The 243,793-nt window shown below is 37.0% G+C and overlaps 2 protein-coding genes across 12 annotated transcripts in view; one reads left to right on the top strand and one right to left on the bottom strand.

Moving 5' to 3' along the window:
- Window positions 1-613: 613 nt before the first annotated feature.
- Window positions 614-190,037, bottom strand: sipa1l3 (signal-induced proliferation-associated 1 like 3). Of its 7 annotated transcripts, none has more exons than XR_015515125.1 (24): window positions 189,840-190,037; window positions 150,289-150,391; window positions 106,791-106,890; window positions 86,742-88,312; window positions 75,717-75,847; window positions 72,069-72,257; window positions 68,316-68,490; window positions 62,957-63,060; window positions 53,854-54,011; window positions 53,118-53,703; window positions 50,817-51,091; window positions 27,675-27,911; window positions 27,386-27,559; window positions 19,313-19,434; window positions 15,488-15,600; window positions 14,964-15,409; window positions 11,302-11,523; window positions 9,239-9,401; window positions 7,206-7,398; window positions 6,979-7,128; window positions 4,384-4,510; window positions 4,026-4,107; window positions 988-3,101; window positions 614-700 (listed from the first exon to the last, which is right to left on the bottom strand). XR_015515125.1 is itself a non-coding variant. In XM_087293316.1 (23 exons), the coding sequence occupies exons 4-23, from the start codon at window positions 88,102-88,104 to the stop codon at window positions 2,955-2,957; spliced, it is 5,157 nt and encodes a 1,718-aa protein (XP_087149442.1). In that variant the 5' UTR covers window positions 88,105-88,312; window positions 106,791-106,890; window positions 150,289-150,391; window positions 189,840-190,037; the 3' UTR covers window positions 614-2,954. The 7 variants fall into 7 exon arrangements, 4 of the variants coding, with proteins under 4 accessions (XP_087149442.1, XP_087149444.1, XP_087149443.1 ...); XR_015515127.1 differs by having other exon boundaries at window positions 6,979-7,110; XR_015515126.1 differs by lacking the exon at window positions 150,289-150,391.
- Window positions 190,038-196,112: 6,075 nt separating this feature from the next.
- The window catches only part of map3k10 (mitogen-activated protein kinase kinase kinase 10), a 67,816-nt gene continuing 20,135 nt past the window's right edge, over window positions 196,113-243,793 (top strand). For all 5 annotated transcript variants that reach the window (XR_015515138.1, XR_015515137.1, XR_015515139.1 and 2 more), the window contains exons 1-4: window positions 196,113-198,832; window positions 241,876-242,056; window positions 242,471-242,619; window positions 242,704-242,879. Coding sequence is in view for 1 of the 5 variants with exons in the window: in XM_087293327.1 (XP_087149453.1) it covers window positions 197,950-198,832; window positions 241,876-242,056; window positions 242,471-242,619; window positions 242,704-242,879 (1,389 nt within the window). In the remaining 4 variants the exon portion in view is untranslated. The remainder of the gene's footprint in view (window positions 198,833-241,875; window positions 242,057-242,470; window positions 242,620-242,703; window positions 242,880-243,793) is intronic.

The following is a 243,793-nucleotide window of genomic DNA, read 5'->3' as shown; positions in this document are numbered from 1 at the left end:
TTAACGTGAATAAACAGGTCAGAGATGAAGAAGTCAGGTCATCGAGAGGGCAGCTTACGGGTCCTGAGAGAGGAGGAGAGATCTTTTTTGTTCCAGTCACGTCAGGTTAAAGGGATGGAGAGAGCTGATATGAGTCACATCACTGGTCCTTTGACCACTTTTAAGGCAGACATGTACAGAGTAACACAGGGTACATGATAAACCATAGGCGATCCAGCCTGACTGCTATTCCAGTTACTCTTGAAGATTTTCCAGAGTGGGTCATCAATTACAGTGTGGCTCGTCTTAGGGCATTTTCACACCTGTCTGTCGTTTGATTGAATACGTTACAGTTGAGGATTTCGCAATGGTTAATTAACGAAATGTGTGTATAGGGACTATTCTGATGACCATTATCCTGGCTGCGTACACACCACCAGTATTTGCTCTAAAGTAAATCCACACGAAATCTGCATGCAGAAATCCACCAATTTTTAGCCCATCATTGAGTCTATGTATTTTTATTCATGTATTTTTATTCTATGTATATTTATTCAGCTATAATACCAATTGTAAAGTAATATTTTCCATCTTTTAGTAGATATATTATATAAGAGACTTGCTTTGTTTACCAAATAAGTGGATCTAATTGGATTTACATTGTAAACATTAAATAAAATTTAAAAAGCTTAAAGTTAAAAAGTTTTTAGTTATGATACTTCTAAAATCATTTAGCATAAATCCACAAAATTCTTCGCAGAAATAGCAAAAAATGTCAGCAGATTCTGTCTGGCCCTACTCTTGAGCAACCACGTTGAAAGTGTGGAAAAAGCTCAAGTATAATTTTGACATCTATGTTTCGCGATGTTCGCTGTCTTTGCAACATAATTTTTATCACAAGTAGTGTGGTAATAGGCACACTTGCAATGTGCAGTAGTTGAAGAGAATACAGAAACGCAATACAAAACAAACAGCACAAAAATAATCAAAAAGCATATTGTTCTAAACCTCGCAATGAATTGTAGCTAATTCAATTTTTGTCTATTGTGCTTCAGAAGAATGGTAAAAGACATTGCTCCGTGCTCCATGCTTATATACTTGTATGCTACTTCCAACTTCCAACATTTCAAGGCAGATGGAAAAGTGCTTTGAAATTTCTGTCAGTTTATCTAATTCTGTTTTCGTGGAATGTGTAAATGTTTTGTTAAAAATTGTTTATTATTTCGTATGAAACACTTTCCGCTAATTAATATACACCGTTATGTGGGGTAGTTCCTATTGTGCTAGGTTAGACACTCCTGTGAAGTTAATGTAGTCCCCTTCAAAAGGGGTTCCTGCTGTGTCCAGATATGGCAAAAAAGCAGATGCTTCTGTCAATAGTTATAGGAAGTATTAAAAAGTGTCTATATGTAAAAGCCTATCAGACTTAGAACTGCTAATTGAAGTCGCCCTGTGAGTAAACCGTCCTCTCATTGGTCGTGTTTATTGCTATGTTCATGCCATGTTGTAATTACGGCAATTTTGAGAATCCTGGACCTAAATGAATCTGGTGGTGAGGTGGTAAAACAGCCACATGGTATAAGTTGTAGTTCACAAAAATTAGAACAGCTCCTCTGGCCAAGCTTCCAACTTGATGGAGGTTATCCCACAATTCACTTTGCGAGTCATCAACAATATAAACTCACTGTGATAGAGAGCAGTTTGTTGGTCTGTTGGGTTTCTCACCAACATCATTCAGGCCATCTTGGATCAGTTGTTTTTAACAGCTTGACTGCTGCGTTCACATATGCCTAAACAAAGCAGACTATGGGACAAAATGTGCCAGGTTCCAAAACAAAGGCTTCAAACGAGTCAGGTGTGAAAACGCCCTTGTTATGTAAACACGATGATCTGTCTAGAAGTTGAAAACAGCCATCTATTGCCAACAGTCGTGTCACCTGATAAACCTGAACTAAATACAAATAGAAAAATAGAGTCTGTATGGACCACAGCTGACTAGGGTTTCGTAGTGTCGGCTTTGCATATACATATACAGTGTCGGAAACTGACAGAACAGCCCAAGTTTACACACAGTGCTATGCCGAAACTATACATAAAAGAGCAAGTGGCATTTCCTGTCACAGGACACAATCCACGAGCAGAGGAAACGATGTAACATCACAGTTTGAGTAGCGGTTGCTGTCACCGGTCACGTCTTTCTGTTCGAAAGCGGTGGCGATTCTCCATCTCTTTAATAACCGTTATTGCAGAGGACGTTCAGTCATTGTCGAAGGTTTGTTTGGATGATGAATCAGTTCGGGTGATGATGACGATGAACATTCGCCACTATAAATATGAACACAACAGCGTTTAATGTACCAGCACATGAGAATAAGCGATTCGTAATTATAATTACAGTGACGTATTATCGGCGAGTCGTTCCCAGAGCGCTGTACCTCTTCTGTCAATTACAGTACCGTGATTTCCCTCGACATGTTGCACATGCTGGGAAGGGTAGGATCTCTCACGTGGCTCAAGTTTTTATTTTTTTTGGCTGTTGAGCTGACTCTGTGCAGTAAATAGGCCTCTCAGTTTTACTGGCTCAAGCTTAGTGTCGACTCGTTGAGTACAAAAATAAATCTACAATGAGAAAATAGTTCAGAAAGTAGTTCGTTTGGAGATGAGAAGCTCGCTCGTTCAAGCTAGGACTCGAGGTGAGTTTGTTTGAAAAATAGACATCTGTACTTCTGTACCGGCTTTAAGTTAAAGCTTTAAAGTCTCAAGTTGTCAGGCAGACCAACGTAAACTCTCTCTCTCTGGGTTTCCCTCCGTCGCACTTTCATTAATCTCACAGTTTGGGGTGTATGTGTGTGGGGGGGCGGAGGGCAAGCGACTGGGCGATAAGAGACTGAATTAAATTAGCGGTTGGCATCAAACGTGCCACATGAGGCAAAGTACAAGTACGTGAATGTGTCTTGACAAAGGAAAGGGAGCAGTCATTTCCTCTCAGGGATGGTAGAGGATAAGAGTTTGCTGAACTTGCGGAGCTGCTCACTGGCTGACTGTGATTCCTCCTGCAGGCGCTGGTTGTTGTGCCTCAGATTAGCCATCTCCGCTAACAATACAGCCTTGTCCTGTTTCTCCTAAAAGGGTGGACAGAACGAGAGAAACATGATCATGAGGATGTCATCTAAAAAGGCCAGGTAACATCTGAATTTCTTCCATTTCTTTGATTTCTAAAGAGAACTTTGCATTTTTGTAGGTCAGGGTGAGAAAAACAATCCAGTATCTGTTCTCGACCGATTAATCCACAGATTTATTCTAGGAGGTTTTAGTTTAAATGAATTATTCACTCAAATCTCACCATTCGTTGTGCTCAGACATCCAACAGTGCATTTATTTTGATACCATATATTGCCATGTGCGAAGCAGTGGCGCAGTAGGTAGTGCTGTCGCCTCACAGCAAGAAGGTCACTGGTTCGAACCTCAGCTCAGTTGGCGTTTCTGTGTGGAGTTTGCATGTTCTCCCTGCTTTCGCGTGGGTTTCCTCTGGGTGCTCCGGTTTCCCCCACAGCCCAAAGACATGCGGTACAGGTGAATTGGGTAGGCTAAATTGTCCGTAGTGTATGAGTGTGTGTGTGAATGTGTGTGTGGATGTTTCCCAGAGATGGGTTGCGGCTGGAAGGGCATCCGCTGTGTAAAAACTTGCTGGATAAGTAAGGCGGTTCATTCTGCTGTGGCGACCCCGGATTAATAAAGGGACTAAGCCAACAAGAAAATGAATGAATGTATTGCCATGTGCCCAGTGTGATGCTAACTCCTAGACTGGCCAACAACAATAAAATGAAAATCAACATTCACAGACCCCAATAGATAAGGATCTGCTGTAACAACGGAAAGAAACTTCTAAGTTATAAGAGAACTTTGCACACTTATCAGGTTTGTAAAAATAATATAAAACTTAAATTTCCATTTTAGTAATCAACAAGTGCTAAAATGTTTGACAATTCAATTACAAAACACTCAAAATTGTCCAGCGCTGGTCAGATTCCTCTAGAGTAACTCACTTTTTCCAGATCATTGTTCAGCTGTTTCAGCATGAACTCCAGATGATACAGACGGCCAGACAGATCGTTGGGAACCTCTTCACTGCAACACACAAATCAAAGACTCTTCTTCTCAACCTTTGAACACTTAATCCATGATCAGAGGAATTCATTCGTCAATATGAAGAAAAACTTGCAGGATTGCAAAATACATTGCTCATGCTAATACGGTTTCATTATTTAAATCTTATACACCATATATATATCCATACTGAAAATGATACATATCATCATCAGGATATGATAAGAATTTAATCATGATATAACAACGGTATATCATCATATGACATTTATTTATTTGAGTGTGTGTGTGTGTTACCTGCTGAAAGTAGGAGTTGTGCGAGGCGTCTGTGGCGTGTGGAAGTGCACTGGACTGATTGCTGGTCTCAACTCATTGCTGCCCGCATTCGATTCAGACAATGAGAATAAAGAAACAGCTCTCTGCACTATAAAAACAAAACAAAAAAACAAATCTAACACAGTTCATCGCTACAATTATCAGTATAAGCAATGGCTCTTTATTACCTTTCAGACTACATAGGACTGTTGTAAAAACATGTTGAAAAGCCATTTGCAAAATAAGTGTGGATTAAAGACACATGCAAACAAACTCAACAATGGCCTGTGGTAGTGTTGTTAGTAATTTCTTTGCTAATGTTTCCTCAGAAAATTGTGGATTTACTTCGCATTACAAGATGACAGTGGCAAATACTGGCCAGGTATAGAAAATACAGCATTTTTGGCCGTTTTACAGATATGTGCAAATGAGGATTATTTAAAAAAACTTGGTCCAACTTTATTTTGGTGGTCGCTTGTTGAATTTAAGTTACATTGCATCAGCCTGCCAACTAATTCTCAACAGATTATAAGTAGACTGTTAGGTTAGGGTTAGTAATTTGACATGTACTTGCAAAGTTTCTTATAGTGAGTTAAATGTCTGTTTAGCAGCAGTATCAACAGATAAAAAGCAGACTGTCTACTAATTCTCAAGTGGACCATTAAAATAAAGTGTTCCCAACCGGAGAATCCGGAGAAAACCCAGGCGAACACTGAAAGAACATGTAAACTCTGCACAGAAAGTGCCGACTGGCTAAGCTGGGACTTGAACCAGCGACCTTCTTGTTGTGAAGCAGCAGTTCTAGCCACAGAGCCACCATGTCACCTGACTTTAGAATTGAGGAGGAGAGATAAGGGATGGATGGGGAAGGGTCTTCCAAAACTAAATTAGGGAATAAAGTTAGGCTGGATGTCTATGTTAAATTTAGAATAATCCGATAGGCTAGCTAATGATTAGCGATAGGAACCAGCTGCGGTCAATCATATCACGTGTTCCTTTCGAAATTACTTTGTGAAACTTTACTTAACTGATTTGATCTCATGATTTGATCTTGTCTTGTAACTATGATTAACCATAGCACCTATTAACTGTAGCTTTTTCAGAATGAATCATTCCTACATCCTATTTTTTTTACTTTTATCTCATAACTTCAATTTATTAATCTCATAATTGTACCATATTAATCTCTTATTAATCACTGACCAAAACATGATTTTATTTTTCTTGAAAATTCATTACATTTCTGTCTGAAAATGGTCTTCCATACTACTCATACCTCATTTAGACTTAATTTCATAATCGTAACCCTGTCATTCATAATTCTGTTCATATTTGGAAACAGTTAAAGACTCATTTCAAATTCACCCAAATGTCGTTTTTGCTCTCCATCTCAGCTAACCCCGCTTTTTGTCCTTCGTTGTTAGATAATGCATTTGAGTTTTGGAGAAGTGTAGGATTACGAAAAGTAGGGGAATTATATGTAGACGGAAAATTTGCTTCATTTCAGCTGCTGTGTGAGAAATACAATATTCCTTCTAATCACTTCTTTAGATACCTTCAAATAAGAGATTTTGTAAAGTCTAACATTTCTAATTATGCCCCAGCGTCACTCATGTATCTGGACATATTTCTGGAAAATGTCTAAGAGATGGTAGTACCATTTCCTTGCTTTACAAGGGTTTAGAACAGATGAAAAGTCAATCTATGGAGAACATTAAATCTGCTTGGGAAGAAGAACTTGGAGTAGAAATTTCAAGTGAAATTTGGGAACAAAGTCTTGAACTGGTTCATAGATGTTCCATTAATGCAAGACATTGTCACGTTCAGTTTAAAGTGCTTCCTATGCTTCATTATTCAAAGTGTAAAATGAATAAAATATTTCCACAAGTGTCCCCAGTGTGTGTCAGTTTTTAGATTCCAACCTGTCTCATTCCTATGTTGTGTCCCATTTTACAGTTTCTGAAACAAAATATTTCAAGTTTTCTCAGTTACATTACACATTCCAATTGAACCAGATCCTATATTAATAATATTTGGAATCTTAGAAGAATTTTTGAGACTTACACGGGTACAACAACAGTTTGTTTGATATGGGTTGATCTCTGCCAAAAAACTCATCCTTTTGTTTTGTAAGAAAAAAGAAGTTCCAACTCTTAAATTACGGCTGACAGAGTTAACCTGTACATTACATCTGGAAAAAATCAGATATACCCTAATAGACAAAGTTTTGTTATTTGAAAAAAATTTGGTCCCCTTTTAATTCCTTTTTACATACTTGTGATTAATATGTTTGCCATGCCTTTAGTACCTACGTTTATTGTTTGATAGCACTGGTGGGTGGTAGGTTGGGGCAATGCACATTTATTTTTCTGTTTAATTATTATTTTTATGACTGTTTTTTATTATTATTATTTTTTTTTTCAAATGTCTCATTGTTTGAATGCAAGTTTTATGTTTATGTTTAAAAAAAAGTGTATTTTCAAGTAAATGTCTGCAAAAATTTCTAATAATAAAAATATTGAAACTAATTTAGACTTAAAAACAGTGGCTTAGAATTATCCAAACACTCACTCGTACCTTCATAAGCTTTGGCTGCATTGACGAGGCTGGACCACTCGAGACCACAGGCAGTGTCAGGAAGAGGCATGAGTCCAGGATCCAGCCTTCTTAGAGGCGGAACTTTATCCCTCACCTCAGTTAAAGATAACTCTGATGCAGATAACGGCACTGGAGCAATGAGAAATGCACCCTTTATTCAAACACACATCACAAAACACAGCAATGACCAATAAAACCCCACCAACCTTTCTTACTGGGCATAAGCGCCCCGTGGTTGGTGTTGTGCCCATGGCGTCGGGTAGGCAGTGTGCATGTGAAGAGAAGGTCACAGGGTGGAACTTGTCCTTCAAACAGAGCTGTGCTTGCATAACTGGAGTCTCTGCGGCCACTGCACAGACTCTCATCTGAGAAAGTGCGCTGCAGTGTCCGATGAGGAGACTGGAGACAAGCACACACACACACAACAACAAATCAGTACGATAGCAGAATTTGAATGAGCTTTAATGGCCAAAGTGTGTGCAAACACATCTGTGCATCCATAAAATAATTAGTTTACCTAAAAATTTTAATTAAATTGATTATAAATGAAATATTTGTTCTCCCTAAAGTGGTTATAAACCATGAAAACAAAAGAAGATGTTTTAAAGCTGAAAACCTGTAGCTATTGACTTCCATAGCAGCAAAAACAAATGCAAGGGGATAATAGCTAACGCTCTCAAACATTCTTCAAAATATCTTCTTTTGCTTTCAACAGAACTCAAACATGTTTGGAACAGGGGAGAGTGAACGATGACTGAATTTTCAGTTTTTTAGATAGCTATCCCTTTAAACCTGCGTCTGTCTACAACATGCTACATTTTAATCGAGCAAATAATGAATGGCTTGTATGTTACTTAAAGGGTCACGAAACACCAAAACACATTTTTTGAGCTGTTGACAGTCGTATATGTGTCCCACACTGCTAAAAAAACTATTAGGACACCTATATTTCACTAAAAAGTGTAAATTTGTTGTTTTTGTGTTATTTCAAGCAAATTCGTACTTTCGGTTTGAAACGAATTTTTGAAGCTGCGTCACGGTCATGACATAATAGCGTGTATTCCAGCGTGCAGACTGGACGTCTGTGCCAGAGTGAGTCTTATTACGTCTTACAGTGTGTTGCATTAATGCATGAGTAAAGCTTGGTTCAAACCAATCAGCGCTCTCTATTGTGCAACTTCATTAATATTCATTACTGTCAGAGTGTAGACGGCAAAGACGCCACGTTGTGTTGGCAAAACAAGCGTGAAGTGTTGCTTTTATAGTTTGCTGCAGTTAAGTTTCGTTTTCATTTTCTCTCTGTGAGAGCGCAGACTCGTGTGGATTAAGTGTACGCGACGCTCAACAACAATAACTTACGTGTCTAAGGAGGATTATTGTTTACCTGAGAGCTGTTCTCATCTGCTAACGCTGAGATCCGGTGTAGCAGTCGATTCTGTTCCCTTCTGGAATTCCAGTTCCCCCTCCACGAAGCGTATCCGCTAACAGCGTATGCGGACACAGTCGGATTTGCGGGCACCGGATGTGCTTGTAACGTTAGTCTCCTCTAAATAAAGACGCGGCTCTAGTTGCTGGGAATTGTCCTGTCTACAGATTTGGTGAGCGAGCGACCAGTGCTCTTTGTTTATTCAGTTCGTATTTTATTCGTATCAAACAAACTATTGCATCGAGTGTAAACAAGTTTGCACTAACAGTTACAACCAAACTATAACCTCGTGTTGGATTGTGTGACCGGAATAACACACGCGGCTTTCTGACGCTACCTGCCGGGAAATGCAGAGTTTTTTTTTCTCTCATTCGCCGTGCGGTATCAAACATTGCATGAAAAATACACGCTTACAGCAGTTCCTCGAATCAAATATCTTGTTTGTCGCGAGGGACATGAATGAATTCCCTGAATGAACGAGCCAAACTGCAGTTAAAGTCCACCATTTAATAATTTGGCAAATAATTCGACTACAGATGTTCATGTAAACACAGTCACTTTGTCCGCTGTGGGTGTGTGTTTTGACTCTGAAATTCAGCGCGCCCAAATGGACACTCCCACACCAAGCTTCGTTTCTTCCTCCGACACTCCCCCCTAAACAGAGCTGGACACGCCCACTTTTCTGACTTTTTCCAAAGTAGAGGTGTGAAAACACCCTGCTGAAACGAGGGGGTTTCATGGCCCTTTAAATACATTTCCAAAGCTTGTACATTTATACACGCAGAGTATTTTTAGCATAGAGCGAGTGCTCACCGCATCCCGTGACGGACTCTCAGTGGGGTTGTCCATGATGATGAGCTTCTTCAGATCATCCTCAATGGTGCTCTTGTGAGATCTGCGGGGCGAGCGCAGGTCCCTCAGAGAGGCTCGTAACCGAGGCTGTCCAAACACATTCTTACTATTCAAGTCCACCTGCCTGAAAGCACAATAATCAGGACCCTCAGTTATCCAAACTGCTTTCCGGAAAATCCATAAAAAATTCATTGTCCAAACTAATGCTGCTTTTGTCAACAAAATTATGACTAAATATCTTCGTCAACAAACCTTTATCACATGACTAAAACGCTGGTCATGTGACAATAACTAAAAATTCATAATGCAATATTGTTGAAGAATAAAACCGAGACTTAATGTGGTTTACAGAAAAAAACTACTAAAATGTCGACGTCACTGTTGCTTTCGTCAACGAAAACTATCACTAAATATCTTCGTCAACGAATCTTTATCACATGACGGTAAACGAGACAAGATACGAAGAAAATGCAGGTCATGTGACGATGACTAGAACTAAATTCAAAATGCAATATTGTTGACGGATACAACCGAGAGTAAATGGGAATTACAGATCAAAAACTGCTAAAATGTCGACGTCACTGTTGCTTTCAACGAGAACTATCACTAAATTTCTTCGTCAACGAATCTTTATTACATGACGGAAAACGAGACAAGATACAAAGAAAACGCTGGTCATGTGACGATGACTATAACTAAGTTCGAAATGCAATATTGTTGACGGATACAACCGAGACTAAATGGGGTTTACAGATCAAAAACTCATAAACTGACGACATTACTGTTGCTTTCGTCAATGAAAACTATCACTAAATATCTTTGTCAACGAATCTTTATCACATGACGGTAAACGAGACAAGATACGAAGAAAATGCTGGTCATTGGATGATGACTAGAACTAAATTCAAAATGCAATATTGTTGATGGATACAACCGAGAGTAAATGGGGTTTACATAACAAAACCTGCTAAAATGTCGACGTCACTGTTGCTTTTGTCAACGAAAACTATCACTAAATATCTTCGTCAACGAATCTTTATCACATGACGGTAAACGAGACAAGATACGAAGAAAATCCTGGTCATGTGACAATGACTATAACTAAATTTATAATGCAATATTGTTGTGTATAAACTGTGGGCTGCACGGTGGCACAATGGGTAGCACGTTCGCCTCAAAGCAAGAAGGTTGCTGGTTCGATCCTCGGCTGGGTCAGTTGGTGTTTCTGTGTTTGTTTCTTTTTGTTAAAATTGATTGGATTAATTTTTTATGGCAATGTTAAGTGATGCTATTTCATTGTTTTTCTTTTTATTATTTGTATTTATTTTATTCACTTATGTTTGTGTGTTCTTATATTATGTTTGGTCAGTCAAATAAATACTTTAAGCTTAAATTAGAGTGTCATCAGCCATGTCTGGAATCTCTGTGGTATTAAGTCAATAAGGTAGCAATAATATAATACAGGGTGATGCAAAAAGAACACCACAACTTTCAGGTTGATGTCACTCGAGTGCCTGGAGGGGGTCATATTGGACATCTATGAACTTGTTTTCTACTGAAAAAAAACATTAAGTACTCTTCACATTGATTAATTACCCAAGTTCCATCATGTTTCTGTAATTAAATACAAAATTTCAAAGTTGTGATATTCTTTTGGAATCACCCTGTGATATAACCGTGTTTGAAATGGGTTTGTCTAAAAGATTTTGGTTTTGTCTTTACTACTAGATATTATATTGACTAGGTTAAACAGAATTTCATTACTTAAAGAGCCTAAAATGCTATTTTTATTGACTAAAACTAAACATCATCAGTTTTCGTCAACTAAAACTAGACACAAATAGTCATGAATGATTCTGATTAAATAAAAAATGTATATGCTCAGACCTTTATTCGACTAAAACCTGACTAGACTAAAAGGAGTTTGAATGTGACTAAAACTAAAATGTCAGCTTCACACAAAGATTAGACTAAAACTCAAATGAAAACCATTCACCAAAAACGACACTAGTACAAACACATACTTGCTGTTGTTGCCATCAGTAGTGCTGTTGCTTGCTGTGCTGTTCTCCTCCTGTTGCCAGGCATTCTTGCTTTTACTGTATGACTTGGGGGCAGAGCTTGAGAGCTGTGTTGCGCTTGACAGCTGGGCGGAGCCTGATGTGGGCGTGACCGTCGATGATCTGAAAGGCCGAGGTTTATCGACCACAGCAGGGGTCTTATATCCTTGAGGAGTATAGCAGGCCCTAAATCCAAACACAGATACACACAATTCAGATGCCAGCTGGCCGGGATTACGCAGAATTACTAACAGTGAAAAATAAGCTTTATAAAACACTATAGCTGTGATTTTAATCTGTTATCGCTAGACATTGTAACACTTTCCGTAAAGCCTATTTGTATAATGTGTTATACAGGTATTTTTAATGTTAAATAAAAACACTGCATTATAAGTTGAAAAATGATAACAGTTCAACAAGTTTCTTATTACATTTTTAATTCACAAGAAAACCAACCAAAATAAGCAACCCTTGTTAATTTAATCAATCTTAAGTACTGAAAATACAGTAAGATATCAAGATCCGAAACCAGAATACAAGATACTAGCCTAATATATAACACACTAAAACTTATATCAGTGTAATTACTAATATTTAGGAATGCACTGATGTGGAATTCTTTTTACTAAAACTGATTATATAACTGGTTAAGCCGATATATTAGTCGTTAAATATAAATGTTTACCCTTTTTCTGCATGATTACAAAACAAAAGTCAAACACAAAGTGAACATCTGTTATTAAGGTAACACTTTACAATAAGGTTCATTAGTCAATGCATTTAATAAAATGAACTAATCATGAACAACACATGTACAGCATTTATTAATCATAATTGAACATTTACTAATGCATTATTAACATTAGTTAATGCATCATGAGTTAACATGACTTACAATGAACAGTTGTATTTTCATTAACTAACATTTACTCATAGATATATACACTAGATATCGCATAGGGACCCTGAGCATGCGTCTATAGCGCCACCACATTGGTACAGTGCTCCCAGGACAAGTGTCATTCAACCGCACTAGACAAGACAGTGTTATTACGTGAAGATGCGGGACTGTATCGCTGTCTATGAGTGTAGTAACGTGCAAACAAAGAAAACAAAGCACAAAGGCAGAACATTTCATAGGTAAGTTTAAGTTTTTTACGTTTTTGTATGTTCTGAAATTTGTGCCAAACAGGTAGCGTTATTGATGATAATACAGTCACACTGCATTCACCAAAAGTAGCTTCAACTCGCACTAAATACTCAGCTTATGCTAGTTTTGTTGAATAAAATCAGCAAACAATGCAAAAGAAATATGACAACGAGATGCTGCGGTGCCAGAAACTTGTATTACTGTCGGCTAGTGAACGAGTCGTTCATAACGGAGATTCATTCACAAACGAATCACTCCCTCTGTCAGTATGAGAAGTGACAGCAGGAGAGGAGGTGTGTTTCAGGACACGGATTAGATCAAATTTAACAGGGAGGGTGAGTAGTAAGGAATGCCCATGCGATCAGTGATCTATCAATGTAGAAAAGTGATGTAAAATTACAATTGTCATAAAAAAATAAATAAAACAAAACTCCCGATCATAGATATATGTGTATATGTGTATATCTCTGGCATTGGATGGCCACAGTCCTCCACTGCAGCTTGGTCCCGCATTCATTTCAAAGGAGCGCTACCCTGTTCCAAAATGGCGGCTCTATTGACGCATTCCTTCCAATAGACAACAACAGGGTAGGCGACATCTAATGTATATATCTTTGACATTTACTAACATGAATAAACACTGTAGTAAATGTATTGTTCATTGTTTGTTCATGTTAGTAAATGCATTAATTAACATTAACTAATGAACCTTATTGTAAAGTGTGATCGTTATTATTTTAAGCTTAACTTCATAAAAGTTTAAACTGATTTCTGAACTGTATTAATCAAATGACTCTTTGCTAAAGCTAATATATTTAGGCAAGGCAAGTTTATTTACATAGCACATAGCACATTTCATACGCAATGGTAACTCAAAGTGCTTTACAAAAACAAGAATAAAAAAGACAACTATAAGAAAATAAAAAAAAACAAATAATACAAATTTGTTAAAACAGGTTATAAAAGAATGAAAAAGAAAAGAAAGACATAATAGTGTGATCTGTGAGACGTAGCACAGCGCTCATCAGTAAAGGCACAGCTAAACAGATTAATGTATTTTCAGTCTTGATTTGAATGTGCCTAATGTTGGAGCACACCTGATCATTTCTGCAAGCTGATTCCAGCAGCAGGAGGCATAGTTGCTGAAGGCAGATTCACCCTACTTTGACTGAACCCTTGGAATTTCTAGTTTATTTGATCCTAAAGATCTGAGTGATCTAATAGATTTGTATTCAGTGAGCACATCTGTAATGTATTGAGGTCCTAGGCCATTTAGTGATTTATAGACAAGTACTAATACTTTAAAATCTATTCTGAATGTAACTGGGAGCCAATGTAAAGACCTTAAGGGTTATTTTATATACAGTTGAAGTCAGAACCATTAGCCCCCTTCGAATATTTCTTTTCTTCTTTTTAAAATATTTTCCAATTGATGTTTAACAGAGCAAGGAAATTTTCACAGTATGTCTGATGATAGCACATGACAGCACATCTGCGGCGCCATCACCAAGCAATATCACTGTCTGAGGGCAGGATAGCAGAGAAGGTAATAAAGTTCTCCAAAAAAAACAACAATCCCTTGCTGAATTCTTCCAGCAAACATACTAATAACAAAGGCAGTGGGGGTGTTCATTGCTAAAGATTTGCAGCCGTTTTAGTGAATGGAGATGCAGACTTTGGTCATCTTATAAAAGCACTCAATCTGCGTTAACTTACAGACTACTGTCTCGCACTTTTTTTTCAGCACCGAGATAATTAGTTGGTTTATTTATGTTTACTGAAGTACAAATATGTTTATTTGAAATAGTCAATTTATGTTAAATAACTTCACATGTTTACTTTCAAAATGTAGGAATGTATGTGTTCCCCAGTTTGTACATGCTGGCTACCAGCAGCTGTGAGATTTCAGTGTTTTTTTATACAACAGGAACTAGTGTACTTCTCATGGCTTTAACGTAAAATAAAGGAGTATTGCAATAAACCGTTTTTATTTTTTATCCTATTGCCTAAACATAGAATAACAAAAGAAAAACACATGTGTCAAGCCATCAGAACCGAACCGAACCGACTGTATTGTTTTCATCCCTAATATATGGTATATTATTAATATATGGTATGAAATATGCTGTTATTACTTCGAAATTTTATGCATATAATGTTTCACTTTTTTTTTTTTTTTTAGTAAAAGCTAAAATTAAAACAATTAAAATTTGCCTTTTTAATGTTTGAGTTTAATTAGTCTATTCTTTGAGATTTATAGTAATTTTAAGCAGTATTAATTGATTGACTTTAAGTAACTTATCCGACAATGTCTTTTTAAACACATTTTAATGCTTTAATTAGCAATTAATAACTTTTTGAAGTGACTTACTCAACTTTTACTCAACAAAATTATGAATACAGCCTTTATAGTAAGTTTTACCTGTTATAGATGTTTTATTACTATGTACATTTATTAAATGAATAAATACAATACCTGGGTTTAAAGTTATCAGCACTGGCTGATCCGGGAGGGGGGAATGTACGAGTTCGGTAGTTCTTGCTTTGATTTGCTGATGCGGCAATGATGGGTGATGATTCTCTTCGTCGACCGTCTCCGACCGTCCACGCTCCGGCTCCTGCCAGCTCCTGCAGGCCGCTGTATGTAGCAGAGGCGTGCAAGGGTTTGTGGGGTGTTCCTGCAAGACTGCGGCTGGGTTTGGCTCCTTTAGTGTTGGGACTCGGCGTGTAGAGGGAAGCATCGATTCCACTGTCACTGGATCCTCCTTTACCCATGGGGTCAGGATCTGGGTCTGAAGGGTCACTGAGGGCCCCAGAAACCCCACCTCCGACCCCGTCAAACCAGCGCTCGTCACTGTGACTGCTGGAAGCGTTGCTGGAGAGTGTGTTACTGCTGGAGTGACTGGAGTAGTGTGTTTCACCCTGAGATAAAGAGAAGGATTTATTAATCAAACATCAGTTTAATTAAGGGTTAATATAATGATGAGGGGGGCTTTTTACCTTTGAGTGACGGTTGGGAGAGTCCTTCCCTGCGCCGTCCTGTCGGGTCTGTCTTCTCTGAGCTGAGTTCGCAGATACACCCCTCGAGGATGCAGGTACATGCCACATGGGCTCTGTCCAACACACAAACATGCGCTTTACAATTCATCTTTTTAAAATATCACATAAATACCGTATAAACATCTTTATTTGGTCAGAAATCAGGGTGTAAATGCGGTCACTGGTAGAGCTGTGCCGAAAAACCTTTTGCAGAATTTTTCAAAACGCATCGCTATTTTACTTCAATTGATTCTGAGCTCAGTTTTACCAGGGTAATATTAGACTGATGCATTGTGAATCGAAAAATGATTCTGCATCGATTCTGAAATTTTCGCAATGCATTTCGATTCTCTCTTCAATCAATTCATGGTTCAATTTGACAATGAAAATAACGCTGAATATTTTTTATCTGCTATCTTTTTAAGACTAAGATGTGACGAGGACAGTGACGTGAATTAGTGATGTGATTTCTTGCCCCTCTTATACAGAAAAGTGAGACATCAAAATTGATCAACATTGAAGAAGACTAGACTAATGCAGATAAAAACAAAAGATTATTGATCTGTTTTATGCTTTTATTTATTATTATTTTGTATTTTTAAATATTTATTTTTTTATATAATAATTTTTTTAGGGGGTTTTCACCTTTATTTTGATAGGACAGTAGAGAATTCAGACAGGAAAGCATTGGGAGCAGAGAGAGGGAAGGGATCGGCAAAGGACCTGAGACGGGAATCGAACTCGGGTCGCCACGAGCACACTGGTGCTATTTGTCAGCGCACAGTACCACTAGGCTACCGGTGCTGACATAAATTTGTTTTCTTTTTCTTAAATGTTTTTATTTTATAAATAAATTGTTTGTATGTTGCATGTTTTATTGTCGATTGTTTTGTGAATGTTTGTTGGACCACATTTGTAAGTTATTGTGTTTGAATGTCTAAAAAATAATACAGAAAGTCATGAAACAGTCCCCCGCAACATATACTGAGGGCTTTTTGCGAGAAGGAACTGAATTTAATCATTGAAGAAAATATTGGGATCTTATTCCTGCAAGAATACACTCATCATCAATAAACGCTAGGCATACTCACATTCAATTTAAGGTCATTTACAGAATACACGGATCTAGAACTAAACTAAATAAAATTTCTCTGATCTTGACCAACTTGTCTTCACTGTACAACCGAACCAGCCACACTGTTACAAACTTTGTGGTCATGTTTGAAATTGTCTGATTTTTGGGGGAAAGTCTTCGGGTGTTTTTCTGTGTTTTTTTCATTGTCAATAGACCCAAACTAGGGATGCAACGATAAACCGGTTAGACTATTAACTGCGCTTTAGTTTGTCACGGTTAATTAATTGTGAAGGCTTAAAAGTTTTGCCAACTGAGTACTAGTTTGAAGTTCTGAACTTGTACACTATGCACACTGGATTAACTATGGCTGAGGCTATTAACTAAAGGCCAGTCACATATCACATCTTTTGCGTGCGCAAAAAGTTCGTTATTTCCAATAGAGGCGCATGGCTTGCATATATGGAGCGACATACTTGTACTTTCTAGCAAACCTACTGGTTGGCGAGCACCATACACGGAGTAAAAAAATACAAAATGAAAAATAAAACACAATTTTGTAATATAGTTGATCAAAAGGTTCAGCAGCCTTTGAGTATATTTCTTCACTGTAAAAGGGAAATACGTAGCTATTATGTAACTTAGATTTACATTAGACAAATACTACTTATTTATTTATTCATTTATTTATAAATGTTAAATTTTATTTATTTATTTTAATTTCATTTATTTATTACTTTAATTTATTAAAATAATATTTTTACATTTATTTATACATTTATTTTAAATTCATTTATTTAAAAATTTATTTATTAATTTATTTTTATTTTTAGTTTATTTTATTTTAATTTCATTTATTTATTTTCATTTATTTTTAATTTATTTACATTTAATTATTTATTAAAAATTATATTAATTTATTTTAATTGTAACTTATTCATTTAAGTTAATAAATTTTTGTTTATTTAAAATGTATTTATTTCAATTTTATTTATTCATTTAAAAGTTTTTTTTTATTTTTATTGACACTTATTTTTAGTGTAAAATTCTTACTTATGTTTAAATGCCAAAACTTTTTTTCGGTTATTTTTAAGTCCAAAGAGAATTGGACTTTTGTTTGTTTTTTTATTATTGTTTTGTGTCGTATTATTTAGGTTACTGAGCAGCAATAAACAACACTTTAAAATATAAGGAGTTTTCATGTGATTTTCTAAACTAGCTGTGTTTTGAAATTAACGAATGCATAATAATCGTGATAACAGTGATTATTCCTCAGACTTTAATCGCACAACCAAAATCTATAATCGTTGCATCCCTAACCCAAACCCCTTGACAGCACAGTTTGGAATCCTGTCAGAATATATTAAATTAAATTAATTACAGGCCGATAGTGTAGCCTTTGCAACCTTATGAGTTGGAAGTCCGCAGCTCCCCCTTCTTTTCGGCAATGGGTTTCTGATTTCCTACATCCTCTTCAAATGGAAAAGATTTGGTTTGCAATAAAACAAAAGCCAGAACAGTTCCAGAAAGTCTGGAGCCCTTTTCTCATTTTTTTAAGGAGACAGCTATATCTTAATTGACATTTTTTCTTTCTTTTATTTGTATTATATATTTATTTATTTATTCAATAAAATTTTTTATTTGATTATTTTATTTTTGTTATCTTATGTTTGTATATCTTTGTGTATAAATGTTGTATTTTACCTTTTATTTATACTGTATACTTATTTAGTGTATAATTATGTTTTCCTGATCATTTCTTGTTTGGTAAATTGTAGCAGTGCGTATTTCTATATGTATCAATATTATCTACATTTTAATGTCTGACCTAAGCTGAACCGGAAAAAAAAATGATAAAGAAAGTAAAAATAGAAGTAAAAATAAAAGTGAGACATCACTGAATTGAATGTTGTTACAAAATTAAAAACTGTTCAGATTGGTTTTGTTCACCAGAATTAATCACTAAAAGCTGATCTGACAACTGAAGTCAGCAGTTAGCTAAAGAGAAAGCCTCTCTTCTTTGTTTTTAATAATAAGATTGTTGTTGAGTCAGTCATTTTGTTAGTGTCATTTTAGTATTATTTTATGGGTCACACTTTACAATAAGGTTCATTAGTTAATGTTAATTAATGCATTTACTAACATGAACAAACAATGAAAAATACATTTACTACTGTGTTTGTTCATGTTAGTTAACATTAGTTAATGAAAATACAGTAGTTCATTGTTAGTTTGTTAACTCATGGTGCATTAACTAATGTTAACAAGCATGGACTTGGATGTTAATAATGCATTAGTAAATGTTCAATTATGATTAATAAATGCTGTACATGCGTTGTTAATGATTAGTTCATGTTCGTAAATGCATTAACTAATGAACCTTATTGTAAAGTGTTACCGCTTTATACTATTATTGTTTCTTCCCCCTTGTTTTCTGTATTGGCTTACATTTTTAGTTTAATATTCTTTTTTTTTTTTTTTTTTTTTACTATAAAACTATTAAGTTTTAGCTTTCTATAATTTAAAATCAGAAATCAACTGAAAGAAAGGTTTTCAATTTCTCAGTTGTTCCATCTAAAGGGATATTTTCCGAGTTCACCCAGCAGAGGGCAGAGTTCACAAAGTGATAGTGCCATATACAAAAAACAAACCAAACAGTTTTAAAGACTCCATGCCTTTGTAGTTTTGCAGTGTCTTTCTTTTTTTTTTTTTACCTGACTTGTTGCGCTCCATTGTGCTTTCTTGACTAGTGAAACCAGAAGATGATTCTCCGCTTGAGACATCAACAGTAATATGTGGGTCAAACGGCTGGAGAGGCCGCTGTACAGACCCAAACCTACACACACACAACAAACACAAACAAGTTAACATTGAATATATTCTGGCTTCCTAAAATCATCTAGCTAAACTTATAAGATATTATATACAGTAGTTAATTAACATCTTTCAAGCTAAATTTTGCAAAAGCAAAATGCCAACAGTAAAACAAACCCATTCCAGCACATTCTGTAGATTAAGAAACCCATCAGGATCCAGTTTTGAAACAGTGTGACTAGGTTTGCATCATACACACTCCATAATGAGTACTGAGTCTGTTAGAGCCTGAGTGTTCTGTCACTCGTCACCCTGTGGGTCTGAGTGATGTTCAGCTGAATCTGACAGGACTATTAATAGCACTCATTAGCACATCCCGCTGAATCACCACCAGAAACAGCCCGTGTCAAATACTGACGGACCAACAGTACCCTAACATCTCTCCACAACACTCCAATGCACTTGAAACTGCTTACAAGTCAGGAAAAGTAAAAAAAAAAAACATTAAAATAACGATGAAATATATTTATCAACTACCTTTTTGCTAAAACTAAGAAACACAAGAAAATTAACAAATATTGTTGACAGCTAAATGACTAAAATGTAGGAAAAAATGGCTCTTTATTTTTGTCAACACAGATTTAGTTATGATTCATTAGATGAGCAGATGAGAAAGTGCAGCACAGCAGCTGTGTCAACTTTTGGTTGTTTCAAGCCATAGGGCTATTCAATTTATTCAACCTGGGCTCTGAGGCACTTAGTTCTGGTTTTTAAGTAGCCCAATGTGAAAAGATATCACTGGAAAGAATTTAATTAAGTCAGACAATGAGCAGTACAGTTAAGAAGTAATGCGAGTCTGTTCCAGCCTCTCCTGAAAGACATGAACATAAATTGTTATGAGAAGGTGAATCTAAGTAAAACAATCTAATTATGAATTAACTGTAAGGTAAATCAATAATGATCCTATTGGTATCAAGGTTTTAATCTAGACTAGACAGAATCCAGACTAAAACACCAAGATGTTTAATTTGAAACTAGACAAAGACTAAAAGTAGACTAAAACACATACCTCCGGTTTCACAGACAAGGATTAAGCCTAGTCCTAGACTAAAATGTAAAGTGATTTTTAAATATATCAGTGCCTTTGTTTTGTCCCAAGATACACGCCAGTAATGATTTTTTTTCTAAGCATGTTTATAAAATTACTTGAATGTTCTAATTGAACTTTGGCCTAATCCTGGCTAGTGTAAGCCCTGTCTGTGAAACCGGGCCATAGTTTACTTTGACTAAAATTAGAGCGACTGAAACTAGACCAAGACTAGATTAAACTTGACTAAAATACTTGGTTTACTTTAACTTAAACTAGACTAAGACTTAAACTAGTCTAAAATACTTGAGGTTTACTTTGACTAAGACTAGACTTAAATGCAGAGACCTTTAGTTGCCCAAGATGTAATCTAGATTAAAATACTTGAGGTTTACTCTGACTAAAACTAGACTAAAATGCAGACTTTTAGTAGCTGAACACTGTAGTTTTAAGTCAAAGTAAACCAAGTATTTTAGTCTAGTTTTAGTCTTAGTCTAATTTTAGTCAAATTAAAAACTAGACTAAGACTAAAACTAGACTAAAATTCTTGAGGTTTACTTTGACTAAGACTAGACTAAAATGCAGAGACCTTTAGGTGCCCAAGACTAAAACTAGACTAAAATACCTGAAGTTTACTTTGACTAAAACCAGACTAAAATGCAGACTTTTGGTTGCTGAACATTCTAGTTTTAAGTCAAAGTTAACCAAGTATTTAGTCTAGTTTTAGTTTTAGTCTAATTTTTTTATAAACATTTTGTTAAATTAAAAACTAGATTAAGACTAAAACTAAACTAATATTTGTTTTACTTTGACTAAAACTAGACTAGACTTGTGGTTTACTTTGACTAACACTACAGTGTTCAGCCGTTAAAGAAATAAAGTTGACCAAATATGATAAAAACTAACAAGGACATTTACACAAACACAAGACTAAAGCCTATTTCACACCACAAGCGTGAGCAGAACATGAGCAGCGAGTGTTTTTTTGCCATCCATGTTAACAGATTTGAGCTATCAGACCGCACGCAGAAGCAGTGCGTCAGCGTGAGGCGTGATCGTCGCTGATGCAGCAGTGCCGCGATAGTTTCAGCGCTGGGTCTATTTTTGCCACGCTGCTCACACTTAGAAGTGACAGTGCTCACAATTAAAGTGACAGTGCATTGATAAGGACCAAAAACACATTGAATGACAGTAAAAAGTAGCAATTTTACCCAATACATGCATCGATTACACCCACTGATTTTTATATAGTCAATCAAATGAACATAAACGATTAAAAACGGCAACAAGCTCAGCAGCTAGCTCTCTGCAACTCTCACATGGTCACCCACTGAAGCTAAGCAGGGCAGCCCCCGGTCAGTATCTGGATGGGAGACTACATGGGAAAGCTAGGTTGCCGGCTGCTGGAAGTGGTGTTAGTGAGGCCAGCAGGGGGCGCCCAACCTGCGGTCTGTGTGGGTCCTAATGCCCCAATATAATGACGTGGACTCTATACTGCTCAGTGAGCGCCATCTTTCAGATAAGACATTTAACCAAGGTCCTGACTCTCTGTGGTCGTTAAAAATCCCAGTCGTTTGGCATCCTGGCCAAATTTGCCCATTGGCCTGTCCATCATGGCCTCCTAACCCTCCCCATATCATAACTGGCTTCATCACTCTGTCTCCTCTCCACCAATCAGTTGGTGTGTGGTGTGCGGTCGCGTCGTCTAGGTGGATTCTGCACACTGGTGGTGGATGAGGAGATTCCCCCTATGTGTAAAGCGCTTTGAGTGCCCAGAAAAGTGCTATATAAATGTAACAAATTATTATTATTATTAATAAATATTTAGTTGGGCCGAAATACAAAAGCAAATTTAAAACAATTTTAGTACTAGTTCTGCTACTAGTTGCACACTAGTTTGATCATGTATAAATATCATTATAACTATATTTTATAAATAATTTTATAACTATATTGTTTTATAACTATAGCCATCCTGACAATCAAAAACAAAATGACATGACATCACAGGCGATTGTCTCCTGACCGAGAGCACCTGAACAGAGACACAGTCGGTGTGAAGAGCAAATGCCTGCACGCTGCTTTTGCTCTCCATACACACTGCGCACACGCTGCTTACGCTTTGTTTGCGGTGTGAAACATGCGTAAGAGGCAAATAAAAAACTTTAAAGTCTGCTTAAAGTTGGAATTAACTACCTGAATGTAACATATATATATATATATATATATATATATATATATATATATATATATATATATATATATATATATATATATATATATATATATATATAGGCATTATGAACATCAAGAAATCACCAGAAACCTTTAAATTTTAAATCAAATATTATGACAGCAAACATCCATGGCCTTATTTCCACCTGGTATTAAAAGGTTCACCGAAAAATGAGCATTTGGTCATAATTTACTTACCCTTGAATAGTTCCAAACTCATTTTGAACAAAAAATGCAGGGGAATTGAGGAAAATGGGGGGTCAGCTGGGGTCATTATTGATCAGCTGAAGAGAACTGTGTATAGTGAATAGTGTTGAATGAATGCACCCATGTTACGCCATAGATGGCGACTACAATTTCATTTGTAATCTGTGTACTGAGATGCATTGTTCTTATGCTATTGCTCACAACATGTCCCATAAATACCACATTGCGTCAGCTGATGGAGAGTAAGTGGTCTTTAGTAAATGTTTGGATACATTTGACCACAAAAGTGTTTCCACTTCAAAAGCAATCCAATCAAATGTGTTTTCAACTACCACTGGAAAAGGACAAAAGTGGACAAGGTCAAAACATTTCAGACCTCTTTTAAAAAAATATTTAGTGTTGTCCACTTGTGACGAAAATGTATTTTAATAGCAGGTGTAAACGTGGCCAAAAACACAATAAGCTGAATTAGTCTTCCTTCAAATCTCTTTGCGAGCTCTCTAAATATGGGAGGTGTTTGTCATGGGGCTGGTGTTTGAAGAGGACAAGCCTTAATTAGATGCAGAACAACCACAATATGCTAATCAGTGACCCACTTTTTATAACTGCATTAAATATGAATGCATGCGACTTGAATAGGGGACTCAAGAAGGGAAAATAACAGATTTTTTTTGTTCCTGGTTTTATAGTGACCAATTCAGGGATTCAACATTGGGGGAAAAACATTCACAACAAGTTCTTCTGGTTAAACAGGGTGGCACACAACAGTGCACTATGAGTGCCTGTACATGCCATGACCTCTGCATTATATACATATACAATACACACACACAATAGGCCTGTGAATCAGCAGTGGAGGTCTAGCTGAAACATGCCTGAACCGCAGCCTCTTTTACCATCAGTCACACCCACTGAAGATGTTAAACACTGCCTGAAGATGTTCATTTCCACCCTGACATTTACAGCTTCTGTTATATTAGTTTTCAATGGAAAAACAAGCTGAAAAATTGGGAAGTGTGATTTATTAAGCCACATGAGTTCTTCTGAATTTCCCATTGTAATGCCAATACCATATGGGAATTTTTAAAAGCTTTGAAATCCTCTGCACTGCACTTTTCAATTGTATTTCTAAACAAAAATGCTAAATGGATGGATTTGACCATTGTGCTTGCATTTTCTGTGGTCTTGCAGATGACATGGTGTTGTGTACAAATGTAGTTTGTTTAATTTATTAGGATACATGAACATTGTAAAAAAAAAAAAAAAAGACAAAAAAATAAGTTTGTATTTTTGTATTGTAAACAAATTGCAAAAATACATAATAAATAAAAGTAAAAATATATTTGAACACTATTTACTGTATATATAATATGACAACATATATAATATGTATTGTACAGGGTTCTTGCACCTTTTACAACTTCAAATTCCAGCACTTTTCAAGCACTTTCAAGGTGCATTTTATGCTTTTCCAGCACCTAACAACCACAGTAAATTACATTTACATATAATGTATGAACGTATTCACATTTAAATCTATTGTGCTATTTTAATCAACACAATGTTACATTTTAACTTAAATTGTTGAAAACTTTGGAGCATGGATTTATTGGGATAGTTCGCCCAAAAATGGTATAAAAAAACTAAAATAAATAAAGTTTAGTTATTTAAAGTATATTTGAAGTTTTGGTCTCTTTCCTACAGTCAGATTTTGTTTGGGTGTAGTACCAAACTTTTATGACCAGTCGTTCATGATATTTCATGTGCATTGCTATTCAAAATTCATGTAACAAATGAAATCCTTATGGGTCCGAGCCGTTCACTGTAAAGCCTGAGGGATGGAGTTTGCAGGTATCAGCGTTTGCCACACATTTTCATCGTGAGACGTTCTATTTAAACGTCACAATGTTGTCAATCGTGCAACTGCAGCGCGTTCACCCTCACAAAAGGGCTTGCATCTACTAAGATTAAACTGACATTGCATCTCATAAAAAAAGACCGTTACTGCTTTTAAGATTACATACACAAATGAGTTATATGTCAACTGGCTTAAACTATTTCTAAGCACTGCGTTTGGCATTTTTATGTCTCCTAAATACGCAAAAACCTAATTTCTCCTAAATACCCACATGCGGTGAACATTTTGCAATGAAAACTGGTCGCATGGCAACAACTTTTTGCACCCGCACAAATGCTCCCTAATATATTTTGAGCTTGCATAGATAAGATTTTGGGCGCATATGCAACTAAAACACTCGCAATTTCAAGCCCTGCAATTTCAAATTCAAGCAGGTTCAAGCACTTTGTCCAAAATCGAAGCACTTTTCTAACCTTGAAAATATTATATTAAAAATCAAGCATTTTCCAGGATTTCTAGCCCTAATACAAACCCTGTTGATAATAAACACTTTGTTTTGCATTGCAGGTCTGTAGTTGGCGATATCATTTTGTAAAGGAATGTGCCTGCTCATATTTGCTTCATTAGTACAGCTTAGGTTGTCAACTTGAACGTCATGCATCTTCAGGCCTCAAACTGAGGTTGTTGTGTAAAGGAAGGGCCAAAATGTATATTGTTTTGGTTGAAAACTGTCATGTAAACATCTCCTAAATTGAATGATCATTTGTGGTCTTTTATTTCACTCATTAATGAATTTCAGTTCAAATTAAATGAACATTTTTCTATTCATATTACACTGTTCATCAGTATATATGTAAAAAAAAAAAAAAAAAAAAAAAAAGAATGATCACCTGTATAATGGTCATGAGGCAGAGGGTATAATGTGTGTGTGTGTGTGTGTGTGATCCTAAAGTGTCAAAATGCCATCCAATAAGTAAGTTTCCAATAACTGGATCAGTTAATCATTTTAGCGACAGGAACTGTCATAGAGACAGAGTTTATTTAAGCCATGCCCACCCCAGAGGCAAAAACAATCCAACCCTCTCCATTGACTTTCTATTGTGGGAGACTGCCTCCTTGTCATTTCTGATTAACAACATAAAAACAGAACAATGCCTGAAAGCTGTTGTTCGGCATGGTGTACAGTAAACAAGCTAAAAAAACACACACAACTATGTTTTTATCATCTATTGAGCCATGAAAGCCAGTCTATAAGAAGACAAAAGTGGATACACGCAATAACATTCGGCATGGGCAAAAAAAAAAAGAGTAAACTTTGGGATCCGGACACCCAGTATCCCTATGTGTACACTTAGTCACTGAGTAAGTCTAATATAGAAATGTCAGTTTTTTATAAATAATTTTTCCTTAAGCTAAAATGTAGCATTTTGACAGTATGCAATTTCTTAGGGTGTACTCATACTAGGCTATCAAAACCATGCCCAGATGCGTTTAGCCTGGTTTATACTTCTGTGTTGATCGGCATCACCCACAATGTAAGCCTTGCGCATTGCCGTGCATGTATACTTCTGCGAGCTGTTTGTGTTGCTCTGCAATAACTCTTCTGAAACACTAGTTGGCAGTGAGGTGTTTATGTGCCTTTGTGTCAAGTTTCTTCATTGGAGTTATGTTTTTTTTAAACGCTACCTAAATGTACAAGTAGCTCAAACTCGCTCATTTTGAGGTGGGAACCGGTGGATGAGTAACAACTTTAATCATGAAGTGGCCACAGCCATATCACCCTGCAGCCCAAGACCGGTTACTCACTGAAGCTAAGCAGGGCTGAGCCTGGTTAGTACCTGGATGGGAGACCACTAGGGAACACTAGGTTGCTGTTGGAAGTGGTGTTAGTGAGGCCAGCAGGGGGCGCTCAACCTGAGGTCTATGTGAGTCCTAATGCCCCAGTAAAAGTAAAGGGGACACTACACTGTCAGTGGGCGCCGTCTTTCAGATGAGACGTTAAACCGAGGTCCTGACTCTCTGTGGTCATTAAAAATCCCATGGCACTTCTTGTGAAAGAGCAGGGGTCTAACCCCAGTGCCCTGGCCAAAGTCCCTCTATCGGCCCTTACGATCATGGCCTCCCAATCATCCCCTTCCACCGAATTGGCTCTATCACTGTCCTCCACTCCACCAATAGCTGGTGTGTGGTGAGCGCACTGGCGCCGTTGTCCTGTGGCAGCCGTCGCATCATCCAAGTGGATGCTGCACACTGGTGGTGGTGTGGAGAGACCCCCTCTCATGATTGTGAAGCGCTTTGAGTGTATGGCCATACACAATAAATGCGCTATATAAATACACATTACATTACATTACATGAAGTAAACACAAAACAACAGCTCCTTTACCGCCGCACAAACCTGTTGGAGTGAGTGCTTACAAGTGTCGAGTCCTGTGAAGGAGCTTCAGATGGAAACTTTTGTTTAGTGTTTACCTTGTGTCTACCACTGGGCCACCGTGCCAGTCGAGTTGCTCTATTTCTATTCTAAGATACCAACAGACAATATTTTCCCCAAGTCTATCTTAACAACAATGAATTAGAACAGACCCGTCTCGAGAGGGTTTATAGCGGACGAAGGGTCCACTGAGTCCTGGCACCACCAACGCAGTGGAGCTGAAGCCAGAGCCTGAACTGGAGAAACTAGCCGAAGGGTTTCTGTACGGCCCTCTGTCCCCAGCAAGAGGAGACACGCTGTAATGGTTTTCTGGATAACTGACAGGCCTGTGGGAGGAGACAGAAATAGCTAGTGAGAAGAAAAACAAATCCCAAAAACTAAGAGTGGCCAATAGCTGATTTTTTAATTTTTTTATTTCGAGCATATGCTGAAATGTGTCACCGTTTAGCAGAGATGTGTTGCGGCTCTCTGTATGGAACGGGAACCAGAGCTTTGTGTGTGCGGCTGGGGACTGGTGGGGGTCCGCTGGGGGTCCAGCGCTGGGCAGAGCTGTGAGTAGCAGGAGGACTGTCCCAGCGCCATACTGGGGTTCGCTGCCCTGCTCGATAGCCTGCGGCCACTGGCTCCGCTTCTCCCTTCTGCTCCATCATCTTCATCTCGTACTCCTCTGTACAGCCCCTGCAACACACAATCATCACAAACTATTCAGATTTGCAGATGTAAACACCCTTGATGCTCTAAACCAGGGGTGCCCAAACTCTTTCATGTGAAGGGCCACAAACCAAATATCATTAAGTGCCGTAGGCCAAAGATAAACATACCAAACTATTTTACATTAAAGTTGCCATGAGTCATTTGATAATTTATTTAATAATATTTAAAAATAAATAGAAAACATCACTTTGAATCTTATTGCAATAAAAACAATCACATTTATAAGACACTGGAGTTCAATGCTGAATACACTAGTCAAGCAGAATCTGCCTTGATTTGCTCACCAAAGTGTCTGCATTGTCCTCTATTCGTTGGGTGAAAGTATGTACAATTTAAACTAAACTACAGCTTTTAAACTGAAACATTAACATATCATTTCAGTTGGCTTTTTTGTAGCTTTACAATAAAACAAACAAATATATATTTGAAATGGCAATCTCTATCAATCCCCCTTCTCTTTTTAGATGGGACGGCCAAATCAAAGCTTACCATGGGCCAACTTTGGCCTGCGGGCCCTAGTTTGGGCATCTCTACTCTAAACTGTTGTCAGTTCATGACATTTCATGACCACCTGAATATTCTTAGATGTACTGGATTTACTAATGTACTATTAGGTAATGTACGTGTTTGAGATAAAATATGAACATTTTACAGTTAAAAACACTTATTCCAAATTTTAAAAGTGTTATTTTTTTCAGAAAACGACAAAAATTTTTCAAAATATCAAATTATATCATTTGCTGTGATTGAAAATCACAGGGTTCTTCCACAAAATATTGATTTATTAACTCCTAAAAGGTCAAATGTATGGTATTCAGTTTAAAAATTAATATATTATATTGGGAAACATGACACCGTTTATTATTTTGATCAAATGTCATTTTATGCTTTAAGTGACAACATTTGTATTTTAAATTAAGAAGCACTGCCATTAGTAGTCTGCAGAACAAAACACCAAACTAAAAATTGCAAATTTCTAAATGATTTTTTATCCATTTCTATTTTTTTCTATAATTAATATTATGGCTGCACAATATATCGTTTCAGCATCGATATCGCAATGTGATCATTCACAATAGTCACATCGCAGGATACGCAATGCTGAGTTTGTATTATAATTAATTGTTTACATGTGTTTTTGAGGCCTTTAATTGTATAATGATTTTAAAAGCATTCAGATATAAGAAATGTACTATCTGTAACATTAATAATGAGTCATTTTATTGAATCGTTTATTTAATCGTACCCGAATATTATTAGACTTTGGAAAATTATAAAACTGTGTATTTAAATTGCATCTTCTTCTTTATTGTATTTATAAATTGCTTATTAGATTTTATGGAGATGCAGTTCCACAGCAGAATCATCCTAATCAATCTAACATTATATATTCTTTCCAGATAGAGATATAAGTTCATCTGGTGAAATTGTATTCATATCGGAATACATATTGCAGAATAAAAATAAATGGCAATGTTAAAATGTTCCAGTATCGTGCAGCTCTATTTAAAATGATTATCGCTTAAACATTTTTATGAAGCATAATTGCTTTTCCAGTATTTTTGAGTATAAAAATAAAAATAATTGCATTTATTTGCAATTGAAAATCTTGACTTAAATTCAACTGTAGTGGATAGAAATATATTATAGCTGATATATTCAATCACTACACCACTTTAAAGTCATAAATTCACAATCACTGAGACAGATGTACCAGATGTACAGATGTACCATCACTTTGAATATTTTCATGGTGGTCAACAATGTTAGAATCCTGTCTAAAAAAGGTTCTTAGCCAGAATAAACTAAAATGAGCACAAGACATGTTGTTGCGGGTCAAAAGTCAGGTAATGCGAGACCAGGGCGATCATGACCATCTGAAAGCCCACGCTCCAGACGAAACCTCTTCATCCCATGTTAACGGTTTGAGATTTTGGGGAATGATTTGAGTAAACAGTTGTGCAGTAATCTGAGCGCGTACTTGAGCAGAGCGAGTCTGGTTCACTGGCAGATTAGTCCCAAATCCCTGTTGACCAGTACACTAACCCCAACCAAATGCCAAACAGCATGAGGACGAAACGCCCTGATCAGCGCCATAGTCCCATGGGTTTCTCTGCTTTCTGATGATGATGAGAAACCCAAAGCCGCTCTGTATCGGACGCCCCCCTTCGCTGTCAGCACTTTCACACAAAGACTCAAGTGAAGGTAACTGTCCTTTGATTCGGGTTTCTCCTAGACAACAGTTTCTTCAAGCCTTATTTAGTTTGTCAGCAGTCATTCATTATCATTCCAGACAAGATCGTTATAAACACAGTAATGTAGTGATAGGGGTGGGAATCTTTAAAGACTTCTGGGTCATAATTCGAGTCCAAAACGGTTTTAGACATTTGTTTCCTATTGCATCGGCTGAGCAAATACTTCTTTTCAACTTTACGTTTTAACCAGAATTGGAGTTTGGTGTTTGATTATAACTGGAATCTATAAATGACAGTGCTGCAAACTTCAAAATTATTATTTCATTAACTAGTTAAACTCTGCTGTTATTTTGGGATTTCCACCTGGATTTTGCCTAACCAAATTTAAAAGCTTCCCAAATCCACATCCAGAGGTGTAAATGCAAAAAATTTATGTCATTTAAAAAGAAACCCCCTTAGAATTTTCATAAAACACTACTGAAAGGGTTTAAAATATCAGTATATGTTGTCTGTGTTATAATAAACACCAAAAAAAGAGGAGCTTTTTGTATATATATTTTTTTATAAAGGCAAGGCAAGTTTATTTATATAGCACATTTCATACACAGTGGCAATTCAAAGTGCTTTACATAAACAAGAATAAAAGAGACAAGTATAAGAAAATGAAAACAAATAATAAAAATAAAAACAAATAATAAGAATTATAAAAATAAGAATAAAAAATAGATATAACACATAAAAATGTGTTAAAATATGTTATAAGATAATGAAAAAGAAAAAAAAAAACATAATAGTGCGATTTGTCGGACGTAGCACAGTAAAGGCACAGCTAAACAGATGTGTTTTCAGTCTGGATTTGAATGTGCCTAATGTTAAACTCAAATTTGAAAGTGTATCTTTCAGGTTCTGTGTGGTCTAGCTTGCTGTAATTAATTTTGATGGTTCCTGCACTTTTCTGTAATCATAGGAAAAAAGTAAAATGTCTCTATCATAATCTATGCAAAAGTTATTCAACTGATGAGAGGTGCTGTACAAGCCACAGGGATCGATCATTGTTTTCATATTTCACATTCTTTTGTTTCATCAAACATAATTCACTGTTTGAACCACATCAGACATATAAAAGGATTACTTCTGCACATCACCTCAAAAACAGAGGAGAATGGCCCTGAAGCACACAGCATAAGGTAAGAGATAACAGCTGTCTGTGCTATCTGGGGCTGCTTATTGATCATAAATGTATTGTTTTCACTTCTGCGCCATGGAAATTCATTGGACAACTGTTTGATATGAGAAAATAATTCAGTAAAAAGAATGCTAGAACCGTATGAGCACCGCCTAGAGCTTTCATTTGAGCTATAACTTGTACATGTGTCATATGAAAAATATGAAAATGAACCAATGTAAAATACCTAGCTCGGGTATGCAAAATACTGTGTATTTAAGTGTAAATAACCTTTGTACAGTAGAGTAAAAATCAAAGTAATGCATATGCGCATAAAATATAGAATCTACACTTGGTCTGGTGTAATGCTAGCTCTTTAAATCTTGAAGCGAAAGTCGGGTACCGGTACCTGGTCCGCGGAGTTTAACTGATTAACAAAGTCATATTGAGCAGGAACAAGCTCTAGATGCAATATTAAGACACGGGATTACAAAGATAAAGAAGAATAAAATAATTCCTGTTCCAAAAAGTAAGTATTGCGTTTGTTTACTATCTTTTAATAAAGAAATGGCTTTAAAACAAAAATCTTTGTCAAAAGGATATTCGAAAATAGATTTAAAACATATGGTTCATGGCTTTTCATTTGTTCGCAAGAGTGTGCACTAGTTTACTTTCATTCTCATTTGCAAAACTCAAGACACGAGTGACATACAATTCTATTGTAATTGGTGCCCATGCTTCACATGAATGCCATCCTATTCTTAAGTGATTCTAAATCTGCTCACACACCAGAGAAGAAGCATTGCGTCATATCTGTCAACTTGAGTATTCGTTTTTTTTTTGGTGCAACAAGTTTTTGTGACGTGGCAGGAATTCGAAGAGTGGACACCGGATGAGAAGTGCAGCTCCATGCCATGTCTTTGAAATTCTTAAGTTTGTCCATCATAGTCCAAATGAAGCAAATTCGGCAGTGTACGCATGATTATTATTTTTCTGTTTCTGCCTCCCATCCACGCAGGACGACACAATCACAACCTAATTATAATACAGTATCAACTCATCAGCATTGTAACAAAGATCAGAATAATCAATGCCATCGTTTTCCCAATCTTCATGTATGCATGTGAGAGCTGGATACTCGAGAAGAAAGACAGAAGGAAGATCGGTGCTTTCGAATTGTGGTGCTGGAGGCGAATGATGCGCATATCATGGACGGCGAGGATCAGAAACAAAACGATCCTGGAGCGGGTCAAACAAAATGTATCGCTAAAGGGCAAAATCACCAAGCAGCGGCTCATGTTCTTTGGTCATATCATGCGAGCCGACTCCATGGAAACAGCTTTAATGCTCGGTGCAGTCAGTGGATCGAGAAGAAGAGGGCGTCAGAGATAACGATGGCTGGATACAATCAAGACTGACACAAACTTGAACATGGAACAACTGAAAGAAGCAGTCAGAAATAGGAAAGCGTGGCAAATCACGATCCATAAAGGGGCCGACTGATTGGCTAATCATCATCATCAAATCTTTACGGAATTGATTTAGAATTGTTAGAGAAAAATTTTGATCCATCAATGAATCTTTTTTTTCTTCCACGCCTTTGTAGGGCTGGGTGATAAAATGATAATGATAAATATTATACATGTTGTAATTTTACCTCAATAAAACAATGAATAAGAAATAGTTGGTGTGGGGGTGGGAGTTCCTGTGTGGGGCTGGGGTTGATTTTTGCGAGATATATTGTTTTTGCTTAAATATTAACAGTAGCTGTTTTATCAATAAATGTACACAGGGTTCTCTCAAGAGCCTCAAAATAATTCAACTTTAGTGAGAAAATAAAGATAAAGATTGATTGATTGATTATTTTAATAATTACTCATGTTTGATCAATGTCTAATATAATGTTTATGCTTCAAAGTCGAATTAAACTTAACTGTTTGATTGCACCACATGCTTAGGTTGGTTTACATCTCTAAAATTTTGATGGTTCCATATTGCACTGACTCTAATTGCAAGACATCCCCCTGACCTGTCACAAGAGACGAAGGCAAACAAAGTACGTTTTTGTTTTTGTGGTGCACAAAAGTGTTCTTGGAGCATCGTATAACTAAAGTTTAAACCAATGAAGTCACGTGGAATATTTCGACAGAATTTTTGGTATTTTTAAGGACATTAAATTCCTCTGGACCATTGCCGTCTACAATCTTACATACCTTAATTTGTGGGTGTCGGGAGAAGTTGGTTTTTGTGAGATGCATTGTTTTTGCTTAAATATTATTAGTAGCTGTTTTCTCACAAAATGTGTTCTGGTCTCTCAATAGCCCCAAAATAATTTATCTTTAGTGAGAAAATAAAGTTTGGTTGGTTAATTTAATGATTTCTCATGTTTAATCAATGTCCAATATGATGTTTATGCTTCAAAGTCGAATTAGACTGAACTGTTTGAATTAAACTGAACAGAACATCTCTAAATATTTGATGGATCCATAATCCGATTCTAATTGCAATACAAACAATGCAAACAAAGTGCTTTCTACTTTTTTGTTTTTGGTGCACAAAAGTGTTCTTGAAGCTTCATATAACTAAAGTTGAACCAATGAAGTCACATGGAATATTTTGACAATATTTTTGGTACTTTTTTAGCACTTCAAATTTCTTCTGGACCATTGCTGTCTATGATCTTACATACCTTAATTTGCGATCCAAAGACTGATAATGGTCTCAGAGGATTAGACCAATATGAGGGTAATATTTAGAATACTCAATAAAAGAAATATCACTTTTGGGGGTGGTGAACTAATCCTTTAACTCTCTGGTTTCTATAGTACAACGTTCACTCAAAAGCAGCATATGCCTTGAAAACAAATTATAAAGGATTTCACATTTATAGTGATAATTATTGACATCTACTGATATGAATTTGTAAATCGTTTGTTAACCTATATTTTAAAGGACAGTAGAGTGGAGACAGGAATGCATGGGGAGTAGAGAAAAAGGGGAAGGATCGGCAAAGGACCTCGAGCCAGGAATCAAACTCGGGTCGCTGTGAGTCTCAGTGCTATACAGTATGTCAATGCACAAACCACAAGGCTTTCGGAGCCGAAATAAATTGAAAAATTTGATCATGATTTTAGGTATATCACCCATGAATGACTACATAAATGTTCAAATGTTTTAAGCCAGATATTTTTTGATACGAAAGGAATGTCAGCAAAGACTTTTACAATGAAACAAACAGGCAAAACAAATCTGATAAATACTACTCTTTTAAACTGTCTATTCATTAACATTAAACACTGATAAATGTAGCAACAGCACATTAGACTGATTCTGAATGATCATGTGACAATGAAAATTGGAGTAATGAGCCTGCAAATTCTGGATCCCAGAGATAAATGACATTAAAATACACTGCAAACAAAACCAAACAGTATTTTTAGTTCAACTGCAATAATATTTCACATTTGTACTGCTTTAAAAATACGTCTGATCAAAATAAATGCAGCTTACCAACAGTTACAAGGACTACCACGTGAGACTGTTATCCTGTGAATCCCACCTGTCCAGCTGCTACCAAAACACAAGCAAAGCCCTAAAATTCAGCTCATATTCCAGCCTCTATTCTAGCATCATCACCTCGTGGCCCCCGACATCTACATTTTACACATCATCATCATTAAAGTAAGCTGCAACCCATTATTATCCTTCATCCACAGGGAGAGAGAAGAAGACAGACAAACCAATAGTCAGAAAGCCAAAACGAGACAAAAGGAAGCAGAGGAAGGCGAGAGGAGGAGGGGGAGAGAGAGAAAACACAGCAGGACCCTCAGCGCTTGTGTCTAATACACCAAAAACTCTTTTCTGAAGAACACAAGGGCAAATCAACTAGTCCTGACTGACACACTGGAGACTGGGGATGGAAACTGAATACTAACCATCAGCTTGTGTTTATATAAACCAAACCCACCACATACATAGGGGTCCAAAACCTAGACTATTATAGCGGAAGACAAAAGTATTAGCCCTCCTATTGAATTGATATATTTTTCAAGTATTTCCTAAGCGCTGTTTAACAGATTTTCACAGTATTTTCTTTATAATTATTTCTTCTGGAGAAAGTCCAATTTCTTTTAGTTTGGCTGGAGTAAAAGCAGTTTTAAAAAATGTAAAGAGAATGTTTAAAGTTAATAATATTACACTACATTATAACAAGCCATCGTTATAAATATTTAATTTCCAAAAAATAGATTCATATTTTAATGACACAAAAACGCATATCATTACATAACACTAAACAGTTTAAGTAAATAAAACAAACGGATTGAAAGAGTTTGGAGGATATTGAAGAGTTCTGATCTAATGACAGCAGCTGTTTGTGTAAAAGCTGAAGATCACATTCTCCAGCGAGAGCATCTGACCATCTGTACTAAGAGTCACATGGTCAATGTTACAAATGTACTTATTTGATCAGTGACCCAGTGGAGAGCCCTGCACATGATATACAGTGAACAAAGGAGTTCTTACTACGGTTAAACCATGGCAAAATCACCTATTTCAATTTGTTGAACTGTTATTGGTAACACTAGTAACATGACATGTACTTACTACAGTAAATTATGCACAATTATATATAAATAGCCCTAAACCAAAAAGGAAAATCCTAAACCTTTGGAGTAAGTATATGTTGTTAATCAATGATATGAATTAATGCTTCTATATTTTAATACACAGAAGTCAGAGTAGGTTAGGCATGGGATGATCACCGTTTTCATGGTAAACCATGGTTTGGAAAAGTCAAAGTTTTAAAATCGCCAAATTTTTCTGCTATATTTTTACTAGAACTTCTTTGTTAAGCGGCTTTGACACAATCTACATTGTAAAACATTGCGCTATATAAATAAACTTAAATGGAATACCGTTCCTTAGGACAGCAGTATCTCCAGTGAAAAAGATATCCAAATATGGTGTCTTACTGTTCCAAAATATTTAAAATGTTTCTTAAAATAAAATATGGTGTTCTCAAAGCGGAAAAAAGTTGTAGTTTTTTACTCAGACATTTAAAAAGATATATTTTAGAGCAGAAATCACAATACGGTCAAATAATGATATTTTTATGCAAGGTTATCATACCGTCAGAATCATATACCGGCCCTTGCCTAGAGTAGGTACTATATATAACTTTTATATACATATATAAACATACTTGTTATGCTACATTACACACATTATTTAACTCATTTTGACCCTTTTGGTTATTTAAAACATTAAAATAAACATGTTAGGTGCATTTAATATGCTTTCAATGTATGTAAAATCTTTTTTATGCATTCAACTTGTAGTGAACAGCAATGGGGAAACTTCTCTTTCAGTCCAAATCATTTCTACACTTTAAAACAAAAATTAAATGTTATATTATGGTAAAATATGCTGTAATGGTAATTTATGTCGTTACGCAATGTGTATACAATATTTTATAAGCAAAAATGAATAAATAAATAAACTTAAAACTTACTAAATAAATAAATAAATATACAGTTGAAGTCAGAATTATTAATATAATAATATAATAATAATTATTACTGAATAATTTCCCCCCAATTTCTGTTTAACAGATTTAGCAAACTTTTTCATCACATTTCTAAACATGATAGTTTTAATATTTCATTTCTAATAACTGATTTATTTTATCTTTGCCATGATGACAGTAAATAATATTTGACTAGATATTTTTCAAGACACTTCTATACAGCTTAAAGTGACATTTAAAGGCTTAACTAGGTTAATTAGGTTAACTAGGCAGGTTAGGGTAACTAGGCAAGTTATTGTATAACGATGATTTGTTCTGTAGACAAAAAAATTAGCTTAAATGAGCTAATAATTTTGACCTTAAAATGGTTTTTAAAAAAAAACTGCTTTTATTCTAGCCGAAATAAAACAAATAAGACTTTCTCCTGAAGAAAAAATATTATCAGACATACTGTGAAAATGTCCTTGCTCTGTTAAACATCATTTGGACAATATTTAAAAAAATATTAATAATTGTAAGGGGGACTAATAATTCTCTATTTCCCATATATATATATATAACCCTAACACTTTATTTTAAAAACAAAAAACAACAACTGTTTAATATTAACTTATGTTAAACAGGAATAAACACTATAATAAAAATAAATTATAATATTAGTTAATGCATCCACGTGTATGATTGGATCTTACTGTTAAATATTTCTTATTTGTCTACATAACATTTCAGCTCACTTTTTTTTCAGCTTTAAATTGAACAAAATGTACAATTTATTAACAAAAAAATATCAGTCTCAGACTTTTTGGACCCTACCATAAATAATTCAGAACTCAGAAGAAAAAAAGAAGCCATTTTTATACAACTATCAGCCCATGCGTTAATTCTAATCTCTTTAAGATCCACAACGAGACAAGATAATTCTTCAGCACACATGAAACGCTTGCTTTATCAAAGAGACTGAAGCCACGAGTGGACAAAGGCTGAAAAAAGCCACGAGCACAGCCAGCCTCGTGTTGCTGCGCTGGAGATCTTCCTCCTCAACACTGAAAGAGTGCTGTCAGCTCCACCACTCCTCTTTCACTGCCGTCCACCATCCATCCATCACAACCTCCTCCTCCGTCTCCAAGTATGTTCATTCCAGCCTCATTCATTGTTGTTGTAACACAATTGAGCTCCAGCATTTCCCATCATCCACCCTCTCTCTTTGTTTCCCATCATCACTAACCTCCGCGTGTAGAGCAGACTGTTGTATCGGATGTCCACAGCAGCGCCATGAGGCTCTGACTGACAGCTGAAGTACAAACCAGCCCTGACACATACACACACACACACATATACACTCCAATCCTCTCTTTCACTACGATAACAAGAGGAACGAGAGAGCGAGCAGTAGAGACAGAGAGAGAGAGAGAGAGGGAGAGAGAAAGAGGAGGAGGGCTGTTTCTTTCCTCTGGATTTGACACCCTCCCACTTTATTCCCAGTGAGGAGGCGCTCAGACATGCCTCAGCATCCGCGCTCTTTATATCCTTTCCCTGCATGCTAAACAAGCCGTCCGAATGGATTTCTTCATTAAAGCCCCTTTATTTATTTCATTTCAGCCTCGAGTTTCCTGCAATCTGCTCCCCTGGTAGTTTCCGGCGCGCAGAGATTGGAGCATGGAGAGGGAAAGCCGTACAAACAGAGGAGGGAAAGAGAAAGAGATTGAATGACAGAAAGACAAGCATGTCGAAGCATGTAATTAACACGCTCTTTCGTTCCACAGCACAGTGAGGGTGGGGGTGAGTTGGGGGGTGCATGTGTGTGAGCCAGAGAACATTTGAAAAGGAGTTTACTTGCGTAATTTAACCACAACAGCGAACACATGTCCTGCTTTGCACGCAATCAAACACACTGCTGAGTAATTAGTCCCTGACAGCAGACGCTCAGCAGAAATTCCAACGCCATCTCACGGCAATTCGCAACTTGTTTATTTAGTGGCTAATTCGCATTACTTTGTATGATCTCATTCATAGATGTTAGTATGATTTGCTAATCCCCCAATTAGACATATATCAATATTGAGTAATTCAACATACACTCATCGGCCACTTTGTTAGGTACACCTCTCTAATTGCTCGTTAACGCACATTTAAAATCAGCCAATCATACAGCAGCAACTCAATGCATTTAGGCATGTAGACATGGTCAAGACGATCTGCTGCAGCTCCAAGCGAGCATCAGAATTGGGAAGAAAGGTGATTTAAGTGACTTTAAACATGGCATGGTTGTTGGTGCCGGATGGGCTGGTCCGAGTGTTTCAGAAATTGCTGATGTACTGGGATTTTCACACAAAACCATCTCTAGGGTTTACAGAGAATGGGCTAAAAAAGTGAAAATATACAGTGAGTGGCATATATTGTTGATGCCAGAGACTGGTTAGAGCTGATTAAAAGGCAGCAATAACTCAAATAACCACTCCTTGCAACTGAAATATGCAGAAGAGCATCTCTTAACGCACAACACGTCGAACTTTGAGGCGGATGGGCTACAGCAGCAGAAGACCACACTGGGTGCCAATCTTGTTAGCTAAGAACAGCAAAGTCTACAATTTGCACAGGCTCACCAACACTGGACAATAGAAGATTGGTCTGATGAGTCTCGATTTCTGTTGCGACAGTCAATGGAAGGGTCGGAATTTGGCATCAACAACATGAAAGCATGGATCCATCCTGCCTTGTATCAATGTTTCAGGCTGGTGGTGGTGGTGGTGTAATGGTGTGGGGGATATTTTCATGGCACACTTTGGGTCTATTGGTACCAATTGAGCATTGTATCAACGCCACAGCCTACCTGATCCCTTTACCCATCTTCTGATGGCTACTTCCAACAGGATAACACGTCATGTCATAAAGCGCAAATCACCTCAGACTGTTTTTTTAAACATGTCAATGAGTTCACTGTACTCAAATGTCTTCCACAGTCACCAGATCTCAATCCAATAGAGCACCTTTGGGAAGTGGCGGAATGGATATTTGCATCATAAATGTGCAGCCGACAAATCTGCAGCAACTGTGTGACGCCATCATGTCAATATGGAACAAACACTCTGAAAAATATTTCCAGTACCTTGTTGAATCTATGCCACGAAAGATTAATGAAGTTCTGAAGGTAAAAGGGGGTCCAACCTGGTACTAGTAAGGTGTACCTAATAAAATGGCAAGTGAGTGTACAGTATATCGTGATAAGGGCACTTCAAAATACAGTGAATACTTATTTATTACTTATAGTTTTGGAGTGCTTTTTAGGAATTTTCACATTGTGTTTGTTCATAACAGTGCCACCATCATATCCTATATTTTGATTTAATGCCATGTCAGCAACAACGACTTCTTTCATGGCGCAAAAAAAAAAAAAAAAAAAAAAAAAAAAAATTTCATTAAAAAAAATATAATTAAAAATCACAAACAAATGAACAAACAAATTATATAAGATTTTTTGTAGAATTTTTATCATATGTTTACGCAGATGCTTTGCTAAATATATCTTTGAGTGAGTTAATTCAATAATAATATATAGAATATAAAACACTGCAGTCATTTAAAGTGGGACGGTCCGATAAAATGTGTTTTTCAGTAACGGGAATTTTGCAGAACAAACATTGAGTGGGGTCTTTACCTTGTTTTTCCAACATGAATTCTGGTAAAAATCACTAGATCAAATCAAGTCTTAAATTGTATTTAAAATGCCTTTGATATATACATTTTGGTCAAGCATATATGATTGCTATTCTAAAGCTTATAGTAAATCTGTACCACCTGATGCAGAACTTGCTATTTTCGGTAACACATTTCTCATCTCCCAGATGGACTCCAGCAGTCTTTGTCTTCAGGTATGATTTTGGCTAAACGGCTTGTGGTCCGGCATTGAAACTCATCTTCACCTTCTACATATCAAATGTGGATTGCAGACATAACTTAGGTCAGGGGTTCTCAACTGGTTTGGCCATGGGACCCACATTTTTACACGGTAAAATTTTTTTTTGGAACTATGATACAATTTTAGGAATTAACTTATTAACAATTTTATAATTAATTTATATTTATTTGTTAATATACACAAGTAGTGACTGATAAATCATAAGAAAATCACCAAGAATTACAAATAAACTATATTTTATTGCTGTCATTTAACAAAATGTATCAAATTCTAGAAATATTACCAAGTAAAAACAAAAAATACTGTAAACAGTGGTTAGGGAAAAGAAAAGTTCAGTTACCATTAACTAAAACTGAACTGTGAATAAAACATGTTGTCTGGTTTCTAAATGTTGTATTAATTCAGAAGGTTCATGCTCACTTGTGAGAGCACCTCACTACCTATGACACACTGAGGCTTTAAGTCTTTTTTCTTGTCAAATATGTAAATCCATACTTTATATATTCAGGGTCGTACTTGTGTTCCGACATGTTTGTTGCTATATTAAATGGAATTTCGCATGTTAAACGGTAAGGTTGTTGTGCACGCATTTCAAAATAAAAGTCAAAATAGGTTTAAAACTAAACTTTTGTTTTTTTGACCACTCACTCCGCGACCCACTGAAAATGTTCCCACTAGTTGAGAAACAATGACTGGGGTAATACAAATTAAAAGACTTAAATTTCTGAGGACTCATTCTATTGAAAATTTAAAAAATTTTCAGTGCTAGGGGTTTATTTCTTAACTATCTGGATGAGCAAACCAGCCACTCAACTTCTGTGGATTCTTCAGAGACTTAACTTACTTATTTAACATATTTATTTATTTTTACTTCTTCATTCTATTTTCTGTTGTCACTTGCTATATTTATAAAAAAAATTAATAATTGATAACGGTGCCAGATATTTGTTTAATTAGCTTAATAGTTTGCAGATTAAGATTTAATGTTAATCTAGATGCTGAAATATTGATCAAACATTGTGTCTGTTTTAGGGATGCCTCGATTATAGATTTTGGTTGTACGATTATAGCCTGAGAAATAATCTCGGTTATCACGACTATTATGCAATAATTAATTTCAAAACACTGCTAGTTTAGTAAATCACATGAAAACTTCTTATATAAAAGTGTTGTTTATTGCTGCTCAGTGACTAAACAATACATGACAAAATATTGTTTAAAAACAAACAACAGTCCATTTCTCTTTGGGCTTAATTAACAAAAAAAACTTTGTTTCTTTTTTGCATTTAAACATAAGTAATAATTTTACGCTGAAAATAAAAGATAGGACAACAAATAAATAAACAAATATAAGAATTAAATAATTTATTATATTGTATTCTTTTCTCTTTAGAGTAGAAATGTGTATATTTTATAAAAAGGATGAAGCTGATGAGTCCAGTTCTTGTCACGTGACTCGTGGTGCGTTCGCGGCATTCTTTCAACTAGGATTCAACAACTCTGTGTACAAGCTCGAAACTTCAAACTTGTGCACAGTTGGCATAACTTTTAGTTGCAGTAGTTTTGTTCCGTGCAGAAATGCGTTGTTGAGAAGCCTTTACGATTAATTAACCATGATGAATAAAACCTCGAGTAATAGTGAAATCGGTTAATCGTTGCATCCCTAGTCTGTTTAAAGGGTTGTTGTACAATAACACTGTTCAATACACCTCCAAAAGTTAATAGTTATTTTAACTAAACTCGCAATAAAAACGACAAAAGCTTTTATTATTCTTCGGACATGTTAATTTCTTAATTCATGTCTAATAACGTGTTAAATTTGAAGTCGTAATCTGATTAAGTCATAATTGTTTTATTCAATAGAGTTAATACCCCATACAACGCATTTTATTTTTAAACTATTATTAACATGGCAACTAAAAAAATACAACTTTTTCCTCACAATTTCAAATTAATCTGCTTGAAACATTTGTTTAATCTGAACATGTACAGAAAAAAATAAAGCAGTAAACAAAGTATTTTGTGTTATTAAACCTGTTAACGTAATATCTTTTGCAGCTTAAGTCAATATCTGTATATGTAACAGTGATATACCGTATACCTTGATAAAAGATTCAGCAATTTATCGCAACAAGAAAATTTGATACCATCATAAGTCTCACCCTAAATAAGGGGTAGGATTAGAGGTGGGGTTTAGGAGGAGGCCTCCTTTAAAAATCGTGCATTTCCATACAAATTAAATCATATAAATTCGTCCAAATCAGCCACTTTTCTGACAAAGCGTAAAATAGTTACGTTTCCTCGTGAGATTGAATTGGAAAATTCAAAGTTAATTATACAAAGTAATGTGAAATTACATTTAAAAAGATGCAAATAAGCAAGTTTAAAAGCCTTAAACGCAGCTGCATACATACCTTTTCGATGCTTTGAAACTGAGGCTTCACATAATGAGTGTTTTCATTTGTAAACTGTTCCATCCCTCTCTCTTCTCCTCTTCTAACACACTCTCTCTCTCTCACACACTCCCACTCACTGTTCCCCGGAGAACTGAGGCGTCTGCCAACGTTCTCAAAATCTGGTGAGTGCCTGCCTGCCTGTGTGTGTGTATTTATGTGCGCCTGTGTGTTTGCGCAGCAGACAAAGAGGAGGTACGAGCAGGAAAACAAAAGCTTCTTCCCTTTCGTTTGAAGATACATGTAATGACTTTTTTTCCCGGTATCGTCTATAAAAACAGTGAAACTGAATCTTTGAATTTTGTCAGCGGGGTAGCAGCCGGCGGGCATCTGCAACAAGCAACATTAATTCTGCCATGAGGCTCATCATTAATCTTTCCAAAACGAGAATTCGTCTTCAGAGGGGTGCGAAGTGCAAAAAAACCCCAATAACAGCAGTCCTGTCTGATCTGAAATGTGCTGCTGCCCAGATTTTACGCTTAAAGTCGCTGTTTCTGTAGAGAATAACTGCTGCTGAGTTGAGGTTCTGTCAGAGAGCGTCTATTCTGTGAAAGAGTAAACACTGACAGCGCTTATATTTTGTGTTTGTCTTATTCAGAGAAAAGGAATGCAGGATTGAGGAGGATTTCAGCTGTGCTGCGCTGTAATTGTGGATCTGGCATCAGATTCTAAAATTAACACTTGCCAAGCGCCAAATGAGAGTGAAAGGACTTACTAATTGGCAGGTAACTACTTTAAAATAAACAATGCTTGAGATTGCGATGAGTTTTTGCATGATTATTAAACTGCATTGAAATAAGAAATGTGCAACGTAATATGCAGCACTTTTCACATCAGTAGCTCATATTTATATCAGCATTTTAGTAGAGCATTTCCTTCTGATTGTCCATCAAAACAAAGGCACTTCTAAAGCAAAGAATTTATCAACCATAAAATACTGCTGTTACTAAAAAATTTAATTCACTTCTTACTTACAGGATGACAAAACCTTCTAGAACACTTTTGTTCCGTTGAACACAAAAGATCCTAATTTGCATTTGATCCATTCAAAGTAGTATTTGAGTCGGTGCCAGTACACTAGTGGCTGACATATAACACCGATGTGCTCACGGCGACCAGAGTTTGATTTCCAACTCGAGGTCCTTTGCAGATCCCTCCCCTCTCTCTGCTCCCAATGCTTTCCTGTCTAAAATCTCTACTGTCCAATCATAATAAAGGTGAAAAAACCCTAAAAATAATTATTTAAAAAAAAAGTAGTATTTGAAAATAGAATTAGCAAAACTTAAATGCTAGTATGCAGTCATAATTATTCCAAATTTACCCGGATTGTGTATTTTTTTTCCGTTAGAAAGTTCCGTGTGTACTCTAACCTCTAATACCATACCGGTCAACCCTCCTGTTTTTCCTGGGATTCTCCTATATTTTACAATTCTATCCTGCTATCATCCCGTAAAGGTATTTTCCCATATATCTCCCGGATTTTTGATCCTTCTATGAAGGGTGGCAATAAACATTAAAGATCCTTCCTATACGCAACCCATACTGCCAAACCACCCGAGGACACCCCTTGTTCTTAAATGTGAATCTTTTCTGTGCTTTCATTTTATTTAGGCATGAAAACTCTTTGAAATATATATAAAAACTGCGGAATTCCCTTCCTTTTCATTACAGATGCCATTTCCCCTCCTATGCAATCCTCAAAATAGTCAGTTCATGTAGCGAATAGCGGTGCGTCAATAGCTATGTTTAAATCCAAAAATGTGAATTAATTTTATGCGCAAAACTAGATTATCGCATAAAAGACGTGCAAATAAAGCAGCATTTCCATCCAACGAGTCAAAGCGAACAAAATCGTCACTTCCTGACTAACTGACACCAAATATCAACAGTAAAAACTGAATTTGCTGTAGTAGGAGACGCTGCGTGAGTGTTTTCTTTATCTAATAAATGACTTGTTCCCCAGAAGGCAATCCTGACACACAGTCAATGCGCAGTGGCATTTGAAGGTGTCAGACGCGGAGAACAGGCGCTCTTGATCCTGGAGGTCATTAGTAATTTAATAACACTAATACTTAAACGGTAAAGCGTTTTTGCATGACCAAAACAACAATTCTGATGTTCACAGTGTACTCAGCCTGCTGGTTTGTCCATTCACACACATTTTTATCATCACATGATCTGTTATTACAAAATCACATGACCTTTTTTTAATATGCATTCTGGAATTTTTGCGGTAAAAGTGTTTCCATCGTAGTTTATGCGCATCTTTTCTTATCAAATAAAAAGTTTATCCTACTCAGTTACAGTATATGCATATGTGTTTTTTTGTGCATTTTCAAAATTGATGCGCATCTTGGCTCTTCCATCAGCCATTTTTTATGCGCATATTCTAAATGCACATAAAAATGGGTGGATGGAAACAGAGCTACTGTTATACGCGCTCCATAGTGATAAATAAATGCTGTGTCCCAAATGGGTTCTGTACATGTGATTTGAAGAGCAGCGAAAGTGGGAACTCTGGGTTTTGGGTGTGTGTTTGAACAAATATAGATAATGATAATAATATTAATAATAATAATAAATGACAACATCTAAACATGTCGATCTTGGTGGGTTTTCTTATAAACACTATAAATTTAGTCTTAAATGAGGATAAAAAGTTAGGAAAGCAATCGAATTTTTTAACTATAGCAACACCTCTCTTATTTAATGTAATCAAACGAAAAATCATCTAATGAGATTTAATACCTTGATTAAATTTCTTTATAATAGCTATTAAATTTATTAGGCTAAACTGTTTGCTAATTTGTGATTAATATTGTTCACAATAACTTTGGACGAGAAGTCGACCAGAACTACAAACATGGGAAAAAGTACTAAACTACAAATAAGGCAGACGTGCAAGACCAACCGTTAAGTGGATATGCTTTGATAATGATGTTTGAATGACTGTTAATTAATATCTAACCTACTGTAAAATATTTAAACCCCACTTCCTGCATTATATTTAAACTGCAACATTGTCAAGATGTACAAAGAGGCGTTTGGTCTAATTTCTGAACGCATTATTATGCAAACACCTGGGGGGATTTCTCTGCATGAAAGACTCATGAATGGCTGATAAACCTGCTGCTGTATTTCCAATATGGGGAGAAATTAAATATGACAGAAATGTGGAAGATGTGTCAAGATGATTGACAAGGCCTATAACTAAGCAACATCTAGTCTATATATGGGTAAGTATTATGTCCCAGTGCTTGTACTTTGCTGTACTCATGTACTTTTTCTTCACAGTACATACTTTTAGTATACAGTGGAAGTCAGAATTATTAGCCCCCTTTAGAATTTTAATTTTTCTATATTTTCCAAATGTTGTTTAACAGAGCAAGGAAATTTTCACAGTATGTCTGATAATATTTTTTTCTTTTAAAGAAAGTCTTAATTGTCTTATTGTGGCTAGAATAAAAGCAGCTTTTAATTTTTATGTAACATTTTAAGGTTAAAATTTTAGCCACTTAGCTTTATTTTTTCGATAGTCTACAGAACAAACCATCGTTATACAATAACTTGCCTAATTACTCTATCCTGCCTAATTAACCTAGTTAAGCCTTTAAATGTCACTTTAAGCTGTATAAAAGGGTCTTGAAAATTATCTTGTAAAATATTATTTACTGTCATCATGGCAAAGAGAAAATAAATCAGTTATTAGAAATGAGTTATTAAAACTAATATGTTTAGAAATGTGTTGACTAAATCTCTCCATTAAACAGAAATTGGGGAAAAAAATAAACAGGGGGGCTAATAATTCGGACTTCAACTGTAAGTAGGCAAATTGGGATGCAGCAGTAGAATTTATTTCTAGAATGAAGGTCTCGGTAACCATCCTTTAAAATATCTTCTTTTGTGTTCAACAGGAAAAAGAAACTTAAAGGTTTAAACTTCATGAGGGAGAGTAAATAATGAGTTAATTAATTTTTTGTGTGAACTATCTCTTTAAATACTTTACACCAATTGCTTTAGAATAATACATTTGATAAATAACTGATAAAATGTTTGGCATTCTGTCTGGCATTCATTCAAACATTTACGCAAACAGATGTAGCAGAGTTGATGTTCTCTCTGGGTTTCTGGAACATCATAGGCATCATCACACTAAATGAAGTGAGCAGCCGGCGCTTTTGTCTCTAGACTTTGAGACAGGCTGGAGACTTGACGGTCTTTTATGGTGTTCTTGTTAATGATTTATCAAAGTGGAATGAATTTAATGGAGTCACAAATGCGATCTTACATTCTGATACAACTGTTGGGCTAATAGCTCGTCCTCTGCAGAGCGATTCAATTAAAAGTACCAAGAGGTCCAGTCTCTACATTTCCTTCCCAGCAAATGTCCTAAAAGACAAAGGACCCTATCATACACCCGGCACTATGCGGCGCAAGGTGCGACACAATTGTTGTTTGCTAGTTTCAGCTTGGCGCAAGAGTCATTTTGACTATTTGCACCACGCTGTTTAAATAGCAAACGCATTTGTGCTCACTTGTGCGCCGATAGGCGTTCTGGTCTAAAAAAGGAGGCGTGTTGAGGCGCATTGCTGGCATGTTGCTATTTTAAGGAACTTAAATAGATTAAGTTCTTTACAAATGAAAAATAATTAAAATATTAGGTATATATATATATATATATATATATATATATATATATATATATATATATATATATATATATATATATATATATATATATATATATAATAAGGATATATATATATAGAATATAAATCTAAAAAATATTACAAAAATATTATTTTCTAACCTACATAAATATAAAAACCATACTTTCATGCCTTCTTCATTTCTTGGGGGCCTTTGCAGTTTATTCATGACAATTTGCTTTTGAATAAAGTAATTATTATTAGCAGTATTATTTATTATATGCATGTTTATATTTGTTTTATTAAAAACAAGCTTAGATTTGTCCACCTGTCAGGTTTTAGACCATATTGGAACAGCATGTGTATTTGGAAATAACTCAGTTTTTTGACCACTCTTCGTTATTATTGTCCATTTATTCATTTGCTGGAAATTTGAACTGAATTTATTATAAACGAAAATAATTATGTATAGGCTAATAGATGTTTGTGCGTAAAACACGTTTCCCTATCCACGAGAGCGAAAGTAAATAATGAGGAGGCTCATCTCTCATTCTCACGCTGTAGATGCTCTCTTTAACTGTTTACTTTATAGTGAAGTCCGACATGTAAATAGCAAATGCGCCATGGCACGCCGCAACTGACTCTTAAAGGGAATGGGAGATGAGATGATTGGTTTATTCTCAAAACACACCTATATCTTATTAAGAGAATAAGCTCAACCCTGTTAGACCATGCGCCGTGGCGCAAAGCGGATTTTTCCATCCATACAATAACAAAAGTGGATTCTGTCACTCCCTTAATGTGTTTGCGCCCTGCGCCTTGCACTTTGCGCATGGATCGTCAAAATAGAGCCCATAGTCTTAAGTTGAATGAATATAATTGTAGGCATACAGTAACTAACAATTCATTGTATGAGTGAAAATTACCAAATTTTATTTTAAGCAAAAATCATTAGAATAATAGGTTAAGTTCATGTTCTATGAAGATATTTTGTAAATGTCCTACCCTCAATGTTTCAAAACCTAAACTTTGAACAGCCATAAAAATTGTTAAGAATTTATTTTGGACAACTTTGCAAATATTTCTTTTTAAATACGATTCATTAACATTAGAGCTGCACGTTACTGGAAAAATGCGTGATATGCAATATTGTTGTTCAGTATTGTGATGTTTCTTATGATAAAACATTTCCCAAGAAAAATGCTGTTTCTAAATCATTTATTTATTTAATGACATCAAAATAAACGGGTAAAAGATGATTTTCAGATTTAATTAATTTAATGCAAATTGAAAACTGTCTCAAGGTTCAAATCACTTTTGAAAGGTCTTTTAAACACTATGAAGGAGTGAATACCTCAGCAAATATTCTAACTCTTATTGGCTGTTGTCTTCATAAGTATTTATATTCAGCTCTGGGTCCACTGCAAGGCCCCATCTGATTGGTTAAATTTAGATAAGCAACCAAAGCATAAATGTAATTATGTACTATTGTACTATTATTAGTCTGTGATACTTATATTGCATATACTATTATTGCGATATCAATCATTTTGCATTATATTGTGCAGCCCTAATTAAAACTTAGGTTCCAGATTAGTTGTATTTCGGTCAAAAAAAAAAAACCAACAACAAAAAAAAAACCTTATGACTTGACTTGTGGTTATCAAGTCTATTTGGTACTATTTGGTATATTAAATAGTCCAAATTACTTCAAGAGAACTTAATAGTATGATTTGCACAGGTGACTTTTAAAGTACCTTATTATCTTTTGGTTATTTAAAATAGAAAAGGATTAACCTTTGAGAAATGATGTGTGATCTGTAACTGATCCCTGGTGACCTCAAAATATATCGCAAAATATTTCATCAATGCATTTGTTCCCTATTTGTATCAATACTATAACTTGGATCACTACTTTCCTTCTAATTATGTTCACATCCGTACTGATTTAAGTGGTGGACACCGATTAAGTAATCAAACTTTAAGGGCATATTTGTCAAGCAATCTAATTTAAACCAGAGAAACTTTTATATGCTCTATGTGACAGCACTGTCTGATTCCTGAATGAGTTTATTAATTATTTTCATTTAACCTGTTCTGCATCAGTTCGATTTAAATGATTCAGTCAGACTCTTTATTTAAAAGGTTCCTGAATTTACACTGAATTGAACATGACTAATGATAGGAAAAGTAAGTTTCAAATGCAGAATTCTATGGTTTGATATTGTATATGGTTGTCCTTAATAGGGGATGACTGTCAGATATGAACTAAATTTGTTGAAAAAGTGAGAGTTTCTCAATACTTGCTTTATGACATTCTTGAATGTGGGCCTGTCAACATTTGTGCATCACAAACAGAAGGGTAAGTTTCATTTGAGTGAAATTAAAAAGGGCTATCTAGGACTTTTTCAACAGTAATGGTACAGTGAGGTATTTGTACTTTTACTTTTAAGTGCTTGATTTTATGTACTTCATCCACCACAGACAATGACTTACATTACAATTTTCACAGACACATTATGTTATGGCTGCTAATTCCAGAACAATTAGATTTACTGTAAATACAAATGCTGTTATGTTTACGTAAATTAAAATTAAACACTGAGAGCTAAAAATCAATTGTTTTGAATCAAAGTCAAGTTACTGACATGTGGATATAATAAAACAGCAAAAGAACTGGCGAAGCTTGCTGATTATTTCAGAAGTTTCTCTATAAACTGACTTTGGTCATGTGATTTGAGCATAAACCCTATTGTAATTCCTCTGCACCACAACAAAAACTCTGTATATACCACATGTGCTGCTTCAGATGTGGCTTCTGTGATGTAATAAATAACTCTACACATCTTGTGAGGTTTACGGCTTCAGGAGGTCACTGATTTCTCAAGCAGCAGTCGTTTACACCAACACTTTCACTAAAACAGGTCAAACCACAAAAATATATGCAAATTTACAGATACTAACCTGCGAGCTCCTCCTTCTTCGAAAGGTGGGATGATGACCACTTTTACAGTTACCGATGTCCTCAGTAGGTCGATCATCTGCTCATGGGAGAGCGTCACTGCAGCAACCTTGCAGATTTCTACCAATCGGCTTCCCTGTCGAAGTCCTGCCTGCCAAGCGAAACCATATTCCTCCACTTCGGACACCGTTCCGTCCAAACGCACATGGAAACCAAGCTGACCTAATCCATTACGTCGCAACGTCATGTCAACTGTCTCACAACCTACAGTCAACGCCTGCAAGGAAAAAAAACAGATACAAAGCTTAGTCCGTGTAAACAGCACAACGCAAACCAATTCTTTATCCCTATTCTAATGGTAATTGTTACACAGAAGGGCATAAAGGATTTACACCATTTACAGGGGGCAGTTTGTGTTTTTATTGCTATCCCAATATAAAATGTCTGTATTTTCCTCTTACTACCCTTGTGAAAAAACCCAGCTGAATTACCTACTTTTTTTTGACAAACACCAAGTAAGTGTGGTGATTTATTTACTAAAAAGTATTTTTAGTTTCTAAAAGGAATTCAATAAAAAGTTTAGTAAATCCTTTTAGACCACAGTATAGTTGCAATTTGCTGTAATTTCTATCAGGAAAGTTATATCTTTTGCATTCAAAATGGACACTTATATTACCAAAGAGCAAAAAGTTTTTACTAAAATAATTTTGCAACGTTTCAGTACAGATAGACAGATAGAAAAGATAGAAACGTAAAATGGCACACTGGCATTTGGTTTAGTTAGTTTAGATTTAGCGCAAACGAATATAAAAAGTATAATAATAACTCACTCTCACTTTTCATTCATCTTCGAAACACAAAGCAAGATATTTTAGGTGAAATCTAAAAGCTCATGAACTGGTTGGAGAAAGGTTTTAGATTTGTTCCGGAAAGTGCAGAAACGTACCAAAAAACATCATCAAAGCAGATTTTATGCCTTTAGTTGTTCAATCAAAAGCTTTAAGAATGTTTGTGCGTACATAAAACAAAGATAATGCCATTTTCTCTCTCCTCAGTGTCAGTATAGGGCGCACCTCTGATGTACTGCATTGGTTAATACTTGGCTAGATATCACTGCACAGTGCTTATAAACGTGCAATATAGTGACACTGAATAGAAGAAATTGCTGAGTAAAGTTTTGTTTATGTTCGGACAAAAGTATGATCATAGCTGGATAATGTTCAAATTGAACCACTGAAGGCATACGGTCTGTTTTATGGATGTTTTTTTGTGTGTGTATTTTTATAGTTTTGTATATGCACACAACAACATGAGTATTTATAGTAAATAAACAAATGTAAACATCCTGCTTGTTTTTTGAGTGTTGTTGGGCGAGTTCTTACATCCCTATGATTGGTCACGCGCTCAACAGAAAGAGCTGCGATTAGCTTTAACGCTTTGGCGCTCTTCACAGATGAGTGACACAGATAAATAGCAGCAGCCATCACAGCTGATGATAGATGTGGTGGAAAAAACTCTCTCTGCAGACACGCACTCATGTCTGTATTCAGAAGTAACGCTATAACAGCCCAGAGGAGAGGAAAAGTTACCTCACGCCAGCAGGTCAAAGGGCCACAGTGAGAGAGAGAGAGAGAAATGGAGTTTATTGTCATTCTCTCACTCTCTGTGTAATAGGGACTTCTGCTGTACTTTAGTGTCCGTGAAAGACTGTCCAGCAAACAGACACAGTGAATTGTGCAGAGTTTATGTTTTTTTTTAAGTAGTGGGAACATTTAATTTACTTTGTATTACTTTGAATTACTATTGGCTCGCTCGCCATAGTAAGCTACCACAAAATAGTGTGTATACGCAATAACCGGTTAGAATCTAATACTGAACTGGTATCCAATTGTCCGCGTTGCATCGAAGAAACAATACATTTTGACACGCCTATGAATTAATAATATAATTTTTCATTTTGGATAAAATAACCCTTTAATTTATGGAGTATACTATACATAATAAAAACTTTCATCTTGACAATTACATAAAAAACAATTATTTTTTGATGTAAGGGGTTACATTAATTAATTTCTTTTGATTTCTGCAGTTTTAAAAAGGCAAGGAAAACCTCTTTAAACCTATTATAGTTGTATTAATTTAAAAAAAGTATTTATAATTTATAAATCCTCACATTTTATCTTCATATGAAAGCTTTTGCTTGAATCACAGATGAGCTATGGAGATTACATTTCTTAGAGAGGTCCCCATGAGAAACAATAGCCATTTGAATAGAACTTTAAGGATGTTGTATGATTCAGTACCTTAAGTCTCTGCAGCACCTCTCTGATATCTTGCGCACTGCCCTCAGGTACCCGTAAGGCCACATGGTCTCCTCTGCCGTAGAAAATCTTCAGTGCAAGTCTTTCTGCCGTCCAGCCAATCACGTCAGAGCAGAAACAGTTAAACACCACCTCTTTGGTGGAGCAGTCCGCCAGCACAACATACTCGTTGGAGATGGCTAGAGCACAGGGAAGCTCGGCACCTCCCCCGCTAAAGTCCTGCGCAAGTACGCGCCAAACAAGGGCTCCGGTGGCACCCATTTCTGCTCCTTCTCGAGCTCGAACCCGTTCCTTGCGTTTGGAGGCCAGAGAGATGAGATTGTTCAGTTTGCCTGCAGTGTCCAACGGCGTAGTGGAAACACAGTTTTCCGCCAGGTCCCGCAGGTATCCCTGGCGTGTTCGGGTTGCCATAGTGTGGAACTTCTCCGATTTGTGAGCCGCATTTTCAGCATTAATGATCTTGGCCAGAAGAAAAGAGCGGAAGGCAGCAGGGTCACGAAACATCATGCCATTTGAAGGTAGTGGCGGACCAAACGGAGGGACGTCCTTCATGCGGGTCACTGCCACACTATAGGAAATAAGAAAGAGATGATTAATTACTCCAACCAATCAAAACAGAGCTTTTACTCGCTGAGCTGTGCTTTCATCACATATCTCAGTTATCATCGGCTACGGGCCAAACATGTAAGAAAAGGGTTGCTATGGAAACAAGGCCAACCTGTAGCAGGTGTTGTCAGAGCAAGGGTTGTGCACACGGACAATGACAAACACGTGCTGGAAGTGAGAGCGGATATTCTGTGGGGTGAATGGAAGGGCTCCCGGCTCCTGGAATATTATTGTGACTATATCATTTCCTATGTGCCTCTTCCTCAGGAGCTGTGAGAGAAATGGAAGGGAGAACAAGTGAGACATTCCATGAAGTGAAAACATTTTATTGTTGTTGAGAAAATGCTGCCACAATGCTAATGTGTTGCTTATGTTTGCCAGTATGTTGCTAAGGTGTTCTGAGTGGTTGTAAGTGCATTACTAAGCAGTTTACTAGAGCTTTTTAGGTTAGTGCTAGGTGATTTCTTGTCTCAGGCATTGACGCATTTATGTGCACATTTATGTTTAACAACCATGCTATAGTAAAAATAAAACTCCTAACTGCATAACATTAAGTTCCCTCATGCGTACAGTTAAAAATACAGAAAAGATTGGGATATTTCATGTGATTTACAACAATAAAACACCATAAAATACAGTCAATTTAGTATGTGTGTTAGGGCTGCACAATACATCGTTTCAGCATCAACATCGCAATCTGATCAGTCGCAATAATCACATCACAGAATAAGCACTGATTTAAAACTGATCATTTCACAAGGGTTTTTTGGAGGCCTGTGACTGATTTTAAATCAGTTGAAATGGTGCAATTTATAACTTAAATCGATAACGATTAATTTGATTGAATCATTTATACAACGAAAACTATGCAGTATATTTAATAATTATTTTTTAGGTTTTTTTACCTTTAATTTTGAAAGAATAGAGGAGGTCACAGACAGGAAAGTATTGGGAGCCGAGAACAGGGAATGGTCAGGAAAAGACCATGAGCCTGGAATAGAACTCGGGTCGCAGTGAGCACCATGGTGCTATATGTCAGCACACTTAACCACTAGGCCAGGGGTGGCCAACCGTGTTGCTGGAGAGCCACCTTCCTGCAGATTTCAGTTTGAAACCATATCAAACACACCTGCCTGTAATGACCACGTGGTGTTCAGGTCCTAATTAATAGGTTCAGGTGTGTTTGATATGGGTAGCAACTGAAATCTGCAGGAAGGTGGCTCTCCAGGAACAGGGTTGGCCACCCCTGCACTACGCTATTGATGTCGATGACTATGCAGTATTATTTTACATTTGATTATTTAATTAGACTCTGCAGAAAACAATAACACGTTGTTTATTGTTATTTAATTTGTCTGTTTTATTTATTGAATTCATCTATGGTTGCATATTGTTTGTTACATTTCATGGCGATGCAGGCCTATACCGAATCATTTCCAAATAATTATTCAAGTCATCTAGTGAAATTGTATTCATATGGAAATATATCAATATGTAGATTTTTTTTCTAATATCGTGCAGCCCTAATGTGTGTGTATGACATGATGGCCACATTTTAAGGTTTTACTTAGCAAAGTAACATATGATAAACTTATCTATATCATTCATTCATTTTCTTGTCGGCTTAGTCCCTTTATTAATCCGGGGTTGCCACAGCGGAATGAACCGCCAACTTATCCAGCAAGTTTTTACGCAGCGGATGCCCTTCCAGCTGCAACGCACCTCTGGGAAACATCCACACACATTTACACACACACTCATACACTAGGGACAATTTAGCCTACCCAATTCACCTGTGAGGGGTGAATGTGTGGAACCCAGCGACCTTCTTGCTGTGAGGCGACAGCACTACCTACTGCGCCACTGCCTCGCCTTATCTATATCATACAATTATAAAATATATTAAGACTTTCATTAACATTTTACAAGGGCTAATGGACCTTCTAATGGATCTTCACAAGACTGTCATGATGCGTTAAAGGTCATCATAATTTGAAATTCTTTAAAGTTTTGAATATTTTGATTTTTGAAAAACGTATGAACATTTATATGCATTTATGAATGCATTATTTCCCCTTTGCGTCAAATTACAAAAAAAGCAATGACCGATAATGCAAGGTGATTCTAACGTAGTGTCTACGGGGCTGAGAATAAATCTGACATTATCTTCTCCTCTGGCTGCCGTCATCTGTCTAACGCAATTTTTTTTCTTCTAAAAGTCTTTATAACACCATCATGGAGTTTTTCTTTTATTTCAGCAAATAGGATTGCAAAAAATTACTATCTGATTCACTGCGCTCTAAGTTTACCAAACTATGACTCCTTCCGTTATTGAAAAACCCGAAAATGAGGGTTAATAGCAAAAGCCACCTTAATTGATCAAAAATGTGAGACAATTTCAAGATAAGGGTGCAAAAAAAAGTCCTTGCACAATTAAACTATACTTTACATTTTTCTTATTTTAAATGAACGTGGATCAACAGTGTCTATTAACAGCATTACATCTGGATTTGCAGCATGTTGTAAAAGATATTAATTTATGTAATGTAATGTAATGCAATGTTTATTTTATATTTAATGTATAGTGTCAAAGCCCACATTCTCAACATGTTCAAACTACCAAAGTTACAGTCTAGCATTTTTAATTATCAGTTTTTGTTATTTTTAATTTCGCTGTTCATTCTATTTCAGTTTGGTTTGTTACATTAAGGGTTTTGTTAGTTATAGTTTGGTTTTTCTATTGTGAAAAAAATTCTATTTAGCTTTTTATATATTTAGTTTCAGTTTTAGTAATTATTGTTAAGCAGAGTAAACAGATTTCTGCGGAATTATTTTGGGGGTATCACAACTAAAACCTTAATATATGAAATAAAAAATCATATCTTTTTAACTTTTACTTAATGTTTAAGTGCAAATCCAATTAAATTCACTTTATTTGGTAAATAAAGCAAATTTGTCATATAATATATCTAGTAAAAGACAGAAAATATTACTGTACAAACTGCATTATACATAAATCAGATGAAAGATTTTCACAATAGTCAATAATATTACTGTAGTTAATTAAAAAACTGAATAAATATGGATTTACACACATTTACTCAAGTAAAAAAAAACAGAATTAATGATGGGCTAAAAATCTGTGGAAACCTGCGTAAAATCTGCAGAAAATCTGCGGAATTCTGCACGCATTCTGCACGCAGATTCCGGATGGGCCTACTTATTACGTGACTACTGTTAATTAAGATATTAACTGTTCATTAGTCGTTATAAAGTATGATCTTAATCTACATCCCTAATCCTACTCAAAACCTAAACCCAACTTCTACCTTACTAACTATTATTAATACACAGCTAATAAGTAGATTATTAAGCTAGTTTTAGTTAACAGTTTGTTAATTTTATGACATGACCTTAAAACAGTGTTACCTGTTTTTTTTTCCGTATTAATCAGAGATTTTGTTCTAACCATCTGCAACACCATCTACTTCTGCAACATCACGACTCATCAACACCACAAAATAAAGCCAATGATCACCTTAGAAGCTTATCATGTTCATTATTCAATGTTAAATCAGCTTTAACACCACTTTACATGGCATTAGTACCCATTCTGAAAGCAGCAGTAGATAGTTTACCTCAGATCTGGAAAATAACTAGCAAACATACAGTACAGTTTAAACAAAAATGTTAGAACTGCAAACTAACAACATCGGTCACTCATGTAGTGAATTAGTCCATTTAATTTAACTTGTTATTATAATTATTAATGTTCATAACTAAACGAGCTAATTCACTACACTCAACATGCATTTTTAATACTATTAATGAGGTTTAATATCAGGGTATATGCAGGAATCCTAAAGATAATTTCGATACCTTTGTAAGACTTTTTAAAGACCTTCTCAGATTATTTTAAGACCTCATCGCCACTTCAAGCTCTTATAATTATCAAACTTTAACTTAATAAACAGTTGCAGTTAAATAATTAAATGGAGCAAAACTATGCAACAGAACTCAGATAAGCTCGAAAGAAACAAAGCTTGAAAGAATAAATTACCCGATTATTTTCAGCGACAGGCTTCAGCCACTGTTTAAACTCGTCTTTCAGTGAACGATTCTCTCCTTCTAAAGGACTGTGGAATATAAATATTTTGTTGTGTTGCTCCTGATGCGAGTATCTAAACTGCTTGTTGCAGGAACATGTAACATTGGATGTTGCTAAGACATGATCTCTATGCCATTGGGGTGTTAAATACAGCTCAGGTATGTCCTTTAGCACAAGTAGTATTTTGTTTATTGCACATAACGTACCAAAAAAAAAAAAAAAACCCGAAAGAGACTCCGAGAGAGGATGAGTAGGAAGAGAGCAAGAGAGGAAGGATGGAGCATTCAGTTGAAGGATACAAAAAAAGCAGGAACTGGCAGAAAAATCTTCATAGATGCACAATGACTCCTCTGGTGAGAGACGCAGAGGTGTGAAGAAGCCTGTTAGCGGCACTGATCTGTGAGACAGCCGCTAAAACACAAGCATAGAAATGTACTTATGTTGTAAAAAGCTCAAATCGTACTAAGATTACATATCCTGAAGGAAATTCTGCAGTGAGTAAAGCAGCAATGTAATCTCGGGATTTAGGTTTAGTTCTTTGTAAATGAAATGCCTGAGCTACTTTGTCATGGTCAGAACGATTCATTAGACTGAGCTCTCTGAAGGCACTTGTATTCGCTACAGAAAAGTTCTTTTGCATTCTTTATTTAGTCTTAAAACATATTTTAAATACTTCAGCAGTGGTGTACGGTTATTGATAAACACAATGCTTCCAGCATTGCAGTGTTTAGATGAATATGCAAATATGTGCTGCCAGCTTTCCACTCAATAACAAAAACATGCAAGTAAAATGAAAGCAGTAAGAAAACAGCAGTTAAAGGTGCAGTAGGTGATCTTCCACAATGCTAACAGCTTAGCATAAATCTCTGACTCACAGTCTCTCCTCTGCCGTCTAGAGCCACGCCTCCTAAAACACGAGCACCGCAAAAGAACCCTCTCTCATGTGTTAAAAGCGACTAGTGCTTGTCCTGCGGCGTGCAAGCCAAACTGACATGCTATTTCAGAGTGAATATTTAGAGCTGCATGGTAAACAATATAGGGAGAGACTAGGCGGAATAGCGGTTATTACTTGTGTTTTGTTGTTAAACTAATTAAAATCTACATCATCGATGCTGTAAAAGGTCCCTTATGAAACTGAAAATACTCTTATCAATCTTTCATTGAAAGATTTCAGTGGCTGAACAACACTTCTGTGAAGATATAACCCATTTGTAACAACAACATCTAACGTTACACTGCAAAAAATGCTTTTCTTGCTTAGATTTTCTGTCTTGTTCCTAGTCTAAATATCTAAAATTTCTTTTATCAAGAAGCATTTTCTAGACAAGCAAAACATATCGTCTTGTTTTGAGAAATAATATGCCAATATTAAGTGAGTTTTTCCTTAAATCAAGCTAAATAATCTGCCAATGGGGTAAGCAAAATTATCTTGCGTCAAAAGAAAAAACAAGATTCTTTTGCTTACCCCATTGGCAGATTATTTTGCTTGTTTTAAGGAAAAATTCACTTAATACTGGCATTTTATTTCTCAAAACAAGACAATATGTTTTGCTTGTCTAGAATATTCTTCTTGATTTAGGAATTTTTAAATATTTGGAATTGAAACAAGACAACAAATCTAAGTAAGAAAAGCATTTTTTGCAGTGTACATCAGCTTTGCGTGAAGCTAAAACAGCTTTAAAACAGAACATTACTTGTCTAAGAGAAATCCTTCAGACATTGACATCCTTTCTCCAACGTGCAAAAAGTAACTGCAATATTGATTCAGGTTTTTGAAAAGTTTTGATTCAGCAGGTTTTTACCGATCGCACACGCGTGCTCTCTCTCGTGAACGTGCGGTGGTCAGCGGAGATGCTTACAAATGGCCAAATTACCCATATCAAACACAGCTGAACCAATTAATTAGGACCTAAACACCATGTGATAATTACAGGCAGGTGTGTTTGATATGGGTGGCAACTGAAATCTGCAGGAAGGTGGCTCTCCGGGAACAGGGTTGGCGACCCCTGCTCTATACCTACTCACAGTTCTGTCCAAACTGCTTACAAAAGATGATTTTCATCATAGGTGCCCTTTTAAAGTCATTCAATTTCACCAAAATACTGCTTAGTGTTAACAGATTAGTATGAATTAGACTGAATGCTTGAGGAATATCAATACAGTACTGACTTGCAAACAATACAAAAAAGGCATCTGAAGTCAGTCAAGAGCATCGTTCGTTCTCTGCTGTAATGTTGGGATGGATTTGATTTTGTCTGTTGCAAACTCTGAGCAGATATGTGTGTTCTGTTCAGTGCATGGACTCGTTTGAACCCAAGTAGGAGTGCTGACAGCAGAGATGGCGAGAACCCATGTTTAAAACTGCTGTTAATCTACATTTATAAATAGACTGTGAAATTAAGAGTTTCTCTGTGTGTTGGAGAGACTGGCCTCCAATCTGAGTCAGAGCAAACAGACACTGCCCACCCGCTCACAAGTATGAGGGCATCAATTATATAAGATATCGTACATTTCAACAACACACAAAAGAAAAACCATGGAAACACTGGTCTTTCGTGAACGCTGACACAGACTTCCCATCCCCTGTAATAAGTCCTGAGGGAGGTGGGCAATCCTGTACCCTGAGGTTTTCCTGACATCCTTTTCTACCTCTCCTTAATCACTACAACACACTCCCATGTGAGTCGCTGTTTGTTTAAATGTGTATGTGTGTGTGCTTAAATAAAAGATTTAACAGATAAACACTGCCCTCTGCAGTACACTTTAGAGAGAGCAGTCCAGATTAATGTAATAAAAAATAATGCTGAAAAAAAAACTTCATTTTATTGCGATGAAATACATCGAATATTTTAATAATGTTAATAAATTTAATTTGTAATATCTGTTTTATTAAATCAAGATAAAAAAATAATTATATATGCTAGGTGTTTAATTTCATTATACTGGAAGAGCCCCCAGCCACCCTCTTGTGTACGGTGGCTGAAAGATGTTTTGTATTTTGTCAAACTAGAAAGGATTAGATACTCCCACCAAAGACATAACAGAACGCTTGTTAAAACATGGAAGCCCTTTTTTTCTTATGTAGAAACTCTCCAGCTGGATCTAGATTGATCACCCTTGCCAGCTCTTGACAATAATTATATATCAGTTTGTAATTTTTAATTACTTAAATTGTAACATTGAGATTGTTGCATAAATGTAGACATTTGCCTCTTATTTAGTTGTATAATAGGGTTTTATCTTATTTTATTATTTTCTTTTTTTTTCTTTTTTTTTCAAATTACTTTACAAGGGTTGTTTTATAAGTTTATAATGTGTAAAATGTAAATATGTGAAATAAAATGTAAAAAATTAAATAAATAAAAACAATTACTATTTTTCTTCAACTATTTTCAACTAATCAAGTAAACAAAAAAAAAGCCTAAACATTTCCTTTTTTCCTTAGCGATTTAATAGTGTTGATTTTGACATGGAATTGATCCTGATTTTGGCAAAAAACATAAAAAACAAAACAAACATAAAAATAAAACAAACAAAAAAAAATCTGAAAAAATTGTAATAACAATAAAATAACACAAGGATAATGCACTGAACTACTGAAACGTATTTAATACTCTATATTAAAGGATTTTTGTTGATAGCAGCTTAAAGATGCCTCTCATATGGATAATGAAGTTACATGCATTGCTTAAGTGGGAGTTTTTCACAGACTTCTATCAAATCTGATCTTTATTTTGTATTATATATTATTGTATTATATATATATTTTGTATTATATATTAGATTCATGTCAGGTGATTGGGTGGGCCATTCCATTCTATCTGGGATTTTCTTTCTCTGAAAGCATTTGAGAGTTTGAGCTGTGTTTTGAATCATTGCCTTGCTGAAATGTCCACTCTGGATTCATCTTCATCATCCTGCTAATGTAGATGGTTGACTGAAACAGCTAATATTCATTTACAATGACAAAGGGCAGAGGGTTGCTGAGTATCTACTGAGAGATTTCAGCTGCTGTCTGGGCTTTCCTCACCTCCCTTTCTTCATGTGTTCAATACGTTTTTCCTGCATCATTTTATTTTATTACACATAAATTCATTTGTAAACTAATTAGATTTGTTTTCTTTGCATATATGGATTTCTTTGGTTGTTATTTCTTTGGTAAATGTTCGCCAGTTCTGGTGTGTGTGTGTGTGTGTGTTTGTGAGTTTTTGAGCATGTTTAGACCCCTCAAAAATGCAATTCATTCCGGAATTAAATACTAATAATACTACTACTAATAATAATAATAAACTGAACAATTCTGAGGCCTAGGAAGGTGCTCAGTCCCTAAAAATAAACAAAAAACAATATTTGTTGTTATTATGTAGTGTTAGAACTATTTTAACATTTTAAATAACATAAATACGTTTTATTTTGATATTTTCTAGCTCCTCGTCTCACACATTAGATAAAATGAATAACCCTGGTCTCTCCCAACAACATTTTCCTCAGAAAGATCCCCCTACGCAAGTAAAACACAAACAAATACCAGCTCATTTATTAGTCTGTTTTCAAAGAAGATTTCCCACCTAAAGCTGTTGACGCATATCTATGTGCATGCCGCTTCCCGAGGGCAAAAGATGCCATATTATTGGACTGCAATCAGCATGGAAATCACCAGACAACCACACCCAGTGCAAATAAAAAACAGCAGGAGAACTTGACAATAACCAACTGAAAGAGAAAGAGCTAGAATAATTCCTTCATAACCACACATAACGAAAAATACAGGCTCCCAGTGTGGCTGTCCAGACGTTGCGGTCACTTGTGTTGAATGAAAAAAAAAAAGAGCTTTAGAGCATCCACTGGATTTACTGCTGCCTCTCCATAAAGTTCACTACCATTCCAGATGTTTCTTTGGAAACTGGGTCTGCCACATGCAGAACTCGCCACATAACACACTGGCAAATATGAGCAAAGAATATGAATAGCATCTGAACAATGCGTTAGGTATTCTGGGAGACTGTCCAGGTGGGGGAGAAGGGGTGGGATGTTTTAGGATAAGTTGGGTCATGTCTGCGCTATACAGACTGTTGAATGTGTTCATGCGCATTTAAGCTTTTCTTACCTGTTGAGGATTATTGGGCATGTATGGAAGCATGGTGGACACGTGAAACATGATCTCGTAGTCCTGATAGGTGGTGTACAGGGAGTGTGTTCCAGTTGAGTCCGCTATAAAACACACATAGGCATATTATAAGTTGCTGGAGGTATTTTTCTACGTTTACCTAACAACGATGTAGCCAGAAATAAAAAAGCTTTTCCCTCACATTTAAAAATAGCTTCACGACATTTAATAGTTTAAACGACATTTTCAAAATGATCAATGTTCACTGGGAAAAATGTTGTTTTCTTTTCTTAGAGTTTTTGTCTGGTTTCTAGTCCAAATATCTAGTAAATTATTTAATTTAAAGTCATTCCTACACGAGCAAAAATATTGTCCCATTTTTAGAAACACTAAAGTCTAAATTAAGTGATTTTATTTTCCTTAAAACAAGGAAAAGAATCTGCCAATAGGCTTAGTAAAACAATCTTGATTCAATTCAAAGACAATATTATTAATTGCCATTGGTTAATTATTTAGCTTGTTTTTTTTTAAAAAACTAATTTAATTTTGTCTTATTATTTCTAAAAATGAGGAAATATTGTTAATTCTGTCTAGAAAATGCTTCTTGATTTAAGGAATTTTGAGATATTTGAAATAGAAACAAGAAAAACACTCTAAGAAAAGCTTGAGTGCTATAACCTTAAACAGTACTTACAGGAACAGTAAGTGACTACGAGTATTCAGTGGCTCAGCCCCGGTGTGTGTGTGTGTAGAATTTGCAGTGTGTGTAATATGCGCCACTATTTTACTTTTAATGTGAAGTAAATCAACACACTGCTGATGAAGTGTTAGTAAACTGTACCATGTTTTTGGATGTTTACAAGGACAAAATGACATTTTCAAAAACTTCCACTTTAAAACCATTTTTCAGATATTTTTAGTTACAAAAACAGTCATTTTTTAAATGAACATGCAAAACAAATAAAAAGTTTTCAGTTTTTGGCTCCACATCAGCAGTGTAAACAGCCCCTCACAGTGACATGCAAAACCACATAAAAATATTCTTTAAAAGTTCCAATTATTTGCCTAAATTGACAAACTTAAAGCATATAACTACTTTTTAATAAAATCTACACACAGTTACCCACCAATTTATTCAGTACAACTGCTTATTTAAATAAAAATGTCTAATCAGCAAATCACATGGCAGCTCAATGCACTTAGGGGATAGTTCACCCAAACCTCTAACCAAGATAACCACTGACTTCTAAAGTAGGAAAAACAAATACTATGAAGGTCATAGGTTATGGGTTTCCAATATTCTTCAAAACATCTTATTTTGTTTTCCAAAGAACAAAAACAAACTGTTTGGAACAATTAAAGAGTGTATAAATGATGACAGAGTTTTCATTTTGTTTGATTACTGATTTTCTACTGGCTGTTTTGAATAAATAAGCTTTGCATTTGGCTGCATTTCTACACCTAAAATTGATCATGATAATAATGCAAGGTAAGCAAACAGCCTATTTTTACCTTGTTTTAGCAGAGATAATTGAGGGATTTGACAGCAGTCCTAAAATATATAACATATTTCAAACGTAAGCTATTGTATACACAGTATTCTTTTTTACTATTTTTATTTGTTGGGTTTTAAGCTTTTAATTTAGTCCATTTAAAAACTTTATTTTAACGATTAACAAATTAGTCATGGCCCACATCCTTAACAATTAGACAATTGTACCTCAATCCTCAAATATCCAATGGATACCAACGAGGTCAGCAGGAAAACATCTCTGAATGAACCAAATCTCAAACCTTGAAGTAGATGAGCTACAGCAGCAGAACATGAGCAGAGCAGTTGTCCTGTCAGCTGAGAACAGCAAACTGAGGCTACAATTCACACAGGCTTGGAGTTGGACAATAAATGATTAGAAAAAGCGACGAGAGGATCCCAAAGTTTCCCTGTCCTGGACCAGGCCGTATCCTAAGCAGCTGCTGTGGTGGTCATGGAGGAGCGGAGAGCATGAGACTGATTACTGTGACGCTCCAGGGACAGTCGAGTCTTCGCTGAGGTCCAGCTTCCAGCCTCCGGCACCTAGACTGCAGCTCTGCACAAGACGTTTGGCCAGAGGAAAAATGTCCGTGCCCAATTGAGCCTGGTTTCTCTCGAGGTTTTTTGTTTTTTTTTAATCCTTAACTTTCGCCAATTGGTGACGTTTTTTCTTTCGTCGCAGTCGTCACTGGCTTGCATGGTTTGCATCGATGGATTTGCTCTTCAGTGTTTGGACTCTCAGTAGGGATTATTAAAGCACACTGAACTGAGCTAAACTGAACTGAACTTAAACTCTGAAAACTGAACTACACTGTTTCAATTTTCTATGATCTTCTATGTGAAGCTGCTTTGACACAATCTACATTGTAAAAGCGCTATACAAATAAAGGTGAATTGAATTGAATTAAAAAGCTGAATCTCCCTAAGCCTCGACTTCTGCTGCAATATTCAGATGGTAAGGTGAGCATTTGGCAAAACAACATGAAAGTGTGGATCCATCCTGTCCTGTTGCAACACTTTAGGCTGCTTGTGGTATATTGGAGAGGGCGAGGTTTTCTTGGCACACTTAAATGGCATTGCCCGCCTGAGGATTGTTGCTGACCATGCTCATCCCTTTATAACCACAGTGTGCTCATCTTGAGATGAATATTTCCAGCATGATAATACACTATATCACAAATCTCAAATCATATCAAACCTGACAATGACTTCTCATTCAGCTGATCACAAACCAATTGGGCACATTTTGGGTTTGGTAAATAGGAGATTCACATCATAGTATTTCAGCCAATAAACATGCTGCGTGACACAATCATGTCAGTATGGACCAAAATCTCTTATGAATGTCTCCAGCACCTTGTTGAATCAATGCTACACCGCATTTACGCCTATCAGCAATGACCTCGAAAGAAAGTATTAAATTTATTGTATTACTTTCATTCAAGTTTGGCTCGAATGTTCACGAATACTATTTGAAGAATTAAACCAGAAAGATACAAAGAACATGCTTCTTTACTAGTTGCCAGATGGACACCAATATTAATTTTGTCAGAATAGAAAGACAAACCGTTACCTATTCTGGTTTCAAACCACACTCCCAAAAATAGTAGTGAGTGACTATTGGCATAATTTAACCCTAACATATTACACTTATTAGAAGTGTCTGTACCTTCTTCATGTTTTAGATACTCCTGCTGACCCACTAGAGTTTTTGTATGAGACCGTTATTTAAAAGCATCGCTATAAACGTCCATGCATGGTGACTCATTTAATGTAACATCTGATATTCTGATTTTCAAATATGCATAATAACATTTACACAGCCTAATATTGGACATATTATTGTATCTATGGCAGATGATGGGTGCTGCAATGTTACCCTGCACTGCATTGGATTACAGCAGTTGATTTTCTGCCAAAACACATACTGTCTATTTAACTCGTGGAAGAATAGAGTTAACGTTATGTATGTAACGATTCACCTGACTCACGATTCAATTTAGATACTAATCTCACGATTTTTAGGTAAAACAAAAGGTAAAACAAGTTTAAGGTAAAAAGCCCCTTAATTTTTTTTAAATGCTCCACATTTTTTGCAAAATAATATATTTTCTGCCATAAACAAATTGCAAAAAAAAAAAAAGAATAATACAAACCAAACAAGACTCTTTCATATATACAAACTAAACTGTGACTCTTACATTTTAAAAAAGAAATATCAGCATATATCTGTTGTCTGGCATACGCTGATGTCTTAGCACATTTACAATGTTCCCTGCTAAAAAAAAATCTTTCAACGAGGACCGAGATTGCTGGTGTGGAGAGGTCAGTCTTTCCTAAACCAGAGAGCAGAGATGTGGTCAATAGGCTCTCTGCTCCAGGGGACTGACTACTGGCATAAAAAGGGAGTTGAAGACAGGAGTTGAAGATGATTATGAAGGTGTACTTGTATAATTAATTAGTATAAGTATCAGAAGACATTTTTAAATATTCAACAATAAGCAAATTATTAAAATACGCATTAACTAATTTGAAAAGGAGAGGTTAAAATAATCGAATAGTCTTTTTGCAGTATCTGCACAGTTTGTGTTTTGGTTTGTTTGTTGTCATTTTACTAAAAGGTAAAGCAAGTTTGCGCCCTCTCTGTTTAAAGCATGTATCGCGGTTTGTTCAACATTAATTTTTATCGGTTAATAAAAGTCACATATTTTAAGCGATTCACAGTGAGAATCGTAACATCCCTAGTAAACGTTCTAGTACCCGAAATGCCTTTTGTTTGAAAACATTGACAAGTTGTGATTTTTACCAAGCGCCATACACTACTTTCTCTGGTTCAGTGTGAGCCATAGTGGAAAAGCAGATTTGAATTTAGCAGCTGATGATGTGATGCACTGAATGTTATAACCACACCGGAGTGATCGTATGCTCCAGAAGCCAGCCAAAACTGATCACATTGTTTACTGTATATCAGTCAAAGGATTCAACCACATTTTTGGGACATATTTATATCGATTTGCAAGACAAATCATCCCTTTGGGGATGACTTCATCTATAAAAAGGTTTTTTACAACTGCAAAAAGCATTATGTCAGGGTTGTGTTAAATATAACAAGCTATATTAAAACAATTCACCTTATTCTTCGCCGAAGAACAGGCGCAGCCATTTGAATCGTTTTGGCTCATTCACTTCCATTCATTTTTAGACATTAAAAACTGCTCGTTTTGATGTTGCAAACTGACTTTTTTTTTCTTATTATATTATTCTACTTGGTCTATATAGTCATGCAAATATTTGTTTGTAGAGCAAGTAGTTTGACCATTTTTTATTTATTCCTTATTTATTCTGTTTATTATTCCTAGTTATTTCTCCCATAGGCGACTGAATCAGAAGTTCTAAAACAATCGCGAAAACAGGCACACTTCCGCATTTTAGAATAAGGTCAATAAAGCTCTACGGAACGTCTGCATTTAGACATCTAAGCAAATGTGTGGAAGGGTGTGTGATGAGCATTCAAAATGATTACATACAGTAAATGTAAACTTAAAAAGAGTATTGTGTAACTGCTTCGCCAGAAAAAGGATTGTTTAAGAGGTCCTGAGGAAAATTCTCCACTGATGAAATTACATTGTAAATCCATAGAGCTACTCAGTGTGGTGTCAAATATAACCAGGAGACTGCCAAAATGTATTTCACACTACGCTTTTGACGGTCGCAGTGAGTTAGAACAAGAACTCAGATTAGCATGGAAGAGATTGATTTATCGCTTGACACTTTATCTTGTTAAGCCTTTTAAGCACAAGTGTAACAGAGACAGAAACTCATGCTCACTTTTGGTGTCTAGCTGGGCAGCATATTTGTTGAAACCCCTCAGACACACAGTTTCTCCCAGCAGCTCGAGAAAGGCGGTGAAGGCCGGCGTCGCCTCTTCATTGTTGTACATCTCCTCCTCCGTGCTCTGCCCCGCTCGACACAACAGGATCCCAACTTTGTGTTTCTGACTGAGCTGCAGGACACAATACAACAAAGTCACATTCAAAAATTATTCAGACACCTTCAAGTCCTCACAAATTGTTTGCTATATTCCTATTATTATATTGTTGCCCTAATAAGAACTGATATGAACTCAATTCAAATCTATTGTGATAACGTCAGATAACTTTGACAGAACTGTACAGTATGCATTACATTATAATCAACCAAAAATTATTCAGACAACTGCTACTTTGATTATATACACACAACTCTAAACTCTCTGTTGGGCTTTATTGAAAGCCTGTAGTCCCTTTACGCTGTCAACCAGGTTTATTTAAACTTGAGCCTCAATATGTTCCCAGATTTCCTGCGGCAGCTTCTTCGGTTCCTGTTGTTTTTTATTATTAAGTGTATGATGAAGTATTATGTATAATATTTACTTTACTATTTTCTTCACTTTGCCATTCTCATAAATGTGCATGAATTAACTGTATAGTGTCCTACACAGACTAGTAAAAAAATATTAAATGTCGGAATAATTTAGAGTTTGACTATATGTGCAACTGTGTAAAATGGCTGTGATAATAATGGCAAAAACTTTATGATGTTCATATGGCTCTTTTTAGTTTTTGTCTCATCAGTTATGTACATTAGAAAAATAATGTTTATTGATTATTTACTTATACCTTTACATAAATTAACTACATGCACAACCTGACAAAAGGCTTGTAGCCTATCCAAGTTTTAGGAACAACAAATTATAACTTGACTTCTGGTTGATCATTTGGCATCAGAAGTGGCTTATTAAAAGGCAAAGGGCTCTAGATTACTCTTACTTTACCAAAATAAAATTTGATCATGCCTTGATGATCTTGATCATGTCCTGACTTTGCTTAGACAAAAGTCTTGTCACTTAACAGAAATAAGGCCCAGTATAGATATAAACTCATGGTAAAGTGGAAAAATAATTAATAAAGTGCATGACTCCCATGAGCTTGGCCGACTGCACCCATGCATCTCTGCAATGACTCAAATAACATATTAATAAAGTCATCTGGAATGGCAGAGTTTATCAAGATTTTTTGGATTCAGCTTCAATTCCTGCTCCTTCATCTTACCCCAGACATGCTCAATAATGTTCATGTCTGGTGACTGGGCAGGTCAATTCTGCAGCACATGACCTTTTTTGCTTTCAGGAACTTTGATGTGGAAGTGGAAGTATGATAAGGAGCGCATCCTGCTGAAGAATGTGCCCTCTTCAGTGCTGTGTAATGTAATGGGCAGCAAAAATGTCTTTATACCTCAGGCTGTTGATGTTGCCATCTACTCTGCAGATCTCTTGCATATCCCTATACTGAATATAACCCCAAACCATGATTTTTCCATCACTAAACTTGACTGATTTCTGTGAGAATCTTGGGTCCACGTATGTTCCAATAAGTCTTCTGCAGTATTTGTAATGATTGGGAGTTCAACAACAATCAAGTTGTTGAATAACCAAACAATGACTTTCAAATATTATTTGTAAATTAGTAGACATTAATATGGCTCTTTCGCATCAGTTATGTACATTAAGAGTTTTATGTTGCATCTAATTTTGTTAAAATAATGTTTATTGAATTACTTTAGATTCATGTGTGCTACCATGATAGTGTTTAGTAGACACTGAGCACCTTCTATCTATTAGTATGTAGGCCTGTCACAATATAATTTTTTTGTTTTACGATATATCGCATCAAAATATATTGAGATAAACGATATTATTGTCATTTTAAGACCATTTTATGCCACTCATTATATAACGTCTGAATGTCAAAAACACATCACAATGCAAGAACACTCTTTCAAAGAACACAAAATATTTTATTATTAAGAACAATTAGTTTAATTATAGTCATTTTAACAATTTAATAATTAGAATGTGAAAGCATATATCCAAAACAAATAAATAATAATAAATATTAACAACAAAGTGCAAGATAAAATGTAATCGAGGCTGTGATATCTGCTACCAGATCTATTTTCAGCTGTCAGACAGCCACATGAAAATATACAATAGTAATTTATAGTAAATACTAAAGTATTTTTTTAACCATTATGTAATGACACCTCCTATAGAGATTGAGATGTTGCACAATCAGCTAAAGTGTTGCTAGATTTGTTTTTTATGTATGGCCGATATCTATTGCATCACCAAAAATGATTGAGGTGACGTCCATGTGTTGTGCGATCAGTTGATATAATGATTATTGTGACAGGCCCAAGCGGCACCCTCCCACTCTACCTCATGAAGACACGGAACTGAAACTGCAATTTATGGAAATTCCGACAATCCCGGCTCCATAATAGAGCAAATTTTTATTGACCCCACTGTTAAAATGGCCAACTTTACACCAGAAGAAAAAGTGTTTACAGCCTGGTACAAAGATTGATTTTGGTTTATATAGCTAATATTATCCTTCATGAAAACTGTGAGGGGGTAAATTTTTTTATAACTCATCCGTTTCATTTATATTAAGTTATATTAGGTCTGCATAATTAAAGGTGTGGCCACTAGAGTGACAGCAAGGTCTCGCTGGTCGCCGCCATGTCCCCTTAGCTGATTCTGGCTGATTAGCCGCTGAACTCGGCATATAGCACATATTTTTGTTTTGTTTTAAGCGGCTTTACATAGTCAGTTGCCTTCTGGAATTATTCCTTACAATTATCAGAGGAGTGTGATAAGTAAATTTATGAACTTATATACCATATCTATAAATCTATTTGTTTTATTTAAGATCATTTATGATTTATATTTTTCTTTAGACCTGTAATGCACTCCAGAATCTAACAGATTGATTAGCTGTAGGCTCTAGAATAGTCATCTAAAACATCATACAATGTTATACCTGGATTAAATAGCCTTGCATTTACTAACACTAACTATATCTTAAGTATTTGGAAGTAATTTGCGCTTTCCTGTAGAAAAGCACCATAAGAACAATGCTTAGTGGCTCAATGTATTACAACAGTGTTTTTAAAAGTCTAAACACTTTATTTTCCCAAAGAAAAGCCTGCCTAAGTAAAATGCTAACAGGCGTATGTAGCTCTGCCTCTTTGGAATCCCCTGGTCGGTACGATGACGCGTGAACAAAATGGCGACGCTTGGCCACCCTTACTTGTAGCTTCTTTTGCGTTCTTCAGAAACCTATGGGTGACATCACGGATACTACGTCCATATCTTTTACAGTCTATGGACAGGCCTATTAGTATGCTTTGAGATGAGTGCCTGTTCATCACATGACTTCCTCATCACCACATGCTTTTGATTGTTTTTGTCTGTGTAACAAAACTACACTGTGTAGATGTTAGTACTTCAAAACATTAACACTATAAATTACAGATATATGGTAGTTATTTATAAAATTTTGAAATTTCTTATAATCTTTACTATAAAACTGTAAAACAAAGCAACCGCAGCTGCTATTTTTGCCCTCAATTTTACATATAATTATTATTATTTTATAGTCTATCATTAAAATTTTGTAAACAATAATAATGGCAGAACTTTTGATAGTTTACTCAATCAATCAGGAAGTGCAATCCTTCCAACTGTCCACTTTAACTCACCCCCTGCTCATCCAGCTTAAGCAGTTGCTCCGTGACCTTTGGTGTGCTGAGAGCCAATCGGAGGCAGGATATGCTCAGCTCTGGCAGCACGTACTCCAGAACCTCCTTTAAAGGCAGACCTCGAACCGTTCCGTGCTTGGCCGTGGACAGAACCGCGTCCTCCAGGATCGCTCCCCGCATCGTGACCATCTGCAGCAGCCACGAGAGACCATGTGGGAAGCAAACACAACACCATCAAACGCCGTCATATGACTGACCACATATCCTCCGAGAGCATGTGACTGAGCATGAGAATGATTATAAATGGCTGCCCAGAAGTGCCCACTGTGTGGCATCCTTTCCCCACTGCTGCATGCAGCGCCACATCCTCTGCTAAACTCACACATGCTGATGCTAAAGCCATTTACTACTGTGAAGCGTGTATAAATAGACGGAAATGCTAAGATATTTAATTGAGTTTGCATTTGAGGCATATTTTTAAGCTTCTGTTTTCTTGTGGCATTAGTCACGCATCTGATGATGACATATGACTGGTCACATGGACAGCCACCAGTTCAATCATTTAATGTCTGATCAGAATAATGGTCATGAACTAGCGTGCACATGTTCGGGGCTGTTTGTTTTGAAAGGAGCTGTGAGAATCTTCCCTGAGAGTGAGGGCGCATGAGGGTGAATGAATTGAAGACGCTGCATTGTTCAGTGTGGGTGAGTTTGATGTGTCCAGGCAGCCATGTAATCTGACTAAACCCAGCAGAGCAGCAGTCATACCAGTACAGCTCAGCACTTTTCAAACACGCCATTATTAGGCAAAAAAGACTGCATGGCCTTTATCTCCAATTTTGCAGGCATGGCACCACATGCACACACACACACACAGATTTTCAATTCGCTGTGTAGAACAGTATTTAGGATAGTTGATGGATAGATTCGTAAACATTATATGAATGCTTTTAGAAAAAAATGGCATGGATGCACTCATGGTAAAATCAAAAGCTACAATAGAAATTTTAAGAGAAATAAAAAAAAAAAACGTAAAAAAAAAAACTAGTGAACACAAAGTTTTTTTATTTGGTTTAATAATTAATATAGAATCTAACAGTACATTTAATTTAAATGTGACCATAAACCAGGATGCAAATTATAGGGGGGTTTAGGGAGGATAGGGTTGGGTGATGTCAACCAATTTGGCATTGTACAATGTCTAACTGTAATGTGAAACATCACATTGAACAATGACATTGTCGAAGTAGGCGACTGAATTAATTATTTATTAATGATTCGTAATTTCATAACGAATTCGTTATTTGTAACCAACTACTTGACCCGCATGGTCTTTGCTTTACTCATAACCAAATCATAAATAAATAAACATAAGTTACACACAAATGACCGCCTGTCAATCACTTTTTCCACAGGACTGAATCAGCAGAGTGATCTGTGTTGTTATGAAGGTGTTGACAAACTTGGTTGGTAAAAAAGGTGCCCAACCAACAGAAGCCAACCAACAGTATTCTGAGGTTTTCACTAAAATTACTAAGTACAAGTGTGAAAGCGAAAGATTGAAGCAGTGTACTGATGCTGTGACACGTTATCTGATGGACTCAAAAGACAGAAGAGTCCTTAGATAGAGACAAGATTAATTAAATATTACTAACAACAGCCCTTTAATACTGGTAAATTATTTTCTCTTCTTTGTATTTTAAATAATAATGTTAATAATTAAAATTAATATAAAAAATATCATATTAATAATATAAATTTACCCTTTTTCAAGAGCTCACACTCAGATATTGCTTGATGATAATAATAGCAAGATTGTCATGCTGTCCCAGGAGAGAACCCTGAGAACGGAGATAATTAAGCCCAGGTCAATGAGCATGTAAGAGGGGTACGAGATCAGGTAGTTCTCAAGAGCTCCACCTGGTAAAGGAGGAAAGGAGAAGATGGGGTGGATGAGGGGATTCTTCAAAGAATGAAGATGAGGGAGTAATGTTGAGCCTGGTTTATACTTCTGCGTCAAGTGACCGGCGTAACCCACGGCGCATGCAACGCGTGTAGCTGTGCATTTATACTTCTGCGCGCTGTCTTTGTTGGTCTGCATTAACACTTCTGAAACGCTAGTTGGCAGTGAGGTGTAAATGTTCCTTTGTGTCGAGTTTCTTCGCTGGTATTTTGCTTTTCCTGAACACTTCCTGAATGTACAAGTGGTTAAAACTCGCTCATTTTGAGGCAGGAACCGGCGGACGTGCAACAACTTTAACTATGAGGTAAACACAAAACAAAACTTTCCATCCGGAGCTCCTTCACGGGACTCCACACTTGTAAAAAATCGCTGCATCGGGCTCGCGCCATTCACTCGGCTCTCGGTCCCGCCCAGACTCGTCAGCGCTACCAAGCCGACCAATCACAGAGCTTGCGCTACGCGTCGTTGCGACGTGTAGTTACATTTTTAAGAGGTGCACGTCAGCAACGTCAACGCCGTAGCATACGCGTGCGTTTGACGCAGAAGTATAAATCAGCCTTTAGTCAGGCTATTTATAACAAGTTTGGAATGATATACAATATCTCCATATAATGTGTTTGCCATAATGGTGTTTGGTATATGTTTATTCTAACCCAAGGTATTTCCAAAGGAACGAGGACTAGTTGAGCATGAAATCACCATGTGCAAGAAAATGTACTGTTGCCATGTCGAAAAATGTGCCATTTCACAGATCTAACATACGGATACACGTTATTTCTTCCATAAAGGAATAGTTTGCTCAAAAACAAGAATAAAATCTTTAATTCATTCAACTTTGTCTTTTCGAAACTAGTTTGATTTTCATTTATCTGTCAAAGACCAATGAAGATTTTTTGAATAAAGCTAGAAACTTGTAACCATTAACACCCAAAGTTTTAGTTTTTCCTTCGATCGAAGCCGATGGTTACAAGTGTTCAGCTTTCTACAAAATATCTTCTTTAGTGTTCAACAGAACAAAGAAACTCACAAAGGTTTGAAACCAGTTGAGGGGGAATAAACAGTAAGTAAATAAAAAGTTTTGTGTGGACTATTTCTTTAAATACAACAAACACAACCAACATTGTGTGTCGTGTGCTTTTGACAATCCTGTGTACCAACAACTGTCATAAAAGCACAACATTGCCTTTTAAAATCAGTTTGTCTACATAATTTTAATTTATAAATTAAATCCTAACATGTAGCTATTCTGACACACACAGTCGCCTTTTGTAGCATAAATTTCACATACAGTGAACAGAAGCCTAAAGAACTCAGAATAACTTAGCATCGCATTATGAAATCTACATCTTAAAAACAAAAAGCAAACTTAAAATCCCCTACACAGTTCCCCAATGTGCCTATAAACACAGCTCTGATGGAAAACTCCAAGGGATCGTTCCATAAAACGGCCTAAACCCCTATCAAGTTTTATTGTCAGGTCTAGCACAAACAGTTTTATCAGATCGCAGTGAGAACAGCCAACAATAAGCTTCGGTTTCAGGCTCAAAGAGACGGATTAAAATAGCCAGGGAAGCCCGCAGAGACCACGGGTATTTGTGGCTGAGTGAATTGCCATGTCATTGATTTATCTGAGACTGCTAGAGGTTTAATTCAATAATTCACACATATTTCCCTGGCATACACACCTCGCTAGTGCGAAAGATGATACGGTACTGGTACTGGTCCTTTAAATCTTTGGTATCGTCCAGTTTCTCTCTGCGGATGCTCAGAGCCACGGGCCCCAGCTTCTCGTCAGTACCAAAGTAGTTCCAGTGCTCTGTGGAGAAAGAGATGGATTCATGAAAACCATTAAAGACTTAAAACTGACAGATTAAGACCATTAATATAGAAAAGAAGTGAATCTTGCAGAAAATAATTAATGAGGTGAAGACAATGCAGAGGAGAAAAGTGGAAGTTGATATGAAGGATGAGAGATCATGGAAGGACACGGAGGACAAAGGGGGGATTTATAATATTTAAAAAATCTCCAAATCTAGGTCACAATGGCTCTAAAATATCCTGTAGGTGCTGTTAACATTTAAGGTTAAAAGAAAACCATGGAGAAACCCAATAATACAATCCAGCACATGCTTTTGAGAAAGAAGGAAGCCAATTTTTTCAATGTTTCCTAGAGTATTTTTGCAGCACAGGATACAAGACTCTCGCACAAATGCTCCCTAATATATTTCGAGCTTGCATACATAAAATTTTGGCCGCATATGCAACTAAAACAGTTGCAATTTCAAGCCCTGCAATTTCAAATTCAAGCAGGTTCAAGCACTTTGTCCAAAATCCAAGCACTTTTCTAACCTTGAATACATTATATTCAAATTCAAGCATTTTTCAGGATTTCCAGCACCCGTACGAACCCTGTTAATTCCTAATATTGAAAATATTCATTATTGTCAGCCATTTTTAAAAAAGTTAAATTAAAAATGGTAGGCTACTATGCTAAAAGTAAAAAGAAAACTGCTGTACTTAAATGTAAAGTATTTACAAATAGTAACCTATTCATCAAAACTGGAAATGTTGCTTGTATATGGGCTAAATATAGGCTATATGTCATCATACTCGTATTTAAACCATTTTTGATACATTTTGAAATATGTTGCATGTACACATACTGCTTTACAAAACAAAAAACTTTATATATAGAAAGCACTAGGGATGTAACGGTATCAGAATTTCACGCTACGATAATACCTCGGTATGAATGGCACGGTACGGTATTTATTGAATAATTTACAGGAAAAACAAAACTAATAAAAAGACTCGAAAAAAGTGCCAAAACTGTTTATTTACCTTAGCACTGAACATATTAATGACATACAATTTAGCCATCTATCTGTAATTTTCGAAACAGGAACTTCAATTTTAATAACAAAAAACTATTAAACCATGTAAAAAAAAATAAAGTTTCAATTTAGTATTGTTGAAAACTCATCACATTCAACATTTAATCACTCACTCACTTAGATAGAGATGGGTTTTTTAAGAAAAATTATCATATAACTATAATCTGGTAAAAGCTGGGATCTCTGGGCATGTCCCCTGCAACAGAAAAAAACCCTCTCATTTGGGACTGAGGTTTCTGGGACAGAGAGATATGATTTAGCCAAGGTTGACAGCAGTGGGTAACGTTGTGCATAGTCTTTCCACCACTTGAGAGGACAAGCCATGAGTGAGATAGAGGTCTCTTTGCGGTACAAGTCAATGTCTGCATCAATCTAACAAGTGTGCTGTGTTCTGCAGTCCCAATGACTGTTTTTAGTCGTATTCCCCGACTTATATTTCACCACAGTCTGGCAGTGCCTGCATATAGTTTTTTTCTTTGTCTGTCACCTTTTCTCCTTTTTCGTATCTTTTTAGAAAGAAACCGAAATGCTTCCACACATCCGATTTAAAACCTGCTTTAGGTTCGATCATTTCCAGCTCTTTTTCTTCCCCGCTAATAGCAACACACTCCATTTCCGCATTACTGGATCTGTAGTGACAACAGACCGCAAAGGATGATGGCCACGCCTAGGCTGATGGGAATTGTTGTTCCCGCTACCTCCCGTTCGCTTCATTCGCCTAAGCAAACTTTTCTCAGAAATACAGTTTTATTGAGTCATGCGCCTACGGTAATATTGAAAAAAATTACTATTGCGGTATGACAGTATTTACAATATTGTTACATCCATAGAAAGCACACATTATTTTACACAACCACAAACACATATTTAACACATTTGTGATAATTATTTTAAAAAAGATTCAGCATGGGGAGATTCCTGAGTTTGCAGTAGCTGAAATGCCAACACAACAGCACTGGTCTGCAAAAGCGCTTCTCTAGTATCTGCTCTACAAATGACGCACACCTAATTCTCTGGCTTTGTGCCAAAGCAGGTTGATTTTTAGCATGTGATGATGCTATGAAATAAAGTAAGCCCACACCGCTGTGATCGTATGCTTTAAGGAACAGCCAATGCTGATAACATCAGTGTAATCAATTGCATTAAAGGGTTAAAAGTGTGTTATTATAATTATTTTCTTTCATTATCCAGTATTTCTCAGGGTACCACTAGAAGAAAGCCTGCGTACCACTAGTGGTACGTGTACCACAGTTTGAGAACCACTGATATAAAGTTTAATACACTGCAGGACACTCTATATATTTGAGCATTTACAACATTTTGCTAATAAATACAACATCATATTAAAGGTGCAGTAGGTGATTGTCTTCAGAAACATTTTTTGTTGTGCTGGTTAAAAGTCTCTTCACATTATGATAGTACTGATTAAAGTAAATGATCTAAATGTATTTATATGTGTTTTTAAATTCTGGATAAGGCATAAGAATAAAAAACGTCCATCCAATTAAATAATGTTGAGTTGATAATACCCATAATTCTGATAGGTAGCCCAAACTGTCTGTCAGCAAATGTAGATTTGAACAACTGCGCATTCGTTCACATAGATCCACTTATGTGCGTTAATGCAGCACGGGGTCATGTGGACACAAGTGACAGTGCTAAAAACAAATGCTGAATCAAAACTTTTTATATCCTGAATCATTATTGGAGTTTCTTTTGCACGCTGGATGAAGGATGACACCATGGCTGAAGTATATCTTTTAGACAGGTAATGTTCCGTTTTAAGCCTATTTTAGTCACGCAAAGCTGATTTACATTTTATTTCCACGAATGGGTTAAATGCACAGAAGTGTTGTTCAGCCACTGAAATCTTTTGGCGAAAGATTGATGTGACTATTTTCAGTTTCATAAGGTCCTTTTACAGCATTGATAATGTAGATTTTTATTTAGTTTAACAACAACACATCATTAAATATCTCTATACTGCCTAGCCTGCTTTACTGAGGTGAAGTTGGTTTTACATTCACATCCCATTGGTTCATTTTCTGACAATGACAACCTTTGACATGGTCCCTATATTGTTTACCAAGCTACTTTAAATATTCGGTCTAAAATATTCGATCTATGGCTTAGTAATAAGAGTAATTCCTGCACGCCATCAGCCAACCACTAAGCATACAGTAGTTGCTTTAGGACAAAGCGTTGAGACTCATGACTGAGACTGATGAGAGAGATGACAAGTTTTGCTTGCTAACTACATAACTAAAAACATGCTAGATATAATACTGTTTTTGTTGGGAATTGTAGCATTATAAAGAACTGTAAAGTTTTCTAGCTGGTGAATGACATGATCTAGTGGGTCTCTGTCATCTTTAATATGCACATTTCAGGAGGCATGGCTTTGAACGACAGGGAAGGGATTGTATTTGAAAGATATTATGCTAACTGGTTAGCATTTAGGCAGGTCACCTACTGCACCTTTAAATTAAGATTCAAGATAAGAAACGTTCTGTAATTTGCCCTCTGTATGACAACACATTATATACTGTCATTAAAAACAGGTTTACATTTTAATAACCATACTGTTAAGATTTTATTATGGCTTTAAAAACACAAGACACAAGACAACAATTCCCTGCTTTTTCAAGTTGCACATAACATGGGTTGTCTGTGAAAGAGTAAGTGGTGATTCAGCGATGAAAGTGATCATGATTCATACCAATGTTATTTGCTCAGGAATGGGACAGCATGTTAGATGGCATGTTTGTTTTGCATAAAACCCACAAATCACCTAAAAAGTCATTTGCCATTACACAGCTACCAACATTATCAGCTGGCATTGTTAAAAAATACTACTGTGCACACATACTGTAGAACTTTAATGTTAATAACATCAAATCCTAATATCTTCTTGAAATTTGGACTACTGTTTTCTTAATCTGTCATCCAGTGTTCTCAGCACAGGATATGAGCTTAGCTGTTTTGTGTCATTGAAAGCTCAGGAAACTTGAGTTGAGACAATTATTAATCTCAGGAGCATGCAGATACATTTTTTAATAACGTAGCAAAGATTTTGATACTACGCAGAGTGCTGCCCTTCCTGACAGAGGAATGCCAGGTCAGTGCTGTTGAATGGCTGGCACTCCAACACACATCCACGCGCACTGCTTTAGTGACTTCCTGACAAAGCAGAGGTATTTTTATATCTTAAACAAGGTGTTGTTAAAATGGAACATGAAGTAAACGGATAACAAGAAGTAATTGGCACCACAAGGAAAAATACCTTGGTGGCTCGGAATCCGTCCTCATTAAGTTAAACATTTAACACTTCTTTGAGAAAACGCAGACCACACTGAAAAGATGGCTTAAAGGTGAAGAATCTAATTCTAAAGTTAAAATGCTTTTTCAGTTTACAATGCCGAGACAACCATAAGCTAATCATCACAGCTATGTAAGCTTAACAAAAACTGCCTGGAGTTTTTCTGAAACTATTTTTGAGTGTAACCAATCGGTGGAGGAAAGGTTCATAAAATGTATGGAATTATTTTGAGTTAGTACTTGACGGCCCTAGTTGTGAAGAATTTCCTCACTCCATCTACAATTTCTTTTGCACAAGACATTTTTTTATGTATCCATATCCACGTCATTTTGCAGTGCTTGAATCATCTCTACCATGTTATTTTAAAAGGTCCCCGTTTTCTTTTGGAAGTTTTCTACAATAGGTTTTACATACATTTTTGTTAGGACATCACATACAGTTAAAACCAGAAGTTTACATGCACTCTAAAAAAAGGAACATAACCATTTAAAAAAAATGCCTGATGCTAAATCATACTAAATGTTTACTATTTTAGGTCTGTTAGGAATACCTAAATGATTTGCATTTCATAAATGCCAGAATAATTTTTTTTTTTAGAGAATTTTTTTTATTAATTTCTAAACAGTCAAAAGTTTACATACATTTACTTGGTATTTTTTTAGCTTTGCTTTTAAACTGTATAACTTTGGTCAAATGTTTTGGATATCATTCCACAAGCTTCTCACAATAGTTTGAGGGAATTTTGGCCCATTCCTCCTGACAGAATTGGTGTAGCTGTGTCTGATTTATTGGCTGTCTTGCTCACACAAGCTTTTTCAACTCTGCCCTCAAATTTTCTATGGGATTGAGATCAGGGCTTTGTGATGGCCAATCCAAAACATTCACTCTGTTGTCCTTAAAGCATATTTAACTAATGCTTATGCTCATGGTCTGTTTGGAAGATCCATTTGTGGCCAAGTTTTAGGGTGCTTTCACACCTGTAAATCGATTCAGTTGTTCCAAAACAGAGATTACAATTGTTACATTGTTGCTCTTTGCTCTTGGACCGGTTCGCTTTCACACTGCAAAGTTTCTTATCAGACCAAAAGAGCTAAAACAAGTCACGTGTGAGTAAACTCTCCTTACATTGGTCAGTGTCAGGGTTTATTTTACCGGCTCCTGCTCAGCTGTCAGGAGAGGTGGTGGTTTGGTGGTGATTGACAAGGCGCACGCGACGTGTCTGAGGAGAGATGCGGTGGGGAGGGGTGAGAAGGGTGCGCAACGATGCCTATTTGAGGACCGGGAAGGAGACCCGAGATTAGCGGGAGATCATCACTCATTTGCGGGCATCAGGAGACTTTCGAAACTTCACCGCCCTACTCAATATTCTCTTTATATAGCCGTAAGCCTATTACATATCCATAAAACACTGTGATATAACTGCGCTCGGATCGGGTCGCTTCCTCACTGCAATCGAACCGCTCCAGGGTTCGTTTCAATCAAGCCGAGACCACCTCACTCAGGCGGTTTTGGAGTTATTACTTTGGCGCGGAACAGAGCGCGATTGCCCTGTTCACATATGCCAAACAAACTGCGCTAACTGCAATCGAGACAGGTTCCGAAACAAAAGTGTAGGTGTGAAAGCACCCTTAATTTCCTGGCTGATGTCTTGAGATGTTGCTTCAGTATTTCTACATAAAGTTCTTTCTTCATGATGCCATCTATGCTGTAAAGTGGACCAGTCCCTACGGCAGCAAATCAACCCCACAACCTGATGCTGCTGCCCCCATACTTCACAGCTGGGATATCGTTCCTAGGCCTGTAAGCTTTCCCTGTTGTCCTCCAAATATAACACTGGTTATTATGGCCAAAGAGTTCAATCTTAGTTCTATTAGACCACAGGACAAACCATTTTAATCTGGCTTTTTTGTTGATTCTGGCTTGTTGATTTTCCCATGTTGTCACACAAGAAAGCAGTGTGTTTTAGGTATTTCTTAAATACTATTCAACAGTTGTGCCTCCAATTAACTCAAATGTTGTCAATTAGCTAATCAGAAACTTCCAAACCTTGACATCATCATCTGAGCTTTTCAGAGGCAGAATAATCTTATTGTATGTAAACTTGACTTTCAAGAAAAGTTATAACAATTTTTCAAAAAACATCTTCCTAATTATTCTGAATTTAGCATAACAAAAACAAATGTGATAATCCTAACCTACCTAAAAGCGAAACAGTTTAGTCACATTAACATTTGTACGATTAACATTTGAAAAATGGTTATGTGCCTTTTAATGCAGTGTATGTAAACTTCTGGTTTCAACTGTGGATACCATTTCAGATCATCTAATTTGTCAGAGTTCCATGCAATTGCATAGATTACTTCTATTCTATCTAAAGGTCTGTGGACATCGGAAACATTTTGCTCATGCTTTTCAACAATGTTTAATGCCTTAACTAAACAACTCAAAATGGTTTAGGCAAGCACAGATTCCTAATGAAGAAGAATATGCACTGAGCTAAGATGAATGTGGAGCTGTTTATTTCGTTGGTGTCTCAACAGAAAGTGCTGTTTGATAAACAATTAAAAAATGTCGGCAGAAGCGAGGTATTATGGAGACTTGGAGAGGAATTGCAGATCAAATAGTTTGCGATGGTGAGTCCGTAACTTGTACACTACCTGACAAAAGTAGTGTTGCCTATCCAAGTTTTAGGAACAACAAATAATAACTTGACTTCTAGTTGATCATTTGGTTTCAGAAGTTGCTTATATGAAAGGCAAAGGCCTCTAGATTATGATCATGCCTTGTTTTTTTAATTATTTATTTAGGACAGTAAGGACGAACTTTGCTGAGACAAAAGTCTTGTCACTTAACAGAAATATTGCACAGTATTGAATATAAAGTCATGATGCAGTGGAAAAAATTGTGTATGACTCCATCATGAGGTTGCAGGACTGCATCCATACATCTCTGCAATGACTCAAATAACTGATTAATAGTCATCTGGAATGGCAAAGAAAGCATTCTTGCAGGACTCCCGGAGTTTATCAAGATTATTTGGATTTATCTTTAATGTCTTCACCTTTATCTTACCCCAGACATGTACAATAATTATCATTTCTGTGAGAATCTTGGGTCAATGCAGGTTCCAATAGGTCTTCTGCAGTATTTGTAATGTTGGAGATGCAGTTTAACAGATGATTCACCAGAAAAATCTTCCTTCTGCCACTTTTCCAATTGATAAACTAAAAGTCAAGTTATTATTCGTAGCTCTTATAACTGGGATCGACGACAACACTTTTGTTAGGTAGTGTAAGTGTCATCAAACATCAGGCAGTGATTTTACGCGTTCACATCACCAGTGAAAATCGCTTGGGTATGAATGGTAAAACACGTCTTGGTAAACGCTAATAATAAGTAATTATAATTACTTATAATTACTAAAACTTATAAAACCTATATAAAAACTTATACTTATAATTACTTAATCCCCTCGTTTTTATAAGCCTACTCTGCTCTGATTGGTCAAACTGTGCTATTTGTTGTGATTGCAGACTAGTTTGCTGACTTAAATTAAATGTACAAAAATCTGGATGACGGCGATTACTTCTAGAATGGTAACCTTTATATCACCAGCTCTATACTTAATAAACACAGACAACTAATTAGAGCATTTAGATAACCTCACGTCTGCAAGGATTTATCTAATGTGGTTATGAGGTGATAAGCTTGCTATTTTAAGACACTTAGTCTGTGTTTTTTTATAACACTGGCATTTTAGAAAAGAAGACCTTTAGCGAGATTAACATTTGGAGGGCAGATGTGTGGCATGAGTGCAGATTCCAGTTTGTGGCTCTACTGCCTAGTGAGAAGCATTGATAATTGTGGCATGCTTTGATAATCTTTTCCAAAGGCAAAACTGTGGGTGAAACTTGGGTTTGCAGAATGTATAAATACTAGTGCTGGGCAAAAGTTAACTGCAATTAATCACATCCAAAATCAAAGTTTGTTTTAACATAATATATGTGTGTGTATTATACATATTTATTATGTACATGTGAGGCGTCACGGTGGCACAGAGGGTAGCACAATTGCCTCACAGAAAGAAGGTCGCTGGTTCGAGCCCCGGCTGGGTCAGTTAACTTTTTTTTGTGTGGAGTTTGCATGTTTTCTTGAAAATTTTAAATTGGCCATAGTGTATGTGTGTGCATGTGAGAGTGTATGAGTGTTTTCCAGTGTTGGGTTGTGGCTGGAAGGGCATTCGCTGTGTAAAACATATGCTGGATAAGTAGGAGGTTCATTCCGCTGTGGCGATCCCTCGTTAATAAATTAACTAAGCCGAAAAGAAAATGAATGAATGATGTACATGTGATCAAGGTTAGAATAGTTTTGGATTTTTCATTAGTTTTAGTTTCTATTTCGTTTTGACTTTTTGTTTTCAAATTCAGTTCGTTTTTATTAGTTTTAGAGGCAGATTTCCTTGTTTTTATTAGTTTCTATATTTTAAAATGTCTTAGTTTTAGTTTAGTTTTTATTAGTTTCAGTATTAGTTTCAGTTTTTTTCTGAATGAGGATATTTGTTAGGTGCAAGATTCAATATCAACAGGATAAATATTGTATAATAAAAATTCAGTCATACATTTTTTGAAAGATGTATTCTGAGAACACATGAACACTATCATCTACCACAACCATCTACCTATCCTCAAACTCAAATACAACAGGGGGCCCGTCCGTACCCAGGGGCCCGTCCGCACTTAGATTTTGCCTACTCTTCATCACGAGGAAGACAAGTGGGAATCATTAATAAGTGTGTGTATTATGAAGGACTCAGATTCCTAGAACTGGACTGGAGAGATGTTATCCAAATCATGTGCATTATAAGTTTGAAGAAGTTATACATTAAAAATACCCTTAAATATAAATTTTAGTACTGCTTCAGTGAACTTGAACAAGTATATTAAAATCCACTAATTTTGTATTAGTGTTGTTTTTTTTTTTCAAAGTGTGCTTTAAATGCTTTAAAACTAAGTTAAATCTTTGTAGACTAGAAGTACTGTAAATCATTTATTTAAAGAATGTGGGCAATACATCATAATCAATTTTATTTATCAAATATTATATTAATCTTATTTTTTAATTCAACTATGGGGTGTGGCTATAGGGGAGCTACAAGACATTGTGCCCAGGGGCCTCTGAATTATTAATCCGGGCCTGGTGATGGGAAATTCAGATTTTTAACGCGGATGTTAGGACTTAACATTATGTAGTCAGCAATAGCAATTTTAGTCAGTTAAAACATCACCATGGTCTGAAAAATGTCTTACAGTAAAGTTTTGCAACTCAACTGAATCATGATTCACTTATTTCAATTCCATTACGATTGTTTGTTATGAAATAAACTTACGTTTTTCACCAGATTCTCTCATTTAAGCCCTTGGTTCACCTGCGCTGCAGTTCTTTAAGTTTAGTTCAGTCACAGCAGGCTTCACTGTTTGTGTTTGGTTCACTCACGCATGCGCAGTATTATCAGTTCACCGCTTCTCAATGTAACGTTGCTGTTCTAATAACTGAATGAGAGTATATATTGGATTATTTAGAGTCAGAGGGGGGTATTAGGTTCGTTATAAAGTAAGTAGGTTGTGGATAAGAGCTTACTGGAGACGCAAATCGTTTTAAATGATTCATTTCGATTTGGTGAACTTGTTCAACCGGTTCACTTAGAAGATCCAGTTAAAAAGATTTGATACAGAAATAAAACCCATTATTGGGCACAAATGTGTTTAAGTAATGGTTTAAAGTGTCTGTATTTAATGCTGTCACCGTGCTGCTGTCATATCCACTCGTTGTTTTTGTCGCGGGACCAACAGTAAGGATGACTGCAGGAGAACTGGCTGGATCTGGCTAATGGCAGCAGGACAACAGACTCTGAGGTGCGAAAGGGTCAAACACAAACACCTGCAGCGCGGATTAAATTTACTTCTAAAAGGCTTACAGTAAGATTATGTATTAAATACATTTACAAATACGAAAACGAAGGAGGCTTTTGCTATAATTTTAGTTAGTTTCAGTTAGTTTTGTATGTACACAATACAGTTTCAGTTAGTTCTAGTTTTTTAAAAAACTCTCGTTTTTATTTTTATTTCAGTTAACAACAATTATTTTACATTTTAGTTTTCGTTTTTTTCCTTCGTTTTCATCAACTATAATAACCTGCATGTGATACACACACATAAATAGTAACAAAATATACAAAACTTTTGCTTAGTACTAGTAAATACTCAATACAAAATTCTGTAATAAAAGTAAATAAAGCAGGAGAATAACTGAGGATAGAGCTGTGCAAAGATTTTAGAGCCACCTCTATAATCCCACAAACACTGTAGGTTTCAAATGCAGTGATATTCTGATGCACAGTGACATAACATTGTGATATGTGATTCTAGTTGACCAAACCCAAAACTGATTACATCTCTTAGTGTAATGTATTATCTAGATGAAAACAATAGATTTCTTACCTTTCCCATAGAAGTGCTCATGGTAGTTTCTGGCCCCCAGGTCAACGTGCTCGATGCAGTGCTGCTGCAGTCTCTCTAACCTGCTGTTTTGATCTTCCGGAGACACATCCAGTATGGATACACTGGCATTACTGCAGCGTGGACGCAGCCGAGCTTCCACTGCACAAGCCTCTCCTCTTTCTGCCCATGAGCTCAAAAAGCTGACGTTACGTTCTCCGTAGCTTCCGGTCTCATTTAGGAAGTGTGGGCAGCTCAGCAAAAGCTGGTGCTGAGAGTTGGGGTTGAGGCTAGCTGAACTACCTTGCTCTAAAAGTTCTAGCCCTGGGGTTGATCCTTCTAAAAGGTCCTTGACACTGAGGTCATCAGTGCTGGAAAAGCTAGGCTCTACACCTCCCAGAGCAATAGCTCTGGAAACTGCCAATGAAACACCAGCTGAAGAAGCGGCTGAAGCTCCAGTGGCTGTGTTCCGCCGCTGGGCAGCATAGCTGCGACGAGCTGCAGCCTCGTGCAAGTCAAAAAGAATGCTCTGAGCATCATAGTGGGCAAAACTCCGCACACACAGCCATGGTTTGGAAGACAGTGTCTCAGGGGGTCTTGCATCATCCATGTCACCTCGTGGAGTCTCTGTTTCACCCCGGCTGGAGCTACGGAGTTTACGGAATAAGGACGAGGTGCCAAGAGATGATTCAGTTCCCCCACTCTTTTTACGTACGCGACTCTCAGGTCGATCGTCAAGACGTGGAGTTGACAAAAAGTTGTGTGAATGGTTTCCTTCTATAGATGCTCCAAGCAGCTCTTCAAGCTTGTCAGGAGCTGTGCTACGCTGATCTGGTCGCTCTTGTTGAAACTGGCTGAGCATGTCAAAGAAGCTTTGCTCAGACACTGCTTGTACATTGATGGAGGAGGTACTTCCATATTCACGAAACAAACGACTATCCACCTCTGTTTCATCTTGCTCACTCAATGTAATTTCACTGCTGGATCGCTGTCGAAGAGGAGCAAAACTAGAAGTCCGAAACCTTGGTGGTGTGTCTGGAGTTCTCTGTAAACCTGATTCAACGAAATCAGCATCTCTGGTAACTTGGGGTGGTAGCCTGGTCACACCTCCATGCGTAAGCCCGTCATCACTATTGAGGTCATCCGGATGGCTATCCTGGCCATTTTCAAGCAGCGATTCACGTGACAGTGCCCTGCGAGGAGGCCACTCAGCAATCCGAGCTCGAACCCCCATTTTGGGCACAGAGATGCGGGGTGGGGCTGGATCCCCCATAGAGGAGTGCCCATTATGCAGGGGTAGACGAAGGTGGGGTGGAGGAATGGGTTGAGAGATAGGGGTGGCACACACCCCTGTGTCTCTGTACATGTTTAGGAATGCCACTTTAGTCTCAGGGCCGACAATGAGGGCAGGGGTTGTAAGGGAGAACACATCCTGGTTCAAGACTGCTCGTGTTGAGTATTAGTGAGGAGAGATCGACAAGTTCCACACTGCTTCCGCCTCCCACATTCATATCTTCAGTAGAAAAGGCCTCTCGCAATGTTTCAAAAGCTCAACAGTCTCTCAAATTATAGACCTGCAAAAAAGTAAAACAGAGAAATTGGCATGATTTATTGAATCTGTCTTATACACACACACACACACACATCATATGAAAATAAATTCAATCAGTTGTAATATTTGGTTTTGGGAACGTTTTCTTCTCCTTGAGCTGCATGACACTTACTCTAAGGACTTTGGAGACCCTACTTCTCCCAAACCCATTTTCCAAATATTTTCTTTTTCTCAAAGAGGAGATGAGTTCAGAGAAAAATGCAGAGAAAAGCTGACTGAAACTAAAATAAAAGCGAGTAAGGATGTAAAATAGAGACTAGAAGAGGAATATGCTTTGAGAGAGGAAGTGAGGCGAGGGTATTTCAGATGTGTATTTCTTATACTCGTTTGAGGCTAATCTCTAGTCCTTTTTCTGGCAGATTTTATTTATTAAAACCACAAACATCATTTTGATAAGCAGCAGGCATTCACCTTTCATCTTTTGGTATCCATACTACTGGCCAGGTATATAATCAAGGAAAGTATTTACCCAAATACTATTAACTAAAACGTCTTCAGCCTAAAGATTGCTGGGTTGTTTTAATCTAGATTTTGGGAAAATATGGACCTGTTTGGCACTGTTTGGATTAAAAATTTTAGGTCACACTTTTTTAAGGTCCAATTCTCACTATTGGCAAACCAGTAACTATGACTTTTAGCTAGTTGAACTCCTAATCTAATGTTTATGGCCAGTTATTAAGGTAGCAGTTGGGTTTAGGTATTGGGAAGGATTTGGAATACAGAATATCATACAGAATATGTGCATGAGTAAGTACTAAAAATTGGCCAATATATTAACATAAGGCAGGTCTTTTTAATGTAGTGTAGTTGCACACAATAATCTAGTAGTTGGCTCTTCAATATGGTCAACTATTGTGACAGCAAACAGAAGACAAGGTCCAGAACTGTTAAGCAAATAGAGGCATCTACTCACTAAGGAAGTGTTAAATCAACAGTTATGCCAAGTGACAAGTGTGAGGCTTATGCCACACCTACTACAACTACATGACCATGCTCCCCGCAACTCAGACAGGTGCGGACAGATTAGCATCCATGAAAATCATCACCCTGGTCACATGGCAGGTATGACAGATGGAGTTCTTAGGCCAGCAGGGTGAAGCATCCAATTACCTGAGACAGCTGACTTAGAAAGTAAGATTAGGATTCTGCCCACATTCAGCTGCATACAAAATAGGTTACATAACAAGGACTCTGTGTTGGATTACTGATGGGAGCTGTTGACTGTATAATGAGGTATTCTGTTTTACAGGCTTATCCGAGAATGATGTAGCATAGGATTGCGATACGCTGCAGATTTGAAACGAGATGCTCAAACTTTGTGACGGAGAGGAAAGCCCCTCAAGTCTCTAGGTCTATCCACATGCTTCATTCCTCGCTGTGAACAAAAGACAGAAATGAAACTGACAGAAAGTCAAAGGACAAGACAAACACAAAAAGACAGGATACTAGGGAGAGGCAGAAGCAGAGCAAGCAGAGGAGCTGGAAGAGAGGAAATCTGACAGGCTTTGTGGTGAAGGAATTCTGGGAGGAGAGCGGGAGGGAATCGGAATCCCAGTGACTCGCTTTAATATGAAAGTCAGATTGAATCAGGCTTCACTGCTGCTCAGAGACTATGAAAAGCCACTCAGCACCGCCTGATCCTCAATGTAACTTCACGTTCTCACTCTTTTCATTGTCTCTCATCTCTTATCTCTTCTGCGCCACTCTATCCATTAAAATATTAGAGTACGCATCCAATGTGTGCCTCTCTGTGATAAGCAAGTTACTGTAATGGAAACGTATGAGATATCTATCAGCATACATTTATATGGTATTGTGATTTAAGGCCATGTCCACAAATACGCAGCTTATTTTTTTTTAGTTCTTTCACAAAGGAACAAAAATGGACTGTAATGCACTGTCAAGGGACACTGATACTAGAGGAGGTATTAAAAGCCCTACACTACCTGACACAAATCTTGTCATTGATCCCAGTTGTAAGAGCAACAAATTATAACTTGACTTCTAGTTGATCATTTGGAGTAGCAGTAGGTAGATTTTTCGATGAATCATCTGTTGAACCGCATCCCAATCAACACAAATACAGAATGCAGAAGGCCTATTAGAAACCACATGGACCCAAGATTCTCGCAGAAATAACTCAAGTTTGGAGAAGAAAGAAATCATGGTTTGGGGTTACAATCGGGGGTGAGCGATGGATCTATAAAAAAGTGGATGGCAACATCAGCAGTCTGAGGTATCAAGACATTAGTGCTGCCCATTACATTACAAACCACAGGAGAAGGTAATTCTTCAGCAGGATAGCGCTCCTTCTCATTCAGCCTCACATCAAAGTTCCTCAAAGCAAAGAAGGTAAAGGTACTCCAGGATTGGCCAGCTTGAGCTTGAGCATGTCTGGGGTAAGATGAAGGAGGATGCTCTCTTAAGTTATTTGAGTCATTGCAGAGATTTATGGATGCTCTCCTCCAAGCTCAAGCGAGTCACAATATTCATACTATTTCCACTGCAGCATGACTTTATATTGTATAGTGGACATTATTTCTGTTAAGTGACTTTTGTCTAAGCAAAGTCCGACCTTACTGTCCTAATTAAATAATTAAAAATCAAGCCATGCCCATATTTTATTTAGATAAAGCAACTTCTGACACCAAACGATCAACTAGAAGTCAAGTTGTTGTTCTTAATTAAGCCTTGAAGGTAATTTATATCGGGATCACACCAAACAAGAAATTAAGCATTTGCCCAAGTTACAAAGTGAATGCAAATTGATGAACAGAGGCAAATCATGGTATCCGCTACATTCATTCTTCCATGATGGGGCAACTCACCAAAATTCATTCCGCCATGGGGATGAATTCAAATCATTCAGTCGTTGTTTGTTTTATAGCTGGTTATAATCGCACCAAAACTTATTAAAAGGTAAGTGAATTATAACAGCGCAAACTTTCTTTAGTAGTGCTGCGCATTATTTGTCTAACCCTTTAGGGTGACATGTTGGCTGACTGACAGGTGCGTGATGCATCAGGCTAGCAAACATACTGTAGCTTTCAGTTGAGATGAACAGAGTTTATATAAGTATACTTTATTTATAAATAAAGGTCTATGGCAGGGGTGTCCAAACTCGTCCTGGAGGGCCCGCGTCCTGCAGATTTTAGCTCCAACTTGCTTCAACACACCTGCAAGGATGTTTCTAGAATGCCTAGTAAGAGCTTGATCAACTAGCCCAGGTGTGTCTGATTGTGGTTGGAACTAAACTTTGCAGGACACCGGCCCTCCAGGACCGAGTCTGGACATCTCTGGTCTATGGTTTTGCTTGCAATAACTTTATCTTGCTTGAGTTTATGGCTGTTTCACTTTACTTCAGGACGCATTAATGAAGCTCTGTAGGTCTATTGGAGACATTCAGAAATATTCCTAGCAAATCTAATAAATGTCGGAGACATACCCGTTACATAAATCTAAATCGTACTCCAGCAGCGTTTATTTGAGAGCGCACAAGAAGATCTGCACTTGAGAAGAGTAAATTAGAGGGGGGCGTGCAAGAGGTTTTGTGCACAAGCAGAGATCCGCATGCTCGTATAACATAAATGCGATCTCGACTTGTAATACTGCGCTCACATGGAAATCATTGGATTTCTAACCCTAAATCCTAGAGGAAACACTGCAAATTATAAATCACGCTTGGCATTTTGCATCATTGGTGTTGTATGATGCTAACTTGCCTCTTCATGAATTTGCATTTAGTTTGTTTGCCTTGTCCTGTGTCAGCCAATCAGAAAGGAGAAAATAGTGTGCACGATGATGTTATGAGGCAAAAGTCTCGGTTTAACGTTTTTGTGTGGACCAACAGTAACATTTCATAGAAAAAAAACCCAGTGGTTTTAAAAATACCCGTGTTTGTGTGGACATGGACTCAAGTACTGGCCAAAGAACATCATGCAGCAACCACTGCCCTTCAAGATTAATGCCATCTACAAAACTTTTTCTCAAACATCCCTTCTCCAGGGTGAGATTTATATACAATCCCTCACCAAAATCAACCCCTTCAGGCAGATTCTCCAATACTCTTCATTTTAAGGTCAGCCTCAGCTTAAGACATGAATGTCTTCTGCCAGCACAGGGAGCTGCCCCCTAAGGCATTATCTTAACTGTTACAGAATCAATTTGGAGCGGTCTACATCAACAACAACATGCAAACCACAAATAAATAGAATACCCTGTCAAACGTGCAGATGACTTGATGTCTCCTTGTTAGTTGTATGATTATTTTTGATTGACATTTGTGATCCTGGACTAGAAAACCTTCAAGTCTATATATATATATATATATATATATATATATATATATACACACAATAATATCTTGTATTTGTCAAAATGATAGATTTTAATTTCGTGTCAATAGCCTTAAAACAATATTGCTCCATGAAGATATTTTATATTTCCAACCATAAACAGAAAGCAAATTTTTTTTGATAAAAGCTTAATTTGGATAACCTTAAAATCAATTTTCTCAGTATTTTTATTTTTTTGAACCCTCATATTACATATTTTTGTCGCCAAACAAAGTATCAACCAATGAAAAGCTTATTTATTTAGCTTTCAGATGTCAAAGAAATCTCAATTTCCAAAGATTGACACTAGTTTTGTGGTCCAGGGTGCCAATTTATTATCAACATTTTATATTCATTAAAGTATGTGGCCAAATACTTTATTTAAATGAGCTTTTGACATAAGACATAAGGATATTTGAGCAATACAAAAATGGCTATATTTCCATGCTTTACAAGATAGACATTTTTAACAATACAACCAACCCATTTTCAGAATTATAACACAAACTAAAACAGTTTTTACAAACTGTTAAACCATCTTACACTCTCAGAAATAAAGTTATACAGCTTGCCTACCTTTATTTCTGAGTGTACAGCTCAGAAAAAGAGGCTAAATTTCATAAATTCCCTTTATCTAATATATATGTTTTTAAGTTTAACGATTAGTTATAACATTTAAAGTATTATGTAGGGCTGGAAAAATTCTAACAAATTCTGAAAAATTCTAACATTGCGCTATCTTTTTATTTTGCCAATATATATTGCAATATAAATACAATTTCCCCATATGACTTCATATTTCGATTTGGAAAGATTTTATAATGTTAGATCAACTGGGATGATTCTGCAGTGGTAGTGCCCCTCCAGAAAATCTTATAAACTATGTGTTAAATTGGCGGGGTCCCCAGACACATTTTCGTTGTGATTTGTGCCACTTGCAGCGCGTTTCTGTATTTGGCATGTGTTGTGAGTATATTCATGCACATGTTTAGTCAGAAATGTATGAATTAATGCTTACTATTTGCATCTCCATAAAATCTAATAAACAATCTATAATTCTATAATCTATATTTTGAAGTGCCCAACACATTTTTGTTGTTGTTTGTGCTACTTGCAGTGCATTTCTGTATTTGCATGTGTTGTGAGTATTTTCATGCGCAACAATCAAAAAGATACAATTAAAATAATGGTGTTTTATCATTTCCCGAGTTTAACAGTATACAGTGCACTAACTGAATGATAAAAATATAACTAATTCATTAAAATAATCATAGATTAGTTCAGATAGTTTTTTTTAAAGCACAATAAAACAACAGTTGTTGACCAATTGCGCTAAACAAACAAAAAAACAAATTAGCAAAAATAGACAGCCACAAATAAAACAACATAGAATACATCCAACACGCCACACAGCATCAACGATAAATTATAAGACACCAGATAGGTACAATAGGATCAATTGTCTCCCAATTTAAAAGCTCTTTCAAGGAGGTGTAGTTTAAGTTTCCCTCTGAACAGAAATTCATTGGAAATTGTTCTAATAGACATTGGTAACCTGTTCCACATTTTAGGACCTACTACTAAAGCTCAATCTCCTTTTTTTCAGTTTGTATCTGGGAACAACTAGCATTATCTGGTTCGATGACCTTAAACATCTGCCAGATATTTTACAGTGATAAGATTAGACAGATAAGTCAGAGCTAGGCCATTTAAAACCTTAAAAACAAACATTAAAATTTGAAACTCAATTCTAAAACATATCAGCAACCATTTAAGGGAGCACAGGATAGGGGTAAAGTGGCTAAACCTTCGAGCGCCAGTAAGCAGCCTAGCGTTTATCCATTTAGAATTGGCCAATACCCACATAAATTGAGTTACAGTAGTGGAAGTGTGATGATATGACCTGGAATAATCTCTTAAATTCTGCTGAGTTAAAAAGCCTTTTACTTTAGCAAGTCAAGGTCACCAATGTACAATTTCTTATACCAGAATGTTTTTAAAATAATATACAATCAAAGACATCAAAACACATGCAAATAATAAATTATAACACAAACTTAACATTGCATGTTCTACGATGCGACTTGCGAATGATCCAGCCTGATCTCACAAGGAAGCGTAAGAATTTTACGTTTTGTCAGTTTAGTGGCTAATTAGTACAAATTCATAATTGTACGATTTTAAAAACGAGGCGTGGAACCCAACCCCAACCCTAATCCCAACCGTCACTGGGAGATAAGCAAATCATACTAAATTGTACGAATTCATATGAATTAGCCACTAAATCAAAAAGTTGCGAATTGGCGTGAGATTGAGTTGGAATGATCACGTTGCGATAACGATGCTGAAGCGATATATTTTGCAGCCTTAGTATAATGCTTCCTCCGTGCACTAACTCTAAAATATTAACTATTTTTAATGTACAGTAATGTCAAGTTTATCTGCTGGCAATCAATTCACAGTGATGATTTTTCACAAAACATTTTCAAAGTCACAACTTCAATACAATCCAGTCTGAGCTACAAACGCATTCTTTCATTACAAGTGATTCATGTAGTTATTCACTGTTTGCTCTCAGCTATGCCATTGGCAACAGTCACTGAGTTCGAATGCACTGTGAGGAACGGCCACAGAGCTGCACTGATGGTGGCTTTTTGTTTCAGGGAATCTACAAGCAGTTCAAGGCGAGTCTGAGTAAACGCTTCAACCCTAGTTTTTGGCTAATGCCAATTTATCCCAACATACGAAAAATGTGTTCAAAATAACAGCTACAGAAATACAAGAAAAATAAGCCGTTTCTCTTAAATTTAATGTATCGTTTTTTTTCTGTTCGGGAGAACTGGGAAAAGCAAGTTTGAACTGTGTGAATGAGTGTGAGTGTGCAGACACTTTAACACACTCCTGGGAAACAAGCCGATGCCGAGTGCCAGAACTAAAAGACTTCAAACTGTTTTTAATTGCTCACATAGTAATTAGCTCAGATTCTGCTAGTTCAAACAGAGACCACACAAACACACACACAGACACAGACACACACACAATGTCAGTTTTGGTGGTTTATGAGGACTTTACATGGGTGTAATGTACTTTTTACTGTAAGGTACACTTATTTTATGGCCTTACCCCACCCCTACCCAAAAACCCAACCCTTACCCCTCATTCACACGGGGCGTCAGCGTCAACACTTCCCGTTCACTTTGAATGGGTGACAAACTGCATTGTGGATTCGTCGGTGCCGCTTCAGAGGCTTTGCTCGCTGCAGAAGTTGGGACTTGCTTAACTTTTTAAGCGTCGACAGAAGAGTCAGCCTATCAGATCGCTGTATGCAAATGCACCAGCTCAGACACTGACAGTGGCCTTTTGCTGACTAATTCGCTGGTATGACGATTGCATCAGCCCCAACTTTAGACACGCTCTCTGTCAAGCGTTGACGCTGAAGCCCCGTGTGAATAAGGCATTAAAGGAAACCTGGTAAATTTTGAATGTCAAAAGACATGATTGAGTATTGAATTATGAGGACACGTCCTCATAAACCTTGTAAAATAACAAAACCAGTCACTCACATATACACGCGAATGAATGATATGAATCTGTTGTGATATGAATGGTTTATAGTGAATATGAGTAATTTAGATTGATGGGGACAATTTTGTATGGAGATCGCATCTGTATTAAATATAATAAACAAATCACAAGCATAATTAATACAATAGAACAAAGATACAAATGAAATAAACAGACAGATAAACAGAAATAAACGGTTTAATGTGGAGTATTCAGACTAGAGCTGCACATTATATGGTTTCAGCATTTATATCACAATGTACGCATACGCAATAGTCACATCACAGGATCTGCAAAGTCGAACTAATATTATAATTGACCAGTAGCCACATTTGAAAACACTCATAATGAGTTATTGCAACGTTTAACCATAAAGTTACCAAAGAATTTATCATTTATATGTGTATTTATACAACAATTCTGTGTTGCCTGTCTGGTTCTTGAATCTGATTGGCTGATAGCCGTGCGATATTCTGCAATAACAGCTCTCGTACCGCCTCTTCACCCTTCACCCTTGTGTAATACTTCGCCTACATACAGTGACAAGCACAAGACACTACAGTTTGACAAATATTGCAGCTGTTGGACAACATAATGTTTTTAGTAAACCATAAACTGATTGCATCAATTAGCGGTATGATAGATGAATGTGCTCCATGCAGGTTTTTGCATCTGGTTTATATACACTATGAACAGCAGCTACGCTAATTATTCTCTTTTTTCTCTATTACCACCTGGGGATACTCATCCCGAGGCCTTCAGACTATGCAGCGCCACAGATTCAATCCAAAGCCAGCGATGTGATGATCCTAAGGTTTCCATGATTTGTTTTCTCCAGGCCGTATCCTGAGTAGCTGCTGTGGTGGTCATTGAGGAGCGGAGAACATGAGACTGAATTATGCAATTATATATAAGGATAGTGCCTTTTTAAAATTTTTATCATTTCAGAGAATTAGATTGAGTGCATCGATCATTATTAGCCTGTCTGAGCAAACCAAAGAAAGTGATGGTTGACGTTCCGCCACAAAATGGCGACAGAGACTGCATAATAAGTCCTTAGGGGAGAAAAACAGAATTTTTTCAGCGCAAATTTCAAACTAGCTGAACAAATCATTATTAATTAGTAATTTTGTAGTGCTGTATTTATACCACAGAAACTGGTAGTGTTTGCTCTGACATTTTACTGGTTAATTATAGTGAAATCCTGATTGCAACAGAGAAATACTGGGAAATCTGTGTAGACTGATGACATTTCATGTCGTTTAGCCTTATAATGCTAAAATGGGAGCAAAAATTACCTGTTTTGTTGTTAATTACAGTACAATACAGTACAGTACAGTACAATAACAGTGCGCTAGAGAATAATTTAAATACACACTCGTACCAGTGTGATATGCCTGTATATCATCACTGATGGGACACTAAGGCACTCGGCTTGCAGCCTTGAGCCAACGCACCCCTCCCACCAGTGCCGATATACAGCCATATTGCACTGCTACTTGTGTGATATTGCTCATTTATCATTTATCAGTCTGTTTAAAATATTAAGGTATAAGAAAAAACTTATCTAACTTTAAGAAAGACAGTGTTTTTGTATACATATGATGAAGACTATAGAGTGTTATTTTACATCTGATAATTAAATTTGTGTCTTAAATATTGCTTGACTTCCAGAAAATCAGAAATCACTGTATATTTTTTCTGTACTGTATTTTTGTTTTACTGTATTTCTGAATGTTTGTGATTGGTCTATTATATTTTATGTAGATGCACTCACTCACAAAATTATCCCAATGTACAGAAAATTATGAATTATTTCCAAATAGATATATTCATTTCAACAGGTGAAATTATATATTCATTATCTCAATATATATTGTACAAAAATCAAATATTGCAATGTCAGTTTTTTCCAAATCGTGCAGCCCTAATTCAAACAGAAATTTAATAATCAAATATTAAACAACCCTCTATAGTTTTCACTGAATAAATGATTTAATACCATTATTCCTTGTTAACTCTACAAAATGTAGTTTTTGTTCTGCCCAAATGATTTAATTTCACTTGAAATCAATTAAAACACTTCACATTAGGGTTCAAACTTTTCAATGTTTTGAAATGTGGTCTCTTTATTATAATCCCAACTCGACATAGCAAATTGCAGACATTGCAGAGTGACGTGACTATTGCAGATTCGCACATTGTGAAAATAATATATTGTGCTCCTATACCAGTACATAACATCTGGGCTAACATGGGTCTCATGATTGCTTCATCAGAGACGGAAGCCAGGGCCTGGAGTTGGTTTGTGTACCCTGGGGATTTAAATCACACTTGCTCTTCTCGAAAATGCAAGCGCAGCCTGTAGCCAGTGACTCAGTATATACCTGCCACCGACTGCCAGGACAGGATCTGTCAATCACAACACAGCTTGCCTTCGCCGTCGATTTCCTGTCACTTTGTTTTTGGGCTGTCAGACATGGACCCCCTGGCGGTAGCAGCTGGCCAGTGTGTGTTTAAAAAGGAAAGACGTGCAATGGAGGGTAGGGGCCATGTGTTTGATCTGCCCTATAGGGTTTACTGGACTGTGTGTGGAGGACAGGGAAACACTTGTGACGGAGGAAATGAAAGGTGAGGGTCAGGGTGTTGAGAGGAAGGTTGTTACTGTTTCATGAGACTGTGTTTAGGCCTGTCGTTTGCTTGGTGTGTGCAGGCAGGGGCTGGCTATAATCCTTTAATTCACTAAGATAAGTGCTGAAGGTCAAAGGTGGATAAAATCCATTCTAGGAGTGAAAGCTAATCAATAACGCTAAGAAAACGCATGCAAATCTGAATTTTAGATTAGAGCTTGTTTGTGCACGTGCCTTGAGGTAGGAGTTAGCAGAACACGCACACACATGCACGCTCTGCATTTTCACAAAATTGACTGGTCAGTTTGCTGACTAAATTACTAGTCAGCCTAAAAGTACAGTGGTTTTGGAGATGGGGCAATTTATTTTATTCGGTTAAAAGCTACAAAAAGCATTTTGGGAACAAATAAAAATGCTGATGAATCTTGAACAATGATTAATAATAGCTCATTTTCACTGAACAGTACAATTCAGTACAATAGAGTATGGTTCGAAATGGGGGTCACCCTAAGACTGAGCAATATGGCAATATATATTAAGTTGAACAAAATAAAAATACTAACGTTTCATATAACGCTCTATTGTTTATACACTTTAAAAAACAACCTATAGAATCTACCCAATAAAGTTGAATCAACAATGTGCACTCACTTCTCTAGGGTACATTCTATCACAATTATTTGGGTAAATAGTATCTAAATGTAACAGTGGTAACATACCTAAAGAAATCAGGTAAGATCTAACTAATAATTCTCATTACTAATTACTTATAAAATTGAGTAACATTTACTCTACTTTTAGCAACAACAGTTCTTCTACTACCTTAATACTAATATTAATTAGCCGATACAAATTATTACCTAATACTTATTTGGTGAAGGGTAAGTTTAGTAAAAAAATATCAAGACACAGGAAATTCTATTAATTGGATTTTTATAGAACAAATAATATAATTTTTTTTAAACTATTAATAAAGAGATGCATTTCAAGCAAAATACAGTGTTAGAGTGTTATAATACATGACAGTTTTACATATTTCTTACATAATCACTGAAAAATAAAGCAAAGTCTAATAATGACAAAACATCATGGTGTCGCAAAATACATTGTTTATGGTAATACTTTTTCCTAACTTGTATGAGTGCAATATTATAATTACAATTATGGGTAAAGGCTGGTTTATACTTCAAGTCAAGTGATTGCCGTGACCCGGCGTGCATGCCTTGTAAGCTGATGTGCATTATTTAGGCTAGATTATTATTTTATTTAACAAACCAACACAATATCATGGCAACTTGTGTTTTGGTGGTGAATTGCGGTCTTGTTGAAGTCTTGTTTTGACTTCACCACAAAGGTTATTTGTTATTCTTTATTCCTTTAAATAATGTAGCTTAGCAGTCTTTTTAATGATTATTGAAGGAATTATAATACTTTGTTTCATTGTTTATCTTTATTTACAAGTAGCAGAGTATTTACAGCTAATGTATAGACAATTTCTGTCCAGTCGTATACTATGGTGTCTGAATGCAGGTGCTGGAGATTAACATCGGTTCAAAGAGCCAGTTTTACTGCAAAAATGCATATGAAAATAGATTAATCGTGCGGCCCTAAACTCTCGTAACCAAACTACTTCCATACTACTGAATTACAGCAGATTCAGTTTTAGGTACTAGACTGTCATTGGAGACTGACATGCTGCTTTTGCCCTCAGACAGGTGTTGTGGCAATAATGCATTTTATTTATCATGTAAAAATGTACATTGGCATTATAGTGGACAGTGTGATGGCATACCCCTTGTCCAGAGCCATCTGTAAGTCATATTCATGCCACCAAATAATATCAGGAGCCTAGTGGGTTACTAGGAAAGACCCAATTGTGCCATCTGGCTGGCATGCGGTCAAATAGTGCACAGGTGTTCTGTTGGTTTGTGAATGTGACAGCAAGAGCAATATTACAAGTGTAATTTGAGTATTTAAGCACATGGATGAAAACCAACAGAATTAGTCGACTTTTTTTTTTTTTTACTAAATAAGGGCAACATATATTCAAAATGTGCCTGATGTCATGAAACCGAATGCTGATCCATTTTTATTCAACACTTGATCACATCTGTTTAGACAACATGGAAGAATTCACACCGGATTTGGCTTGTGAACCAATCACGAGTTGAAATAATCCAGAAAACAAAAAGCAAAACTAGAGGAGGAGGAAGTGAACTCTGCCCGGGGGCAACAAAACTCGAAACACCAGTTTGTCCTCGGGGCTCCTAAACCCAGCAATGCAAACACACGCATAGACACGCTTTGTTCAGGTCACTGAGAGATGAGCCATTATCACACCACACAAACGCACAACACGGCAGAGGAAAAACAAGTCAGCCCACACACCAGACAAACAAATCAACTATTGAAACAAACAGATGAGGCTGCAGGCCGAAAATCTCCCAGGTTGGGCGTCAGGGAGTGTTATTCTGTCTGTTTCTCTCCTCGACGGTGCTCTTAGACTAACAACAAACAATCCTTATTGTGCAGTTGAAGGAAAAGCTTGTAACGTTTTTACACGAGCTGATCACAGGCCTGTTCAAACATTCAAGATGAACATTCAAATTTAATGCTTATTATGAAACTTTAATGCCTAAAACACTTTGCAGCTTGTTAGATTTAGAGAATAAAATATGCATCCAAGTAGTGAGCTCACTAGTGACCCATTTCCAATGACTGGTACGGTTCGGTACGGGTCCCCTTTTATCAGACTTGCGTTTCCACTGCCAATGATACTCTTTTGGTAGCCGTGGTGTATGACAAAGTTTCAGTCGACATGATTCTTGCTTTAGGAAACGTCAAAGTAAAGCTGTACGGGACGTTCACAAATCATATGAGAAGCACTTCTCACAAAACGGATGCTTTATACCAGGGGTCTCAAACTCAATTTACCTGTGGGCGGCAGGAGGCAAAGTCTGGGTGAGGCTGGGCCGCATAAGGGATTTCACAAAAAAAAAAGTCCTCAAATGTCATTATTAACAGTTTTAATTATTTCTTCTGAACATGAAGTGTCCTGAACATTAATAGAACATTGAGTGAAGATTATGAACAGTTCTTCTGAACATGGCATCTTTTGCCTACTCCTTGCTGCCAGAGACTTGACAGCGCTTTATTTCACAAATCTGAACCACATTTGGCTTTAGAGCGGAAGCAGTTGAGACCCTCAGTATGGCTTGGGGGAACTCACTCAAAACTTCCATTCCCTCACCCAGGCCCGTGCAGAGACCGTCCAAAGCGCATGTGCAGGATAAATTTTTGGAAGAGGGGTGGGGGGGTGGGTTGGGGGGTGGGCGTACTGAAGAGCGGTGTTATCGCGGGCGTACTGATCAGCTGTGTTGTCGCGCGAGCTGTGTTGTTGCGCGCCTACTGAAGGGCGGGACCGAAGGTGTGCCGCGTCGCGGGGGCACTTTTGATCATTTTGGAAGGGCACTTTCTATCCAAGACTAAAAAGGGCATGTGCACTGCACAGGTTGAGCCCTATGTGTGCACGTGCCTGCCCTCACCTAAAAAAAAAAAGCGTATATATGTATAAATAAAACACCCCCACCCCACTCCAGTCACATCAGTCTGTACCAGTCTGTATCTACCTATAATATATACAAGATGCAGGCTGTAGCTAGGTAGGTGGCAGGCTGCAGATAGGTAGCTAAGTGGCAGGCAGGGGCGGGAACAGCTTACCTTGGTTCTGGCCGGCGGGAGTTCCCTCCTAACACTTTCCGCCCGTCACAACGTCTAACAAAGGGGCGGGGTGCGTGGTGACGTCACCGGCATCCCCGCCCCTTTGTTTACACGGCGGGCGGAGAATGCCAGTGACCGCTCAGTACGGATAGAATCAGCGGAGCGGGGAGCGCTCTCTCTCCCCGCTCCGTTGATTCTGTCAGTGTACAGCGGTCGGTGCGGGCCACAAAATATTGCACTGAGGGCCGCGAGTTTGAGACCCCTGCTTTATACACATAAGTACTTGAGTAGAAATGTTCATTACTAATAGAGGTGTGAACCTATACTGGTCTCACGGTTCGGTTCCAATTATCATGCCTTCGATTCGGTTTAATTCGATATCTCGGTGTATCACGGTGCATTGACAATGCTTTCCATATACAGTGTTATATTTTAGGGGGGAGGCTATAACAAGCTGTCTGTATAAACACACAGCACCACACTGTCTCTCATTCAAACACATACACAAACATAGACAGCAGCACCAAACAAACAAACAAACACACACACACACACACACTTAAGCCCTCGCAACAGGGAGAGCTCGCACCGAGCGGAGCAGAAAAACGAAAAAAAAAAAGGAAAAAAAGAAGCACTTTTCCGACGGTCCCTTACTGAGAGCTCCTCTTAGCGCGAGCTCTCCCGGTTAAACAAATATTGCGAGGGCTTAAACGGAGCAGTGCTCGTAATGTCGAGCGAAAAAAAAGAAAGACAGCTGTGAAACATAACCAGCTATGTCTTTTTGTAGGAAACACACTTCAGATCTTTTTAGGGTGAGAGGTTTTTGAGTTATTGCCGTCTATAACTGAATGTGTGTCAGGAATATTAAAAACAAAACCAACTGAACCACGCTCATTTCTGGCGCCCCCCTGGATATACAGCGCCCTTAGCATTTGCCTATGCTGCCTATGCCACGGGCCGGCCCTGAGTGGGCTGAGTGTTGTAAATACTCGCGCTCACCTCCCTCACGACAGAGCGCATGGGAGATAAATGAAGTCAGTACATAATTACCGGTTATGATTATTACTGAACCCATACCGAATTGTCCGCGTCTGCATCGCGGTGCACCGAAGAAACAATTAATTTTGACACCCCTAATTACTAACCTTTCTATGAACATGATTTGATTATAACTGCAGATCAATGTCAGTGCGAAATAGCCTACTGTAACGTCTGTAATTATATAATATAAATAAATGCAGCATATATGAACACATACAGCCTCTTACAATCTCCGATATGTAAGATATTTCAAATAAATACGCGCATGCCAGCTCTCTCGAGAAAGTAAAACCACTTGCGCTTTAGACAGCCTTGTAAAAACAAAGAGACAAAGGGTGGATTCTGCTCTTCTTCTTGGCTATGTGGCTGTTCATCAAGATGACGAAATGGTTTGTTTTAGCGTTCGTGTCATGCTCTGCCTTTTGCTAGCCTTTTGTTTTGCTAAGTACTATTTCGAAAGGGTACCCAAAAAGTGGTACAGTACGGATTCCTTTTTGGTACCTTTTGACAGTGGAAACTGCCATAAAAGCGTACCAAACCGTACCGTATCGTACCATTCACTGAAGACTGGTCAAAGGTTTTAAAGCATGATGCATCTCAATCCAATCATTCCAAAAAGAGAAACATTTCAAACAGAACATTCCTTTACATTTGTGACAAATCAGTCACGGTAAATCAGATTTGTCCAACTAAGCATTCCGACATGCCAAAGATGCTGACAAATGATGTCTAGGGTAAGCCCAAAACTAAGCAAGTGATCTTAAATGTTCCAACATGTCTATGTTGTTTAAAAATGCTGCCTAGATAGGATGTCAGCTAACTACATTGAGTGTTGGATCATACATGTCAAATCAAACGTTTCAACATGTATGTGATGCTCAGACTAGCCAAAAAGGAACATCTTCGACGTAGCACAAGTCATCTATGGAGGTCTCATAAGTTTCCAAGCATTTGAGGCCAAAACATTTTAATTTTGTCATAATTTACATTGCAAATCACAATGATTTATTCAAAATTATGTTCTTTCTAACCTCTTCTCCTTTCCAAGAGTACATGCTGCTCTTATTGGTCAGATGGCTTATTCTCTTTTGATTGGTCTACCGTATATAGCGTGTGTCAGAAAAACGTCTGTTATGGGCCTATGTATGTGTCTGTTCTCTTTATCGATCAGTCAAATTTCTTACGACCGCCCACTCGAGTTTTCCACTATTCCCTGGAAATGTCAATCTTCAATACTCTCTGTGATGTCATCACCTTCGCTGACAATCATGAAGGAAGCCCAAAGTTTAAAAGGACACGAGCAGGGAAACTTGTTCTCTTGCTTTTGTCTTGCCTACCTTTTGCTCTGTTTGTGTGTTTTGGTTTGTGAGTGATATTATGATGATGTGACTTTGATTTTGTTCTTGTTTCAGTTTTGATATGCTGGTACCATTTTGTATGTAATTATTTCATGGTCCCTGATCATTGGTTTCTGAATTCCCCAGGGAATCGAGGAGTTTAGACGTCACGTGACATACACCTCACAACACGCAGAAAACTCCACTCTCTAAACACAACAGTTTAGAAGTGAGCACCACTCGCTGGAAATTTTCTACGTATATTTTGGTTAGAGGTGTAGTTTAGACATGGCGTGCTGCAAACGCTCAAGATGTTTTTTTGTTTATTTTCTATAAAGCAGTTTAGAGCACAATTTTTCTGCTAGTTTGGGGTTTTTTGTCATAATGCTTTCTTTTATTTTGCACCACTTGAAATCCTTTTTCCTTTAATAACATACTTTATTGATTTAATCTTTCTTTTGTGAGATTAAAACTTGTACATAATACAAACATCAGAAACACTTTTTACCAAACTTGCATATTACATTAAAACTGTACAACTACTTTTAAGGAACAATCATTACACAATTGTTTATCAACGGTTTAAATAAAATAAAACGTAACTTTAGAAAGAATAAAAGCAAAAGAAAATTGATCCCACTAGAGATGCACCAAAATTAAAATTATGGGATGAAGCCAAACAATGTTGTAATAAATATGTATAATCTTGTTGTGTTTTATTTATTACTTTTAAAATTTTGAAAAAAAGTTGAATCACACCGATTAAAAAAAAAACACAAGCCAATAAATTAGCCACATTTTACTGACAGTAAAAAGGACAGTGGAGGACAGTGAAGGAGTAAAGAGTCATAGAAATGTCCTGTTGGTGGAATATTTGAGAGGAATTTGCTTTTCTTTCATGCATGTTCTGTTAATACTCCACAGAGATGAACATTTTTCAACAAGTAAGCTAATCTTGCACTTAGATCGGCGCTCAAACAAACCTTCATTATGTGGCACAAGCTATTGAAATGAATGGGTTTCATAGAACAGCGCTTTCTGTATCAGATATGAAAGGCACTTGAAGTGACTACAACTGGAGTAAGAGTGAAATATGTACACTGAACACTGCCAAGCAGCACAGTATAACCCTTTATTGGCTTATATTTTTGACAGTTTTTCTCTTTCAGCTCATCCATGTGCATCCATAGATCCACCAGTGTTAGTCTCTTAATAAACTGAGAACAAAAAATAGCAGACAAAAAAAATTTGGAAATATAAATAGGAATTAATGTGGCAAGCAGGGAAGAAAGGGACCTAGCATCAAATATATTTTTATCATTAAAACAGAGAACCAAAAATAACAGGAATAAAAATTAATTAGGAAGTATCAATAGGAATTAAAGCTGCAAGCAGCAATGAAAGGGACCTCACACTAAATGCATTTCTATCATCAAGACAGAGAACAAAAAAATAACAGAATAAAAAAATTTAATTCAGATATATCAATAGGAATAAAATAAAAAACAGGGCTCTACAGTACAAACATTTCAATTTCAACATCACAAGTCTATGAGAATGTTCAAAAATGATGCTTGGCTAATGCCTACACTCACTATGCTGGGGGGTTAAATCAGACAATGTACGTTTTGATTTAATATGTTTAAGACACTCAGAAAAGCAATCAAGATCTAAAGCAATCAAAATCAAAATCTGAACCCAAACACTCAACACATCAGATGTCTCAACATTTAGTGAGCTCACTAGGCTAAACAGAAATGTAACGCAACAATGTGAATTCCCACTTCTAAGTGATGAGTAAATAAACATTTTACCTGAGAAATTATGTAAAGTCCCAGTTCACAGGAAGCCATGAGCTCCAGGTCATCCAGTTCCTTTTGTGGGCATCACCAAGATGTCAGAAATCAGTGTGATCTGTCAAAAAGAACAGAGTGAGATGTCAGCATTATTACTAATACCTGCTACTACAGAAACACCAAAAAAGCAAGCTATTGTTACATGCTATACTTGTGTAAAGCTGCACACTATAGTTTCAGCATTGATATCGCAATGTGCACATCTGCAAGTCACATCGCAAGTTATGCAAAGATATGTTGAATTACACAATAGTTCAGGGGTGGCCAACCCTGTCCCTGGAGAGACATCTTCCTGCAGATTTCAGTTGCAACCCATATCAAACACACCTGAACCAATTAATTAGGACCTGAACACCACGTGATAATTACAGGCAGGTGTGTTTGATACAGGGTTGGCCACCCCTGCAGTAGTTGATCAGGAGCTACAGAACATACTGTATGTGATTTGCAGAGTCACTGCTATATTACTGTCACTGCTAACCATGATAGAGTGAAGCTTTACCATTTGCATGTTTTTAAAGCATGTGATTGAGCATTTGAAGAGAGCTTAGACCATTTAAGCACAAAAAAAGATTATGTTTGGAGGTTTATTCTATGATTCAGGCAGAATTGTTATGATTTGTGCAACAAAAAAAGCTTTTTCTTTCTTAAAATTTATGCCTACATTTCAAAGTGAAAACATGACTATTTTACTTGTTTTAAGAAGTGCTTGTTTCAAGAAGAAACTTAATTTTTACTTATTTCTTCTAAAGGCAAACACAAAACAATATTTGTACTTTATCTAAGACTTTTTAGATGTTTAGACTAAAAACAAGACAAAAGGATTTTTTTTTTGCTTTGTGATTATTCATTTTTTTTTCCCTAAATACTGTTAGCCTTCCCCAAAAAAACTCCTTATTCAAACCAAATTGTGAAACTATATTCATATTGCAATATTTATCACAAATAAATATCGCAATGTCAGATATTTCCAATACTGTGCAGCCTTACTTGCATGTTTGTCAGAAAGCAATTTTGTATATCAGAAAGAGAAACACTACAGTAAAAGATCATGACATGGCATACAGGTAAAGTCAAAACTATTAGCTCTCCTCTGAAATCTGTGTTCTTAAACTGATCAAAGAAATTTTCACAATATTTTCTATAATATTTTTTCTTCTAAGTCTTATTTCATTTAGTTTGGCTGTAATTAAAGCATCTTTAGGTCAATTTTAAGGTCAATATTATTAGTACCCTTAAGAATTAAGATTGGCACCCTTGTCTACAGAACAGACTGTTGTCCAATAACTTGTCTATTTATATATACATTAGGGTTTTTTTCGCCTTTATTATAGGACAGCAGAGATGGGACAGGAATACATGAGGAGCAGAGAGGGGGGGCAAGGATCAGCAAAGGACCTTGAGCCAGGAATCGAACTTGGGTCGCCATAAGCACCTCAGTGCTATATGTCTGTGCACTTTACCACTAGGCTATTAACAACGACTAACTTGCCTAGTTAACCTAAAAACAGACTTAAGTCTTTAAACTGCACTTTAAGCTTAAGAATTAAGAAGGTCACTGGTTTGAGTCCCAGCTAGGTCAGTTGGCATTGTGTGGAGTTTGCATGTGTTTCCCGTGTTCGCATGGGTTTCCTTCGTGTACTCTAGCTTCCACCACCATCCAAAGACAAGCACTATAAGTGAATTAAATAAAAATAAAATGGGTTGTAGTGTATGAGTGTGTGTGTGTTTGTAAATGCGAGAGTGTGTGGGTGTTTCCCAATACTGGGTTGCAGATGGGAGGGCATCCGCTGTGTAAAACGTACGCTGGAATATAGTTGACGATGATTGCTGGTTCATCTGTTGTGGCAAGCTCTGAAATAGAGATTAAAGGCTGATTTTTACTTTTGCGTTGAGTGATCAGCGTGACCCAAGGCGCCTTCCTTGCGCGTAGTTGTGTATCTATACTTCTGTGTGCTGTTTGTGTTGCTCTGCAATAAAACTCCGAAACGCTAGCAGGCAGTAGGTTTTTATGTTCCTCTGGGTCGAGTTTCCTCACAGGTGTTTGGCTTAATCTAAACACTACAAGTAGCTAAAACACAATCAGAGGCGGAAATCGGCAGACGTATAACAACTTTAATCAAAAGGTAAACACAAAACAAAAGTTTCCATCTGGAGCTCCTTCATTGGACTCAACACTCGCTCCATCAGGCTTGCAGCTCTCAGCACACTCATCACAGCTACCAAATCGACCAATCACAGAGCTTGTGCTACACGTCGTTGCGAGGTGTAGTTACATTTTTTGAGAGGTGCATGTCAGCGTGGCTTATGTGACCGCGTGAAGGCTGCTCTGGACCATACTCCGAAGCATAAATCTCCCTTAAGCCGAAGGAAAATGAATGAATGAATGTAACTATGGCTAAGACAAATGAAATTAGTTATTAGAAATTGGTCCTTAAAAGTATTATGTTTAAATACGTGTTACAAAAGTATCTCAGTTGAACAGCACTTGTGAAATTTCACAGGAGGGCTAATAATTTGGACTTCAACAGAATATCAAAATAATGAACCTGATCATTATGAATTACAGCACACGAGGTGCAACACAACATTCATGTGTGAAGTAACAGTGGTTGTGGCGTGTGTGTGGCAGTGCCAGCCTACAGGCATCAACCCACTGTCTGCTCAGACAATAGAGTCAAAGCCAAACTGATGGGTACGAGCTGACAGCTGCTGCTCTTGCCTTCGTACTGCTAATACGACTCGCTCTTCACACACACACACACACACACACACATTTATACAGAAGCTTTGGAATGTCTCCTCGTAGTATGGGACATCAAAGGAAGCCTAAGCCTGATTCATAGCTTATGAATTTTGGGTTATCTATCGCACACAGACGCCGCCTGCATAGACGCACACTGTTAGAGGGAAAGAAAGAAAGTGTGTGTGTGGGTCCCGTTATTCGCACACACATACACACTATCATACTGTAAGGACATGCTCCGGCACACAAACATTCCCTGAGGCGACAAACATTATGGCCTGACAGACTCCCGCACATCAATACTGATCAATTCAGCTCTAGTTCCTCTGCTGTCTGTTTGGGTGGAGGTGAAGTGTGTGTGTGTGTGTGTGTGTGTGTGTGTGTGTGTGTGTGTGTGTGTGTGTGTGTGTGTGTGTGTGTGTGTGGGTATGTCTGTGATACTGGAGATGAGCTGGCATCGTTGCGCTTGATTGAGAGCTACATGATATGCACACCTACGTTTGGTTCACACACTGGGCGTTTGATTCCATCGGTGAGAATTTACAGCCCTGACCGCCACTACAGCAAATCACATCACAGCCCGCCGCTGCCTCACCATGACAACACATTACAGCATGCTCCACTTCATCCAATTAGGCCTGCCAAGACTCAAAATACAGCACACCAAGGCGGTGGGCAGAGAAAGGGTAGTGTGAGGTTACACACACACATACACAGACAGTCTAAATGTGAACAGGCCTAAAGGAGCAACATGGATGCTCGTCTATAGCAAGTGTGGATGGGTAAAAGCGCCTGTTCGATCCAAGTTCACGTTACACTGATAAGATCTTCGGTATGAATGGCTTCATATGAAATTTTTTTAGTGTTGGAGTGTGATAGAATGGAAGAGAATTCAGTAGGCTAAAAAAATCTTATAATTAAGAAAAACTTAAAGCTAGGTTGCTGGCAGAAGTAGTGTTAGTGAGACCAGCAGGGGGTGCTCAACCTGTGGTCTGTGTGGGTCCTAACGCCCCAGTATATTGATGGGGACTCTATACTGCTCAGTGAGCAGCGTCTTTTGGATGAGACATTAAACCAAGGTCTTGACTCTCTGTGGTCGTTAAAATTCCCAGGATGTCCATCGAAGAAAAAAAAGAGTAGGGGTGTAACCTCGGCATCCTGGCTTAATTTGCCAGCGAGCCTTTGTCCATCATGGCCCTTAACCATCCAAATGTCATAACTGACTTCATCTCTCTGTCTCCTTTCCACCAATGAGCTGGTGTGTAGTGTGCAGTCTGGCGCAATATGATTGCAGTCTCGTCATTCAGGTGAATGTTGCACACTGGTGGTAGGTGATTCCCTCTAAAAATGTACAAAGTGCTTTGAGTTCCAAGAAAAGCGCTATATAAATGCAAAGAATCATTATTATTACTAGTTCAATTCTCAGATTACGTCTGTCTGGGGTGTTGGGCTAATGGCTAACAAACTTAACCATGGCCCTCCAACTGTCAGTTTTGTCAGCGCTATGCTAACAAACAGAAATGGTGAGGAGGAAGTCTGTTAGGTTGTAATAACTCTCCTGAAATAGTGACAAATTTGCAGTTTAGAAGGTAACAACTTGATTCAAGCATCCAAAGCTTGCAGTTTTTCACTTTCATCCAAATACATCAAAACTCGGCTACACTATGTCCCACTCCATCTTTGCATTTCAGTTAAGATTATGTCAAACATTAAATAAAATTGCATATTTCAAAGAACTTCTCTGGACCATTAAAATGTGAATCACCTAAATGCAAATCAAAACAAAAACTATGCATCTATCAGGATTCAAATGCAAGTCTTTAAAAAGTAATTAATAACTTGAAGGGAAAATAATGTCAATATTTTCCCATTGTTTTATGTATATCCCCATATCAGCATCTATTTTCACAGTGCTAATGTAATGGAGGTGAGCTACTGAAGCGCTCTTTAGCCTCCTGATAAGAGCAACCGACAACAGGCAAAGAATCAGCCTTTCAATCGCAGCTCAGAGCAAGCAGGTTGTGTAGGACTGGCAGTTTGCATTGGTGTCGTGACCCAGATGGGGTTTAAGGGGGAGAGTGTAACGGAGACCAACTAGTGATGTGCAAGTAAACCTCACTCTTCTGACCTCAAAAGGTGGTCTAGCCACAGAGGCAAGAGGCCACAGTCTTTAGCTTACCTGTTAAAGCAACCATCTCCCATGCAAAGAATCGCTGGTTCATCCCAGCTCAAAGCAAGTGGGTTCTGTAGGACTGGCGGGTTGCATTGGTGCCATGATCTGGATGGGATTCAGATACAGGGCTGATTGTAATGGGGGCCAACTAGTGATATGCAAGTAAACCTTACTCCTTAGACCTCAATAAATGGTCTAGCTTCAGAGTTAGAGGCCACAGTCTTTAGCTTTCTTGTTAGAGCAACCAACTCCCATGCAAAGAATTGGCACATTTAGCCCAACTTGGAGCAAATGGGTTGTTAAAAACTGCCGGTTTGCATTGGTGCCGTGACCCGGGTGTGAGTGAGGTTTAGAGAAGCGAGTGTAACGGGAGCCAACTAGTGATGTGCAAGTAAACCTCACTCCTCTGACCTCAAATGGTGGTCTAGCCACAGATGCTAGAGGCCAGTCTTTAGCTTCCTTGTTAGAGCAACTTCCTCCCATGCAAAGTGTGGCTTCGGTTTAATTCCAGCTCGAAGCAAGTGGGTGGTGTAGGACCAGCAGATTACACAGGCCATTGAAAAACATCACAATCAACAATTAGAAAAAATCCCTGTATAAGTAATAGTAATGGTAACATTTACCTCGGCAAGCAGCAATTCAAAAAACAGTAAAATAACTATTCAGGTTTACATGTATAATTAGTAGGAAAGCAGTTTGGAAGGCACTGCAGGTGCTGATACTGCATGAAACTTCAGAGTTTAAAATGGAGCTGCACCGTGACATTCCCTGTTCAGCCACATTTGCAATTGAAAGCAGCGCATTAGATGGATTATTCAATCTGAGCCACATGAATATTGCACAAAGTTGCTATTAGCGGGACTATTTTAGTCTCTCTGACTTCAGAAGGTTTCTGTAAATGAGGGAGACTGTAAATACACACAGCTCAGAGTTGCGCCTGTCTCCGAGCAGAATCTGCGTGATGTAATGCCTTTGTTTTTCTGCTAGTTTGACAATACAAGAATCTCAACTGTTCTCCTACAAAGTTTGCTCTGCTGTTAAATTCCTTCTGGGCTTCTGCCCCCAATACATGAAGAGCTCTCTGCAAAGTCTTAAAGAGGAATTCCCACTATTATTTCAAATTGAGCATCTTGTAACCATTCCACCAGGGGAGAAAATAGTGGAAATGCAACATCCTGACATCGAGAAGAAACTATGCCAGAGAAGAGGACTAGATAACAACCTTTACTGTTGATGAATGTAACTCAGGGTGCAATGTATATATTGACGAAATGGGGGGTGTTAGTTAATGTAATATGTAACAAAAGTTTTTCAGATGTTACTGTAGGTCAAACTATGCATCTAATTTTACTTGACTTTTAGGATATGTAGATTCAAAGATCTATTTTGCATGGTAAGCGTCTTGTGAAAACTTACAGTGTCTATCTGTGCTCTAAATACGCCGGTTTCAGACTGTTTAATGGATATTTTCCTGCATAGAGTGATTGGTGAGATCAAGCATTCAAAATGGTATGAACCAGTTACTATTTCTATTTCTAAACTATTTCTCACTATTTAATCTTGCCTGGACCAAGCGCTAATTAGGGTAGGTCAATCCCCCCAATTCCCCTTTGCACCCTGGTGTAACGGATAGGGATACACACTGAATTTGGATAACCAGTCTAAAATGGCTGTGGGCTTGCAATAAAGCAATGTCAATCTGGTGCTAAATAAGAACCAGAAAGGCTCTGTGGGAAGCTTCCAGAGCTGAGGGGTTTTACTTTCCTCCACACAACCTTTAAGATGCTGAAAGGAAGCCAGTGCTTGTGTGTAAACATATGCTGACATTCAAAGGAAGCAGCACAAAGGATGCTGGAAGGAGCAAGGCATTTCCAACATGAGGAGTGGGGCAAAGAAATCTGATTATTGATGTACCGTAATGAATCTTAAAATAATAAAACCTACATTTCTCCTTTTCATTAAAGAGCCATGACACCCCCCACTTTCGGTTAAAGTCTACTTCAGAATTTTTTCAAAAGATGCATGATTAATGGGCGTGGAGCTCCACGAACATAGGGCAGGAGTGGGCGTGGCCAGCAGGGGAGAAGGGGAGCGAACAACTGTTGATGTCAGTTAGCTCACAAATTGAGACGCAGGGAAAAACATGCAACAAACCCCGTGGATCATGGAAACAAACACATGCGAGTCTTCATGAACGGCTACTGCGTGCCAGTGGGCCCGTGTCTCACAGCTTGAGCTTGGCACTGGTCTGGCAGGTCTGAGTCTGCCTTGCCTTCGGAAAGCGTGTGCTGTCTTGCTCTCATAAATAATTAAGCGGCCGGCTCTTCTAATAGGATAAGGAAACTACGCTTTGAATAATAATGAGAAACCGACGCGTCATCATTGCACTTGCAGTACTTCGCTACGTCGTCGATTTTGATCCCTCCCCAAAAATCATTTTAAACCCGGAAGCTGAAATTAGCTGACAAAAGCTCAAAATTATCCACTTTTCCCCACAATTAAAGCTGACAGGTGCTAACATTGTCTTAACTGATGCTCAACACACACAAATCTGTTAATGTATAAAAAAAAAGTTCTCCAGGGTGTCCTGAACCTTTAAGCCAAAAAGTAAAACTCAAAATAAAGCTAGGTTTAATCAATTTGTTTAATAAAGAAACTGAGCTCAATATGCAGTTAAGGGTGTTTTTTTCTCAGGTGACAAATGAAAATGCAAAATTACAAATTACTACTTTACATGGTTAAATTGTTTACATGTTGTAGATTTGTACACTGCGTGCACAAAACAAATTATATTCAATCCACACCTGTGTGTTGACAAATCAGTTTACATGCAAGTCAATAACCCAACAACATAAGTAAAACGCATTATAAAAAGACCATTTCAAAAATCTGATTGTTTATAACTGACTGAAATTCTCAGACTTTGCTTAAAGAATACCTAGGAAAGTATATATTTCTGTGTACTAGCTTGCTCAAATCAATTGTTTGAAGAAATATGAGGCAACTTATCAAAATATGCCAACTTTGATTTCATAAAGAGTTTACATACAGCATTGACAACCCCTCAGTACTCAAAAATGCCATGGGAAAACTTATATAGACTCCTCTTTAATCTTTGATGGTTTTACAACTGTACCACTGGTCCTACTGTATGTCTGTGCAGGATATGTTTGTGGCCAAGAAAGTGGGAGTTTCCAATATATGTTTCCATCTACTCAAAGGAAGTACTTCCTCTGGCAGAATGTTCCTATATCTGCTGTAAGGATGCTTTCCTGTCTCATACTTCTTTGCAAATTACAATAAGCTGGCAGAAAGCAAGTACTGGTGTTTACATGTCAGGCCAAATTGGAGCAACGGGCAAATCAGTTTCTGTTTAAGTTGTTTATGACCTGATAAATGAAACCAGTTCAACATGTTTAAATTTCTTCCATTCCTACTGTGTCAAGGTCACACATTCGCAACCTGCAACGTTGCTTTACTTTCTTTACTAAACAATGTTTCTTCCACAATTAATACAGTTAAGCTGCTTGCCGAAGAACAGGGGTTAATAAACTTGTTCATGTAGGGCCGGTGTCCTGCAGAGTTTAGCTTTCACCCTAATCAAAGCCACTTGAACAAGCTAATCAAGCTCTTACCAGGTTTACTTTAAACCTGCCCAGAGATTGGTGACCCCTGCTGTAGACTAATATATGTTTTTCAAGGTCATTCCTGATGTTCTCAATTCAACATTTCCGTTGCCGTTCTCTAGATCTTCTTGCCATGTAGCAGTTTATAATCAGTTGTTTAGAAATTGTAGTTTTCATAAGTCTGTGTGCCAGGTGGTGACTGGTCCTCTCCTGGATGAATAGGGAAACGGGTGGATCATTCTTGATCTCATACACCCATCGACGTCCCTCCCACACTTTGCCAGCCCACCTCATGTAATGCCCTAGGTGGTATTTCAGTCTATGGCTTTCTCCACTGATGGCATAGCTCTAGCAGTCAAACCCCTACTCACTGTTAACTATTCCACTATGATCAGGTATAGCTAGGGCTTTTGGAAAGGATATATCTATATATATATATATATATATAGAAAGTATCTATAGCGCTTCACTTTTTCCACATTTTTTTTATGTTACAGCCTTGTTCCAAAATGGACTAAATTCATTTATTTCCTCAAATTCTACACACAAATACCTCATAATGACAATGTGAAAAAAGAAATTGTACTTGTTGCAAATTTATAAAAAACAAAAAATTTGAAAAATCACACGCACATAAGCATTCACAGCATTTGCCGTGAAGCTTTAAATTAAGCTCAGGTACATTCTGTTTCAACTGATCATTCTTGCAAGGCGTTATATTTGGAGAAAATCGGGCATCGCTCATCACCAGGCTAATACCCTGCCTACAGTGAAGCATGGTGGTGGCAGCATCATGCTGTGGGGATGTTTTTTCAGCAGCGGGAACTGGAAAACTAGTCAGGATAGAGGGAAAAAAGAATGCAGTAATGTACAGAGACATCCTGAATGAAAACCTGCTTCAGTGCTCTTGACCTCAGACTAGGGCAAAGGTTCATCTTCCAGCAGGACAATGACCCAAAGCACACCGGCAAAATATCAATGGAGTGGCTTCACAACAACTTGGTGAATCTCTCAAGTTAGAGCCCAGACCTAAATCCTATTGAAAATCTCTGGGGAGAAAATGGCTATACACCATTGCTTCCCATCCAACCTAATAGAGCTTGAGAGGCACCGCAAAGAGGAATGGCCAAATATTGCCCAAAGACAGGTGTGCCAAGCTTGTGGCATCATACTCAAAAAGGCTCGTGGCTGTAATTGCTGCCAAAGGTGCATCAACAAAGTATTGAGCAAAGGCTGGGAATACTTGTACATGTGATTTCTCAGCTTTTTTTTTATTTTTAAAAAATTTGCAACAGTTTCCAAAAATCTTTTCTCACATTGTCATTATGGGATATTGTGTGTACAATTTTAATTATAGGAACCGTATTGCACAGTATTAACATACAATAAGCCTATAAATAGTTACAGAATATTCAGAATTTTCCATATTTCCACATGCAGTAGGCATACCAACATAAAAAAAATGTTAACGTTTGAATTATTTAGTTAACCAATTATGTATCCAAGCATTTGATGTGGTTATGAACAATAATGCAGATAAAATATGAAAATTCTTAAATAACACACTAAATGTTTAAATAATTAATAATTGTTTACAGTATTTTGAAGTGGCCACTATTTTCATATTGTCCGTGTTCATTATCATGATGTGTTGAATTATTGAATATCAGCACACATCTAAACTCATGTATATCAAATTTAAGCAAAGTTCACTGCAAGCATTGCAGCTTTAATCTTCTCATTCATGTTTGAACTCTTTTTCCAAAATTTGGCAATATAGTCTGTTATCGAAATTTTGATGCATCAATAGACAAAATGTTTTTTAAAACGTGACTGTTGACAGAGAGGAAAGGCATAGTAATGCAGCATCGGCTCAGAGTTTGACCTCTTCTATGAAACAGAAAGACTGCAGCCTCTGGCACAGTCCAAGTATGGCAAAAACTGCAACAACATAACGCACATCAACAGCCTCTGCATGCCGCCAAGTCAAGATTTAATTTTATATATACGACTTGAGAATAAGTGCGCACAAAAAAACTCACTTCAATCTCACAAAAAGAACAAAGAGCTATTCATGGCTTCCTGAGAATCAATCTCTTAGTATTATCTCATCTCTTAAACCCCAAGCAGCCTCCGCTCCTCTCTCTAAGTCCAAGTCGAAGTTCTCAGAAGCGTGATAAAGCCCACACCGCTGCTCGATTCATACCCTACATACACACACGAATGCACACTATTGTGTCTCTATCACACCGATCACGCAAGTCCGCATCTGATGTTGGGATGCACATTCATTCCCGCCGTAGTGATATCAAAGTGAAAGCCATACTGTACATATCAGCTTAGTGATTCACACGTAGCAGCCAAAAAGCCCCCGAGGAACCTGCGATTACATAAAGCTAAAGTCTTGAAGCACAGAACAGACATTACAACACACCTCGGACTGCTTTAAAAAGATCTCTCAATGACAATCAGTAGGAGAGCAGCCAAAGAGGCAATTTCCATCTATTACGCCTGATGACTAATTACACTCCTTCGGTTCCAAGAAATGCTCGAAATTATGCAAGAGGAGATGTCAACCCTGCCAAAGTGAAGAGATATTATTAATAATCCCCTCGCAGTTTGGCCGTTCCTCTAGACTTGCTCTTTACATGGGTCAAAGACCAATTGAAGGATTAGGTAAGCGTTAAAATGACTATGTAGATTATAAAAGGTTTAATTCTCGAGTTGTTAACATGACAAACAGCGATTTTAGAAAATAATGTGACCTGATAATGGAGATATTGGCTTACAAGATTAAGTTTTTAATGGGTCAGTTCATTTTAAATCTGCACAAGTAGTGATATACGACCAATGTCCACAATGTGTTCTCAAAAGTGGAACAATACTATATACTAATAACTATAAACATGATCCATTAATGTTTGACATAACAAAAATGTGTCCAATTACCCTTACATCTGCAAATATGCACAAAATGGTTGTTTTGTTACATTTTGTTTACCAATACTGACAACATCTTTCAAAAAAAGCAGTCAATACCTTTGAAATCTCTTACGCTCACGGATTCGTTTATGATAAAAAAGTTATGAAATCACAATTTTATTTTAATATAATTTTTAATCATGTAAATATGTAATACATTTATATTTAGATAATCATAATTTTTTGTAAAAACCACAATTTTTCTGTATTTAAACAAAGGCTAAACAATTTATTGGGATTGTATATATATTTATAAATATTCGATCTCATAACTCGACCTACAGTTAAAGGGATACAATGTTAGTATTAGCTCTAATGTAAGAGATCTGGGTGTTATGTTAAACAGCACTATAGCTTTTGAAAACCAAATGTCCGGTCACAAAAACTGCCTTCTTTCATCTAAAAACATATCGCTAAGTTACGAACTATGCTCTCTATCTCAGATGCAGAAACGCTAGTTCATGTTTTTATGACATCTAGGCTGGATTACTGTAAAGCTCTGTTCGCCGGTTGCCCAGCATCCACTATTACTACACTTCAGTTCGTGCAAAATGCAGATGCAAGGTTCTTACCAGGTCAAGAAAATATGACCAAATCACTTCAATAGTATCTTCCTCACATTGTCTGTTAAGTTACATATTGATTATAAAACATTGCTTCTTACCTATTAAGCTTTAATTAATCTAGCTCCTGTTTACCTAACCAACCTTCTGTCTTGCTACAATACAACACGCACTTTAAGATCTCAAAACTCAGGGCTTCTGGTCATACCCAGAATAGCAAAGTCTACTAAAGGAGGTTGAGCCATCTCATTTAGGGCTTCTGAACTCTGGAATAGCCTCCCTGATAATGTCAGAGGCTCAGACACACTCTCTCAGTTCAAAACTAGATTAAAGATCTATCTTTTAGTAACGTTAAGTAACATTTTAATAAACACAATGCATCACATAACAGTAGGATTCGTCCGTGCAGGTGAGTGGGCTTGTCAAAGCACCTGTAGTACACACTTCTCCTGTTTTAAAGCACCAGGCATTTTGTTAGAAATACTTCTATATTTTTTATGTTTGTTAAAATAACTCAAGGACAACACATGCACAAATACACTTCATTAAACATGTACACATATATATATATATATATATGTGTGTACATGTATATGCTGTAAAACTGCAGGATATATATATATATATATATATATATATATATATATATATATATATATATATATATATATATATATATATATATATATATATATATATATATATATAACTTATATTTGACTGTAACTGTAACTTTATTTCATTGTAATGCAATAATATGGACCATTTGTAAAGCTGCTTTGATAAGATAATCATTGTAATAAGCGCTATACAAATAAACTTGAATTAAATTAAGAATTGTCTTTACTTGTATGTTTAATAAAAAATAATGCAGTCTGACTTAATAGATTTACTGACCCCAAATACACTACTTTTAAACGGAAGTATGTCAGCAATACCGCATTATATGTTTTAAGGATATATAGTATGGCCACTATACTACTCAAATAAGAATATCCAGGATTTTGAATCATGTACAGTAACATTTTAAACATCCACCATCAAGACAAGAGTGTTTTTAAAAAGCAATGTATTACATGTTTTCAGAAACACAGTTCTTTTGTTTAAAGAGATCCTCCAGGAACTGGGGGTCTGGCAGGGTCTATCAGACTCGTGTTTGACCCAGAGCAGGAATGCAGAGATTCAGGCCATTTCCTCCAGCTGTCTGCCTCTAACTTTCAGCTAGAAAACAACAACACTTATCTCCTTTTTAATGCTGCATGCCCTCCACTCATTTCCTTACACGCTTTCTCTCGTTCTTTTTATTTGCTTCATCTGTTATTTTACTTTTTTAAAAACATATTCCCTCTAGACTAAATTGTCTTGCCTCTGATTCTCTCAGTAGCAAACTTCTGAGTCTATACCGACAACCACAGGGGTCCTGATAATGATGACAGCCCACAGGACTGAATTACATCCCCACAGCTGCTAGAGCTACATCTCTCTCCCAAGAGAGCCAATGGACACGTTTGCAAGAGCACACATACATACGTGCGCACACACACAAGACAGCCTGCACTCTAGTTGGCACACATGGCTACTGGGTAAAAAGGGTCACAGGAAGAGCTGGATATGTACACTTGTTTCCAATTATTGAGCCGTCAACACTAGGCAGTTATTTCTCGAATACTACTTTCAAATGCTGTTCACTCCATGCAGGAACTAATTTCTGAAGTAGTACTTATTTAACCCAATACGATTTAAATTCTAAAGAATTCAGTATGCTAATTTAGGATCACATGAAAATACCTTCAGCTCCGTCATTTCATTAAATCTTTGTCCGATAAGGGTAAACTGCGACTTTAACTTGAAGCCATAGAGCAAATTGTAACAAGTTTTTTAAAGAGAGTAATATACAAAATATACAAAGCTCTGTCCAACTCATACTTCTTCCTTTTTGTTATATGGTGGAGTAGAGAATGTGTTGTACTTCAACACCAAGCATTTGTTTTTACTCTTGGTCTATCTGGCAAATAAATGTATACTTTTATTGTGGTCATCTCCTCAGGCACCCTCTTTACAGTATGTATGCTATTTCCACTTGAGAAACTCACGTATGACATGCATGAGAAGTCAGATGACTTTTGGCAGCTATGGACACCTTTTTGGCATTACATTATTACAGGGTTTCTGCAGGTTTCATCAAGTCAAATTTAAGACTTTTTAAGACCTTTATAAATGAAATTTCTGCTCGAAATAAAGTCACATAGGGGTTTAATGGTAAGAAATCTTTGGAAAAAAAAAACAACACATAAAAAAAATAATTGTTATTCTAAGGAAGATAATAAAACCATATTGGTAAATAGAGTTAATAAGTAAACTTTTTAAAAAGTTTTATTGAGATGTATTGCTGGTGATTGGATGGGTCTTTGAACTATTGGGTAACTTCACATGGACATAGGAAAATTAAATCAATTAATTCTTTAAGGCCTACAACACAATAGTTTAGCAAATTTAAGACTTTTTAAGACCCTGCGGAGACCCTGTAATAATTTCCCCTGATTTCCTATTCTGTGGTGTATATTTAAGCTCCTAGCCTGACTGTATTATCCTGTTCACTTGTTATATTTCCCCTGTTTTTCCTACTGTATTGACCTTATTATTCAATGTTAAAGTGCACGTGTTTTTGTGATTGTTTTAGAACTTCCGATTTAGTTGCCTATGAGAGAAATGACTAGGAATGATAAACAACAGAAAAACGGTCAAACTACTTGCTCTACTAACAAATGTGTTCATGACTATACAGATAAAGTAGAATAACATAAAAAGAAAATATCAGTTTGCAACATCAAGCGGCATAACAAGCTGTTTTAAATGTCTAAAAATGAATGGAAGTGAATGAGACCGGAAGCCTTGAGCCAAAATGATTCATACGCGGAGAATAAGGTGAATAGCTGAGACTGTAATTGTATGTGCTGATGTACTAAAATAACCAATGCTTAATAAATAAAAAAAGAGAAAGAAAAGAAAGAAAGAAAGAAAGAAAGAAAGAAAGAAAGAAAGAAAGAAAGAAAGAAAGAAAAGAAAGAAAGAAAGAAAGAAAGAAAGAAAGAAAGAAAGAAAGAAAGAAAAGAAAGAAAGAAAGAAAGAAAGAAAGAAAGAAAGAAAGAAAGAAAGAAAGAAAGAAAGAAAGAAAGAAAGAAAGAAAGAAAGAAAGAAAGAAAGAATGTGGGAACAATAGAAATTGGAGTGGTCTCTTCATTTGAAAGAATGAAGAGTATAATCTGAAAGACTGCAGCATTTTAATACAATGAAGATGTTTACACATTTATAGGATTACGTTAATGATAACCAGCAGCAAAGAATATGATTTACCTGACGTATGAGGGACTTACATTTTTGTGTTTGCCGCACATAAGAACAATGGACTCACCATGATGTCAGGGAAACTCAGAAGTGCTCAGTTTGTCCACACAATGTAATACATTTTAAAGAGGAAGTATTAACAGGATTAAAAAAACTTAAATAACAACATGGGGAAATTACATTTTTAATAGGTTATTTTATCATAGGGTTTTTGTCTCACTCCTCTGACCTCTAAAGGTGTTCTAGCTACAGACGCTGGAGGCCATGGTCTTTAGCCTCCTTGATAGAGCACCTGACTCCCATGCGGAAAGTCGCCAGTTCGATACCAGCTCAGAGCGGGTTGGGTGGTGTAGGACTAGCGGGGTTACATTGGTGCCGTGACCCGGATGGGAGTGAGGCTTAGGGGGATGAGTGTAACGGAGGCCAGCTAGTAAGTGCTGTGCAGGTAAAACCTCACTCCTCTGACCTCTAAAGGTGATCTAGTGACAGACAATAGAGACCATGGTCTTTAGCCTCCACTGTAGAGCAACCGACTCACCGGTTCGATACCAGCTTGGAGTGGGTTAGGTGGCATAGGACCAGCTGGGTTACATTGGTGCCGTGACCCGGATAGGGGTGAGGTTTAGGGGGGTGAGTGTAGCAGAGGCCAGCTAGTAAGTGCTGTGCAGGTAAAACCTCACTCCTCTGACCTCTAAAGGTGTTCTAGCCACAGACGCTAGAGGCCATGGTCTTTAGGCTCCTTGGTAGAGCACCTGACTCCCATGCGTAAGGTCGCCACTTCGATACCAGCTCGGAGCAGGTTGGGTGGTGTAGGACCGGCGGGGTTACACACGTACAACAAGCCAATGGAATGACAAAGCAGGAAGCACTATTTTTAACATACACAACCAAAGCATGACACTAGTAATATAAAAAACACATGCCAAGAATCATGAATAAGATCTTCTGTATGTCCTCTAATGTTGTTTATACAGTTATGGGTAGGCCCACAAGGAATCTGCACGTGCAGAAATCCGCAGATTTTTAGCCCATCACTGAATCTATGGATTTACTCGCATAAATGTGTGTAAAATTACATTTATTCAGTTTTTTTTATTAATTTCAGTATTAAAATTGGGATATAATAATAGTAATATTAAATTGTTCACATGGTTTATTTACAATTAAATTTGTAAAGTAATATTTTCTATCCTTTAGTAGATTTATTATATGAGAGACAGCAAAAAAGTGGATCTAATTGGATTTGCACTGTAGAAGTGTCATAACTTTAAACTTAATATATGAAATAAAAAAGAATACATTTTTTACTTTTATTTAATGTAAAAAAATTTATTATTTTTTATTTCTTAAATTAAGTTTGAAGTTATGATACTTCTAAAATTATTCCAGATAAATCCGCCGTTTTTTTTTTTTTACAAGATTCTCCGCAGAAAAATCTAAAATGGCCCTAGTTATGGGCCATTCACATGTTGCATCTACAAATGTGTTGAAAGCACAAGGCATGGGGTTTTCTCACAATATTTGTGTGTACTTCTTACAGGACTAGATCTGAAATTATGAATAAGCTTGTACAAGATTTGATTTGATATCAGCCCCATGGCTTTCTTTTTCTTGTGATAATGATGTTCATTGCAACTTTAGGCCCAACAAGTAAGGGTACTGTTGACGGTGAAAACCTAAGGCAAAATAAAAACCCTATACTAAATAATACTGTAATGTACTGTAATGAACCGCTCAGTGGATATAAGCCACAAGACACCAGAAAGTGCTTTGGTGTCCATAGAAAATTATTCGGTCAAGATCTAGCAAGACGCAGAACTTACTCTACATGATTTATTTAGAGAACTGGAACTAAGAGTTACCTGTTCCTGCAATTGTTGTGCAGTCTGTTTGTTGTATGACCTTTAACCAATGTTTGTTATTACATGATGCAAGAACTTATGGCTATTTATGTCACCAATTCAGATAACATGCTCAAAATGGAGGCATTATGTGTTTGTTTTCCAGTTGTGCAGTAGATGAAGTGAGTGCAGGAGCATGATGTATGACTAAATCAGTGTTGACACTTTAAAAGATGGAGAACTAAATTAACATGCAAGCATCTTCATGTATTATCCGGACCATGTCCAGGCATGTACCCTAGTTTAACCCAGCAGAATTAATGTTATGACAGACTGATGCATACATAGATACTTAGCTGATCCCTAAGGAGAAATGCTGTGACTAACATTTAGCTAGAGGAGACACAGCATAGAAGACGTGGAGGGCCATCTGGGGGGAACTCATGCTGGCCTGTGATTAAGTGTGTCATCACTTAATGAATGTGTATGATGAGAGCTGTGCCACGAGGGGCCGAAGACACAACTCGTAACAGTAGCACACTGCAGACCGCTAACAAGATCTGATGGACCTAGCAATGAAGACAAACAGCATCCGGTGTAGAATAGATGAGGCTTGACCGGACACAGCGAGTCTTCATTGGGGAAAGCTTCAGTGTTACTTCTAAGTTTTCCTTAGGAAAAAAGTACAAATCTTCCCCAGGACAAACACTCACTTTGGATTACAACTGGGTCAATCATAGATTAAAAAGTCTTGATTAAAACTTTATTCAAAGCTGCTTTGAAAATAGCAAGTACAGCAACACTGAAACACAATATTAGAAGTGTCAACACATGGCATTGCATTGTTATATTTACTATTACCATTAAGGCTAATAATTTTTTAGAATAATCGAATCATCATTCAAATGTTGCATTTACCCATTTATAAATAATGCTGATGAATGACATGAAATGTCTGGTTAATAATAATAGGAGGACATTTTGGTTTGTTTGATATTAAGGCTGCTACATGATTAATATGCACTTATTGATTTTGTGTAATACACGGTGCCAATAAAGCATCGTTAATTAATTAGATTCAAGCAGATCAAAGTGCGCACATTCATAGAATCAAAACTTTTAATATTGTTCAAGACTTCAATAGTTTCCGATTTTTCCTTAGTTTTAGTTTTTATTTCGCTTGACATTTTGTTTTCAAATTCAGTGAATAGTTTTTATATTTTGAAATTGCTTAGTTTTAGTTACATTTTTATTAGTTTCAGTGTTAGTTTTAGTTTTTTATAAATCAGGATATTTGTTAGGTGCAAGATTCAAAATCATCAGAATTAATGTTGTATGATAAAAACTCAACCAAAGATAATTTTTTAAAACATGTATTCAGAGGACACATGACCACTTCCATATACTCATCCTTATATTCAAATACAAGATAGCAGGCCTAAATGCAATACGTGTGCTTCTGGGGCTAGATACACAGTAGTGATGGGAAATTTGGATCTTTATCGCAAACCAGATCTTTTGTGACAGCTCTCCCATGTTCGGACTCATCATACCAAAAATATGTAGTCAGCAATCATAATTTCAAGTTAAAACATCAGCATGAGCTAAAGTTTCTTACAATTAAGCTTTGCAAACCAACTGAAGCATGATTCACTGATTCAAATTGCATTCGGCTTTCTGTTATGAAATATACATACATTTCACCAGATAAGAGTCACTGGAATCGTGACTCATTCAAATGAATTAGATTTATTTGGTTAGTTCAACTGGTTTACTTAGAAGATCTGGTTAAAAAGAATAATTAATTCACTATCGCAATCACTAATACAGAAATAAAACCCATTATTGGGCACATTTTTAAGCATCTGCTCGGGTCGTATTTAATGTTGTGACCATGCTGCTGGCATGTCCAGCTATTGTTTTTTTGTCACAGGAGCAACAGGGAGAATGACTGGAGGAGGACCCGCTTTATCTGGCATAGCATCAGGATTACAGACTCTGATGTGCTGTACGGGTCAAACACCTGCAGTGTGAAGTAAATACAGTAGATTTACTTCTAAAAGGCTTACAGTATATTAAATACATTTACAAAAATGAATATGAAGGATGTTTTTGCTTTAATTCAAGTTAGTTTCAGTTAGTTTTGTATGTACACAATACAGTTCTAGTTTTCATTTTTATTTCAGTTAACATGATTTTTTTAATTCTAGTTTTCTTCTTGTTTGTCTTCATTAACTACAGTAACCTTGGTATTATTACCTAATTTTATACTTTTTAAAAAGCCACAACATGATGGTGAATGACTCACTCAAGAAGACCTTTTTATTGATTCTAAATGTTCAAGTGAACAATATATTACATGTTTAAAGTAAACATGAATATATAAGTAAATACTAAACAACAACCTGAGTCACCTAACCATATGTAATAATTACCAGCTTCAGATTTCAGCAATTATTTTGCAGGAATATTACCATATTTGCCTTCTCTGGCAAAATATGACACCTGCCATGGTAAATGGGGTCACTGCTGTAGTAGTAGTAGTAGCTGGAGAGCCAAAAGTATAAACCTAATCAATGTGCATTTTGTTAATAACATTACATTAGCCTACTACTATTCTGTGGAAATGCTGGTGTTGTAAGCGTAACTGGTAAACTGCTTTTCACTAGTGTTGATATGAAAGGAGTTGAAGTCATTCTTACGATGATGCCCACACTCCAGGAGTTGTCAAAGAATTTCATGTTTATTCCATGTGCCTTTAAATGTTGGACATGTTTCCCCCTTACATCAATCTGTTGTAAAACACTTGCTGCAGTGTTGGTTTTATCAACAAAAATAAGAGTTAAAATGTTCATTGTCCATAGCTTGACACAACCATACACTTGACTTGACAGGTCATCTGTGCTAGTAATGTGACTGATAATTGCTGAATCTGAAGCTGGTAACTATTGCATATGGTTAGGTGACTCAGGATGTTGTTGTGTATTTACTTATATAGTTGCGCTTATTAAGTCATCCACCATGACATTGTAGTTTTTTAAAAACTATCAGATGAGGCAACAAAACCATTTAAAAAGTTTTAATTTGGCACTAGCATCGAAATAAACCCAAACGATACCCAACCCTATTCATATGCTTCCCGCTCTTTTAAACATACACAGATGTACACTATCCCCGAGGGGAATTCATGTTTTCAGATAAGCTGAGATTAATAACTCAGCATGAGTTAGGCTGCTATGATCTGAAAGAATGCAATACAGAGTTAATTGAACAGTAACTCATTTACATGAGCATAAAAGTTTTCTTGTTTCCCTGTTTGCTATCTTCAGAGTCTACAAGCGGCCTCAAAAAAGTATTTAGACTTTGTCTCAACTTCTTTATATGAAACTTTATTATAAAAAGTATACATGTTATCCACTTTAAATCAATTCTGAGACACCGATGCATAATGTGTGATACTTTTCCAAGCCAGACAAAGCTAGCATGTGAACTCATCGAACAGAAATGAACCCTCTTTAACCCCAACCGACTAACCAATACGACCAAACGCACAATAGCATGGGTCATGAGGCATTAAACGGGGGAGGAGGGTTACTGTAGTCAAACAAAAGAGTCTCTGACACAGTTTCTCTTCAGTCTGCTCCTCTCCTTCTTTCCTAAACAAAGAAGCGCCGCACGCATGAATTTCGAAAATGCGAGAAAATGCAAACGCATCTGCATGTACGGAAATGCCTGGCTGTGCATGTATTACTGCATGCGTGCAGATTTCTCAATGAGTCTGCAAAGCTCTTGTGCTTTCACTAGCAGATCAGCCTTCAATGATGGCCCAGATCGCTTTCCCTCCGTTGTAAAGATCTGAGTGGCTCTTTGTGGGAACAGGCTTTTCAGAGCTGTCATGAGAAGCAGATAAAGCAGAAGCCAGTGCTGAGGATGATGGAGTCCAGTGATACAGATAATGCTGCTTCTCTCGTCCTAATGAAACGACGCCTTTCTCTGAGTTACACCCACTAACAATGTCAAGAGAGGGTGGAGAGAGAGAGAGAGAGAGAGTTTTTGAGAGAGTTTTTTTTTGGTTTTCAAAAACACATTTAATTTCAAATAACACAGAGAGAGACAAAATGAAATAGTTTAAATATTAAAAATGTGAAAAAAAATCATTTTAAGAAAAGAAAAAAAAAAAGTACAACTTTTTTTCCCAACAACTTCACAAAAGACCCACTTGGTCACAATGCTTCAAAGGACATATGACCATGCGTTAAAGGATCGCGAAACACCAAAGTGAATTTTTTGAGATGTTGACAGTCATATACAGTATGTCCCACATTGCTAAAACAATATTATGACATATAGATTTAGCTAACAAGTAGGGCTGCACAATTCTGGCAAAAATGTGAATCCCGTTTTTATATTTTTTGCTTAAAATGAAGACTGCAATTTTTTCAAACATATGGTAGAGCTGCACAATTAATCGTTAAAAGATCGCGATTTCGATTCGACCCCCTAGACGATCTTTATCCAGCATTTCTACGATTCTGTCAATCATATTTTCAAGTTCAAGAGAGAAGAAAAGGCGGCTGCACGAGTCTTTTTATTGTTTCACACACGTTGCTCAGTGACATTGACACCTCCAAATTTTATTGAATAAGTCACTTGCTGTATTTATAAGGTATAATTCACCTAAAAATGGCATTTTTGTCTTTAAATAATGATGCTTTCGCGGCCGGGAAATCACACGTGACGTGAGCTGCTGATCGTGAGCTGTTATCACAGAGAGGGCGCGCGCACGCTCTACTTAATGATAGACGTGCGCGCGTCTACTTTAGTGAACAGAACCTGCATATGTTGCGAGTAACAGGTGATACAGTTGTAAATAATATTCAGTTTGGGGCACAGAGTGAACGTTAGAGAGCCGCGCGCTAAGTATGAACAAGCACTTAGCAGTCAAAATGAAACCGAAAGTGTGCACTTCATTTAAATAATCATATCGCAATTTAGAGTTATGATTACGGCATGCTTTTGATATGTTTTTTCTTTCATAGCGAACACACAGTTGTGCATGAAAATAAATGTTTACAATGTCAGTATAACTACTCTAGCCTATATATTGTTGAATATAATCTGATAATAGCAAATGTCGGATTTTACTAGTGAATAAATTTGTCTAATATGACAGATTGCAAGCATATATCTCAAACATAATAATTCAACATCATTATTATTATAAGTAGAATAGAATTATTTATAAAAACCAGTAGACCTACACACAATATTATTATTGATGTTGTGCCATATGTTTGTTTTTACCATACCTTTGTTTTACATATACAGAATCGTGAGAAAATCGTGATCTTTATTTTAAGCAAAAAAAAAAAAAAAAAAAAAAAAAAAATCGCCATTCTCATTTTAGCCAGAATCGTACAGCTCTAACATATGGTAAAACAACAATAACAATATCAGGCCTATGTGTAGGTCTACTGTTGTTTAAAATGCTAAATTTTGTATAGCCATTAAAGTGGACTTGAACAGACTTTCAAAATGTCCAATCTTTGTTAATTCATAGTAAAATGATGACAACATAATAAAACTATTTATTATTATAAAGTTGATTTTTTTATGATTCAGAGATGTTCTTGTTATCTGTCATTGACAACATTATTAGACCATTTATTTTCACTGTTAAAATTACTATTTTGTCATTAGCAGATTCCTTCTTGCATTATATTCAACATTATATATAAGCTAGGGTTGTTATACTGACAGTAAACGTTTATTTTCATGCACAACACTTTGTGTTCGCTATGAAAGAAAAAAACATATCAAATGCTTGTCGTAATCATACCTGTAAAATGCCATATGCTCATTTAAATGATGTGTTCACAGGATTCACTTTTACTTTCTAGTGCGGCTCATGGCTGCTGTCACTTTGAGAAAAAAACACACACACGCAAATCAAACCTCTCGCACGGCCCTCAAACGATCGCTCTGTGCAACAACCTGAACGTTATTTACAACTTCATTGCCTGTCTTTCATAGCCTATGCAGGTTCTGTTCACTAAAATAGGCGTCATTAGCGTGCACGCACGCGTTCTCGAAAAGTAAACAAACAGCTCGCGGTCAGCTCACATGTGACTTTGTGGCCGTGAGTACATCATTACATAAAAACAGAAATGACATTTTTGGGTAAATTATACCTTATAAATACAGTATGTGACACTTTTAACGCCATTTGAAGGTGTCAATGTTGCTGTGAAGTCTTGTGTGACTGCCTTGCTTCTCTGCTGACCTTGAAAATATAATTGGCTGAATCGTAGAAAAGCTAAATTAAGGTCGTGTTTAGGGTCGAATCGAGATCTCGGTCTTTTTTCGATTAATCGTGCAGCCCTACTAACAAGTGAAAATGGGTTTTTGTGTTGTTTAGAGCAAATTCGTTCTTCCAGTTTAAAAAGAAATCTTTGAAGGTACGTCACGGTGAGAGATCATTGTGTAAATTCGAGTGAAGATTGGCTGTCTGTACTGGCTGGTAGGGTTGGCCGATGTCGACCAATTTGACATCATAAGATGTTTAATGTGTAAACATCGCGATGGATGATGTCATCGTCATAATGTGAAAAGCGGGGGGGTCTGTTTGACAGAGTGTGCGCGACAAGGAATTAATTCATTTTGACATCCCTAATGCATGATATAACTTCGAAGACTCATTTTACCTGTTACAGTGTTCAGAGAGACGCCATGATGTGTTGCCAACCTTAATTAAAATAAGTAGTAGAAGAGTTGTATGGAGACATAAGTTGTCAGTGCTGGGTTTAGAAATGTAAACCCTTCACTTCCACAGCTCTCAGATCCGTTGTAAATGCTGTTCTCCGAATCACTGTCTATCTCCTAAGGTTGTCAAAATAAATTGTTTCTTCAGTGCAGTGAGATGCAGACGCGGACAGTTCGGTGCCGGTTCAGTAATAATCAAAACTGGTTATTATGTACTGATGTCATTTATAAATTATGCATTATGTCGTGGTAGCTTACTATGGTAAGGAAGGCAAGCGCGAATAATTAACACAGTAAGTACTTAAAAACACAGAAACTGCACAATTCACTGTGTGTGTGTTTGCTGGACAGTCTTTCACTGACATACAGCAGAGGCTGTTTCACTGCGATTGAGAAATTGAAAGTAAAATCCATTTCTCTCTCTCTCTCTCGCTGGGGCCCGTTTGACTCGCTGGCGTGACTTTTCCTCTCCTCTTGGCTGTTATATCGAAACTTGTGGATCCAGGCACAAGCGTGTGTCTACAGAGTGAGTTTTCTCCTCTGCATCTCCTATGAATCAGCTGTGATCGCCGCGTCCGTTTATCAGTGTCACTCATTGTTGAACAGTGCCATTAGAGCCAATCGCAGCCCTTTCTGTTGAGTGCGTGACCAATCATGAGGGTGTAAGAACTCGCTCGACAGGGCTCATAAAGCGAGCGGGAAATTGACATTTGTTTATTGTCTATAAATGCTCATGTTGTTCTGTGCATTTACTTGAGCATTTAAAGGTCCAGTTCTGACTGTTTGAATTAAAGGACAAAATTGTATTACAAATCATTTTAAATATAAATATATTTTAAAATTTTACATGTGCTGTGAAGTAAAATATAATTGTGTATTTAAAGCATCGTCAATGCCTCGTGATGCACTGAGACATCGAATTGAACCGAATAGATGGCATGAGAATCGTAACCGAACCGTGAGAACAGTGTAGGTTCACACCTCTACTATCTCCACTGCATCTGTGTTTGTGTTGCCACTGTAAAAAATCAGCATGTGCACGTAATTAAACTCCCCTTTTCATGCAAACCCTTCCAGAGTATTTACTAGAATCAGAGAGTGAAATTTAATACATTTTAAGACCTTTTGATAAAAACTCTTACCATACTTTTTAAAACCTTATAACCACTTTAGGTTTCAATTGGAAACACTGGAGAGATTTTAACTTACTGTATATTTACTAAATGTTAATGTAAGAAACTAATCCAAAACTAAAACATTATTCATATACTGAATAAAAAATCAAATAAATCCAGCTAATTCAGCAGGTTGGTGCCTATAAAACTGCAGAAATAATGGTGTCACCTTGTTTACTGCAGTAAACAAAGCAGCATGATGTCAAATCTATTAGGATTTTGTTGATGTCATAAACTGCACAGCATAATAATATTCACAGATTTAATTCAGGCAAACCTTACCCTACAACAAAGCATTGTGTAATCAAAAATGATATAAAATTTAATATCTTGCAAAAAAGCATTTAAGATTTTTAATACTTTCTAAAGGCCTTAAATTTCTCTACATTGATTTATTAACTTTTAATAAGACCCCGCGAACACCCTGCCTTCCCTCTTTTGCTGCTGCACACTCCCACGTAAACAAAGCTGGACTCACCCACTTTCCTTACTTTTTCAAACGAGAGCTGTGAAACCACAATGCTGAGACAGGAGGGGTTTCATGGCCCTTTAGGGCCTACTCACACTATGCTATCCGAACCGTGCCCAGGCCCATTTCCCAGATCGTTTAAGAAATGTGAGTGTCCTAAATCGGGCGCAGGCACGGTTCACTAGGCTGGTTCACCCTGATCCGGTTGGAATAGGTGTGTCTGAGCGCGGTTCACTTGGGCTTTGTCGCGGTACGCTTGTGTGTGAATGCAAAACGCGCCAAAGTAACAGTAACAGTAAGAATGATTAATAAGCAAAAATAAAACAGTCCCTTAAAAGTCAAGTCTCGCTTTCAGTTTCGGGTTTTGGTGCGTTTTGCACTCACACACAAGCGTACCACGCCAAAGCCCGAAACTGAAAGCGAGACTCAACTTTAAAGGGACTGTTTCTTTTGTGTTTATTAATCATTCTTACTGTTTAGTGAACGCAAACTGTCGTAGTTTATTAAAGACACAAACCCCTAACTGCACGACAGCTGCGCACCTTCAGCAAACCTCCCAATTATAGCACGAGTACTTTGATTGTTTATGAGCGTAAAAAGTGGCTGATCTGTTCGGCGAAATATTTGACTGCGTGTCACTGCATCCCAAACGATATAACTGAAGAAATCCCCACTGTGCTGAGCGAGAGCGCTTCTCTACTAAACAGCGCATCATCGATGAGGTAAGCGTGCCCAGGCCCGAATGTAGTGCGAGTGCAGGCCGTCAGGTGAGACGGGAGGGGGAAGAGTGTGCTTTGGCCTGGTTCAAGGCAACTGTACATAGGGTGAGTACGCCCTTAAATGTTTATCATCAGTTTCACACAAACAACTTGTACAATATTTTGCTCAACGCGTTTCTTTCCATGTCATATAAATTGTCCTTTTAGCTTGACCTACTAACAAATTAAGAGCTGATGCTGTTGTGCTTTTTTTGCATTTTAGAAACAAAGAGAGAGAAGGAAAAAGAGAAAGAGAAAGAGAGAGAGGGCTTTGTGATTCATGTTAACTAGAAGAGGGAATTTTACTCCATTCCCATTCAGTCCCTGGAGAGCCTGTGTTTCGTTTGAGATTGTTTCCTAGCAAACGTTCAGCTCTAAAACTGTTTTCCTTTAACATTCATAACCAAAAAGTTCAAAAAGAAAGCAATTGCATCAGTTTGCCAGAGAAATTTGCAAGAATACAGGAGAATAGACAATGTGACTGGAATAAGTAGCATCTACAGACAAAGGTCAGTCATTCCTTAGTAAATAAGGAATCAAGATAACCTTCTGCGGATAAGAGCATGAGAACTACGAAGATGCAAATATATACTACACACACAGCTGAAGAGAGATAAAACCTAAAAGAAACTCGAATTGAGTAATAAGATGCTCTCCTCTTAGATAAACAAAAAATAATTGTAAAAAAATAATAATGACCTGAGTCAGATGAGGATGAGTTATCTTAGGTGTGTTTAAGCTTTCAGTTCAGTTCTCCTGATTTGTTACGGTGTGGGTCAAAAGAGAAACAATACATTTAGTCCTGGTTCACTTAGTATTCACACGGTCCTCTGTAAGATCAATCCTAAATACACACACGCACAAGCTTTTGTGAATCATGTTTTGCAATCTTACCAGACATCCAAACAATATCTACAGTATGTTTATGTCTGATAATATTTTGTATTTGGTAAAACTCATTAAGAGCTTATAATTTTCATACAGGAGTCAAAATAGCACCAGAAATTCCTGTTATAAACAAACAAAAATTCTGCTGCTACTTATTTCTAATGCCTAATTAAAACTGTAATTAGCATCATTGTGAATGTTAAAAAATGCCATTTTTATGGTGGGATAAGGTTTGCGAAAGTATCGATTTCGGTACCAGTTAATACTAAAATGTTAAAACATCCATTTCCCTCTAGTAATTAATCTTGATGGTCAATTCCGATTTTTTGACTGTATCAGATTTTTTTAATGACCTGCTTACATCATCTTTTTGTTACTCGTATCTGATCGTCTGCATTTACACAGCACACGGGAAAGACGCAATGACCAGGAAAAAAAAAGAGTGGGCGCTGACTTAACAGCTAATAATTAAAAAGTGCTCTTTTCTCTATTTTTGTATGTAATCTGTTCACAGCTTTTGACAAGCTGTTTTACTGTAGTTTATGACAGAAAGGTTCTCATTTGTCCATCTTCTTTTGATATATAGGCTTTTTAAAAACCTTTAGGCATCTATTTTGGCATCAATTTGCTCTTCAGTGTTTGGACTCTCAGTAATGACTTTAAGGCCCCGTTTACACTAGTGCGTTTTAGTTTTAAAACGGCGTTGTAGAATGAAAACGATCCGCGTCCACACTCGCGTTTTACCCAGCGTTTCTGAACAACTCTCCGTCCACACCAAAACGCTGAAAACGCACATCACGTGACCACACACACACTCTCGGGCAAGCGCTCCAGCATTTCTACCCAGATGAGAGCTCTGCTTGTCGGACTGCTCATCACGCATCTCCCGCTGGATCTAATCTCACTATATTTGCTAAATGTGATATTTCATTCATGTTGTTGTCTTTATCTAACGACATAGGCCAATTCCCTGACTTTGGTCATTGGAATCTATTAAGTTACTTGTTCACGGGTAACATGTTTTGGTTACGCGCAAAGATAAGTTAATGATTAATCCAGGTACATTGACTGATCGCTTGCCTTTATTTCCTACAATGTATAAACTTATTGTATGTTATACTTTTATAATTATAGATTATTAAAACTGATATTCAGCAAAAGAGAGGGTGCGTTTCGTATTTTCACTGAAATTGAAAGGAGGCAGTTGTTATAGGCTCCGTTTTGTTATAAATATGCACACAGTGAAGATGACGCTCATGCAGCACGACGCCTCAACATTTCTGCTGTATGTTAAGTTGCTAATATTAAAAAGAAAATAGGCAGTTCCTTAAATCATGTTTACGTTTTATTGTTGAGAAATAAGGGAAACAACGTAGCCAAGGTGATGTGAATGAAGTTATAAAGTACACTGTTCCCTTTGAAGATTTACCCGTGTCCTCGGTATGTTTTCCATATCAAACTGAGAAGGGGGAGACTGCAGCCTTGATCAAACTTGCAAAGTCTTAACTTACAAGAAGAGGATGCGAGACTGAACTGTGTGTGGGCTACTTAATATTGAGGAAAAGCCCCAATCAGATAGGCGAACGTTTGCAGCCCCGCCTCCGTTTTCAGATGTCTCCGTCTTTCCCCATCCACACTGAGACGGAGCAGCAGCGTTTTAGAATGAAAACGGCCTCTCCAGCGTTTCCAAAAAGCTCCGTTTTCGGCGCTCGAGAACTCCGACGTAGTGTGGACGGATGGCGTAACCGTAGCAAAACTTATGCGTTTTCAAACTAAAACGCACTAGTGTAAACGGGGCCTAAAGCACACTGAACTAAGCTAAACTGAACTGAACTTAAACACTAAAAACTGAACTACCCTGATCCAGTTATTATGACCATTTATGTGGAGCTGCTTTGACACAATCTACAGTGTAAAAGCGCTATACAAATAAAGTTTAATTGAATCTTAATGTATTGTCCATGGTGCGATTTATTCATGTGATGTATTCATTTTATATTTGTTTATTTTGGTTATGTGGCAGACATTGCGCTCTCTTGCTCTTGTTAACATGCTTAAATACCTGTGCTATATGACAGTATAAAAGCTGTTTAAGTCCTTGTGGATGAGATTTAAGGTTTGGGACTCTGCTGAAGTCTGTTCTGAAATGAAAGTGTCAGACATGACGTCATTCGCTATGGTTTTTAATGACACGCGTGCATTTTAATGAAAACGTCCATTTCCTGCTAACATTTAAGCCCCGTTCAGCATGTTCTCAAACATAGCTGACTTGCTATTGTGTTCATGCACACAACAAAAATGACTGATTGGCCCCTGAAGGTCATCAGTTTACCGCCTTTCACCACTGTTCAGAGAGTGCAAACACAGATACACGAACCCTGGAGCTTTTTTAGGCCGTGAAGATCAATCGATTTAACTCAACTTATTGCTCGTAAGTCAGCTCATAGACAGATCAGCCGATCTTCAAGACTTTAAAACAATACAATTGCGTGTATCTGAGTTTGTACTTGGTAAATAGCAGTAAACAGATGATCTTCAAAGCCAATCACAGTCATTTATTTTGAGCATGTAAATACAAATCATCTGTTTACGAATGAGCTCAACGGTGCTTAAATGTTAGGAGGAAATGGACGTTTTTAAAAATTTTGCACCAATCAGTACAGAAATTCCAGTATCAACACTATTGAGTGACAACACTATTGAGCATATGAACAAAATAACCAATCAGCTGTGTTTAAGGAGTACTCAACGACGCTCAAATATGAATGTTTTTAAAATCTCAGTAATGACTGGTACCAAAGTCGATACTTTTGACAACCACAAGAGTTTCTTTGGAAATGGACACACAGGGATGTGTACTTTTTATCACAATACAACGTGATACGAAGCCAATTGTCTAAGCCAGAGATAAGATATTTTCTAACCTCAAAAAAAAATGAAGTGAAGAGAAAAAAAAAAAATCAATCCAAACCTGCCAAGCGTAAACACACCCTTCTTTCACGGTCAGTTCTGTGGCTTTTGGGCATCAGCTTGTTTTCTGACACTGCCTAAAAGCCACCCCGAGTCAGGAGAAAAACAATTCCCAAGGGAGAGGGAAAATAAGCAAGGTTGTGTGTGTGTGTGTGTGTGTGTGTGTGTGTGTGTGTGTGTGTGTGTGTGTGTGTGTGTGTGTGTGTGTGTGTGTGTGTGTGTTTGTGTGTTTGTGTGTGTGAGAGAGAGAGAGAGAGAGAGAGAGTATTTTTTGTAACTCACTCAAAAATGTGCAAGTTCAGGGTTTAGTTTCTTCATTTTTCCCAAATTCTGTTTGAGGAGAATGTTTGCGCATAGCTAAGAAAAGGCCAACATTTGAAGCACAGAATAAGAGACTTCAGTATGCTGCTCTGTTCAGAATGTCATCCTCACGCTATTACTGCAGCATTGTATAAACACATGCACAGCATGCAAAGTTTCATCCCAGGATCCCACATGGCCTATATTTTCCAGAATGTGCAGTATGAAAGAGCATGGAATACAGAATCCCACAATGCAACTGACATTTTCAGAGTGACAAATGAACCAAAAGCAAAATTTCATAGCCATCTTTGACTTGTTATTGTATTAGACTGGCAGGAATTAAGCAACTATTAAATACAACTGGATTTTGTTTATTTTCCAAGACTAAAAATAAGACAATATAATGGTCATGTGACAAGAGTGAGAGCATTAACATGCTACCATATGGTTTAAAATATGTATTGTAGCACTGCAACGTTTATTGTATTTACTGCATATAGTTTGGAGTCAATAATAGTTTTTTATTACATTTATTCAATAAGAAAGTGTTTAGTGAAGTGTTTACAAATGCATAAAATGTTTTATTTCAGTGAAATTTTCTATTGAATGATACAAACTTAAAAACAATTGTCTCATGGTTTCCATACATTTTAAACTTAAATTTAAATAAAATAAAAATCTTTAAAAATCCACTGCGGTAGCCACTAACGGGTGTGAAGCGGCTTTCAAACAGGTCATGGAAAGCGCTGTGCTATGAAAACCATGTCATCCGTCATTTGAGGCCTCAACTATGGTTGGGTGATGTGGACTATTTTGCCATCCTAGGATGTCTAATATAAAACGTCATTGGCAGCGGTGAATTTATTATATTTAATTTATTAATTTATAACAAATGAATAATTTGCAGCCTACCGTTTTAACTACCTGACCCGCAGAGTCTTTGTTTTACCCATAACCAAACCATAAATGAATAAAGATAAGTTACAAACATAATTACCACCTGTCAATCACTTTTTCCGCGGGACTCATGAATAGGCATGAATAGGAAGACTGATCTGTGTCGTTACAATTGCAACCAACAGGAACCAGCCAACAGTATCTGAGGTGTTTGCTAAAATTACAAGTACATGTGTGAAATCGAAAGATTGAACCAGTCTACTGACCCACTGACTGCCTGGACCCGATGTCTTAAGGCTGATTTATACTTCTGCGTCAAACGCCAGCGTATGCTACGGCGCTGATGCATAGCCCTTCGCCGTGGCCGTCGGCGACGTGCACCTCTCAAAAAATGTAACTACACGTCGCAACGAAGCGTAGCGCAAGCTCTGTGATTGGTCGGCTTGGTATCGCTGACGAGTCTGGGCGGGACCGAGAGCCGCGTGAATGGCGCGAGCCTGATGGAGCGATAGTTTACAAGTGTTGAGTCCCGTGAAGAAGCTCCGGATGGAAAGTATTGTTTTGTGTTTACCTCATAGTTAAAGTTGTTGCACGTCCGCCGCTTCCTACCTCAAAATGAGCAAGTTTGAGCCACTTGTACATCCCGTAAGTGATCAGGAAAAGCAAAAAAGCAGCGAAGAAACTCGACACAGAGGAACATTTACACCTCACTGCCAACTAGCGTTTCAAAAGTGTTAATGCAGACCAACAGAGAGCTCAATTGTTCGCTCATATACCAGTATACTTATTTACCGCTCACTGGAGAAGCAAAGTCTGCTCAAATAATGTACAGGCAGGACATTTCTATGTAGTGCTGTCATGGCATAACGGGTAAAATGACACCGCGTCTCACAAAATTACTTTATATCATTTTATTAAATTATATACTATTATAACAAGGTCTTTTTGTTTTTAGTTTTATAATTTTTGGTTTCAGTCCATTATTTTTCTTTTGGTGCGTCTTTAAATATTAAAATGTAAACAAGATTTCAAGGTGAAATAACACTTCACAATATTACGTGCAATCTTGTTGAGTCTTGCAAGACCTTTTTAGAAGATCAAAAATCTTACCAGTTCCAGAAATACACTTTTACCACGGCAGCTTTCAGTAACAGGAGAAGAAATATTTCACTTTAAACAGTCTGCCATTTTTTAGACTGAATATGATCAAGAACATTAAAAAACAATATTAAAATCTATTCGAGGAACACTTAATACTACCAAAGCACTAAAACCGTTCCAACTACTTACTTTGCTGGTTTCAAATCTCCCAATTTTAATGAACCCTTAATCTTTCCTTCATTCCATTGACTCTACTAAACGCACACAAGCACGAAACCAACCCAATATATGGTAACTGCTTATTTAGCCATTTTGTCGGCGTACAAAGACTCTCCCTAAAACCTCTGTAAAGTCAACAGGCTTACAGGAAGAAAAATCGACACTCGACCCCCAAGTCTTTCTTCCTTTCAGAATGCATAACAAGCGTATAGTGTTCTGGTATTCATATGGTGTAGTAAGCTAAGCGTGGTGCAGTATTCATGCAGGGTTGACCGCACAGGCGTGGAGCTGCATGGCGATCAGTAACACAGCTGAACGGCAGAAACAGCAGTGGGCCGCTATAATCGCCAACAGTGGCTGAATTATTCATGCGCAGGACTCCTCCCGGCCTGTGTGTGTTTGTCTTGTAATCCAAAGACTGCCAATCCTCCTCCCACGACTCCTGAGTGTATCCCCACTGTCCCGTACGGCACATTCCTCACGCCTGCTTCTAGATGCGTCACGTTTGGCCTCACAACTAAATACCAGCATGAACTTTTTTTTTTTTTTTTTTAACAACAGCCAAAACACACATTCTTTTGTCAGAGACATTTGTCTGGTAAAGTGAATAATGTGGTGTGAGGTGATGTTAAGGGATTGAGTTCACCCCTTTAACAAACCTTAAGCAAGTCCTGACATGTCTGTGTACAGGAAACCAAAGACTAAGTCATTTTAAAAGGTAAACTGTGTTTCCTGAAATACGCCTCTGTACATTTATTTACCTAATTTAAATCCTTCTTTTTTAAATTTATCTAAACATTTTTTTTAATATTGCTTACTTTATTTTTACTTTGGTTTAAGTTTGAATAATTTTAGCACTTTATTTATGTCAATTTGTTGCTATAGAAATGCTGGGTCCCACATAATTGATTTGTGTTGCAGCTAGGCTTATCACGATTAGGAATTTTTGCAGTGCGATATATTGTGACAGAAACTGTTGCGATAAACAAAATATTGTCATTTTGCGATCATTTTATGTCATTGATTATATAATGACTATAAAACAGCAAAATAATGTAAAAACATTTTAAAATACTCAGCATTCTAAAGGCTATTAAGATTCTATAATTTGATGTTAAAAAGGTAAATGTCCTGTTATATATACTATTAAATGTCCTATTAGGTAAATGCCCAATTAAAAATTTTGACACCTGTGAGGTGAATGTAAATGTCATTGTAAAAAGGCTTGGGTGTTATTTGTGAAATTGTAAATATACATTAACCGGCCTCTTTATTAGGTACACCTGTCCAACTACTTGCTAACGCAAATTTCTAAACAGCCAATCACATGGCAGCAACTTAATGCATTTAGGCATGTAGACATGGTCAAGACAATCTGCTGTAGTTGACACCGAGCATCAAAATAAGGAAGAAAGCTGATTTAAGTGACTTTGAAAGTGGCGTCGTTGTTGGTGCCAGATGAGCTAGTCTGAGTATTTCAGAAACTACTGGGATTTTCACGCACAACCATCTTAAGGGTTTACAGAGAATGGCCCGAAAAACGATGCAATTTTATATGGTACTTGTGTTGTGTACAGTTTATTGTGAAAAAGCAACATGGTAGTGATCCATATTTAATCAATTCTGTGTTCATAATCACAGAGGACCAATATTTTAGTCATTCCTCAGGCTTAAGTGCACATCCACCGGGATAAAATGTGTGTTTATCACCGAGCGGTCCCACTCGGTCAGTAGTTAACTTCAACAGCGCACGTTTACAGGGCTCCGCATCCCTTTGAGAGATGTTGTAATCCAACTCCCCCTCAGTCTCTACTCCTTCCCTGAGCCAGATGGACTGGGTAGGAAAAAGGGGAGCTGTAGGCCCACTGGGTGGCCTTGGCTAAAGCTGCTAGCAGTTTGCTGTTAGCACTGTAATGAACTGCAGCTCCTGCAAACAATTAAAACCAAGGGGAGAGGTACTGGAAACCAAAACCAACTGTCTGCTGCCCTGCTCAGCAAGCAAGCCAATGCTACTGAGCTTACAAAAAAAAGCCCACTAATTTCAAGCCTGTCTGTTTGATACTACTCTAAGCAGGTTTTCCTTCGGAAAGAGCATACAGCTATTGACTTTTGTTAGAGCAGCAGATGCTGTGTGTGTTATACTGTTGTGCACCTGGGTTATTATCATGCAGCTGAGCCGACAAAGAAAAAGCTATTGAACGAACAACGCCAAAGTACACAATCATTCTGCTGTTTCTCACCATCTTGTTTTTACTTCGGTCAAATCACAAAGTGACATCTAACTTGATAAAGTGCAGCTCAACCAATTTTTAAACAATCTGCTGAAAAGCATGGAAGATTACGCCGAAAGCAGAATGCTATGTGTTTGATGACGTATATTTCAAGGCTTCAATATGTGGCCTGGAAGACTACATTAGCTGCATTTGAATGGAAGCTATTTTCTTCATTTACTTTTTGGTCTCTTTACTTTAAGATACAATGCTTCCTATTAATTAACCATTAAATAGAATAAACTCATAATTTGCTGCTTATTAATAGTTATTAAGGTAGTAGTTATGTTTATCAGGGTATATGCAGGAACCCTAAACATAATTTCGATACCTTTTTAAGACCTTTAAAAGACCTTCTCAGAATATTTTAAGACCTCGTCGCCACTTTAAGTACTAACCAGTATCAAACCTTTAACTTAATAAACAGTTAGTAATAAACAGTTGCAGTTATATGAATCAAATGGAGCACAACCATGCAACAGAACTTGGATAAGCTTGGAAGAAACGAAGCTTGAAAGAATATATTAAATTTCTTAAAATATCTGACACATTTACCTTTACTGTCCCAAAAACAAACATGTACATCGAGCTGCTTCCTTTTTGTTGACTGATTGAGAGACTCGTCGAACATTAACACAAACGTGCCAGCTTTGTTGATGGTGTCTATGTAGAAAAGTGTTTTTAAAACAGTCTGTTTTTAATAGAGACCGCATATTCGCTATTTAATACATAACTGCACAAATCATCACAGCTGCATAATGTCAGTATAACTGTAAGCAAGGACACTTTAATCACACAAGCAAAAACCCAGTTTGTGGTTGTTAAATTGTCTTTATAATGTACATTAGTTTTGTACATTAGTCCCTGTCACATATGCCATGAGCAGATGTAAAGAAACTTGTTAAACGTACCTGTGTGTGATATTTATTTATAGCACACGGTGAACACTGTGTGTGTGGCTCATACATAGTTCAAATTCTTACTATATCAGTCTTAACTTTTGGTATTTGTGGGTCTCTGCTGCATCACTATGTGCTGGGTTTATTAAATGCGGAGTCTCCCTCTGAAAACTAAGCTCAGATATGGCTAAATTGCTCTAAACTCGGTCATAATTTATATGATCCTTCTGACTTGGGAAACTCCATTATCCCGCCAGCACGCTCTCCTCTTTGTTTTTAACGATAGGTGTTACACACCATTGGTTGGAGCACTGTTGATTGGGGAGAATGAATGTGTGCACACACAATTAAATATTAAGAATGTCACACAAGAGCACAGTCAGACACTTGCTTATGAATACATGTGTTTTAAATTAATACATTTGTATTGCAGTTTAATTAATCGCTGAGCCCTACAATGATTTGTGGTACTTATTGAGGTTTGGAAGACAGTGGTTCATAAGGTCTGCCATGCAGCAGTGAGCACAGATGACAACCAATCTGCCCAGTGCTGGCCTTACCGACCTGCCCAGCACTATGCCAGCTGCTCTATATGCACCTACAGAAACAGGCATAAGAGGAGCTACAGGGTGTGATCCTTGGCCCAAATACAATTGTGTGGAACACATCACTAGGATATTAGTATATATATAGAGTATTCAGGTACAGAAATTGAATCATCAAATGTCATATAACTCTGTATAGTGTTCATCATTATATTAATAATTCAGTAAAATGATTGTTTATTCAAGTTATAGATGTACTTTTTTGTGCCTGAATGTTTTAAGATCTCTTGAAATGCCTTTAAAACACATGCAAACTGTTATGTTTGTACTATGCAATCACAAATCTTTATCTATAATCCCAAGTTCCCAACTCAACATTACATATCAAGCGATGTGACCGTGCAGACACACACGTTGCAATATCGATGCTGAAACAAAATCTTGTGCAGCCCTATTAGTGTGGTATTTTCAGAAAATAAAATGGCCCACCAAAATGTTTACAAATATTATAAACCGGTATTTTTATTTCCCCCTACTCCACACCAATTTTAAGAGTATTTAAAGACAAATCACTCTACTAAAGTTACTAAATATAAGTGATATCACTATTGTGTTCATGAGAGACTTGTCAGTTCTGCCACAGTTAATAGAAAGGCCGTGTCAAACAACAAAAGCTAACATTACAGGCATTTATAAACAGTCCTGTCAAATGCGCTTTAGAACAGTCAAGATATGACTGTTGTGTTTTCCAGCGCCAGTGTTATTTAAATGCTATTACAGTGTTTATTAACATTTTGAATTGAGCTTTGTTTGAATATTTTCAGTGTCTGCACTTGTCGTTGTGATTTGTTTGACTGCATCTTTAGTAAAAACTAGTTTTAATTTGATTAGTTGCAAAGTAGAGTTGCACGATACTTAAACTCGGTACCAATCGATACTGAAGTTTTAAAAACGTCCATTTACCGCTAACATTTGAGCGCTACAGAGCACGTTATTAAACAGGAGGGCTGTGCAATTAATCGAAAATTCGGTTTCAATTTTGACTTCTAACGATTACGAAAATCATTAATCAAAATAAACGATTATTCCATCATATACTGCCCCCGTTCCAGTTATACACATTTGTTGCTCTGCAAAGCTCAGTTTCACGTGAAAATGACTAAAAGCATGTACTGTATGTAACGTTTGCAGCACGGGATGCGAATCGTTCATTGATGTACCTTCCAATCATGTTTTATAAAAGCGCGAATGAGACCGCATGCCACAGCTGTGTGTGTGTGCAGCAAATTTAAGAATGTGCTCAATAGCGCTTAAATGATAGCGGGAATTGGATGTTTTTAAAATTTCAGCATCAATTGGCACCAAATTAAAGTATCATGCAACCCTAAAAGTGCTAAAAATACATGACAAAATGCTAAATAAAAAGACAAACTGAACATATTCAAATAAAACCCAATTTAAAATTTTAATAAATACTATAATAGTATCTAAATAACAGGCTCTGGAAAACACTACAGTCATATCTTAATCAAATCTAAAGCGCATTTGACAGGGCTGTTTATAAATGCTAGTAATGTTAGCTATGGTTATTATAGGCATCTGACACTCAATCATCGCATTTGTTGTTTGACACGGTCTTTCTATTAACTGTTGTAGAACTGACAAGTCTCTCATGAACACAATAGTGATATCACATGCAGCCACAACATTCAAAGCATCAGCCATAACACAAATGTAAGCTACCACCAGTGGAAAATCCAACACAATTATAATGCTTGTACAGGAATCCACATTTACATCAGTTTCAAACCGTTTTGAATGATTTTCTTTAATGAATCACAAAAGGAGAAATGTTGAATAATCTTTTCAATACATTTATAAAACTCCAAATTGAAAATGTGATAGGCTTTAAAAATCGCATGAAGATTCGTGTCAGAAAGACACCAACATTTATATTAACAATCCCTGAAAACCTTCATCTTTCCTCTCTACATTTATAAACCCTCAAAATATTGATGTTTTTATCCCAACAAAGATCAATTACCATTTTAATCTCTCAGCGACAATTCTTCTAATATCTGCAACTCCTTGTGATTCTAAAACGTATTTAAAATGGAGAGTAACCCCCTTTTTAATCTAAACAAAGCCATTCTTCCTGCAGATTTCTGTGCTAAATTCATCTGTGGTTAATTATAAATCTCAGCAGATTATTCACAGACATTTTGCCCTGGTGGAGGAGAAAGAAGAAGAGCGGGGAGGGTGAAGGAGAGCGAGTGGTTTGACCCGGTTTCTATAACGCTGAGCTGTAAGGCAAAGTGACAGAGCTTCGGCTCAGACAGAATGCATCCAGCCTTCAGCAAGCAAAGCAAGACTCCAGCATATGCACACACCATCACGCCAAACCACTTCAAATGCAGCACTGCCATTAAAGTTCAGATGGAACGAGATAAAAAAACACAACACTCCATTAGCTTTCTTAATCACAGTTAAAAGTACAGTCTAGCGCATAGAGTACTATGAAGAAAGGTGGGAATGGTGGGCGTCAAAAGCATAACATTGAGTTTCTTGCAGGATGATTTAATGCTGGGAAATGTCAGCAAAGTAGGCTACATTACTGTGAGGAAATGGAGGTGGGTTCTAAAGGCCTCAACACACTCATGTCAAAGTTATTTCTTACTACCTTACAGGACATAACTGTCAATTGTAGTTTGAAGAAGTGTTGTCAAAATATTGAGTTCGGTACTAATCGATAATGAACCTTTAAAAACATCAATTTCCAGCTAACATTTGAACAACGCTGAGCAGCCAATCAGCTGTGTTTCTTTAAAGAAATTACTGTGATTGGCTGCAAAGTAGGGCTGCTCGATTTTGGAAAAAAATCATAATCACGATTATTTTGGTCATAATTTTAATCACGATTATTCAAAACAATTATCAGTTGAAGTCAAAATTATTAGCCCTCCTGAGAATTTTGTTTTTTAAATAACTATTTCCCAAATTATGTTAAACAGAGCAAGGAATTTTAACAGTATTTCCTCTAATATTTTTTTTTCTTCTAGAGAAAGTATTATTTGTTTTATTTTAGCTAGAATAAAAGCAGGTTTAAATATTTTGAAACCCATTTTAAGGTCAATATTATTAGCCCCCTTAAGCAGTATATTTTTTGATTGTCTGCAGAAGAACACTGTTATACAATGACTTGCCTAATTACTTTAATTAAGCCTTTGAATTGCACTTTAATCTGAATGCTTGTATTTTGAAAAACATCTAGTAAAATGTTATGTGCTGTCATCATAGCAAAGATAAAACAAATCAGTAATTAGACATGATATATCAAAACTATTATGTTCAGAAATAAGTTTTAAAAAACTTCTATCCATTAAACCAGTGGTTCTCAAACTGTGGTACGCGTACCACTAGTGGTACGCGGGCTTCCTCCTAGTGGTACGCGGAGGAATCGCTGAATAATGAAAGAAACAATTAACACTTTTAATCCTTTAATGCGTAATATAACATTGATGTGATCAGCATTGGCTGTTTTGTGAAGCGTACGATCACAACGCTGTGCTTAGAGTGTTTATTTTAGTGCATTGTTTCATAAGCTGCTGAAAATCAGTTTCCGAAGTTTAAGAATTGATTCTGAAGCGTGATTTGACTGACATCAAAAGTGGCCAATCACAGTCGACCTTGTCTAGTTGCGTGAAACGTAAGGGCGGGACAAAGGCTTTCTGTGTTGCAGAGACAGAAAAAAACAACTTAAAAACAAATGTTTTGTTGGCATAATGCTTCTCGGATGTTTTCACTACAGAGATGTCTAGCAGAGTAATTAAACCGCGGACATATTTCCTGCCTATTTGATGATCTTCATACACGTTTCGCTCTCCGACAGCCAGTCGACTCGCCTCTGACCTGTCACTCCTCTAAACACAGTCTGAATGGCGGCGCGGGAATGGAGGTATTGCGCAATTACTCATTTCTGCAAATGCGGCGAGTGCTTTATTTTAACACGAGAGCGCATTCATGTACACAAATCGCTAAAACAGATATGCGAGCTCTTAAATAGGCTTTTTTCAAATGAACTGCAAGTGCTCTCATGATCGCGTGTGTGCTCAGATAGAATACAATTGCGATCCCTCCACTATTAAAGTAGACATTATTTATCTTTGCTCAGATAGAATACAATCGCGATCCCTCCACTATTAAAGTAGACATTATTTATCTTTGCTCAGATAGAATACAATCGCGATCTTTCCACTATTAAAGTAGACATTATTTATCTTTGCTCCTTGACTAAATTTAGTCAAAAGTATTCAAAGTTATCAAATATTTGCAAATAGATTGATACATGATCGATGACAATGCTAATGGTCTTCTTATTTGGCTGTGTTGTGAAGTGAAACTTACTTTTAGCAAAGGTGGAACATTTTTTATTTCTTTACGACAAAATAATTATGCTGGAAATGTTTCTGGATGAGGTATTTGTGTGATTTATACATTTAGCTGTATTCTGATCTGTCCTAAAGCATTACAGGTCAAAGCAATCCATTGTTAGCCTACTTATTGTTTATTTATCACAATTTACAATAAGGCTCTTAAAGCACTGCTTTGATAAATGCAGTGTCGTCATATTTCAAATACCTCAAGTAAAATTAAGTCATTTGTTTTATTTTTTTACCGACAGTGTACTTGTATTTTTTACATTTCTATTTTAGATTAAGATCAAGTGTAAAATAAAATCTACATGTGATGTACAGCTATTTAAGAAACAAATTTGCCATATTGTAAAGAAAATAGTGTAAAATATGTAAATAAAAGGCTAAATTTAAATCTTTTTACCATATACTTCAATTAAACCTTTCAAAGCTTAAAAATATATATTTTTAAAAATGGGCAAAAAGTGTCTCTATGGCCTTAAAGATTATTTGATTTTCATTAGGCTGTGCCTGTGTGAACCCTGTCATATGTACATTTAACATTTATTTCAAGATTTGTCTGAAAAGTGTATGAATATGACATATAGCCTATATTTATAAGGTCCAAGCAGCATTTCCAGCTTTTGATGAATAGGCTACTATGAATACTTTAGATTTAAGTACAGCAGTTTTCTTGTTACTTTTTAAGAACAGTGCCATTTTTTATGAACTTTTAAAAGCACATTTTAACTAAAACTTTTTTTTTTATCTGCAAGCACAGTTAATGTTCAGACTATTTCAAATGTTTAAAGTGACTGACAATAATACATATTCTTACTAATAGGAAATAATCTGCATCGTTTTAAAACTGTGCACACCTGTAGCTGCTTAATTAGGCTTACGACGCTATTTTTTAAAACTGGTTAAAAAATAGCGTCGTAAGGTGGTACTTGGAGAGACGATTTTTTTCTAAGGTGGTACTTGGTGAAAAAAGTTTGAGAACCACTGCATTAAACAGAAATTGGAGGAAAAGGGTTGCTAATATTTAGGAGGGCTAATAATTCTGACAACAACTGTATATATACAGTTATTTTCCACCCTGCAAAGGAAAGAGAAATAAATACAATGGAATAAAAATATGAAACAAACTGTGATTTAAGCATCTTCACCCTAAGAAAAACACTTTAGCTACAAAAATCCTTCAGTCAAGAGCAGCCAGGAATTTTCTCGTCGTTTGCATTTTGTCTCTTTAATGGTTTCTCTTTCACGTGTCTTTTGATTCGCAACTCGCTTGTTTATTACGCAAATGAGGGTTAATAGGAATAATCACTAATCACCGCATTTTGACACCTATTTGACCATTAAAGCGCTCATGTTAAAATTACTTTAAATGTCTGCGCTCCTCTGTTTGTCTCAGTGTGCTAATGAGACAGAATGCTGACCGCGTTCTTGTGTGTGCGCGCGTGTCTTTCGCGCTTTAGGTATATGATGCCATTATCGTTTATCTCGATTAATGGTTTTTCATCGTTAGAAGCCATAATCGAAATCGGATTTTCGATTAATTGCACAGCCCTACTGCAAAGGTCATCAGTTTGCAACTTTTCAGCAAGTGCAAACATACATGAACATGGATTGTTTCAAAGCCACATAAATTATTAGATCAGCGGATTACTTGTATGTCAGCTCAAAATTACAAATTTTTCTGTTCAAGTTTTGGAACAGCAGTTTTATCAGCCTCTAACTGGCAGTTGAATTGTGCCAAAACAGCATTACTAAACATGTAGGCTTCAGTATTTGGATATTTGTTTCTACATTTTCATTTTTCATTTCTACTGTATATTCAGACGACTAACTTATTAGAAATACTGGGGTTTTAATCCACCAAGCGTTCCTCAAAATCTTTACAGCAGTTGTTACAAGTAAATCGGCAGCTGTTTTAAATGTTACCTAGCCCTCGCAGGGTTATTTTATAAATGTGGCTAAGAACAACATGGAAGTCCCCTCCAAAGCTCCAAAACTTCAACCATGAGGTAAAAAATAAAATACAAGGACATTACAGAACGAGAGCTGAGTCAGCTTCTGTCCTGTTAAACTTACAGGTCTGTTTCAAATCCCATCAGGGAACCCGTCAACATGTTTTACAGCCAGGAAACAATCAATGGAGGTGAACACCGCTCCCAATTCCCTCTCATCCCTTTCACAGAAGCTCACCAAAACACAAGTACACAAAAACACACACATACAAAGACACAAGTAGAGACACTTGTTGGTAAGAAAAAGGGCAGGCGGAAAGGGATTAGTTGACTAAGCTAGTAAATCTGGCAAGCGCCCAGTACTAAATGGGTTAAAGTACACCCTCTACCTCCTAATCTCACACACACACACACACACCTAAAGCTCTGCCATGCTAAAGTAGGCCTGCCTCGGAATCAAAGAGCCCTTTTATAAGGCGGTGGGTCAGAAACATCACGGCGTATGGGACCCACACACAAACCCACACATGCTCACTCACTTCCTTGATCACAGGTGTTGTGGTTTTTACTAGGCGGCTGGAGCGGTTCCTCTTCCCCCTCTTCTTCTTTTTTTGTGTTTGATTTCTGTCTCTGGCCAAGAATCTATAATAAAAAACAACAAGAACTCGTTTAGTATTAAGGCTAAGTCTACACTAATGAAGATAAAATTGAAAACAGTTCATGTCCACACTATCGTTTTTAATTCTTTGCGACATCCTAGGGCTGAGTGATGTGACCTAAAAATCACAATCCCAATTAACTGAACATATTAACTCGATTACAATTATTGAACAATTATTTTACTTATTTTTTAATCCTCATAATTCACTGACAAGTTATATATGCCGTCTAAAGGCATCTCTGGCGCAGCTTCCAATCATCGTCAATGTAGTGCAAAGTACTCAAGAGTCCTGCTTGACCAGATCAGATGTGGCTGCAGTGGCCGCAGAAGTAGAAATCAGCCACAGCCTTTAACAGTGCAGGCTTAAGCCTGATTTATACTTCTGCGTCAAACACCGGCGTATGCTACGGCGCTGACGCATAGCCCTTCGCCGTGGCCATCGCCGTCACTGACGTGCACCTCTCAAAAAATGTAACTACACGTCGCAACGACGCGTAGCATAAGCTCTGTGATTGGTCGGCTTGGTAGCGCTGACGAGTCTGGGCGGGACCGAGAGGCGCGCGAATGGCGCGACGCCGCGCGAGCGATTGTTTACAAGTGTGGAGTCCCGTGAAGGAGCTCCGGATGGAAAGTTTTGTTTTGTGTTTACCTCATAGTTAAAGTTGTTGCACGTCCGCCAGTTCCTGCCTCAAAATGAGCGAGTTTGAGCCACTTGTACATCCCGGAAGTGTTCAGGAAATGCAAAAAAGTAGCGAAGAAACTTGACACAGAGGAACATTTACACCTCACTGGCAACTAGCGTTTCGGAAGTGTTAATGCAGACCGGCAGAGACAGCGCGCAGAAGTATAAATGCACAGCCACGCGCGTTGCCTGCGCCGTGGGTTACGCCGGTCACTTGACGCAGAAGTATAAATCAGGCTTTACGTGACAAGTAGGGAAGGTAATTGAAAAAATCGTCCAGGAAAAAATTTAATTAAGGATTATAGGTTCTGAATATTGATTTCAATTACTTCTCGATTAATCGCTCAGCCCTACGTCACCCACACTAAATTGTCCTAAAATGCTTTTATTTACGTACTGCTTCATATCAGTCTGCCGTTTATTTACTTTCTGTCTCTTTGAAACATTGCAGCAAAATGTCACAACTGTCGTCTGATTCTGCCGCCAAACAATCGCTCACAGTAAACATTGTGTCCTTTGAAGAGAGGCAATATGGAGCATGTACAAACTGATATTAATCTTAAATATGGCTGTCGAAACCAAAAACGGCATCTAAAACATCTTTGCAATGTCATCCTCAATGTTAGCTAAATTGGTCAAATGACTAAAATCATTTTCGAAAGCCTCTGTTTTCACAGTCCACACTGCAACACGAAGACGCCGTTTTCAAATTTATTCACTTTGAACAGTGTTTTCAAATATATACTTTTTCATTTTCGAAAAACGCTGTCTCTGTTGACATAAGGCCAAAACGTAAAGACAAAAAAATCATTTTCCCTCGTATTTTAAACAAAAACTTACTAATGTGGACATGGCACAAAAAGTCTAATTTTAAGGTTAAGCTTAAAGGTAGGGCTTAACAATTCAGTATTCATTCAGAAACTATAATCCAGGTTAATTTTTTCAATTACTTTCCCTACCGTGTGTGGAGTCACGTGACTCTGCTCTGTTAAGACTACAATATACTTCTACATTGAACGCAACTCTAAAAAATGTAACTACCCGTCGCACTTTGGCACCACATTGACGATGATTGGAAGCTGCGCGAGAGACGGCATATTTACCATTACGATAAAATAACTATTTACGTTTCAATCTTTGTTTAAAAAAGAGTTCTTTTATTTAGAAGAGATGCTGCTTATTTTCTATTTTTAATTTGAAAATCATGGAAAATAATACATTTTGTTTCTAAAAGTGAAGATTATTTATAAGAAAAACACGACTGTTGGTTTTAGGCAATGTGTGTTTTAGTTTTATATATTCAACGCTCAATGTTAAATAAATACTCATAGATAGTGGATTGTGCATGTTACCAAGTAATGCACACTTCATTCAAAATTCTCTCACTTGTAATATGTGAGCATATTTACTGTACAGCCCCTACCACAACCTGTCAGTGAACTATGAGGGCAAAAAATTAAACAAAAAAAAAAATTCTTTCAATAATCATAATAGAGTTAAAATCTTCAATTAATCGAGATTTAGATTTTAGCTCAAATTGGCCAGCCCTACTTAAAGGTGCACTAAGACAGTGGGTTTTGCAAAATTATGTTTACACTTGAAAATAGGGCTGCACAATATATAGTTTCAGCATCGATATCACAATGTACGAATGCGTAATAGTCACATTGCAAGATATGCAATGTTGAGTCTGAATTATAGTTGACCAGGAGCTTAATACTTGTATTTAATACAGTAATTACAGAATTTTATATACAAAAAAAAAAAAATTCTACTTCAAATACATTAAGTACATTTCAAAAGCAAAAACAAGATTATTTTGCTCATACCACAGACAGATCATTGAGCTTGTTTTAAGGAAAAACTCTTAATTTTGCTCTATTTCTTCTGAAGTTGAAAACAAAACAATATTTTTAGCTTTTTATCTTAGAATTTTTAGATATTTGGACAAGAAACAAGACAACAAACAATTTTTTTGCATTTTAATTATTCAATTTCTGCACCTGAATATCTAAGAAATTCAAACTATCTTTTGAAATGGTACAATATTGCAATATTTAATCACAGAAAAATAAAACATCACAATATTTCCAATTTCGTGCAGCCCTACTTGAAAGCACCAAAACAAACACACTTTTGATAACTCTGTTATAGTTAATAGACACAAACATTACTGCTGATGGGCTTCAAGTGAGCTTTAAGACTTGTGCTCAAAGATGTCTTTTAAATATAGCTTAGTGCAGTTCTTTCCAACTGGTTTAGCCACGGCACACATTTTATCTCATCGTCTTTAGCAGTGACCCGTTTCTTTCCTCTTTACATATATTTATATTTACACATTTAAAGACTTTTCGTCAAAATAAGAAATGTTGTGTTACTTTAATTTGTTGTTTTAAAGGAACATAACCAGCTTGACTTTCATGTCAGACATTATATTTACCTGACATGCTGCCTCACAGCTTACACTCACGCATAAAATTTTGATGGCATACAAAACGTATCTCCTTATGTTTACAGTGCTTCTGTATGGGCTCAGTAAAATGTTCTTTAATCGTTTCCTTGTACTCTTCAGAAATTGTTTAGCCAATGCGCCTGCTGTATCTTCCCAGTCCTTTCTCTTGTAATCACTTCTCTTCTTACATCACTTCTTATTTTAGTCTTGTAAAAATTACAAGCAAAAGCCTCACAATGTGACATCATAAGTATTTTGTAATGCCATTGCCAACTAAAACTAACTTTACAAAAACGGACTTGTTTTATACTGTTTTTCAAGTGATCAGACAATATATACAAGTAAATTAGGCCATCATAACATTTGCTTAGATGAGAGCAGCTATTACAGCACAAAAAAAATGAGGGAAAACTGGAAATTTTGGGTTCGTGCGATGTGACATGCTCATGACGACATCATACTGAACTCATGATCACATCAGCAGCTGTGGCATTATTGTATTTCTTCACTTATATTTCTGCACATGCGGGGCAAGCATTTTTTATTCTTTTTTGCTGTGGAACTGAGGATAAACAATCAAAGCAACTATTTTGCTGCATTAGAACAAAGCCTCAGGCACTTACTGTGTTTTCACAGTTCAGCAACCCTGCATCTGTGTCTACAGAAAAAGCTTCATATAAACATCAACCTCCTTTTTATTACAAGTACATCACAGCTAGTCAAAATGATCAGGGAATGGCATTGCAAAGAATTTCACTACAGTAATATGGTGAACACTATGGTTTAAAAGAAAGATGAACTAAATACCTTAATTGGCAAAAGATATTAAACCAACAATGTTTCAAACGTTCTTCAAATTTTAAAATACTATTCATCAAATAATAAATAGAATGATAATACAAATTTAAGCCAGCACATTAGATTAGATCAGATGATAATTGAAGGGATTGTGAAAATTCAGCTTTGAAAAAGTGTGATATTTCATATTAAAAACAGATAGAAATGCTAAAATATGTAATATTACTGATCTGACAAAAAAAAATGCCTTAGTGAGGATAAGAATCTGTTTTCAGTAGCATTCAAAATATGTTGTTAAAATGTTACATTTCACACACACACTGATACAAATAGATTTACAGTTCAAAGTTTGTGCAGTTGAAAGTCAGGGTTTCTGCAGGTTTAATCAAGTCAAATTTAAGGCTTTTTAAGACCATTATGAATTAGATTTTAGACTTAAACAGGACTAAACACTAATGATTATTTCTATGGCTGGTCGGTGTCCAAAAATAAATAAATAAATAAATAAATAAATAAATAAATAAATAAATAAATAAATAAATAAATAAATAAATAATTTTTTTCTAAAAATAAAATTTAATTATTTCTTAGCTATATATTTTAGTGTGTCAAAACAAGTAAAACTCTAAATGTAAAACCTTTTTTCAACATGTTTTTGTATATAATATATAGGGGACAGGATTTTTGGAGCTGATCCAGAGTACTGATTCCGCATCATGGCCGATCTCGAATACAGATTCTTATGCTTCAAGGTTTATATAACTTCAACATTGCATAAAGCACATTTTCCCTCTAAGTACGATACTTAAGTGGAGCTTTCTCCTTTTTTAAAAGAAAAAATGAAGGATGCTGCATATAATCTCTTAAATGTGTCTCTTATAACCATTTAGTCCGCATTTACACTGCACTGTTCAAGTGATTCAATTCCGTTTTTTTTTTTTTTCATGTGGCACAGATCGTATTTGGCCCATGTACATGTAAGCAGGAACAAATCACACGGATTCTGATTCTGGCCTTGTTTATATGTGGAAATTTATCCGATATGAATCGGATGTTCTCGTGTCTGCAGTGTAAGCAGGTAGATCGGATTTTCACCTGTCAATGCAAGTCGCGCGTTATTAAAAACCACGAATGATGTCTATTCTGACTCTTTCTTTTCAGAACAGACTTCAGCAGAGTCCCAAACCTTCAATCTCATACACAAGGACTTAAACAGCTTTTATACTGTCATATAGCACAGATATTCAAGCATGTTAACGAAAGCGAGAGAGCGCAATGTCCGCCACGTAATCGATATAAACTAATATAAATATAGTGAGTAATAGCTACATCACGTACATAAATCACACCATGGACGTTACATTAAGATGCCTAGAAGTAAAAAAAAAGCCTATATATATCAAAAGAAGATGGACAAATGAGAAACTTTCTGTCATAAACTACAGTAAAACAGCTTGTCAAAAGCTGTGAACAGATTACATACAGAAATAGAGAAAAGAGCACTCTTTATTTATCAGCAGTTAGTCAGCACCCGCTCTTTTTTTTCCTGGTCATTGCACCTTTGCCGTGTGGTGTGTAAATGCAGACGATCGGATACGAGTCACTTTTAAAAGATGATGTAAGCAGGTCATCAAATAAATCAGATACAGTCACAAAAATCGCGATCGGTTCATGTGATTGGCCAGATAAGCAAGTATCAATCGAGTCATAAAATGTTTTCACCGGCCGATACCAATCTTTGGCCGATAGAGCTAAGCATCCCTAGTAATATAAATATTTTTCAATGACAAGTTTAACATTGTTAAAAGTATATTTATTATGGACACAGTGGCATAAATAATAAACAATTGGGTTTGGTCCATAATGATTGAGTTTAATGTAGAGTAGCATGTAAAGTAATATGTTGCTCTGTTATTACCATGAGGAGTTTTGTTATTGTTTTTAGTTTTCTTTCCCTGATTAGGAAATTTAATTATAAAAAATTTCTGTCCAAAATGTGAAAAAGCTATTGTTAATTGTATTGTGTGTCGCCACTGGTTTGCTTGGTTTGGGACTTTTGGAGCTGCGCATTAATGGATTTGCTCTTGAGTGTTTGGAGTTTCAATTTACAAGAACTTTATGTTTAGCTACTTTGATACAAACTACATTGTAAAAGCACCATACACTGTAAAACCCATAAAGTTAAGGTAACTAATCCTAATGAGTACTGTGAACTTTATCCATTTGAGTAAACAAAGCAATTTGAGCACAGTAAAACCCAATAAATGAGAACTCCAACAGAGTTCTGTAAAACCCAATAAGTTAAGGCAACTCAAACCGTTTGAGGGAACCGATTGCTACAAACCATTTCTGTTAAAAACTAATCCATAAGAGTACTGTGAACTTACTCCATTTAAGTTGAAGTAATGAGGTATTTAATTAACTCATTCCTTTCAACACTAAGTTCAAAACTCTTTTCCAATGAGTAGAATTAACTTTCAGTCAATTTTGAGTTAACTACACTCATTTCATTTGATAAAGTTGACTGTTGGGTTTTGCAGAGTACAAATAAGCATGAAACAAACTGAATCTTTACAATAAAAAAAAAAGTATAAATATTTTTTAAAAGGTATTATTTATGAAGATTGTAAGTGATTGGGTGGATGTTGGCCCAATAAGGCAGCTTCACTTGGACAGTGAAAAATTAAAGAGTTTTTAATGATTAATGATAAATTGATTAATTAATGATAAATGAGTTTTCAATTATTTAAGACCTACAAATTAATAGTTAAGAAAATTTAAGACTTTTCCGACCTAAAATTATGTTTTTGAAATGTAAGACATTTTAAGACCCCGCAGGGACCCTGAAAGTACATTTTCACGATGTTGAAATGAACCCTATGCTATTATACTGTATAGACATACATACATGTTTCTCTCTGCATTTTCCATTTTAACAATGGAGCCAGTACGGATAGACATGAGTGTCAAAAAGTAGGCTATCCCAGAAAAAGTGCCAGAACTAAACGTTTATTGACCAAGACATGAAGGCTGAAGGTCAAGTTCACCCTGGAGCGCATCCTGATCTATTCCAACGGGACCGATTTGAACAAAAACTCAGATTAACATAGAGATGATGTGATACTTGACACTTTGTCATGTCGCACCTAGTTAGTTCACAGTGTGAGTCCAGCTCTGGACAAGTGTACTGAGGCGCAAACGCCAATCCAGAAAGTGAGCTCAACTTCCTGTGTTTCAGCCTTACTCATAACACTCTTGACTTCCCAAATCTTCTCAAGAGTATTTGAGTGTCTGAGTGGACTCAATAAACACAGCACATTAGTCGTAAAATAAATAAGACGGATAAAATGAACACTTCTGCTAATGCTGCATAAACAGTTTAACTGCTTCTGGCTGAGGTCTACAGTGCACTACTGATAACATCCCCTTCTCACGCCGCACAGCAGTAACATGAGGATACAGTGTTATACTGTTAGCAGCCAAGGCCACACATTCAAAAACAGTCTGGGAGGGACAGGCTGCGGGACGGCGAGGAAAACTAATTACGTGAGCTGGATCTGAAATGGCATACTTGAGTTGGTACTACTAGACATGGCCCGTTGCAAGATTCTGACGGGATGCCCTGCATAAAAACATCAGTTTCACGATATAACTTTAAAATAACGAAAAAACTTTATTTTAAATGGAATTGTTCACTGACGGTTTTCTAACAAACCATGTCGAGATGTGTACGCAAGTGATTAAAAACAGTCCAACAATTCTAAAGCCAACATCTGGGCACATTTCACAGCCACTAAAACAACCACTCAATGTTCAATGAAACTGGACCTGCACTAGATTAAAAGAAAAGACTGCGTTGAGTGGCTTTTTTTCTTCTAGACCCAGCATGACATAACAGGTGTTTTGTAGAAGATCTGAATGGACTCTGGTAAGTTCCGCCTTCCAAACAAAGGCAGCACTGATTGATAGATATAAAGGAACAAGGTGTGGCTGCGAATCTGTGTAAGAGAGGGAGAAAAAAAGGGAGGAAAGCACACAAAAGCAGCTACAGTTTGTTTTGAAGGAGGAGAAAAAAGAAAGAGCTAAAGAAAAAAGTATCATGGTTTTGCTTTGGCATTTTTTGTGGTTCCATAATTAAAATATTTATGTACAAGAATAATGTTGTTCAAAAGTTGTTGTTTTTTTAAGGATGCATTAAATGTATTTTTTATACATTTTTGAAAACCTTTTAAGTAATTTTTATAACATTTGAAATAAGTAGCACAGTGAGGCTGCTAGGTTTAAATTCTCAGACAGAAAGATGTACCTGGAAAAGCATATTTTATGGCCACTAAAGAGCCATGATAGTGAGCATCTGAAGACTAAACGTGGCCATCAGTGTGTTTATTGGAAACATATGGAGGAAGCTCAGTTGGAGAGGCAGTTTGTGTCACTTAAGGGCTGTTCGTTTTGAGTTACTGTCTGCCTATTTACATTCTAGAATAGAGCTTTGTGACTTTAGGAGCCACATGGGATGAATACACACATACACACCTTCAATGACTTCCTTTCCTTCTACACTGTCTCCTTAAGTTCCTCTTTTTTTCAATGTTCAGTTTAAAGTAAAACATATGATAGTTTCATTAGTGATGCATCAAAACTAAAATTTATCAGACGATTTTGAAAATAAAAATAAAATATAAATAAAATTTTTTTAGTTAAAACTAAAATAACATTTTAGGAACGGTATAGCAGGAAATGTTGGCGGTTTTAAATTTTGGCGGTTATTGTTCAATGTTTACTAGTGGTCAATTTAATTTGTCTGTGACAAATACACATATTCAAAATAAATCAGTAACTTAAAATGCAAAACTTTCAGCAAAATAGCAATTATTCAATAGACTTTTGTTTTATATCTTTAATGACCCCAACATACTTCTAGAATATAATCTAGAACAAATTTAGTACTAAATCTTGCAAAAACGAAGTTCATAAATAGGTTCAGAAAAGTTTGTTTTGGCTGGCAAAACCCTTCAATTTACTACTGGCAAGTATATTGGGTGCCTAATACAACTGCATTCGTAATGGCATGCAAATATTGTTAACTAAAATGAAAATAAGAGAGTCTTTTTTGTAACTTTTTCAACCTCTTGTATATTCAACCTGATCATGTTTTAAAAATAGTAATAGTTTATCCCTTGGTAGGGAGTTCTCCACATATAGGCCATGGTTTCCGCTATATTCATTCTTCCATGGCCGGGCGCCACACCAAAATTCATCCCGCCATGGCTACATTACACCTTATCATTCAAAACATTCAGTCATAGTTGTTGTTTTTTTAATAGCGGGTTATAATCGCACCAAAACGCATTAAAAGATAAATGAATTATAACTGCGCGAACCTTTCTGTAACCGTACGTTTCTTTCGTGCTGACTGACTGACTGACAGGTGCGTGATGCATGAGCCCAGCAAACGCGACGTTGCTTTCCGTTAAGATGAACACAGTTTCCATAATTATATGCTACTTTCTTTATAGATAAAAGTCTGTGGTTCTGCATACTATGACTTTATCTTTCTGGAGTTTATTGCCGTTTCAATTTACTTCAGGACGCATTAATGCCGCTCTGTAGGTCTATTGGAAAAAATCATAAATATTCCAAGCAAGTCTTATAAATGTTGGAGACATACCCGTTACATAAACGCACTAAATCGCACTTTAGCAGCGTTTATTTGAGAGCGCACAAGAAGATCTGCGCTTGAGCTGCGAATATTTGAGGACGTGCAAGAAGTTTTGTGCACGAACAGAGATAATCGGCGCACAAGCAAAGAGATTTGCATGCTCGTTGCGCTCACGACATTTCTCCATTTGTCATTGAAATAACGCTATAGGTAGTAAGTAAATTTGTGTAAAAGACCTGCCGCCACAGCTGGAAAAAAATTCAAGAGGAAACTTTTACATTCATTCCATTTGCCACTTATAAATGTCAATACAGGTAACATTCAAGCATGTTCAGCTGCATTCTTAGCAGCTTTATCCAATTGTTATTTAAAATGTCAACTTTGCCCTGATGATTGTAGGGTGTTCAGTTTTTAAAGATTTAACTGTGTTTGAAGACATGCTTTTAAATGACCTTGTTCATTTTCTACAGTATTTGCTGTAGTAATGCACAAGTACAGTTCTGAACTTTGTCCAGTTTAACATTTTGTTTTCAACCAATTCTTTAAGTTGCATATATATCTGACTATGAGCCATTGGTGAAGAAATAAAGCTAAATAATATTTTTAAAACGATTATAAAAAGGACAAATGCACAAAACAAAATTGCCAGAACAAATCAAAACAAAAATTAAAAATATACAAGCTAAATATGTATATTAATAAACGTTTTAACTGTGTAAATACTGTAAATACTAAAATAACATTTGATTGCCTAGTCATAAATCTACTGTAAGATGCAGAAAAACGTTGTTCTCATGCCAAAGTCATGTGCAAAATGGTTTATCGTAGTGGCTGAAGTCCGGTCAGCAGTCTGAAACTGATAACAGTCTCGCTGCCTGACAAGGAACAAGGGTGTTTTGACAATGACTGCCATAGGACAGATACTGTTACACGGCTAGCAGTGTCTCTTGAATCAAAGACGATGAGATCATAAAGTTTCTTGCCAGGAGTTTCGGTGATAAAACCAGCTTGGATCACCATTTATACGTACTGCTGCTCTAATGTGTGTTTTCAAAGTGTGTCTGTTCAAAGATCACATCTGAGCAAATGCTGCGTCACTTTGACACACATCCTCACTGGGTGACAATAAAGCAGTGCTTTGATTTCATATCTTATATGCTAAAGAAGACACACCAGATGGCCTGAATGGATTCAGGAGAAATAAAAGGGAGCAGGTTTAAATCCCCCCATAGGGCTAGTAACATTCCAGCAAGATTGAGACATGGGAACGGCTTAAAAGGCGCACCCCTACATGAGCGTGACCGTGTGTATGTTTATACTGCTGATCTGTGCAGGAATTCATAAGGCTCCACGCATAGTTCAACCCACTTTGCATTCCCGTCATCGTTCAAAGTGTGCGGACAGGGGAGGCGTAGTGACGATGGCTCATCCTCGTTGACTGTGGGAGAATAAAACACGGCCGACGTCTGTGGCCAAAGGCCCGCTCTCTCGCGCAGGCTAATTTATAACCCCGACCTCCTTCATGAGAAAGAGGCTGCTCTGTTTTAGAAAACCCCTATCAATCTCTCAGCTCACAAAGTCCTTTGAATCGCTACGAGACAATCTAGCCTCTCGGGGGGATTTCTTTATACTAGCGTGACCAAAACGTGTAACTATGTCAGACTGATAGAAATCAACACAGGAAGAGAAAGAGATACACTAACAGAGAAACAGACTAGGGCTGAGGTAATGGTCGTTTGACAGTTGAGGACAGTTTGACTTCAAACAAAGTTCTTTTCAGCAAAAACGAAAGGCAAAAAGAAGTTCTTCTTGTTTTTGAACACTCCAACTACCCCACATTGTAGTAGGCAGGGTTGTAAATGTGTCACGCCACTCACATGTACCCATAAACACAACAATGGTGGCTGAGAGAGAAGAAGAGATTCATAAGCTTCTGGCTAGCTGCCTTCTTTTTGTCACATCTTTACATTGTTTTCTATTTGCCATGAACAGACATCGAATGGCATCAGTCTCATAGGAGAGATGTGGTGTAGAATATGTGGCTTATCGTCTGGCAAGTCTTTCAAATCTCTTTAAAAGTGATCATACAGGTGCGGATACATCTGCACCAGCTCTGTTACTCAACTCTCTAGTGTATTCATATGGCTAGTTGATGTTTTTGGATGTTAATCTCCTGTCTGACCCCAGTGAAATAAGAAATCAATTGGGTGGAAGAAACTGCTTGTCAAAGGCGGCGGAGTTCCAAAACACACCCACCAATAATCTCCTTAGCTCAAAGGTGTTTAGGAGCCAAAACAAACACTCCCCAAAAGTTCTCTTAGGGGGTGTACGCATATGTCTAAAAGCGCACTCATGCTTCTTTGCTGTTTGTCTTTGCTAAGTGACCAACAACCGTTTTCTCAAAGGATGACATATGAACAAAACATTGCTGCAGCTCTGATACAAGTTTTATTTATGGAGAAAATAAAAAGCACTGCAGTGTTTGGGTGCTCTCTGTTTGTCTGAAGTTATAAGTCTTCCAAAATGTGTATATTCCGTACAACAGGGGTTCTCAATCTCTACATTAAAAGATCCAAATCGGAATTTTAATTAAGGTCAAAGGTACTGAATAAGGGTGTCACGATCCTCCAAATCCTCGATTCGATTACATTTTCGATTTTAAAGGCACGATTCGATTCGATTTTCGATTATGAATAATTAATTAATTAATGACCAATTAATTATTTGTAGCCTACCGTTTAAACTACCTGACCTGCATGGTCTTTGTTTTACCCATAAACAAATCATACAGTAAATGAATAAAGGCAAGATACACACATAATTACCACCTGTCAATCACTTTTTCTGCGGGACTCGTGAATAAGCAGTGATTGGTGTCATTATAATGGCATCGGTAAAAAAGAGGCACAACCAACAGGAACCAGCCAACAGTATCTGAGGTGTTCGCTAAAATGACTAAGTACAAGTGAGTGAAAGATTGAATAAGTCCTCTGACTGCCTGGACCTGCTGTCACGAGCGCATGGCTGTGTGTGCGTCTGTGTCTGTGTCGTCATGTGATGTGCATTTTCAGAGGTAGAGAGGAAGGAGGGCTGCTCAGAAATGCTACACGCCACTGTGGATGTCAAATCGGTGTCGTTCTAAAATGCCATTTAAAAACAAAGACAGTGTAAACAGGGCCTGAGTGTGTACTTTTCAGAAGCGGATTTGCAACGGGGTCGGGCGGAGGATCGCGATGCCAGTGTTGTCTATCGGACGAACCGTACGTAATACGTACATAGCAGAGCTTGCAAAACTGTGTTTTTTTTTTTGTCGACAACACGAACGTTGTGAACATAACTCCCTGGAAATCCAAAATGTTTCCACACCGGCGACTTCATTGAAAGAGGAGAGGGTTTAAGTTCTGTCGACGGGTCTCCTGCTTCTGCAGTTTAACAAGCACTTCAACAAGCCTGTTTTTTTCCTGCTTGGCAAGCCAAGCTGACGTGACATGGGGGCGTGGCAGCATCGACGATTCTATTTTTTGATTCGATAATCGAAATTGAGCATAAATTTCGATCGATTTCGATTAAAAATCAAAATCGTGACACCCTTAGTACTGAACAATTAATACTGCATCATTTGTTTTTAATAAACATCCATAACATGCATCACAAGTCAATGCTGTTTTTTTTTTTTAAATAAAGTGCCATTTGCATACAAAACATGCAAATGTGGCAAAACCAATATTATATAGGTGCATTTTTGTACAAAACACAACAGAAGGTAGGCCAATAGTATTTGAATGCAGCCATGATGATGCAAGCTGAGACTGCATATCTCAGAGATGCAATGTCAGACACAATGCACTCAATGGAGCGAGGGACATCACTGTAAGGGCTAGGGTTAGGGGTGGGCATTAAAAAGCATTGCATGCAGGCCAACTGCACCAGGTCTGCATCCAGACCTCTCTCCAAAAAAGGTGAAAAATACACAAGGTGTGTATCGAAAACTTTAGAAGATTTCTGGTTCTTTTATCTGTATTTTGTGGCTACTGTCGTTCAAAACGTTGTTCATATTAGCGTTTCACATTTCCACTCTTTACAACTTTGATTGTCTCATTATAAATCAAGCAAATTGGCTTTGTGCTGGCTTGTGGCAAAATAAATGCATACTTATCTGCCCATTCTTTGAAGTGTTCTTTTCTGTGAGACCGACACCTTCATCCAATGCGCTAAAGCAGGTCTGATTGCATGCGCCATTCGGCTGATTGATCATGTGAAGTCTCATATTATTACTGGATTTCATGACAACACTAATGCGGGAAAACGAAGGCCTGTATTTATTTATTTTTTTACAGAAATACAAACAGCCAAATAGTAGATTTAAAAGGTTTTAGCTTTTATGAATACAATGAAATTAATAAATAAATCCACAATCTGAATCCTTTACGCATGCTCTCGCAATACGAAATGGAGTCAGGTCCAAACTAAATACCCTTGCAGTGTGGATCCAGTCTGGAGTGCGAACTTTGAGAAGCCCTGCAATACAAAGTATGAAGCTAATCGGTGAGTTCTTGTAAAATGATTTGCAGTGCACTTGTGGCATTCTAAAAAAAAATTTAGTTTTTCAACTAAGTGCACCTGGAAAACGCAAACGTGTCAATTCCCACATGCAAGCCACGTGCCTCCACGTGAAATAACAAACATGCAGGAGCAAAAGAAGCAATTTGTGCAAAAACTTGAAATTTCAGTTCGCTCTTCAATATCATTTGAAGTATACAAGGGCCTTTATAACATCACTGTGTGAACCAGTATAGGTATAAGACTCTGACGGCATGATAACCTTGGAAAAAAATTTAACGTTTTAACGATATTGTGATTACGGCTGTAAAATAAGTAATAATAATAATAATAATAATAATAATAATATAATTCCTTACATTTATATAGCGCTTTTCTGGGCACTCAAAGCGCTTTACACACAATGGGGGGGATCTCCTCATCCACCACCAGTGTGCAGCACCCACCTGGATGACGCGACGGCAGCCATTTTGCGCCAGACCGCACACCACACACCAGCTGATTGGTGGAGAGGAGACAGCGATGAAGCCAATTGGAATATGAGGATGGTTAGGAGACCATGATAGACAAAGGCCAGTGGGCAGATTTGGCCAGGATGCCGGGGTTAAACCCCTACTCTTTTCGAAGGACATCCTGGGATTTTTAACGACCACAGAGAGTCGGGACCTCGGTTTAACGTCTCATCCGAAAGACGGATAAATAATTATAAAAATAATAAATAATTATTTCTGGGTAAAAAAAACAAAAGTCTTTATCCACCAATGCTCTCTGCATTAGTTAGTAACACAGATTTCTTTACAATTTAAAATGGCATATTTGGGTGTCTTTTCTGCTGGAGATACTGTTGTCCTAAAAAAATGCAAATAAAGAATTTTACATATAACTTAAAAACAGTATAGCAGAAAATTTTGGTGGTTTTAATACCTCAACTTTTCCAAATTGTTGTACACCTTGAAAACGGTTATCGTCCAATGCTAGTATCAGGACACGCAAAAGCCAAACAGAGGAGCACCTAAGCCTCTCATTCACATGCTTTACCTCCCTTTTTCCACTTTTTCTCACTCTCTGTGAGTCCGACCATCTCTCATCCCTAATCGGTGCATCTCTCCCTCTCCCACGATGATAAGAGGAGCTGCACTGTCCTTCAGAGAAAACAGGCCATTTCCCCCTCTCTCTCTCTATCTATCAGTCTCCCTGTGTCTCTCTAGCAGTGAGTAGTGCAGCTCTCTTGAGATCCAGGAAAACAACAGTCAACACCCCACTGTCATTACTCTTCATTTTCACTATATGTAGTGAGCATCTGTGTGTGTGTGTGTGTGTGTGGTAGCTTTCAACTCCCTATAGACACTGTGCTGTACAGCATGACACACAAACTCATGGTGGGATAAACAAATAAGTGGGTTAAAAAAAACACACAAACACCACCAGCATTTAAAATCTGCTCACACCAACTTAAATATTTGGAGACAAATGCAAGTCGAATAATTTTTTTATGTGCTCAGTGTAATAGTAAGTAGCGCTGAGCAACAGGACATTGGTTTTTAATCCTGCAGAGCCACAGTGGAATTAAATCTCAGAGGACTAAAATCCAACACCACATACAATCTAAAGCTACCTTTTATTTTGGAAAGTCATTCGCTTCCAAGGTGGAGTGGAAGCTGCTGAATTATAATCATTTGCGATGCAGATTTTTTGTAATGACATATTTGAAATTTTGTGGGAACTGTTTGAGACCACTTTGCCAAATGTGAAGAAGAAATAATTAGCAATATCATACACCAAAACATTAATAACAATTTCTGTAAAACTTGAGTATAATTTACATAGCGTTAAACATTTTAGAATATTTAAGATACCTTGGTCACACTTTACAATAAGGTTCATTAGTTAATGTTAATTAATGCATTTACTAACATGAACAAACAATGAACAATACATTTACTACTGTATTTGTTCATGCTAGTTAATGAAAATACAGTTGTTCATTGTTAGTTCATGTTAACTCATGGTGCATTAACTAATGTTAACAAGCATGGACTTGGATGTTAATAATGCATTAGTAAATGTTCAATTATGATTAATAAATGCTGTACATGTGTTGTTAATGATTAGTTCATGTTAGTAAATGCATTAACTAATGAACCTTATTGTAAAGTGTTACCGATACCTTTAAATACAATGACCACAAACACAGGTGAAATGCGTTTAATGTGTTTACATTTTAGAGATAATAAAAAACTGCCTTAAAGAGCCCCTATTATGGGTTTTTGAAAATTACCTTCCTTGCAATGTGTAACACAGCACTAAGTAAATGAAAACATTCAGCTGAGGTTTAAATTTGAAAGTGCACCGTGTTTAATACTGTTGACTCTTTAACAAAATCGTCGACTCAGAGTCGAATAAATGAATCGTGTTGGGTCCGGATCTTTTGCGGAAACGAGTTTACATTGATAGAGTACATCACCAAATATGTAGTGTCGCATTCTGTAAAATGTGAACACGCCTTTTCCTAGCAAAGTGCGGTGGATGACGGGACTGATCATGATGTAAAGATGTCGATCACTGATGGAAATTCGGCTGCGGGGAATAAAGTGTTAAAGTTCATTTTCACAACAATACTACATTTTTCTGATGACTTAAACAATAACCTACACTGCAATGTGGGATTTGCTTGCCATTTGTTATTAAAGGAAGGAGCAGCGGAGACTACTACGTATGGGACTTTGTCAGACTTTGACAGGGACTTTGTCAGTAACTGTTACAGTTCATATGGACCAGTCTCTTCTTCCTCCAGATCATAGCATGTTGATGCAATTAAATTTGTTGCCTCGATTTTTGTAGTTTGCAAAATATGTGTTTAACTGTGAGATGTAATCACTCTGTGTGGCTTGTAATCACTTATCTATTATAGATTAGTTCTTATACTGAATCTCTCAGGTTAAATCTGAATGGAGACAATGACATATTGAAGAGCTGCATATTAATCGTTAAAAGATTGCGATCTCGATTTGACCCTCTAGATGATCTTAATCCAGCATTTCTACGATTCTGCCAATCATATTTTCAAGTTCAGGAGAGAAGAAATGGCGGCTGCGCAAGTCTTTTCATTGTTTCACACACGTTGCTCAGTGACACTGACACCTCCAAATGATGTTGAATGAGTCACATAATGTATCTATTAGGTATAATTCACCTAAAAATGTCATTTTTGTCTTCATAAAAGGATGTTTTCGTGGCCGGGAAATCACACGAGACGTGAGCTGCTGACCATAAGCTGTTATCACAGAGAGGGCGCGCTCGCTCTACTTAATGATAGACGTGCACGAGTCTACTTTAGTGAACAGAACCTGCATATGTTGCGAGTAACAGGTGATACAGTTGTAAATAATATTCAGTTTGTGGCACAGAGTGATTGTTTGGGAGCCGCGCGCGAAGTATGAGCAAGCACTTAGCAGTCAAAATGAAACCGAAAGTGTGCACTTCATTTAAATCAGGGGTGTCAAATTCAATTCCTGGAGGGCCAAAGCCCTGCACAGTTTAGTTCCAACCCTGCTCCTACACACTTACCTGTAGGTTTCAAACAAGCCTGAAGGACTCAATTAGTTTGATCAGGTGTGTTTGATTAGGGTTGGAACTAAACTGTGCAGAGCTGCGGCCCTTTTGGAACTGAGTTTGACACCTGTGATTTAAATGATCATATCGCATTTTAGAGTTATGATTACAGCAAGCATTTGATATTTTTTTCTTTCATAGCGAACACACAGTTGTGCATGAAAATAAATGTTTACAATGTCAGTATAACTACTCTAGCCTATATATTGTTGAATATAATCTGATAATGGCAAATGTCTGATTTTACCAGTGAATAAATTTGTCTAATATGACAGATTGCAAGCATATATCTCAAACATAATAATTCAACATCATAATTATTATAAGTAGAATAGAATTATTTATAAAAAACAGTAGACCTACACACAATATTATTATCGATGTTGTGCCATATGTTTGTTTATACCATACCTTTATTTTACATATACAGAATCATGAGAAAATCGTGATCTTTACTTTAAGCAAAAAAATCCCGATTCTCATTTTAGTCAGAATCGTGCAGCTCTATTGGATACGTTTGTTGTTTTGATGTCAGTTATGGCAAATGCACGCTCGAGTAGTCGATTGCTTTTGAGAGCACCGACTAGTGGTTGAAGTAGTCGATCGCTCGACTAGTCGACTAGTCTATGCAAGCTCTAATGTATCACACTTAATGTTCAAGCAAAGACAATAATTATTCATAACGGACAACAATTTCAACTCTGCTTTGTTTTTGCAAAGAATAAAAATAAAAATTGCACTACAGGGCTCTTTTAATAGTTGCCTAAAAGGTAAATGAATACCAGGGCAGGTGCAGCTGATTTCATGCAAACAGGGATTTGGTTATTCTCCTCACTTCCCTTCCTGGTATCCTTGTGCAGATAATCTAAAACAAAAGTACAACTATTTTGAATGTAGTTAAACAACACACACTTCATCTGTGTGGAAATCTGCAAACATTCTTTGTGCGCTGATTTATAGATGATCTACATCCAATTGACCTCTGCAACAGTACTAAAGCACAAAACTTCTTGCCCTTTCACCAAATCTGATTTTGTAATAGATAAAGGCATGAGACGAAGACTTGCTAAATGGCATTCTGGGGATGACTGCATGCTGAACTCAATTAGAAAATAAACAACAGACTCTACAGTTGTTAAACTTCAGCTATGGAGAGTTAAAGCATGCACAAGGGCACACTTGAACACTCATACATGACTTCCTCTTGAGAAATTCCAGACTGTAACAGTGGCAAGTATAAGAGGCCTTTGGTGCTTTTGGCAAAAGCGTCAGAATTTACCCCAAGCCTGGCACTCCTGCACTTTCTACAGACAATCTGCAGCTTTGTCTGAGCCACAACCAGCGTGCTGACAGAAGGAGGGCAGCTCTGCACTGCAGAAACCCCTTGCTAGTGAGCAACCGTTTAGAAGGGTCATACAAGGCAAGGTACCCTTCAGTACTCCAATGTTATAGCTTTGAAGTGGTTTGGAAGCAGCTCTGTTCGGTGCTCGGTATCAGTTATCCATGTCACATTTGAGAAACGTTCACCCACAGGCCATAATGAAGTTTCTATGGTCAGTGTGGGCAGGAATGCTTTGAGCTAGAGTTGAATTTAAAGAACATATGAACAAGTAAATCTCTCGAACAAAGCTTGCATCAGAAAAACCTGCAATTGTTCAGTTATAGATGAAGTGCATGTTTCTGCATTGAAAAAGTATCCATCTAAGCATACATTAACCCTACAGAACTTGCGATTGAACATTACGACTATTGAATAAACCAATGTTAAGGACAACTGCAGTCCAATTTTTAAGAATATTCTTGACAAAGCCAAAGTCATACTTCAGTTTCTCAGCCAATCTTCTGGCCAATCAAATGCTCTCTAGTATATGACATGACCTGCCCCTTTCAAGAAGCTTTTCAATTGCCTTTCATTTGATAATTAGACCTCAACCACTCTCACTGACAAAAGCTGTGACAAAATGAAATGCAATTTTTTAAAGGGAGGAGCAACTACTATGTCCTGCCCTGTCTTCAAGTTTCAGTTTACGACAAACATTGAATAAAAAAAAAAAAAAAAATTAACACAACCTTTAAAGCCTGATTTATACTTTTGTGTAGCTCCAAATTACAAAACTGTGAATTCTGCAAACATAATGGATGTAAACTAATATGGTTGTAGGTCTATCTGGACTAGGGCTGGACAGTATGGACAAAACGTATAAATTTATCATTATTATCCTTAACGACAGCTGTTTGCATAGATTCTCAATGGACTATGGTTGTGTGGTAAATGCTGCTGCACATGAAAGCATGTGAAAAATACCACATATATTGACATGTTTTTACTCCAAACTCCCTTCATAACTTAAGTTTTTTTCTTCATGGCATATTTGGACTTTCCACATGAGAGTGCCCTCTGGCCATCAGAGGATATTTACTACGAATCATAGAGCAGTTTCCCTGATAAGATGTCCACATTAATCAAAGCTTTTGAATAATCATGTTTGAGATTTTAATTTGATTAATCACCAAGTCCTGTAGGGCTGCACAATAGAATGTTTCAACATCAATATGTGCACATTTGCAATAGTCACATTGCAGGACATGCAATGTTGAGTGTATTTAATTGCTGTATTTACACAGAATTTATACAATTTATGAAAGAAAAAAAAAGTTTTCCTTATTTGCAAATCTACATTTCAAAGCAAAAACAAGATTATTTTACTCGCCTAACTGACAGACAGTTGATTGTTTTAAGTAAGTGAAAAACTTAAAAGGAAAAGTTGAAAGAAAAGTTAAAAAACAATTTTTTTAACTGATCTAAGAATTTTTAGATATCTGAACTAGAAATGAGACAAAGAAAAGCATTGTTTGCACTTTGATTATTCAATTTATGTACCTGAATACTGTTAGACTCCACAGAAAACTATCAAATAGAGCTTTTCAAATGATCGCAATATTTATCGCAGAAAATAAAAAAATATCAGATTTTACCTATATTTACAATAACCCTAGGTACATGACAAAAAAAGTTGCAGTTTTTATTACTGCTCAATTGACATGCAGGATAATGTGTGTAATTTTAAATGATAAAGTAAAATTTAAGCTGCAAGCAGCTATGAAAGGGACCTCACACCACGACTCACTGCCACCTAATGACCTTAAGATGACAGAGAACAGTGGACAATAATAACTTAAACTGATAAATCTAAAAAAAATATCTGAGAAAATCACTTCCCTCTGTCAGCAGGTGGCGCTATGACTGTAACTCAATATTGGCATGTTAATGTCTTCAGGAAAGGAATTTCGAACGCATCAAAAAAATGTCTATAGTGAAACACTGAAAATTGTGAGTCTGCCATGGACACGTCCGTCAAAATAACTGTACTTTTTTGCAGAGGAGGTAAAAAAATATCCGACTTTCTGATGAATTTCAGATTTTGCTCCAAGAGACTTGCATGTTTTATGTTTGTGCCAAATTTTATGTGCGTGTGTGTGTGTCAAACGTAGCTGGGGGCACTCCGTCAAAAGGGCGTAGGTAGTGCTGTTGAGCCATTTTGCCCACCCACTTCTAAAACCGATAACAAACGTAAATTTTCGCCACTTCTGGTGCGTGTACAAAGTTTTGTGAGTTTTCGAGAATGTTTAGACCCTTAAAAATGTGATTTATTCTAGAGAAGACGAAGGCAAAAAAGGCGAAGGCGAAGAAGGCGAAGGAGAAAACGAAGAAGAAAACGAAGAAGGCAATGAAGAAGGCGAAGAGGAAGAAGGCGAAGAAGAAGGCGAAGAGGAAGAAGGCGAAGAAGAAGAATGCGAAGAAGAAGAAGGCGAAGAACAAAAAGGAGAAGAACAAGAACAAGGCGAAGAAGAACAAGGCGAAGAAGAAGGTGAAGTAGAAGAAGGCGAAGAAGAAAAAGAAGGAGAAGAACAAGAACAAGGCGAAGAAGAACAAGGCGAAGAGGAAGGTGAAGTAGAAGAAGGCGAAGAAGAAGAAGGCGGCGGTAAAGGCAAAGAGGGAGAAGGAGAAGAAACAGAAGAAGGAGAAGAAAAAGAAGGAAGGTGAAAAAGGCGAAGACGAAGAGGAAGAAGCAGACAAAGGCGAAGAAAAAGAAGAAGGCAAAGAAGATGAAGGCGAAGGCGAAAAAGAAGCCGAAGAAGATGAAGAAGAAGAAGAAGAAGAAGAAGAAGAAGAAGAAGAATAAGCTGAGCAAATCCAATGGGGATTTCCACTAGTGCTCGGTCTCTAACTAATCAACTTCATATATAAAGATATGTATTACTACTTATTACTGTATAAATACTGCAGTACTAATGTTTACTGTATTTGTGTTAAGTAAATGAAGTCTTTGCAATATTAAGACATACGCTACTGATAAGAGGCATTATAATGAAAATGTAATATTTAATGAACAGTTCTGACACTATAAATGCTATAGATAGGCAGTCATGAATCATACATGTAATCAAGCCAGTGGAAATTCTGCCAACAGAAAACAAATCCTTCAACACTGAACCTTGTACGGGTCATCATCAGCTCTGGATGTGAGCCCAAACACTAAATCAGAGGATAATGATACAGGACAAACAAATCAAGAGATCATTAAAATTTCAGACCATGATTTAAAGACATTAGTGAACAGTAATCCAATAAAACATCACTGATACAGCAACTATATAACTGATCATTATTTTTTCTTACTGAAAAAAAGAAAGGTATTGCAGACCGAAGATGGATTGAATGCAGGAATGTGTAGGCTACTTAAACGAGTGTAGGCATATGCGTGTGGGCGTGTGCAGACTACACAGAGCGGAAAAAGTGCGGCCCTCGAGCTCTGACCACATCAGGGCTCTCGAAGGAGGCAACCAAGAGCTTTCTGAGGTGGAAGTATTCAGAACACAAGCATTTAAAGAAGCTCAAAAACATCTCACTCTGTTTTGAAATGAAATCCTGGACACTTATAAGGTAAAGTACACACAACAAACCACAAGACATAAAGGCCTTTTATTTGATGCATGTCAATTTGGAAATAAAACAAAGACTTGCTGTTTCTTTGCAATTATTTGTAAAAACTAATTTACACATTTGATTACTGCAGGTTTTATTCTACATGGAATGAATATTTTTACGTAGAGTGCCATGGTGAAAATGGGTATCAGAAAAAATAATAATAAAAAAATAAATAAAAATTAAAAAATAAATAAATTAATAAATAAATAAATTAAAAAAATAAAAATCGCTGTTTATCGTATTTTTGCCCCTTAGTAGAATTACCAATGGAGTAAATATTTAAAAATTCTGCCTTTAACTTTGAGGGTAGCCATTGTTTGTTTATTTCTTGAAGTCCAACGTTAAATTTGTCTTTTCAATGACATCACGCATGTCATGAAACACAGCAAGCCAGGTCTCCAGACTAATATTTTAGAGCAGTGGCACCGGTGACAGGGTAGTTTGATAGAGGTGGTTTGGAGCGCAGTTTGGTAGGGCTTTGATGTGGTACACTTGTAGTGTGAGTGCAAAGAACACCTGAGTGCAAAACTGAAGATGCAATGTCACTTTAATAGGACTATTTTAAAAGATTTATTAATCCTTCCGACTTTACAATCAATGCAAACTGTCATAGTTTTTTAAAAATGCAAACCCCCCTGCTGCACCACCTTTTTCAAACTTTCTAATATGTGCAGGATGATGATTTTATGAAAGTTTGATTGTCAAAAGCGGTGGATCTGCTCAGCAAAAGATTTGACTGCATGTCACCTCATCACAAACAACTTAAAATAATACAAAACAATATAACTAAAGCAATCTCCACTGTATTGAGCGAGAGCACTTCTCTTCCTACTGTACAGTTGTATCATTAATGACGTACGCATACTCGGAAGGTAAAACGCAATGTGAATGCAGACAGTCGGGGCAGGGGGGACAATTGCACCCTGGCATAGTTCAATGCAACTGTACCTAGTGTGAGTACACCCTAAAGGCTGATTTATACTTCTGCGTCAAGTGCACTTATATGCACCGGTGCAGCCTTTGCGCAGTTGCATAACCCTCGCCATGGCTATAGCCGACGCGCACCTTTCAAAAAACAACACTTCGCAGCGACGCATATCGCAAGCTCTATGATTGATCAGCTTGGTATGGCTGACGAGTGTGGGTGGGAAAACTTGATAGAGCAAGTGTTTACAAGTGTCAAGTCCCAAGAAGGAGCTTAAGGTGAACAGTTCCGTTTTGTTTACCTTATGACTAAAGTGGTTGCACATCTGCCAGTTCCCATCTCTGAACAAGCGAGTTTCAGCTACATGTACATTAAGGTAGTGCTCAGAAAAAACAAAACACCAGCAAAGAAACTCAACACAGAGAAGCATAAAAACCTACTGTCAGCTAGCATTTCGAAAGTGTTACTGCAGAGCATCACAAACAGCACGCAGAAGTAAATGAACGGCAATGCACAAGGCATGCACAGACAGTCACGCCGATCACTCGAGGCAGAAGTATAAACCAGCCTTAAGTAAACCAAATTTTGTAGTGTTAAGTATGTATAGTTAAGAGTTGAGAGTAGCAGAAGCATTAGTGGAGATACCAAAGATATAATTAATTTATTTTCAGCAACAAAACCATTACCACCTGCAAAAAATGGTTCAAAACCACATGGTTTCCTCTACATTCATTCTTCCATGTCGGGCCGCCACGCCAAAATTCATCCCGCCACGGCTACATTACAGCTTCTCATTCAAAACATTTTATTTTTTTAATAGCGGGTAATAATCGCACCAAAACATATTAAAGGGTACGTGAATCATAGCGCAAACTTTTCTGTAACCGTAGCAGCGCTGTGCATCATTTGTTTAACCCTTTAAGGTGACGTGCTGACTGACTGACTGACAGGCTGACAGGTGCGTGATGCGTAAGGCCAGCAAAGACAACGTATAGCCGTCTCACTTTATGTAATGTAATGTAATGTGTATTTATATAGCACATTTAATGTGTATGGCCATACACCCAAAGCGCTTCACAATCATGAGGGTAGTCTCTCCACACCACCACCAGTGTGCAGCATCCACTTGGATGATGCGACGGCAGCCACAGGACAACGGTGCCAGTGCGCTCACCACACACCAGCTATTGGTGGAGTGGAGGACAGTGATAGAGCCAATTCGGTTGAAGGGGATGATTGGGAGGCCATGATCGTAAGGGCCGATAGAGGGACTTTGGCCAGGGCACCGGGGTTACACCCTTGCTCTTTCTCGAGAAGTGCCATGGGATTTTTAATGACCACAGAAAGTTAGGACCTCGGTTTAACATCTCATCTGAAAGACGGCGCCCACTGACAGTTTAGTGTCCTCTTCACTTTTACTGGGGCATTAGGACTCACGCAGACCACAGGTTGAGCGCCCCCTGCTGGCCTCACTAACACCACTTCCAACAGCAACCTAGTGTTCCCTAGTGGTCTCCCATCCAGGTACTAACCAGGCTCAGCCCTGCTTAGCTTCAGTGAGTAACCGGTCTTGGGCTGCAGGGTGACATGGCTGTGGCTTTACATTAGGACGCATCAATGCTACTCTGTAGGTCTATTGGAAACATTTATAAATATTCCTAGCAAATCTAATAAATGCTGGAGAAATACTCGTTACATAAACGCACCAAATCGGACCCAGCAGCTATTGTTTGAAAGCGCACAAGAAGATCTGCAAGTTTTGTGCATGAGCAGACGAAATCGGCGCACAAGCACAGAGATTCGCATGCTTGTAGGCTGTTACATACATGCGATCCCGACTTCTAATACTGCGCTCACAACATTTGTCATTGAAATAATAACGCCACAGGTAGTTGGTAAATCTGTGTAAAAAAAAAAAGGCCTGCCGCCACAGCTGGAAAAAATCTTAGAGGAAACACTGAACCAACTAACATAGTAAAAGAGTAGTCCAGCATTATGGTTTCTATGACATTTGTTATGAAAAACAAAAGCATTTAGCACGAACACAAACTTTTTAAAATAAATAATACCACCTTGGGTAAGATTCCAAGTAAGTCATACTATTAAAAAACATGACATATCCACACTGCTGATCACTGATTAATCAAAGTGAAACATCCCTACCAGCGTCACTGGATTTGCAACACAAGACACCAAATGCTCTATATTTAAATAAGTCAGCAGCCACTGTTAAATTGTTGTTTCATACAACCAAAGCATCTTTACACCACGGACAGAAACACAAACAGCAGAAATGGCAGCATCGTGGTCAGTTCCTCTTACTGGTAGCCAAGAAGCGGATCCAACGTTAACTGAATTAAATGACCTAGAATGAGAATGACTTTCAGTAAGTCAAGGCAGAAGAGCAGTGACAATGCAAATCTTGAATATATTTAATACATTTTGGTGTGTTTTGAGGTGCACCTCTGCCTGCAGATACATAAGGACCTGCTGTTATTGTTCATAGGCTGGTTATAGTTAAGTAAACAACACATGGCAGCTGTAGGTCATTGTTCCGCATCCATTTCCCAAATCTGTGGGAAAAATGCGGCCGGATCTTTTAGCTGAGAAAAGGCTATGAACAGTTGGTGGTGTTCGCTAGAGCAATTGATTCCAAAAATCTCAGTTAACTGATAATAGAATTAGTCGTGGCACACATCTCTAGTTTCATTTCCTAAAATGCACTGAATTCTTAAAGCGGACAGAATTCTTGACATACATGTATGAGTCAGAAGACAAGGGGAGTTAGCTTAGGCAACACGAGGTATTTTAACACACTGTGTGTTTGATGTGACCCATCTCCTCAAAGTGGGGGTGATTCATGGGCCTGTCATCTCCCTGCACTCATTTCCTGTCTCTTTCCCTCCTCTCCAACGCTACGCCAGAAAGAACCAGCGTGACGCACGACGCTACCACACTTCCCTCAATAAGAGACAGATGGAGAAAGATGCAACGAAGCTGCCCACTTGATGGGGGTCAATAAAGTCTGTATCTCACTTCTCTTTGTAAGTGGCGTTTCTGCACTACAGATTGTGTCTAGTTTAAGAGTGGAAATCGACGGAAGTCTTGGAACGGCACCGGAGACATTGGAGACAGTCAGCGCCCATTCATCCACACTTCCTCCCGCGTATCCGCTGACATGCTCTCGAGGATCCCCTGCTCGCTCCGACAGTTTCCTCTGAATGTCTCTCTTCCTCCCCGTCTCTCCAGACGGAGAGGAATAAACTGCTCGGCCAGATCAATAGGAAATTCCTTAAGAACAGAAAGTTGTGAACAAGGAGATCTCCTGGGACAATGAATGGCCTACTTCCACAACTGTGTGGGTCTGGAACATCTGGTGTCATTAATTTAACGAAGATCCTCTATAAAACAAAGAGCCTTTTCCCTTTTGAGACACTTATATTGGTAGAGTCAATTTCCCTCTCAGATCTCCCAAATACTCCCACAGACACAAATGGTTCCAGGCTAGATGTTTAAGACATCAGAAGACATTTAAAAGAGTTTCTTTAATGTTACGAGCATTAATGTAAACAAGCATTTTATTAGTTGTGCAGGATTTATGCAAATATTATTGTAAAGCAAGTCAAGTTTGATTTTTCTTTTCTAATGTATTTGGTATTACAGTAGGGCTGCACAATGTATCGATTCAACATCGATATCCCAATATGACCATTCAGAATAGTCAAATTGGAGCATATGCCATGTTCAGGCTGCATTATAATTTATTATTTGCATGTGTTTTTGAGGTCTTTAACTGCATAATGATTTTTAAAATCACAACTTAGTTGAATTAACTCAAAATAGCTCTGCAGCAAGTAGATTGTTTATTAGATTTTATGCAGATGCACTCCCACTCCAAATCTCATCTCAATCAATCAAAAATGATCAATTCTTTCCAAAAACAGTTTTTCAAGTCTGTTAAAACTGTAATCACATCGCAATATATATATTGCTGAATAACAAAATATTTTTTTTAATGTCATGCAGTTCTTGATTAAAGCAATGCTGAAATGATGACTGAATAGAATGATAGCTGATCAATTAAAACACTACTGTCGTTAATTATAGCCAGTTGATGATCTTTAAAAAGCATTTACTAAATATCATTATCAACAATGTCTCGTTAGTAAAGGTTAATTAATGCATTAAAATCAACAGTGTCAAAATTGTCTAAAAATAATAAAGATTAATTGATTTTGACGATGTCATTACATTGTTTTTGTTAAATTAATTGATGCTGACAAATGGAACCCTGTAGAGTTAACAGGCAAAAGGCTATAAATAATCATAGAATTTTCAATGTCATAGGAAAGATTTGAGTTTGAAAATAAAATACATATGAAGTCTTCATTATTCAAAGCTGTGATGAACAACTAATAACAAGACAATGATCTGAATAATGAACTAAAAGATTAAATAATTCAGAATTATTCAAAGTATTTTTAATTGTACAAAATTTCAATATTCCGCATGTTGTTCATTATTACACTATAACATTATGAAATGTTCGCATTTCTATAGCTATGTTTCCATCCCTAAATGCAAATAAAATTCATGCGCAAAACTGGATTATAGCATTAAAGACGTGCAAATAAAGCAGCGTTTCCATCCAATGAGTCAAAGAGAACAAAATCTCACTTCCTGATGAACTGGCACCAAATATCAAAAGTAAAAATGGATTTTGCTGCTGTAGGAGAAGCTATGTGAATCTTTTCTTTATTTAATAAATGACTTGCACCACAGAATATGGTACCCACACGAAATGAACGATTGGTGGTGTTTGAAGCCATGAGACGCAGAGCACAGATGCTCTTGACAGTTCTGGAGGTCATTAATATTATAATAACACTTATACCGAAATGGTTAAGGCATTTTAGAATGACCAAAACAACATTTCAGATGCTTTACAATGTGCTCTGTCAGCTGGTTTATCCATTCAAACTCCTTTTTATCATCACATGATCTCGTATAACAAAATCAGATGACTTTTTTTAATGAGTGTACTGGAATTTGTTTGATGTTTTTATTGTCAGAACAATAGCCAAGTGGTTAGCGTGTCGACACATGGTGCAGTAGTACATCCGGGCGTTCCGAGTTCGAATCCCGACTCGAGGACATTTCCCAACCCTACCCTCCTCTCTCTCTTTCTCCCACTTTGCTTCCTGTCCTATCTAATAATGTCCTATCTAATAAAGGCAAAAAGGCCAAAACATAAATCGTAAAAAAATAAATAGAAAAGTGTTTTCATCGTAATTCTATGCGTATCTTTCTTATTAGACAAAAAGTTTATCCTACTCCGTTATGCACGTATGTTTTTCATGTGCATTTTTTTAAATTAATGCGCATCTTGGCGTCTCCATCAAACTATTTTTATGCTTGTATACAAAATGCGTATAAAAATAGGTGGATGAAAACATAGCTTATGAGAATTAGGGTCTACTCAACTCAACCGATGCTGAAAATGAATATTTACCATTACAGAAACAGACTACATTCATACTGCCAAAATGAAAACATCAATTCTACATATTACATTACAATAGTTATGTTCAAAAAGCATATACTGCAATACTTCAAATACTATTCAAATTTTTTTTTTTTCAAAATTATTTTAAAATATTAAATAAAAAGTAGCATAGATGATCATTTTAACAGCCACAATGACGATGTATTAAATCCTAAAAATATTGTCATAAAAAAATATATGTTACATTCCTTCAACTTAATAAATGCTCCTTCAATTCGTATCTGCATATTTTTTCCCCTTATTTTTCGTTTATTAACTTTACCCTAAATTTCACTTGATGGCACTTTTAGGTTTCAGCTGTCTGTTATTCTGTTATGAATGGGACTTGTTTCTTTCTAAACAGTGAGGAGGGGGGGAAGCCATATCAAAGACTTGTTTTGTTCTGGGCTCAAAGTCCCTCAACTCTGTGGGATCGCTCTCGTCAATCAGGTCTCTCTGGTTCTGGAGTGGAGCAGGTGGAAAGGCTGAAGTAAAACAGGTGTAAAAACAGCACGGAGTCCTGCCTACCTCAGCTGACACTTTATGGAAGTCATTCTCTTGACTGATGCTTTCTCAAGACAAACATGCCAATAATCACCAAGCTGACAACCATTTGTTGCCTTTTAGTAGTAGCTGTGTAATCATATAAATAAAATCCAGTCCTGTAGCATATCGCATTACACTGCTGTCCCTTTCAGCTCAGAATAGTGAGCAAAACCAGTGGAAAGACCAGTTTTCTGCTAACAACGCAAATAGCTTCTTAGTTAATGTGCGATTACTAATGCAATATTTAACTAGGTGGCTTGTATTACAGCAATTACACACTTTAAAGTAACTGGGACTTGGCAGATGCCAGCCAGACTGGTCAATAATGAGACAATCAGACCTAATGGCTGCATTAAGCACTTTCTTAAAAGTTATTTTTCTGTCCTTTTCGAAATCTATAAGAGAAACGGTTGGGGTGAGTATGCAGTGGCAAACAGTCTGATTCGACATCTGTGTTTATCCTCCAGCAAAAAACCAAACAGGCTATATTTACTCTGGCCAAATAGGCAGAAGGAGAGAGCAGAGTGAACGAGAGAGAGAGACACAGAGTGAGAGAGAGAGGGAGGGAGAGAGAAAGAGAATAAGAAACTTCAGCAGCTTTAGGGATATTTCTGGCCCAGTTAATAGATGTCAAGAAAGCAAGTAGTGATGTCACACTAATAACCTACCTGAGAACGTAAGCCAGGGAGAATGCTCACGTCTGTGATGACATCATGTGCAGATAAAAAGTGTCAAAATATTCTTCAATTTTTTTTCTCATTTTGTTAAGAACGATATTGGTTTACGGAGAAACGTCACTAGTGTGTGCACAAGTCAGGAGAATGAAAACAAAGGAAGCGCCATTTTTAAATACACAGCCGAGACATTACATTGTAATAATGTTTTATTTATTATAAATCGCAGTCGTTACAGTAGGCTATTTTGCATTATCATTGATCTACAACTGTAATCAAATCCTGTGCATAGAAGAGTTAGTAATAAATAGGCCCACACGAAATCCCGCAGATTTTTAGCCCATCATTGATTCTGTTTCATTACTTGTGTAAGTGTGTAAATGTTATATATTTATTCAGTTTTTAAAATTAATTTTAGCAACAGTCTTGACTAATATAAAAATGTTAATATAATTTATTCACAATACAGTTTACAAAGTCATATGTTCCCTTTTTTAGTAGAAATATTATATAGAAGACTTGCTTAAACATTAAATACAAGTTAAAAAGGTATTACTTTTTAGTTCATAAATTAAGGTTTTAGTTATGATACTTCTTAAATAATTCTGCATGAATCTACAGATTTTTTACAAAATCCTGCGTAGAAACGGCAAAAAATGTCAGCAGATTCCATCTGGCTCTAGTTATAAACATTTATTTAAACATAAGTATTTATGTATAAAACATTTGGTTAGTAAAGTGCTTCTTATACGATATGTGAACTTGAACTGTCGAGTGCAACTTTCTGTTGAACACCACGCCCACCAAAAGGGTACCATTGGTACCCTTTGGCAGTGAAAACACAAGCCTGAATAAGGTGACTCGTACCGTACTGTACCACTCAGTGGAAACGAGGCATAAGGTAAAGTAAAATTGATATCTTCCCCTTTATTCGCAGATGTTACAATGATGTAGACATCACCAATCCTGTTTCTGGAAAGCAACCTTCCTCCAAATTTCAGTTGCACCAGCCTATTGGAAATCCTTAAAGCGTTTGTAGGATAAACAGAAGATTAAACTGCTCTCATTTGATTCCATGGGATTAATACAGTTCTTCTTTTAATAATTTTCCTGATAATAAAGTATTTAATGATGCAACGTCACTGTTTGTCACTGCGGATTAGAATGCTATGTGTGTGCATTGTTCTGTGTTAGAAGGTGCATCATTAACTAAATTCAAACACTCGACTGAAGCCAAGAGTAGTGTTTGGAGTCAAAATATCATTATGTGGTATTTACACTTACTTTCAGGTTTAACATTAGCAACATTTAGAACAAAGGGCCATAGTTCAACAAGATCTACACAAGCAGCTGTCAATATTTTCTGCGATTCTAGGATTGACACGTTAGGGGGCTAATTTACAGATGGGGTGGGGGTGAGGGGATTGGGGAACGACGTGAGTTTTAAAACTGGGGGTTATAGATAAATGGCGGGAGTGCAGGGGATTTATTCAAGAGTTACAGATGAAGACTAAACCCCCCCTTAAGCAACGTCAATAGCCGCGTTTCCACTATCGCGCCTAAAGCGAGCGAGCCAGGGCGAGCCAAGGCCAGTGGGGTTTCCACTGTCACTTCTGGGGCCTAATCGGGCCAAAGCGGGGCTTTCTTGGGGCCAGCGGCCGGCCTTTTTCGGCCCGCCGAATACCTTGGGCCAAGGAGGGCCAGCTGGGGCTTCGGGGAGGAGTGAAAGGAGAGGCGGGCAGTTTTCTGATCGCACATGAGTGAGTACATGCGCCAAACAAATAAAGAAATAGGGGAAAGAAAACATCTAGCCTTATAGGCTGGGGTCTTTTTGCGTATGATCACCCTTATTTTTCCCTTTTAAATGTAAGGCTGCTGCATAAAATAATAAAGTAGTTTTAATTTATAGTGACGTTTTTTGCTGCGTCCTCCTTTATGGTTCAATAACGCATAATAAGCTTTACACCATAAAAACACAGCAGACAGTAAAGGTTTTCGAGAGTTTTTGTCTATTTTAAAATGTTTGTTTGTGCGCGTTTAATGCCTGTATGTGTGTGAGACCGGGCTAAAGCGCTCCTTCACAGCTCTGTTATGTCGCGAGCGGCTTTTTTCTTTATTTATTAAAGAAGGACATAAAACTTAACAAAATACGTGCCCACTTTCGTAGACTTTAAACAATATAGTGTCATATCTTGATAAAATAGCCTAAGCTATAATGAAATATAATTTAAAGAATAACAAATATCGGATAAATATAAAATCACATTAAATAAATAAACCAATATAAAATAAACAAAAGCTCGCTATATGTAGGTTGCCTATATACAATACATAAATCGAACCGTTTTAAAGCCACATATATAGCCTATAACTTTCATTTTACAAAGACCTGTCTGAAAAAAAAAAGATTTTGGATATTTTATAAAAACAATTAACACCGGAGAAGGTTTGAAATATTATTTATAAAGTATTTGGATACGATGATATTAATCAAATCGCGCAAACAGAGCATTATTTAAGTGAGTGAAAGCAGAATCTAGCCTATACCTTTTTTTCCTGTCACCCAGTCCTGCTCGCTGCTTTAAACGCATATGGGGGAAAGTCCAAACACAAAATATGTTCTATATACTCAAACAACTGTTTATGTTTTTATATGACGTGGTTAAATTTATAAATGAAACTTTAAATGAAGAGCTTTAGTGAATAGCTGCCGAGCGCAAAAAATATGGCTATATTTTATAAGGCTACTCGCTCTTATGCTGAAACACTTAACACGACTTCTGTCAAAACGAGGATGTTATAAAATACATGCAATATCGAGTTATAAAGGAGAATTTCTGTGGCTTTATATTATGGATGTGTGCGCTCTCTGTGATGGGTCCCTGCGTTCGGCGAGAGCAGTCAATGCACAATGCCAGTTGGTCGGCGAGTAAACAAATGTAATGAATGGAAATACACAGGTCTGTGCGTATAGACATTTCATGTACTGCTGTACAGTAACGTGTCATTTGTTTGTTTCGGTTGTCTTCATTTTAATGGTTTCGTTTCGTGATAATTCTATGGTGTGCTTTATCTGAAGTGGGCGGGTTGTGTGACGTTTGATTCGGGGGATGTTCTGTGGGCGGTGTTTGCGTGACGCGCTGTGAGCTATTAGCCCATCAGTGGAAACGCGACATGATTTCGGCCTCATTTCTCAACCTCCCGGGCTATTGGCCCGCCCCGGCCCGATTAAAGCCCTGGCTCGCACTGGCCCGATAGTGGAAATGCGGCTAATGGCTCTGTGTAGTAAACACTGCTCCAGCAGAGCCGGCTTTATAGGCAAAAGTGTGTTCACCATCTTAATAAGTGATTGATTTTTTTTTTTTTATGCAGTACGCTAGGGCTGAACAATATATCGTTTGAACATCGATATCACAATGTGTGTATCTGCAATACTCGCGTTGCATGATTAGATTATTTGGTAAAGATTAAAAAAATGAATCTATTGTTGTTTTCTTATTATTGATACAATGATATCTGCATTATTTTACATTTGATTCTTACATTTCTGTACTTGAATAGGGTTACCCAAAGAAAGTTATTTTTGCTTGTAATTTATTATAATGTATGCAGATGCACTGCATACAAAAAAATCTTGATCATCCTAGCCAATCTAAATCAATTAAATCTTCCCACATAGGGTTAATTATATTCATATTGCAATATATATCGCAGCAAAACATAATATGGCAATGTCAGATTTTTCCAATATCGTGCAGCCCTACACTAGACCAATTTATGCACATTTTGTCAGTAAAGCCGGTTCTAGTAAACCATCAGCATGTGCCATCAAATGGAATACAATTTACTACACAGCCGTAGTACCTTGACAAGCTACACAAAATCCCAGTGAAAATCCAAATCTATTTAAATAGACGATAATAAGAGGATCAAGATAATCATTCTGTGATAACAGCTCTTTACTTCACTTCTCAGTGCACTGTGGCTTTGTGTAGTAAAATCGACACATAAAATGGCCAACTTACCACATACAATAACAAAGTTTTAACTCCAAAGACTCACATCATCTTCAGTCGAGTGTTTGAAATAAATTCTTAAAAAGTCAGATGGTTTTGTAGTCATGTGTATAATCTCTTATAAATATAAAAACAAAGACTTTTTTGCTTTAATAACACGAATTATGGGGTCATTTTAAAAGCAGAGCTTTTATGTGGTTAACTCAATATTGATTTTTTAAAGCTGTAAATCAATCTTGTTTTTTCACACCCTGTATTGCATATTCTGACAGCTCATTCAATAGATTTGTGACACAAGAGTACCTTAAATGAGAAAAAATGTTTAGGACATAGGTTTGTGGATCTTAATTTATAAGCATTAATTCACCATTTGTAAACTAGCATTTGTCCTTGAACCAAATTAAACTGAGAATAAAATCAAGTGTTAAATCAAATCTAAAGGAAATAGGATCTGGACATCTGAATAGGCATGGGACGATAACCGTTTCAAGGTACCATGGTTTCAAAACAAGTTTTAAGACTGCCAAAATTTTCTTCTATACGGTTACTACGGTGTGTAAGGTTTTTTTTATGTTTTGTTTAAAGTTTTTTAGGACAACAGTATCTTTAGCAGAAAATATCTAAAACAAATCTTTTCAATTTGAAATAAATCTGTGCTTTTGAAACTAATGAAGACAGCAGAAGTCAATAATTCAAACTGCTCCAGAATAATAAAAATGTTTCTCAAAGTAAAATATATTGTGCTCAAAGAGGAAAAAAAAGTTTTATTTTTTTTACCCAGACATTTAAAAAGAAAACATATAAAAAATAAAATAAAATTTTAGAGGTGTAATCACAATACCGTAAAACTTACTGTCAGAATCTTAAACCGACCCATGCCTACATGAAAACCGCTATTTGGAATAGATTTATTAAATTAGATTGATTGGGATGATTCTGTAAGGAAGTTGATTATGCATGAAATGCAATAAACAAATAACAAGCATAGATAAATACAAAAAAGCAAAGTGTAATAGTAGTGATTTATGGTTTTCAGGGCAGCCAAATAGTATTTAAGTACAGAATTTGAATAATCAATGTAAAATTACACTCTAAAAGTCTTTACTGTATAAATAATTCAATTAAAGAATTCTTTATTAAAGAATACTATATGTCCATGAATACTTTGAACTCTGTCAGGCCTTAAAAACGTGTGGAAAAAAAAAAAAACTTTCACTCTATTATTATTATGCAATTATTATGCAGATGTCTCTGACTGTCCGTCACTTTTGACCCCTACTGTACTTGGCCCAAATATGTCAGAATTTACTATCCGTAGAGCTTAAAAAGACAAATTACTTCACCCAAGCATGTATTGTTCTCTTCTCTCACTTCAATGTATGTATTAACAAATGAAACCTTAACAACCAATCAGGCATGTTTGCACAAGACAATGCCACTGCCACCACCTTAAAAGTCGAAGGACTCAAATGACAAATGCAAATCCTTCAGACAATGACTAGGAGTTTGTCTATTCAAAATCCTCATATCAATAACTTTAACCAGCCGACTGCAAAAGAGAGTATATGCGAGTATAAGAGGCTTTTCTGGTTAGCTGATGGAAAAAATAAAGGATTTAAAAATTCCCAAGATCTCCAAGCGGAATACAGAGACACTGCTACTTTACAGGGTATACGCTACTGAAAACTGGAGTTCGGCCTAACACCTGGAGACACTTACTTGAGATTTACAACAGCATTCAGCTCCTCACAAAAACGCATTTTGTCTTAAGTTATTACCTGTAAGAAGGATCAGCTCCAAGTTTGGGTCTATTTTTGTGTCAACCGGAAGGGTGACTGATTTCCACATTTGTCCAAAAAGAAACCCCTCACTGTTCTCTGCTACACGTAGCATGAGAACTGAATTTGGCCAATATGACTGCCATCAGATACATTCATGTGATTCAATTAGTCTGAGAGAGGAAGTTTCTAAAATAAAACCCCCAAAATTCCAGGCACGGCAGTCTGGTTCTTTAATTTTATATTGTTTAATGTGGTGCTGCGGTGTGTGTGCGTGCTGGTAATGCCATCTGACTTCCTCAGAAACATATGCTGATTGTTAATTATACAGCAGCTACAGATCAGTTTATAACCTGCAGTGGAGTTAAATAATGTTCATAACGAAGCACTTAAAAAAAAGACTAAAAAAAAAAAAAGTTATTTTACCCTTAGCATGACATTAAGCAGTATGTTAAGGACGGAATACATTTTTAATCAACATACTAAATTAACCCAAAAAGCCTAATTCTTTCATATGTGTCAAATGTAAATCAATAGCTTAAAAGTATGCTAATCTAAAATCCGCTTTAAACTAATTTTTGTACAGTCTACAATATGCCATCTGTCATCTGGTACTAGGCATGGGCTTACGGGTATGATAACCTTGGATAAAAACACCACGGTTTCACAGTATCACGGTAATGTGATTACTGCTCTAAAATTACATCTTTTTAAATGTCTGAGTAAAAAAAAAATGTCAGGGTAAATAATTAAAATAATTCATTGACTTCTGCTGTCTTTTATTTCAAAAACATTTGTTTATTTATTTACAACACATAAAAAAAAAAAAATTTTAAACTTACATATACCTTAGGAACGGTATAATAAAAAATTTTAGCGGTTTTAAAACCTTGACTTTTCCAAGCCACGGTAAACCTTGAAACCAGTTATCGTTCAATGCCTAAATGGTGCTACAAGTAATACTTAATTATTTGCAATAATTGTAAATAAAAAAAGTCTTCTTGGTTAGTATTATTTGCTTGATATTTAGGTAAAGATGGTTTTCTATTCACACATTCAGACATTCTCCTTAATAACATAATAAATAATGAAATCATATTAGCAGCCAACGACTATCAAAGTATAACATAGTTCAAAATCAGTTAAATAGGGCTCATGTTTGTTTTGAAGTCATACTTGGATGTAATGGGTTATATGCACACAGACTTTATATTTTCAGAGAGGCAGCCCAAGGGCTTCCAGTGAACTGTCTTTCTATTACAAAATTGTCACGTTTAAGTGCTAATCGTCACTGCCTGTTAGATATACGATATGAAGAGGGTCTCAGATTGGACAAGAAGCACTGCATCAAATTCCATTTCCCCACGTTATGTCTTTAAAATATGACAGTTTATTTTACCTCAGTATTTCCAATGGAATTTCTGCGCTAGCTTGTTGCTACTGACGGTGCTAGTGGTTACAACTTCCTTTCTATCTTGTTTTATGCTTAAACAACTAAATAAATGTTTAAGTCTATTTAACTGGATGTATTTTAAATACATCACAACATCAATGCGGTAAAAACAACCTTGCAAAATTGAAAATAGTCACGGAAGTTGGCTTCAAAACTCTGGCTATGCATAGAGCTCATTTCAGTCCGAATATTCAAAGTCCCATGGTAAACAATATAAGGAGCTGTACTGAATGAATGTGCGAAGATAAAACGAACTTTACCTCAATTTGCTTGATTACTCATTCATATGTTGGGTAGGCTAAATTGTCCGTAGTGTATGAGTGTGTGTGTGAATGAGTGTGTGTGGATGTTTCCCAGAGATGGGTTTCGGCTGGAAGGGCATCCGCTGCGTAAAAATGTGCTGGATAAGTTGGCGGGTCATTTCGCTGTGGCGACCCCCGGATTAATAAAGGGACCAAGCCAAAAAGAAAATGAATGAATGACTCATTCATGTTTATAGAAAGTGGTGAGGATGATACAATAACATCTGACACAACAGGCTTTTAAATGGTGCCTGTTTTTTTTTTTTGTAAATAGTATTATTGTATTGAGTTTACATCATATATTATGCCACCAACAAAGGGATAGCATAGGGAGAATGTATATTTACATGCAGTCTGCTAAACTGTTGTGAAGAACTTACAGATTTACATTTCCTGTCATCTAACATTCATCGTTTTAAAATTTAAATCATGAAAATAAAAATGCAAAGCAAAGAGAAAATTGTAGTTTAGTTTGAATAGCTAAATAAAAGATGAGTCTTATATCCTCATTTATCACAAAAGCTATAATAATAAACCTTGATGTATCAAGTAAGTTTCAAAACATTGGAAAAAATATATTTTGTCTAAATGTTCGATATGCTGTTCTGTAAACGTTCTGATAATGTCAGGCTTTTTAGGGCTGAAGCAAATGACAGCTATTCGACAACTTTTGTATTCTGAGAAATGAAATTCAATATACTATTTCAGAGTGAGTAAATAATGACAGAATATTCCTTTAATTCTGTAACAACACATAAGCCACCTGTTGTTATTAAGATTATGAAGGTAAATTCCAAATGGCCTTCTGCCACAACCAAAAACACATCGTTTAACAATCAAAACAGTGCATGAATCTATTAAATGTGTTAAACGTGAAACACAAAACTCACACCAAACAGCAAATGCATGCCTAAACAAACTGCCAGAGAACAATCATCCAGCAAGATCTACTGGCCAAGAAGCTTTTCCATTGGGTTCTCCAAGGGTTTTGCATGTGCTGAAACTTTACGAGAAAACACTCACCAGCAACCAACATTCATTTTAAGATGCTAAAAGGGACATTAACTTCTGTAAAACAAGCACACCATTGTGTGAAACTTGTAGTCTCACTATTATAGCACGGCCTTTAGTCCAGGTGAGTAAAAACTACATCGTGCTGACGCATGCGCGCTAACTAATCAGGAAGAACTAAAACGTTTATATTCGCTAACGTTTTGTTCAGTTAATGAAAATACAGCACAGAGATCCCAAGCCCAGCACAATAACCACTGTTTGCTGCAGAAAACCCACCGTTGGCCTCTAAATGCTGGTGTACATACTAAACAAACATGACAAATCTGAAAGCTCTCCAAAGGCTACTGAGTTTTACTCGCCACTTCGCATTGTTGATTTAAACCTGATCGTAGAAACTAATTATCCCCGGTAAACGTCTCTTACCTTATCCGACCCGGGAACGCGTGAGAGGGGAAACTTCCCTAAATTCCCCTAAGGAGACATGTGTAGTCCGTAAAACGTTTGAGAAATCCTGTGGATATTGTCGCTTTTCGCCCCAGCGCCGATCGCCAACGAGGAATTCTTCTTGGCTCCCACATTCGTTATTCCTCTTCCTCCCAGCCAACCGAAACCACGACGCCCGGCTGCTACTCGCGCACACACTTGCAGCACACTGCGCATGCGCGGGGCTGCATTCACAAGTGTCTGTCTGTAGTATTGTATGAAAGAGAGCGAATTCCGCAATGTAACGTGGAGTGCGGTGGGTTATGGTTTACAGTTTAATTCACAATATTACGATCAGCACACAGTGCACGTGCACTGCATGCATACAAACAAAATCACTTTAATTTAACATGTCCTCCATTGAACTGCACAGTCTTTCTAGCTTTTTGTTTTGACCGAGCCAAAGTTTGCTTCTAAATTCCTCATATATTCATTGTAAATATGATTTTCCTTACTGACGGGAGACAAATCAACACTGTGCATGTCGTTTCCAGTGCTATGATCCATTTGGTAAACAAGAGGAAGAAGCTAAACGTTTACGTTACTATTTTGTACCTCGACTGAATGGGAAAAGCAACATTATCGATATTAACTGGGGTGTGTAAATTCCATTTTGATTGTGCTGTGCAGGACAATGAGGATTTCCACATGGAAATGAATGTGCTTTGATGCCACTGCATGACGTCAGACTGCAGTGTCATGTCTTTTCGCGTATTTCAGCGCATTTTGCCAGCAGCACGTGCTAAATGTGCAACAGAGGCGATTTACGGTTGTAAAGAAAATCCTGTTTTGGTGAGCTCATGTCGTAGTATGACACATATTTAGATGCCATGGCTATCTATAGTGCGTTATACTTAGCAGGCAGATCATGTACATTTTTAATGTAGTGTATAGCACACTCTTGCGGTTCATTTTGTTATTACAACTGACATTATTTACAATATTTTACTTTATGTTCATCATAAGAAAGTGCATGCATGAAGTCAGTACTTCTTCTTAGAGCACATTTCTCATAATTAATTGTGCTTAAATTAATGTGAATAATCATCTTCAATATTATCAATATTCAAACCTAATTATTAACTATATAAGCAAACACAAACCAATTGTGAAAAACTATTTAACAATCGACAATGAGAAAAAGGATTTTTGCAAACAATTTATATCCAACTCAGACTCAACTTTATTATCCCTTTTAGGAAAGCAAATTGCAGCAAGGTGCTATAATACAGGTAAGGTTCCATGTACACATTACCAAAATATTACCACACAAAACATACAATACATCATTTTTTAGATGCATGTCCCTCCCCGCTGGGCTCATTTAATTACCTAATGGCCAACATTATAAAAGAATGTCTAATTCTATTTGTTCTGCAGATAGGAACTGTAAAATGACGTCCTGATGGCAGCGGCTGAAACAGAGTATAGGCTACAATTGGTGATCCAGGGTGGATAAGATACCCTGAGCATAATTACGGTAAATCACCATTAGACAAGATTGGATAAAACCAATGATCTTGCCTGCCACCTTCACAAGGCTACTCCACCTGTTCTTATTTGATAGACTCAGATTATACCAACCTACAATGCAGAAAGATAAAACAGATTCAATCAATTGTTTATAAAACAGTGTCATTATAGAGGTGCAAACCCGAAACAATCCAAAGTTTCCTTAGAAAAAAAGAGTCGTTCTTGAACTTTTTTATAGGCAGCCTGGGTGTTAGGCTGGAATGTCAGCATGATGTTGAAAACAACCCCAAGATATTTATGTGTGTCAACTATTTCAATGTCCAAACCTTTAATAGTTGTTATGATGGGGGTAGGAGAATCCTTCCTGTAATCTATCAGCATGTCTTTTGCTTTATTTACATTCAACTGGAGAAAATCTATCACACCAGAAAGTAAACTCTTCCACAACAGGACCATGCCCCAAATCCTGATGGTGGAAGAGACTCACAATCACTGAATCATCAGCATATTTTAGGATATGACAGTTCCCGTACATATTCTGACAATCATTAGTGTACATGATTAACAGAAGAGGTGAGAGGCAACAACCCTGACATCCTAAAAATATAGAATCCATCTTCAAATATTAAGATCCAAGATAAAAAGAGAAATTAGTTTCTCAACCAACAAATGTGGCTTCATAATAAAAAAAGAGAAATCAATAAACAATCTGGCACGGGTATTAGACTTTTCCAGGTAATTAAACAAGTAATTCAACAGTTTGAGATTAGCATCTTGAACTCCCCTGCTCTGTCTAAATTCAAAAACCAATGGATCAAATATATCCTTTAACTGCATTAAATTGTTCACAACCAATTAAAAAAAAATTGTGAATCCAAGGAATCGACTTTAAATAAATGTTTTCAGTGTACCCACATGAAAAAAAAAATGTATAGTAATTTAGCAAATATAATATTCTTTTTGAACCATACTATAGTAAAGTACTCGATTTAATCAGTTGAGGTAATTCTATTGCTATTACAATTCATTAACTTTATATTAACTAATTACCCAACAATGTAACCTGTTTTTAAAATCAATATATGTATGTATTTTAATATATATATTGATTTTAAAAACATTTTACAGTGTTGGGTAATTAGTTAATACCACAGTTAGGTAATAGTTAATAGTTGAAACCACAGTTTACTTTAGTAAAATGTATTCTACCCATTTTCATACTACACTTGCCTGTAGCATTCACTAACAAAGTTTTGTAAAATATATACACTATAATACACTAGTATGGTTAAAAAACACCATGAAATTTTGCATAAATTACTATTTTAAATTCTTTGGACAAAAAAATCTTAAATGGAGACTTAATTTTAAATGCACAAGCCTTAAAATTAATCAATAGTGATATTTTAATTTTTATAAACAAAATCTTTTAAAGTGACTAAGTAAATTTGCATGTATATGAAAACACAGCAGGATCTAATGTATAACGTCATTCATTATTCACCAACACACAATCGTTTTTTTATACGTCTTTAGATAAATGCATTACAAAAATAAATTAACAAATGGCTCAGCATATTGTTACAGTACTAGAAAACATTGATTATTATTTGTTATTTGCTCTGAAACATTTGCTTTAAAATCATCAGCTGCGTGCAGGCAGTTAGTATTTTCCTTGAATTTCAGACATTGAAGGAACTCTATTCAATTTGTTTTTACAATTTAATTTATAAACATAATAAGATTGAAGACAGTATAGTGCTCAGCATATATAAGTACTACCTCACAAATCTATCTTTTTAATTGATATTTTTAACAGAAAGCTATGCAATATTATATTTGTGTATATACATTAGATTGGTCAGTACTGAAGCCAAATCTAGAGCTTAACTAACAAAATAACAGTCCAAAAACTAGTACACCCAAATGTGAATGTTATAGAATACACTGAAAAAAAATGTTGTCTGCAGAACTGTTGCAAACAATTTATTTGTGTTGAATTTAAACAAACAAATTTAATTTAATAATGTTCAACTTAATTTGTTTGTTTAAATTCAGCCCATATAAATTGTTTACAAACACAACATAAAAATCCAAGGAATCATCTTTGAATATTTTTTTCAGTGTATGATTAAATATTAAATACGAATTTAAAAAACAGAGGAAAAATAAAGAGAAGCAAAAAATTTAACATTTTAGTTGAAATTTTGCAGGTTATAATTATTTTTTTGCAATATTTTACTTGAGTTTAATTGTATCTTTCAATTTCTAAATATGTTTGGTGAATAAAATATTATTTTAATAAATATATCTGTTTAATAAATCTGTTTTGTTTAAATGTACAAAAAAATACAATGCCTAAATTCACTGAGAAATAGAAACAATATTCATTTTCAAAATGGGGTGTCCTCAGTATGTCCTAACATTGTCCTCAGTATATGTGTGTGAATGAGTGTATGTGTGTTCCCCAGAGATGGGTTGCAGCTGGAAGGGCATCCGCTGCGTAAAACTTATGCTGGATAAGTTGGTGGTTCATTCCGCTGTGGCGACCCCGGATTAATAAAGGGACTAAACTGAAAAGGGAATGAATGAATGAGTTAAAGTCAAACTTTTAATTAAAACATCCTAAATTGTTTCACCTGTGCAAATGTGTCCTGCCCTCACCCCAATCAAGTGGTCCCGCAGTAAAATCAGGCCAAGGTTTACAGTAGTTAAAAAATGTATCATTTTTAATTATGGATTGATTTTATGAAAGAAAATAATAAAAAATTTAGAGATTGCATTAAGATACAAATGTAGAAAACAAGTTTGAATGATATAAGAAACAGACAGCAAAATATATATAAATAAAAATAAATTAATAAATAAATAAAAAATAAAATAAAATATTAGGACTTTTGCGCACCATAGCTGGAATTGCTTAGGGCTAAATCCCCTACAGGTAACCCTTCAGGTTACAGGTTTCCAACATTTTTCAAAACGTCTTCTTTTGTGTCAACCAAACAAATGATCTCAAACTGGTTTGGAACAAGTAAAGGGTGAGTAAATGATGACAATTTTCATTTTGTGTGAACAAACCATGTAATATATATTGTTCAGAGGCAAGATAAATAAAAAATACCAGATACATTTTTGTAAAGACAGTCAGTTTCCCTAAGAGAGTCATTTATATAAACTCACTCTCCTCACTCTCATCTGAAATGAATCCCAACACCTCTATGCTCCAGAGAATCAAATACTGTCACTTTCTTCATAGAGTGATAGAGAAACAGCAGGTGAGACTGAACACACCAAATTTCCAATCTTCTGTCCTCTATTCAGATAGCTCAACAATATCAGCACGACAGACACTATTATAAACACTATTTTATACACGAGACAAGAGAGCAAAACCTTATGGCAGGACTACAAGAAGCCAGAAAGAAAAACTGCCACCAATGTGATCCAGAATCTCACCAGGGGGCAGCATGACATAATGGAGAAAAGCTGTTCTCTTTCTAGTACATGCTGTGCTGGTCAGATATTTAACTGAAAGTCTGCCTCTACATCCAAATTAAGAAAAGATTTAAATACTGTAGTCGAATAGAATGAATAAATAAACAATAAATACCATACTTCCACAGTATTTGAATTAAATTAGGAATTGCAAAATTTAAAATGTTTTATGAGGTTTTCTAAATGAAGCCCCATTTAGAAAACATCCGCTGCGTAAAAACTTGCTGGATAAGTTGGCGATTCATTCCGCTGTGGCGACCCTGCTTTAATGAAGGGACTAAGCCGACAAGAAAATGAATGAATGAATATTATTACAGAGAGGATTTTGGGAATCTCTGCAAACACTGGGAAATTGTAATCACACAAGTTATGTATGTACATCTTTCTGTAAAATCCTTCAAAATATAGATTTGAATAAATCTGTGAAGTGTGTCTGTAAGTGCTGCTGAAGGCGAGATTTGTGGCAGAAAAAAAAAAACATTTTAAAAAAATGGTCACAGTTTCAAAGCTGAGTTTTCTGTATCATTATTCCAGTCCTGAGTGTCACACAATCCTTCAGAAATTCAAGAATTGTTGATTTATTATGATCAGTTAGCTTGTTACTCAATCATAAATAATGGTTCTTATCATTAGTGTTTTGTTTCTGCTTCATATTTTTTGTGTAAATTATAATACAACTTGTGATACAATTTTACTCTTTCATGAACAAAACAGTTCAAAATATAAGCATTTAATATAAATCTAATTTAAATGTAATTAATTTATTTGTATGTTTAATTTTTAAAATGTAGTCATTGTCATAATTTAATTTGTCTATCATGAATAAAACAATTTTTAATAATCAGAAATGTTTTGTGAACCTCCAGTGAGCATATCTGAATGCATATTCATTTTAAAATATGTTGACTAATAAAAATAATTAATACTACTAATAACATGAAAATAAATAATATTTTTATTGTATTTTGATCAGCTGAATTTAGCATTGGAGAGAATATTAAACCTATTTTAAAAGAGTAAACGAAGTTAACTTTTGAAGGAAATAAATGATATATGTTGATATATATTTCAGGTAGGTATACAGCTATAATTGGTTGCACAACGATTGTTTTTTATAATATGCAATTTTTTTTCATAACAATCTAATTTGTGTTTCTTAGAATATCATTGCTCCTAATAGGTCACATGCACTTTGCATACATAAACTCCATTTCCCAGTATGCCCTACTGTCCTCCTCCACCCCCAGTCCAGCCGGTGTATTTGGATACAAAGTCAGCCTTAGGAGCTGACAGCCCGGTCCATGAAATAGATCGTCTTTCTCACAGGAAAAGCAACGGGGGTAGAAACGATTCGACTGAGATGGACGACAAGCAGACCAACTGACCAAGATGAGAGAAAGATTGCCGGCGCATCCTTCCCTCAAATTCGATGATGTGTTCAATACATGGGGATATTTCAGCGTTATGATACGCCCATGCGACGAGCCGTGTGGATGTTGTGATGTACAGTGAACGATCCAGGCAACCAAAAACATAAAGCTGAATTCAGGAAACCGCTTGTTATTTTTTGGCTAAAAGGACACAGGGATACTTTGCCACTGATCTCTGGATTACAATATTGTTGCAGCATCTAGAAAGGAACTAGGTGGCTATTATTATTATTGTTATTATTATTATTATTATTATTGTAAAGATGGTGGACACATCCAGTGGTGGTGTTTATTTGGGCATCATTAACATATTATGGAGAATTTCCTCTCATAATCGCTACGACCTGGATAAAAGTCATCTTTATGCAAGCCAACCGCATCACTCTCATTCCTTATAGAAAGATATGAATTTCGCTGTATTATAATTCAATACATGTCGAAATTTCGCGAATAAGCTTATCATACATCACTATTTAAATACGTCACGGATGCAAGCTTTGAGAATCAACTGCTGGGTGACAATAAAATGTCTGTTAAAATAACCATGAAAATTAAGGGCGAAATGATCGAAGTGGGCACTTGCACATACGCTCCACAGAAATAACGCGAACCGACAGTGGCGTTTGACGCGGATTAAATGACAGCAGACGTGTAGAGCCTAGAAACGTTTATCGACAAACATTAAAACGCTGAATATATGCCTTTCCTTGTATGCGAAACAATAAATGCTTAGCATTTTGCACGTTTGTCGACTAATGCTAATGAAAACCACAACTCTGCCATCTCTCTGTTGTGATTCTCATCTTAAAATGGACGCGTGCTTTCCTTAACGACTATTTAGAGACTTTAGCGATGTGCACGAGACAAGAGACGCGTAAAGTGATTTGCACGAATGTGCGAATAATTGTGCATGCTTTGAGACCGCAAGCTGGTGCATCTCCCTGAGCCTATCAGAGTTGAATGTCTGAAGATGCCTTAAGCCTGCGCATGCATGTGTTTAAGGCTATAAATATTCATTAACATCCGTTGCAAATAACATCCATGGACCTTTAAAATTATCCGAGTTTTACGTGGATTAGATTTACATGGATTAGGTCAAGACAAAATTCCATTGCAGGCTAGTTAGCTGGAAGTTAACCCCTAATGGATCTTATGTGTTGTAACATTAAAATATCAAGAAGACTTGTCTAGTTTGTGCTAAAAACAAAAACAGGCAACTACCAATCCTTTTATTTAAACTTAATTACAATAATTTTGTATGAAACAAGCAAAAAATAAATCATTCTCACACTGGACAGGCTAATCTCATGTAATCTTAAGGAATTTGGATCGCATTTCACTAGAAAAAAACTTTCATTGCAATGAGAAACACTTATTCAGTATCTGTGTCAGATTAGACATGTAAGGACACACTGACTGACTAAAATGGCACTATAAATGTTTAGACACATGCAAAGTGTGCTGTGGACAATCCAAGCAGCAAATGGTGAGGACAGTGCAGGGGCAGCCCAGCAGAAGCTTTACTTATTGATTTCTTCACTCATCAAGAAGTCCTGCATTCAGTAGATGGGCTCTGCATGGATATTGTGTGCAAGTTGACAGAGGGTCTCCTCCAGCTTTTGAGACCTCATCGCTGACCTGTGCACTTAGTCATGGATCCACATACGAGGCTGAGTGAAGTAGGAGCTGGAGGTGGTGGCAGTGCTGCCCCACTACCTTGCACCAGCAGTGGGGGGTCCTGTGGACACCTGGTTCCCCCTGATACTCAAGCAAATACAAATTCAACACCTTTCCTGATAAGCATCAGCAGCAGCCGGAACTCCTCTACTATTCCCTCCTCAGTGGGCTCCCCAGATTCCCACCTACCCCATCATCATGAAAGCAGCAACACATACTGGACCGCTGTCTTCGATTATGAGGCTACAGCAGACGAGGAGCTGACCTTGCGGCGTGGCGACCTACTGGAGGTGCTGTCCAAAGACTCCAAAGTGTCTGGAGATGAGGGATGGTGGACTGGAAAGATCCAAGACAAGGTGGGCATATTCCCTTGTAATTATGTAACCCAACGGGATTCCAGCTATCCAGCGTTACCACCGGAAGCTCTGGTTGGTGGAGATTCACCACTGGAAATTGATTTCTTAGAGCTGCGATTGGAGGAAGTGATTGGTGCTGGCGGCTTTGGAAAGGTGTATAAGGGTGTATGGCGAGCTGAGGAAGTGGCTGTCAAAGCAGCTCGTCAGGACCCAGATGAGGACATCAGTGCCACGGCAGAGAATGTGAGGCAGGAGGCCAGACTCTTCTGGATGCTCCGTCACCGCAACATCATCGCTCTACGAGGTGTTTGTCTGCGGGAGCCAAATCTTTGCCTTGTTATGGAATATGCCCGTGGTGGGGCGCTTAACCGGGCACTTGCTGGCAAGAAGGTGCCTCCTCGGGTACTGGTGAATTGGGCTGTGCAGATTGCAACTGGAATGGACTACTTGCACAACCAGACCTTTGTGCCAATCATCCATCGAGACCTCAAATCCAGCAACAGTGAGTAACAATTCCTTATCTTTTTGTGTAAAAGGTGATGTGATTGTGTAAAAATGAAATCTTTTGGGGGTACAGTCGGTACTTTTAAATGGACAACTTTGTACGTTATTATTGTAAGTGTTCATAGTAGTGCCATGTACCCTTAAGGCCCTACACTCTCAGAAATAAAATTACAGAAGCTGTCACTGGTGCAGAACCTTTTTAAAAAATACATATTTTTTCCCTAAGAGTCCACAGTGGTACCTCAAAGGTGCATATTAGTGCCCAGATGTACCTAAAAAGTATCTTTGAGGTACCATTATGGATCCTTCAGGTACAAATATGTACCTTTTGAAAAGGTACTATCCCAGAGACAACTTCTGTACCTTTATTTCTGAGAGTGTCTAATAAACCTCTTAAGGTTCAAGGTTGTCTTCCAAATGTAGTGCCCTAGTGATAAACTGTTGTACCCCTAATGGTCAATTTTGGTGTAAAAATCAGCCAAAGGCAACACATGTTTACATGCAATAACATTAAATGCCTGATGGCTAAATGTATATAGAAATATTTGGGTATCTCAGTTACCTTTACCACAGTAGACTACATCATTTTTTTTCTGAAATTTGCAATCACACTAGTAATAGCATAGTAATAACGGGTTTGTTAAATGTAGACTATAGTGATAGGACAAAAGGAATAGATGCTCTGCATTGAAACATTGTTTTTGTTCAAAGCCTCTTGTCATTGAACTGCTTCCTCTTCTTAAGGAGAGCTGCTCTGCTCTGGAAAAAGCTGGGCTATTTTTGGTCCTTTGTGCTATTTGCTGCTAAGCACAGTTGGAGTTGTTGTGGGCAGAAAGAAGAGGGTAGTTAAATGGACGAGTATGGATGCATTTGGGAAGTGTAACACTGCACAGTGTTAGGTTCAGCATTTGCCTTTTTTTGCAGCAGGGCTTGACAGACACTCAAGAGAAGATTTAGCAAAGTCTGCTAATCCCTGTCCTTGTCAAATCTATGAAAACAGTCATCCCAGTGCTGCACCCTCTCCCAAAGATGGGATGCATGTTTATCGTGCCACTGTAGACACAGGACGGGTGAAAGCATTAGCTGTCAGAGTTTAGGGTTTCACTGCTTCTCATTATCCAGGGGCTCTGAGCTCAGGTATCCTCTTCAAACTGTAGGTGTACTTGGAGATTGGCACAGCTGCCGTGGCAACAGAGGCGGATTCCAAGCCCTCCAGCTTCTTCCCAGCTCCCGTCTATTCCACCCTAGACCCCCCCTCCCCCACAATACGGTCCCCTCTCAGTGACACAGTATTGTGTGTACGGTATATTATCCCACTTAGAGCACCAATAATTGTCATCCTGACAAAGTAAAGGTATTTATCACAAAATATATCTTTGATCTCTACATTTCAGCTGTCACAATTAAGTAGCCACTTATAGCTGGTGTGTAAATCAATGGAGCTTTGTAAATATATCATGTTAGAACAATGATTCGAGGAGTCAGGAACAAAGACGTGTACATTAGCATACAAAATTACTGTAATAGCTGCTTCTCCCTCATGTTGCCTGGGGGGCTAATTTGAACATACTTGGTTCGGTGGTTGTCAGTGCATCTGAATAACTAGGATAATCTGATTACTGTGACCTCTTTTGAAGTGATGTCATTCTGTGTCTGAGAGTTGATAGGCTGGAGTCGCTGGTCAGTCTATGTTGTTAACTGATCTCACGCTGGACTTAAGTTACTGATATAGAATGGCCCACACATTGGCCAAAACAAAAGAGAAATGGGGATCAATTGGAAGGGTGACTCAGCTGAGAGTAATGCTAAACCCCTGATCACCTTCCCCTCACACACTCCTCAGGCAGGTCTTTACTGGAACACAGGAATGGCTTATGGCTAATTGCTAACGCACACTGTCTGGTGCTTTCAAAATCGTGGCACACGTTCAGAACTTCTTTCAAATTGTTAATATATCTAAACACAACTTCACTATTAGGGTATTAACATACAATTATGCCTACGAAAGATCAGACAGGTCAGACAGATTAATTTGATAAGTTTTTGAGCTCATCAACATTGCTCAATAAAACTGGCAGACAACAATGTCAGTTTATTTTTTCATTTTGCTTTTTTGGTTACTTTAAATTATATAGTTAATAAAAAACTGTTGATTTAAAATAATCTAAGATTAGAAGTAGGCAACCCAAGCTCATTCTGGAAACGTAGCCCCGCGGACGCTTCTGGAGACCGCGATTTACGTGGCCGGAGGTACGTAAAGGCCGTGTTTAGTTTTTTTCGAGCGAACGCTACGGGGCGGTGTGGCGCCTCTCCGCCCCTCCTCTTCACGCTCGCCGGCCGACGGCTCGCCTCCGAGTGGAGGGCTTTCCCGATGCAACCAGTTTGTCCGCTTAGCTCACAGCGTTGCGTTGGCGGAGCGGAGGCCCCGGAGGAGGAGCCGGCCGCAGGGACGACGACCGGGATCGAGTCCGGGGAACAGCGGTTCCGGAAATTGCTAACGCACACTGTCTGGTGCTTTCAAAATCGTGGCACACGTTCAGAACTTCTTTCAAATTGTTAATATATCTAAACACAACTTCACTATTAGGGTATTAACATACAATTATGCCTACGAAAGGTTATGATTAGACAGGTCAGACAGATTAATTTGATAAGTTTCTGAGCTCATCAACATTGCTCAATAAAACTGGCAGACAACAATGTCAGTTTATTTTTTCATTTTGCTTTTTTGGTTACTTTAAATTATATAGTTAATAAAAAACTGTTGATTTAAAATAATCTAAGATTAGAAGTAGGCAACCCAAGCTCATTCTGGAAACGTAGCCCCGCGGACGCTTCTGGAGACCGCGATTTACGTGGCCGGAGGTACGTAAAGGCCGCTTTTAGTTTTTTTCGAGCGAACGCTACGGGGCGGTGTGGCGCCTCTCCGCCCCTCCTCTTCACGCTCGCCGGCCGACGGCTCGCCTCCGAGTGGAGGGCTTTCCTGATGCAACCAGTTTGTCCGCTTAGCTCACAGCGTTGCGTTGGCGGAGCGGAGGCCCCGGAGGAGGAGCCGGCCGCAGGGACGATGACCGGGATCGAGTCCGGGGAACAGCAGTTCCGGAAATCAGGTAAGACGAAAAAATTTAATCCGAAAAATAAGGGCGAGAACGCGGCGGGATCCGAAAACGCAGTCGAAATCGAAGACGAGGGCTTTTGCTTTTTTTTTTTCTGGACGGCTTTTGCGAACCGTCGCTCAGGTTTAGGGAAGGAGGAGGAGGAAGAGGAGGGCGGCCGAGTTGGCCGATCCGGCGGCTTTTCGCGCGAGAACGGCGCGGGCGCGAACGGCGCGCGCTCCAGAGAGGCGCCCAAGACGCGAAAAAGCGTGCACAGCGGCCTCTCGCGGATCCGCGAAAACAAAAACCGCTCGAATACGTACCTCCCGGGACGTAAATCGCGGTCCGCAGAAACGTCCACGGGGCTACGTTTACACAATGAACCCGGGTTGGAAGTAGGGCAACATGGTGGTTAGCACTTTCACTGGTTGTCCCGGCTGGCTCAATTGGCATTTCTGTGTAGATTTTGCATGTTCTTAACGTGTTGATGTGGGTTTGCTCCTGGTGCTCCAGTTTGCCCCACAGTCCAAAGACATGCGGTTTAAGTGAATTGAATAAACTAAATTAGCCGTAGTGTGTGTGTGTGTGTGTGTGTGTGTGTGTGTGTGAATGAGTGTGTATGGATGTTTCCCAGTACTGGGTTGCAGCTGGAAGGGCATCCGCTATGTAAAACATATGCTGGATAAGTTAGCGGTTCCTTCCACTGTGGCAACCCCTGATTATTAAAGAGACTATGCTAAAGTAAAATGAACGAATATATTTTATTATGTATTATCTGAAATAAATAATTTAATTTAACAAACAAGTATTCATTGTGAGAGAAAAAACTTTAACATTGTTACAAAAAAATATTTTAAACAAATGCCACAAATACATGTCTTTCCACCATATATTTCACCATATATTTCTTTCATAATGTATACTGTTTGAAAAAAAAAAACTGTAATGTCTTCAAAAACAGAAGCACTGATAATAAAAAAAAACACAAATAATAACAAATTATAGGAACAGATTAATGCAGACTGGAGTAATGGTTGCTGAATTTTTAACTTTGCCACCCCAGGAATAAATTACACTTAAAACTTTATGAAACCTTTGCTGTTTTTTCTTACTTTATTTTTGGAGAGTATCTTCCTACTCTCTACTGTAAAAATCATTAGTAGGCATTTAAAAAAACACACATAAAGTACATTTTATTAGTTACAAGTGGTTGCTATAGGGTATATGCACAGCTAGTGTTTCTTGTCATGCTTATAATCTTCTGGTGAACAGTTAATGTGACTTTTTTCAATTTTATACAGTTCCTTTCACAGCATCAATGTTGTAATGTAATTAAAACACAATCAGTTAAATAGACTTTAGTGTTCATTTAGTTGTTTAAGTGTGAAACGAGATAAGAAGTCATTAACACGCACGTGCCCATCAGAATCAGCAGGCTACCGCAGAAACTCCATTGAAAATTCTAGGGGTAAAATAAATTTCATATTTAAACACACTGTGCAGAAAATTTTAATTTAATACAGTACTTCTTGTACATTCTGAGACCCACTTTACAGTATATTTCAGTCAGGCAATGTGGATAATTATTTTTAAAGAAAACAGACCTTAAACGCGCCGATTTACCAGAAGTGTTTGACCCAGGTTACTGAAAATTAAAAGTCCTTCTGCATACTTCTGCATATACCCTATTAACTAATTTAACTTAAAGGCTGATTTATACTTCACGTGTATGGTCCAGCGCAGTCTTTGCACCATTCCATAGCCCTTGCCATGGCTGACGCTGATATGCACCTCTCAAAAAATGTAACTACACTTTGCAACGACGCCTAGTGCAAGCTCTGTGATTGGTCGGCTTGGAAGCTATGACGAGTGTGGGTGGTGCTGAGAGTCGCGAGCCCAATGGAGCGAGTGTTTACAAGTGTCAACTCTCTTGCAGGAGCTCCAGATTGAAACTTTAGTTTTGTGTTTATTAGAGCTGCACAATTAATCGTAAAAAGATTGCGATCTCGATTCGACCCCTCTAGACCATCTTAATCCAGCACTTCTACGATTCTGTCAATCATATTTTCAAGTTCAGGAGAGAAGCAATGGTGGCCGCACAAGTCTTCACATTGTTTTACATACGTTGTTCAGCAACGTGGATACCTCCAAATGGTATTGAAAGAGTCACATGCTGTATTTATAAGATATATTTCATCCCAAAAATGTAATTTCTGTCTTCATGTAGTGTTTTTGCGACAGCAAAATCACACGTGAAGTGAGCTGATTGTCAGCTGTTATCACAGGGACTGTGGGCGCCTGCGTCTCTGAATGAAATCTACTTTAGTGAACAGAATATAGGCTGTAAATAACAGCTAATAAAGTTGTAAATAACATTCAGTTTGTGGCACAGAGTGATTGTTTGGGAGCCGCGCGGGAAGTGAACCGCTCTCAGCAGTGAAAATGAAATCGAAAGATGTAGCTGACTGATTCCAGTCCAAAAATGATCCAAACCCCACCGAAATGCAAAAATACCCATCCAGTCTTCTGTATTCATGAAAATCACGTCAGTGACAGATTTTAAGCAGGAAATTACAGATTGTAAGCATATGTCTCAAACACAGTAATTCAACATCAGAATTAGCATTAGCATTAATGACCAGGACAAATCTAAACTATGTTCAAGTGCACCATTCCAAGTCTATACAAAATTTAGCATTTTAACCAACAGTACAGCTACACAAAGCCTATTGCTGTTTTACCACATGTTTAACAATTGTAACAATAGCCCATTCATATTAACCTTCATTTTATATCTACAGAATCGTGAAAAAATCATGATCTTTATTTTAGGCAAAAAATTGCTATTTTTATTTTAGCCAGAATCGTGCAGCTCTTGTGGTTACCTTATAATTAAAGTTGTTGCACATCCGCCGTTTTCCACCTCTGAATGAGCAAGTTTGAGCGACTTGTAACGTTCAGAAAAAACAAAACACCCGTGAAGTAACTCGACGCAGAGGAACATAAAAACCTACCTCTTGCTAGCGTTTCTGAAGTGCTACTGCAGAGCAACACAAACAGCACGTAGAAGTATAAATGCATCACAATGAGCAAGGTATGCGCCATGGGTCACGCCGATCGACGTAGAAGTATAAACCTGCCTTAAGTAGTATAATTATGCTTATTGTGGCAACCGAACTTCAATGTCAGGACACATTTACATACTCAATAATGAATAAAAGAGTGCAGTCCTTTGTTTCTATGGCCTAAACACATCTTTTAGGAAGAGTTAAATGTTTTGTTTGTATAAGTAAAATGTATTTACAGGATTCTTTCATGCCTTGTTTGGAATTCTGTTTACCTAAATCTTTGTAATATTCACTTTAGTGAGGCTGGGTTAAGTTTACATGATGACTACAGTTTATCAAAGTGTTGTTCCTTCCATATTTGATCATGAATTCCTTGTGTAAAGGTAGATTTTACCAGCAGGTGTAGGGAATATGAACCATGGAGAGACTGTTAGGGCAAGTCGAGAACTAGGAACACAGCAGAGTAGCAACAATGACCTCTTTATCGCTCACCGAAGACAGAGATGGCTCGACAATGACAGGAGTCACTCGCCTGACTGGGGGAGGGGAGGTGGATTTGAGAAAATGTACGTCTGGACCTTGCACGAGAGGTCAGATGAATACAGGGACCAGGGGAAAAGACTAAGGGATGTGTTTGGCTTTATGTGTGCTTGTGTGTGTGTATGTCAAGAAAGGCCCAGAGGTATGCATTTAAATGGGGGAGCAAGGGTCAGTGGTGGGTTATAAGCACCAGGGTCAGTGGGGAACAGGCTAGAGAGACTCATTTGTCACAAATGACAGATGAACTGATGTAGTTATATGTCTTCTTCATTATTATGTAGCTCAGTTTGTAAAGCACAGCAAGAACAATAGCAAGGTCATGGGTTCAGATTGTAAAGAACACACGCCACCCCTCTTATTCTTTTCACCCTGGTCTGAGCAAGATTTAAACCAGTGTCCCCAGCATGGGAGGTGGGTCAGCTAACAACAAGGACGCTTAAGACTGTAGCCTCAAGCATCAGACAGTTGTGTGCCTTTTGAGGCTATGGGAGGTTTACCTGCACAGATACTACTAACTGGCCTCTATCACACTCAAGCGGCAACCTCCCGCTCTCTCTCAGGAAGCCAATACGGGAGTAACTAAAACTGCAATTCATCCGAAATTCCGCTAGTCCTGACCGCTCCTGGCTCCAAAACAGAGCAAATTTTTATTGAGCCCACTGTTAGAATGGCCAACTTTACAGCAGAAAAAAAAGGTGTTTACAGCCTGGTACAAAAAAAGATTTTGGTTAATACAGCTAATATTACCCTTCATGACAATTGTGAGGGGGGTGAATTTTTTTAGAACTCATCCGTTTCCTTTATATTAAGTTATATTAAGTTTGCATAATTAAGGGCGTGGCCACTTGAGTGACAGCTGGGTCTCGTTGGTCGCCGTCACATCACCTCAACTGAATCCTGCATTTTAGCCACTGAACTCGGCGTATTTATCGTATTTCTGTGTTGTTTTATGTGGCTTTACACAGTCAACTGCCTTTTGGACTTGTTTCCTACACTTATTTGATGGAATGTCATGCTGAGTGCACGTTATTGTGCTCACAAACCATTCACGTGGCCTCCGTTTCACATGTGAGTAAAGTTATATACTTATATACCATCTCTATACATGTATTCGTTTTATTTAAGATCATTTATCGTTTTTATTTATATTTAGAGCTGTAATGCACTCCAGAATCTGACGGATTGATTAGCTGTAGGTTCTAGAACAGTCATCTGAAGTGTTGTCATACAGTGTTATGCTGGATTTCATCAATAGTCTTACATTAACTAACACAGACTATATCTGAAGTGTTTGGAAGTAATTCGCGTTTTCCTCCTGTTGAAAAACGTCATAAGAACAATGTTTAGTGGCTCAATGTATTACAGCAGTGTTTTAAAAGACTAAACACTTTATTGATATAGTGTACAGCCAAGCACAAGTGGTCAGAATACAAACGAGTCACAAGTGATAAAGTATTAAGCGTTCTCCCAAAGTACCGTGTGTCTGAACCAGGTCCAAGCAAACTGTCAGCAGGTGTCTGTTGCTCCGCTCACTCTCCGCCTCTTTGCCCTTGTTTGGTATCCCGCCGTGGGTGTGATGACGCGCGAACAAAATGGCGACGGTTGGCCGCGCCTACTTGTGGCTTCTTTTGCGCTCTTTAGAAACCTATGGGTAACGTCACGGATACTACGTCCATATATTTTACAGTCTATGATCACACTACATTGTATTTGGCCACCAATATAATCAGCGATGTAGATAACTTGTAAAGAGCTAAGGGCAAGAAGAAAAAAAAGATCATGAAAGAGGAAATGTTTGGGGAGATGCGTTGAACAAAGATTGTGCAAAGAGAGAAGAAAACAATTGGGAGTCAATAAATAATTTAGCAAAATACTTCTGCTGCAAATGATCAAGCAAATGTTTCTTTGTTTCTGTTTAATGTAAAGCTTATTTATTTTTGATATTGTGGTCTATAACTCCTCCCAAAACTCTCCACTGTGCCGTATCCTGCTTTCTAATTGGCTGTTTGTCATCACTGATAACCACCAAGCTTTTATTTGTCATAATGGTGAGCTGGTTTTACATTTTGATGGTATTTGTACCTGGATTTGAACCTGCTTTGATCGATGTTTTCCTTTCCTGTAGCGCACTGTGAATTCTTGTCTGTGAAAGGTGCTACATGAAAAACTTTTTTCTTAGTTCGTCAGTTACATCTTTTATTTATTTTACATAGCATGATTTTAAATCGCCGATATGTCTAGTTATTTAGCATGCCAAATATTTCACGGGCGTCTGCGACATATTGGCAATTCTTTCTGAATGCATTTTTGATAATTCACACTGTGTAAATCAGGCCCGGATTAAGAATACAGAGGCACCTGGGCACAATGTCTTGAAGGCCCCCTACGTGGTCGCACCCCTATTGTTAAATTAACAAATAAAAATAACATAATATTTAAAAAAAATTATATACAGTACATAGCTAGTCTACAATTTCTAGTCTACAAAAATTTAACTCATTTTTTTAAGCATTTTAATAGCATACTTTGAAAAAAAAAACACTAATACATCTATTGAAAATTTAATATACTTGTTTAAGTTCACTGAAGCGGTACAAAAAAGATTATATTTAAGGGTATTTTTAATGTATAACTATTCTACAAACTTATAATGCATATGATTTAGATATAACACCTATTTAATCCAGTTCAGTTTTATAAATCTGAGTCCTCTACAATACACACACTTATTAATGATTCCTACGTGTCTTCCTCATGATGAAGAGTAGGCAAAATCTGATATGTAGTGGGGGAAAAAAGAATGGGTTCATCAGACTCTAAATTCAAACTAGGTTCATGATCGATCGCGTCAAAACATGTTGCTATGCGCTTTACGATCTACACCACTCACGCTGCTGTTTGTCAAACCCTTTAGTTATGTTGTAACTATGCAGGCGGGAGTGGGATTCAAAATTTAGTCCCGCGCAGATCTCTAGATCGGGCTGTGATCGGGAAGAAATCTGCGGCTGCACGGGGCTTGCCAGTTTTTATGTGTGAACTATTGAACAACGCAACAACTATTCCAGAGCAGTCGGCCAACTCAACCCCACGTGTGGTCAGATGTAGTAACGAGCTGCAGCCAATGAGAGAGCATATCAGCATGAGCTGAATGCCTGTGTGCTCAGGAGCTCAACAGAAACATCTGTGATTGGTCAGAATGGGCATCGATGCACTCGCTTCATTCTGCGTTAACACATGAGAGTAGGATATATTAACGGTGAAACTAAAATTCTGTAACTATTAGAATTACCATACTGCTCATTCTGACGGTTCTCATATAAAACGCCATACTGTCACATAATATTTACATTCAAAGCTTCTATTGAGATAATAAAATTAAGCTTTGAATGTCTGGCATCATATTTAATGACACCATTACCCTAAAAATATAATCTTTTTTGGTAATACAGCCTATAAATATGTAGTTAAGACACTAGAACATGCAAAGGTCTTGGCTTTCATTTTCACTTTCAAACAGGAGCTATTTAACAGCACAGAATATGCTGTTTTGAAAGATATCTGAAGTAAATTTATGTTTTTGCTATCAGAAAGTTTGGTTTATGTTAGCAGGAAGTTGCTAGGCAAAAAAAAATGCACACATATTTAAAGTCACAGCGAAACGTATCAGACATGCATGCAGTCATTTTGACCAATATGTTAATTAAAGGTAGGAATGCTCAGTTCTTTACTGTTTTGTAATTTTAAAAAAATAACAATGTCAGAAAGAAATACACTGATAGTTAGAAAACGGCAGGGTGTTATAGATATGTTATTATATTTAATTTTATTAAAATTAAAAACTCTCTGTGTATCTATCCAATCGAACCTTGCAGATAAGTGATTAATCCGCTGATGCATCAGCTAATTGGACGATGTTTTTAAATGCTTCCTTGAAAGCTTGAAACGCTGTCAGTCATAATCAGCACACAAGCAGCCTTTTCTGACGACTCCTCCCTCAAAATTTAATTGGCTGTGGTTTAGTAGCTTGAATGAGCTGTTGGGGAATGAGTTGTTGTCAGATCATGTAGTGTGTGACCCCCCTCTTGTGGATCATTCACGTAGTGTCGCGTAGTGTGAACACCACAGCGATTAAAAGACAAAAAGTCAAGTCATGTAGTGTGAACGGCACAGCGATCTGCCGATGTTTAAAATCCTGTAGTGTGAACTAGGCTTAACAAACAATGCAAGTCAGGACGGACCACAAAGAAGCTGGCTGTCATTTCTTTGTTTTTCTGAAATATCTGAAAAAGATACCAGATTATCGGACATGTTTACAAAAGTGAATCTCTCTGTGGTGAGTGAGAAGTACTCTTGTTTATGGCTTGTATGTGTGCAGCACTAGTTCCAGTTTCCCTTTGTAGTAGGACAATACAGACTACCATTTGCAAGTATTGAAAGATTCATGCTCTCATACAGGTGCAGAAGGTATATTCTTGTTTCAGTTGGCTGTTGTCCTTTTGGGGTGTTAACAAGCAGCTCTTTCAGATACCAGACACATCTAATTTAAGGCTACAACTGAGTCGCCTAGTTTCTTGACTTCGGCTTGGTGTGTCCCGGGCTTAGCATGTCAGCCATTTGTGCATCTCCTGAGGCCATTGAGGTTTACCTATGCTACCCTAAACCTTAATCTCAATCCCATATGGGTCACTGCACCACTGTAACCCTCCTAGTTGTACTTGAACAACGCTGAGCAGGATTCAGACTGGTATCCAATTAATAAGAGCATTATGGACCACTGTTTCCAATGTCACTAACCCTTAATAAGTGAGATTTCCAGCTCACCTCTTACTAGCAAATCTATGTACACAGGCATAAACCAAATCATTTTGTAGGCCTTGCACAATATTTAATTACAAACTACTTGTGTTCATACCTAAGCCTGACTGAAATGTTTGTGGTATATTGGCATTTCATATATGTGTTACAAGGATAGCGTTTTTTATTTCCTTCAAGTTCACACAGACTATGTTTTCAGGAGTTTTACTCTTGAGGTGACAAAAAACATTCACAAAGAAGGCTTGAGAGTTCCACAGGACCACTTTTCTGCCCCTTTGACAACACCCTGCATTCATGCGACACAAATATCAGCCACAATTTTAGGTCTTCCATTAATAAGTAATAGGATTTCATTCCTTTCCCACCGATTAGAATGAGTCAGACTTGGATAGTGGATAAAAGTGGACTTTTTGCATTGTTTGCTCTGGTTTAGTGACCATGAGTCATTTGGCTGGCCCTTTATGTGTTACACATTAGGCATCAATACGATTTGTAAAAGCTGAGTTTGAGACGCAGTATTTATCGTTGGGCCATAATTTTCAAGTATAATAAAAGTGAGATTGATGTAGAGTAGTGTTATCTTTTATCTTTTTGAAATGTATTACAAAATATCGGTCATAAACTTCTGTTATTTTACTGCCTTTTATCAGCCAATTGTCAACAAAACAGAAGCTTTAAAAGATCCATCTGACTTTCCAACAAAACAAAAGCTTGCTGGTCTGATTTAATGCTATTTTTATCTTATAGTGGACTATGTGTAATGAGGACTACAATGGGGTGTAAAAATAACTAAAAATTAAAATAAGTAATGAAGTCTATTTCTAAAGCAAGAAATTAGAAACCCCATTGAAAATAATCTATTTAGAAAGTTTTCAGCTTGACTCTTGTGATACTACAAGTTCTATTATAGCCATTAAATAGTGCCTAGTTCATGTTTACCCACCCATATTGATATAAAATGGCAAAGTGTGTAACCCTTCAAACAAGCTGATTTTATCATATTCGAAATCATACTCAGTTTCCCTACATCGTATTAGATTTGACTTTATCAACCTTTAGTGTGTCATTTAGCTGAAGAAAAAGTAGTCATTAATCAGTTTTGTGTGGCACAAAATGCCTATTTCTCCTGTGTGACCTTACTATTATGCTGGAAGTTCTGTGAAGGATTTCTTTTGAGTTGATACATTCACTCAAGCAGTTTAGAGCAATCGATTGAATTTCCCAGCATTACTAGAGAGGAAATTCAAGGAATATGCTTTATACAGTCACTTGTCTGTAACTGCACACATCATTACCCCCTGCGCTCAACAGCAGCTCTATGCAGGTGGGAATATTGATAATAAGTGTACGCCATACACATAGATAATTGTGATATATATTAAATCTGCTGACATTTTTGTTCTGATTCTGGTGTTTCTACTTGCACAAAACAGAATAATTGCACTCACACTGCAAAATATTACAGTAGGTCAATATTGTTTACTCAAATTTTAGTAGGTAATTCTTTCTTTATAAATATACTGTACTGTAAAAAAATGGAACACAAACACAGATCTACAAATTTAGTGGATTGAACATAAACAATTAAGTTGTCCCCAAAAGATCTTAAGAACTGTGTTGTTTCAGCTTATTTTATTGTATTAGTTTGAACAAGCAGCAAAATACTTTTTTGAGTGGAATATTTAACAAGTAAAATAATGCTTAAGCACTTGCGCTACCTGACAAAAGTCTTGCTTTCGATCCCAGCTGTATGAGCAAGCAATAATAACTTGACTTCGAGTTGATCAATTGCAAAAGTGGCAGAAGGTAAATATTTCTGATGAATCATCTGTTGAGCTGCATCTCAATCATCACAAATACTGCAGAAGTCCTATCGGAACCCACATGGACCCAAGATTGTCATAGAAATCAGTCAAGTTTGGGACAGGAAAAATCATGGTTTGGGATTACATCCAGTATGGAGGTGTGCGAGAGATCTGCAGAGTAGGTGGTAACATCAACATCCTGAAGTATCAAGACATCAAAGTTTCTGAAAGGAAAAAAAAAGGTACAGGTGCACCAGGATTGGCCAGTTCAGTCACCAGACATGAACATTATTGAGCATGATTGAGGTAAGATAGAGAAGGCATCAAAGATGAATCCAATGAATTTTGATGAACTCTGGGAGTCCTACAACAACACTTTCTTTGCCATTCCAGATGACTTTATTAGTCAGTTATATGAGTCATTGCAGAGATGTATGGATGCAGTCCTCCAAGCTCATGGGAGTCACACAATATTAATTCTTTTTCCACTGCACCATGACTTTATATTCTATTGCTACAACCAGCTCAACGTTGCAATATTAGAAAGACAATACAGACCAGGTAAATTGAAAAGAGAAATGATTTATTAACAAAACAGATAATTAACAAAAGTATTTAAAGCAATCAAAGTCAGTATAAGTGAAAGTCAGTAGTGAAAAGCATGTGTATGGAAGTGTACTGAGCTCATGATCCAAACACAATCTAAAATTAAAAAAAAATTACATTATTTCTGTTAAATGACAAGACTTTTGTCTAAGCAAAGTCAGACCTTACTGTCCTTGTTAAATCACAAAAAAATCAAGACATGATCATATTTTATTTTGGTAAAATAAGTGTAATCTAGAGGTCTTTGCCTTTCAAACACGCCCCTTCTGATACCAAATGATCAACTAGATGTCAAGTTATTATTTGTTGTTCCTAAAATTTGGATAGGCGACAAGAGTGTTCTGTGATATTCTTTGGTCGTTTTGATTCAGCTCATATTTGAAACATCTCCAGTTTAGTGGAGATCTTAAGTCTATACAGTACAGGGGTGTTTAGATGTTATTTATTTTGCTAATCCTTTGCTAGGCATGTACCAGAGTTAGTGACTGGTGTAAGCCGGTGTCTTTCTCAGTTTAAACTTTGACACAATTCAAATGTGGGCCAGATAGTAAATACACACAGTATGTACTGCAAAAATCAATATAGACACAATAAAAAGTAGGCCTGACCGACTCGGTAAATGAACTGGAGACTATAACCCTCATATGGCAGAGTATCTTTAAAACTCTAGTTAATACATAACCAGACACATTTTTTTCGCCCGCATGAGAATTTCTCAGTTGTTTTCTATTTAAAGTGTTAGAGTCCAAGGTTTGACGGAGCGCTCATGTGATGCAAAGCAAAGAGGACACACAAAGTGCTTACCCACACCCAAACTGAGCATACACTCTAATGCACCACATACACACACACATTTACTATGAACTGCAGCATCATCGCAGTGTCAATAATCAAAGTAAGAACTGCCCACACAGCTAATAAGCACATTTACTCTGTCTACAGATGCTACTATGGCATAGTATGCACATTGGGTTTTTTCACACTGTGCTTAACCTCAGGTGTTGTCATTCTAAACTGTTTTTAAAACCTGGGAAGCGGAATTTTTCACATGCCCAAGAGGCTATAGGACCAACATGTAATATATTCAATCAAAGTTTGTTTTGACCAGCATCAAGTTTAGCGGTGATGTTTCTAGAACGTCCTACAATAACAAACGTATGCACAATCAACAAACAGGGCTGAGAGGGTTACTTTTAAAATGTATTACACTGCACATTACCACTCACCAGCCACTTTATTAGGTACACCTTGATAAAACCGGGTTGGACCCCCTTATGCCTTTGGAACTACCTTAATCCTTCATGGCATAGATTCAACAAGGTACTGGAAATGTTCCTCAGAGATTTTGGTCCATATTGACATGATAGCAACACGCAGTTGCTGCAGATTTGTCGGCTATCGATCTTCTTTCATCCAATTTTGGTCATCTTTCATCCTCATTCTGAGATTTGGTTTAAACAGCAGCAGATGGTCTTGACCATGTCTACATGCCTAAATGCAAAGTTGCTTCCATGTGATTGGTTGATTAGAAATTTGCATTAACGAGCAGTTGGACGTGTACCTAATAAAGTGGCCGGTGAGTTTGCATGCTTTAAAAAGTAATTAGTAATTGGTTGAATTACTCATGATTAGTAACTTAATCTAAATACTTTAGAATACTTTGAAATACATTTTAATACAAATGAATGAGATTCTGTGCGGTTTCTTGCTGCATTCCAAGCTTCAGAAGTAATCAAACATCATAAAATTACATCAAACGTCATAAAAATAGTCAAAACTGCTGCACGGTTCTTGATTGAAATTAAAAGAGCTAAAGTAACTACTGTTGCAAGTATTGTGATTACAGTTCAGTGTACATTAACAAACAGTTTGCTAATGATGCTTTATGGAAACACACCCCAGTTCTGTCCCCAGATTGACTCACAAGAATCATTTGTTGACAATGAATCGAATCACGAACTCACATTAATGCACCAACATTTCAAATGAAAACAATTTTTTTTTTAAGTACATCTGTAAAACACAAACCTGTCATTTGACTTTATAAACTCTTATTTCATGCATGATTTGCATGGATCTTTTAACTGTATGCAAAAAAAAAAAAAAAAAACTAATTCTATAGGAGAATTCTGTGTCATTTAAAAATAAAATCTAGATTTTATTAGTGGAAAATCAGTTGCCTTCTTAGTTGAAATCCTCCAGTTTACCTAAATATAAAATAAATAAATAACATTAAAATTCCAAGTAATCATTTTGATAATCTAAAAGGCATTTCAGATGTGACTTAATTTGATTACCAATTTGATTAATTTGATTATCATTTAAATTGCAATTATATTGAAATTCAGTTACTTATAGTTTGTATTTTAAATGCGTAACACTGTTGCATGTATTCTGTCACTCCCCAGGCCCTGTCAATAAATTATACATTCAAAAACATTGTGTTCATCAAGAGTGTATGCTGTGAATTTGAAGATCCATTGTTTAGTTGATGCTGATAAGTGGTAATTGTCACAACTGTAAACAGGATGGCTTTCTTCCATGAGGGGGTTTGGTGTCACAACATCTCGTTTCCAGGTGGGCTGTTTTAAGAATATGTGACACACATACACTGGAAATTCTCTTTGGAATCCTGTAAAATTCAACCAATGAGAAATTGGCTTTGAAGATCCTAAAGTCTTTTGTCTGCCTCATGCATCTGATGTTCAGCCTCCTGTTCATGAGATTAGATATATTTCCATCCATATGTTTTCCATCAAAAGATGTGAATTAGATTTATGGAAAACATTTAAATTTATATGACAAAACATTTAAATTTCCATCCAATTAGTCAAATACAACAAAATCGCTTCCTGATAAACTGGTGCTAAATAAAAATAGGAAATTGCTGCACTAGGAGAAGCAACTGTAGGCCTTTTTTCTTATGTAATAATTTCTTAATGTAATCAAACCACTCTTTGGGAACGCAAACAGTTCTGGAGGTAATAACACTGAGCCGTTTTGATGACAGACTTTGGCTGAGGGATTTTAGAATGTCCCAAACAATTTTTCAGGTGTTATGCATAGGTCCACTGGTTTGTCCACTGGTTTGTCTGTTAACGCTGTCCCATCATGCCTATTGTTATCATATGATCTGTTAAAACAAGATTATTTTTTGATGCACTTACTGGAATTTATTTGGTAACTGTATTTCCATCATAATTTATGCACATTTTGTCTTATCGAATAAAAGGTTAATCAGTTGTGTGCAAGTATTTTATGCACATTTTCAAAATGTTTGCTGATCTTGGCTTTTTTGTTGTCCCTTTTTATGTGATACTCCAAAATGTGGATAAAAATAGGTGGATGGAAAGAGATACTCAGAGCGTTTTTAAACCTGTTGTTGGTTTTGTTTCCAAAACTAGGATTAAAGGGGTGTTCCACTACAATATAATTTTTTAAACTTTAGTTGATGTGTAATGTAGCTGTGTGAACATAAACAATCTCTGAATGTGAGACACACAAATTTTAATGCTTAGGGAGACATTGGCTTATACAGAATTAACTTAGCAAAGCCTACAGTGAACAACGTTTGGGGACTACAAAAACATACATCTGGGTTAATGATGTCATAAACCCTTCAGGTTATGCACATATAGTACACCCTGTGCAATGAAGGGGTGTGGCCAAAGGCACTGTAATGTTCAGTGTTTCCTCTACCATTATATAAAGGGGGCGCTCCGCCCTCCAAACGGCTTCACCATCCCCTTATGAAGTCACATTAATTGTATTCTCTATATAGCGCCAGATCACAACTTTTTTTAATAAACAAGCTAAATAGCTGGATGTAATATCTTATTTACACAACAGCATGTCATTTCTGTGCATTTCTCGCATCACTGCAGCTAAAATATATACAGATGCAGACATCCCAAGTTTCTCAAAAGTTTCGGGAGTCTACCGCAAATGCATAGAGATGCGCGCAAACTGTGATATAAACGGTAATCTCCCACAAATGGCGCATCTCCCGCTCGGTCCTAAAATACATCCAGCATCCCTCCCTGTTCTTCAGATACGTCGAGCACATCCCATGCTGTGATGCGAGCGGAGCTATTTCCCTGTATCTAGTCTCTAGTTATGACCTTTCCTGGAAGCTCTGCGTGTCTTCCGCAAATTCATACCGGCTCCGTGATCCCCCAAAACTAAACTAAAATACCCGGAAATCATAGCGACAAGAGTGAATGAGCAAGTGAACAGATCGCGAGAGGCACAGTGATGGTTTAAACATTACATTTGATAGGTTAAATAAATAGCAGTAAAGATAGAGTGAATTTGCACTCGCTATATCTAATTGAGGAATCTGCTGTCAATAGTTGGAGACGAGCAAAATATTGGAATGGTCCTGCATGTAATTCGACATTTTTTACATATAACAACGGAAAGTTCTGTGTTTTTGACAATTTTTCAAATTCACTAAAAGCTGGCTGGAATTAACTAACTTTTTTTTAACAAAAATTTGTAATAATATTAGTTCTTATAATACACTCATTGCTATAAGATGTAGCTTATAGGCCTATTTATTTTTAGTAAACAAGTATTAGATTTATAGATTTGCATTTTAACTAATTTTCATCTTTCATCATTTGCTGTGTTTCCAAATTGCATTGTTTGTTACATTTCTGTGGCGTTTCATTCTGCTTTGGTGACTTTTGGTGACCTGATAAATAAGGCACTAAGCTGAAGTAAAATGAATGGATGCATTACTTTCTGTAAAGCTGCTTCTGGCCATGACACATCTACACATCTTTACATGTACATTTTTATAAGAAACATGTTTAATAAATGTCTTAATAAATGGGCCAGATATTTCTGACTTTCCATCCCAAGAGGCTCAGGAAATGTTCTTCCAGAAGCCCATAAAGATACACTGCAGTGACAAAAGCTGCACAGTTTGTGATTAAAAAGATATTCACAAACTGTAAACCTCGGGGAAACACTGATATTATAACAGAGACGCTTCCTGGTGATGTGGAGCTGACCTGCGTATCACAGCACAATATGTTAGCTGACAAATCAGAGCCTCTTGAGGACTTCAGAGGAACTAGGAATCGTTTCATGTTAGCTGAGTAGCAGTAAATAACCAAAGTAAGATATATTAAAAAAAATTATGTGATTTTTTACAAATGAAGCATGAGCATACATTGCTTAGCACCCCATAAACACAACCAAGTCTTAAAAATACTCTCTGGCCCACCCCTTTAAACAGTTACGATTTTTTGTTTGTTGTTGAGATTTCTTCATAGTCTGGTACACATTCACAAAATTTCTAAATGGACAAAAATGAGCTGTGTGCATGTAAACTCAGGTCTGATTAGTCAGAACGCACCTGTTTATCTTCCAGGGATTCTGCTTTGTCATCCACCATAATGGATAGATGAGCTCTGCTGGCTTATTGTGGTAATTTAATGTGTTCGGAACAGTTGTTCTGAAATATGTTCTTCCGACCATTCTTTTTGTCTTTGCTTCAGGCTAACCCATGATTCATTGTCAGAAGCATTAGTGAATCGAAAACACATTTCCCCCCCATGCAATGTAGGTAGTGTGATAAATTATGATTAAAGCCTGGTTTGTTGGCCTGTTGGGTTAGCTAATACTGACTAGGTTTGCATGTCTGTCATAGTCTGTATGTGTCCAATATTTGTCCAGTGTCAAACAATGTACAGAGTGGGACATTTATATGGATACACCTTAATAAAATGAGAATGGTTGGTGATATTAACTTCCTGTTTGTGGCACATTAGTATATGTGAGGGGGCAAACTTTTCAAGATGGGTGGTGACCATGGGGGCCATTTTGAAGTCGGCCATCTTTGATTCAACTGTTGTTGTTTTTTTTCAATAGGAAGAGGGTCATTTGATACATCAAACTTATTGAGAATTTCAAAAGAAAAAACAATGGTGTGATTAGTCTTAACGTAACTGTATTCTTTCATGAGTTATTTACAAGTTTCTGATCATTTATAAAATGTGTTCTACTTCACACATTGATAGCAACACCGCAGGAGAATCTTTACACCATAGACAACTGCTTTTAGATGACCCCAAAGATAAGAGTCTAAGGTTGTCAGATCGGGAGACCTTGGGGGCCATTCAGCTGGTCCACGATGACCAATCCACTTTTCAGGAAACTGTTCATTTAGGAATGCTCGGACCTGACACCCATGATGTGGTGGTGCACCATCTAGCTGGAAAAACTCGGGGAACGTGCCAGCTTCAGTGGAAAACGAGGGAAACACATCAACATGTAGCAATTTCAAATATCCAGTGGTCTTTCTACTGAAAAAAACAGCTTAAACCAGCCTAGGCTGGTTGGCTGGTTTTAGAGGGGTTTTGGCCATTTCCAGGCTGGTTTCCAGCCATTTCCTGCCTGGTCTTAGCTGGTCAGGCTGGAAAATGACCAGCCTAAACCAGCTAAAACCAGCTTGACCAGCCTGGTTTAAGCTAGACATAGCTGGTTTTAGCTGGGCTCCCAGCCTGGCCAGGCGGGCTAAGCTGGATTTAGCTGGTCATCTCCCAGCCTGACCAGCTAAGACCAGGATGGAAATGGCTAAAAACCAGCTTGGAATGGCCAAATCCCCTCTAAAACCAGCCTGGTTGACCAGCTAAAATCAGCCAACTAGCCTAGGCTGGTTTAAGCTGTTTTTTCAGCAGGGCTTGAGGTTTCCATTGATGAACAATGGCCCTGCTATCTTTGCTGTCTATGGTGTGAAGGGACAAGATCTGCAGCACCTGAAACTACGGATACTGGAAGCCTGTGCCGGCATTTCTCCTGCGGTGTTGCTATCAGTGTGTGAAAAGTGGGAGAAGAGGGTTGCATTGACAATCCAACAAAAAAAACAAACAAAAGATGGATCCAAGATGGCCAACTTCAAAATGGCCACCATGGTAACCACCCATCTTAAAAAGTTTGCCCCTTCACATATACTAATGTGCCACCAACAGGACGTTAATATAACCAACCATTCCCATTTTATTAAGGTGTATCCATATAAATGGCCCACCCTGTAGTTAAAACAATGTTAGTTAGACGCTTAGCAACGGACAGCCAGTTGTGTTTCTAATATTCACATGCATTGGACAGTCATGGAAACACCACACATTGTATAAAGTTTTAACGTTTGGGGAAAAAAACTAGATTTTTACACCAAACTGTGATGTAAACACAAGAAATGGAGCGAATATTGTTTTGCTTTTGCCCTTTATAATTCGAAAAGTGTCAGTGAAAACTTGATAACAATAAATACAGTAATATGAGGATTTGCATATAAGCAGTCTTTATGTAAACAGGTTTAATGCTGCATTTGTCCAATAATGTTAACCCCGGGTTTAGAAAAAAAAGTGTGAATTGTTAAACCTGGATAAAATGTGCGGGGTGAAATGTGAAACAAGATACTGTTTACGCGGTTTTAGATGACCCGGCTTCAAGTCTGAAAAGTCCTTGACAGTACCACACATCCATGTCCACCAACAGTTACAAACATGCATGCTGGGAAAGACACAGGGTGCATAGTGTTGCAGTAAACATAACCTTGCAGTGCACACTGAACAATACATGCAAATGTGACGACACAAACAGCCACTATGCTTTAGCTATGTATACAGAACGCACTGGCATGAACGAGCGCCACAGGGCTTGGGCACAGTGCCCGTCAGTGGCCTGTTCTTCTGCCATCTTACAGTGCCATTGAAGTCAGAAGACTATTGTTGAAGCACTGAAAGCAAGGCAGGCGGGAGCAAGGCAGAGCATCCCTACTGTATGCAAGAACAGGTTGTATTATAAAACAGATCCTTACATTGCACGTTCTCTTGAGTTCAGATGGTTGATTATCTCATCTAGGATGTAAGGGAAATTCACCTTAAAATGTCTAGTTTGGGCGAGTTAAAGAATGAAAGATTATGAAAGATTATTAGATTATGACATGAGATATCACCCTCATGTCATTCCAGTCCCCTGAGATCTTTAACAACATGAGGATGAGTAATTATGAACACTTTTCATTCGTGGGTGAACTAACACTTTAAGTTAGATCAGGCTACTTTTATATGCTTTTTATCAGCTTGGTGATAAGAATATTTCATTAGCTCGAATGTGATGAGTTAAGAAAATGGGTAATCATCTTATCTTCTCATCTTGTCTGGAACTAACTGTGATGTTTGTTTAAATGTTGTGTATAGTACACATGGCCTTTTACAGTTATATTTAAGAAAACTGCTATTGAATATTGTCCTGGATTCCAGAAAAAAGTAAACAGAATTTAGGAAAAAAAAATGTAGGCAAATTTGGAAACTAGGGCTGTGCGTTGAAGTTAAAGTCAGAATTATTAGCCCCCCTTTGATTTTTGATTTTTTTTTAAATATTTCCCAAATGATGTTTAACAGAGCAAGGAAATTTTCACAGTATGTCTGATAGTTTTTTTTTTCTTCTGGAGAAGTCTTAGTTGTTTTATTTCAGCTTGAATAAAAGCAGTTTTCAATGTTTTTAAACACCCTTTTAAGGACAAAATTATTAGCCCCTTTAAGCTATATTTTTTTATAGTTGCTATGTTTCCATCCAAAGATGCTAATTAAATGTGCAAAACTGCATTAAAAACTTAAGCGCATAACTGAGTAGAATAAACATTTTATTTGATTAGAAAAGATGCGCATAAACTACGATGGAAACACTTTTACTGAACAAATTTTAGCATGCGCATTTATAACAAAATTACATGACAAGTTTTTAGAGATCATGTGGTGATAAAAATGTGTGAATGGACAAACCAGCAGGCTGAGCAATTTTTATACAATTGTAATTTTAAAACACCTTAACCGTTTCACAATTAGTGTTATTATATTATCAATGACCTCCAGGACTGTCGAGAGCATCTGTGCTCCACGTCTCAGACCTTCAAACGCCACTACATGTTTATTACATGTCGGCATATTGTCTTCTGAGGCGTAAGTAGTTTATTAAATTAAGATAAGATTGACGAAGCTTCTTGTACCACAGCAAATTCTGTCTTTACTGTTGACATTTGGCGCAAGTTTATCAGGAAGTGACAATTTTTGTCTCTTTGACTTGTTGGATGGAAACGCTGCTTTATTCACATGTCTTTTATGCGATATTGCAGTTTTGCACATTTAATTAGCATCTTTGGATGGAAACGTAGCTACTGGCTCAACAAATAGGATAATTTTGGGGTCGGAGCTATATGTTTGTCAAACAAATAGCAAATGGAGAGAGTGTTCAGGAAACCTGTATGGAAACAGACATTATTTTTAATAATGTATTAAAAACTTCCTCTTAACCAGCATCAGGATGCCAGTACACTGAAATCGGAATAATTACCAAAACATTTTTGGATCTTTTAAGCAAGATGCTAATGTTCTAATCTGATTGTTATGCTAAGCTAAGCTAAGCTAAAAGTGTTCTCGCCAGACCTGGAGTTCAAAAATGGTAAAACTCCGCTGTTTAACTCCAGGGGAGTTGTAAAATGAGCCAAAAAGGTGGAGTGTTTCTTTAATTATTAAAGAAGTGCTAAGAAATAAAAAGTGTGGCAGGCAAGGGTGACGACACACAGATAAGTGGAGTAGCTCTGGCAGGCAGGTGCTTTGGTGACTGTCAGGTGCTGCTTGTGTCATGGAGTGTCTCTTTGCATGTGCCTCAGGTGACATTTACCTCAAAGAGGCCTGACAGCAGCACAGCTGACACAGGGAAAAGCTGGCCGTCCACAGGTACATTTAACCCTGTGGGAGAGGGAGGCCATGCGGTTACCACTACTGGTGTCCTATTACTACAACTCATTATACACTACCACAACAGAAGAGAATGCCAGAAAAAAACACTTATAATGTGTATGAACTGAAGATAAAATAAAGGTGAACACAAGTGTTTGAAGAGGATTAAAGAGTGTAAAGGAAAGAATGAACCTGTTCTGAAGTTCATCCGTAGTCCTTATTCAGGCAAATTTTCATGTAGTTCCTGGTTGGTGGTTTGCATTCCAAATGTCCCTAAAAGAGACTCAATGTATGTCTAGAGAACAAGGCCGTTGTCAGAACAGCACAGGTTTTAATTACACTGTTATCTATTGACATTACAGGCAGTCTAATATTGACATTCGAATGGAGTTCGGGCAGAAATTTGACTCTATTTGAGAATGCGGAACCTCAAGGACTTTGAAAAAGCGCAGACAACAAAGCAGTAGCATCTGATGTCTGAATGTCACCATGCAGAATATCATATGGGTACAAAGCCATAATAATATCTCTCCTGGAGGGCAACATTGTGCCGTGCTGGAACTGATTAAAGCTCAATGAGCCGTTGGTGTTGCTTCAGTAGCCAAGCAAAGGTATCTGTGACACAAGGTCTTCAAGCGTAAAACCAGACGCACGCTATTGAACTTAAGCCTTGTGCACATTTAAATTCATACTTCTTTAAGCACTTTGTTTGGATTTTTAATTGTGGTTCCTCTTAACAGTTTTCATTTCTTAATATTTCATTTCAAGTTCCTTAGAAATTTAAATTAAACTTTTCTTAGTTGTATCAATATGTTAGTCAAAATGTGTCACTCTCATTGAAAACAATTGAAAAAATAGGCTTTCTCCAGGAAAAAAAAGATACTAATGCCCTTAAAGGAGTACTCCAGCAGGTTTTCTTGACTATTATGCCACAATGAGAATATAGTTCTTAGTAATATTGACTTAGAATAGTACCTTTTCATTTTTTGTCGATCCTATTATACGATGAAACTGCAGAGGACTTGGGCTTTAAATAGAAAAACAATTCAATGAATTATGCTAAGCTAAGCTAATAATGACCCAGCCGGAACAAGAAATTGCCTGAATTTATTTAAAAAAATAGTTTAAGCCAACTATTTCATATGCAGAAGAGCATCTCTGAACACACAACATGTCCAACCTTGAAGCAGATAGGCTACAGCAGCAGAACACCACACCGGGTGCACTCATGTCAGCTAAGAGCAGAAAACTAAGGCTACAATTCGCACAGGCTCACCAACATTGGACAATAGAAGATTGGAAAAATGTTGCCTGGTCTGATGAGTCTTGATTTCTGCGTCGACATTCGGCTGATAGGGTCAGAATGTGGTGTCAACAACATGAAAGCGTGGATCCATCCTGCCTTGTATCAAAGGTTCAGGCTGGTGGTGGTGGTGTAATGGTGTGGGGGATATTTTTTTGGGATATTTTCTCTAAATTAAATGCTTTAGTTTGTTCTTTTAAAAAGGGGAGGAGCTACTCAAAGTCCCACCCTATTTTCATATTTCAGTTATTATGTCAAATTGCTGAATTTCAAAGCAACAGCGACCCTTATATCATTTATTGTAATGAACCAAATATTAAAAGTGTAAGCACTTTGCAAATAAACCGTATAATTAGACATGAAATCTGGCCTTGTACTGATTATACCGCTTTAAAGTATGTAAATAATAAGTAAAAATTTATATTTGGGTGCACTATCCACTATTTAACTAAACTTTAAGCAGTACTTAACAAGCAGAAATGACTTTTGTGAAACAAAGTTCATATTGTTTCAATTAATAACCTTTTACTTCAGAAATTTCTGATAAGAAAGAACTGACTCATCAGAGTCACTTATTCAGACATAAGAATACACTGGTTGTGCTTTAATGTATGTTTCTGATTCACAGAAAGAACTAAAATCATGTGTTTAGGAATCAGAATTCACTGGCTTTGCTTTATAGCACAGATTCACAGAAAGATCTGACTCATTAGAATCATTTATTAGGTTATCAGATTATCCTGGTTGTGCTGTATGTTTGTTTCCGAAACACTGAAAAAAATGACTCATGAGAATCATTTATTCGGGTATCAAAATATTCATGTTGTGCTGTACTGTATGTTACTGATTCACATAAAGAACTGGCTTATTAGAATCATTTATTCGGGTATCAGAATATTCTGGTTGTGCTTTGTTGTATGTTTCCGATTGATTCACAGAAAGAACTGACTCATTAGAATCATTGATACGGTTATCAGAATATTCTGATTGTGCTGTACTGTATGTTTCCGATTCACAGAAAGAACTGACTCAGTAGCATCATCTATTCGGTTATCAGATTATCGTGGTTGTGCTGTACTGTATGATTCTGATTCACAGAAATAGCTCACTCATTAGAATCATTTATTCGGGTATTAGAATATTCTGGTTGTGCTGTGTTGTATGTTTCAGATTGCTTCACAGAAAGAACTGACTCATTAGAATCATTGATTCAGGTATCAGAATATTCTGATTGTGCTGTGTTGTATGTTTCCGATTGCTTCACAGAAAGAACTGACTCATTAGAATCATTGATTCGGGTATCAGATTATTCTGGTTGTGATGTGTTGTATGTTTCCGATTGATTCACAAAAACAACTGACTTATTTGAATAATTTATTCGGGTTTCAGAATATTCTGGTTGTTCTGTACTGTATGTTGAAAGAACAGACTCATTAGAATCATTAATGCTGACATCAGAATATAATGTTTTTGCTGTATATTTCTGATTCACATAAAGAACTGACTCAACTGAATCATTTATTCGATCATCAGCATACACTGGCTTTGCTGTACATTACTGAAATACTGAACTAACTCACTTATTACAAGAATTCATTGAGGAATCCGACTACACCAGTGGTTGTGCTGTTTGTTTTCGATTCAGTAAAAAGAACCGATTCAATAGAATCATTCATGCAGGAATCAGATCACACATTAATTGTATTTAGAGTCTAAACATTGTATGATTTGACCTTCAACTGGAGCTTTTTACAACAAAACTGAATTATTGCGTGTTAAAATTACTGTAAAAGTCTTAACAAAAAGTCAAAAAGTCTTTATAAAGTGAATAGTGTCTCATCAGACACTATAAAGCCAGACAGACTGCCATAAATAGCTCCTCTTTAGTCCTTCATGTATATATTCCATCTCTCCCTCTTTCATTTTCTTTCTCTGCTGCCTTTTTCTGATGCTATACTTGCTGTCTGAAATATTCACGTCACTCCCTATGTTTAGTACTCCCACATATAAAGCACACAAAGCCACAAGCGCACACAAATACATACTTATGCAAACACACACACACACTGATGATATGCCCCAATTCCTCTTGTCCTTCCTTCCTTTCTTCTCCTTTCACCCATTCCCATCATCATCATCCTCATCCCTTTCTCTTTCCCCCCTTGGATGAGTGTAAGAATGGATGGCTCAGCAGGCGACAGCTGGAATCTGATTCATGCGGGAGTGAAGGGTGAGAGAGAGAGAGAGAGATGGAGAGAACGAGAGGGGGATGAGAGGGATTGTCTGTAGGGCACAGTGATAAAAGAGGAAATGCTGTCTCCCAGAGACTGCTGAGGATAGGGAGGAGAAAGGGGCCACGCTCAGTCATTGGTTTAAATAGGCCCCGCCCAGCTTAGTCATGCCTCTGCTGATTGGTCTGCGGCCATGCTTGCCACCGGCGCTCTTAGTCAATAACCTTTTCTGTGCAATTGTGCGTTGATAGCGGTGTATGTCACTGACTGTGTTCAAATCAGATACAGTAGGTTACAGGATATATTTATTTTCAAAGTGGAGTTATAAAAGGAGTAGGGTGGATGATTAAAATTATATCTCAGTATTTCTGTAATGATATTTTATGTTTTTATATTTTTCTTATGATAAATTTCATAGTTTCATCCAAACAGCCCCAGCAGATTCAATTGTTTATTGTGAAAAGTACAACCCTGAAATTTGGTCACACCGATTTTTTGCTTAACGAATTGAAAGAGGAATGTTAAATTATTTTAGTTTATATATGGCCACATAATTGTTCACAATATTTTTACTTCAGCTTTTGGCTAAAATTATTAGATAGTTTATTGAATAAAAAATGAACATATTGAATTAAATAGTGAATATATTTGAACTATAAATTGAAAAATGAGCCTTTAGGAAAGTTACTGGCCATATTAAAGCCTACCATTGTGTGATTCACAATTAGTGTTGTCATGATTTACTGTAGTACCATTAGCAGTAAAAATTCAATTTTCTCTTTGTACCAATTTCAGTACCATTGTAAAAACTACCATGGCACACAACCCCTATCTAACTAAATAGGTTTAATAAAAATATTTCGATATTTGCAATTTCATTTTTCTTTTTCTGTTGCATTTCTTTATATATTTATTTTTTACTCAGTATCGCATGTGATTAAAAATGTAGCGAAGTACAATACTTTAGGCAAATTATACTTAAGTAAAAGTAAAATGACAGATTTTAAACACTAAAAAGTACAAATTCTCAAAAAAACTACTTAAGTACTGTAACGTGAGTAAATGTAATTTGTTACTTTCCACCTCTGCAAATTAGTTGATGAGTGCGAATCATTACCTTTGTGAATAAAAAGTCTTAAAAATGTAAATAACTTATAAAAAAAAAACATCCCATATTGTAAACAAGTTGTCATTTTGTAAGAATATGTCAATAACTCAATTCTGACAATAATGTCAGATAAAACCTTATAATTCTAAGGTGACAATTTTCACATGTCAATCAGGAAGTGAGGATTTTGTTCTCTTTGACTCGTTGGATAGAAACGCTGCATTATTCGCACGTCTTTTATGTGATATTCCAGTTTAGGATCCATCTTTGAATGGAAACATAGCGATTGATTTCCGTAGTAGCCTACCTTTATTATTTGACTATGAAAAGCAAGTTTCCAACATTCCTCAAAATATCTTTTTTAAATTATCCAAAAAATTAATAAATAAACTTAGAAAGGTTTGGAAGCACTTGAGGATTAAACTGCGAGTAAATTTTTTGTACTGAAATATCAGTATGTTTGACAACACTATTTACAAAGGTTTATTTTACATCCCGAGCAAAATCATTGTGAATATCTGATATATTGCCTTCCTAGCAACTGCTTCTCCTATAGGCCTAGACCCAAAAATAGTAACCTCTGAGAAACACGAAGTGATGTTTTCAAACTGCTGCGTCAGCATGTGGGTCTGTAAAAAATCTCCCTCAGCAGTGTAATGTGCTGTACCTGGGCTGAAGCAGCAGGTAGAAAGCGGTTGGGAGGCTGAGGGGACAAGGGACCTGATTTAAACACAGTACCAGCTGTTCCTGCCTAGAGGGGACTGTTTCAGTTCACCCTTCATGTACCCTACTGAGCAAGCACTGTATGTGTGGCACTGGGCAGAATTGGTGCGTTCAGATTAGAAGATATGGAAGAGTGGGCGACTGAGGGATTGATTGAGACACAGACCTTTTCAGTTAGCTTTAGAGAGACAGCGCTGAGTGGGTGAGAGAATGTGTTTCACAGACAGCTTGTCTCTTTATTGGATCAAATGTCTGACAAACCAGTCAATGTTTAGTGGCATGTGTAAATTACAAGTTGTTTACGAAATGCTTATTTTTGATTGGTTTAAACAAGTGATAAATAAAAGTGTAGTAAAAGCCATTGTATAATCATTTACTCACCCTCCGCTTGTTCGAACTTGTTTCATATTTGTCTGTTTAGCACAAAAGAAGATGTTATGGTGGAATTTGGAAATCAGTAGCCATTGAGTGAGTAAATCCATAGTACGAAAAACGGCTAGTGTTTTCCAACATTCTTCAAAGTATCTTCTTTTGTGTTCAGCAGGAAAAAAAGAAAAACTTAAATGGGAACTATCTTGCTAAAATCACTTTTATAAGGGGTTTAAACTAAACAAGTGTGTGAATATAGCCTGCCTCTAGTGGTCAAAATTAATTCATTCATTTTTTTTTTAATCACACTTCATAAAAACAGTCTGCAAACACATTTTGATTGACATTTTCCATTTGTGTATGTCATCGAAGAAAAGCCCTGCCTATTAATGATAATCTATCCTTCATTAGTATAAACAGCTCTAAGTGAGAAGCAGCCATCTGCCATTAGAGTTTAGAATTTGCCATTATGGTGACAGATAGCCGTGTATAGCTCCACCCACTTTTGAAAAGTGGGGTGGGAGCAAAATCTCATTTAAATTTAAAGCGACAGTCAGCGAAATGGCACAATTTGGATAGTTAAAATGAATTTGACTAGGTATTTTGAGCTGAAACTTCACACTTTAAGGACACCAGAAAATTAATTTGCATGCTGTAAGAAGGGGCATAATTGATCGCCTCTAAAGAAATAGTTTACAAAAAAAGAAAATTACTTCATCATTTCCTCAAATTTAAACCATGGTTGTTTTATATAATTTTTTTCATCTGTCTAAAGAACACAGTGGGGGTAGTTTTAAATGTTATCCTTGCTCTTCTATACTCATGTTGGTTAGTAGTCTTTTTTGAAGCACGTGTAAAACAAACCCATGAGTCAACAGAGGCGAATACATGTCTTATTAAGCAGGTCAATGTGTTGTTTCAACAAAAATATTTCTATTTTCTAAAATTAGTTTATTAGCAAATTTGTAAATAAGAAATTATGATGCCACATTTAAAGGGATAGTACAGATAAAACTGAAAATTCTGTCAATAAGTATCCTTCACTTGTTCTGAACCTGTTAGACTTTTTGTCTGTAAAAGAACATACTTTGAAGATATTTCGAAAAAAAAAAAGCTGAAAGTTGACATCCATAGTAGGAAAACAAATTCTCTTGAATTCAATGTTTCCCATTTTTTCTTAAATATCACAAATTAATGAAACATAAAGTTTTGGAACCACTTGAGCTTGATTAAATAATGAGTAAAATTTCATTTTTGGATGACTATCCATTTAAATGTTCTTCTGGTAAACACACGTCTTATTTAACAGATGTTTGTTTGTTTGTTTATCTTGTTTGTCTCTATTTATCATCATATAATAATGTTGGGTAGTGGTCCATTTATGAAGCTTCCAGGTGGTTAATGGATGTCTTATGAAGAAGATAAGTGTTTTCCCCATCATTCAATCTTTTTATATTTATTTATAAATTATTTATTATATATTACAGTATAATTATTGAATAATATACAAATGTTTGATTAATGGGCGATGTGGTGGCGCAATAGGTAGTGCTGTTGCCTCACAGCAGGAAGGTTGCTGGTTCGAGCCTCGAGTGGGTCAGCTGGCGTTTCTGTGTGGAGTTTGCATGTTCTCCACCGCCTTGGCATGTGTTTCCTCCGGGTGCTCCGGTTTTCCCCACAGTATGTACAGGTAAATTGGGAAGGCTAAACTATCCGTAGTGTATTAGTGTGTATGGATGTTTCCCAGAGATGGGTTGCAGCTGGAAGGCCAAGAAAATGAATGAATGAATGTTTAATTAATTTGTGTGTCTTTTACACTGTAAAATTTAAAAAAAAAAAGTAGAATCAAAGGCACTTTTATAGTTAGTTTATTGCTAAAAAAACAGCTGAAATTTCGATTAAATGGTTTTTTAGGGGGGTTTTACCTTTAGTTGTGATAGGACAGTAAAGATTACAGACAGGAAAGTATTGGGAGCAGAGAGAGGTGTAGGGTTGGCAAAGGACCTCGAGTCGGGAATTGAACTCGGGTCGCCCTAAGCACCACGGTGCTGTATGCCAACCTGAATAATTGATTAATAGTTAAAATAACAAAAACATTTGTTTTCATGACTTTATGTTAGTGACCTGCTTTAGCTTTGTTTACCATACAAGTGATTTTAATTGGATTTTGGTTGTAAACATGTCTGCACACTCTCAAAATTATAAAACCACATAATTCTTTTTATTTTTTATTTTACAAAATTTTGTGCATAAATAACAAAAAAAGAGTCTGCTAAATCTGTCTGGCCCTGCTTATGACGGAAGACATGCATATGAGAAGTTCCAGGAATAGACATATCTTGTGGAAAGTTTTTACAACACATTTTGTTTACCTCAGAAGAGGAGGTAAACAAGAAAACAAGCGATGAACTACAGGGATGAACAAGAAAACTAGCTGGATTGTCATTAATATATAATGTTATACATTACATTTCCCTTACAGTGCCACATCATTTAAAATTCCTTTCCAAGTTTGAAAGCACTTCAGCGTGTAATTACAAAAGTTCATATTGATTTTTGGGTGAACTATGCCTTTACTTCAATAAAACAGCTTCTTTTTATTGCTTAATCACAAATCAGCGACTGTAAAATTACTTTTATTACTCTCTTGACTTTAAACTGCCATGTGAAGATTGGAGGATGCTTGTACTTCTCAAAGAGACAAACGCTCTAGTCTCCAGTCGGATCAGGAAAGGTCAAGGGTCAAACTGCTTGTTGTAATGACAAACAGTTAAACAAGGGTATCAGCGTGTCAGATGTGTTTGACATGACACCGTCCTGCACTTTAACATCATCATGGTTCGGTTAACGTAGCATCAGATGGAGACATCTATTAAAGGAAAACTAATTGTGCTGTATTGTATTTGTTTGTGGGTGACACGGTGGCTCAGCGGTTAGCACTGTTGCCTCACAGCAAGAAGGTCGCTGGCTCGGGTCCCGGCTGAGTCAGTTGGCATTTCTGTGTGGAGTTTGCATGTTCTCCCCATGTTTGCATGGGTGTCCTCTCCGCAGGGTGGTCTGTGTAATAACGTTCACGGAGGATTTAAAGACGCAGGTTTAAATTATTTATTAATAACAGTGACGGCAGCTCCTCACGGAGACTGCCATCTAAACCAAAACAAACGGACGGCAGCTCCTCACGGAGACTGCCGTCAAACTGAAAGCAAAAGTAAAATATGTCCGGGCCCGTTCCTCTCTAGGCTTCCTCTGCCATCGTTCCTCCTTTTATTGTCCAGAGCTCCTTCCGTGGGATCCGCTGCAGGTGCGCACCGCAGGTGTATTCACTTACGCGGTGGCATCACTCCGTTCCCACAGCTCTCGGCTACGCCCCCTCGCCACAGTCTGGTTTCCTTCATAGTCCAAAGACATTCCGTATAGATGAATTGAATAAACTATAAAGAGTGTGAATGAGTGTGTATGGATGTTTCCCAGTACTGGGTTGCAACTGGAAGGGCATCCGCTGTGTAAAACAGGCTGATAAGTTGGCGGTTCATTCCGCTGTGGCTACCCCTGATGAATAAAGGGACTAAGCCGAAGGAAAAGTAATGTGTTTGTTTGCTAGTTTGGCTCCAGAGCTTATAATTTTATACAAGAATTTCCAACATATTTCATATCAGATGTATATGAGATATATATATATATATATGTGTGTGTGTGTATTTTTGTATTAGAATGTATTTTATGTTGTAGAATAAAACGTGAAAGTAACTTGAGTTTGTGTTGGCCACGAACCTTATTTAAACGATTTAACTGAAATCCCATTGAAAAAAAACCCCATTGACTTTGTGACGAGGGAACGGAATGGCTAAAATGCTAACTCGCTTCCGGGTTTTTGCATACAAATTGACTCATAGTGCAAATCATAGTTCCTCCACTTTATTGCATAATAGAACTCTTCATTATATAAATTACATACACAATCATTATTAAAGTTTACAAACAGTACAATTTTTTATTCCTGAATGCTTTTACAATTATTATACAGTCATAGGCCTCAAAAACACTAATAATAATATAAAAATACAAATAATACAATTAAACTCAACATTGTATATCCTGCGATGTGACTATTGCAAATGATCCCAATGCCATATCGATGCTGAAACTATATATTATGCTTTCATAATTTGAAATAATCATTTCAATTCATTTCAAATTCAGCGCTTGGTTTGAGAGCACTTGATGCTGGACAGTTGCGAGTTGTAAAACCTGTGTGACTATAATCTCATATATCATCCTAACACGTAAACACACACTTCCATTCATGCTCTGAATGACCAGAAGTGGCCTTTAGTGGAAAGCCACAACACAAGGTAATTGGAACAAATATGCACGAATATGCATTGTACAAGTACACAAACACACACACACACACACACCATAACCGACACACCCTTGCTTGTTCGACCTCAAACATGTTCATTGAATGCGTCTATGCCTTTTTATTCACTTCCAAGAATACTCCAACCACTCTTTTCACATATATTAACACAATCCTATACATTATTTCTCTGTGGCATGCACACACACTCTCACACATACGCACACACATTTACTGTCTCATAATATGGACACTAACACAGAAACGTAACAGTGGCTTATTAACATTGTGAGAAGCTTTCCATTCATTAGTCTCCTAGTAAACCCTTTAAACCAGAACCAGAAACATATCAGTACACACACTCACACACGATTCATCTACGTCCACATAAAAGCACTATTTTTCAAGAGTATACAAAAAATAAAGTTATTTATAGATACCTACGCATCATCACCGACCAGTGGCACACAAAAAACTCTTTTACAATAATAGACACATCACTCAAGTGAATACACATAACAGAGTCTCTGCCAATAGACAAATCACTCAAGTGGATACACATAACAAAGTCTCTTCCATATTTAACACATTTAATTTAAATAATCAAAACAAACAGATATAAAAGAAAAACTATTATAATATTAAAAGTGAAAAAAGTGAGTTCACATCAATAGAGATAACTTTATAGATTTTTTTTCTGGAAAGGTATAGATGATAAGACTACAAAATATAACAAATGTGCTGGATATAAACACAAGACAGACAGACAGACACACACATACTAATGCACAATGTGAAAGATCATCACATATTCCTTCTTAACAAATTCACTAAGAGGCGGTTCATTCCGCTGTAGCGACCCCTAATTAATAAAGGGACTAAGCCGATGAGAAAATGAATGAATGAATTCACTAAGAAATATGTTAACATTTTACAAGATTAGTTAACTATTAAAGGCACAATGGTTAAGATTTCTTAGTATCTAAATATAAAAAAACACTAGAACAGTGTTATATATTCTGATATATACAGTTGAAGTCAGATAACTCCCTGTTTATTTTTTCCCCAATTTCTGTTTAATGGAGAGAATTTTTTTCAACACATTTCTTAACACAATAGTTTTAATAACTCATTTCTAATAACTGATTTATTTTATCTTTGCTACGATGACAGTAAGTAGTATTTGACTAGATATTTTTCAAGACACTTCTATACAACTTAAAGTGACGTTTAAAGGCTTAACTAGATTAATTAGGTTAACTAGGCAGGCAAGGCTAATCAGGCAAGTTATTCTATAACGATGGTTTGTTCTGTAGACTATCGAAAAAAAATTGCTTAAAGGGGCTAATCATTTTGTCCCTAAAATAGTTTTTGAAAAATTAAAAACTGCTTTTATTCTAGCCAAAATAAAACAAATAAGACTTTCTCCAGAAGAAAAATTATTATCAGATATGCTGTGAAAACTTCTTTGCTCTGTTAAACATCATTTAGGAAATATTTAAAAAAAGAAAAAAAAAAACTCAAAGGGGGGCTAATAATTCTGACTTCAAGTGTACTTACATTATCCCAAAAGTTTTAAGGAAGTTCAAATCCAGGTAAATAAGCAATTTTACCTAGTGACATGGATCGTATGTGATGTCTAGGGATGAAGTAAGGGATAAAGTACATCCAGGCGGTTGTTACTGCAAATTAAAGCTTGCCAGGCACGTTACTGAAAAAAAAAATAGAAAGTAGAAGAAGAAAAGAAAAGGGAATGGAAGAAAAGTAGAAAAATAAAGTGCAGCAGACAAAACAGTGAGATTAATAATAAAGAAAACATTATAATAATGATAATATACAAATAATAAAAACACAAAGTAAAGAATAAAATTATATAGTTATTATTTAGCAAATATTTAATTCAATAAATAATAATAATATTAACAACAATAATAATAATGAGATAATGTGATAACTATAATATACTCATGCTGATAATAATATTAAAACAACAGAATTAATAATAATCTGAGGAGGTGGAAGTTATAAGCCCCTTTCACACATACAGACCTTTCCGGAAAATTGCCGGCAATTTTCCGGAAAGCTTGTGTGTGAACAGGTCCTTTTTGAAAATACCGGTAAATTCGTTCTGGCTATTTTCCGGAAAGAGAAGTTGTAACATTACCGGCAATTTGCCGGAATGCTGCGCTGTGTGAATGCAGAAGGAAGATTACCGTAATAAGCGTGTGCACGTCTAGAACGTGCTGACGTGAGACGTCTGCTTTAGCCAATCACAACAGTCAGACGCATATACGTACGCGCGGTTTGTGAGAATAAAAACCTTTGAATATTTTTCCAGACACATATAGCTGCTAAAAGTTAGTCAGATCACGTTTATATGTTCTTCTTTATGCCAACTGTGTAAATAATCATCAATGAGATGCTTATGATAAGCCGTTGTTTGTTTACCTTTAAGCTTTGCGTGTGCCTTTGAAACAGCCTGTGAGCGCCTGCACACGCACATAATATAAACATCTCGACATGCGAAAGTTGTTCACAATACTGATCATCCACAGAGTTTGTAATTTAGTCAAATGTTTACAAATACAAGCACAGCCGTTTAAAGCTCATTTGTGGTGAATGATGTCAGAATTTACCGGTATTTTGGAATGGATGTGTGAATGCTCTTTTCCGGAAAATTTCCGTAACGTCCTCGCCTGTGTGAACAGCGCTTTTTTGAATATACTGGTAAAGTCGTTCCGGAAATTTTCCAGATATTTACCGGTATCACTGTGTGAAAGGGGCTATAGTGTTTGTATAGTGTGTGTCAGTTGCTTTGTGATGCTTTAAAAAAGTATGACATGGAGCTCTTTATTCTGCAATGACAACATTCTGGATGTATTTTACCTCACTTATTACATGGCTACATGCCACAAAATGTAACAACCAGACACAAAACAAAGCTCTAAAATCTAACAGTTTATCAATTCTTTACTTAAAAAGCAAAGCAAGATGGTGCCAAACAACCAAAAACATGACAGACTAACATTCAGCAGTCCCTCACTATAATGTGGGTCACCTTTCGCTGCTTCGTAGTTTTGCAGATTTTTTTTTGTGTGTGTACAATTTGACAGCCTTTTTTTTCTTTTTTTTTTACAGCGCATTGTGTTCTGCGTCCTGATTAGCTGTAGACCACTGTAAATCAATCTCCTCTGTGTGTCCTGTACAGTACAAAATACGTCCAGCATGCCAAATTTACACAAATTGCTGATTGCTAGCAGTGTGAGTTCCAAAAAGGGTAGTAACTGTCCGCAGCAAGACCATCGTAAAGGGGGTCTGGATGCGCAGCGCCATGCAAACATAGGTATATCAGGGTACGCACACCAGCGACGCAAGTCAGCGGCTGTCTGAGATGCCCAGCTGTTACTCAGGAGACTGTTCATATTTGTGACACAGAGCACAATCTGAATAATTTACTTTTAAATAACATGTGAATGTGCATGTTCGGTATGTGTTACTTCCAACTGTCATGTGCGTGGCGCTTCCGCAGTGCGACCTTCTTAAGAATGGAGTCTGCTATAGTTTCGTGGATCAGTGACTAGAGAAAAAAGAACAATACGCTGGATACCAACATTATCTGCAAAAAAAGCTTAATAGCTTTATGAACCTTTTGCTGACAGTAATAAATATTTATGCTTGACAACAGGTTTTGATCTTTGGTTTCATTCTATAATACTAGACTTATTTTTCTACGAAAATTTGAAACTGTTTAAGTGTTAAAACAAGAGAGGAAAGGTGTGAAAATGTTAATGCCTGTCTGAGAAAAGTGTATAAAGTGTGTAGTGCGGGGTTATACAGCCTTAAAACCTCAATGATAATTGTAAAAAATAAAGCTGACTACTTTACGGATTTTGTCTATTGTGGATTATTTTTAGAACTTAACTAAGGACCACTGTATATGGATGTGAACGTATTTGTAGCCTTTGTTATTCAGCGATTGTTACTTGGGAATAACATAACTTGGAATTTTGTGACTTGCGTTCGTGAAGTTAATATGATACTGTGGAGGGAAAGAAGGAAAGGTTCCACCTGTTGAACCTAAGCTTGTGATGTGCAAGTCAAACAAAAACTCAGCTGTGTTCTTTTTCCCTCCCTCTCTCTCTCATCAGTTTGCATATGTGTGGTGATAATAGACTAGCAGGCTGTGCTCCACCCTTCTCCACCCCACACAAACCAGTCCAGCTGACTATTGACACTCCAAACATTTCCATAGTCTGACCACACACGGAAACACAGGAGGAAACACAGAGGGGGAAGAACGTCGTAGCACAAACTAGCATCCCTCTCATACACATAGTATATAAATGGAAAAAATCCATTATTTAAGGAATTTTTTGTAGCCAAAAATTAAAGGTGTACGTTTCTAAAACATCATTTTTATAAGCAAAGACTGACTCATACATTTCTCTTTGCCATGATGACAGTACATAATGTTTTACTAGATATTTTTCAAGACACTTCTATACAGCTTAAAGTGAGATTTATAGGCTTAACTAGGTTAATTGGGTTAAATAGGCAGGTTAGGGTAATCAGCCAAGTTTTTTTATAACCATGGTTTGTTCTGTAGACTATCGAAAAAATATAGCTTAAAGGGGCTACATTTTTTACCTTAAAATGGCTTTTAAAAAATTTAAAACTGCTTTTATTCTAGCTGAAATGAAACAAATAAAACGTTCTCCAGAACAAATAATATTATTCGACATGGTGTGGAAATGTCCTTGCTCTGTTCATTTGAGAAATATTTAAAAAATAAAAAAAATAAAAGAAGGGCTAATATTTCTGACTTTATCTGCATATAAAAAATCTATTCTGATGTGAACACCAAAACTAAATTGTATGATAATTTTTTTTCCCCATCAGTTATTCTATCCGGTCTGACTCATGTTAGTAAATGTGGACTACAGAAAGTCTAACTGAACTCTTTTGAGGCTTCATGCCGTGTGGGTGAAGGTGGCGTGACAGTGCGGCTTAAACTAGTCTTTCCCAACCTTTTTTTTTTTCAGCCTACCTATTGACATACATAATTCTTGTTCTAATAAACTACATGTGTGGAGGAGCTTGGTAGTTTCAGTAAACACAGAGCTTAATTCATGGATAACAATGCTGGTATCATTCTGTCCTCTAATGCCGCTTCTGTGAAATATTGACATTGTCCTCCGCATGCAGTTTACTGGCGCCTGTTAGGGGTTTGTGTGTGTGTTGGTTCAAGCTTGTCATGTGTCTCGTTTGTGATGTAAAATTAAGTTTGTGTTGTGTTACCTTAGTGATGTGAAAGAGAGAGCGTTTGTGTGTGTGTGTGTTTAAAAGATCTTGTTTCTCTTTGGGTCCGCGTGTTGTCTGCACACATGCTACTTGGTGATGAATAATTGATAGCGTTTAGAGCTTCTACTCGCTTCAAAAGCCAAGAAGTCTTCATTTTGCTGACTCTATTAAAACACAATGGACCCAGTTTACACTCTTGAGTTTGACAGTGATGAATTTAGGGCTGCATGATACAGGAAAAATATGTGATTAGAGCTGTTATTATTAGCCATGTGTTTAAATCATTTTAGTTGATAATATTAAAATGAACAGGTCAAATATTTTTTTCAGATCTAATAAATTCTAACTCACACTAAAAAACAATGTCAATGTGCAAACATTTAGTCTTGATTCACGTCAGTAGTGTTTATTTTCAGCTCTGAGTTCACCTTTTGGCCGCTCCAGCCAATAGCAGAACAGCAATTGCTGGGGAGGCCAGTTAAAGATAGTAAGGCCTTTGTTCAAATTTTTCTCTCGCACATCCTCTTCTCACATAAATCCACCAGAGGGCGCAATATACAATTCAGCCGACCAGGCCAGCTTGTAGTTGACTGACTGATTGACCCACCTACCCCATCCCTAAACCCAACCGATAGTGTTTTTAAAGGCAATTTAGAAAAAGAAAATCAGTTGCAGATGTTTATCACCTTGTTTCAGCCTGTTGTTTATTTATTTTATCTTTTGTATTTGTTTGTTTACTCTGTTTCTTTACCGAACTCAAACATTGCCATCGTGATCAAATCAGCTCCAGATGCGGCAAGCTACTGGGCAAACTTTTAACATCGGAAATGAAGTCCATACTAGAGGGTACAGCTGCTGAGCCCGACCAGATTTCTTATTGTGCGGAAATAAATTTCCGAATAAAATGCGGTACTTCACTCCGTTTATAGCGTCATTATGGACGTTTTACGTTTATAACTAACATGGTTCAAATGATAGATCTGCGATAGAAAAACTAGTTTTGGGAAACACTCGTCAGAGTCGTCACTACATCATTCTTTTCCCAAACGATGCATCACACTATGATAGTTCAGTTATACAGCTTAAAGTGACAATTAAAGGCTTAACTAGGTTAATTAGGTTAACTAGGCAGGATAGGGTAATTAGGCAAGTTATTGTATAATGATGGTTTGTTCTGTAGATTATCGAGAAAAAAATAGCTTAAAGGGGCTAATCATTTTGTCCCTAAAATTGTGTTTAAAATTTTTAAAACTGCTTTTATTCGAGCCGAAATATAACAAGTAAGCCTTTATCCAGAAGAAAAAATATTATCAGAATTACTGTGAAAATTTCCTTGCTTTGTAAAACATCATTTGGAAAATATAAAAAAAAAAAAAAATTCAAGGGGGCTAATAATTTAATAATTCTGACTTCAACTGAATATATATATATATATATATATATATATATATATATATATATATATATATATATATAGGATAATCATGTTTCATGATCCAATTGATTTCTGATGGATATAATCAAGTTCTGCCTTAGATTTTGTTCCCATTGAACATCCTGCTTTACTTAGAAATACATCACACATGGAAATTAAAACATGTTGCGAATGCCGGTTATCCTGAAAATCTTTCAACATTATGAGAATCATTTTATCAATCCTATTTTAATTATTATTTTTTTAAATTTAATTTTAAACATTGTGTTGAATTATTTAAGATTAACCAAGATCTGTAGTCAGTTTTGTCTAGTTTGTTTACTGTGTACACAAGTACTGCTGCTTCTCACACTGTGTCATTCTCAGATGACTCAAACTTGCAGTATATTTGCACTTCACTTTTATCTTAAGTGCAAATCGAGGATTGTTTGCCAGCTACTGAGTGCCAAATGATCTGGTTTGACTTCTGGTGATCTCACGGAGACTACTTATGGCGGGTTTAAACTACACATTATTTATTTTTGTTTATTACAATAGCCTGTGCCAGATTATACAATTCTGACTTGTACATTATCCTCTTGTTGTTGTGAACAAGTAGCATGTCAAGATTTCTTTCCAACCAGTTGTTGCTTTCTGTTTTAAATCACCATGTGTGTGACATCAGCAATAAGACCAACTAACAAATGACTTTTGAATATATAACCCAGGTTACTAGAGCCATATTAACCCAGGGAAATGTTTTCTTTCTTACTTTTAATGATAAAATATTGTTTAGGGAACAACAGTAAGAATTACAAATATATATATATATATATATATATATATATATATATAATATATATATATATATATATATATATATATATATATATATATATATATATATATATATATATATATATATATATATATATATATATATATATATATATATATATAATTTTTTTTATTTTTGGTTTAGCTCACAATTCATGGTATTAGCAAACCATTAACCTACTACTATTTAGCTGTTTATTAATAGTCAGTAAAGTAGTAGTTGAGTTTAAGTTTTGGGTAGGATTAGCGATGCAGATTAAAATCATACTTTACAATTACTAGTAAACAATTAATAGCTTAGTCCGTATAGTTAATAGCGTGAATTGTGACTTAAACTAAAGGCAAGGCAAGCTTATTTATATAGGACATTTCATACACAATGGTAATTCAAAGTGCTTTACATAAACAAAAATAAAAAACAAAAAAAATACAAAATGATTAAATTAATTAAAAAATGATTAAAACAGATTAAATCAGATTAAAATGTGCTTAAAACAGGATATAAAAGACTGAAAAAGAAAAGAAAGTCATAATAGTGTGATCTGTCGGATGTAGCACAGGGCTTATTTCGTAAAAGCATAGCTAAACCAACGTGTTTTCAGTCTTGGTTTGAATGTGCCTAATGTTGGAGCACATTTGATCATTTCTGAAAGCTGGCTCCATAAGTGGGGAGCCTAGTAGCTGAAGGCGGATTCACCCTCCTTTGACTGAACTATTGGAATTTCTAATTTACTTGATCCTAAAGATCTGAGGGATCTGTTAGGTTTGTATTCAGTGAGCAAATCTGTAATGTATTGATTCCTGTGATGCCCCAGGGAGAGTCAAGTCTTCGCTGAGGCCCAGCTTCCAGCCTCCGCCGCTGAGACTGCAGCTCTGCACAAGAGGTTTGGCCAGCAGAGAAATTAAAATGGTCGTGCCCAACTGAGTCTGGTTTCTCTCAATGTTTTTTTTCTTAACTTTCGCCAACTGGTGAAATTTTTTTCCCTCTCCGCTGTCGCCGCTAGCTTGCATGTTTTGGGATCTGTAGAGCTGCGCATCGATGGATTTGTTCTCCAGTGTCTAGACCCTCAGTAGAGATTATTAAGCCACATTAAGCTGAGCAGAACTGAACTACACTGTTCCAATTTACTATGACCTTTTATGTGAAGCTGCTTTGACAATCTATAATGTGAAAGCGCTATACAAATAAAGGTGAATTGAACTGAATTGAATTGAGGTCTTAGACCATTCAGTGATATACAGAGAAGTAGTAACTCTAAAATCTATTCTGAATATAACTAGGGGCCAGTGTAAAGACCTGAGGACAGGACTTTGCAAAAAAATGGAAAAATCCATGAAATCCGTGTTACCATGAAAGTTAATATTCAGAGTTAGCCCCTCCCCTTAAGGATTGCATTAACACGAGCCATGAAGTGATCACAAGTCACAACAGAACATCTATTTAAAGTGATTTTTAAGCATAAAAAAGTTTTTTAAAAAAATGAGAGAAACCTTATTGACATCATAGATTTGAAAAAGTATTAAAGGAAAAGTTGTTTACATTATCTTCGACTGACGACCAAACGAGTTGATTCATCTGCTTTATTCATGTACAGTAAATGTCTACTTTGCTGCTTTGGATACCTCACAATCACAGTTGAGCTAAACCATTTCATTTCTGACTGTTGAGCTGAAAAGTTCTTTATGTTTGTTTTTTCTTCATTTCCCTCAGTTCTGATTCTGGAGCCTGTGGAGAGAGATGACCTGAGTGGAAAGACACTGAAGATCACAGACTTTGGTCTTGCTCGAGAATGGCATCGCACCACCAAGATGAGCGCAGCGGGCACGTATGCCTGGATGGCTCCAGAGGTCATCAAGCTCTCCCTGTTCTCCAAAAGCAGCGATGTGTGGAGGTATAGCTGCCGGCCAATTTTTTGTTTTTTAAAAAACAAGTCAATTCGATAATGATTCTTATCAGCGAAACAGAGAGAAATCTCTGATGTATTTCACATTGTGACCACTTATTCTATGCATCTGACATAAGATGGAGATGGACTTGTGGGCTCTGTACAGTATATTTGTACCCATGCACTTAAAAACCATTAACCAATAACTTCTGGAATAAATCAGTAGCATTGCAGTCAATTTATATTCGCTGAACTGAGTCAATTTATATTCGCTGAACTGAATTAAAAGTCCACTTGAATTGAATTGAGCGTTCGGGAATCAGAATCAAATCAAATCCGAACATCTGAATAAACACAATCTGCTGTCCTCCTCTGTACTTTTATTTAGACTTTTTTTGTCTAATTGTTTATTGTGATCAGTTTTGGAGTGTTATTGTGGGAGCTGCTGACTGGTGAAGTGCCATACCGTGAGATCGACGCTTTGGCTGTGGCCTATGGAGTTGCCATGAACAAGTTGACTCTTCCCATCCCCTCCACCTGCCCTGAAGCCTTTGCCCAGCTGCTGGGAGGTAAGGACAGTCTTTGTTGAGTAATTGTCCTGCAAGGCATCCACTGTTTTCATCATTTAATCACTTTTCTCCCTGTCTCTATAGAGTGTTGGTGTCCTAACCCACGTGGACGTCCTGCTTTTGGGAGTATCCTGAAGAGGCTGGAGGACATCGAGCAGTCGGCCATGTTCCAGATGCCCCTGGAGTCTTTCCATTCCCTGCAGGAGGACTGGAGGCTGGAGATCCAGCAAATGTTTGATGAACTACGAGCAAAGGAGAAGGTGAGGACCAAAAATAGATGCTTGTTTCATGTTTACATCTCAAAGGATAAAAGTGGCAGTACTGGGACTTCTGAAATATTTTTAGTCCCTATTGTATTTCTATTTATCTAATAATATGGACGAAAACACAAAGAGATCACTTGAATATTCTATGGAGTTTCTATGGATGTATTAGACTACATGGGCTCTATTTTGACGGTCCATGTGCAGAGTGCAAAACGCAGGGCGCAAACGCTTTCAGGGCGTGTCAGGACGCATTTTTGCTAATTTACAGACAGAAAAATCCGCTTTGCGCCGTGGCGCATGGTCTAAAAGGGTTGAGTTTATTTTCTTAATGAGTTATAGGTGTGTTTTGAGAATAAACCAATTAGAGTCTCATCTCCCATTCCCTTTAAGAGCCAGCTGTGTCGCGCCATAAGCGCATTCACTATTTTCAGGATGTAAAGTAAGTTTAAGTGGAAAAAATGAGCATTTCACAAGCAAACAGTTAACAGTTGACAGTTTTTTTTTTAACAGAAAACTGTTAAACAGAGCATCTACTGCGTGGGAATGAGAGATAATGGATCTACTTTCACTTTCGCTCTTGGATAGGGAAACCTTTACGCACAGACATCAATTAGTCTATAAATAATTAAATGCGTTTGTTAAGCGCAAATATTCGTTTTCTAAATTCTATTTCTAAATTCAGTTCTAATTTCCAGCAAACGAATAAATGAACAATAATAACGAAGTGTGTTCAAAAACCTGAATTATACCCTAAAACACATGCTGTGCCCCATATGGTCTAAAACCTGACAGGTGGGCAAATCTAAGCTTGTTTTTAATAAAACAAATATAAATATGGATATAATAAATAATACTGCTAATAATAATAACATTATACAAAAGCAAATTGTTATGAATGAACTGAAAAA

This window comes from Danio rerio, chromosome 18, assembly GCF_052040795.2.
Source record: "Danio rerio strain M-AB ecotype USA chromosome 18, GRCz13ab, whole genome shotgun sequence".
In the NCBI taxonomy this organism is placed as follows: domain Eukaryota; kingdom Metazoa; phylum Chordata; class Actinopteri; order Cypriniformes; family Danionidae; genus Danio; species Danio rerio.
This window is presented reverse-complemented; position numbering and strand designations above follow the sequence as displayed.

Bases quoted from the DNA above. Each gene is read 5' to 3' on its own strand.
- sipa1l3 (XM_087293316.1), bottom strand. From the start codon at position 88,104: ATGTACAGAGACACAGGGGTGTGTGCCACCCCTATCTCTCAACCCATT. The intron at 15,410-15,487 runs GTAAAAAGCCCC...TCTTTATCTCAG, and splicing joins CTCCCAACCGTCACTCAAAG to GGTGAAACACACTACTCCAG. The intron at 3,102-4,025 runs GTGAGTTACTCT...CCACCCTTTTAG, and splicing joins TGAACAATGATCTGGAAAAA to GAGAAACAGGACAAGGCTGT.